The 275,297-nt window shown below is 36.1% G+C and overlaps 2 protein-coding genes across 4 annotated transcripts; one reads left to right on the top strand and one right to left on the bottom strand.

Annotated features, from left to right (window-relative positions):
• Window positions 1-346: 346 nt before the first annotated feature.
• LOC150092630 (uncharacterized) lies at window positions 347-100,946 on the bottom strand. Its single transcript, XM_090414640.1, has 5 exons — window positions 100,758-100,946; window positions 59,847-59,975; window positions 28,145-28,456; window positions 11,348-11,545; window positions 347-2,365 (listed from the first exon to the last, which is right to left on the bottom strand). The coding sequence occupies exons 1-5, from the start codon at window positions 100,911-100,913 to the stop codon at window positions 1,472-1,474; spliced, it is 1,689 nt and encodes a 562-aa protein (XP_090270766.1). The 5' UTR covers window positions 100,914-100,946; the 3' UTR covers window positions 347-1,471.
• Window positions 100,947-140,858: 39,912 nt separating this feature from the next.
• Window positions 140,859-258,692, top strand: LOC150092629 (uncharacterized). Of its 3 annotated transcripts, XM_090414694.1 has the most exons (8): window positions 140,859-141,043; window positions 160,053-160,262; window positions 169,039-169,091; window positions 184,320-184,423; window positions 211,277-211,388; window positions 224,391-224,656; window positions 245,474-245,630; window positions 258,322-258,692. In XM_090414694.1, exons 3-8 carry the CDS (start codon window positions 169,055-169,057, stop codon window positions 258,420-258,422), a joined length of 777 nt encoding a protein of 258 aa, XP_090270820.1. In that variant the 5' UTR covers window positions 140,859-141,043; window positions 160,053-160,262; window positions 169,039-169,054; the 3' UTR covers window positions 258,423-258,692. The 3 variants fall into 3 exon arrangements, with proteins under 3 accessions (XP_090270820.1, XP_090270819.1, XP_090270818.1); XM_090414693.1 differs by lacking the exon at window positions 160,053-160,262; XM_090414692.1 differs by lacking the exons at window positions 140,859-141,043; window positions 160,053-160,262 and adding an exon at window positions 141,152-141,460.
• The last annotated feature ends 16,605 nt before the right edge of the window (window positions 258,693-275,297 follow it).

Below are 275,297 nucleotides of genomic sequence, written 5' to 3'. Positions count from 1 at the left end.
ATTCATGAGTCTGGTGATGTAATGTGAGCAGTTTCATGGCATGTAAAAATCTATTACAGTAAGGTATAAAATTCAAAATCCCAGTAATCTAACATAGCCTAGATCCTGGGGTATCCAGATTTTTATATGTTACTGTACATGAATGGTATTATACACAATAAACATATTTGAGTGATCAAATTCAGCAATAAAGCAGTGAAGACACAAATATCCTCATTTTCAACAATTATATGAAAGAACTAAATTTCATGATTAACAATAAACTGAAATTACTATTTTATAAAGATTAAAAAAAAAAAAAAATTGGATTTCATAGTGCTGATTTTATTTAAAAAAAAAACACATCAAAGGAATATAATAATTTACTAATCATTGTATGTGCTACTGGCTATAAACATAATTGAACTGATTTTTCCAAAAAACAATATTCTGGAGACAACAGCAGGACAGGGAAGACCCACATGTGTTCAATGTAAAATCAAGCACTACAAAGACATAAAATATATGTAACACACATATTTTAAACACACAGAAATTTTTAGCACTTAAAACAAGTGGTCTGCAGCAGTGAGCTGCAAATACATTGAGAAATTTATAGTACACATTCAAATGAAATTTTCAGCTTATTAATACTTTAATTATAATTATGATGAGACTGAACTGCATTTTTAAAAGAAAATTATACTTGTGTTCCCAGGATTATACTGAGTGCACCAATTTTTAGTTAATTTGTATAATTGAATGACAATTTTTAGAAGGTGTATGTTGTTTTAAAAGAGTGTGAAGTTTATTATATAAACATGAACTACAAACTTCATTTTTCTGTTCCATATCAGGATTTGGTAGTTTACAGAAAATCAAACAATATTTAAAAACACATTTGCCAAATAAATTTGTTTCCTTGTTTTCAAATTTATAACTAAATAATATCAACTCTCTTAATGTTATGAATATTGATATAACAGGCTTTAATTTAAAAAAAAAAAAAAAAAAAAACTGAAGAGAAAGAGAGAGAAAGAGACTGCATGATGCATTTTAAACAGCACCTTAAAAATCTTCGGTATCAGATGACTTGGTAAATAGTCCACTTACCTACTAGTTTAAAACATATTATATTATCAAAGAATTAACAAGAATGAAAGTTACACATGATGAATTTAAAAGATGAATATTTACAAACTGTGAATACTTGTAAATAACTTGAATTTACAATACGTTTTAAACTAGTATATTTGCAGCCTAACTGGAACATGCACACAGTGGTATAAAATATGACTGCTTAGAAATGCAGCACGCAATCAATAGATAAATTCAGTGGGAATAAAGTATTAACTATTGCATCATATTTACTGACTAAAGTGTTTTCTTAATTCAATAAAAAAAAAATCATTATATAAAAGAACAAATCAAAGAAAGTTTAAAACATAACCACATTACAATCACAGGACACCTCAATTCACTTAATAATAACTCAGCTCTTTTGTTCACTCTCTTCTCCATTTCCACCTTCAGGTGCCTCAGTTTTTTCTGATGATGCTGATTCTTCTTCCTTTTCCCTCTTAGATCTTTTATGCTTGTGACGTGAAGAACGATGTTCTTCCTCTTCATCGTGATGATGTCTTCTTCGAGATTTTTCCCGATGTCTTTCTTCTTTATCACGGTGATCACGGTGTCGCCGCTCCCTATCTCTATCTCTGTCACGATCACGTTCTCGTTCTCTGTCACGATCTTTATCTTCTCTTTCATATTCTCGATCGACATGTTCTCGTTCCCTTTCTCGTTCTCTAGTACTGCGTTCACGATACTCTCTATATCTTCGTCTCTCATGATCTTCTTCAGTACGTGGTGCACGACCAGGAGGAGGTGGCCATTCACGTTCATATTCCCTGTGATATTCTCGTGGATAATTCCTTGTATGGTCACGCTCTCTATCTCGATCACGCTCTCGGTCTCGATCACGCTCTTCTCGTTCTCTGTCTCTATCACGGGTACGATCACGATCACGTGGTGAACTAGCCCAGCTTTGCTGAGTAGATTCCTCATATTGAGAGTGTTGGTTTTGATTACCATTATAGAAGTTCATATGTTCATCATACTGGTTTGATCTATCATTGGATATAGGAGGTGGAGGTATAGAGAAACATGGTGTCCCAAAGAGAGGTGGCACCCCAGGAACTGGTGGTGGTATGCTTGGAGGTGGAATTCCTGGTGGTGGAGGAGGTGGTGGTACTGGTGGAGGAGGGACACTAAGATCGGGAGGAGGAGCCATAAATGGAGGAGGTATATGTGTTGGAGGAGGAATGTGAGTGGGTGGAAGTTGAGGAAGTCCTGGAGGCGTCTCAAAACCTTGCCCACCTCCAATTACCTAGTAAAAAAGATATACTATAAATAGTTTGAAAAGAGAAAAATCTTTTATTTTAATAATTTCCTTATTTCACTAGTTTAAACTAATTATTTCTATATTAAAAAAATGTACAAATCAAGAAAAATTTGATGATCTAAAATTAAGTATTAATTCTGGAAGTGACAAAACAGGTAGCATTGATAGATATCTTGCAAAATAAATCTGGAGTCAGCTGGATGAATAACCATGTTCTCAAAAAAATACCTTTAAGAAAAGATACAGAAACAGTACAGAGACAATAAATTGACCATTAAGCATGATATATATAGTATATAAGCAACAGCTTATATCTAAGAACAATTATTTAGAATAACTAGCATTAGCTGAATTGTTAATTAAAGACTATAAAGCAAAATCTGAATTACAACCAGCCACATGTATTAAAATTATCCAAAATCCTCATGTATGTGTAAGGAATAAGGATAAAAGAATTAAATTAAGCATAACCAGCTCCTCAAAAATAACTGTAAATTATCCAGCTGTTGCAGAAGAATTTTAAAATATTTTCGAAGTTTGTATGTGTACACTGGGCAGTTAGAAAAGGAAATACTGCTTTACTGCTGAAAACATTCAGTGCTACTGCTGCTTCTAAACCAGGCTATAGTAGGGGGAATAATAAAGAGAGAGAGAGAGAGAGTGGATAAGGAAGTCAGAACAAATAAGTTATTTCTGTATTCTGATTGGAATAGATTTTATTCAAATTTGTTATCAGGAATCCTTACAAAATGCTAAACATCACAAATTTTAGTTTCAATCAGACCATGTAACAAACTATTTTGAAATTATACATTACAGTAACTCTGCTCTGTCCAAATGAATTTTCTATTTACATTTTCTGAGTTACATTTTTATTTGATAAGGCAATCAAAGTCTTATGCAAAAAACCCCAAACTGGAGCACTAGGGTATCTCTCTTAGTCTAGTGCATACCCCTTGAATTGTTAAGCTAGGGAGGTTTTAAAAAATAATGAAAGGATTAAATGAGGTTTTCAAGAACAATTAAAGATTAAGGAAAATATAGAGAGAAAAGGAAATGGGAACTTATATAGTATGGATATTGGCTACCATAGAATAAAGAATATAGACCAGAGAGAGAGAGAGAGAGAGAAAGGAAGACCATTCCTGTGAAGGAAGAATGCCCAATCCTTGATGAGAAAAAGAAGTAACCTTGCTCTGGCTGAATGGAACTTAAAATTTGGTATATAGGATGTGCACTGGAAAACATTTTTACTTGTAAAATTTAGCAAATCAGTCCCAAGACGATAATAATATGGGGAAGGTTATTTAAGCTTCAAAAATAACTGGGAGGAGGTCTTCACATAGCTTGCAAAAAGAATGCAGAATTGCCCAGGATTTCTGATACCTAATAATTTGCATACATAATGGTATGCAAATTATTAGGTATCCATCTAGAAACTGAACAAACAAACAAGAGTGGGTAGGTAATTTGAAACTTACCTGACTATATTTTATTTTGTACTGGCTGAAACCACAGACAAGTATGATGGCACAACATAATCAAATGTCAAGTGAGTTGTGGTGCCACTTCAGTAACAATGTCCTTGCTGTTCATCAGGATAGGCAAAAACAAAATGCAGCTACTGGAACCACTTCAAACTGAACAGAACTGAAGACAAGGCACCATCAACATAAGAAGTATCAATGGAAAAGAGTTAGCAGAGAAATTACAAATATACCATACCATGCTGGTATAATTGTTATTGATATGAAGAAGATCAAAGAAGGTAAGATACTTCGAAATAAATAATTATATATATTATAACTGGGCAGTCGTGATAAGGGAATGAAGACAGCATTTATAGTGTTTGCCACTAGAAACAAAAATAAACTTCTTGAATGGCAACAAAATGAGTACAGGAATGTAGAGGAATGTAGACAACTTTCGAAATGGGATTTTCGAAATGGAAATTTCGAAAAAACTAATTGTGCTTAGTCCTTTAGAAGGTGCTAGAAGAAGTACAGGAATTTTTCTAGTCATTAAGAGAGAGAGAGTGCAATTGACATAGAAAAAAAAAAGCTGGTTCTCATTAGAGATCTAAATACAAAAGTAAGATGAATTTTACACACACAGAAATGTTTGGAGAAGATCTGGAGAGATAAAACAAAGAGGTTTATTCAATGGATTTAAAACAAAAAATGATCATATAATTCTAAACAATATAAAAATGAATATCAGATTCAAAAGAAAATATATACAAACTCTTTAAAAAGAATCAATCAGATTTTAGAGGTGAACTGTACACTCAAATAAAAAAAGTTAAAGAAACAGTCTTTGATAAGAAGAAATCACATCAATTAAGTCAGTATATGCTCTTTGAAAATGTGGCGGTCGAGTTAAGCTAGTCTAGAAAACGTGTTTTTAAAGTTAAATATAGTGTGGCTTTTTGTCACAAATTGTGCTAAAATTGTGAATCGGTTAGAAACAAGTGTCCTTCAGTGGTATTATTGTTTAGAACTGTGTTGTATATATTGTATTTTCACTGCCGTTTGTTTCACTATATCAACGTGTAAAGATGGCGTCCAACAAGAAACGTACGTCAGCGGCGCGCAGGACTTCTACTACTACACGAAAGGCTGGCTCAGCGTTAGATTTTTCGCAATGGATGCGTTGCGGAAACTGCTACATGTATGCACCGAAAAATGTGAAGGATCTGTGGTCGGTCTGGCAAAATGAAAAGAAAGAAAATGTCGACGTATGTGAGAAGTGTCGGGATAGGCTGGAGCGTTTAGGAATGGAAGCTGACATCGGGACCGTAGCGGAAGAACTTCGGCGGGAGTTTATGAAAATGAAAAATGACCTTCATCTTCTTCATGAGGAAGTGGAAGTGATCGGTAAGGAGATACTGGAAGTTAAAGCTGAGTTTAATGTGTTAAACAGAGAAATTAGGACTATAGAGATTACTTTAGCTGAAGTAACTAGAACAGGATTACATATGGGTGAGTCTTTGGTGAATGATTCAGTAATAAATAGTATGGGAGTGATTGGGAGTCAACATAATAAAACCACAAGTGGCCAAGAAGAAATGAGATGTAGTGAGAGTGGGGGGGGTAAGTAATAGAGAGTTGAGTAATGAAGCTGGGAGAGTCATGCTGAATAGTGTAGAGAATGAGTCCATGAGTGTGAACTTGAATGAAGTTAATAGTGGTAAAATATATGGTGATTCTATGATTAAGGGTATGGAGAGTGGTATGCATGAGGAGTGCTTGGCTGATGGTACAATAGAAAGAGTGGCTTTAGCAATAAAGAGAGGGCATGAAACAGACAAGATGATAGTTATGGTGGGTACGAATGACCTGAGAGGTAGTATAAATCGGGTAGGAAAAGATTTAAGAACATTATTAGATATTGTGAAGAGGAAAAGTGTCAATGGGAGAATAGTGTGTGTGCTGCCTCGTTTTGACAATTACGAGTTAAGTAGACGAGCAATGATAATGAATGATATGATTGCAAGAATGTGCAGAAAAAGAGGTCTGGAGTTTGTTGATGTTTGGAGTGTGTTTGAAGGAAAAAGGCAGTTGTATGCTAGAGATGGACTGCATCTTAACATGGAAGGACATAAGAGATTGAAGAAGTTATTGTTTTCTGAACAGGTTGAAGTTATTGGGCAGGGAAACTAATATTGAAAAGGTTGAGTGTAAGAGAGAGAAACTTTAGCACTGATTGTGTATTTATTGATCCTTATAGGCAGAATAAATTGCAGAAGAGAGGGGGAAAAAATCGGCATAGGACTACGGTAGTTAGTGACTTATATATCAGTTCTAAAGCCGGTACAAGATCTAGAGGGAATCTGCAATTTTTGTATACCAATGCTAGAAGCATTAGAAATAAGAGAGAAGAATTTTTGGCATTAGTCAGTAAAATCTCACCAAAAGTTGTAGGCATTAGTGAAACTTGGCTGTCAGCAGAAGATGTGGTCACTGGAATTGAATGTGATGGGTACAGTATTTTCAGGGAGGATAGAGAAGATAGAACAGGAGGAGGAGTACTGTTGATGATAGCTGATGTGTTGCAGCCAAAGAAAGTAGTATATCATGATGATAGACATGTGAATGAGAGTTCATTTGAGGCAGTCTGGTGCGAAATAGTGACCAATGCAACCAAATATACAGTTGGATGCTGCTATAGGCCAGGGAGTACAGGGGGAGATATTGAATTCATGCATCAGCAACTTAGTGCAATGAGTGAAGGCTTAGTGATTATTATGGGGGATTTTAATTATGGTGATATCAATTGGAAGGAGGAAATATCACGTAGCAAAAAGGAAATGGAGTTCATACATCTGCTACGAGATAATTACTTGAAACAGCACGTAACTGAAGGGACACGTGGTGTGAGAGTGTTGGACCTGGTTATTGGTTCAGAGGTTATATGCATAAGTAAGGTGACCTCGTTACCTCCAGTTGGTGAAAGCGATCATGTGGTATTGACTTGGGAGGTTGCAAAATCTGTGGATTTTTCTATTAAGAAGGGGTATGTACGAAACTACAGGTTAGGCAATTATAACAAGCTTCGGAGTGAGCTTGCAGCCATCCCATGGCAGAACATATTGCAAGGGAAAGATGTTAGCAGTGCTTGGGATAAAATCAGCGGGTATCTGAGGAAAGCAATATCAGATTGTGTCCCCATGGTCAGGAGGTCAAACAAGGCAGGCATTAGATGGATGAGCAGTAGTATCAAGCTTGAACTACAAAAAAAGAAAATGTTATGGAGAATTTACAAGGAGAAGGGCGATCAGGACACCCATGAGCAGTACAAGGCTCAAGCTAGGAAGGTTACCAGCATAGTAAGAAAAGCTAAATCAGATTATGAGAAGACCTTAGCCAAAGAGATCAAGGGTAATCCCAAAGAGTTCTTCCGCTATGTGGCAAGTAAGAGGAAGAATGACTTTGGAAGGATAACCTTAGTGGGTGCTGATGGTATTGAGGTGACAAAATCAGATGTAATAGTCGAGTTACTGAGTGATCACTTCTCAAAAGTCTATCACCCAAGTGAGGATATCTCTATACCTATAGCAATACCTAATGTGAGAATTGAAGCTAAAGAATCAGAGGTATTAAATATATTGCGAAACTTAAATGCAAACACTGCGGTAGGCTTAGATGGAATATCAGCTCGGGTGTTGCGTGAATGTGCAAATGAATTGTCAACCCCTCTTACCTGGATATTTAATTTAAGTTTGAACTCTGGTATGGTCCCTAGGGAGTGGAAGTTAGGCAAAGTGGTTCCTTTGCATAAGGGTGGCTCTAAAACTGCAGTATTGAATTACAGACCAATCACCATCTCAGGAGTAGTGGTAAAAGTATTGGAAAAGTTGGTTAAAGACAAAATTCAAGAATGGGTGGATCAGGATATGATACTCTATAGAGACCAACATGGTTTTGTTAAAGGTAGATCCTGCCTTAGCAATCTATTAACTATCCATAATAGAATAACATCAGAGTTGGACAAAGGAACTGGCTACACAGTGGTACTTCTGGATTTTGCTAAGGCTTTTGACAGGATACCCCATAGAACACTGTTACGCAAATTGGAGCAGATGGGAATGGATATTAAATTGGTGATATGGATAGGAGAATGGCTCAGGGAGAGATACCATAAGGTGGTGTATGGAGGAGCCGAGTCCAGAATGAGGCAGGTGACCAGTGGTGTGCCTCAGGGCTCTGTGCTTGGGCCAATGTTGTTTAATTTGTATATAAATGATATAGGAAACGGCTTAAAGGGAGATATTCAGTTGTTTGCTGATGATGCAAAGTTGTGTAGTGCAATAAAAAATCAAGCTGATGTTGAAAGTTTGCAGGAGGATTTAAATAAGCTGGTAAAATGGGCAAAAGAAAATGGATGTCAGTTCAATGTGGAAAAGTGTAAAGTCTTGCATTTTGGGATTAAAAGATTACCAGCTGTGTACTACATAGATGGAAAGGTACTCCAAGAGATTGATGAGGCTAGGGACTTAGGGGTATTGGTAGATAAGGAGATGAAGTTCAGAGGACACATTGCTAAGGTGTCCAAGATTGCACATAGGATTACTTGGTTGTTGAGGAACACACTGACATCCAGAGATAAAGAGGTTATTATTCCCCTTTATAAAGCATTGATACTTCCACATTTGGATTACTGTGCTCAGGTCTGGTCACCTGGATTCCTTGGAGATGAGGAGGCTGTGGAGAGGGTTCAGAGAAGAGTGACCAAGTTGGTGAGTGATATAAAAAATGCTCCCTACATTGATAGATTGAGAGCTTGTGGATTGCAGAGATTGGTTGATAGGCGAAGAAGAGGGGATATGATAGAAACATTCAAATTACTAAAAGGTTTTTATAGGATTGATGCAGGGGAAATGTTTCAGCTGTGTGATAGTGATGGAAGAACAAGAGGTCATCTCTGGAAATTAAAGAAGAGTGTGGTTAACAAAGGTGTCAGAACAAGGTTTTTTGCCTGGAGGGTGGTGAATGAGTGGAATTCATTGCCTGACTTTGTTGTGAGCTCTTCATCTGTAAATGAATTCAAGAAGAGATATGACAGATATTGTTTTGCTAGTTTGGGTCTCCCGCGATGAGTCTACTGACTCCATGGAGATACCCGTAATAATAATAAAAAAAATACAGAGATAAAACCTATAAAAGCAAATTATTGACAACAAACAACAAAAAAAAAAAAAGTCACTGGAAAGACTTGGAAAGAGAACATACAATAATATCACAAAGGTTACCAGGATGATGGAACAGTTACTGTAAAAAAAGATAAACAGTACTAAATACAAGTAGCAGAAAACATTGAAAAGAACTGCAATCAGGTGTACACATCAATTAAGTAGGAAAAACTGTCAGAAACTCAAAATGTGGAAAGGCAACAAGGATAAATATTCACCAAATGATCCAACACGAAGGTATAAGAGTTTTACATTGGCTACTTTGCATAATTCAGAAGGCATAATCAGAAAGTTGAATTCTAGATGAATGCAGTAGATCTCTCAGTGTTCATCTATGAAAAGATAAATTGAATGTGAGAATATAAAACTGAACAAGAAACAGATAACATAATAAGCAAGGCTGGTGAGGATAGATAGATGAACAGATTTATATGGGAAAAGAGAAAAAATTAGCTAAAACACTAAACTTCAAACCAATTTTAATTTATCGATCTAAGAACCGAGTTAGAAATAAAACAATCAATCAAAGACTGTTCTATTTCTAAAAGACCACAGATATCACAGTTCTGAGAAAAATTAGGAGAATGAACAAATGATATTAATGGTGGAATCATCAAAAATGAAAATATTTACAAGGAATAACTTGATATAACCAGCATTAAAGTGATATTATCATATTAAAAATCAAATTGGAATCTGAATATTAAAAATTAAAATATCAGAAACAACTTGACATGATTAGCATTTCAATGATACCACTTTAAACAGAATGGAAGAAGAAAGGATAGCAAAACAGATGTTTGAAGCCGAAGTGTCAGATGAAGAACAAGATCTGTTGCAGTTGGCAGCACCTTAGACCAGAGCTTCTTAAGCTTTTCCCACTTGAGACCCCTTTTCGCCGAGAAATTTTTATGCGACCCCGGGTACGTAGGTATAAAAATAGGTATACAAATCAAAAATTAATGATAATAAATCATAAAGAAATTTATTTCAAAACAATTCTTTGGTATACATATAATTTTACCATTTACATAAAGAATTATAATATAATAGTCTTGAATCTGAGCAGATGTGTTTCTGGCAGTGTTTGTTGGCATTGTGTGGTGTGACAGCATGCTAGTGCAAAGTTCTTATGTTGTGTGTTCAGAACCAAGGCTGCAGTGAAGTAGCATGATGCAACATGGGCGAGCGCTGCCAGAAATACCTCAGATTCATTATGCATTTGATTTTGAATTAATTTTTGGTCGTTTTGCATTTAGAAACCTTTTACTGTTGCCAAATTTTTTGTGATCCCATTTGGGGTAGCGACCTACAGTTTAAGAAGCTCTGCCTTAGACAACCAAAATGTAAGATATGACAACATTGGAGACCTGACAAATAGCAGATTAATTTGGAAGAAAACTGTAAATAGGAATTAGTAATAATTTATCATTATCAAATTTCTGAATCTCTACTATGCTGGTACTACCTGAAATTCCATTATTACTAACTTCCTATTGACAACTTTCCTCCAAATTAGTGTGTTATCTGCCAGGACTCTAGTACTGTCAGATCATATATTGCAGCCTTCTAAATCACATCTAACTGCATCAATCCACTACACCTTGGACTCTTCCTCTGGGTCTTTTCCCCTGCCATCAGACACTTACTTTGGTAATCTTTCCTGTCTCATTCTGTTGTAATTTACTCAGTAAATGTATAGAAAGGGAACAGAATAGATAGAACTATATATAAAAGAAAACGCATCAGAGTTTAACATAAAAAAAAAGTCCACATTAAGTTTCAAAGATAAGAGAAAACTGGATAGTCACATTATGGAGAGTTAGTCCATTTTCATTTGCAGAGCATACATTTACATCTCCTATATCATGTAGTGATCTGGTTAAGGGTAGACCATAGATGCCTTGGAAGGTCAAAGACCTGGATTAGGATCAATTTGCAAGTCCGAAGTGTGTTCCTGGCAGTAAAGTTTCCAGCCTACAGTAATGTCAGAGGCCTCATACAACAGTTCTCCAGGCAGGTTGTATAGATTAAATCTCTGAATAGCTGTGAGGGAGATGTCTTCATAAGTATGAGAAGACTTCATTCACAAACTGCCAATTTTACTAATATTAAAAATCAAGTGATCAAAAAACAATTTAGTACAAAGTTTTTTAAACTAAACTAAAGAGACCCTGTTAAATTCACTAGAAAAATAATCTAAGTAAAAAATGAAAGAAATAATTCATATAATAAAGTTATGATGTTTAGATAATTTCAAAAGTATGGAAACATACCTGTATTACACTTTCTCTAGAATTCCCTCCTGATCTACGGCTAGGTGCAGTAGTTCCACCAATAACATCAATGCTTCCAGCCATTTTTCTTCCTGGTGGTGGTCCTGCTTTTTTCTGACCTCCCCCTAAACCAGAGTACTTACTATTTTCATTTACAGTTGCAATAGGAATAAGCTGATCCTTACCTCCAGCTGTGGTCTGTTTTAAAATAAAAAAATAACTAAATAATAACAATAGTTATTTAGGCCAAACAGAGGGTATTAAAGTTCGGATTTTCACTTTACAACTAAGATAGTTCAGAAATAATGGGAATATAACAAGAACCCATATTTTAGTTTTACAGAGCTGGAAAAGGCATATGGTAAGTTTTGAAAATCTTTTCAAAACAATACAGTTATATGGAGTAAATAGATTATATAGAGCAATATACCTATATTTAAGTTGTAAGTCAGCAGCTAGAACTGAGGAAAATACAGGAAGATGGTATTTGATATAAAATCAGGTGTAAGACAGGGATGTGCATTATCTCCACTCTTATTCATCATCTATATGGATTGCATTATGAAAGAAAGTAGCATTAAACTTGATATCAGTTTTGAAGATATCAAATTTAGCTCATTGTTTTATGCAGATGATGATGTACTCTCACATATCCAGAGTAGGTCTCCAGGATTCTCTAATTGTTTGGCATAAAAATCAACAATAAAAAGACCAAAACTATGAAAATAGGCAGGAAAATAGAAGTCTTCAGATGTATTCTCAATGGGAAGTCCATAGAACAAGTAAAATATTTCAGATATTTAGGCACAGTTTTTTTTAAGAAGATGGCAAATTAAATCTGGAAATAGACAATAGATCAATCTGGAAATAAACAACTTGATCAAGGATTTGAGACCACAGATATGAGTGATGATGGAAAAACAGGGACCTGAACAGCTGGCATTAATGGCAGAATCATATTAAAATTGAAGACATTAGAAAGTTGACATTGTTTCCATTCAGGAATGTGTGAACAGGCTAATCTAAGGTGGTGGTGTCACTTAAACAGAATGAGAGAAGAAATGTTAGCAAAATGTTTGCATCTCCTATATCCTGCAATGATCTGGTTAAAGGTAGACCATAGATGCCTTGGAAGGTCAAAGCTCTGGATCAGTCAGAAATGTGTTCCTAGCAATAAAATTTCCAGACTACTGTAATATCAGAGGTCTTTTTCTTGCCATCTTGGTAGAAAAAAGACCCAGAGGAAGACAAAAATCTAGATGGTTTGATTCAAGTCAGGAGTGCCTTAGAAGAATGCAATATTAGATACCACAATATCAGTATGTTGACAACTAATAGACTAATTTGGAGGAACATTGCTAATAGGAGATTAATAATAAAGTAAACTTATTCAAAGAAAATGATGATAAAAAAACATGACCAAACCCAGATATGAAAAGCATAATTGAAATCTCATGTCAAAATAAGAAGTTTTTCAGGTGTATCTATCTATGTATTTTTATTATAAATACAAAACAATACATCTATAATACAATAAAGTAGTTTTACTTCCCCCTATTTTATTGTACACATTACTTATCACAATGTTTAGCAGCTTATAAAGGGAAAACTGCAAGTATCAAAAGCAATTGTTTCTATAATTTGTAAACGGCTTTAAAAAGTATCAAGTTGCTTAGAAAAATAAACATAAAATACAAATGAAGTAAATTTACTACATTCATAATCAATTTCCTGGAATGTATACTGAACATGAACAGAGTAGCTTGGTTCTGCTAATCCTTTCAGTTCAATGTATGATTTTCCACTATTTCCTTGTGATCAATTTTCTGCCACTTTTACTGTATAAAGAAAGTAAGTGATCAGAATGAGGTTGATAGAAAATGGTCGTCTATTGGGATGTTTTTGGTATAATATCCCAGATATGAGAACAGTATTCTAAGGTTGGGTGAATTTGGAATTTCCATAGTCTTAACAGTTGAGTAGCAGTATCTTGGTGTTATAAAGGCATGGAACATAAGTTAGTGCAAAAAGAGAAATCTGATTTTTCCAAGAGAGATTCACTTATCCTTAACTTATCAGAGGTAAGAACAAGTAAGATATTTTTTCAGAAAAGATGGAATTGTTGAAGTATAAAGTGCAAAAGTTTGCCTTTGCATAACTGGAGAATAACAAGCTGACCAGTATTTAAAGCAATGGTTATGGAAGTTCTCGAAGCTTAGAACATTAGCAGTACAAGATTTGTTAACAAAAGCAGAGCATACTATCGTCAGTAAAATTATGAATATAATTTCAGGTTAATTAGAGAAGATGATTAATGTATAGGAGGAAGACTACGGGAAAAGTACAAAGTCCTAAAGTACCTCAGCACTAGTCGAAGAATATGAAGAGAGGAAACCATTACCAAGTTGCAAAGGATAAAAGACAGACCATAAGATAACTTCATAAGTGGTTTTCTATATTAAATTTGATCAAATGCTCTAGAAATGTCAAGAATAACCAATCATTTTTGCAAACCTTTCAATGACTTGTATTCTAAAGTGGATAATATTGACTAAGAAATGTCCTGTGAATTGAGAGTGATAGAATCCATACTGGTTGTCACTAATTAAATGATGGCTTCAGATGGTGAAGAACTTAGCACCTGATGTTCCTTCTATGTTATTTTCAAGAGAACTGATGTGAAAACAATGGAACGACAGTTCAATAGCTGAATATCTGTTTTGGGAATGAGCTGAATACAGCTTTAATAGCATATACAGCAGATGCCAGGCAAATAGTAATACAAGTTATGAACACACACACACACACACACACACACACACACACACACACACACACACACACACACACACACACACACACACACACACACACACACACACACAGGGTGCTTAAGGGGCAAAGCTGTATAACTGAGAGGAGACCTCCACATAACCTACAGTAATGTGGAGAACTGACCAGAGGCCTTCTGACCTAATGTCCAACAGTTCTCGTGGTGCGCCCTGTATAGATTAAATCTACTTGGAATAGCTGTGAGCGAATGAGCATGTCTGGCATAAGTATGAGAAGACTTCAGCTGACCAAACTGCCAATTGGTTACTAATATTAAAAATCAAGTGATCAACATGACAACAATTTAGGTACAAAGTTTTTTAAACTAAACTAAAGAGACCCCTGTTGTTTTCGCCAGGGAATTCACTAGAACAGCGAATAAGTCTAAGCTGCTGGAACAAATCTGAAAGAAACCCCATTCATATAATCACCAGAGTTATGATCAGTACTATCAACATTTCAAGAAGCCTGAATGGCAAACATGGACGCTGTATTTACACTTTCTACTAGAATTCCCTCCTAGGAGTGACTAAAACAAAAAAGACCAAAAACTAGGTGCAGTAGTTCCACCAATAACATACAAAATGCTATTCCAGGCCATTGACAATCAAGGAAAAGAAGTGAGTCCTGCATTTTTTCTGACCTCCCCTTCTCGAATGGCAGTCAGTACTCAAGTACTGATGTGGGCATTTACAGTTGCAACTAGGAATAAGACTTATTTGTTTGTGCCTATGGTCCCTCCAGCTGTAGGTTCTGCTAAGGTAGAAGTGGAGGAATTTTTTGATGCTTTAGAAAAAGCAACTGACACAATGAAATAATAACAAGTTAGTTATTTGAGGCCAATAGCAGAGGGTATTAAAGTTCGGATTTTCACTTTACAACTAAGATAGTTCAGAAATAATTTGGAGAAAAGAGCAAAGCTAAGAACCCAAATATTTTAGTTTTACAGAGCATGGAAAAGGCATATGGTTAAGTTACTGAAAATCTTTTCCAAAACAATGTGCACAGTTATACGTGGAGTAGAATAGGCAAGGAATATAGAAAAGTCTCAATATGACCTATATTATTGTTGATAGTGATGTTTTCTCCCTGGTGCAGGACAGCTAGAGTGTACTGAGGATATGAAATTGGACAGTGATCACTATGGTAGTCTTGAGCAGGATAAAATCAGGTGTCATATTGAAATGATGTGCATGTATCTCCACTCTAAAGTGGAAAAAAATTGAGCAGCTCATCTATATGGGATTGCATTATGAAAGAAAGTAGCATTAAACTTGATATCAGTTTTGAGAACAGGATATCAAACCTTTAGCTCATTCAGTGGCAAACTCTGCAGAAAACATTGATTGATGTACTACTCAAAGAGGCATATCCAGAGTAGTTGTCTCCAAGGATAAAAAAATCAGAACTCCCTGGTTTGGACACAGGAAGTTAAAGATGCAGTGAATAAAAAGACCAGAAAGCATATGAAAATAGTTCCTGTCAGGAATAAGTCAGCTTGTACTTCAGAGAATACAGATGGACAAGTCCATAGAACAAGTGTAAAACTATTTCATGGGAGGACTTTAGGCACAGTTTTTAGAAATAAATATCAAGAAGATGGCAAATTAAATCTGTGAAGAAGCTTAGGACAATGGAGATCAGAGTGCTGGAAATAAACAACTTGATCAAAGGTGACATTTGAAAACGGGAGAAACAGATATCCTTGAAGTGATGACTTTGAAAAACAGGGACCTGAAACAAGCCGTGGCATTAATGGCAGAATCAGTGGTAATTAAAATTGACCAGACATGCAGTCAGGAATGACATTGTTTCCATACTTCAAGTAGAAAAAGCCATGAACAGGCTTGAATCGTGGAAAGGCAGCAGGAGTGGATGATCACTTCGAAACCAGAAATGAGAGAAGAAATGTTAGCAAAATGTCTTGCAGTGGCTACACTGCATATCCTGCAATGATCTGGTTACAGAGGGACGAATTCCCGATGCCTTGGAAGGTCAAAGCTCTGGATCAGTCAGAAATGTGTTCCTAAAAAGGAAAATAAAATTTCCAGACTACTGTAATATCCCTACTGAGTGTTCCTGGCAAGATCTATGCCAAGTATACTTGGTAGAAATGGTTGAGAAGACCCAGAGGAAGACAAAGCTTGGTGAAGAACAAGCTGGATTCAAGTCAGAGTGCCTGTCAGAAGAATGCAGATATTCACTTTACCACAAATAGCCGAGAAAGCATGACAATATAATAAAGATCTGTATTTAAGTTTTGTCGATTTGGAAAAGGCATATGACTAAGGTGCCAAGGAGGATTAACTAATTCAATACGCTAAACAGTTATATGGTGTCAAAGAAAATGATGATCAAAAAAATACTTAGTCTTTAAACCCAGAGTATGTAAGTCAGCAGTTAGATTTGAAATAAGTACATGTCAAGATGATTTAATGTTAAATCTGGTGTGAGACAAGGATGTACATCTATCTATGTTATTCATTATCTATAAATGGATCAAAACAAGGAAAGTGGTATTAATACATGATATCAAGTAGTTTTACTGTCCCCCTATTTTATTGTACACATTACTTTATCACATGATGTTATAGCAGCTTAAATAAAGGGACAAGTCTGCAAGTATCTGACTAAATTCAATAACTGTTTCTATAATAGATATGGTATGAACGGCTTTAAAAAGTATCAAAGACAATGAAAAATAGGCAAAATCAATGAAAATGTCAACTATGTTGTGAAGTAGAACCTGTTGAACAAGTAAAGCATTTCAGCTACTTAGGCACGATTTCCTGGAAGATGGTAAATTAAATATAGAACATAGACAACAGAGTCAGCTTGGTTCTGCTAGGAAGTCAACTTTCAGTTCAAATGGAATAAGAGAGAAATTAGTCAGAACACTAAATTTCCTTGTGATACAATTTTCAAACCACTTTTAACTGTATAAAGAAAGTAAGCTGATCAGGAATGAGGTTGACCAGAAGACTAGAGACCGTCAGATATTGGGATGTTTTTGGTATAATATCCCAGATTATGAGGCGTGAACAGATGGCAATATCATAAGGTTGGGTGAATATTAGGAAAGAACTTTCCATAGTCAGCAATCCAGTTGAGTTAGCAGAGCTAATCTTGGTGGTATGGTCACTTAAACAGGCAATGGGCGAACATAAGATTAGTGCAACAAAGAGAAATCTGCCAGGTTTTTCAGCAAAACGACCCAGAGGAAGACCAAGATATAGGTGGACTTAACTGGTACAAAGTGCCTTAGAGGTAAGAACAAGTAAGATCTGATAATGTTGGAGTCTTGACAAGTAACAGACTGATTTGGAGCAAAATTGTTGAAGTTAGTAAAGATGCAAAAGTTTGCCTGTAGTAGTATCATATCCTGTACACCCTTGGAGGTACATAACAAGCTGACCATTTGATGAGTTATGAAAGCAATGGGATTATGTTCAAAAGACTAGTTTCTCGAAGCTTAGAACAGTTGCTAGCACTAGTATTCTAAGGTCAGGTGGATTTGGGATTTAATCCCAAATCCACCTGACTTTAGAATACTGTTCATCACATTTGGGATCGTACAGTAAAATCCTCCCTGAATATAATGGATGCTCCATGCTATCCAGAAGACAGATGATTAACTGTATGACATCTCTCTCACGGGAAAAAGTACACCAGTCCTAAAGTACCTCAGCACTAGTCGAAGAATCCATTGAAGTGGCTACCACCATTCCACCAAGTTGCACAAGGATTTTTCAAAAGACAGACCATAAGATAACTTCATTCCAAGTGGTTCATCTACCTGATTAAATTTGGATCAAATGCCTTTCCCACACCATTTTGCCCAATGAATAACCAAACTCCAGCTCTTCAAGCAAACCTTTCAATGAATCCTTGTATTCTAGGATGGAGTGGATAATATTGACTAAGAATATTTAAGTCCTGTGAATTGAGAGTAGAATAGAATCATTAACAATACTAGTAACAGTTTTTTTATGTGGCAATGAGTTTGAAATGCCATCTGGCTTCAGATGGAGGTCAAACAAGAAGATACATAGTAGGACCTGTTGTTGATGTTAGACTTCATGAATTGGTTATTTTCAAGAGAACTGTATCACCAAATGAAATACAATAGGTGCAACGACAGTAATCAATAATGGGGAATGAATTATCCAAACATTGATTGGATAACTGCGGAAATCTCACGAGCTAGAATGAAACTGAATTTAATTGAGCATATACAAGCAGCACGTGCCAGGCAGAACTCATGGTTAAAGAGTGTTATGAACACACACACATAGTATGGGGGGGAGGGGGTCAAACACACACACACACACACACACACACACATCACACACACAGGCACACAGGGTGCTTAAGGGGCAAGAGGCTGTATAACTGAGCAGGAAATTATGACCTCCACATAACCTTTAAAGGAATGTGGAGAACTGACCAGGGCTTCTGACCTAATGTCCAATCCTCACCTTCTCGTGGTGCGCCCTGTTAGGTATCTACTTGGATACTGAGCGAATGAGCATGGGCTGGCAATTTGGGATTCAGCTGACCAAATTGTATTCTTATTGGTTAAATCAAAATAAAAAATTATGGTACAACATGACAAAATTTCATGCCAGCTGGGGCTTCGCCTGATAAAAAAAGGCCCCTGTTGTTTTCGCCAGGGAACCAGGGCAAACAGCGAAAAGTCAGCTGCTGGAACAAATCTGAAAACAAACCCCAACTCAACATCACCAGAGTTAAGGATCAGTACTATCAACATAAGAAGCCTGAATGGCAAAGAAATGGAGCTAGCGGAGGAATTAGATAAGTACTAGATTGACATAATAGGAGTGACTAAAACAAAAAAGACCAAAACTGGTGAGATCTTTCTGAGCAATAAATACAAAATGTTATATTCAGGCATTGACAATCAAGGAAAAGAAGGAGTAGACATTGCATTCAACACAAAATACGAGGGTAATCTTCTCGAATGGCAGTCAGTCTCAAGTAGAGTGATGTGGGCAAATATGAGAATGGGGAACTGGACAATGAGACTTATTTGTTTGTGCCTATGGTCCCACAGGAGTAGGTTCTGCTAAGGTAGAAGTGGAGGAATTTTTTGATGCTTTAGAAAAAGCAACTGACACAATGAAAAAGGAAAAGTTAGTCGTTTTTGAGGATCTGAATAGCAGAGTAGGAAATGATTGTCAGACATACAAAAATATTTTGGAAAAATTTGGAGAAAAGAGCAAAGCTAATAGTAATGGCAAATACCTGTTGGATTTCTGCTCAGGACATGGACTGGTTATTACTAACACCATGTTCCAACATAAAAATGTGCACAAATTCACGTGGAGAGAAGAGGCAAGGAATAAGAAAAGTCTCATTGACTATATTATTGTTGATAGTGATGTTTTCTCCCTGGTGCAGGACACCAGAGTGTACAGAGGATATGAAATTGGAAGTGATCACTATTTAGTCTTGAGCAGGATAAAATCGAATTTCATATTGAAATGAATAACATGTAAAAAGTATTAAAGTGGAAAAAAATTGAGCAGCTCTCAGATGTGAACTGTAGACTAAAATACACAAAGATTATTGAAGAAAAATTGAAAGAGTTTGAGAACAGGAATCAAACCTTGGAGATTCAGTGGCAAACTCTGAAGAAAACATTGATTGATTCTACCAAAGAGGCATGTGGTGTGGTTGTCTGCAAGGATAAAAAAATCAGAACTCCCTGGTGGACACAGGAAGTTAAAGATGCAGTGAAGGAAAAGAAGAAAGCATATCAAAAGTTCCTGTCAAATAAGTCAGCTTGTACTCTTAGAGAATACAGAGACAAACAAGAATGCTAAACACTGTGTAAAACTAGCTAAACAAAAGTCATGGGAGGACTTTGGCAAGAATATAGAAAATAAATATCAAGAAGGTGGCAAAATATTCTGGAGGTTGTTGAAGAAGCTTAGGAATGGAGGAAAGAGTGCTGTAAAAGGAGTTAGAGATGATAAAGGTGACATGAAAACGGGAGAAAAAGATATCCTTGAAGTATGGAGTAATTACTTTGAAAAACTGCTAAATGAAACAAGCCGTGATGACAGTACAGTGGTAATAAAACACTAACCAGGCATGCAGTCAGGAATACATATCCATACTTCAAGTAGAAAAAGCCATCAAAGACTTGAAGCGTGGAAAGGCAGCAGGAGTGGATGATATTCGACCAGAAATGCTGAAGTATGGTGGTATAAGTCTTACAGTGGCTACACTGCATACTTCAGAAAGCCTGGACAGAGGGACGAATTCCCGATGATTGGAGTAGAGCTCTCATAGTACCCATATATAAAAAGGAAAATAAAACTGAATGTGAGAATTACAGCGGTATTTCCCTACTGAGTGTTCCTGGCAAGATCTATGCAAGTATACTTGAGAAATGGTTGAGAAGAATTGTGGAAGAAAAGCTTGGTGAAGAACAAGCTGGATTCAGGCCAAATAGAGGCTGTCAGGATCAGATCTTCACTTTACGACAAATAGCCGAGAAAGCATGAGAATATAATAAAGATCTGTATTTAAGTTTTGTCGATTTGGAAAAGGCATATGACAAGGTGCCAAGAGCAAAACTATTCAATACGCTACAGTTATATGGTGTCAATGGGGCATTATATCAAGCAATACTTAGTCTTTAATTGAGTTGTAAGTCAGCAGTTAGATTTGAAATAAGTACAGGAAGATGATTTAATGTTAAATCTGGTGTGAGACAAGGATGTACATTATCCCCTCTGTTATTCATTATCTATATGGATCACATTATGAAGGAAAGTGGTATTAAACATGATATCAAAATTGGAGATGTTAATGTCAGCTCTTTGCTTTATGCGGATGATGTTATACTTCTAAATAAATCCGCTACAAGTCTGCAAGATTCTCTGACTAAATTCAATAACTGTTATAATAGATATGGTATGAAGGTCAGCAATAAAAAGACAAAGACAATGAAAATAGGCAAAATCAATGAAAATGTCAACTATGTTGTGAATGGAGAACCTGTTGAACAAGTAAAGCATTTCAGCTACTTAGGCACGATTTTTACTGAAGATGGTAAATTAAATATAGAAATAGACAACAGAATCAGCAATGCTGGTATGGTAGGAAGTCAACTGAATAAATTCAAATGGAATAAGAGAGAAATTAGTCAGAACACTAAATTAGCTGTATACAAGACAGTGTTCAAACCAGTTTTAACTTATGCACCTGAGAGCTGGGTCAGAAGTAAAACGCTTGACCAAAGACTAGAGACCGCAGATATGAGAGTCCTGATAAAGATTAGAGGCGTGAACAGATGGCAATATCATATTAAAAACGAGAATATTAGGAAAGAACTTGACATTGTCAGCATCCAGGAATGTGTTAGCAGAGCTAATCTCAGGTGGTATGGTCACTTAAACAGAATGGGCGAAGAAAGATTAGCAAAACAAGTGTTCTCTGCCAGGTTGGCAGCAAAACGACCCAGAGGAAGACCAAGATATAGGTGGACTGATATGGTACAAAGTGCCTTAGACGTTAGAAATATAAGATCTGATAATGTTGGAGTCTTGACAAGTAACAGACTGATTTGGAGCAAAATTGTAGTTAGTAATGATGTAATTTTTTTCATGTAGTAGTATCATATCCTGTACACCCCTTGAGGGTACATGGCAGGAATTTGATGAGTTATGAACACAACAAGGGATTTTGTTCAAAAGACTATTTCTCAACTTGCACAGTTGCTAGCACTAGTATTCTAAGGTCAGGTGGATTTGGGATTTAATCCCAAATCCACCTGACTTTAGAATACTGTTCTCACATTTGGGATGGTACACCAAAATCCTCCCTAATAATGGATGCTCCATGCTATCCAGAAGACAATGCTTAACTGATGACATCTCTCTCACACACACACACACACACCATCCAAATGGTTTCTCATAGTACTTTCATGCACTCCATTGAAGTGGCTACCACCATTCCACCAATTTCCACAAATTTTTCAAACATACTTCTCACCCTCTTCTTCCATTTCATCTACCTGATGGTCTTTGGAAAAGCCTTTCCCACACCATTTTGCCCAATGAATACAAACTCCAGCTCTTCAAGAAATATATTTAAAGAATCCTTGTGGAGGATGGAGGGGAAAAGATTAATATAAAAAATATTTAAGTCATTGAAACACTGTATATAGAATATGCATCATTAACAATACTAGTAACAGTTTTTTTATGTGGCAATGAGTTTGAAGCCATCTGCTGTGAGATGGAGGTCAAACAAGATCAAATACATAGTAGGATGTTGTTGATGTTAGACTTCATGAATTGGTTATAGTGAAGAAATGTATCACCAAATAAATACAATAGGTGCAAAAAGAGTAATCATAATGGGGAATTAATTATCCAAACATTGATTGGATAACTGCGAAATCTCACGAGTAGAATGAAACTGAATTTATTGAGCTGTTGCGAGACAAGCAGCACGTGACAGAAAGAACTCATGGTTAAAGAGTGTTATATCTGATCATAGTATGGGGGGGGGGGGGTCAGTTAAAGACAACCATTCTGCCTCTGGTTGAGGACAGTGATCAACCAGAGGCAGAATTTGGACAGAAGAGGCTGAATAACAAAGCAGGAAATTATGACCAGCTGGGTTCTGCACCATGGTATCAGCTGTTGGATGGGAAGAATATCAAAAGTGCATAGGAAATATTTAAAAAATACCTAAATGATGAAATATCAGAATGTGTCTCTAGGGTTCAAAGAATAGAGTAGGATTGAAATGGATGTGTAATCTAATTAAGCAAAAGATTCATAAAAAAAAATATATGGTGTGAAAAGAATACCATGTCATGTCAGTTATGATAATTATAAGCAGCAAGTCAGAAAAGTCACAAGTGTTGTACAGAAAGCTAAGTCTCAGTATATGTATGAAAAGAAACTGGCTCTGCAAGCTAAAGGCAATCCAAAAGAATTCTATCATTAAGCTGCAAGTAAAAGAAAGAATGAATTTTGAAGAATAACTACTAAATGTAGATGGTATGTGGATGACTAATGTAGAAGTGATTGTTCAATTAATAAGTAGCCATTTTGCTAAAAGCTATCAACCTGGTATATGCAACACTGAACTCACTGCTACCTCTTCACTGTATGAGGCAACTCATGTACATGAGGAGGAAGTACTAGAGCTGTTGCACAAACTGAATAAGAATTCTGCAACAGGAACTAATGGGATATCAGCACAGATGCTAAATGCGATATCAGCAATAGTGAATGCCCTATGAACATGCCAATAAGAAGGTACACAAATCCATAAGTTTGAAAGGGGAAAAATAGAAAAGTCATAAGAATAGAGGTCTGTGAAAGTATAAACTTCAGAACACATGCAACTTACAGACAAAAAATACTAGTTGTGGTGGAGGTGGGTGGTAGATGGCGTTGATGGAGATGATTCGTAGTAGAAGTTCGGTGTAGTGGTTGAGACAGTTGTAGGTGTCCTCCCGCAATGAGTCTTCGGACTCCTTGGAGGTGTCAGGAATAATAATAATAATAATTTTAGTGCTGTGTGTGTAGCTATGAACTTGTCTATTCAAGTACTACAACCATAATGAAGAATTCTAAGCATATTCAAATCCTTGGAATCCCCAGTTCCTGAGAGTATATATATATGTGGAAGTGATAGAGGAGGAAAAAACTACTTGTGTTATAGATTAATGTGAATCAATGCAATATCTCTGTAACACAGTGTTAATTTTGGATAAGGCCAGGATTCAGTGGACAGTGAAGATAAAAGTGGAACTGAGTCTTATTGCATCTTGCTGACTGATCACATGGTCTTTTTCTACATTGCTTTCTTTATGCCAATACATCCAGAAACCACCTAATGTAAAAAATCCATGCTTATTCACCTGTTTGACACCAAGTTTTTTTTTTTTTTTTTTTTTGCTTTCATTAATAATTTAGTCCATATCAGTTTTAATTAACAGCAGTTATTTAGGTTCAAACAAACCAAAATTCACATCATAAGTTAGCCTTTCCTCTGTGTCAGCATTTACAGGGAAAGCTACATGCTGGCATTGAGGCCTCACCACAGTTTCCAGTGTATTTCAAACACAGTGAATAACAGTGAATATCCTTACATAAATGTTTTTAATTAATTTTTTGGGCCAAAATAGAAAGAATTCAGGTGTGTATGGGGGGGGGGGCACCTTGCTGACTGATTATATGATCTTTTTCTACATTGCTTTCTTTATGCCAATCCAGAAACCACCCAATGAAATCCAATGCTTATTCACCTGTTTGACAGCAAGTTTTTTTTTGTTTTTTTTTGCTTTCTTTAATAATTTAGTCCATATCAGTTTTAATTAACAGCAGTTATTTAGGTTCAAACAAACTAAAATTCACATCATAAGTTAGCCTTTCCTCTGTGTCAGCATTTACAGGGAAAGCTACATGCTGGCATTGAGGCCTCACCACAGTTTCCAGTGTATTTCAAACACAGCGAATAACAGTGAATATCCTTACATAAATGTTTTTAATTAATTTTTTGGGCCAAAATAGAAAGAATTCAGGTGTGTATGGGGGGGGGGGGCACCTTGCTGACTGATTATATGATCTTTTTCTACATTGCTTTCTTTATGCCAATCCAGAAACCACCCAATGAAATCCAATGCTTATTCACCTGTTTGACAGCAAGTTTTTTTTTGTTTTTTTTTGCTTTCTTTAATAATTTAGTCCATATCAGTTTTAATTAACAGCAGTTATTTAGGTTCAAACAAACAAACCAAAATTCACATCATAAGTTAGCCTTTCCTCTGTGTCAGCATTTACAGGGAAAGCTACATGCTGGCATTGAGGCCTCACCACAGTTTCCAGTGTATTTCAAACACAGTGGATAACAGTGAATATCCTTACATAAATGTTTTTAATTAATTTTTTGGGCCAAAATAGAAAGAATTCAGGTGTGTATGGGGGGGGGGCACCTTGCTGACTGATTATATGATCTTTTTCTACATTGCTTTCTTTATGCCAATCCAGAAACCACCCAATGAAATCCAATGCTTATTCACCTGTTTGACAGCAAGTTTTTTTTTGTTTTTTTTTTGCTTTCTTTAATAATTTAGTCCATATCAGTTTTAATTAACAGCAGAGATAAATATATAATCCTACCTTATAATAACTATGTGACTATGAACTTGCTCTTCATATATTGTCAAGGAGATATATATATATATATATATATCCTTTATTTCTCTACTCTGAGCTGGAGGCCTATATTCATTAGTACATTATAAAAATGAAAACTAAGATCTATATGATCTTATATATGATGAAAATATATAAGAATATTGCTTTGACTCAATAATGCATATTCATAGTACATAACAAGTAAGTATAGAAACATTTATGTATGGTGAGTTAGCCGATCTCATACGGCAGTAGCAGGGTTTTTTTCTCCCGGAAACTCGGGTTTTCCATCCCATGTACAGACAAATCAGCCTTCAGAACATATGCAATTTACAGACAAAAAATACTGTTGTTGGCAATGATGGGCGATAGATGCCGTTGATGGTAGTAGTGTCATAGTTGGATAATTAATTAGCAGTGGAGAGGATGAGATGTATTTAGCAAAGTAGAGTAGTGAGTCCTCCCAAGGAGGTGTCACGTAATAATAATAATAATAATGTATAGATAAATTTATGATTGAAAGAGATAAAATTAAGGTGGTTGAAAGTTGCGATTTGCTGTGGTCCAGAATAAGAAATGATGGAAAATATGAAGATGAAAATAATAGAAAAGTCATGAGGAAAAAAGCTATGTTAAACTTGACAAAATTTTTGAAAGATAGAGATGTTAGCAAGGCCACAAGAGTCAGAATTGTCAAAACAGCAGACAGAAAGCAAATTGATTCATTTCAGCAATAGACTGCAAGAAGAATGACTAATAAGGTTTTAGAGAGTATAAAGACAATGCTTCTTGGAGGCAATGATTGCTAAACAGAAGTTAATGTACTTCAGGCATATTATGTAAGCAGATGAATCATTAGAAAAGGCAGTTATATTGGGGAAGATTGAGGGCATGAGGAAGATCGAAAAAGAGCTGGATGGACAACATAAAGGAACTTACCAAGTTGAACTTATGACTGATGAAAGAAAAGACAAGCGGCTCAGTGTGAGATGAAGTGTTTGTTCACAAGATCACCAGGTGTCGGAAATTACTGGATGACACATAAGAATATGAAAGCAAGGTCAGGGGTGGGAAACCTTTTTAAGTGCGTGTGCCAAAATTGCCAAATCTTTTATGCAAAATTTTCTCACTTGCCGACCGAAATTTTCGGGAACATATTATTATTTGGTGTCTTTTAAATATGAGGAAAACCTTTTCAAATAATCAAAAATCACACTAGAGAGGTAAAATCAAAGACTATTATAAGAGTGATTATTGTAAGTCATGCAAGATTGAATGAATGCAAAAATTAGTGACGGAATTTTTACTTGTAAGTCCTTCTACCCTGCTGATAGCATGGATATTTTTTATTTGCCTTTAAGTGTAATTCTAGCTGCCATATACAGCCACACAATTTAAAGCCTTAATTTTTAAGATCAGCAAAAGAGTAAGCAATAATTCTGAATTTGTTTTTTTTATAAAGATCAATCAGACATAAGTGTTTTCAAGTTTTTCCAATATATTACAGTGTACAATCTCATAATCATTTTACTTGACTAAAGCACAATAAAAGAAAAGAAAATTAAAGTTATTCTTCTATTAATTCTTAATCCCTGACGAGTAGACGAGTAATACATAAAAATTACAGATAAAATAAATTGTTATTTTACCTACATAATATATTAAACAGAAGTTAATCTTTACCATCAGAAAACATCAAATTAAAACTAGAGAAAAAAAGAAGTGGACGTTTTATTTATTTAGCATTAATGATACTTCTGCATTACTGACGGCAGATAATTTATATTAGGTTTATGTGTATAACTTTTAGAGATATGCGTGTGCTACTAGTTTCATCTGTAAGGCTACTTCTATTACAGAGTTAACAAAGGTCATCACTGAGAACAATCATTCACAAGAATATGTACATGCAAAAATGGATAGTAATGCTGTTGCAAGGATTTTAAAACATATAAAAGTTTCTGGAATATTCCAAGTCTCTAGTAGCTCATTTTCCACACTTCTCTCTGTTACTCCTGTCTCTAATTGCTCCTTTTTAATATTTTCCAAGCCACGCCTGGCTGCCTTAGCAAATGATGCAACAACTGAACGGGACAAAACTTTTACATCAGTATATCGCGGAGATAGATGGCTTAGAAATAGGATGTTTGTTTCATTTTCTTATTACTTATTATTACTAAAAGAGTTGATAGTGTTTGTTTCTTTATTGCATTTTTATTTGGTATCGCTCTACTCAATAAAATTGTATTCTGTTAAGTTAAAATATACAACTCAGCGAAGATGTTGGATATGTATTTATTTATTTAATTATTTTTTAAGGCGAGCTCTGGGCTACATGCCGGAAAAAAGTCGTTGACATGCCAAGTTTGGCACGCATGCCAAGGGTTCCCCACCCCTGATCTAGGTAATGGAAAAATAAAAGGAGCTACATTTCCTTTGTAATGAGAATTAAAATATTATCATAGTTGGAATCAAAATAATTCCAGCTTCACATACAGTTTAGTCAACATTTTTGCATGTCATGAAGTTTTCACTTGCACAAGTTTCAGACATGGTCAAAAACCCATGTCTTTTGTTTTGTCTTCCTTTTTCCTTAAAAACACAAAGTATTTCTTATACTATTAATGTATTCCTTGAAAAGATCCTAGCTACAATGAAGACGAAATACTGGAAATAAAGTTATGTTTCTATTAATTGAATTTTTTAAATGATAAATCAAATCATTATAAATGAAAAACATTTAGAAAATGCCAAAAGCATTCACACCAACCTTAATTGAAGCATTATTATCGATCCGTAACTTTCTCTGCTTTTCACAATAACTTTTCCATGTTTCTTCATTAAAACCATAATTGAAATAATCTGTGATGTCAGCTCCTGGTTTTCTCCAAGGCTTTTCCTCTAAACTATCAAGGTTAAATTCATAAATGGAAACTCCATTTATTGTGCTTATAGTCTCTAAATCGATGCCTTTAGATTTTGTGGATCCAGTGCCTCCAGCAAATGCTCTTTTGATATTTAGGTTAACAGGTGTGACACCATAACCGTATGCAGGAGTTGATTTAATATCTCCAATTGTAACCTGAAATATTTAAAACATGAATATTCTTTACAACAGACATTTAAATTACAGTCAACTTTCACTATAGCAAGCTCTCTTAACAGATATAAATCTTGTAATGATAAACTAAAATAAAATTAAAAAAAAAACAAACTACAATTTCATGATATTTAATTTTGTTTTTCTTTACAGTCATTAATATTGATCATAAAAACATTCTCAGTACGCAGTATATTTTACAGGATAGCATATTACATGTAGTACTACAAACTGAGCATTGAAATTCTCTGTTCTATTTTATCATTTTAGTTTTTAATTTTAAAAACAAATGATTTTTAAAATATAGGTTTCATGTTTAAGAATCCTTTATTATGGAAAGCTTTCTGTATATTGTTGCAAGATATTCTCCCATGCTCAGTTGAATAAAATAGTACATATGCATATTACATATGTAATCTTAATAAATATTAATTTGTTGAAATGTGAGCAGTTCTCATTTAATATTAAAGAAACCATTTCATTTGTAATAAATTATATCAGTAATGACTGCAAAATCATGTAAAGAGAATAATAAAGAATACAAATTTTGAAGATCAAGCCTTTGTATTTTTTGGTGGAAGAGCTTCCACAGCTCTGTTGTTGGTTATGATGCCCTTTGAAAAGGCCCTGATTCGAATCCCATCTAGAATGAAAGAACCTTCATAAGAATATTTCCAAGGAAGGTGGTTATTTCGTATGAAGGTAGCAGTTTCCATTCCAAGAAACTTGGATTTTTCATCTCACCAAAGAATAAGCAAACAGATTAGGGAATACTCACTGCTAAAATATTAAGAAGGCTGCAGAGGAGCACTATGAAAAAAAATCATTATCAATGCTCAGGCTGTAAAAGTGGCAGCACTTATGCTGAGCAATTTCAGCAAATTATGTATGGTATTGCATTTCTGACGATTTTTTTTTTAGTAAAATATTTTTTATGCAAAATTTAAACAGTTTCTTTATTGCTTCCAGTGAAATAATATTATTCTATACAGCACTGTTGTTTTTTTTTTTGTTTTAATACAATATAAAGAGATAGCTATATTCGGTTTATCCCTTTCGCTAGGAATATATAAGCTAGCCTAACTCTCCTTACTGGCTTAGTTTCTTTTATAATTTAAATTAAAAACCACATGCAAAATTTTAGCCTTTTTTTTTTGTCACAAAACTGAGAGACAAAAAATTATATTAATTGAAAATCTTAATGATCTCAGTATTTTTATATAATACTGAACATTCTCAATCGCCTCCATCATTTTTGCAAAATTTAGCAATTATATATTTTTCAAAAACAGGGGGATAATACATAGGGTATGCAACATTTGTCACACACAGTTTCTCTCTCTCTCTCATCTCTCCCCCATTTTTTTCTTCAACTGAAATGTTTGGACACAACTGGCAATACCTTGTGGGATTTTTCTTAGGAGCAGGAGAAATAATTGTTTAAAAGTGTCTTCCTTTCAATCAGGGAGCTTAGTTTCAAATTGCTCTTGGCATATGAAAAATTTGAAAATTTTCACTTATAAGTTGAAAATCTTATGCTTTTCTCTGCATTTGCCTTCTATAGTGTCTGAGAATTAGAATTGTTTATGTGCATAAAACTAGAACTTTCTGTACCATTTCGAGTCCTGACAAAAACATTCAGCAGAACTATTCATCATGTCTGACTGCCAACTATTTGTGTTATTCTTATTGCATGGAAAGACAATAACACATTAGCTGGGCAATTTCTTCTGCTATAGGCAAAAGTGCAAATATTTTCCTCCAGACAAACAGATAAAGACAAGAGAAGTGTTTGAGTTTAACTGAACTATATTCATAAATAGGCATCTTCACATGCTAGAGAAATTCAAAAATTCAAATGTGTTTAAAAGTTGTTTCAGTAGAAAATTTATTAAATGTAAAAGTGCTTTCAAGTATACTTGAACTCAGCAAGGACACCATTTTTAAACTGCTTGAGATAAATTGAGCTTGGCACTAAAAAAGCTAAAAAACATGAATAGGCATATCACAGCAGCTCTTCTGTAATGAGTTAATTCTATGGGTGATAAGAATAACTAAAGTAAGCAAGCTCAATTTCATAGCATCAAATATTAATAATAGTTACAAAAAAAATTAAAGAAATAAGTTCATATAGCCACATTAAAATTAAGAAAATATACAATGTAAGATGCTAGACACATTTGTGATATTAAGTTTGCTATCTAACAATTGTTACTTAGCATGTTCACATTGGGGTGATTGGAAATCTCTCATCACCACCTTAGCCTTCTGGTGAGGCAAGAAACAAACACTTTCCTCAACTGAAATTTAATGTTTGTGTATAAGTGGACATGCCACAATGTCACGAAGGTGCCAAGAAATTCTTTTCTTAGTTTCATCCTTTATCCAAGTATAAGCAAACAAAGAGTGCACATGAAGTAACTTCACAACTGGGCTACTTGTATATATAGAGGCTACTGACTTCACATCAATTGCCTTGGTATCCCATAATGCAATGCACATATCCTTACAGACATGTATAGTGCTATGCATTATGGGAAGGGTCACTAGCCCAGACCCAGAAGTAATATCAAGGTTGAAGTAATGCAGAAGTCATATTTCCATATACAAGTACTAAGGTAATTGATGTGAAGTGTGATGATCTTGAAGCATGAGATGTTTGAGCACTGTAAGGCCTGTCATATGAGTAGAACGAGTAGAGTGTGCTATCATCAGCAAAATGATGAATAGGGTTTGCATTGAATGAGAGGCTATTTATATAAATCAGGAAGAGGGTGGGCTAAATGATAGAGCCCCGAGTGACACTGGCACTGACAGGAAAGTCGAGGAGAGAACATTATCCACCATTACATGTAGGGATTGATCTGAGAGAAAACTTGCGATCCATTTTGGTCCACTGCGATTCATTCGCTACCCACTCGGCTGGCTTGGTTATCCAGCCAAAAGGCTGCGGGTTTGAACCCTGCCGTGGGCATGGATGTTTGTGATCGTCTGTGGAAATACCAGTGGTGGTCGGTGGTAGATGGTGTTGGTGTAGTTGCGGTCAGTTGGTGATTGAGTGGTGGAGACGGAGTTAAAGAGCAGGTGCCCTCCCTTGATGAGGTCCTTGGACTCCCTGGAGGTGTCAAATAATAATAATAATTTACACAAGGATGAAGGTAGTCCAAATAATGGTAACTTGCTGTTGTGCTTATTATGGATATTTATTTCTTTGTTTTATTTATATTTTGCTTCTTTGTCTAAGAATTTTTTTTTTATTCACTGGTCATCAGTATACACTTTTTAAATAGTAACGTACACATAAATAATTTCCAATCATTATCAGAATTATCCATTCTTTTGTGAATCCTATGTTCAACACATTTTTTTCTCCTCAGCATCTATCTTAACAACAGATATCTTGCACATGCTAATATTTTGTTGAAGATCAATGGGTACAGTCCACTTCTTATAACACATAGAAGGATTCATTTTTTTTTTTTATTTAGGAATAGATGAATTTTAACTCACTAAATCTGTTTTTCAGAAGACTGGAATGAAAACATTCCTATAGCATGAAAAACATTCTATTCCAACAGACATCATACTACAAAAGCGAGTAAAATGAGTAGTTTTATTGTAACACTAAATACAGTATAGAGATATTTAGTCCATTATACTATATTTAACACGTTCGCTGCCAACTACGAGTATACTCGTAGTGGGTAAACCTGCTTCACAAGCCAGCTACGAGTATACTCGTATGACGCTTACCGCCGGGAACGAGATTATTGTGGTGACCTTGAAGAAGTGAAAATCCTTGGCTTGTGGGGCTAGCATCAAAACTGTGTATTCTCATAGACCGTATATGCTCTGTACAAGCCAACTACGAGTATACTCGTAGGACGTTTACCTCCGGTAACGAGATTATCGTACTGACCTTGAAGAAGTAAAACTGCTCGGCATAGGGGAACAGACCATGCCAAAGTTGCATGGCAGCGAACGTGTTAACAACAATTAGTGTAATCAGAAACAACTGGAATGACACTTCATAATGAAAAATGTTCTCTCCCACAGATATCATACTGCACACATGCAAGCAAAACAGTTTTATTGTAGCACCAAACATAGTACCTAACTAAATATATTTGTTCTAACATCTTTCAAATTTTCAGTTGCAGAAAATACATTTTAACAACTGTTTATAATGCAGTCATTGGGTGTAGAAAGCAAACAAAGATTTATATGCATGGATATATAACTTAAAATCAGTTTTAATTGCATTTGAGATTTCTGATCTCATTAAGACAGTTCACAAATGCAAATTTTACAAATAAAATTCTACTAAAAAAAAGCTGCAATTAACATGTCATAAACTTTGTGAACTTTGGGCACCTGCCCAAAGCAGAAGCAACATACATACAGTAAAGCAACGTCCAACAGGCATCTTCAGGACCGAGGCAACTCATGATAAAGGTGAACCAAGCTCTCATCACTTTCTTAGTATCTCCCATAATGCAAAGCACATCTCCTTGTGGACATGTATAATGCTATGCATTAAGGGAAGGGCCACTACCCAGACCGGCTTTGACCTTTATTGAGGTCTCTTCAGTGGGAGCCAGACCCAGAGGTGGTGATACTAAGGTGGAAGTAATGGAGAAGTCACATTTACCTATATGAGTTGCCGAAAGGTGTATCACCTTATTATTAATTTACTCTGGATTAAAGAGAAAGATGTTGGAAGAACTAAATTTATTATAATCTAACCAAGTGGAGAAAAAAAAAATTCCAACATCTCTCTTTCTAATCCAGAGTAATTTAATAATAAGGTGATACACCTTTTGGCAACTCGTATAGGTAAATATGACTTCTCCATTACTTCCACCTTAGTATCACCACCTCTGGGTCTGGCTCCGACTGACGAGGCCTCAATAAAGGTCGAAACCGGTCTGGGTAGTGGTCCTTCCCTTAACGCACAGCATTATACAAGTCCACAGGGAGATGTGCTTTGCATTATGGGAGATACTAAGACAAGTGATGAGAGCTTGGTCCACCTTTAGCAGGAGTTGCCTCAGTCCTGAAGATACTTCAGGACTGAGGCAACTCCTATAAAGGATTAAACTAAATTTATTATAAATCAAAAAACCTAAAACAAACCTTTTAAAAAATTGTAATCCCTATATTTCACTACACTTAAATTTTTGAAATAATGCCAAGAAAACAATTTGTTGATTGAAAAATTCATAACAAGCTTTCTCTCTCACCCACAAACACATCCCTTAATTACATCTTAACACACAACAATGTACCTATTACCCACAAGTGTCTTAAGACTGTTGAAATTCATGGACAAGTTATGTGTCCCAGTGATGATCACAAAACTGATTTGGTTCATTTTTTATGAGACTTCATGGCAATGCCATGAAGTCATATGAAATTTCTAAAATGATGAAAACAATATAATCTCTGCTAAGAATTTTCAAGGAATTCACTATGGCCCTTTTTTATCATTACATTCCAATGAAATGAATATAAACAGCTTATTGCAATTAAGATCATTGTCAAAAATATCCACATGTGCACACACACACGCTTCTCTAAAAATCCTCTAATGCCTTTTAATTCCCCAAAGGGAATGGGGGGAGCTCCTTTAGCATAACTAACTTTTGGGAATTAGGTAGCTGGTCTCCAAGAATATATGAGAAAGCTATCAAGAATATGTGAGTTCATAATTACTGATGATTCTAAAAGTATCTAGGTGAGAGTGTGGTAGACAGCTATCAAAATCTCATGATCTTAAGTAGCAGTGATGTATGAAATAGCAAAAGTTGGTCAATAGTTTTCATCTTGCACCACAAAACATAAATATGCATTTCTTTTCAATTCAAAACCTTTTCATGAGTGCAAGGGACATTGGCAAAAATGATTATCTAATCACAACTTCAAATGTACTAATTATTCCTATTGTTGCTAATGGAAGAGAAAATTTTATCAACAAATGATTCAACTTTGCATCTGATGCATTTCTGAATGACTAATTGAAAGAAAAATCAATCTTGTTTTGACTTTTTGTATATTATACACGAAAGAAACTTTTCTGTGTGACATAAAAAATTACCAATCCAGTATTGCTATCCAAATATATACATACTTGTATATACTTGGATAATGTTTTCTGTTATTTAGAGACCACACTGTATTGGCTTAGAAATATTCTTATATTATTCACATATGAGACTATTATCATCTCTTGAGAGTAATGTTAAGTATAAAGCAAATTTTCCACTTTTCTGACCTTGATAAAAACTTAATATAGAAGTTCCAACTCCTTTATCAAGAGAATAAAGAGATTATTTAAGGAATAGCTCATCCATCACCGGAGGGTGTCAGTATTAACACCCTCTGGTGGAAAAGATCTGGGTTAAAATCCTGCCTAACATGCAAAGAACTTTTATAAAAGCTGCAAACATAAGTTTCTGTGGTTTAGCAGATCTGTGGGACTAAATTATAATATAAATAAAGAGTTTAATAAAAATAAGCAATTAAAACCCAACAAGTTTCGTAAGTCGTAAGACTTACATCATCAGGGATACTGGTACACAAGTTTTACACAACAAAAGTCTATTAACAATTAATTACACATATTAGATGTTTTTCATAACTTCACAACTGGTAAATATAATTGATAAACCAGAATACAGATGGTAAATTCATTACTGCACGTTTGCTGAAACACTGCTAGTTGTTGCTATCATGTTCTATGGTATCACGTGTGTTATATCCTAGGTACATGGCAGTTAAATTTTTGATGAAAGCAGACCATACTTGATGTAAAATTAAGCATTGATTTTTACTGCATTGTGTAGGGATCCTAAGCATTTGCAAGGCTTCTTTAAATTTTCTTGTAAAACAGTCACAATCAACATGACATTTTAGTTTGTTGCCAAGTACTTGATGGCCAGTAGTGGTTGTGTAGAATGCCAGCCCTTATTTATTATTATTATTTGTGACACCTCTAAGGAATCCGAAGACTCATCGCGGGAGGAACATCTACTGTACAACTCTCCGTCTCCACCACTACACCGATCCTCTACTACCAATATTCATGCTCTCTCTCTTCTTTTTTTGATCTTTTACGTGTTCAGACATGTGGATCTCTCCCAACTTCCTGTCTGGCCTACATAACAAATGCCACAAGAGCAATGAATCTCATAGAGGACTAGTTTTTTTTATTTATATATATTTATATTATAATGTTGTCTCAATACTGAAAACTTTCCACACTTTATAAAAGCTTTTCAAATGAAAAGCTTTTATAAAGTAAGGATATAAGTAAGTAAAGATTTTGGAAATTCAGATGGTTTTTAGGTGGTAGATAAATTTCATTACCAAGAGTGAGACTACTTCCCTGCTTAGTGGAGGCCTGAAGTGGCCTAAAAGTGTATCATGTTTGGTTACTACAACAGAATTCTCAGATTAGCTAATCTTTAATCTGCTCACGGTACTAATATGTGCTAGAGGTTTAGAACCTTTTGAGGGCAGGATTCACATAAAATAAAGTAACTTTTTGTAAAGTCGGATTGTTTAGAATTACTGATAAGGCAATTAAGGCTACAGGGTCATGTTTGTAAAAAGTAATAAGAGCTCTATAATATGTATTTTAACATACCAAAACTATATTAATGCACTGTCTGCTGTTAAATATGTATTAATTATCAGTTGATATGCATATGATCACTCCTGAACATTATAACTGTAAATATTATGTACTCAGCATATTTTTTTTGTTATCAACTCCTACACGAGTGGTCACAAAGCATATAACATAAAAGCACCATAACATGAGCAAGTGGTCAGAGATTAATGTGTTCCTCAAAGAGCTAGGGATTGTATTTATTAGGTAAAATGGTATGAAGAAGGGTGTTCCAAAGAACAGAGGTAGATGGAGAGGAAGAGGATGAAATGGAGGAGAGGAATAACATTGAGAACAGAAAGAATACCAAGATTTTTGGAGACTGAGGAGGCTAGATATAATATGTTTGGGCTAGGATAAGCTATATGTGAAAGCCACAAAATAAAAATGAAGATTTTATTTCATAAAGATATTTCATTTGCAACTTATTGTCTCTTTAGTGAACTCTTATTCTAAGGTATCACCTTAGAATACTAACCCTCTCAGAATAGCAAACACAAAGCAGAACTTTTAATATCTTAATAATCAGGTTTAGCATGCAAAAATTAGGATTTATTGTCTGTTATATGTTGCTGCTTGCACTTTGAGAGAGAGAGAGTGGCATTGGCTAAGAAATGGTAAAGGTATATGTTGGTAATGGCTGCATGTGCAGGAAAACACACTTAACATTCAAAAATAAACAAATTAAAATGAGATCATGTATGGCGATCAATCATGTATTTATGCTAAAGAGCTAGTTGAACATCATTTTTGGTTTAATGGAATGACAACAACACCAAGAAAGAATTAATCATTGGTTTAATTTATTCTGCAAGCACACCAGCTTTTCCCTAGTATGAGAGCAGACTGCTGTTGTTTTCACTTGTAGTAACTTAATGCAGCAACTGATGCAGCCATCAGCTCACTAGAGTTCTCTCTCTCTCCTATTCACAACCCAGACCCTTGATTTATTCTAGCTGACATTTCTAATACATCCACACAAAGATTTTTTTTTTAATAAGGAATAAATACATCAATAACTATAACTTAAACAGCTGTCAGAGAGTTCAGCCACAGCTTCATAGTAGTGCCTCAAGTTCCTATATTAAATCTTATTATACAGAATGTAGCAACTAGCCTCCAAATATTGCCAACAACATTATGCTTGACATAGCCAACATCCTTCTGCAAGCAACACCTGTGAAAAGAAATCTAACAGCCAACTCTCTGAAAATAGCATACAGATTGTATTTGCAGATAACTGTTGCTCTTTGATAAGAAGTCCTTTTTATGGACATCCTCTTAACATCAGATTGTAGTCTGGCTGAAAGATGATAATTAATTATTTTTTGGATGGTGCTTTCTATATATATCCATTAGACAACACCATGATTCTTATTTAATTCATCTAACAGAAGGGAGTTCAAAGAATAAACTGCATCCTCTATGTACAAGCCTTTTGATAATACCTGTCTTTTGTAAATCTGAGTCTCTTCTTGGAGAATCAAAAAACACTGATTTACCATCTACATTTGAATTGCTCACATTATATGCTAATATCAAAATTCTGGGAAGTGATCACCATAAACAGTGACTAATGTTTTATTATTATTATAACAGCTTTTTTTTTTTAATTATAAAGGATGTTTTAATCACCACAATGTCAAAAATATATTCATTATATGTTGACAAAAGTATTTGGACACCTGCTTTTGGTCCAAAGAATGAATTTTAATTTCTAGTACCAAGCAGAATTAGAAAGTGGTAGTTACAATGACAGTAACTACCATTTGGGGCATGTTTTCAACCAATTTCTGATATGTTGCAACAGGAATATTCTTCCATTCCTTGTGCAAAGCTATCCTCTCATTGCTGATGCTGACCACTGTGGTCTAGAACAAATTCAGTTCTAATTCATGCCAAAGATGTTCAATGGGTTGAGGTCTGGACTCTGAGTCAGCCAGTCCAACACTTCAATGTTATTTTGTGGAAACCAGTCTCGGACACACAGTGCAGTATAACATGGAGCATTGCATGTTGTGAAGGAAACATAAAGTTGTCCAGGTAGCCATCAGACATCACTGTTCTGGACAAAGTTCACCAATGGACCAAGCTCCACAGAACCCTTTTCTAATTATCAACAGTCCAGAAATGGTATGAAAGACACCAGTCCAAATATCGTTTGTCACTGAGGGGATGATGTGTGGCTTGTTCGCATCATCTCTACTATGGTAACCTAAGGCATCCAACTCTCTGCAGATATTTCTAGTGCTGACAGATGTCCTTGCAGCGCTTTCCAGATTGACTGTGCGATTCTCGAACATTTTGAGGCAGAGCTCGTCGATCTCAGTCAGTGAGTGTCAGTGGTCTCCTAGGATGTTTTCTTGCTGTAGTAGCACCATCAACTTTCCATATATGAATCACATAAGCAACAGTGGATTTCAGTATACTGAGATGGGTAGCAATGTCATGGACAGAAAGACCACTGATGTGATACCCAGCTACCATCCCACATTGGAAGCCTGTCAGTTCAACTGAACTGACATTGAGTACAGAGCAAAACATGCAGCACATCCCACCTTTTATTACCAAACTTACACAGACACTCCCTGAATATCTTCTGCATGTGGTAGGATCCAAAATCTGCATGCATTGTAAAGTATTCAAATACTTTTTTCCAACATAGTGTGTGTATGATTATATTCTATCCGATTCATTTTTTTTCCCATATAACTGAAAAATCACACACTGTTAGCAATTATGTTCATGTAATTTTTTTTCTTTTTTTGTTTTGTTTTGAAATTATTAATTGTAAATGCTGAATATCATTATGTGCAAGCAATGAATTTTAAGGTAATGATTCACAGATGAAAAAATATAATATATGTATGTATATATAACACACACATGTATATATAACAGTATATATTATCAACATCATCAAATTCATGATTAGTATCCTGAAGAGGCCGGACACTGACAATTCCACCTACATCAATCCAGCTAAATCTTGATCTTCTGGGTCTTTTCCCTGTCAGCTGGCATCAAACAGCTACTCTGCAAATCTTTCCTCTTCTATTCTGTTCAAGTGACCATATACTACCCAAGAGTAGCATTACTTAATCATTCCTAAATGTAATGCCAAGTTTGTTCTTAATATCTTCATCTGTAATATGATTCTGCCACTGAAGACATCTGCTCACTCCTCTAATTTTTCTTAGAACTCTCATATCTGTGGTCTCTAGTCTTTGATCAAATGCTTTATTTCCAACCCAACTCTCACATCCATTAAAATTGGTTTAAAAACTTCTGTATGTGGCAGTTTAGTGTTTTAGCTAATTTCTATCTTATTCAATATAAATTTATTCTATTATTTCCATATTTAATTTGCAATATTCACAAAAAATTGTATCTAAATAGCTGAAATGCATGTTTGTTATATAGCAGGGGTTGCCAACTACGCATCCTTTTGGAGCCAAAATAATTCTGGTAAGACTTAGAAGAGCCACAACTTTTGACCAATGGAATGGCATGGGAGTAAGTGAGTGTACTCATGGCAAGGTTGTAATGAGCTTGTAAGAACTGCTTTGATTAATTACACACCTAATTTTAAGGAGCTTACTAAGAAAATGGATACAATGAAGGTCTATACTAGTAAATAAGTAACTAAAATTTATTATTTTGACTTAAAATTATTCTAATTGTTCAAAAGTAAACTTCATTTAATGTTTCAAATTAAACACTTTTATTGCAGTAATTTTTATTAACCCTGTTTTTCTTTCTCTCTCTATTTTATTTTGTTCCTCTTTTTTGTTATCTCCTCTTTTCTTTTTGTTTATTTTTTCCTGGTAGATCATGAAGCGTGACGCTTGGACAAGAGTCGCATGCGGCTCGCGAGCCACGTTGTGGCCACCTGTTATATAGGTTCTCCATTCAGGATACAACTAATGTTTCAATGTTCCTGCCTATTTTCATAGTCTGTCTTTTTTTACTGATGACTTGCATACCAAACTTGTTAAAGCAGTTATTCAATTCAGTTAAGCAATCCTGAAAAAAAAAAAAAAAAAAAAAAAAAAAAAAAAAAAAAAAAAAAAAAGCTGAGAATAACTTAAATTCAATCAGGTTTAATTCCACTTTCCTTCATGGTATGATCCATAAAAATGATGAATAATGTAGAAAAGTGAGCACCCTAGTCTTCCACCTGATTTTACAAACCTTTTTCCTGTACTGCCTGCAATTCTAACTGCTGACTTTAAAAAACCATATAGACTATATATTGCTTGATATAATGTCTCATTTGCAAAACATAATTGGATTTTAAATAGTTTTTCACTTGGTACATTATCATATGCCAGATCTAGAAAAATACATATCCTTATATTCTCATGATTTTTCAATGATCTGTCTTAAGTGAAAATGTGATCCTGACCATCTCTATTTGCCCTGAATCCAGCTTGTTCTCAAAGTTTCCCTTTCGCAATTTTTCTTAGTATCTCCTCAAGTATACTTGCAAATATCTTACTCGAATCTCTCAGAATGAAAATTCCTCTGTAATTCTCACTTCCAGTTTTATTTCCTTATATACCCTGAGAGATCTACCCCAGTCATCTGAAATTTAACCTTCTGAATTATACAGTTCAGTCACCGTAAAACTTTTATACTTTCATATTTGAGAATTTCTGGTCACTTCGCATCTACTTTATCTGTTTTTCCACATTTCAGCTACTAATGGCTTTTTTTTTTTTCCTATCTCAAGTATTGATATGTATACTCCTTAAATGCATTCATCAGAGAATATTTTCAATCGCCATTCTGTCACTTCTTGTTTCATTTAACAGTTAAAGTAATTATTCCAAACATCTAGAATATCTTTATCTTCAATGTTCACATCACTTTTATCATTTCTGATTCCTTTTACATTCTTTCCTTCATTTCTATACTGGAGAGTTTTTTTTTTAATAGACTCCAAAGTATTCTTCCATCTTCTTGATATTTATATTCTATGTTCTTACCCAAGTCTTTATATGATGACTTTTGTTTAACTACTTTTATACACTACTTTGATTTGTGCAGATCAGATCGTTTTATGTTAGATTGGTGTAGAAAAGCCTCACAGCACTGGTATAACCACTCTGCAAGCAATCTACTTTTATGTAAGAGTTTAGTTTTCTTCCAAAAAACTCTATGTTTAGTCATGATGGCATGTTCTGCTAGGCCAGACTGCTCATATTCATGATGATGGATATTCAATTTATGTTCCTCACAACAGACAGCTGCAGATGAGAAATGTTAGTGTATCAATGTTATATAAGTTCCTGATTATTATTATTATTTTTAATTAGAAATTTACTGACTATTCTGCTTTATTCACGCTGTAGAGGCACTTTAAAATGAATTATTTTATTGAATTTTCTTTTGTGTTCCATTGTTAATGTACTGAAGATGTCTTTGGTACTTTGGTAAAAATTTACATCCATTAAATTTACTACCACGTAAGTTTGAGTTTCTGTTTTTAATTTCTGCAAACATTACTTTCATGCAGTACTATCATAATATTCTGTACACCACTTGATGGTACATATCAGGAATTTGATAACAATGATGATGATCCTTACACACTGTCTGCTTTCTTACATCTTTCTCTCAGAGCACATGCCAACTTACTTGTTAGGAGGTTTTGCTACACTTACTTCTCTTCCATGAATGCTCAATTTTCTGTGACCACAATAGAGTTCTGAGTTTTCTATTCCTGCAGACAACTTCACCATATACCTCTCTGGCTGAATCAATCAATGCTTTCTTCAGAGTACCAAGATTGGATTACTGTTTTAAAATCTTTTAATTTTTCCTTCAGTTGTATTTTTTTTTTGTCTGTCCTACTCTAAACAAAATGGTGAATGCTTCATATTTCAAATTTTCTGTATACCCTTGTATACTGAATCAGCACGAAGATACCACTATCACCAATAACAAAGTTAATGAGACTTTTCTTATTTATTGTGTCTTTACTCCATTAAAATTTGTGCACATATTTCTGTTGCAACCTGGCATTAGTGATGAATAGTCCATGTCCTGGAAAAAAAAAAATTCAACACGTTCTTACTATTAATATTAGCTTTGCTCTTTTGTTCAAATCTTTCCAACACATTTCTACATGCCTGATATTTCCTACCCTGCTGTTCGGATCTTCAACAAGGACCAACTTTTCCATTGTCAGCTATCTTTTCTAATGTTAGATCCTGAATGGACGATTTTTAGAAATTATTCATTCAGAAGCTAACATAAGAATTTGGCTAACTCAGATAATACCTGGTAGACAGGTATTATCTGAGTATACTAAAATCTTGTAGCTGAAAGTTAAACTGAAGGATTATAGGATTAGTGAAAATTTAATAAGGAAATTGTAGTATAATCTTATCCCATTATGCTGTCTCAAACTTAATAAGTCGCCAAAGAAGTTAAAAGTACGAGTGCAAAGGTCGAGTTACATATGCACGTATTGGCCGTAATGCCGCCAGCTACAACGTACAAGGAAGATGACGTAAGCAGGATTCCCGAGAATACAGCACCTAAACGGCAGCTAGAACTTGAGGATCACCTTAAGGGCATGAAAACGAAGGGTCATATGGGAAAGAAGGGACGAAATATAAGCGGAATGCACACTATAATGCGGGCTTTTTTCTGGTTGTTCCTGACCTCACTTCGAGGATTCCCGAATAGCGAACGGAGTAGGGACGAGTGAGAGAGATGTCCCACTCGAGTAGGAGCAGAGAATGCGCTGCATCGAGGCAGTGAGAATTTCGAGTCCGGGAAGAATGTAAAATGAACGGCGTAGTCGTAAGCCCATTGCGGAAGCTACCGACAGAAGAGGACCCGATATACACGCGGCCGTTAACAGACCTTCGGAAGAAAAGGATTGGGTAACGTAAAGACCTTTATTGTATGTTTAAATGAGACAGAATTTAATGTTAGATCATATTAAGTGGACTATAATAAGGATTTGAATTTTGAGATAGAGTAATTCTGCTAAACAAAGGAATGTCAGGAGTGAAATTTTAGCTGCATGTGACTGAGATTATATGTGAATTTGATATTTTGTAAATGATTTATATCAGAATAGTAACGGGTTGAGAAATGTATTTTAATGTAGCAAGAATTATGAGTTTGATTTAGAATAACATAGTTAGTTTGTTTTAATGTTGCATAGAGTATGAGTAATTGCCAAGTTGATCTATGAGTGTTTTCTTAAATTAGAATTGAGTAACTAACTTAGTAAGAGATTTTGTAAAGCTTAATATCCCATTTCAATTATAGTTGTAAAGTGAATTTGTTCCAATAAACATGTTTTATTGTATATGCCTGTTTCGTGCTTGATTCGAGAATTCAAATTACCACTTGCAAAAATTTAGAACCATTAGTGGGAGGGAATTTAATGAGAGTGTTTGAGTAATAGATTTATTAGTCACGACTGCAATTAGAACCAGTATCTATTTAGTGCATATTAGAATGAATGCCAGTTAACTTAGGAATATTTCCCTGAATTTTGAATAAGCTCATATTATAGGACTCTGGCTGGCAAAGCAATAAAAAAATAAATTTGCTAGTGTCCGAAAAGGAAGCATTCCTAGGTAGAGTTGAGTAGGGCATTATTAAGGAAGTAAGTTAGTATATTAAATAACAATAGCGAAAGAAAATGAAGATATAACACTAATAACTTAAAAAAATTCCTTGACTTCTTCCTTAGTAGAACTTGCTGTAAAAGTATTAATACAAATAAGTCTTATTGTCCAATTCAGCATTCTGATGTGTGCTACATCACTACTTGAAATTTCTGCAATTTATGATTATGTTCATGCTTATTGATGAATACCGAAGCTACTACTTTCTTTCCCTGATCATTATTGACTGATTTTAACATCTTGCAGGTTGGTTGTGATTCAGAAGAATATCATAAGAAGAATATTTTTGTATGCTTTTTTGTTTTCACTATACCAATTATGTCAACATGGTTGTTCTCTAATTCTTCTGCAAGATGTTAAAATCAGTCAATTCAGATTTTAAAATGAATTCTGCTGATGTTCAAGTTTGAGCTTATTCCAGAAGCTAACATTTAGCTTTTTGTCCTTGTTCTCTGAAGAAAAGAGAAAGGATCCTGTTTAAATGTCATGACATACCATCTTGCTGCATCATGATATTGTCTTTTAGTTTAAGACAATAAAGAATACAATTTGGTCAGTTACGAGGTGTGGCTATTAAATAACAAAACTGGTTGCAAAAATGTGGTTCATTATCACAACTGTACAACTTAATTGTTATCCCCTTCAACACACTCCCCTCTATCTATATACCGTTGATTATGAATTTTCCATTGTTGGAAGCAGTGCAGTAAGTCATCAGGTGTTATCTGCTTCAGTAACGCTGCCGTTTTTTCCTTTACCTCATCCACTGACTGAAAATAGGTGCCCTTCAATGCGGATTTCAACTTTGGAAAAAGGTAAAAGTCACATGGAACTAAGGCCGGCAAGTAAGGTGGATGGTCCAAAACTGGGATCTTCTTATCAGCCAGATACTGCTTTACAGACAGTGCACTGGAGTGTTGTCCTGATGGAGAATCCAAGCATTGTTCTTCCACAGATCAGCTCTCTTCTTCCTCACTTGTTCTCTCAGCTTGGCCAGAACCTCAAGGTAATATAATAATGTTGGTTAACTGTCTGATCCTCTGTTACCCATTCAACCATTACCATGCCACTGATATATATATATATATATACATATATATATGTGATCATAGGCTTTATATATATATACACACACACACACACATATATATGTACACCCCTTGAGGGTACATGGCAGGAATTTGATGATGATGAATGGTAGATGGGCTAAGGATTTTTTTTTAATTTTTATTTTTTTACATAATCTGAAACATCTAGAGACCAAACATGGAAGTTTTTCAAGCCACTTCAGGCCTCCAATACACTGAGTGGCAGTCTTACACCAGACAATGAAATTCATCTCCAACCTAAAGACAATCACAAGCATCAATACCCACAATCAGATTCAAATCTACAACCTGCTAGTTGGCCATTCAGCCAAGTTAGCAGATATAAAAGATATGTTACACACACACACACACACACATATATATATATTTATGACAGGCTAAGGATAGTGTATGTGTGTGTGTGTGGGGGGGGTATATTTACTTTACATATTCCAAGTGGTTTCGTCGTCATCGTCGTCCGGTAGCATCATCTAGCAAGAGGGTTGCAGCAGATGAGCAGCTCTTCTCCGTTTCTCTCTGTCTGTCGCTTCCATCATTCTTAAACCAGTCCATTCCACGATGTCATTAAACCACTCTCTAGTTGGTCTTCCACGTCTTCTCTTCCCCTCAACTTTCCCTTGTAATATAGTTCTTGTCAGGTGTCCCGAAGAACCTCTCAGAAGATGTCCTGCAAATCTAGTCTTTCTTTGCATAATATTCTTTAACAGTGTTCTTTCCATCCCAACTCGTCTTAAAACTTCTTGATTTGATATTCTTTCTGTATAGCTAATCTTTTCCATCTTTCTATAACACCACATTTGACTCACTTTCATAACTTGCAATACTCCAAACTGTTGTGCTTTAACTATTCCAATTCTAACGCCTATTTTAGTGTTCTTGTTTATTAAAATTCTCTTCATTTCCATAAATGCTGATTTAGCTTTGCCTATTCTATTTCCAATGTCCAACTCTGAAGTTCCTTTCTCTGAGATCCAGCTACCTAAATATTGAAATCTTTCCTCCACATCTTATTTTTACATTGTCTCCTATTTTTCTACCCATTATCATTATCTTGGTCTTTTTTGTGTTAATTCTTGGTCCATACTCTTTACAAGAGTTTTCAATTCTTTGAATAATTTGTTGTAACCCATTTTCACTTTCTGCCATCACTACTACATCATCTGCATATCTTAAGTTATTAATGATTCTTCTGTTTTTTATTCCTTCTTCTACATCCTCAAGTGCCTCTCTAAACATTTGTTCACTATAAAAGTTAAACAATAATGGTGATAACTTGCATCCTTGTCTGCTCCTCTCTGCACCGGGAATTCTCCTGTTTCCTCTCCATTTACACACACTGACACTATTTGTGACCAATATAATCTCTTTAAAATTTCCAAATCATAAGAGTCAATATCAGTATTTTCTAGAATGTCAAAAAGCCTTTCATATTTCACTGTACCAAGTGGTTTAAAACTCTTAAATTCAAAATAAAAAGAAGGCACCTGAAACTAAACTCTTAATTAACACCTCGACCGGCCATGACGTCTATAGACGTCCAGCAAAATCTGGATATGATTCTGTAACACCTATTGAATGACATGGATAAGAAGTGCAATTTGGTCTCACAATTTCATCCACCATGGCTGGTAGAGAGGTTAATCTTGCACACAGGTTCGTATCCCAGGATATCTCGTGTGTAGCCTAACCTCAGAAATTAACCTATAAACTCATTAAACTAACTGAGAGATTGAGTCTTCAAAATAAAAATCTTTAATTTAGAAATAATACAAATACAGGGGGTCCTCGAGTTACTTCGGAGATCCGTTCCTATGGACTGACGTAAGGCGATTTTCGATGCAAGTCGGAATTACCATAGCCTAAGTTACTTACCTAACCTAAAACACCCTAAAGTCATACATATATATCAAGAAACAGATCTAGGCCATAGGAAAATGACAGGGAGAACATAATTACTGTATAGTACAGAAAAATGACAAAAATGAAACTGTAATAAAAAAAACAAACATAAAAATGAGAACAATCTGCAAAATGACAAATGAAACTGTACATTCTGTACAGTTTCATCTCAATCATGAGCCTACTACGTTTTTTCGTAATCATAGTTGATTTCATGGGCGCCAATCCTTTCACGTGTTCAAGGATGCGAACTTCATCCTTGATAATAGTCCCGACTGTGGTACAACTTAAGTTCAACGCGTGGCCGATGTTCGTTGGCATTTCTTCCTTTTTTGCCCTTTTAATAATGTCTAATTTCACTTCTAATGTAATGGCTTTCCTTTTCTTCGACACACTGCCATTGGAAGAGTCTGCCTTACGTTTGGGAGCCATATTAAAGGGTAAAAAGTCACAAAAAAACACAAACACAAAAGTGAGAGAACAGGTGTAAACAAAGCACGTGGTACCCAAAGAGTGTATGCTGGGACCCAAGTGACGCCACCTCTCCCAAACAAACGCCACGTAACGGCATATTCTTCCGCCACACTCATAAACAAGTTCGGCCGCGACGTTTGAATTTTATGTCGCGCTGCTTCAAGTCGAAATTTATTTTTTAAATTATTTATGGAATTACCGCTGTAAAGTCGAAACAACGCATATCGAGGACGACGTAGGCTGAGGACCCCCTATATATACAACATCAAATCAATATCTATGCAAGTGCCAATGTATTCTTCATATTACATCAAGAAAAACACTTTGATGTGCACAACTTCCTTTCAATCACATAAACCAACAGTTAACCTATATGGACACAAAAAATTCTAGAACCTTAGTCTCTTGCCTCCTCCTACAGAACTTTTATAATTTCTTTAGTTCACACAGGAGAAAGACTTTTTTCAGAAGAAATCTTTTCTGTCCACTGCTGGACGAAGGCCTCCTCCAGCTCCTTCCACCTTTCTCTGTTCTTGGCAATGGTTGATCAATTTTTCCCAACAAAATTTGACAATTCATCACTCCACTTTCTTTCTTCCTTGGCCTCATTTCTGTTCTTTTGGAATCCAGTTCGTTAGTATGGTGGTCCATTGCTCATCTTCTCTTCTAGATAATGTCCAGCCCATTTCCATTTTAGTTGCTTGTGGTGAAGAATGATGTCAGTGATATGAGTCTAGCTTCTTATCCAGGTGTTTCACTTCTTATCTTTTAATGTGATACCTAGCATCAGCCCCTCCATTTTTCTTTGAGTTGTTGCTAGTTTATTTGTCAGCGCTTTTGTTAGAGACCAAGTTTCACAGCCATATGTGATGACAGGAAGTATACACTGATTAAATGTCTTCCTTTTTAAACAGAGTGGAACATCATTATTTTGAAAAATGCTTTTCAATTTTCTGAATGCACTCCAGGCAAGTTGAACTCGTCAATTTATTTCCTTTTGAAGTCCACAGTTTAGATCAATGAGATGACCTAAATATTTCTATTAAATGGAGAACGACTAACACACGAACACATACACACACACACACACACAAAATGCTCTCTATATGACAACAACAAAAGTGAAAACTCTTTTTGCATCTTAAAATCACAGAACACTGAATAAAAGGTATCTTGTCTTCATCCAAGACACTTCTTAACTTCACTTTCTATATGAAAGCAGCAGCAAGCTCCACTGAATAAACCACTAAAACCTCATCACTTCAGAATGAATTCACTTTCTGTGTAATTATTATTATTCCTGATACCTCCAAGGAGTCCAAAGACTCATCACGGGAGGACACCTACAACTGCCTCAACCACTACACCGAACCTCTACTACGAATCATCTCCATCAACGCCATCTACCACCCAACTCCACCACTACAACTAGTATTTTTTTGTCTGTAAATTGCATGTGTTCTGAAGGGCCGATTTGTTTGTATGCGGGATGAAAAACCCGAGTTTCCAGGAGAAAAAACCCTGCTGCCTCCGTATGAGATCGGCTAACTCACCTTCGATTGAAATCGTCCAGATAAAGATTCCTCCCGTCGCAGAGGTCTCAACATTCTTCTTAAAACATTATCAACAGTTTTACACTTCAGAACAATTCTACCTTCTATATAAAGTGTCTGAAGAAATAACTAAAACCATATGAACTATTAGAAATCACTTATCAGACTGAGAATCCTGAATAAAACAAACTTTACTGGGCCCATTTTATATGAACTGGAAATCAATTTTCCAGTTCTGGAAAACCTTATAATTTCTGTCCAGTCTTCATATATTAAAGACAAGCTCCACATTTTCTCCTACTGTGTTCCTTTTCAACTCACTGAACAGCTGAATGTCTAGCTTCAATAGCATTATTTTCGCTCCCATGTATGCTCAGAAATGCAACTGAGCAAGTTTTGCTGAAGTTCACCATCGTGTGCTGCCATTACTGCTTTCAGCATTAGGCTTGAAATGACAAAATTCTTTCTTAACAGTGCAGAAAATTTTATTTAATTATAATTTCATTATCAAACAACAGCCAGAATTTACAACAATTCTTCATTCCACAATATTTTATGCATTGAAGTAAGTTCATTAATTATTCATGTAACATGAATTACTGCAGTCACTTTTGCTTCTCTCATAACTGACAATTAGTAAACAATGCTTGTCTACATACAAATGGCAGCAGCATTTCAACACTTGACAGTTCATACAAAATCACAATTAAGCTCTAATAACTAACTTAAATAAGACTTATTTTATATATAAGACTAGTAGCTAAAAATAAACATGTTTAACTATTATGATATTAACTTTTTAACTCTAGTTAAAAATTAATTATTTTTAACTTGTGGGATATCTGAATTTTAATACAGACATCCTAAAACAGATAAATCTTTAGGTGGCAGATGAATTTTATCCGTTTTACTTGGTGTGAGACCACAACTCTGCTTGCTGGATGCTTGACATGACTGAAATTTTCTAGAGACCAACTATGGTTTCCATAACAAAGTCGTCAAATTAACCAACTCTTTATCCACCCACAGTACTAGCATACTATGGATTTCGATTCAACTTTTTCTGGGTAGGTGTTGAGAATGATTTTAAAAATTCAAGAACTGACTGCTCTAGAGATAAAAGATGGAACTATTTTGATCCATTTCAGTCATCCAATAAGGTGGTAGTCTCACACCAGGCAATGAGAATCATCTATCTAAAGGCTTTCAAAGAATATCCATTCTCATTTTAGGATTTGAACCAACAGCCTACTGGATAAAGAGCAGGCATTATTCACTTGGCCAACCAGGTCAGAATATATGGTCACCTCTCAAATATCCAATCACATTTGAAAATCAGTTTGTTGGAAATTAAACTAAAGGTACAAATAACTGAATGTACAAGAACAAAGCGCTGTAGCAGAAGTCAGATGACATGATAACCCATTCAAGAATTAGTTAACTAAGGATTTCGTTATTTCAAAGTAAGATAACTGACAGATCACAGTGTATATAAAGCAATTATATGTGATACATACTCACATTGAAACATGTTTTAAAAACTTGGTTGGTTCTTCTTAATGCTAATAATACATCATCATCAAATTCCTGACATGTACCCTCAAGAAGTATACAGGATATGATAGTACTGCATGAAAAATTTACATCATTACTAACTTCCTATCCACAATTTTCCTCCAAATCAGTCTGTTACTTGTCAAGACTCCAACATTATCAGATCTTATATTTCTATTGTCTAAGGCACTTTGTACCGTATCAATCCATCTATATCTTGGTCTTCCTCTAGGTCGTTTTCCTGCCGACCTGGCAGAGAAAACCTGTTTTGCTAATCTTTCCTCTCATTCTGTTTAAGTGACCATACCATCTGAGATTAGCTCTGCTAACGCATTCCTGGATGCTGACAATGTCAAGTTCTTTCCTAATATCCTCATTTTTAACATAATATTGCCATTGATGCCATCTGTTCACATCTCTAATCTTTCTCAGGACTCTCATATCTGCGGTCTCTAGTCTTCGGTCAAGTGTTTTACTTCTGACCCAGCTCTCGGATCCATAAGTTAAAACTGGTTTGAACACTGTCTTGTATACAGCTACTTTAGTGTTCTGACTAATTTCTTTCTTATTCCATATGAATTTATTCAATCGACTTCCTACCATACCAGCTTCGTTGATTCTGTTGTCTATTTCCATATTTAATTTACCATCTTCACTAAAAAGCATGCCTAAGTAGCTGAAATGTTTTACTTGTTCCACAGGTTCCCTGTTCACAACACAGTTGACATTTTCAACAATTCTACCTATGTTCATTGTCTTTTTCTTTTTAATGCTGACCATACCATATCTATTACAACAGATATTCAATTTAGTCAGGGAACTATTCTTGCAAACTTGTAGCGGATTTATTTAGAAGTATAACATCATCCACATAAAGCAAAGAGCTGGCATTAACATCTCCAATTCTGATATCATGTTTAATACCACTTTCCTTCATAATGTGATCCATATAGATAATGAATAACAGAGGGGATAATGTACATCCTTGTCTCACACCAGATTTAACATTAGACCATTTTCCTGTACTTCCTTCAATTCTAACTGCTGACTTACAACTCAAATAAAGACTAAGTATTGCTTGATATAATGCCCCATTGACATCATATAACTGTAGCGTATTGAATAACTTCTCTCTTGGCACCTTGTCATATGCCTTTACCAGATTGACAAAACTTAAATACAGATCTTTGTTATATTCCCATGCTTTCTCAACTATTTGTTGTAAAGTGAAGATCTGATCCTGACAGCCTCTATTTGGCCTGAAGCCAGCTTGTTCTTTGCCAAGCTTTTCTTCCACAATTCTTCACAACCGTTTCTCAAGTATACTTGCATAGATCTTGCCAGGAAAACTCAGTAGGAAAATAACTCTGTAATTCTCACATTCAGTTTTATTTTTTTTTTTATATATGGGTACTATTAGAGCTCTACTCCAATCATTGGGAATTCGTCCCTCTGTCCAGGCTTCCTGAACTATGCAGTGCAGTCACTGTAAGACTTTTATACCACCATATTTCAGCATTTCTGTTCAAATATCTACTCCTGCTGGCTTTTCACATTTCAAGACTTTGATGGCTTTTTCTACTTCATGTATGAGTATGTATTCCTGACTGTATGCCTGTTGAGCGTTTTTTAACCACTGTGCTATCACTGCTTGTTTCATTTAGCAATTTTTCGAAGTAATTACTCCATACTTCAAGAATATTGTAAAAATAGGAGATTTTTAATTAATATTATTATAATCGTTTTATTAATCATACTGGCTGTGCCATTGTTTAAATATAGGATTTTTATTTATTTTATTTAATCTCTTTTCTAACAATTATTTATTTTATTCCGAGTGTACCTATATATGCCCAATGGTTCACTCCGATTGGCGCAATGACCTCTTTTTTACTATTGCTTTCAGAATCCAAATAAATCACTGACTCAAGACCAAAATACAAAATAAATATATTTAATATAACAAAAAGAATATATATATACACTTCAAACAAATATTACACAACTAACTACAAATTAATTTGATCCAAGGCCTTTTAAAAGTAAACTTACACTTAAGACTAGACTAAACACTTTGTTTGCACAATGACAAAATGTTCATAGCCAGTTTCTCTCTATGTCAAGCCCTTTTCCAAAGATATATGACTTTATTCTTCATTTTCATAGGATCCTTTCTCATCACTTATGTAGCACACATTAATTCTTCTGACTCAATTCTGTCTCTTTTTAATAGAAATAATAGTTAGATCCGGCATTCTTAAGACAGATGAAACTTCCCAATTAGCGTTTTCACGAACATTCCTTTAGAACGTAAATAGCAACTTCTTCTTTTATTCATTTATGCTTATTGACAGTCTTAACTCTTCCACTTTAAAAAATTCACAGTTCTACAATTCCCTTTTCGGAATCTACTACTAATTCTCCAATTAGCGTTTCCTCGAATATTCCTTTTAAAACATCTATAGCAATATTTTCTTTTATTTATCAATACTTATTCCACTTTGAAACTGGAAGCATTTTCAATTGCTTTGGATGACAGCACCGATGCCTCCAATACAGCACAACTAGCAATAATTATTTGAGGAGTTGATGCGGATTTCAACATCACAGAAGAATTATTGGCACTTCGGCCATTAAAAGGAACAACTACCGGTGAAGATATATTTGAAACAGTCGACACAGTCTTTGAGAGATTTGAGCTTAAATGGAGTTCACTATCTGGTATATGTACTGATGGAGCCCCTGCAATGGTTGGTGCACAGAAGAGATTTATTGGAATAGTTCATGAAAGAGCAATAGAACTACAGATCCATCCAGAAAATTTAACAAATTTTCACTGCATTATCCACCAACAAAATCTCTGTGCAAAATCATTTAAATTCACAAATGTTATGGAAGTTGTAGTAACCAGTATTAACTTTATTAAGTCACGTGCACTTAATAACTGCCAATTTAAGGAGTATTTGGAAGACCTATTTTCGGATTATGAAGATGTGTCTTATTATTGTGAAGTGAGGTGGTTGAGTAAAGGCAAAATGTTAAAACGATTTTATGATCTGAAACAAGACATTGAAGATTTTATGAACATAAAAGGAAACACAATTAACCAAGTAAAAGATGATGAGTGGGTATGTGATTTAGCATTCCTTGTAGATGTCACCAGATACCTAAACGAACTGAATCTTAAATTGCAAAAACAAGGACAATTGGTTCATGAATTGCATGGACATGTCAAAGCTTTTTGTAATAAACGAAGATTGTTTGAAAGTCAGATAAGAGCTAAAAATTGCTATCATTTTCCTACTCTAGCAACTCATAAAAATTTCCCTTTTAAAAGTAAACTTACACTTAAGACTAGACTAAACACTTTGTTTGCACAATGACAAAATGTTCATAGCCAGTTTCTCTCTATGTCAAGCCCTTTTCCAAAGATATATGAACTTTGGTCCGGCCCTTATGGAGATGAACTGAAGGCACTAATATAGCAATTTGATACAAGGTTTGCCAACTTCAAAAACAAAGATTCCACATTTGCTATATTTGCTCGTCCGATTGATGTAAATAATGTGCCAGAAAACTTACGGATGGAACTTATTGAGCTTCAGGTGGATTCAGTTATAAATCACAATTTAACGACATTGCTTTAATGGATTTTTATAAATTTTATTTGGTGGAAGAAAAATATACAAATTTACGTGCCTTTTCAAGAAAAATCATTTGTCTTTTCGGCAGCACATATGTGTGAACAGTTTTTTTCGAGAATGAAATACAATAAATCAAAAATTCAGACGAGAATAACGGACGAAAACCTCAAAAATTCTATGCGATTATCCTTAAGTAATATTAACGTCAATATTGATAGTCTCGTAGTTGAAGTACAAGGCCAATCTTCACATTAAATTGTTATGTCGTTCATTATATTATAAAATTTATGTAGAGCTTTATACCAAAGCATTATATTATAAATAAATGAAATATGAAGTAGCAACTTGTTTTAATTCATTTAATATTAATTTATTTTATTTAATAATTTGGTCCGGCCCTTGACTCGGAGACAGAATGATAATTTGGCCCCTCGAACGAGGAAAGGTCACCCATGCCTGGTAATTATTCAAATCCCGTAAGTACATAAATTTTTAACTGCTTTACATATCACTTTTGACGAAACAATTTCAATAACGGGCACATCGCAAGTGCCAACAATGCCTGTTATGAAACTAAAACTAATAAACATACTAATATAAACAATACATAAAAATATTTAGAATTTTAAATTATGATTATTTTTACATGCTTGTTTCATTTAGCAATTTTTCGAAATAATTACACCATACTTCAAGGATATCTTTTTCTTACGTTTTCATGTCACCTTTATCATCTCTAACTTCTTTTACAGCACTCTTTCCTCCATTTCTATGCTTCTTCAACAACCTCCAGAATATTTTACCATCTTCTTGCTATTTATTTTCTATGTTCTTGCCAAAGTCCTCCCATGATTTTTGTTTAGCTAGTTTTACAGTGTTTCACTTTCTTACATTTGTCTCTGTATTCTCTAAGAGCAAAAGCTGACTTATTTGCCAGGAACTTTTGATATGCTTTCTTCTTTTCCTTCACTGCCTCTTTAACCTCCTGTGTCCACCATGGAGTTCTGATTTTTCTATCCTTGCAGACTACCTCACCACATTCCTCTCTAGCTAAATCAATCAGGGTTTTCTTCAAGGCTTGCCACTGAATCTCCAAGGTTTGGTTCCTGTTCTCAAACTCTTTCATTTTTTTTTTCTTCAATAATCTTTGTGTATGTTAGTCTACAGTTCACATCTGAGAGCTGCTCAACTTTTATTCGCTTTAAAACTTGCTTACAAGTTATTCTTTTCAATATGAAATTCAATTTTATCCTGTTCAAGACTAAATAGTGATCACTTCCAATTTCAAATCCTCTGTTCACTCTGGTGTCCTGCACCAGGGAGAAAACATCACTATCAACAATAACATAGTCAATGAGACTTTTCTTATTCCTTGCCTCTTCTCTCCATGTGAATTTGTGCACATTTTTATGTTGGAACATGGTGTTAGTAATAACCAGTCCATGTCCTGAGCAGAAATCCAACAAGTATTTACCATTATTATTAGCTTTGCTCTTTTCTCCAAATTTTCCCAAAATATTTTTGTATGTCTGACAATCATTTCCTACTCTGCTATTCAGATCCCCAACAAGGACCAACTTTTCCTTTTTCATTGTGTCAGTTGCTTTTTCTAAAATAACAAAAAATTCCTCCACTTCTACCTTAGTAGACCCTTCTGTGGGACCATAGGCACAAATAAGTCTCATTGTCCAGTTCCCCATTTTCATATTTGCCCACATTACTCTACTTGAGACTGACTGCCATTCAAGAAGATTAGCCTGGTATTTAGTGTTGAATACTATGGCTACTCCTTTTCCTTCATTGTCATTTCCTGAATACAACATTTTGTATTTATTGCTCAGAAAGATCTCACCAGTTTTTGTCTTTTTTGTTTCAGACACCCCTATTATGTCGATCTGGTACTTATCTAATTCCTCCGCTAGCTCCATTTCTTTGCCATTCAGGCTTCTTATGTTGATAGTACCAATCTTTAACCCTGGTGATGTGGAGGTGTGTTTTCAGATTTGTTTCAGTAGCTGACTTTTCGCTGTTCACCCTGGTTCCCTGGCGAAAACAACAGGGTCTTATTTAACCGGGCGATGCTTCAGCCAGCATGAAATTTTGTCATGTTGTACCATCATTTTGTATATTGTTTTAAGCCAGTAAGAATATAATTTGGTCGGCTAAATCCCAAATTGCCAGCCCATCCTCATTCGTTCAGTATCCAGGTAGATACCCAACAGGGTGCACCACGAGAAGGTGAAGATTGGACATTAGGACAGAAGCCCTGGTCGGTTCTCTGCATTCCTTTAAAGGCTATGTGAAGGTCTCCTCTCAGTTATACAGATTTTACCATTAACATTCCAGATAATCTGTTCAAAACTTCTTTTAAGTATGTGAAGCATATCTCCATTTTCTTAGTATATTATCTCTGAAAATCAATTGGCAATAACTGCAAAACATAACAGCCAATAAATATTTAATCATTTAATCAATAAATATTGATTTTTTTTTTACACATATCAAACCATTTATTAAATGTTTCACAACCATATGTGATGACTGGAAGTATACACTGGTTAAATGTCTTCCTTTTTAAACAGAGCAGGATATCATTGTTTTGAAAAATGCTTTCCAATTTTCTGAATGCACTGTAATATGCATCTAACATGCATTCAACTAAGTGTGTATGTTTACCTTTAAGAGAAGTGTTAGAAAATTATTTAAAATTATCATGAAGTTAATGGCATGATTATGTAAGCTAATGATATTAGCATAATTACTGATTATCCAGGTTGACCTAGCTGGCAAAATAGCATCTCTACTATTCAAATTTGCAGAGCGAATATTTTTAGTAAGTAGATGATTTTTATCATTCAGTATTAGACCACCACCACCTTATTGGAGAGCCAAAGGGGGTTTTTGAAAACAGCATACTATTTGGTCTCTAGAGCAGGAGTCTCAGATTACCCAACACTTAGCCTGCTCACAGTACTAATATACAATGGTTTTATTATTATTATCCTAAGACCCCATGGAGTCACATGCTCATCTAGGAGATCCCTTTTGTCATACACCACTCTCAAGCAATACATTCCAATTATTCACAACTCTCCATGCTATTTCTCACTCCCTTGCTAACACCCTCCTTATATACTTTCCAGGGATGACCTCTGGTTCTTCTCCAACTCCCAACATTTTATGAAAAACCTCTTCAATACTAATCCTATTACAACTCCTTAACAACTTGTACATCTCTATCATATCACCCCTCTTCCTCCTATCCACTAGGACTCTGCAAACTGCACTGTCTCAACCTTTCATCATATTCAACATTCTGGAGCTCAGAAATTATTTTGGTCAATTACCTCTGGAACTTCTCCAACATCTCTTCATACTTTTGAAAACCAGGTGACCAAATCTGTGCACAGTAGTCCATATGTAATCTATACAATGGAACCAGAATCTCCTTACTTCTACAAGTCAGTGTCCTTCACATCATTGCCAGAATTCATCATGTTGTCCTCACAATTTTGGCAGTATGTCCTCTAAATTTTAGATCCTTATCCACCATTACCCTAAGATTTCTTATTTCCTCCACCTCCAACAATATATCTCCACCAAGAGTAAATTTTACGTCTTTGTTTTCCAAATTTTAAAACTTTACATTTCACAACATTGAACTGGCATCCCCACTCCTGTGTTCATTCACTCAATCTATTCAAGTCTTCCTATAAGGCCACAACATCTGCTCTACTACTCATAGTTCATCCCAACTTTGCATCATCTGCAAAGAGCTGTATATCACCATCCAAGTCTTTCCCAATATCATTAACATAGAGGTTAAACAGCAATGGCCCTAAAACAGACCCCAGAGGAACACCACTCATGACTTTCACTTCTGGGATATTGTTTCCCATACACAACTTGCTGATTCCTATCAGACAGCCAATCTCTAACCCAGTACACCCCCCCATCTGCTCTAGTTTGACTATCAACTAATCATGCAGTATTTTTTCTTCTACATGTTCTATAAACAGACCTGCCCATGAGGGAACAGCAATGGGGAGACCCCATTGCTGTTCCCTCCTCTTGCTTGTAGATTTTTCCTTTCCATGTGAAGTAACCAGAAGCGATAACAAATTTGAAAAGTTCAACAATGTCCGATGGAAATTTTTGATTTAATAGATCTACAGTTTCTTTATCGGGGATATTGGTGAAGAGCGAGACGATGTCGAAGCTAATTAGCATGTCTGTTGTCAGCAGTTGAATATCTTTTATTTTGGTGTGAAAATCTGTGGAGTTTTTTATTGAAGAGGTTGAATGGCCTATGTGGGGACAGAGAAGGTTTAATAAAAATTTTGAAAACTTGTAAGTCAGGCTGCTAATTGAATCAACGACAGGTCTGAGTGGGATGTTGTTTTTGTGAAACTTGGGTAAACCGTATATTCTCAGAGGTCTAGCATGGTATGTTTCGAGTTTTTTTGAAGTTTCTTCATCTATCGAGTAACTTGTTCAGTTTCTTCAGTTGTTTTTTTGTGGGATCATAGTCCAATTTTGCATAAGTATTTCGGTCTTGGAGTAGCAGATTCATTTTTCGGTCATATGAAACCGTATCAAGATCCTACTACTTATAAAAAACTACGTATAAAAAACCTACTGCTGTAGTTCACATGTATTAAATTTAGTCATGAATTCTCCACAGGTTTCTCTATATAATCATCCCAATCTATGTTGCCATAATTAAAATCACCCTTGTCCCATTTGCTTATAATTTCCTGGTCACTACCCTACACGATACCAGGTCTATAGCAACATCCAATGAAGTATTTCATTCTATTCACCTCTATCTCACACCATACTGTCCCAAAACCACCACTATTTCTCCCTTGAATCGCTACCTTGTATTAACATAACTCTTTTTCTATCATCAATAGCACTCCTCCCTTTCTATCTTCAATCAATACATCATACCTTTCTATCTCTATTCCTGTTAGGATGTCATTCAACCATTTCTCACTTAGTATAACAATTTTTGGCTGAACAAACTCAATCAATGCAACCATTTCATTAGAATTTGTATACAAACACAGCAGTTCAATTCTGGATCTATTAACTGACACTACTTATTAGACTTCTCCATACTTTTCTTGAGCCATTTCTTTTTCTACTTACTCATCCCAGAACCTTCTTCAAATCCAATTGTTTTTCCCTACATCCCCAGGTGATCCCCTTCTCTTTTTGTCTACACATGTATTCACATCCTCTTGGAGCACAAACCTTTATTGTATTGTGTTCCCCTGTCCACCGTGAGTCTCCCCATTTCCTTGTTTGTCTTGCACACTTGTTCTCTCATTCTCTACACTCATACTACCCACTTATTCATTAGCACCACTTCAATTTCTCCTTCCTTACTCCTGCTCTTTCACATAGCTTCTTACTTGCTCAGATTCATTCTCTGCACTCATTTCTCTCCCTTCCAGCATCAGTCTCTCCAAATGACTCACACCAAAACCATTCAAATGCAGTCCATTCTTATACAGTTCAATTCATTCTTCAAACTCATTCCATGCATTAACAAACTGCACTCCTTTTTCTTCACACATTTCTGCTAACATATCATTCATAATTCTTGCTTTCCATCTCATCTCATCAATGTCATACCTGGACAGCACACTGACTAGCTTTGCTCTCACAGTATTATCTTTTATCCTTCTCGACAAACTGTTTTACATTTTGTGGATGGGATTATCATAAAAAAAGTTGTTAACCTAAAATCAAAGTACATGAACTATAACTACTGCATGCGATAAACATATAAAACAAATACCTGCACTTCATCATCATCATCAGAATCTTCATCTTCTTCTTCACTTCCTAATTCATCATTCTGTGAATGTACAACATCTTTAATGTCATCTTCAGTACCTAAATCTCCCAGATCTCTGTCATCATTAATCTAAACATAAATATACATTGATATATATTATGCTGTTATACAACATTTGTTCCTCACAGTAACATAAAATATCTAATAACTATAGCTGAAATTTAAACAAAATATTAACTAGAAAATAAAACCTTTCTTAAATTTTATATTTTACTTTCATACTACTTTACACACACACACACACACACACACACACACACACACACACACACACACACACACACACACACACACACACACACACACACAGGGTGGCCCATAAGTCAAAGGGGTTTAAAATGGGAATAACTCAACTAATAAAATCAAAATTCTCCAGGTTCCATATTTCATTATATAAAAAAAATAAAAATAATTAATAAATAAAAAAACGCCCTTTGTTACTTTATAGGCCACCGTGTGCGTGCGTGCGTGCATGTAAAAATCTATGAACTACTTCATAAAAAATCAAGTCTATTAGAAGCATACGGCTTTATGCTAAACAACAAGAGTGAAAATTTGATGACTTTCAATTTTAGTGATATAAAAAAGAAAGTCAATAAGAGCATAAATGCATTCTTCAGATCTCTAAAATGACTAAAATAACATTAGTCATTACGAAGAAGGAATGGCTATGAAACAAGTTTTCCATGTATTCTCCAGCCAGTTTGTATTGTATTGAATAAAACCCTGTCGTCATTACATATCACATCAACTAACTCAATTTCAGATGAAAAACTCTTGTAAATGTTCTTAATATACCCTAGATAGGATTTGAATACACATCCTTCTAATCAAAAGAATGTGCAATTCTTCTATATCACTGAGAAGAGATTCAAAAAGGATGCAGGAAAAGATAGCTGGTTACACGGCCCATCATTTATATAAATAATTAAAATGTTAAACTCTTAGATTTTTAAACCAATTACTACTTCTACACTATCATTCAATAGCAGACAGCATAGCATCTTCAGGAAAATTTACAAGGAAAAGACAAAATGGTCTAGAACACTTCAAACTACCATTATGTTACAATCTGAAAGATAGTCAAACATTCAGCCAGTAACATGATCATAATGTAGGGAACCGCGTGTAGCGTTAATTTGCTAGATACGGAGAGCTTTTTGTGAACAGAAACAGTGCTTAAATTTTACACAATTTGGGATTACCTGATTATCCCTGCAGCATTTTAGGAAGGTCAGATGATTCAGTTGTCTAGATAACTTCAGCTTCAGTTTGCCATAATGGCGGGCCTTGCGTGCGATGGAATCTCCGTGGATGATAGTAATTCTTGTAGAAAGGCTGATACGTTAAACATGATAATTAATACTTAAGGAATTGATAGCGTACACTAGAAATATAAATTAAATCAACTTTAATATATACTTTCCGATATTTCGGCAACATCATGTTGACATCTTCATGGGAACTTAAGATAAAGACGTGCAATCAAGTACTGCATAGCAGCAAATGAGAAACGAAGCTACCGTTTTCCTAAAGTTCTGATGGTGCCCCCTGGCGGGCTATATTAGGTGTTCTTGGCCTTTGGGCTGAAGTTCTTCTGATGTATGTTTCCCAAATTTGGGGCATGAGACTGATTCCATGAATAGTCTTTAATATTTGAATTTGCTGAGGTGTATTACTGTGGCTTTCTTCCCCCTTATTCTGTGGCGAGTATCCAGAGCATGGTCTGCAAGCACAGAGTGGCTGTACTGGTGAAATCAAATGTAGTCCTTGTGCTCTGAGATTCTGATATTTGCTGTCTGCTCTGTTTGGCCAAAGTAGGACAATTTACAGCTGCAAGGGACCTGGTATACAGCAGGTAGGTCTAGGGGAAGTGGTTAGTCTTTAGTGGAGCAGATAAGGGATGCCAATTTTCTATATGGTCTGTAACAAGTGGTCGTCATGTTTTTTTAGAATTTTGTTGATTTTTTCCGAGGTGCCTCGGATGTAGAGAATGGTGATGGATTTATAGTAATCTTTTTTGTGAAGGGGGGGGGTGGATATCTGGTTTTAGTATTTTTTGAATTTTTTTTTTTGGGGGGGGGGGGGGGGGGTAGCCATTGGCTGAGAAAGTGTTAAGGATGTGATTTAGTTCTGTGGTCAGGGCTTGGTCATTTGAACAGATTAGTTTAGTCTTGTTGAATAGTGTCTTAATAACTCCATATTGTTGTGAGGGGGGGGGGAATTGTTGGTGAACCTGTAAGGGTGGGTTTTCTAAAAACTGAGAAAACCAAGGTACCATCAGGTTGGCAGGTGACTAGTGTGTCTAAGAAGGGGGAGGCTATTCTTTTCCTCTTTTTCCAGAGTGAACTTGATTCTAGGGTGTTGGTTGTTTAAGTGTGTTAGGAAGGAGAGGAGTGTATCTGTGCCATGTGGCCAAATAGCAAACACATCATCAACGTAGCGAAGCCATATGGTAGGTTTTTGTGGGACAGAGTTTAAGGCTTTCTCTTCAAAAGTCTCCATAAAGAAGTTGGACAAGTGGTGAAACCATGGCTGTCCCCTCCATCTGTTTGTAGAATTTTTCCTGCCAAACGAAAGTCTGCATTCGTTGTGAACTGAAATAGGGCTGATTTAGCTTGGATTACCTCTAAAGTTTCTTTAAATTTGGGAAACATACATCAGAAGAACTTCAGCCCAAAGGTCAAGAACACCTAATATATCCCGGCAGGGGGCACCATCAGGACCTTTAGGAAAACGGTAGCTTCCTCGCTTCGTTTCTCATTTGCTGTTATGTAGTACTTGCATGCACGTGTCTTTATCTTAAGTTCCCATGAAGATGGCAACATATAAAGTTGCCGAAATATCAGAAAGTATATATTAAAGTTGATTTAATTTATATTTCTAGTGTACGCTGTCAATTCCTTAAGTAATAATTATCATGTTTAACCAGCTTATAAGCCTTTCTATAAGAATTGCTATCATCCACGAAGATTCCATCGCACGCAAGGCCCGCCATTACGGCAAACTGAAGCTGAAGTTATCTAGACAACTGAATCATCTGACCTTCCTAAAACACTGCCGGGATAATCAGGTAATCCCAAATTGTGTAAAATTTAAGCACCGTTTCTGTTCACAGAAATACCTCCATATCTATAACCAGGCGAGTCAGGCTTTACTACGGGAGCAAATTAATGCTACATGCAGTTCCCTAGTCGATGTAAACAGAGCTATTTTAGCACTAGAGATAGAGTTTTCAAATACGCTAAATCACGAACTTTGGTCAATTCTACATGGTGTCTCGTGCACTGCAGCAAATAAAGAATTCGAAAGAATATGGAGTCGACATATCAACAAGTTTGATAAATTAAAAAAGAACTCGACGTCCAAACCAAAACTACAAACCAACAGCATAGTTAACCTTTCTTCAGTTATCTTGAAGCCTGAAGCACTCAACGCTCTCTCACATGGTCACAACTTCGCCATTACTCCTAGGAAATTACCGGCCGAGGAATTAATGATCCAGATTTAATGCAGGATTTGCCACCTTCCAAATCACATCGCCAATGACATTAGATTGGATGTAGCTTGTGTTCTCACAAAAGCAAAACCACCAAAAACCAATATATCCATTAGTGAATACAAGTCTCTACAGAAAATGAAGAAAAACAAAGAAATAGTTATCACCAAAGCGGATAAGGGGAACGGCAATGTGGTACTCAATCATACTGACCACACAGGTAAGCTTAAGGCTTTACTATTAGATCGAGCTACTTACCTACCCATTGAATACAATCCCACCAACTCACAAATTAGAAAACTCCATAGACTCCTTAAGAAGGTCACTTCTTAAGGAGTCTATGGAGTTTTCTAGACCCCCCCCTCGTATATATGGGCTCCCGAAAATACAAAAAGAAAATGTGCCATTACGTCCCATAGTGGATGGCACTGATTCTCCCACTTAAAAACTAGCTAAATATTTAGCCAAACCACTCTCGCACTATACTGGCAACACACCATCACACATAAAAAAAACTCAGTCCACTTCAAAGCTAGTATAGAAAACCTTACACTCCAACATAATGACATAATGGTCAGTTTTGACGTCTCCTCCTTATTCACAAATGTCCCCCTCAAAGAAACCTTAGAGTTCATCCAAGCTAAATTTCCTCCCGTTATCTCAGCCCTATTTCAGTTCACAATTAACTCAGGCTATTTCATTTGGCAGGAAAAATTATACAAACAGATAGAGGGGACAGCCATGGGTTCACCACGTTCCCCACCCTTGGCCAACTTCTTTGAGGAGACGTTTGAAGAGAAAGCCTTAAACTCTGCCCCACAAAAACCTACCATATGGCTTCGCTATGTTGATGATGTGTTTGCTATTTGGCCACATGGCCCAGATACACTCCTCTTCTTCCTAACACACTTAAACAACCAATATCCTAGAATCAAGTTCATCCTGGATAAAGAGGAAAAGAATAGCTTACCCTTCCTAGACACACTAGTCACCCGCAAATCTGATGGTACCTTGGTTTTCTCAGTTTTTAGAAAACCCACCCATACAGGCAGATACATTCACCAACAATCCCACCCTTCACAACAATATGGAGTTATTAAGCCACTATTCAATAGGGCTAAACTAATCTGTTCAAATGATCAAGCCCCAACCACTGAACTAAATCACATCCTTAACACTTTCTCAGCCAGTGGCTACCCCTTCAAAAAAATCCTAAAAAATTCCACAACCAGATCCACTCCCCCCTTTCCACAAAACAGATTACTCTAAATCCATCACCATTCTCTATATCCGAGGCACCTCGGGAAAAAATCAACAAAATTCTAAAAAAACATGACTTGACCACTTGTTACAGACCATATAGAAAATTGGCATCCCTTATTCGCTCCACTAAAGACCAACCACTTCCCCTAGACCTACCTGGTGTATACCAGGTCCCTTGCAGCTGTAAATTGTCCTACTTTGGCCAAACAGGCAAGACAGCAAATATCAGAATCTCAGAACACAAGGACTACATCCGATTTCACCAGTACAGCCACTCTGGACTTGCAGACCATTCTCTGGATACTCACCACAGAATAAGGTGGAAGAAAGCCACAGTAATACACCTCAGCAAGTTCAAATATGAAAGACTATTCATGGAATCAGCCTCAGCCCTAAGAACATACCAAACCTCAACAAATTTGGATGCATGAGACTGCCCCAAATTTGGGAAACATACATCAGAAGAACTTCAGCCCAAAGGTCAAGAACACCTAATATAGCCCGCCAGGAGGAACCATCAAGACTTTAGGAAAACGGTAGCTTCCTCGCTTCGTTTCTCATTTGCTGCTATGCAGTACTTGATTGCACTTGTCTCTATCTTAAGTTCCCATGAAGATGGCAACATGAGGTTGCAGAAATATTGGAAAGTATATATTAAAGTTGATTTAATTTATGTTTCTGGTGTACGCTGTCAATTCCTTAAGTATTATCTTGAGTAAGGGGAAAGTGTCTTTTTAAATAGAATTTGAAGTTCTTTTTCTTTTTATTCCACCACTTTGCTTTTTTTTTAAAGTACACGTAACCCACCTATAACATGGATGTTAGGTTCTGCAGAAATGCCGCATTATATAAATTGCATTATGCAAGACTCAGATCTCATAGAAAAAGTAGGGTTATGTTTCAAAATCGTTTTTTTTTTAAATTATATAAACAACCATGACATATCCAACAAAAATATATTTTTATTTAATTCAGGAAATGCATCTAAGTTAAGAAAACATATAAACTATGAACAAACAAATAAATGGTATAAAATTATAAAAAATACAAATTGCACGTAAACTTCATTGCACATAATGCATAAATGTTTTAGGCAAAATAAAATAAAGTGCATATTTTAATTTTAATAAAGTGCACATTTGAGGACATCATTGTCTTCAAAACTAACATTTCATAAATGTTCTTCATTTACGAGTGGCCGGACGTCATCATCACTTGAAATCTCTTGGACATCATTTGTATAATTCTCAATGCATACTTCGGCTGGTTTAATTATCAAGAAGTCAGTAATAAGACTTTGCTTACTACTACTATTTTGCATTTTTTTTTATTAAGTTCATAAAGGAGCTAAACAAATATCCAATTGTCTCGTGAATTTTCCGGAGCGCTCCATTGCCAAATCATTATCCATAAAATAACTTTCTAACTTTATTGCCAAGTCCAATCTTTCTGCTAATTTCTTTAAACTGAATTTTAACAGGTTAAAATTCAGTTAAAGTAACATTTTAACTTTAACAGATTCATCACATTCAGAATCTTTGGCAAAACTTTCCCTGCCATTTGGTTCGATGTCATTTATTAACTGTACCAGTTCCTCCTCATTTAAATCTATTTCCCCATCAATTAATTCACTAATTTAATTTTCAACCATATCACAAAAGCACTCTAAGTGGCCATTACTACAAAAATAAATTTTTTTACATAAAAAAGCATTATATATTAATTATGTATATAAGTCACCAGAAAATAAAGTGCTCAGGTTGAGAATAACACACTTATGATTTTAATATGCTTTCCCAGCAAAAAACAAAGACAATTTTCAACAATAAACACTTTACATGGTAAACAATTGAGAACATGCGTGCTAAAGGGTATTTCACCTAATATAAATTCACTACTTATAACTGCATGATGATATACAGGCAGATGCAAATTTAATGAAAATCAAATTTGATTTTGAAAAGAAGAACATGTAAGAAAGTTTTAAAGCGAATAAAAGTTGAGCAGCTCTCAGATGTGAACTGTAGACTAAAATACACAAACATTATTGAAGAAAAAATGAAAGAGTCTGAGAACAGCAACCAAACCTTGGAGATTCAGTGGCAAGCCTTCAAGAAAATTTGATTAATTCAGCCAAAGAGGCATGTGGCGAGGGTGTCTACAAGGATAGAAAAACCAGAACTGCACATGGTGGACAAAGAAAGTGAAAGAGGTAGTGAAGGAAAAGAAGAAAGCATATCAAAAGTTCCTGACAAATAAGTCAGCTTTTGCTCTTAGAGAATACAGAAACAAATGTAAGAAAGCGAAAAACTCTGTAAAACTAGCTAAACAAAGTCACGGGAAGACTTTTGTAAGAACACAGAAAATAAATATCAAGGTGGCAAGATATTCTGGAAGTTGTTGATGAAGCTCAGAAATGGAGGAAAGAGTGTTGTAAAAGGAATAAGAGATGATAAAGGTGACATAAAAACTGGAGAAAAAGATATCCTTAAAGTATGGAGATTACTATGAAAAATTGCTAAATGAAACAAGCAGTGATAGCACAGTGGTAAAAAACACTCAACAGGCATACAGTCAGGAATACAAATCCATACTTGAAGTAGAAAAAGCCATCAAAGGCTTGAAATGTGGAAAGGCAGCAGGAGTAGATGATATTCGACCAGAAATGCTGAAGTGTGGTGGTATAAAAGAATTACAATGGCTGCATTGCATCGTTCAGAAAGCCTGGACAGAAGGACGAATTACTGATGATTGGAGTAGAGCTCTAATAGTACCCATATATAAAAAGGGAAATAAAACTGAATGTGAGAATTATAGAGGTATTTCTCTACTGAGTGTTCCTGGTAAGATTTATGCAAATATACCTGAGAAACCGTTGAGAAGAATTGTGGAAGAAAAGCTTGGAGAAGAACAAGCTGGACTGAGGCCAAATAGAGGCTGTCACGATCAGATCTTCACTTGACAACAAATAGTTGAGAAATCATGGGAATATAACAAGATCTGGAAATGGCATATGACAAGGTGCCAAGAGAGAACCTATTCAATATGCTACAGTTATATCACGTCAATGGGGCATTATATCAAGCAATAATACTTAGTCTTTGAGTTGTAAGTCAGCAGTTAGAATTGAAGTACAGGAAGATGGTTTAATGTTAAATCTGGTGTCATACAAGGATGTACATTATCCTCATCTGTTATTCATCATCTATATGGATCACATTATGAAGGAAAGTGGTATTAAACCTGATATCAAAATTGAAGATATTAATGTCAGCTCTTTGCTTTATGCAGATGATGTTATACTTCTAAATAAATCTGCTACAAGATTCCCTGACTAAATTGAATAACTATTGTAATAGATATGGTATGAAGGTCAGCATTAAAAAGACAAAGACAATGAAAATAGGCAGAAGCATTGAAAATGTCAACTGCGTTGTGAATGGAGAACCTGTGGAACAAGTAAAACATTTCAGCTACTTAGGCACAATTTTTAGTGAAGATGGTAAATTAAATATGGAAATAGATAATAGAATCAACAAAGTTGATATGGTAGGAAGTCAATTGAATAAATTCATATGGAATAAGAGAGAAATTAGTTGGAACACTAAATTAGCTGTATACAAGACAGTCTTCAAACCAATTTTAACTTATGGATCTGAGAGATGGGTCAGAAGTAAAACACTTGACCAAAGATTAGAGAGCGCAGATATGAGTCCTGAGAAAGATTAGATGCGTGAACAGATGGCATCAATGGCAATATCATATTAAAAATGAGGATATTAGGAAAGAACTTGACATTGTCAGCATCCAGGAATGCGTTAGCAGAGCTAATCTAAGGTGGTATGGTCACTTAAAGAATGGGCGAAGAAAGATTAGCAAAACAAGTGTCCTATGCCAGGTTGGCAGGGAAACGATTCAGAGGAAGACCAAGATATAGGTCAGGCCTGCACAACATATGGCCCACAATACTATTTATTTTGGCCCATCTGCCTGATTGAAATTAATCAATCATACGGGGGAATATGAAATTAGACGATTTGAATTAAATTTTCACAAAGGTTGCATGTTTACGTTCATGCGATTAATGTCACAATCATGTGTTTTTGAACTCGACAATAAATTGCATTTGGAGTTATTCACACTGCTGTATTTAATAATAAATTATTACAATCGCTTTGAGGTTTTGTTAGCGCTAGTGTCGCTGTGGAGAAATTCAAAGTTACATCTCCGTGATAACGACTTTATGTCTACGAACAAGAATGAATCATATAACACAAAATTGGCCGTGCCTTGACTGGCTTTCGCAGTGTAGTGGTTGGTTGTAGCTGGAGCAATACGTTACATGACTGTTATTATGACATGCATTATTTTAAGTTTTTCATCATTAGTTTTTGTAATTAATATTGTCAATCTCGACACAATGAGCTTAAGTAAAAAGCGTAAAATAGATTCGGAACATCGAGCATTTAACCCTGAGTGGACAAACAAATATATTTTTACGTTGTTTAAGGAGAAAATAGTGTGCATTGTTTACCAGGAATCTATCGCTGTGCCGAAAGAGTACGATCTGAGATGTCATTTTGAATCGAAACAACCTAACCTTGGCAAGTTGGATGCAAGTGAAGAGCAAATAAAAGCAGCAAAGTTATTGAAAGTCCTTAGCAGTGAGCAACAATCCTTTAAAAAAAGTGGCATCTGCAAATGAAGTTGCCACAAAGATAAGTTTAAAAATATCACAAGAAATAGTTTGTGCTGGCAAATCATTTACTGAGGGAGAGTTGATAAAAAAGTGTCTGATGATTGCCGTTTCTGATTTTTATCCTGATAAGAAAAATAATTCTGAAAATATCAGTTTGTCCCATATGACTGTTCAGCACTGGGTGGCTTATATTGCCGAGGATCTTAAAGATAACCTGCAAAAATCGGCTAGCGAGTTTGTCTATTATTTGCTTGCTATGGATGAAATTACTGACGTGAAAGATACTCCACAGCTTTTAATATATGTAAGAGGCGTTAATAAGAATTTTGAGGTGACAGAGGAGCTTGCTGGTTTGTGTTCAATGAAAGGAAGAACAACAGGAAAGGAGATCACAGAAAATGTAAAGATGTGTGTAATTGAAAAACTATCCTGAAATTTCAAGAATTTAGTAGCAGTTTGTACTGATGGTGCCCCATCTATGTGTGGGAAATATGTTGGTGCTGTAACATTTATTGAACAGTATGCAGGTAAACCATTGACAAAATTTCACTGCCTAATTCATCAGCAAGTTATGTTATGTTCAAAGGTTTTGCAATTTGATCATGTGATTAAAGTGGTTTGAAATGCAGAATGTTTCAGGCATTTCTAAAAGAAAATGATGCTGAGTATGGGGATCTACCATACCACACTGATGTAAGTTGGTTGCGCTGTGGTAAAGTTTTGTCATGCTTTGTCGCTCTAAAAATGAACCGATGAATTAGGCAGTGACAAAATTTCACTGCCTAATTCATCAGCAAGTTATGTTATGTTCAAAGGTTTTGCAGTTTGATCATGTGATTAAAGTGGTTTGAAATGCAGAATGTTTCAGGCATTTCTAAAAGAAAATGATGCTGAGTATGGGGATATACCATACCACACTGATGTACGTTGGTTGAGCTGTGGTAAAGTTTTGTCATGCTTTGTCGCTCTAAAAAATGAACCAGTTGAAATTTTGAATCTCAGGAAGATATGGAAAAATTCCCAGAAATAATGGATGAAGAATGGAATTAAGATTTATTTTTCTTGTGTGACATTTTGGGTCACTTGAATGACCTTAACTTACAGCTTCAAGGAAAAAAAATAAATTTGTTTTTCAGTTAATGTCTCTTATAAAGGCATTCAAAATGAAATTAAGTTTGTTTGAAAATCAACTTGCTAAAATGGATATGTCACATTTCTTAACTTGTCAACAGAATATTCCATCAGAATATCATTCAATGGTGGGTGTAAAATATAAGAAGCACATATCACTTCTAAGTGAAGAGTTTCAGAAAAGAATGCCATTGAGTAATGAAGACGAAGTCAACATAAAAGTGACTGAGGATCCATTTTCTGTCGAAGCAGGAAATCTACCTGTCGAACTCCAGGTGGAAGTTATTGATCTCCAGCGTTCTGAAAACTATCGGGTCAAGCATAGGGAGAGTACTTTACGAGTTTTATTCTATTCTGGATCAGGATAAATTTAAAAGTTTGTTGGATACTGCCTACCAGGTATTCTGTATGTTTGGGAGCACATATACTCGTAAACAAACATTTTCGGTCATGAACTTGAACAAAACCAAACAGCGTTCATCTTTAAGTGATATCAATTTAGAGGCCATATTAAGAATGACTATTTCAAACATGACACCAAACTTTGATAAAATAGTGGCAACAAAGAAATGCAATGTGTCACATTGTGACATTCAGTCACTGATATTTCATTGAGATTAAGTGTGATACTCTCAGTGAAATTATTAGTAAACTTTGTGTTTATGTTTAAGAGGTTTTATTGAAAAATTCTGCAGCTATATCTGTTTGTAAATAATTTTGATTGTAACTCTCTAAAAAATTTAAATATGCATATTAGTTAGTATTTACTGTAGACCTACTAACTTAAATTTAGCTGCAGTGGACTAGTCTAAGATTCTAGGTCTGAAGTGATCTGGCCCTTGGTCAGGTGGTCCAAGTTGGGTTTGGTCCTCAAAGACAATCAAAGTTGTGCAGGTCTGATATAGATGGATCGATACAGTAAAAAAGTGCCTTAGACGATAGAAATATGAGATCTGATTTTTTTTTTTTTACTAAATAATTTAAGGAAATTACAACGTAAACTGGGATATACATTAAAATAAATTTTAATATATTTCAATATTTCGGCAATGTCACGTTGCCATTTTCAGGGAACTTAAGAACAAGACACGTGCACGCAGGCACAACAAACAGTAAGTGAAGAAGAAGCAGGAAGCTATTATTTCTCCTAAAGTCCTGATGGTTACTCCTAGCAGACAATGTTGGTATTCTTGGGTGATTGGGCTGAAGGTCTTCTGATGTAGGTTTCCCAAATTTGAGGCAGTCTCATGCAGCCAAATTTGTTGAGGTTTGGATTGTTTCTTAGTACTGAAGCTGATTGTAATTTCCTTAAACCATTTAATAAAAATGCATAACCAACGTCTAAGCCTTTCCACAAGAAATAAGATCTGATAATGTTCGAGTCTTGACAAGTAATAGACTGATTTAGAGGAAAATTATAGATAGGAAGTTAGTAATGATGTACATTTTTCATTTAGTACTATCATATCCTGTACACCCCCTTGAGGGTACATGGCAGGAATTTGATGATGATGATAAAATTTCATTTTTAAGTCGTGCAGTGAAAAATATATGAAAAGATAAAGGGTTACTACAATTTGTAGGCAGTGTTATATGGAAACCGCGTTGTATAAGTACCTCGTTGAACAAGGGTTACTACAATTTGATTGTAGTAACCCTTGTTCTGCATTATATCGAAACTGAGTTGTATAAGTACCGTTATATGAGGGTTACCTGTATAATAATACCTATTTTTTTTTATGGTGAAATGAGCTTGTATGCAAGTGCCTAGTGTAGTCTTCCAACGTAAATTCTCTAATATGGTTTTTGTTGACTAGGACATTAAGGAATAGTAATTTAACTTGCCAATTAGTACATCCTGACAAATCATCCAGTGCAAGTGTAGAAATCACTTAAAAAGGCATTACCATATGCTGCAAACAACAAGACTTATAGCCAATTATTAAAATCCAGAAACATCAGAACATTCTACAAGCCAATGAAGATGTTACAAATCTTTTTATATTCCTGTGAAGACAATGTTCCATTTTATAAACACCCTGGGGACTATACAAGTTCCAAGTTGTTCCTTTGCAAAGCATACATAGGCAAAGCTGGGAAAAGTTTTAAAATCCATAAAAAAATAGCAGATGATGAAAATAATTCTCTCTTGTTTTCATTTATCTATATGAAAATAAGAGAGAAGAAAAGTGTTTTACAGTTAAATTGAGGGCACAAGGAATTTTATACACTCCCAGTTGTTCAAGAGGATGTAGTTGATCTTTAGGAGAACATATAAAAGTAGCTAGCTGAATGAAAGGTTTGAAAGTGGTATGAAGATCATATTTGCAAAAAACTTTGGCTATTTTTTTCTGATGTACCATTAACATATGGAATGGGAATAGTTTTGCTGTGATCCTGTGTGTTGTACGTAGGAAGGATGGTGGGTCGAATGTAATATCTATTTTATATGGGTGTATTGAAAAAAGAATCCAAGAACATCAATCCTCCATTCATCATGACAAACCTGAAAAATCTGGATTGGCTCAGCATGGAATTGAAACTAACCACAACATCCGTTGGTAAAAAACTCGCCTCTTACGTAGATCCCGCTATAAATTTGAATGTTTATTCAAAGGAAGCATAGAGGCATTACTTCATCGTCCTACCCTGAATCGGAATGACTGTATATCTGTATCAAAAATCTGGGAAAATCTAATCAGGATAACTCATTAATTCATATTAATTTTATGTTATTTAATATTATTAATTAATATCTTTATTTCAATCATGTCTCTGCTTAATAATATTCCCTTTAATACTTAGTGATATAACATCATGCGGCTTGTTCTATTTTTAAATGATCTATTGTTAGTATTCCACCTTGTATTTTTTTAAAACTGTTCTTGTAGTGCCACTGAAGATTGTCTCTAATTTTCAGACCGAAATATTTGGCTAATTAAATATCTTTCTTGTGTTTACGTGCTTATATTATTCAATCTTTATGTCACAAGTATCCTTAAAATATCAAATGGGTGTATTGGCTAAAAAAGGTCCCTAAGCTCCGTTTCAAGGGCTGTGCCATTTTGAGAAAAAAAAAACAGCCCTGGCTCAGTGAGTACGAGTTCTGAGGATGCCATACTGCTGGGAACGGTGGCAGTGTGATTGTTTATGTAAATATTTACTACTATGAGTGGATTTTCTGTAGATAGAGAAGGATAAAGGGCTATTAAGAAGTCATGTTACTAGTGTATTTAAAAAGGAGAGACTAATATTACTTTAATTTTCTTTTCTGTGGTGAGGTTTATTTTAGGATGCTGGCTGTTAAGATGCACCAAAAATGTACCTAATGTGTCTGGATCATGAGGCCAATTAGCAAACACAACATCAACATAGTGCAGCTAAACTTAGTTTTTGTGTGGCTGTTGAGAGCCTGGTTTACAAAATGCTCCACACAGAAGTTTGTTAGTGGGAGGAAAGGGGAGAATCCCCCATTCAAGAGATACTTTTTTGGTGATACAGCATTGATGATGATAATTTACAGCCAACCTGAATATTAACTGGTTGAGAAATGAATTTTATAGTCACTAGAGCTTTTGCACTTAGCTGCCTTACTGGCATTATCATTTGGTAAAATTATTTCTCTTGTGACTGTCTCTCAATATATGCATAGAAATTGTTTTGTAACAAATGATGAAAAAAAAATGCTATTTAAACTTCTCAAGCTGCAAATCTTCACAGATTAGTTGGCATACGATGCCCTTTAGTGTAAAAATCTTCATGTTCTAGATGTTCTCATCTAGAACATGAAGAACCTTTATAAGGCTTTTCACTAAAGTGCATTAGCCAGTCTCTTGCAGAAGTAGAAAGATTTTTCCTCTCCAAAACTTGGATTTTTCATCTCCTTAACAACTTTTAAGTCCAAAAGTCTTCTAAAGCTGCTAAGAGGAATGAAAGCATAAAGCATAATGTGAAATTAATTATAATAAAGAGGATTACCAGATAGGGTAAGACTAGGCAGGGATTTTAATTTTTAATTCAATTTTATTTGGCAACTGCTTTCATTTTTAATGATTAAACATCGTTTTCTTTTTAATATCAACTGACATGAGAAGATACAAAATCTGTAGCACACTGCAATGTGAGGATAAGTGTTTAAAAAGAAATCTGCTTTTTTTTGAATAACAAGAGATTGTATACTTTATGGAAAACTTTGTGGGGAAGATTGTGCCAAAAATACATCCAATTTTGTTCAAAAGCACTTTTATTTACTTCCAATTCATATTTGAACATATTTTTGTGCACATTTTGCAATAAACCACAAAAATAATGGGAAAAAAAATCTCCATCAAACAAAGGCTACTTGATCAACTAATGCTAATGATTTAACTAAAAAAAATTCACTACCTGTTATTAGATGGTGAAAGTTTTACTTATGTTACAAAATATAGCATACTTGAAAAGAAATCATGCTTACTGTAATTCTTTACCCAAGCATAATCAAACATTTGAACATGAAGTATCTTGAGGACCAGCCTACTTGTATACAGAGGCTGTTGACTTCACATGAACCGCCTCAATATCCCACAATACAAAAACATGAGAAGGACCACTACTCAGACTGGTTTCAACCTATATTAAGGTCTCCTCAGTGAGGGCCAAACAAAAGAAGATACCAAGGTTACATCAATGCAGAAGTCATATAACTTTCTATACACAAGTAGTAAAATGGTATATCACTATATGATTAAATACTTTGAATTAGAGAAAGTTACAGAAACTTTTACTGTGGAATAACCAAGTTAAGTTCTAACCAAGAATGGGCAAACCAAGTCGGCACATGAAGTATAGTTATGTGGATAAGATGGTGGCTACCGGACAGATATCAAAGTATATGGAGGGACAGAATCAAAGCAAAAACAAGTAACTAGTAGTGTGCCGCAACCATCAGTGCTGGGACCATCACTGTTTAATTTGTACATAAATGATATAAGAAATAACCTAAAAGGAAATATTCAGTTGTTTGCTGATTATGCAAAATTAGGTAGAGTAACAGTTAATCAGAGTCTCCATAGCTCAGTTGGTATAGACAAAGCCCTTTGGTCAGAAAGACCTGGTTCGATTCTCATCTGGTCTCGTTCGACTAAAGGTGAGTTAGCTGGTCTCATACGGAGGTAGGGGGATTGTTCACCTGGAAACCCAGGTTTTTCATCCCTCAGAAGGCAAACCAGCCCTGTGAACACATTTCTACAGACATAAAATACTACCTATTTTAGGATTTTGGTTTCGAATGCCTATGCAGTAAAGTGTGGGTCTACGTGTTAAGGTGATGTGGAGTTTGCAGGACAATTTAAATAGGCTGCTAGTATGGGAAAAAGATAATGGGTGTCAGTTTAATGTTGAGAAATGTAAAGTTATTCATTTTGGGATAAATAGATTAAAGCTGTGTATCACATTGATGGATGAAACTAGAGATCAAGGGGTGGTGGTGGTGGTAGACAGAGAGTTCAAGTTTAGAGAACATATTGCTAATGTAGCCCATAAGATTACTTCGCTATTGAAGAACACATTAACAAGTAGAGATAAGGAAATTTTGTTATTCCTCTTTATAAGGCCTTGATACATCCACATCTGGATTACTGTGCTCAGGTCTGGTCTCCTGGGTTCCTTGGGAACAAGGAAGTGGTGGAGAAGATTCAGAGGAGAGCGACCAAGATGGTGAGTGATCTGTGGAATGTTTCCTATGAGGACAGACTGAGAGTGTGTGGATCGCAGAAGTTGGTTGCTAGGAGAAAAAGAGGGGATATGCTTAAAGGGTTTTATAGGATTGATGCAGGGGAAATGTTTAAGCACCTGGCTAGAGGGGCCAGAACAGTCATCCCTGGAAGCTGAATAAAGGTGTGGTTAATAGGGGGTGTGAGGACTAGATTTTTGCTTGGAGAGTTGTGAATGAATGGAATGGGTTGCAAGTCAGTTGTGAGTGCTTTGTCTGTTAATGGGCTCAAGGAGAGGTATGATAGATTGTGTGGATAGTTTGGGTCTCCTGAATCCATGGAGGTGCCATACATTAATTACAATAATAATAAGTGTCTTCAGTCTACTTGAGGTTGTACATGGAAAGGGCCATTATCCAAACTGGTTTTGACCTTTACTGAGGTCTCATCAGACCTAAGTAAAGGTCAAAATTAAAGGTCAAAGGTCTTGGTATCTTAGATCCAGACCTAAGATACCAAGGTTAAATCAATGCAGAATTATATATTTTCTATATACAACTAGTAAAATGGTTTATTATTACGGGCAGCTCCAAGGAGTCCTTAGACTCATCGAGGGAGGCCCAACATCATGTCAAGAATAACTATTCAACATTCACACAGTATCTATCATACTTCACCTTGAACTCATTTACAGTCATTGCACCCACAACAGACTCTGGCAGCTTATTCCACTCATTTACCACTCTCCAAGTAAAAAACCTAGCTCAAACACCCTTCCTAACCACACTCTTACCAAGCTTCCATGGATGGGCCCGTCCTCCCACTACCAGTCCTATTCTCAAAAATATCTTCTCAATTAATCTTATAGAAACCCTTCAGTAATTTGAATGTCTCAATCATATCACCCCTTTTTCGCCTATCAACCAATTTCTGCAGCCCACAAATCTTCAACCTGTTATTGTAAGGTTAATTCCATAGTCCTGCTATTATCTTGGTAACTCGTCTCTGGATCCTCTCCACCTCCTCCCCATCGAGAAGAAACTCTGGCGCCCATATCTGGGCACAGTAGTCTAGATGGGGTGTTATCAAGGCTCGATACAGAAGAACAATAACCTGTTTGTCTCTGCTTGTTAAAGTATTTTTCAGCAACCAAGTGATATGATGAGCTAATTTAGCCACTTTTCAATCCACCAACACTCCCAAATCCCTAGCCTCGTCAATCTCCTGGAGTACGGTTCCACCAATGTGATATACTGCTGCTAATCTTTTCACCCCAAAATGCATAACCTTACACTTTGACATTAAATTGACATCCATTTTCCTTAGCCCAGTCCTCCAAACTATCCAAATCACCTTGAAAAATTTTGACATCCTGTGCACTCACTATTACTCCACCCAACTTTGCATCATCAGCAAACAAGTGAGCACTTCCTCTCAGATCCTTTCCAATATCTTTAATAAACAAATTGAAAAGTAGCAGTCCAAGAACAGAACCCTGCGACACACCACTAGTCACAGGCCGTCTTTTGGACTCTACTCCTGAATAAACCACTCTCCTATCCATCTCACCAACCCTATATTATTCTTATTATTATTATTCAGGCCTCATTGGAGTCAAAAGACTCATCGTGGGAGGTCCTTCCTAAGAAATACAAAGTCTATCAAGACTCATCGAGGGGAGGTCCCCCCCCCCCTAAGAAACACAAAGTCTATCATACCACTCCTTGAACTCATTGACCATTCTCGCTCTCATCACTCCATCAGGCAATGCATTCCATGGTTCAACCACCCTCCATGCAAAGAAACCACTCCTCACCCTCTTGCTCACAGTTTCCTTTCGTAACTTCCAGGGAAGGCCTCTTGTCAACACTCCTTCCCGCTGTTCAACCAAGCGAAAGAACTTCCCAGTGTCAACCCTGTAACCACCTCTCAACAGTTTAAACCACTTTGGCTACCCATTTCGATATCCATCCCCATATGCTGCAGTTTACTGATTAGAATTCCATGTGGTATCCTGTCAAAGGCCTTAGCAAGGTCCAGTAGAATCACTGTAAACCCATTACCCTTATCCAGTTCAGCTGTCACTGTGATATAAAACGTGAGCAAGCTACTGAGGCATGATCTACCTTCACAAAACCATGTTGTCCCCCATACAGTATCCCATTTTCATCTATCCAATTATGTATTTTTTTCTTGACTATTTTCTCCAAGACCTTGACAACAATTCCTGATATGCTGATCGGCCGGTAATTTTCAACAGCAGTCTTGGAACCTCCTTTATGCAGTGGAACTATTTTCCCCTCTTTCCACCCCCTTGGGATTAACCCAGACCCGAGACTCAAATTAAACAAAATAGTCAAAGGCACTGACAATTCTTTAGCCGCTTCTCGTACGGCAAGAGCTGGTATACCATCCAATCCCGCAGATGAATTGACATTGAGGTTTTGCAATAGACTATTCACCTCCACTTCATTCACCACAATTCCCGTATAAGCTGTTAGTTCTTCCATTTCTGAAATGTCACCACCAGGATGATATACTCTTGCAAAGTGCTCACCCAGTAATTCTACTATGTCAACTGATTCGGTTACCTCCCTACCATCGGCATTCTTTAAAATCATTCTGCCATATACATTTTTTCTTTTACTTGCAACATATCGAAAAAACTGTTTGGGATTTTCTTTAGCCTGCATGGCTAATGTTCTTTCATAATCCGCTTTTGCTTTTCTTACCACACTTGTTACCCTTCTGGCCTGGGCTTTATACCATTCATGTGCCTGCAGGTCACTTTTTTCCTTAAATTCCCTCCACAATTGTTTCTTTTTTTGCAGCTCAAGCTTAATGGTGTTATTCATCCATTTAATCCCTACTTGATTTATTATTCAGACTCTAGGTATACAGTCAGCCTCCTGCAAACACTTCTTAACTGCCTCCCATGCACTATCAACATCCAGCCTTTGCAGTTTTACATGCCATGGCACTGAATCAATCAAACTCCTAAGCTTGTCATACTTACTAGCCCGATTATTCCACATGTGCCCTGCCTTAATTGTAAATTCCACACCTTTGGCCACCTCCCAAGTTAAGACCCTATGATCACTCTCAACAATTGGTGGCAATGTGGTCATATTCGTTACAGTCAGATCCTCAGATGCAATTACTAGGTCAAGCACTCTCTGACACCTAGTATTTTCCATTACATGCTGTCGTTATCATGATGTTGATAGTGCATGGGAGGCAGTTAAGAAGTGTTTGCAGGAGGCTGATAGTTATCCCTTAATAACCGCATAAAATCCAATTCCTTCCTCTCATGTGTCCTCTCCTCCTTCCAATCAATGCTGCCATAGTTGAAATCTCCCATAACAATTACCCTCCTTCCACTCATTTCTTCTATTTGCTTATGCATACTATCTCCACCATCTTTTCCATCACTTGATCTATAGCAGCACCAAATTGTATATTTTGTTCTGCTAGCCTCAATCTCACACCAAATGGCCTCAAAGGTGCCCTTTTCTCAATCCTGCAATTCAACTTCTATTCTCCTTGGCTGCAGCTCATCAGCTATCATCAATAATACTCCTCCCCCCATTTTATTCTCCCTGTCATTCCTGAACACACTATACCCCTCACATTCAATCCCACTAGCTATATCATCTTCAAGTGCATATAATAAACAACTATGTTATACCAACTAGTTGCACCAACTAAGGCTGTTGGCATCTTCAGGGTACATAACTCATGTAAGGTACTAAAAAGTAAAAAACTGTTACAAACTATAATCAACCGATTCCAATTATATTAAACAAAGAACAAAGCGCATACAATACATGCATAGAGTGTGCATGATATCACTTGTTATTTAGAAACGTTCTATAGTTGGCATTATAATTCAGCTCTGGCGAGTTGAAGGATCTGATAAGGATCTTCCAGATCACGGGGCAAGATTAGTCCTTGGTTCCTGTTAAGGTTTTGTATACAGCGGGCAACTGTTGTGGCCTCCTTAAAAATTTGGGAGCGAAAGTCCTCCTTCATGTAAGGAATTATGCTTCTATCCCACTCTATGTTCATTCTTGAGAAGCTAACCCCGATTTTTTTTCTCTGTTATTATCGACGTCACCTATGTGTTCTTTTTGCCTTATTTCAAGGCTCCTTGAAGTATGGTCAATGTAATTCAAGCTGCACGAGCAGGGTATGTTATAAACTCCAGCATATTTGGAGAAAGGATGGCTATCTTTTGGAGATCTTAAGAACTGTCTAATCATTCCAGTGGGTTTAAAAGCCACTCTTATTTTATGTGGTCTAAGGAGTCTAGCAATCTTATTGGAAACTGTTCCTAAGTAAGGAATGAAGATGGTAGAAATATAACATATATCATCTTGATGTCTTTGTCGGGGTTCAAAGAAAAGTATCTTATGGACGAGTCTTCGAGGAAATCCATTCATGGTAAGGTTGGTGGATATCAGGAATAGTTCTTCCTGGAGGTCTTGTTGATCTGTTGCAAGGAGAGAGGCATGGTTCTTCAACATGTGTATAATACTAAGTTTCTGAGAAATGTGGTGGCAAGAAGTGAAATGTAAATAACGTCCTGTATTGGTAGGTTTGCGGTAAACTGAGAGGTTGATACCACCAATCAGAAGCGTCTTAATTAAAGTGTCCAGAAATGATAATTGGTTATCATTTTCAAGTTCTAGAGTGAATTTGATTGTGTGGTGTAGAGAGTTGATTTTGTTAAGAAAGTCGAACATGTCCTTTTTTGTGTGGTTCCAAACGATAAAGATATCATCAACGTATCTCCACCATACTGTGGGTTTAGGGTCTGTTTGAGTTAAGATTTTACTTTCAAAATCCTCCATAAAGAGATCAGCACAAGATGGAGAGAGGGGGCTACCCATTGCAAGGCCAGTCAATTGCTGATATATGGTTTTATTCCATAAGAAAAAAGTTTGATGTTAAACAATGACGGAACAGAGAAGTAATGTCTTGTGGGAGCAAACTTCCTAAAATGTTGATGACTTCCTCCACAGGGATGTCAGTGAATAGAGATGTAACATCCAGGCTGGCGAGTAAATCCGTATTGGAGATAGAGATGTTGTTCAGTTTCTCAACGAAATGTTGCTAATTTCGTATATAAGTATTTGAATTATGGATGAGTGGTTTGAGGAGGCCTGCCAGGTGTTTAGATAACAGATAAGTTGGCAAATTGATTCCATCTGCAATCGGGCATAGTGGTATTCCATTTTTATGTACCTTAGGAGCACCATATAGTCTTGGTGTTAGTGGATGCATGGATTTCAATCTTCGTTTTAAGTCTATAGACCAGTTCACCATGTGACGTATTAAATCATTGGTATCATTGTGGTTCTTTAGTGTTGGGTCAGTGACTAGGACATGGTAGATTGATGTATCCGACAGTGAGCTGTTAATCTTATCTTTGTAATCACTGGTGTTTAAAATCACTGTTGAATTCCCCTTATCTACCTTCAATATGATAATGTCTTTCTTTTTCTTCAAACTATACAATGTTCCTTTTTTCAGAGTAGTGATGTTTTTGTTAGGAGTTCTGGAAGATGACAGGATGATACTACTTTTTAATCTAATATCATTAGCTATGGGTTCTGGTAGCAACGAGACTGCCTTTTCTATATTACAAATGATATCCACTTTAGGGACATTATGAGGTGTTATCGCAAAATTCAAACCTTTTTTTTTTAAGTATATTGATCTCTGGTTTTGTTAATACATGATCCGATAAATTAAAAATAACTTTCCTGTCTGGTAGAGAAGGTTTTAACTTAAAACGTTTTGTATAAAGATCATTAAAGTTTTTGATTTGGTTTCGTTTGCTTGTTGTAAAGGCTTTATCATAGCTAATAGTCACCATTCTGTCCAAAAATGACCATATATCTTGGTCTAAAGCTAGAAATATCATCATAAATCTGATAACCATCTAAATCTATTTGGCTTAAAAGAAATCTGGTATGCTGTATCCGCTCACATAGAAGTGCCAAAGATGTTTTAAGATAAATACGTTTCGCTCGTCTTGAATGGAATTGTTCTTTTAAAAATAGAAACTTTGGAATAATCTTCTTGTCCCGACATCTTTTCAAAAAAAAAGTGAGGTGATTTAATAGTTTGGCTTTTTTACATTTAAGGAGTTCAAAACGGCGTACCTTTCTTTTGGTTTCCCCATGGATTCTATTCATGTTAAAAAAACGTTTAATTTTCTTGACCAAAAAGCTCTGGAAAGACTTTTAATGGGATTATATTGATCAAGTGCATATAATAAACAACTATGTTATACCAACTAGTTTCACCAACTAAGGCTGTTGGCATCTTCAGAGTACATAACTGATGTAAGGCACTAAAAAGTAAAAAAACTGTTACAAACTATAATCAACCGATTCCAATTATATTAAACAAAGAACAGAGTGCGTACAATACATGCATGATATCACTTGTTGGTATTTATAACATACCTTGCTCATGTGGCTTGAATTACATCGGCCAAACTTCAAGGAGCCTTGATATTAGGCAAAAAGAACACATAGATGATGTCAATAATAACAGAGAAGAAAAATCGGGGTTAGCTTCTCAAGAACGAACCATACCATAGAGTGGGATAGAAGCACAATTCCTTACATGGAGGAGGACTTTGGCTCCCAAATTTTTAAGGAGGCCACAACAGTTGCCCGCTGTATACAAAACCTTAACAGGAACCAAGGACTAATCTTGCCCGTGATCTGGAAGACCCTTATCGGATCCTTCAACTCGCCAGAACTGAATTATAGTGCCAACTATAGAACGTTCCTAAATAACAAGTGATATCATGCATGCTCTATGCATGTATTGTACGCACTCTGTTCTTTGTTTAATATAATTGGAATCGGTTGATTAGGAAAAAGGAAAAAGTAAAAAACTGTTACAAACTATAGTTTCTAACAGTTTTTTGCTTTTTAGTGCCTTACATGAGTTATGTACCCTGAAGACGCCAACAACCTTAGTTGGTGAAACTAGTTGGTATAACATAGTTGTTTATTATATGCACTTGATCAATATAATCCCATTAAAAGTCTTTCCAGAGCTTTTTGGTCAAGAAAATATATCATCTTCAGTCAGCCATGTTTCACTAATGCCAATAACCTGTGGTCTGGAAGTGCCTCAACTGCCTCCCTAAGGTCTGCATATCTACTTCCCCCACCCCTTAATAAATCTAGTTTCCCTGTTCTGCACATCGACTTCATTCAACAACACTTTTTCAAGTCTCCTTACACCAAATCCATTCAAATGCAAACCATCCATCTTATATAGATGCTTTTGCCCATCGAACTCACTCCACACGTCCACAAATTCCACACCACTCGTCATACATAACCTACGCATAAAGTCATTTGCAATTATGGCTTTCCTTCTAAACGCTTCACTCTCACACCGCGGCAAAAGACTAATCATCATTTCTTTCACTCTTTGCTTTTGCTCCCTAATAGACTCACTTACGTCGTTAATGGTCGCACCAGGTTGGTACGATTTTGTCAAATTCTCTACTATCACACCTCGTACTAATGAATCTCCATACAGCACTCGCTCCTTCATTTTGTTTACGCTCACAATCATACTCTTATTTTTCCTATCATACTTTTTGGCTGGTACACTCGGTAGCATTTGTGCATACGTTGCAGCTGCCGCTTTGTTCTATGTATCGCTCTGCTCAACAGCGCGATCTCATTAAGTTTATCACCACATTATTAAATAATCTGAATCAGAGATTGATGAGTCCTCAATAAAGGTCAAAACTGGTCTGTGTAGTGGCCCTTCCTCTTGCTTCTGTTCTATGCCAATTTTTTATACTTTCCTATTCCACTGGTATTAATCTTGTAAGTTTGAAATTAGCCCATATACCTATTCCAAAGAATAACAGTGCAACTATTTCAGCAAATTATTCTCTACCTATTACCACTTCACTTCTTCCTAAACCAATGGAAAACTTCTCTGCAATCTCTCTACTAATAACCAATCATCCTTATAGCATCAGCAGGGGATTTTCTTGCTTAAGACACTCACATTTGGAGAAATGCTACAGAAAAGTGTGGAGAACTCAAGTGATTGCTCTTGATTATTTCTAAAGCATCTGATTAGGTTTGGCACAAAGACATTAAGTTTACATAATATTGGCTGCCTTCTGATTTCTGTACCTTAATTTGCCACCTTAGTTTCTCTTTGGTTGCATGTTACATAGCATAGCAGATGAATCTTTATTCTCAAATTCTGTACCAATGCGTACCACAGTGCTCAGTGATTTACCACAGTGCTTTTTTATATTTCACTTCACTTTCTTATTTGACAAGTCATCACTAAACTTCTAGAACACCTAATTTTACAACCTAAATTTTGGTCTCTATTCTTTAGTGAGGTTCTGACAATCTTTAATGCTTGCAAAACTCAACCCTATCATTACAGTGATTCCAGTCTTTTTATAATACTCTAATTACTGAATAACATGACATTTCTCTACTTGGGATAATCCTAACATCTTCCCAACATCCATTATTTTTGGGAAATAAATGTATCAAAGTAACACCATCTAAGCATCCAAGAAATTAGTTCTCTTTTTTTGATCTAGGCATTACTTTACATCACTAGTTGACTATTACTAATTACAATGACATCTCAATGACATGACATTCATGACAGGAGATCCATAGTCACCATTATCATGCAGTGCCTATTAGACTTCAACTCATTCATTAATAAAGTACAATACTCATAAATCCTTTTGACAATGTATTCACTCATCAATGCTGTCTAAGTTTTAAAAAAGGTATACCGTGAGTAGACATATTGATACAAAATTAATAACGGAAAACTTGCATACAAAGATTATTTAATAGTATAATTTTCACCTGTCTTGAATGGCAGTCAGTCTCAAGTAGAGTAATGTGGGCAAATATGAGAATGGGGAACTGGACAATGAGACTTATTTGTGCCTATGGTCCCACAGACGGTTCTACTAAGGTAGAAGTGGAGGAATTTTTTGAGGCTTTAGAAAAAGCAACTGACACAATGAAAAAGGAAAAGTTGGTCCTTGTTGGGGATCTAAATAGTAGAGTAGGAAATGATTGTGAGACATACAAAAATATTTTGGGAAAATTTGGAGAAAAGAGCAAAGCTAATAATAATGGCAAATATCTGTTGGATTTCTGCTCAGGACATGGACTGGTTATTACTAACACCATGTTCCAACATAAAAATGTGCACAAATTCACATGTAGAGAAGAGGCTAGGAATAAGAAAAGTCTCATTGACTATGTTATTGTTGATAGTGATGTTTTCTCCCTGGTGCAGGACACCAGAGTGTACAGAGGATTTGAAATTGGAAGTGATCACTATTTAGTCTTAAGCAGGATAAAATTGAATTTCATATTGAAAAGAATAACATGTAAGAAAGTTTTAAAGCGAATAAAAGTTGAGCAGCTCTCAGATGTGAACTGTAGACTAAAATACAGAAATATTATTGAAAAGAAAATGAAAGAGTTTGAGAACAGTAATCAAACCTTGGAGATTCAGTGGCAAACTCTGAAGGAAACATTGATTGATTCTACCAGAGAGGCATGTGGTGAGGTTGTGTGCAAAGATAAAAAAATCAGAACTCCCTGGTGGACACAGGAAGTTAAAGAGGCAGTGAAGGAAAAGAAGAAAGCATATCAAAAGTTCCTGGCAAACAGGTCAGCTTTTACTCTTACAGAATACAGAGACAAATGTAAGAAAGCTAAACAGTGTGTAAAACTAGCTAAACAAAAGTCATGGGAGGACTTTGGCAAGAATATAGAAAATAAATATCAAGAAGGTGGCAAAATATTCTGGAGGTTGTTGAAGAAGCTTAGGAATGGAGGAAAGAGTGCTGTAAAAGGAATTAGAGATGATAAAGGTGAAATGAAAACAGGAGAAAAAGATATCCTTGAAGTATGGAGTAATTACTTTGAAAAACTGCTAAATGAAACAAGCAGTGATGATAGCACAGTGATAAAAAACACTGACCAGGCATGCAGTCAGGAATACATATCCATACTTGAAGTAGAAAAAGCCATCAAAGGCTGGATATGTGGAAAAGCAGCAGGAGTAGTTGATATTCGACCAGAAATGTTGAAGTATGGTGGTATAAGAGTCTTACAGTGGCTGCACTGCATAGTTCAGAAAGCCTGGACAGAGGGACGAATTCCCGATGATTGGAGTAGAGCTCTCAAAGTACCCATATATAAAAAGGGAAATAAAACTGAATGTGAGAATTACAGAGGTATTTCTCTACTGAGTGTTCCTGGCAAGATCTATGCAAGTATACTTGAGAAACGGTTGAGAAGAATTGTGGAAGAAAAGCTTGGTGAAGAACAAGCTGGATTCAGGCCAAATACAGGCCGACAGGATCAGATCTTCACTTTACGACAAATAGTCGAGAAAGCATGGGAATATAACAAAGATCTGTATTTAAGTTTTGTCGATTTGGAAAAGGCATATGACAAGGTGCCAAGAGAGAAGCTATTCAATACGCTGCAGTTATATGGTGTCAATGGGGCATTATATCAAGCAATACTTAGTCTTTATTTGAGTTGTGAGTCAGCAGTTAGAATTGAAGGAAGTACAGGAAGTTGGTTTAATGTTAAATCTGGTGTGAGACAAGGATGTACATTATCCCCTCTGTTATTCATTATCTATATGGATCACATTATGAAGGAATGTGGTATTAAACCTGATATCAAAATTCATCATCATCATCATCAAATTCCTGCCATGTACCCTCAAGGGGTGTACAGGATATGATAGTACTACATGAAAAAAATTACATCATTATTAATTTCCTATCTACAATTTTCCTCCAAATCAGTCTGTTACTTGTCAAGACTCCAACATTATCAGATCTTATATTTCTATTGTCTAGAGCACTTTGTATCGTATCAATCCACCTATATCTTGGCCTTCCTCTGGGTCGTTTTGCTGCCACCCTGGCAGAGAACACTTGTTTTGCTAATCTTTCCTCGCCCATTCTATTTAAGTGACCATACCACCTGAGATTAGCTCTGCTAACGCATTCCTGAATGCTGACAATGTCAAGTTCTTTCCTAATATCCTCGTTTTTAATATGATATTGCCATTGTTGCCATCTGTTCACGCCTATAATCTTTCTCAGGACTCTCATATCTGTGGTCTCTAGTCTTTGGTCAAGTGTTTTATTTCTGACCCAGCTCTCAGATCCATAAGTTAAAACTGGTTTGAACACTGTCTTGTATACAGCTAATTTAGTGTTCCGACTAATTTCTCTCTTATTCCATATGAATTTATTCAATTGACTTCCCACCATACCAGCTTTGCTGATTCTGTTATCCATTTCTATATTTAATTTACCATCTTCAGTAAAAAATCGTGCCTAAATAGCTGAAATGTTTTACTTGTTCCACAGGTTCTCCATTCACAACACAGTTGACATTTTCAATGATTCTGCCTATTTTCATTGTCTTTGTCTTTTTATTGCTGACCTTCATACCATATCTATTACAACAGCTATTCAATTTAGTCAGAGAATCTTGCAGACTTGTAGCAGATTTATTTAGAAGTATAACATCATCTGCATAAAGCAAAGAGCTGACATTAACATCTCCAATTTTGATATCATGTTTAATACCACTTTCCTTCATAATGTGATCCATATAGATAATGAATAACAGAGGGGATAATGTACATCCTTGTCTCACACCAGATTTAACATTAAACCATCTTCCTGTACTTCCTTCAATTCTGACTGCTGACTTACAACTCAAATAAAGACTAAGTATTGCTTGGTATAATGCCCCATTCACACCATATAACTGCAGCGTATTGAATAGCTTCTCTCTTGGCACCTTGTCATATGCCTTTTCCAGATCGACAAAACTTAAATACAGATCTTTGTTATATTCCCATGCTTTCTCGACTATTTGTCGTAAAGTGAAGATCTGATCCTGACAGCCTCTATTTGGCCTGAATCCAGCTTGTTCTTCACCAAGCTTTTCTTCCACAATTCTTCTCAACCGTTTCTCAAGTATACTTGCATAGATCTTGCCAGGAACACTCAGTAGAGAAATACCTCTGTAATTCTCACATTCAGTTTTATTTCCCTTTTTATATATGGGTATTATGAGAGCTCTACTCCAATCATCGGGAATTCGTCCCTCTGTCCAGGCTTTCTGAACTATGCAGTGCAGCCACTGTAATACTCTTATACCACCATACTTCTGCATTTCTGGTCGAATATCATCTACTCCTGCTGCCTTTCCACATTTCAAGCCTTTGATGGCTTTTTCTACTTCAAGTATGGATATGTATTCCTGACTGCATGCCTGGTCAGTGTTTTTTACCACTGTGCTGTCATCACTGCTTGTTTCATTTAGCAGTTTTTCAAAGTAATTACTCCATACTTCAAGGATATCTTTTTCTCCCGTTTTCATGTCACCTTTATCATCTCTAATTCCTTTTACAGCACTCTTTCCTCCATTCTTAAGTTTCTTCAACAACCTCCAGAATATTTTGCCACCTTCTTGATATTTATTTTCTATATTCTTGCCAAAGTCCTCCCATGACTTTTGTTTAGCTAGTTTTACACAGTGTTTAGCATTCTTGCATTTGTCTCTATATTCTCTAAGAGCAAAAGCTGACTTATTTGCCAGGAACTTTTGGTATGCTTTCTTCTTTTCCTTCACTGCCTCTTTAACTTCCTGTGTCCACCAGGGAGTTCTGATTTTTTTATCCTTACAAACAACCTCACCACATGCCTCTCTGGCAGAATCAATCAATGTTTTCTTCAGAGTTTGCCACTGAATCTCCAAGGTTTGGTTCCTGTTCTCAAACTCTTTCATTTTTTCTTCAATAATCTTTGTGTATTTTAGTCTACAGTTCACATCTGAGAGCTGCTCAACTTTTATTCGCTTTAAAACTTTCTTACATGTTATTCTTTTCAATATGAAATTCAATTTTATCCTGCTCAAGACTAAATAGTGATCACTTCCAATTTCAAATCCTCTGTACACTCTGGTGTCCTGCACCAGGAAGAAAACATCACTATCAACAATAACATAGTCAATGAGACTTTTCTTATTTCTAGCCTCTTCTCTCCATGTGAATTTGTGCACATTTTTATGTTGGAACATGGCGTTAGTAATGACCAGTCCATGTCCTGAGCAGAAATCCAACAGATATTTGCCATTATTATTAGCTTTGCTCTTTTCTCCAAATTTTCCCAAAATATATTTGTATGTCTGACAATCATTTCCTACTCTGCTATTTAGATCCCCAACAAGGACCAACTTTTCATTTTTCATTGTCAGTTGCTTTTTCTAAAGCCTCAAAAAATTCCTCCACTTCTACCTTAGTAGAACCTTCTGTGGGACCATAGGCACAAATAAGTCTCATTGTCCAGTTCCCCATTCTCATATTTGCCCACATTACTCTACTTGAGACTGCCTGCCATTCAAGAAGATTAGCCTCATATTTTGTGTTGAATATTATGGCTACTCCTTCTTTTCCTTGATTGTCATTGCCTGAATATAACATTTTGTATTTATTGCTCAGAAAGAGCTCACCAGTTTTGGTCTTTTTTGTTTCAGTCACCCCTATTATGTCGATCTGGTACTTATCTAATTCCTCAGCTAGCTCCATTTCTTTGCCATTCAGGCTTCTTACGTTGATAGTACCGATCTTTAACTCTGGTGATATCAAAATTGGAGATGTTAATGTCAGCTCTTTGCTTTATGCGGATGATGTTATACTTCTAAATAAATCTGCTACAAGTCTGCAAGATTCTCTGACTAAATTGAATAGCTGTTGTAATAGATATGGTATGAAGGTCAGCAATAAAAAGACAAAGACAATGAAAATAGGCAGAATCATTGAAAATGTCAACTGTGTTGTGAATGGAGAACCTGTGGAACAAGTAAAACATTTCAGCTACTTAGGCACAATTTTTACCGAAGATGGTAAACTAAATATAGAAATAGACAACAGAATCAGCAAAGCTGGTATCGTGGGAAGTTAATTGAATAAATTCATATGGAATAAGAAAGAAATTAGTCGGAACACTAAATTAGCTGTATACAAGACTGTGTTCAAACCAATTTTAACTTATGGATCTGAGAGCTGGGTCAGAAGTAAAACACTTGACCAAAGACTAGAGACCGCAGATATGAGAGTTCTGAGAAAGATTAGAGGCGTGAACAGATGGCATCAATGGCAATATCATATTAAAAATGAGGATATTAGGAAAGAACTTGACATTGTCAGCATCCAGGAATGCGTTAGCAGAGCTAATCTCAGATGGTATGGTCACTTAAATAGAATGGGAGAGGAAAGATTAGCAAAACAAGTGTTCTCTGCCAGGTTGGCAGGAAAACGACCCAGAGGAAGACCAAGATATAGGTGGATTGATACGGTACAAAGTGCCTTAGACGATAGAAATATAAGATCTGATAATGTTGGAGTCTTGACAAGTAACAGACTGATTTGGAGGAAAATTGTAGATAGGAAGTTAGTAATGATGTAATTTTTTCATGTAGTACTGTCATATCCTGTACACCCCTTGAGGGTACAAGGCAGGAATTTGATGATGATGATGATGATGATTTTCACCTGTGTGTCACAGGCATCTTCAGTACATTTTAAGCTCAAATTAAACAATAACTGACAATTCCAAAAAGCGCCTAACAAAAAAAAAAAATTTATACAATAAAAAGTTAGGAAAGTTTAGCTGATTTATAAAGTACTATCTCCCATAAAGGGGATAGACGTAAGCCATCGGATCTGTTTAAGTCAGGAGAATGAAGTAAAGTTTCACGTTTCTTCATAAAGGCATCCATGAGGAACAAACTTTTGTGAAGGACTCTTGTCTTTCTCAAATGAACTCTATGTCTAGTAAAGATGGCATGTTCTTGCAGAACATGCCATCTTCACTAGACAGAGTTCATTGGTGTTCTTCTATTCGGCTAGAAGAACACCGATCTTATATTGAATACTTTAAACCTGAAAAGTCTGGACTTGCAGAACATTCGATATTCTGCAAGTAAAAGAAAGAATGTATATGGCAGAATGAATTTAATGAATGCTAATGGTAGGGAGGTAACTGAATCAGTCAAAATATTAGAATTACTAAGTGAACACGTTGCAAGAGTATATCATCCAGGTGGTGATATTGTAGGAACGAGACAACCAAAGGCTTATATGGGAACTGAAGTAAATAAATGGAGGTGCATATCACATTACAAAACCTTAATGTGAATAGCTGTGGAATTGGATGGCATATAAGCTCGAGTTTTATGTGAAGCAACGAGAGAATTGTCAGTGCCCTTGACCATATTGTTTAATCTAAGTCTCAGCTCTGGGTTAATCCCAAGGGAGTGGAAAGATGAGAAAATAGTTCCACTGCATAAAGGAGGCTCCAAGACTAATGTAGCAAATTACCGACTGACCAGCATATCTGGAGTTGTCAAGGTATTGGAGAAGTTAGTAAAGAGCAAAATACAGGAATGGATGGATGGAAATGGGATGGATACTGTATGGAGGGGGGGGGGACAGCATGGTTTTGTGAAGGATAGGTCATGCCTCAGTAACTTGCTCATGTCTTATAATACAATGACAGCTGAGTTGGACAAAGGTAACGGGTTTTACAGTGATACTATTGGACTTTGCAAAGGCCTTTGGCAGGATACCACATGAAATTCTAATTAGTAAACCACCGCACATGGGGATGGATAGTTGATGGAGAGATATCAGAGAGTACTTTTAGAGCCACAGTTAATGCAGATGATGTCAAAATTTTGCAGGATGATTTGGATAGATTGGCAGACTGAGAAAGGAGAATGAGAAACAACGGGGGCCTTGTTTAACCAGGCGAAGCCCCAACCGGCATGAAATTCTGTCATGTTGTGCCAGCATTTTTTATTTTGGTTTAAGCTGATAAGAATACAATTTCAGCTGAATCCCAAATTGCCAGCCCATCCTCGTTTGTTCAGTATCCACATAGATACCTAACAGGGTGCACTATGAGAAGGTGAGGATTGGACATTAGGTCAGAAGCCCTGATCCGTACTCTGCAATACTTTAAGACTATGTAGAGGTCTCTTCTCAGTTATATAGCTTTAACCCTTAAGCACCCTTATCAAAAATAGCATCAGTAATTCTCTTACCCTCCTATTGAGCTGTTAAGACATGAAATAGTCACTAATCCACTCATAGAACAAATTTTTCTTTCTTTTAATTTTTTTTTGAAAAAGCCAACCCTCTTTATATATTTTGTAAAAAGTATAAATCAGCAGATCTTCAAATGCAATATTAACAAATTTCTTCTTTCTCCTCAGCTTCTTGCACATTCATGGCAATAATATATAGCTATCTACCATTTATCTCGTCTTCAAAACAACTCTTGAATTAACTGACCTTGACTATCAAATTCTGGTTGAGCACCATGTAATTGTACTATCTAACTTATTGTCAATTATCAGTAGATAACTGTACTATAAATTGATCAAATGCTGATGTATGGAATTACAAAAAAAAATAAAATAAAAATATTACTATCCATTTAAAGTGCAATGTATTTGTTAAGATAATGTATGCACTTATTATTATGTGTGTAGCGGAGTAGAATAGAGTTTCCCCATGATGAGTCCTTGAAGGTGTCACATAACAATATTACTAAGACTCTCAGAATGCATTCTCCACAGATAGCAAAAATTGCAAAATAACACTTGTTTATGTCTAAAATGCAGAAGTTTGGTGTCTCCACCTGCTCTCCAGTCAAAAGGCTACAGGTTCGAATCCTGCCATGGGTATGGATGTTTGTGATTGTCTGTGAAAATAGTAGTGGTGGAAGTCAGCAGTAGATGGCACTGGTGTAGACAGTACCATCGACAGGATGTAGCATAGAGGCAGCCTGCCTCACGGTGCTGCTTAATTAAGGGCACTCATTCAGCCATATTGCGGTAGGCACTGTATTAGGACAACAAGATATTTTACAACATCTGATGTAGATGCAATACAATTTGAAGAATTAAAAATACTCTCAAAAATAATACAAGAGAAAAGTGTAATATAATTAATTAATATTTAATTAATTAAACAAAACTCAGGATTGGCTATGGGTAGCCAGCTCTCCCCATACTAGCAAATATATTTCTTAAAGACTTAGAAGAAAAAGTGATTAGTTCGTCAACGCTAAAACCTAAAATCTGGCTGTGTTTTATTGATGATGTTTTTCTCATTTGGGAGCACAGCCTAGATAACCTTAATATTTTTCTGGATCATCTTAACAACTTTCATCACAAGATTAAATTCACCTATGAGCTAGAAACCAACAATTGTCTTGCTTTTTTAAACTTAAAACTTACAAGATGCTCTGACAATATCAAAATCTCCATCTTCAGAAAGCCTACACATACAGACAGATACCTTCATGCATCCTCTCATCAGTACCCTCCACAGAAATTTGGCATTATCTCCACCCTGGCACATCGAGCCAGATCATTATTATCGCACGAGATAGAGCTTCAAAATGAACTTAATTTTCTAAAAAGGACCTTTCTCAACAATGGTTTCACTCTAAAAAATATTGAGAAATTTCTTTTCTGCCGTCATCGACCTACTACGGAACTCTTCTTCCCCAAGAGCATATATCTCTTTGCCTTTTATCAGTTCCCTCTCTCCCAAACTGGCTAAAATTCTTAAGAAATTCAACATCAAAACATGTTTCACTACATTTCCTAAACCCCGTTCTATCCTCAGTCGACCTAAAGAAAAACATCACTTTCTTCAGTACCAGGAATTTACAAGATTATTTGTAATTGTGGAAAGCCTTACTATGGACAGACTGATAAATCTATCCTTTTCCGTGTTGAGGAACACAAAAGAGATATTTCCTACAAAAGAACCTGGGCTAGCGCTCTCTCCAGCCATGTCTTATTCTCAATAAGCTCCGACGAAGGCCACCAACATCTTATAGACTGGTCTCAAACTTCAAACATGTATAAATGTTATGATGAACTTGAGAGACGTATTCTTGAATCTAAAGAAATTGCACTCGATTCAACCCACATGAATAGTAGCCTCAGCTACAATTTATCTGATGTACACAATTCTGCTGTCCAGTACTGGCATTCACACGATATCTCACACACGCAGTTACATACAGCTGGAACTATAACACATACTGCAGTCTAAACTGTACTACAGTTTATAGTAGATCTGTTGTCATTATTATGTAATGTGTCTGTAGTTTTTTGTGTATATAATTGTTTGTAGTTGGACATCTGAAGAAGTTGTTTTATCAACGAAACTAGTAGTGTTCCTATTAAACCCCATTCTTTATTAATTTTCATATCATTTTCACCAAGTAAATATGAATCCTAATATATATATATATATATATATAAAATCATATAACCAAAATCTTGTAGAAATTTATCCCAACGTAACCACCACCCTAAGCATATTGTTAACAATTCCTGTTAGTGTAGCAGGTGCGGAAAAACGTTTTTCCAAGCTTAAACTGATTAAAAATTATTTGCGAAAGCAATAACTCAAGAAAGATTGGTTGGTCCATGGAGGTGGACGTAGCTTATTTAGAACTTATAAACAGTTTTATTGTGCAATATCCCCATAGAGCAAACATTTAATTAATATTATTATGTAATCGTTTTGCATTAATGTTTCTCTTGTAATAAAAACAAAATAGCAATTGGAGATTTTCTTATATTTTGTCTTATAATCCATCAGGGGCGATATTTAATTGTTTGCCTCAGGGCGCAATTTAATCTGGCGACTGCCCTAGGTGTAGATGATGAAAGTAGTTGTAATTGGTGGATTAAGTGGTCTTCACCACTTAATCCACCAAGAGTTGTAGAGTAGGTGCCCATCCCTCAATAGTCTTTGGACTCCATGGTGGTGTCATGTAATAATAATGCTCTCTGAATGGAAAAACCTGGCTTCTTTTCTGGGAGTGAAGAGCTTTAAACTGAAAGCAAATTAGACAGTCTCATATGGAAGTGGTCTATTTTTTTTTAACTCTAGAATCTTAGGTTTATCACCCCACAATTACTTTGTGGGATGAAAACCAATCAGAAGAAGGACATGCAATTTAAAAGGCAAAATACACTGGCCTCATAACCTTAATTGTTTCAGCTGTAATTCAAAACAGCCCAGCCTGCTGGGGGTTTCATTTCTTTAGACAATTTCAACATTCGTATACTCCAAGTAACACAAGAATTCTTTGGCACCTAGTTACATGTCCAAGGCACCAAGAACATGCTGTTGAGGAATGAGGCTTCGACATGCTAGCTTTCTAATTGTATTTTCTACATAGTTGTTGATCCTATGACCACTATATTTACATGCAGTTTTAGTGATTATGCACTAAAACTGCATGTAAATATATTCATGTCTACATAACACACTTTTTTATGTCACATAAATAACTGAGAAACCATTGTAACAAATCCATTACTTCAGTTAGGTAATGGATATAAATTACAGAAAGCCTGCAAAATGAAACCCATTACTATCTGAGCATGAAAACTGGGCAGCTTTATTACTAAATACAATAATGATAAAATGGTTATTTTTTGACCGCAAAAACTATAGAAGAATGAATGACTACTATTTGGGGTTTTTTTGGTCAAATTTATTTTAAAACTAAGTTATACCAACTAGTTTTGCCAACTGTGGCTGTTGGCTTCATCAGGGTAAAAGATGTATAAAAAAATAAGAACACTTAAATGCTAAAAACTGTTTACACTAAAACCATAAAATGAACTGAATACAATTGCATATTTATAAAAGCAGAAGAACCCGTACATCACACGCATAGTGCGTGTATGATCTACTAGTTGTTATGTAGGAACGTTCTGTAGTTGGCAGCAAAATTTAATTTTGGCATGTTGAAAGATCTAATGAGGGTCTTCCAGATCTCGGGCAAAATCAATTCTTGGTTTCTATTAAGGTTTTGTTCTGAACGGAGAACTGTTGTGGCTTCTTTTATAATTCGGGAGCAGAAGTCCTCCTCTAAGTAGGGCATTGAGCTTTTATCCCATTCTATCATATGGTTAATCCTAGCAAAATCAAAGGCTAACACCGATTTGTCTTCTCAATTATTATTCAGTTTTTATGGTTTTAATGTAAACAGTTTTTAGCGTTTAAGTGTTCTTATTTTTTATACATCTTTTACCCTGATGAAGCCAACAGCCACAGTTGGTGAAATGAGTTGGTATAACTTAGTTTTAAAATAAATTTGACCAAAAAAAAAAAAAACCCAAATAGTAGTCATTCATTCTCCTATGTACTAAATACAATATTTTAGAAATATAAAAAAAGGGATGCTGAACTTGAAATAAGCTAAAATCCAAGGCAAACATTGCTTTCGATAACAAAAACATTATCAGATCAACAACAACAACAGTCTACTAACATATTTCAAACCCAGGCAAATATACCACTACCACAAATAATGCCTACAGAGCGAAATGTAAAACATACAAATGAACAGCACTGAACAACCCATTTCATTTCACTGTCATATTTCTCTTGGAACATGCCAATCAGAATGCTATATTTAGCCATGTATCAGAATGTAACCCCTATACAAAAATAATATTTATCAACCAATGAACTTAAAATAAAGAACTTTTATTATTAAAAGACTAAGATATTAATTCAGTTTCCACAAAATTGGCGAGAATGTTAAAAGCTCATAATATCAGAGTGGTTTTTAAACCAACTACCATGATCAGACAAATCTTAAGATCACCCAAAGATACGGTACCATTCTTCAAATGTCCTAGAGTATATGAAATTCCATGCACGTGTGGCCTTTCTTACATTGGTCAGACAAGACAGAAGGAACGTGTGGGGGATGTCAATCATAATAGAATCATCACATCTGGTTTAGCTCATCATTTCTCAACATCAAATCACGTTATAGATTGGAAAAACAGTTCTATGCCTTACGTCGAGAATGACCAGATACAGAACTTTCAAAGAAGCAGCTGTGGTACTACGCACAGGCAATAATTTAAATAGAAATCAAGGTATTATTCTTAAAGACATGTGGAAAAATCTCATCATCTCTCTCAGTTCAACAGAACTACAATATACAAAAAACTACACAACACGTGGTCATGTACCGGATTCTGACTGAAGCATTTGAACACATGCACGCCATCAAACACTAATGATCAAATGTGACGGCCTAACAGTTACTAAAGTGTATGTTTTACATGTAACTTAATGCATTTGTTTTCACACCATTTCAGCCTTGAAAATGCTAGACAGTGGCAAGTAAAACTTGTTGGCTTTTTGTATATTTTATCATTTATCTTCTGGTCTTTTAACAATAAAAGTTCTTTATTCTGATACATCAGACCAAATATACACAATTTAACTAATGAACTTGCTATTTAATTAAATATATTTCAAGGAAATATATTATAAGGAACTGACAGTTATGAAGAATTTTTTATTAGTTGCTCACAACTAATTAGACCATAGGCACGCCTGTTATTATATAACAGACTAATTACAGAAGAATATAAGCAATTAACAGACATATTACACCACTATCAAATCAAATTTGCATGTACTGCCAGGAGGTTCGGAAGAAGGAGATTACCCGATATTAAAAGAAGTCATTGCAGCAGTTAACTCCTCAAAAATAGGAAAATCACCAGGAATTGATGGTGTCACAATGGAACTGATAAGCGAAGGAGGTGACACCATCACAGACACCTTGCTAAATTTATTCCAGGACGTATGGAACACAGAGACTTGGCCTTCTGATTGGCGAACTTCTGTCCTTGTACCTATTCCTAAAAAGGGAAACAGCAATAAATGTAGCAACTATAGAACAATAAGACTTATTAGTCTTATTGTTAAGCAAAATTAAGCAAAATCCTGTTAAAAATATTATTGTCAAGAATCAAAAAGAAAATAGAAAGCAGATTATCAGATCAACAAGCAGGTTTCAGGAAGTCCAGAAGTACAATCGACCATATCTTTACAATACACATACTAGGCGAAAAATACATAGAACATAACAAAATAACCTGTCACAACTTTTTAGACCTTCAAAAAGCTTTTGACTCAATATGGCACGAGGCATTATGGAAGATTCTAGAACATTATGGTACTGACAACAAAATCATTAGGATTATTAAATCTCTTTATTCTTCATCTGATATGAGAATTGAAATTAAAAATTACAGCAGTGAATCATTCTGGACAGAACGGGGGGGGGGGGGGGGGGTAAGACAGGGATGCATCTTGTCCCCTCTTCTTTTTAATTGTTTTCTGGAATGTCATAGATGAAGCTCTTTATGAATATGACACTATATTGGAGTTGGCGGACTAAGAATAAATAACTTATGTTTTGCAGATGATATCGATCTTCTGGCAGAAAGTGAAAAAGAATTACAAGAGATAACCAGCTGCATTTTCGGAACATTAAAAAAATATGGATTATACATAAACCTATAAAAAACAAAAACAATGATAACCTCAAAATCAGACATTAAATTCTTAAAGATACAAATTGGCAATAAAGCAAATTGAGAATGTAAACAAGTCCAATTATCTAGGAAGCACGTTGAGTCAAGATGGTCGTTCAAAAACTGACATTAAATACTGAATTGCTAAGGCAACCGTGGCCCTACAAAAGTTAAAACAATTGTGGGAAGATAACAGAATAGCAATCACAACCAGACTAAGACTAATTGACACCTTGGCGAATTCTATCCTCTTGTATGGTTGCGAGGCCTGGACTTTATTGAAAGAAGATGAGAGGAGACTTTTGAGAATCCCCTATACCGCTCACGAAACAAATGAAAATGTCTGAAAACTGACTGATTCAATAGATGGGAGAAAAAGGGAAAATATTCTGACAGTCATCAGAAGAAGACTGATGAAATGGCTTGGACATGTGGAGAGGGATAATGGCATTCCAAAACAAGCACTAGAAGGAATCGTTCTGGGACCAAGGGTTAGGGGCAGACTTCGATTAAAATGGACTGATAACATCAAAAAAAATGGACAAATTCCTCCCTTTCTCAAATGGCATCACGAACAAGAGACAGAGATGACTGGAGGAGGCTAACCAAGACTATCACCTACCAGCCATGAATGACCCAACAGTCCATTTAGGACTACGGAAGAAGAAAAAAACCTCCAAGAAGTCCTAGGACTCAAAGAAAGCCACTCAAACATTTTTTTTCCCTTTGTTTATTAACTGTATCCTAGACAGTTTGTCTGTCAGTCTGATTGGATTAAAATCCAATCAGACTGAGAAAAAAAAAAAAAAGGAAGAAAGAAAACAAAGCTGCTGTATTTTATATCCTGAGAATAAAGAAACTGGAAAAACAAGACATATGCACCCTCCAAATGGAAAAGGGAATATTTATATGGACTGTGTCAGGTGAAGCCAAAAAAAATACAAAATTTAGAGACAAAAAGTACTATTAATGAGTAGTAAATGGTAAATAGTGGCACTACTCTTCTTCCCACTTCTCTCTGTGTAGATGGACAACTGAGAAATGTAAATGGTGGGTTGTGATGTGTCCTTGCACAATGAGTACATGGCTGCTTGGAGGTGTCACATAATAAGAACAACATTAATAATTAATTTGGTTTATGGTGACACATCTGCAACTGATGTTATAATGCCGAGTCCATGGTCCTGCTTAGCAGTAAGGGTTGGAATCATTAGGGTATGATGCCAGAATATATCTTCTAACTGCATGTTCTCTAGGCAGTTAGTCTGTTGCCCATGATAATAAAAAAAAATATTTAAAAAATCAAGCATACCGAGGGGGGAAACCTTGCTGTACCCATACAAAACACTAATTCACCTTATATCACACTCATTTTAGAATATCAAGTGATAATCAAAATAATAATAATGTGTTACTGGTAAAGGAACACAATCGGATTTCAGAGAACTTATTATTATTATTTTATTATTTTATACCTCCAGGGAGTCCAAAGATTCATCGAGGGAGAATCTGCTAACACCATCGAACGAATGGTTCACTTCTAACTACTAACCGCGCTCAAACCTGCTTAACTTTTTGCGAGCCATTAGTAGCAAAGGCTCTACCAATCGACCAACCTTACGATTGAAAAATGGCAAAGTTTTCACTTCAATGTTTATTCTCATAAATCTTAACTGCTATAAAACATTTCCTCTTATCGGTTTTGTAAGGGTAAAAACGCTGCAGTTACCTCACCTAAAGCCGTATAGAAATACATATGGATCACAAAACAGGCTGACGCTAAGAAATAATTCAAAAATAAAAAATAAACTTGCGAATAAATATTCATATTTATTCTGAATATATTTATATTTAAGGCGCGGTTGATAAACTGTGTGTGTAAGTGGACCTCCCGCGATGAGTCTTTGACTCCATGGAAGTTTTTTTATAATACTGTAATAATAAAATAAACCTGCTGTATTCCATAAACTCAGAATGGAGAATAAACAAGAAAGGAATGAATGAATATTAGTTCAATTTGAATACCTGTGGAGGATTTGATATCAAACCATCCCCATTAGTAAAAACTGAAGTTTCGTCTGACTTCTCTTCGAAAATCCTTTCAATATTTTCATTTTCTTCTTTTCTCTCGTCGCCTTCACCATATAGCCAAGCATCATCATCATCTGCAGCCGTCGCCATTTCAGCTAACTAGGTCCTCTAGCGTAAAAAACCAGTCATAATAAAGCGGGGGAAAATGTTTGTTTCTTGCCAATGCATGCGATTCAGGAATGCAACGGTCTGTAGAAAACATCCGAAATATGATATTAATGCTTCAGAAGTAGCTAAACAACTGTAAAAATCTAAGCATTTTCCATACAAAGGTTATTTATACGTATCCAATATGACTGAGCCACCACTAACTTCCACCACCTCCTTCACTGTATAACTAAAACTTCCAAACCCACTGTCTCTCTTCTCTATAAACATTTTTTTTTCTTTTAGAAAATAAAAAAAGAAATATTTCCAAAATGCAACACCCAACAGAACACCATATAGGAACAGCATAACACTTACAGTTAATAAAACTAAAAAAATCCCTTTTCAACCCAAATGAATCATCTGTGCTGATTCAACAAGATTACTGTAAATCCATTATTTCTAAAGAAATATTTTCAGACAAATGCCAACAGCTCGTAGCGCTCAATCCTAACAGGTATATATTACCGTATGTCTTAAATAGTGTGAGTTCTACAGCCAACTTTTGAACTCGAGGTTGTTAAAATTCTGAGTTCTTAGGGACACTCTACTTGTATATGAACAAAAATCGATAACCTGAGAATTGACAGAAGAAACTTTTAGAAACAAATACTTCAGTCAACGATTAAAATTGCACTATTAATTCTCATAGCGACTAGAGGTGCACTCTTTCTTCAGGCGGTCTAAATTTTGGCATATAACACTATACACACACAGGGCTATACAGACACTTCAAAATTAAAACAGAAATCTTCTGACATTGTGGAGACGGTGAGCTGTTGACTAGAGTGCCCTCCCTTGATGAGTTCTAGACTCCTTGGAGGTGTCACGTAATAATAATAATAATCTTTATACCCAGCCTGTGTAGCTCAGTGGAAGTGGTGCTTGAATTCTCTGCGCTAGGCCACCCGAAGATGCACTTATAGTTCAAGTCTAGTTGCCGAATGGAGGAATATTTTCTAATTGGTTCCAAAAATAGTCGATCTCTGGCACAGACAAGAGGGTTTTTTCTACCGGAAACTCGAGTTTTTCATACCCGTAAACTGAAGAAAATCGACTGTAGACCCTATATTATTTCAGATAATAACATATCCTGCTAGGGTTTGGCAGTAAGAGATGGCAGCACCTATATAATGTTCTCTTCATTCGTTGTTGCCTATAATTAGTGATAGTTATGGGCCAGCTATCTCTGATTGGCTCAGTGGAGATTTTATCTTGGGGTGGACCAAGCACTCCTGATTTAATCTTGAGGGGGGGGGGGGAAGTTGAGTAGACGGGTGGAGAATACGCATCGCATACGACCTATGACTGAGCATCTGCAGTGATCGCCACTACATGACACCTGTGATCTCCTCTGGCACGGCCCGGGCATACAAAGTAGCGCTTGATGCGCCCGAGCACTATTGTGTTTGCTTTGCGTTCACAGCGGATGTGACTCCCAAGAGCTATGAAGTATTCCCACCTTATATGACCACTAATTCATAATTAGTACAGAAATAGAAAACATGACACAACATAAATAAAAAAACAAATTTTAATTAAAATAAATTTAATAAACGAAAATAAATTTAATCAACCAACCTTTGCCAGCAAAGGTTGGCCGATTGGTAGAGCGTCTGCTAATAATGGCTTACGCAAAAATTTAAGCAAGTTTGAGAACGGTTAGTAGTTGGAAGGCACGGGCAAGCGGGTTTTTCCTGCCGGAAACTCGGGTTTTTCCTGCCGGAAACTCGGGTTTTTCATCCCGTAAACTCAAGAAAATCGACCGTAGAACCCACATTATTTCAGACATTAAATATATTGTGTTAGGGTTAGGGACCACGAGATGGCGGCACATTTGAGCCGTATCTCTTCACTGTGTACCGGTTAATTAGTGATAGCCTTGGGCCATCTGTCTCTGATTGGGTACCAGTGGAGATTGAACTGCCCACTCAGTCTCCAAAAGTTAGATAGGGCTAAATGGCCTCGCCAACTCCCGTATACGGGAATAAAAAGGCGTTAGCTGATTTTTTTTTTTTTTTTAGTAGTTGGAAGGGGATCAATCGTTCGATGCTGTTGGCAGACTCTCCCTCGATGAGCTTTGGACTCCCTGGAGCTGTCAGATAATAATAATAATAATAATTAGGAAACGATTTTTGGAAAATTTTACAGTGATTTTCCTTTTTCTTTGTCGGGAAGGGCCTCATTGGCATCCCTGGGTGGGACACTGGAAAGGCGTTAGTTGATTTTTTTTGTTACAGATAATAGAGATAATGGCAAAATTTTGCAAACATGATTTGTGTAGATTGGCAGACTGCGCAAAGGAGAATGGATGTTAGTTTAATGTGGCAATGAGTAAGATTATGCATTTTGGGGTGAAAAGATTACCAGCTCTATACCACATTGGTAGAACAACAGTTCTGCCAAGTTCTGGAAATTGATGAAGCCAGGGACTTGGGAGTGGTCGTGAATAGGGAGTTAAAGTTTAGGGGCATATAGTAAAAGCAGCTAAAATGGCTGATAAATCACTTGACTTTTGAAAAAGTACTTTGAATGACTAAACAAACACACGTAATAACTACAGTAATAAGTCTTAATGAGTAAATATTTCATCCTAAGAACCTTAGGACATCGTCAGTACAGCTAATTCGAACAATACGAGGAATAACATACAGTTAAGGCGCATGAATACAATGGAATCCCAATATACGTGCAGTAGCGTGTCACAGAATTAAATTAAAATATAACTGGAGGAAAAAATATATTTTACACAATTTTGTATCACAATTTCGCATACTTGAGGAACAGCAAGAACGTCATTACGGTTTAGATTTGGTCTGTGAAGTATGGCGTCAGCATTTTCTTAATATGAACATTGATGTTTATATAAAGATCTGTGTTAATGTTTGGTCTTTTTCCAATGGATCCTATGATTTGTGTTCTGAACTCCGTGTTCAGCAAGGCGAGATTTCTGCGGTGTGATAAGACGGATAATGGTCTTGATGCTCCAAAATGCGTTTATGAACAGATCCAGTGCCGTAACGAGGGCGTGGCGAAAGAGGCGCCTGCCACGGGAGCAACTTGGTTTGGGGCGCAAAACGTAAAAATTAATAATAAATAAATAGAGATAAAATTCTGCTATTTTATATTGCATTTTTAAATTTCGGCAATACGCCGCTTTAAACACACAAATTCTGCAACACACTGTAACTCATTTTGATGGGGTTAATAGTAAGTATTTAACATATTGCATATAATAAAATTTAATTTGTTATATTTAAATTTTTCAAAATTTTTGGGTTAGGGGCGCAACTTAGAAACTTGAAACAGGAGCTTCATACACTCGTTACTGTACTGAACAGATCTACCTGTCTGTCCATAGTAAGACAGTTTACAGAATCATGGAACCTGGTACACAACAGATAGCATCAGAGGTGAGAGTTTGTCTTTAGGAGAAGGCAACAAGTTATAGATCTGGTTGATGCGTTTGTAGGTAGTAGCAAGTTTGTAGTTCATAATTTTTGAAAGACGTTCTGAGATGCCTTTGACAAGAAGTTTTTGAATCCAATGGGCTTGTTCTTGTCTAGGTTGATGTCTGAGGAAGTCTGATGATTTTTTGAGTTGTTTTAAGATTTATCCATTTAGTATGGCTGTATTTTTGATTATTTCCAATTCTTGGTTTAGAGATTTTTAGAGGAGCAGAATCTGTGTGCTATGGTTAATAATGATTTAATGATGCCAAATTTTTGAGATGGATGATGAGCAGAAGAATTGTGAATGTAGCGACATGAAAATGCCGGCTTGCGATAGACAGAAGTGGAGAAGGAAACATCTTCTTTTCTTTGGATATGTAAATTCAGAAAGGAGATACCCTATGGAGATTCTTTTTCTAGTGTAAATTTCATGCGAGGAGGAAGAAGGTTTATTTTATCTAGAAACAGGCGTAATTCTTGCTCGGAATGATCCCAGACAGCAAAGACGTCATCGACGTATCGTAGCCAAATTTTTGGACTGGGTTTAAACGTGAAAATATTTTCTTCAAGGTATTCTAGAAACAGGTTTGCTACGTTGGGTGATAAGGGAGTCCCCATTGCTGTTCTTTCCTCTTGCTTGTAAATGTTTTCTTTCCAAGTGAAATAACCGAACATAATAACAAATTTGAATAATTCAACAATATCAGACAGAAATGTTTGAGGTAACAAGTCTACAGTTTCCTTATGGAGAATATTAGTGAAGAGGGAGACAATATAGAAGCTAACTAGCAAGTCAGTTTCAACAGTTGAATGTCTTTTATTTTTGCGTGAAATTCTGTGGAATTTTTAATTGATGAGGATGAATGGCCTATGTATGTAAGGAGAAGGTTAGATAAAAATCTTGATAACATGTAAGTAAGGCTGCTAATATAATCCACGACGGGTCTGAGTAGAACGTTATTCTTGTAAACTTAGATACGCCATATATTCTAGGAGGTCTAGCATGGTATGTCCTGAATTTTTTTTTATTGTTTTTTCCTCTAAGGAAGTGGTTTAATGAAGTAACTTGTTCAGTTTCTTGAGCTGTCTTTTTGTTAGATCATAGTCAAGTTTGGCGTAAGTATTTCGATCTTGGAGTAGGAAATTAATTTTTCTGTCATATGAATTGGTATCTAGAACTACAGTGGTATTTCCCTTGTCAGCACTGGTGATGATTATGTTGTAATTACGTTTTAAGGAGGTAAGAGCTTTCAATTCTGATGGTGGGATATTTAAGTCCGAAGGTTTGGCATCATAGATTATTTTGGATATTTCGAAACGAAGTCTGTTGGCTTCAACACTTGAAAGTGGCTGATTTTTCTTTCAATGTTGTGTATAAAATCTAAATATGGAAAGCATTTAGGTAAAACGTATGACTTCTTGCTAGAACATTTAATTCATCTTCTGTTAGTGGAAGGTTAGATAAGTTGACAATCAATTTTTCGGACGGTAATTTATTGGTATTTTTCTTAGATCGATTTAACATATTAAGGTATTTTTTATGTAAATTAATATTACTTTTATCAAATGCTTTGATCCGCAAATTGCTTGAGACACTAATAATCACTTGTAGCAATTCTTGATTTAACATATTTGACAATTCTGCTTCAAATTCTGTAATTTTTAAATTATTTGTTGCCAATTCATATTTAGAAACTCCTAACTGATAAAGCAGTAAAGAATGGCTTGCTTACTGATAGATTTTATAAGCACCTGGTGATTTGATAACTTCCTTTAGTATACTTGGATTTTGATCCTATGATTCGTAGGATCAAAATCCAATTTGGAGTAAGTATTTTGGTCCTACGAATCGTCAACTCAGAAAATTAAATAAGCTACTTAATGAAACTTCCTCCTTAGATGAAGAAACAATCAAAAAACTTAAGACACACCATGCAAGACCTCCTAGAATTTATGGCTTACCTAAGCTACACAAAACTAATGTTCCACTTAAACCTGTCGTAGACTATATCGGCTATCCAACGTACAAGTTATCAAGATTCTTATCTAACCTTCTCCGCCCTCACATAGGCCACTCAGTCTCTTCAATCAATAATTCTACTGAGTTTCACACAAAAATTAAAGACATTCAACTATCAAAAACTGACTTATTAATCAGCTTCGACATTGTCTCCCTCTTCACTAACATTCCCCATAAAGAAACAATAAAATTACTAACTCAAAAATTTCCGTCTGATATAGTTGAATTGTTCAAGTTTGTTATTGCATCAGGTTACTTCACCTGGAAAGGTCAAATTTACAAGCAAGAGGAAGGAACAGCAATTGGATCTCCTTTATCACCAAAGCTAGCAAATTTGTTTCTAGAACACCTTGAGGGAAAAAAAGTATTCACTTTTGAACCCAGACCAAAAATTTGGCTAAGATTTGTCGATGACGTATTTGCAGTATGGAATCATCCCGAACCTGAATTACAACTGTTTCTAGATAAAATTAACCTTCTTCATCATCGCATCAACTTTACGTTAGAAAAAGAATCTCCACAGGGTATCTCTTTTTTGGATTTACACATCAAAAGAAAAGAAGACGGTTCCATTGCCACTTCCGTCTTTTGCAAGCATACATTCTCAGGGCGCTACATTCACAATTCTTCTGCTCATCATCCATCTCAGAAATCTGGCATTGTTAAATCACTAGTTTCCAGAGCACACAAATTCTGCTCCTCTGAAGAATCTTTAAACCAGGAATTAGAAGTTATCAAAAATACAGCAATCCTAAATGGATATAATCCCAAAACAACTCAAAAAATCATCAGTCACTTCTGCATACATCAAACCAGACAGGAAGAAGTCCATATTCCCATACCTTACGTTAAAGGCATCTCAGAACGTCTTTCTAAAATTATGAAGAAATACAATTTTGCCACTACTTACAAACCTATCAACCAAATTTACAACTTATTACCTTCTCCTAAGGACAAATTCTCACCCTTGATGTTACCTGGTGTTTATGAGATTCCATGCTCATGCAAATTATCTTACTTTGGACAGACAGGTAGGTCTGTTCAGAAACGCATCTCGGAACATCAAGACCACAGTCGTCTTCTTAAACCGCAGAAATCTGGCCTCTCTCAACACGGAATTGAAAATCCAAACAATAGTATCCATTGGGAAAAGGCTAAACTTTTACATAGATCTTTATTTAAACATGAACGTTTATACAAAGAAAGTTCTGAAGCCCTACTACACAGACCAAACCTAAACCGCAACGACGTTCTTACTATTCCTAAAGTATGGGAAATTATCATACAAAATTGTGTTAAATAATTAACTTTTTTTTTTGTACTACTTTAGCACGTTATGCACGTTTTCATAAGATTCTATTGTAATCATGCGCCCTGACTGTATGTTATTCCTAATCTTGTTTAAATACTGTACTGATGCTGTCCTAAGATACTTAGGATGAAATATTTATAATTAAATAATTTTCACTGTGGTTTATACGTGTGTTTCTTCTAATTATTTCTTCCAATTTCAGGTTCGAGGTTATATCGTAGTGTGTAGTGTTCGTGCAAGCTCCTGATAAGATAAGTATTATTTTCAGTTATCGTTGATAAAATTAGTTAATATTGTGTAGTTTTCTTTGCCTTGCGTATTTTAGTGCGTCTGTTTCTGTGTTTTTGGTGTGTATAACTTGTTATTTGATAAAACAGGTTGCAATAATTATGGCACCTGTACGAAGGGAAATGGCGGCCAGTAATGATGGTTCGCCATCGTTATCAAAGAACAATAGTATAAAAGAAATGAGTCAGAGTACTAGCTGTGAAATGTATGCTTTACCGAGTGCGGTCGGAGTGTGGATAGATGATAATAAAGGATTGAATGTGTGTAGAAAATGTAGGGAGAATGAGGAATTGAAGAGTATCTCGGATCGTGAGTGTTATATTTTTGTCAAACTTCAGAATGAAGAAAATAGCGATATGACAAGAAACGGCAAGGAGTACATGAGAATTATGAGAGTGTGAATGATAGTATTAATGGTTTCTCAGAGAATAAAAAAGATGAGATAGATGCATTGAATGAGATCGCGTTGTTGAATGGTGCGATAGAAAGGGCAAAACAGTAGCTAGAGTGCATGAACAAAAGTCGACTGAATGAACCAACCAATAATAAATCGGCCCATGTGTTACGAGAATGTGCAAGAGAATTAGCAACTCCTCTAACCAGGATGTTTAATTTAAGCCTCAGTTCTGGAAAAGTGCCAATAGAGTGGAAAGAGGGGGAAATAGCTCCATTGCACAAGGGAGACTCTAGGTCTGATGTTGCAAATTATAGACCAATCAATATATCTGGAGTGGTGGTTAAGATTTTGGAGAAATTAGTTAAAATTAGAATTCAGGACTGGGTGGACAGCAATATGATACTTTATAAGGGGCAACATGGTTTTGTGAAGGGTAGGTCTTGCCTAAGTAATTTGCTTACTTTCTATAATAAAGTAACAGTGGAGTTGGATAAAGGAAATCCTTACTCGGTGATACTGCTTGACTTTGCAAAGGCTTTTGACAGGATTCCACATGGAACTCTGTTAAATAAATTAGAGCAAATGGGTTTGGATCTGAAGATGGTGATTTGGATTAAAGGATGGCTGGTGGACAGATATCAAAGAGTGGTTTATGGAGGAGCTGAGTCCAGGAAAAGGCAAGTGACTAGTGGTGTACCTCAGGGTTCAGTTCTTGGTCCTCTATTGTTTAATTTGTACATGAATGATATTGGAAATACCGAATGGAAATATCCACTTGTTTGCTGATGGTGCAAAATTGGGAAGAGCGATAATCAATTCAAAGGATGTGGATATTTAACAGGGTGACTTAAATAGACTGACGCTATGAACTGAGGTAAATGGCTGTCAGTTCAACGTGGCTAAGTGTAAGGTGATGCACTTCGGGAGGATGACATCGCATGCTGTTTACTATATTAACGGAACTGAACTGCAGGAAGTTGATGAGACAAGAGACTTGGGAGTTATTGTGGACAGAGAACTTAAGTTTAAAGGGCATATTGCTAAGATTGCCAAAACATCACATCAAATTACATGGTTGTTGAGGAACACACTAACATGCAGGGATAGGGAAGTTATTGTTCCACTCTATAAGGCATTAATAAGGCCGCATTTGGACTATTGTGCACAGATCTGGTCGTCAGGATTTCTTGGTGATGTGGAAGTGGTAGAGGATTCAGAGGCGGGTTACAAAGATTGTTGCAGGTATGTGGGATGTTCCCTATGAGGATAGATTGATGATCTGTGGGCTCCAAAAACTAGCTGATAGACGTAGGAGAGGAGATATGATAGAGGTATTTAAATTGTTAAAGGGATTTTACAGGATTGATACTGATGATATTCTTAAGACCAATGCAGGATGTGAGAGAACGAGGGATCATCCCTGGAGATTGTGTAAGAATGTGGTTAACAAGGGTGTTAGGACTAGATTTTTTACTTGGAGGGTTGTGAATGGGTGGAATGCTTTGCCAGAACTGGTTGTAAATGCTTCAACTGTGAATGAATTTAAGGAGAGGTATGACAGGTATTGTGTAAATAATGGTTAGTGTGTCAATGTCGGGTCTCCCGCGATGAGTCTTTTGACTCCATGGAGACACCGTTAAAATAATAATAATAATAATAAAAGATATGACAGGAAAAATAGGCATATGAATGTGAACGTAAACAAAATGAAGGAGAGAGTGCTGTATGGAGACTCGTTAGTACTAGGTGTGTTAGTAGAGGATTTGACAAAATCGTACCAACCTGGTGCGACCATAATGGATGTAACTGAGTCTATTAGATAGCAAAAGGAAAGGGTGAAAGAAATGATTCTTGTGGCAGGTACGAATGATTTGAAAGGAGATAAAATGGAAATGATAGAAGACCTGAATGAATTGTTTGAGGTAGCAAAAGAAAAGAGTGAGAGAGTTAGAGTGATTAGTCTTTTGCCACTGTATGACAGCGAAATGTTTAAAAGGAGGGCAATAATTGCGAATGACTTTATGCGTGGGTTATGTATGACGAGTGGTGTGGAATTTGTGGAGTGAGTTTGATGGGCAAAAAGGATCTATATAAGATGGATGGCTTGCATTTAAATGGTTATGGTGTAAGAAGACTTGAGAAAATGTTGCTGAATGTAGTGGATGTACAAATTCAGGGAAACTAGATTTGTTAAGGGGGGGGAGTAAATATACAGTCCTTAGAGAGGCAGTTGAATGTAAGAATGAATATAATATGCTAGAGCAAATAAGAACAACAAACCAGAGTGGGATAGTTAATATAATGCATCGGGGTAGGGTTGGGGCTAATGGGGGTCTTAAATTCATGTACACTAATACTAGGAGTATTAGGAACAAGAAGGAAGAGTTTTTGGCCATGGTTGGCACTTCCAGACCACAGGTTATTGGTATTAGTGAAACATGGCTGACTGTAGATGATATAGCTAGTGGGATTGAATGTGATGGGTATAGTGTGTTCAGGAATGACAGAGAGAATAAAATGGGGGGAGGAGTATTGTTGATGATAGCTGATGAGCTACAGCCAAGGAGAATAGAAGCTGAATTGCAGGATAGAGAAAAGAGCACATTTGAGGCCATTTGGTGTGAGATTGTGGCTAGCAGAACTAAATATACAATTGGGTGCTGCTATAGACCAGGTGATGGAAAAGATGGTGGTGACAATATGCACAAGCAAATAGAAGAAATGAGTGGAAGGAGGGTGATTATTATGGGAGATTTCAACTATGGTCGCATTGATTGAAGTGAGGAGAGGACACAGGGGAGGAAGGAATTGGATTTTATGCGGTTATTAAGGGATAACTATCTGCAACAGCATATAATGGAAAATACTAGGGGTCAGAGAGTGCTTGACCTAGTAATTACAGCTGAGGATTTGGCTGTAACAAATATGACCACATTGCCACCAATCGGAGAGAGTGATCATCGGGTCTTGACTTGGGAGGTGGCTAAAGGAGTAGAATTTTCAATTAAGACAGGGTACATGTGGAATTATCGGGCTGGAAAGTATGACAAGCTTAGGAGTTTGATTGGCTCAGTGCCATGGCATGTACAACTGCAAGGACTAGAAGTTGATAGTGCATGGGACGTAGTTAAGAGGTGCTTGCATGAAGCAATGGCTGACTTTATACCTAGAGTCCGAATAATAAATCAAGTAGGGGTTAAATGGATGAATAACACCATTAAGCTTAAGCTGCAAAAAAAGAAACAACTATGGAGAGAATTTAAGGAGAAAGGTGACCGGCAGGCACATGAACGGTATAAAGCGCAAGCCAGAAAGGTGACGAGTGTGATAAGAAAAGCAAAAAAGGATTACGAAAGAACATTGGCCATGCAGGCTAAAGAGAATCCTAAACAGTTTTTTTAGATATGTAGCAAGTAAAAGGAAAAATGTACATGGCAGAATGATTTTAAAGAATGTCGATGGTAGGGAGGTAACTGAATCAGTTGAGATAGCTGAGTTACTGAGTGAGCACTTTGCAAGAATATATCATCAAGGTGGTGACATTGCAGAAACAAATAAACCAGTAGATTATACGGGAATTGTGGTGAATGAAGTGGAGGTGAGTAGTCTATTCATAACCTCAATGTCAATTCATCTGCGGGATTGGATGGTATACGAGCTCGTGTAGTACGAGAAGCACCTAAAGAATTGTCAGTACCCTTGACCATTTTGTTTAATTTGAGTCTCAGGTCTGGGTTAGTCCCGAGCGAGTGGAAGGACGGGAAAATAGTTCCACTGCATAAAGGTGGTTCCAAGACTGCTGTTGTAAATTACCGACAGATTAGCATATCAGGAATCATTGTCAAGGTCTTAGAGAAATTAGTAAAGAAAAGAATACAGGATTGGATAGATGAAAATGGGATATTGTATGGGGACAACATGGTTTTGTGAAGGGTAGATCATGCCTCAGCAACTTGCTCACGTTTTATAACACACTGACGGCTGAACTGGATAGGGGTAATGGGTTTACAGTGATACTACTGGACCTTGCCAAGGCCTTTGACAGGATACCACATGGAACCCTAATCAGTAAACTGGAGCAGATGGGGATGGATATAGGGTTGGTAAGATGGATAAGATGGTGGTTGAAGGAGAGATACCAGAGAGTGGTTTATTCAGGAGTGGAGTCAAAAAGACGTCTTGTGACTAGTGGAGTGCCTCAAGGCTCTGTTCTTGGACCACTGCTTTTCAATTTGTTCATCAATGATATTGGAAAGGATTTGAGAGGAAGTGTTCACTTGTTTGCTGATGATGCAAAGTTGGGTAGAGCAATTTTGAGTGCACAGGATGTCAAAATTTTACAGGATGATTTGGATAGTTTGGAGGACTGGGCTATGAAAAATGGATGTCAGTTTAATGTGGCAAAGTGTAAGGTTATGCACTTTGGGGTGAAAAGAATAGCAGCAGTATATCGCATAGGTGGAACCGTACTCCAGGAGATTGATGAGACCAGGGATTTGGTAGTACTGGTGGATAGGGAGTTGAAGTTTAGGTAGAACATTGCAAAAGTAACTAAAACAGCTCACCAAATCACTTGGCTTATGAAAAATACTTTAACATTCAGAGAGAATCAAGTTGTTGTTCTTCTGTATCGAGCCTTGATAACACCCCATCTGGACTTCTGTGCCCAGTTATGGGCACCAGGGTTTCTTCGTGATGGGGAGGAAGTGGAGAGGGTCCAGAGAGGAGTGACCAAGATGATAGCACGTCTGTGGAATGAATCTTATGAGAATAGGTTGAAGATTTGTGGGTTGCAGAAATTGGACGATAGGCGAAGGAGGGGTGATATGATTGAGACATTCAAATTACTGAACGGTTTTTCTAAGATTGATCCAGAAGATATTTTTGAAAATATGACTGATGGTGGGAGGACTTGGGGCCATGCATGGAAGCTGGGCAAGAGCATGGTTGACAAGGGTGTTAGAGCTAGGTTTTTTACTTGGAGAGTGGTGAATGAGTGGAATAAGCTTCCAGAGTCTGTTGTGGGTGCTACGACTATGAATGAGTTCAAAGCAAGATATGATAGATACTGTGTAAATGTTGAATAGTTGTTCCAGACATGATGTTAGGGCCTCCCTCGATGAGTCCGTCGACTCCTTGGAGTTTCCCGGAACAATAATAATAATAATAAATAATAATAATTATTATTATTTACATTTTTGTAGCTTACTCATTATCTACAGTGGGTGAAATGTGCAGGGGAAGAAATGTGCTGTGGGCGAAATGTTGTGGAGCGATATGCTTGGGGTGAATTTTTCGGATCCTATGCTAGCCATCTTAATGAGAAAGTGGCTAGAATGGGATCCGGAAAATTTGCCCCCAGCATTTCGCCCTCAGCATATCTTTCCCCCAGCACATTTCATCCCTTGTAATATACTACAAAATGAGTAAATGAGTAAGCTACAAAGATATAAATCAGCTAACGCCTTTATGTTCCCGTATACGGGAGTAGGCGAGGCCATTTAGCCCTATCAAACTTTTGGAGACTGAGTGGGCAATTCAATCTCCACTGGTACCCAATCAGAGATAGATGGCCCAAGGCTATCACTAATTAAGCGGTACGCAGTGAAGAGAGACGGCTCAAATGTGCCGCCATCTCGTGGTCCTTAACCCTAACAGAATATATTTAATGTCTGAAATAATGTGGGTTCTACGGTCGATTTTCTTGAGTTTACAGGACGAAAAACCCGAGTTTCCGGGAGGAAAAAGCCGCTTGCCCGTGCCAGAGATCGACTAATTCGAGAACTGGTCGAAAAAAGGCTTAGAAAAATTATCTCTAATCGCCGACTAGACTCGAAACCAAGTCTTCCTTCGTGCTGCCAAACGCCATGGTACGCAAACGCCACATGAACTGAGCTACACAGGCTTAATATATAAACAATACACCGAATTTTTAATAAATCTAATTTATTAAAAAATTAGATTTATTAAAAAAATAGAATAAATGGACATTGGTATTGTTTAAAACTGGAAGTTGTATGCAATGCCTCTAAAGTGATCAATTACATTACGATATTGAAAATCTTGGACTAGTGTTTTGATTCTAGCAGATATTGCAGTATACGTCTTGTTTCTTTGATTGCCTGAATTACGCAATTAGTTGTGTAATTTCGAAATATTGTGTTGTTGTTTCTTTAAACAATCAATGAATCGGTAAATATTTGGGAATAAAGTAGCACAAGTTTCCTGAAATCCCCTGTGCCACCCCTCCACGCTGTTCTTGGTACGTTGCTGATCATTCAGCGTTCGTGTGTAAACTTTCCACAATTCGATGGCAAAAATGTGTAATTGCTGGTCTCTCCGTTGTCTTCTTCCAATATATGTATCTTCAAAGCAGTTTGCAATCACCATAGCTTCAATGGGGAAGTCATCAGCTTCCACTAAATTATCAATAAATAGTTCAATAGTGCTTCTTTTCCTTTCGCTAGCTTCTTCACGCTCTCTATTAAACCATGCCTTTTTTCTTCTTCTCTTTCTCTTTCTCACAGTCCTCGAGGCTGCATACGCGACAGTATTTTTGATGGTGTCCCACATCTTTTACGATCACTCTCCTCCTCCTGTGGTTCTCAAAGCGGTTCTTCAGTTCTAACTGGAAAGCCCGCCTGCCTTCCGCTGTTTTCAACTTGTCCAAGCACAGGTCGTGTAGTAGGACGCGATGGCTTCTGGACCGCAATTCCGACTGAAATCGTAATCTACTAGGTAGTGGTCACCATCTGGTCTGCTCCTCTGAAACGCCTCATATCCGAGATGGAGCTGTGGTGACGCCGATACTCTAGTACATGGTCTGTTTGGTTAGCTGTTCTTCCATCCGGCAATCTTCAGGTCTGCTTATGGACGTCATTGAGTTCGAGCATTTTGCTCTTTACAAAGCATCCCATGGCTGAGGCAAAATTTTCAAGTCGGGTCCCATTATCGTTGTACTCCTAGTGTAGACTCTCACTTCCCACGAAAGGGCGCCATACACGCTCTATCCCGCTTTGCATTGAAATCTCCCACCACTAACTTGATGTCATAAGACGGTAGATCAACACAAATGCGCTCAAGCTCTTCATAGGAACAATCTTTAGCTTTCTCCAAGCTCTCTTCCGTAGGCGCATGAGGGTTCACAATAGACACATTTTGAAAACGTCACTTAACTCTAATAGTGCACAGCCGATTGTTCACAGGTTTAAAATCTAAAATACTACACAGAAATTTATCACTAACTAAAAACGGAGTTCCGAGGACTCTACGTCCTCTCTCGTCACCACTGTAGAAAAGCGTGTACCCCTGATTACGGGTCGAGCCATTCCTAGCCAACGCGCCTCTTGTACAGCACAAAGTCCAATTTTATACTGTCGTAAGAAAATCGTTCTTTCATCAAACTACGTATATTCCAGGTCAAAAAACGATTAGTAATCATCTTCGCAAAGGCATCCGAGATCAGAGGCTTCTGTGGTACTTGTTTTATAACTAGAGGCTTTCTACAGAAGGAGTGGTTGTAATCATGCGACCTAACTGTATGTTATTACTAGTATTGTTTGATTTAACTGTACTGACGATGTCCTAAGATACTTAGGATGAAATATTTACTTATTAAAACTGCTTATTGTGGTTATTACGTGTGTTTGTTTAGTCATGAATTGTCCACAGGTTTCTTTGTATAATAAAGTCTTATTCCTTCACGGGTTATTCGTGTTGCTGATCATTCAGCGTTCGTGTGTAAACTTCCCACAATTCGATGGCAAAAATGGGTAATTGCCGGCCTCTCCGTTGTCTTCTTCCAATATATGTATCTTCAAAGTAGTTTGCAATCACCAAAGTTTCAATGGGGAGGTCATGAACTTCAACTAAATCTTCAAATGCTTGAATAACCTTAACAGGAGGAGTAAATGCCAATTTTGGATTCGTTCTCTCTCGTTGGATTCGAATGAATCCAATGAGCAAATTCGTGGCCTTGTTCGTATTGGACTTTTAAACCTTCATTCCATACCTTTCGACAAACGCTTTGGGAAAGATGAAAAAAACAACCGGTATTTACAATACTGGGAAATTCTTGTTGGAAGGCTTGCATGGCTCTTTGTTCAAAATCTGATCTGTCATAAGTCGCTGGGGTTTGAGGCCCTGTTGTAGATTTTTAACTTCTTGAAGCATCTTGACGTATGTTGCACAAGTTTTGTTTGGCAGAAGTGCGAAGACCACTGGAATAACTGCATTGAATTGAACCACATGAATTGTATAAAGATGCTGGAAATGCATGGGTACAGTGCTAAAATTTGCATCAGAAAACCACTCTCCTGACTATGCGCTAATAACTGAAAATTGTTACTAGTGGAAAAACTAAGCATGCGACCAGGGAGCACAGGCCTGTGTAGCTCAGTGGAAGTGGTGCTTGCGTCCTCTGTGCATGGTCGCTTGAAGTCAGACTAAAGTTCAAGTTTAGTCGCCGACTGGAGGAACGTTTTCTTAGCTTTTCTTCTACCGATTCCCGAGGTAGTCGATCTCTGGCATGGGCAAGCTGGTTTTTCTTCCGGGAAACTCGGTTTTTTTATCCCATAGTACCCACATTATTTTAGACAGTAACATATCTGGTTAGGGTTAGGCACCAATAGATGGCAGTATTTGTTTGTCAGCCTCTTCATCGGTGGCTGCTATGATTAGTGATAGACATGGGCCAGCTATCTCTGATTGGCTAATGGGGGAGATTGAACTGCCCACTCGGTATCCAAAAGTTAGATAGGTAGGGGTGTAGTCGGGCCAGGGCGCCACAGGGCGCCCTGGGACTTTTATAAAACTATCAAAATTTTTAAATTCATTATAAAAATTAAAAATTATAAGAATAATCATAAAAAGATTTATAATGCATTTCCAGCTTTCGGTTAAAAAAATGGCAGCTTGCCGCTCTTGTCATTTTGCTTTCAGAAAACAAGGCAGTCTTTCTGCCATGTGGCTGTTCGCATATTGCAATAATAATAATGCCGCACTTCATGCTCTGCATTTTTGTTTCAAAGGTAGAGCCCTAGCACTATTTCTTTTAGGACTACACCCATATAGATAGGGTATAAAGGCCTCGCCTACTCCCTATAAGGGAATAAAAGACGTTAGCTGGGTTGTTTTTTTTCTGACCCGGGGGCAGTTAGTCCTGAGAATCATACACAAAAACTGTTGTACATTGCCATCGATAATAATTTCTTGATAATTTTGTGGAATTACTGGATCCTGGCTATTGCTTGGTAAAGCAGGAGTATCATTGTTGCATCGAACATGACGAATGGTTTGTTTAAGTGAATCCTTTTTAGGAAGTAATGCCGTGACATTGGCATGAACCTGTGCAATTACTGATGCAGCAATTTGCTGTGGCCTTTCGTTTGTAGTTGTTGCATATAGCCGTATTGGACCAATCAATTGCAAAGATTCCGACCTTGCAGCTGCATGGTTATGTTTAGTTATGTCTTTCACAACTGGGCCTTCCAAACCCACTGTCCAAACATGCTCTTTGCAGGCGGAACGTTTTTCACAAACCCAGATTCCATGTTGTTCATCTACAGTTCTCTTTGAAAATACGTAAATGTGATTGTCATCATCTACCAAATTTCTTTTGCCTCTTATTGATGGAACACTTTATTGCCATTGTACACACAAGATTAATCAATCAAGATGTAAAAATAATATGTAGATATTGCACTGTCTGCGACGTTCAGCTTGTTCACGCAACGCACCGCTGATAACGAGGCGGCGAAAACAGAAAACGCGTGCTGTCTACTGTTCTCTCCCTTATATGTCGATAATACCACGTGACAATCGCCCTCGTGGTTGAGTATGTATTCTTTCCATTGTGAAAGGATTAACAGTTCCAGTTAATACTTTCACAATGAAAAGGAGAGAAATTAGTTTAAAAACGACATGACAATTTGTACAAGAATGCAATTTTAAAAATTTGTTCGGAAACGTTAGAGTTATCGGAAGTTCGGTTCGAGTAATCGAGAGAGTTTAACATTGAATCTCCACTGAAGGAGCTGGGACTTCGTTAAAAATTCGAGTTATCGAAAGTTGACTGTATTTACATTGCTGTAATCTACTCATTATCTACAGGGGGAGAAATGTACCGGAGGAGAAATGTGCTGGGGACTAAATGTGCTGGAGGTGACTTTTCCGTAAACCGGCTAGCATAGAGATTTATAGGATGGCGAATAATGGGCGGAAAACGTACCGGACGATTAAAGCCATGCGAGGCGCCCAGACACAAGGTGCACCCATTAGAGATGAGAGTGGAAATCTTCTAACAAACTCAAAAGACGCTCTCACTCAGTGGCGTAGATATTTTGAGAACTTGCTGAACGTCAATGCCGGAATGTTAATACCAGTGAACCATACTCCTTATCAAACTGCTGAACCATATATTGAAGAACCGACATTTCGTGAGATGGCTCGTGCTGGCCGCATACTGAAAAATAACAAGGCTCCAGGAGTGGACTGCATTCCGGCGGAGCTTCTGAAGAATGGTAGGGATGTCCTGCTGGAGTAGCTGCACTGGCTCATCTTGCTGCTATAGTGGGAAGAACATATGCCGGACGAGTGAAAGGAGGCGCTGATCAACTCTGTATACAAGAAAGGAGATGAGTCCAAATGCGACAACTATAGGGGCATCCACTGCTGACGTTTGGCTACAAGTTGCTGTCTAACATCACGTTAATGTGCCTCACACCATACGCAGAAGAGTGCCTTGGTGATTACCTGATGGATTTTAGGAGGAACCGTTCTACAATAGACCAACTCTTCATGCTTCGCCACGTTTTTGTAAAGTGCTGGGAATATAACTGGGAAGTCCATAATATTTTCTTAGACTTTTCTGAAGCCTATGACTCAATTATATGTCCAAAAATGTAGCAGGTGTTAGAAGAGCTGGTAATTCCTCAAAAACTCCGAAAAATGGCGCAGGTGTGTGTAGCTGGTTTGAGAGTAAGAGTGAAAGAAGGTGACCTGTCGGACCCGTTTTAAGTACAGACTGGTGAAAAGCAAGGTGATGGGTTTATTCCGATGCTCTTTAATCCAGTGCTGGAAAAAGTAATTAGAAACATACAGCAAATGGTGGGTGGAGTCGATATGGGGGAGCAGGTTAGGATTCTTGGCTATGCCACAGACGACCTGAATGTCATGGCGCACTAATGGGAAAATGCAGTGGCACTGATCACTCGGAGGACATTGGCTTGAAGACAAACACCGAGAAGACGAAGTACCTTTTCATGATTCAGCATGCTGCTCAAGATCAAGAGGGAGCTGTTCAGTTTGAAAGGGCGACGGAATTCAGGTACCTGGGGTCTATTGTGACTGAAGACAACAAAGTCGAAGCTGATGTCCAGAGTCGGGTGAATGCTGCGAATGTTGCCTACTACTACTAAGTGAGTCCCCTTTTCGCCTCGAGTTTACTGTCTTGGACTACAAAAGTGGGACTATACAAGACTTTGATCAGACCTATTCTCCTCTATGGTGCTGAAGCATGGACTCTCATGGTGAAGCAAGCCAACCACCTGAGAGTATTCGAGAATAAGATGTTATGACGTATCTATGGAGAGGTCATGGAAGACGGAGTGTGGAGGAGACGGTCTAACGCTGCCATACATGCTTTGAACAACTTGGCAGACCTCTTGACAGAGCTGCGAACCTGCCGTCTTCAGTGGCTGGGGCACTTGCACCATATCGGCTCCGAATGGACTGTGACACGTGTTGGAGGCCCAACCCCCAATCAGGGAGACCGAGGGGGAGATGGGATGATCTGGAGGAGAAGGACCTGCAGGCTGTCAGGCTAGAGACTGGAACGTGGCTGATAGTTGCAGAGGACCGTGCCCAGTGGCGTCACGTGGTGCTTGAGGCCAAAATTTCCCCTCGGCTGACAGCACCTAGATAAGTCAAGTAAGTAAGTCAAGATTACAATGGAATCCCAATATGAGTGCAGTAGCGTGTTATAGAATTAAATTAAAATATAACTGGAGGAAAAAAAAATAATAAATATTTTACACAGTTACGAAGAAATACAAACTTCCTACTATCTACAAACCCATCAACCAGATATATAACTTGTTGTCTTCTCCTTAAAACAAACTCTCACCTCTAATGCTATCTGGCATGTACAAGGTCTATGCTGCTGTAAATTATCGTACTACGGACAGACAGGTAGATCTGTTCATAAACTCATTTTGGAACATCAAGACCATATCCATCTTATCAAACTGCAGAAATCTTGGTTCACTCAATACGGAGCTGAAAACCCAAATCATAGGTACCACTGGGAAAAGACCAAACTTTTACATAGATCTTTATATAAACATGAATGTTTATATACAGAAAGTGGTGAAGCCAGTGGTGGCCGGTGAAAATTTTAAGTGAGGTGCTGCATATACAAAAAAAAAAAATAAAATAAATAAAAATTCCTAATCAGTAACGAAAATATTAATAAATAAATTAACATATTAAAAATTGCTGTATTAAAAATATTTCATCTTCACCATGAACAACCACCAATAATAAAAGTTTCGTATCAATATCAATGACAAGTGCAAACGAATATCGGCATTGGATCGCAGTGCATTTGTTTCGTGTAACGATAATTGGAAAAATATAATTCTTTTCATATTTTCAACAGTGACACTCATCATACTTCAGCCTTGTATCTATAATAAATAAATAATTATATGTTATTTTAACAAACTAAAATAAGTTTTACAAAAAATAGTTTACCAGGCACATACACCAATAATAGACGTTTCATATCTCACAGAAATAAGGTGCCTAAGCTTACTAAAAATACACTGCCGTTTGAGCAGTTACAGTTGGGAATGACGTAATGTGCAATGACAAGAGCAAATGAATATCGGCATTAGATCACAGTGCATTTGTTTCATAATCTAAAGCGTTAATCGAACAATTCCAATTATTAACTACTCATTCAATGTCAAACCATAAGCTGTAACCTTTAACATATTGTACTGCATTTATATAATGTTATAAGCATTGTTATTAATTATAAACACAAGGAAAATTTAATTTTTTCATTTTTTCCTTGGGGATGCTGCACTGTCGCAGTGCTTATGTACGGGTTGCCACTGTCAGAAGCCCTACTTCACAGACCAAATCAAAACCATAATGATGTTCTTGCTATTCCTAAAGCATGGGAAATTGTCATACAAAATTGTGTAAAATATTTTTTCATTTTATTTCATTTCATTTCATTATATTTCATTTTAATTCTATAACACGCTACTGCATGCATATTGGGATTCTGTTGTAATCATGTGCCTTATCTGTATGTTATTCCTAGTATTATTGGAGAACCTTTATTTTTAGAGAACCCAAGTAGTCATCCTGTTGTGACATTAAATGACATGAAGTTCAACGACTTAAGATTGATGATCCAATATATGTACCATGGTAAAATTAATATTTCATGGGATATGCTTCCATCATTGTTAAAATCTGCAGAGTTCCTAAAAATGAAAGATTTTTTGGAAGTTGCTAATAAGTACAATGATTCTGTGGAAGGCATACAGCAGAGAGCTTTAGATAATGATCGTCATGAAGCAGGGAAACCAATCATTCACCTGATTGCTGAAGGCCAACTGTCAGGTGAAAGTGTACATACAAGGGTATTGTCTTATTCAGTATCTGATGCTACAGTTAATTCTCACCTGCCAGTCACAATCTTGAGTAGTGATGACAGCCCTTTCATCAATTCAGGTGAATGTGTGTATAACAGTGTATTGCCAGTTTCTGATGCTACAGTTAATTCTCACCTGCCAATCACAATCTTGGGTAGTGATGACATCAATCTTTTATTTTCTAGTTTTGTTATGTCATCTGAGTCAACCATTTCCTCTGTAGTTGTTAGGGATGTCAATCCAGATTACTTAACATCTTGTGTTTCTATGGTATCCCCTCTTGAATCTGATGTCAAGGTAGAAACTAAAGTTCATGCAGTCCATTTCACATCTAATATATCAAATGTTTTGCCTGTATTAATTGACTCATATGATCACAGAAGTTTTAGTGTAATATATGATGATACATATAGTTTGACTAATATCCCAAGTTTAAGTGATCATTAAGACTTTGCAGTTAGCTACCATCAGTCTCATAGGGAACATATATGTTTTATACAGCCATATCCTAATGTATCTGATAGTAGCATGTGGAGTAGACTGTGTTGTGCAAGTTCTCCTGAAACAAATGAACAGACATTTTTAAATGACTGTAATATATTTTATAATTTTGATCGGACTAAATTGTATAATTTATCTTTCAGAATTCCAATATGTTCTAAGGTTTTTTTATGGAATAGAAAGTATGGGGGGATTAAGAATGACAAAGTATGAGAATGACAGAAGTGAATATGTGCATGGAATAAATATTGCAGAAATAGATACACACAGATTGCTGAGTGATATATTAAAGAATGTCAGAGAAGATCAGGGTCAAAAACAAGCATCAGTGGGAGTAAACAATGTCAAGTTAAGAAGAAGCAAAAAAGATGTTGTGTTGTATGGCAATTCTATAATTAAGGGTGTGAAGGATGGTAGAATAATTAAAGCGTGTTATCCAGGGTCAAAGATTAAGGATATAACTGGGGCTGTGAAATTGCAGAAAGATAGAGTGAGTGAGATTATTGCAGTTATAGGGACGAATGATCTAGGTAGCAAAAGATTTTCTGTAAGATGAGATTTGAAGGATTTAATGATAGCAATGAATGCAAAGAGTGAGAGTGGAAAGATCATGAGTGTGCTACCGCGATTTGATAGTGATGAAATGAACAGAAGAGCAATTATAGTAAATGGAATGGTGTCAAGATTATGTAAAACGTTTTGCAAAGAAATGAAACTGAATATTCATTTTATGAATGTCTGGGATGAGTTTGATAAAAGGAGGGAGTATTTTAAGAGAGATGGTTTGCACTTAAATGGATTAGGAGCTTGGCATTTAGAACATTTATTGATAAAGGACAGAGTAAAGGGTCATAAACAGGGAAATGGGATTTGCTAGGGAGCAGGTGATAATAGTACTAAATAGTACTAAGTAAATAGCCAGCTGTAAATAGTACTAAGGTCATTAATCGCTGTGAATTTGGGATTAATTGTTCGCAGAATGTTAACAGTATACAGAGTGGGCTAATTCACAGGGAGATTATGGGAGGAAGGGAATATTGCAGTTTATGTATACTAATGCTCAAAGTATTAGGAATAAGCGTGAAGAATTTTTGTCATTACTTAGTACAACATGGCTAAAAATTATAGGAATTAGCGAAAATTTGGTCAACCAAGAATGATATAGTTATTGGATTGAATGTAAGGGGTAGAGTATTTTCTGGCAGGACAGAGATGACAGAATGGGGGGAGGCATTTTATTAATGATGAAACATTAAATATGTTTCATCATTAATATACCCTCTACATACCTCACTGTGATAGGTATCTAGAGGGCAATTCATTAGAGGCTGTTTGGTGTGAGATAGAGATTAACAAGGCGAAATATGTAATTGGTTGTTGCTGTAATCCAAGGGGAATAAGGGAGAATGTAGATAGCATGTATTGGCTAATTAGCATGATGAGTGAAGTTCAAATAATTATTATGGGGGATGTAAACGTTGGGGATAAAGATTGAGGGAAGGAATGGTCACAAGGAACAAAGGAAATGGAGTTTATACATTGTTAAGAGATAATTACCTGAGACAGCATGTGATGGAAGGGACAAGAGATTCTAGAGTGTTAGATCTGGTTATAACATCGGAAAACATATCAATAAGTAATTTAGTTACAATGTCTCCACTTGGGGAAAGCGATCATGTGGTCCTGACCTGGGAGATTGTAAGATGTGCTGAATATTCTATTAAGAATGGGTATATGTGGAATTACAAGGCTGGTGATTATGACAAGCTGAGAAGTCAGCTTTCAGCTGTACTATGGCATGAGAAATTCAAGGGGAGAGATGTTGATGGTGCATGGGAGATTCTCAAGGAGTATTTGAAGAAACCTGTATCAGACTGTATTCCCAGAGTCAGAAGGAGAAATCAAGTAGGAGTAAAATGGATGAATAATACTATTAAACAAGAGTTGCAAATAAAGAAAAGGTTGTGGAGGACGTATAAAGAAAAAGGTGGTGAGCGTTCTAATGAGTAATATAAGGTACATGCAAAGAGAGTAACCTGTATGATAAGGAAAGCCAAAGCTAATTATAAGAGGAAACTAGCTGATGAATCCAAAAGAAACCCTAAAGAGTTCTTTCGCTATGTGGCTAGTAAAAGGAAGAATATCCATGGAAAGATTACTTTAAAAAGTGTTGATGGTAGGGAAATTACCGAAGCTAATCAAATAGTTGAGTTGCTTAGTGATCATTTCGCAAAAGTGTACCATCTTCGTAGTAATAGGGCAGTGTCAAATGTGTCATTGACTGATGATAGTATAGAGATAGACGAAAATGAGGTACTTAATATATTAAAGAACCTTAATGCTAACACTGCCATTGGGTTAGATGGCATATTGGCCCATGTGTTACGAGAATGTGCAAGAGAATTAGCAACTCCTCTAACCAGGATGTTTAATTTAAGCCTCAGTTCTGGTAAAGTGCCAATAGAGTGGAAAGAGGGAGAAATAGCTCCATTGCACAAGGGAGACTCTAGGTCTGAGGTTGCAAATTACAGTCCAATCAATATATCTCGAGTGGTAGTTAAGATTTTGGAGAAATTGGTTAAAATTAGAATTCAGGACTGGGTGGAGAAGCAATATGATACTTTATAAGGAGCAACATGGTTTTGTGAAGGGTAGGTCTTGCCTAAGTAATTTGCTTACTTTCTATAATAAAGTAACAGTGGAGTTGGATAAAGGAAATGCTTACTCCGTGATACTGCTTGACTTTGCAAAGGCTTTTGACAGGATTCCAGATGGAAGTCCCTTATATAAATTAGAGCAAATGGGTATGGATCCGAAGATGGTGATTTGGATTAAAGGATGGCTGGTGGACAGATATCAAAGAGTGGTTTACGGAGGAGCTGAGTCCAGGAAAAGGCAAGTTACTAGTGGTGTACTCAGTACTCAGGGCTCAGTGCTTGGTCCTCTATTGTTTAATTTGTACATCAATGACATTGGAAATACCTTGAATGGAAATATCCACTTGTTTGCTGATGATGCAAAATTGGGAAGAGCGATAATCAATTCAAATGATGTGGATATTTTACAGGATGACTTAAATAGGCTGATAGTATGGACTGAGATAACTGGCTGTCAGTTCAACATGGCTAAGTGTAAGGCGATGCACTTCGGGGGGATGACATTGCATGCTGTTTACTATATTAACGGAACTGAACTGCAGGAAGTTGATGAGACAAGAGACTTGGGAGTTATTGTGGACAGATAACTTAAGTTTAAAGAGCATACTGCAAAGATTGCCAAAACATCACATCAAATTACATGGTTGTTGAGGAACACACTAACAAGCAGGGATAGGGAAGTTATTGTTCCACTCTATAAGGCATTAATAAGGCCACATTTGGACTATTGTGCACAGATCTGGTCGTCTGGATTTCTTGGTGATGCGGAAGTGGTGGAGAGGATTCAGAGGCAGGTTACAAAGATTGTTGCAGGTCTGTGGGATGTTCCCTACGAGGATAGATTGATGATCTGTGGGCTCCAAAAATTAGCTGATAGACGTAGGAGAGGCGATATGATAGAGGTATTTAAATTATTAAAGGATTTTACAGGATTGATACTGATGATATTTTTTTTCAGTGGAGATTCAATGTTAAATTCTCTCAATTAATCGAACCGAACTACTGATAACTAATGATAACTCTAAGTTTTCTGAACAAATTTTTAAAATTACATTCGTGTACAAATTGTCACGTGGCTTTTAAACAAATTTCTCCCCTTTTGTATGTCTTCACAGTTCTCTTTACACTGTGAAAGTATTAATTGGAACAGTTAAACTTTTCACAATGGAATAGATACTCGACCACGAGGGTGTTAGTCACGTGGTTAGTGACAGAAATGGGGAGGGAAACAGTGGACAGTGCCCGTTTGCTGTTTACGCCGCCTCATTATTAGCAGTGCATCGCGTGAACAAGTTGAGCATTGCAGGCAGTGCAATATCTACATATTATTTTTGCATCTTGATTGATTAAACCTGTATGTACAATGGCAATAAAGTGTTCCGTCAATAAGAGGCAAAATAAAATTGGTAGATGATGTCAACCACATTTACGTGTTTTCAAAGAGAACTGTAGATGAACAACATGGAATCTGGGTTTGTTAAAAACGTTCCACCTGCAAAGGGCGTGTTTGGACAGAGAGTTTGGAAGGCCCAGTTGTGAAAGTCTAAACAAAAATAGCTATTCAGCTCAAGCTGCAAGGTCGGAAGCTTTGCAATTGATTGGTCAAATACAACAACAACAACGAGCGAACGGCCATAGCAAATTGCTGCATCAGTAATTGCAGAGGTTCATGCCAATGTCACGGCATTACTTCCTAAAAAGGATTCACTTAAACGAACCATTCGTCATGTTCAATGCAACAATGGTACTCCTGTTTTACCGAGCAATCTCCGATCTAGTAATTCCACAAAATTATCAAGAAATTATTATCGATGGGAATGTACAATAGTTTTTGATGTATGATTCTCAGGACTAACTGCTCCTGGGCCGCATTCTTAATTTTTCTGCTAGTAACAATCTTCAGTTATTAGTGCACAGCCAAGAGTGGTTTTCTGATGCAACTTTTAGCACAGTACCCATGCATATCCAGCATCTTTATACAATTCATGTGGTTCAATTCAGTGGAGATATTCCAGTGATCTACGCACTTCTGTCAAACAAAACTCGTGCCACATACGTCATATTGCTTCAAGAAGTTAAAAATCTACAAATGGGTCTCCAACCCCAGCGACTTATGACAGATCAGATTTCGAATAAAGTGCCATGCAATCCTTTCAACAAGAATTTACTAGTATTGTAATGCCGAGTGTTTTTTCATCTTTCCCAAAGCGTCAGGGCCGCATGAAGCCCTGACGTTAGAGGCCCTCATTAGGCGCATGAGGTGCAAGATGTGGTGCTTACTCCCTAGGGGGCCTCATTTTAAAACCTTACTTCTCACAAAGAACAATAAAAAAACAGCATAGTTATAGTTGCAAAAAAAATACTTATTTTTAAATATTAAATTCATAATATAAAAACTAGAGGCTGCTGAAAAATTTCTGAGGCTTCCAGCTTTCATTTGAAATACATTGTTCTTTCCATAGAATATAAAACTAACAGGAACTCTGTATTCCATAAATTTCATGTATGTAAGCGCGTACCATTTCTTTGCTAGACGTATATACATGTCCAGCAAACCTGGATAATATTCTGTCCACCTGCTGAAAGAATATGGATAAGAAATGTAGTTTGTCCGTCATGTCCATTAGAAGGTGAGATAATCCTTCACACTGGAAAGAACACTTAACTACATTACCAGGCGTATGTAGTAGCTATGTTCTGTGGCCTACAGCAAGATATGCAGTTGCTTGCCATTTGCTCGGTAACCGGAATCAAAATTACATCAGACTAAATACCTATGAGTTATATTCATTTTGCTGCTTGTTTTTATCGTACAATTATAGTTTTTAATGCCAGCATAAAATAAGAAATCCTTTCATACTTTCTTCACTTCATATTGTATCACTTTGGAAGATCAATGTCACTATCAATTTTTTTGCTAATTAATTTAATCGCCGATACATTTTAAAATTCTCCAAGAACTTGATTAAAGATAATTATTTTTGTCAAACAATTATTTTATAAATTCATGAAAATCCGAATCTAAAAATGAATACAGCCTCCATCTGTTCCAAATTAAGTTTCCTATTTTATTCATAATCTTAGTTCAAAGGTTAGTTATCATACGTAAATCTTGAATCATATCATGTAATGCATAATTTTTATAACGTAATCCGTAGGTTTTTTCACTTCAACTTTCTTGGTTTTCCCCCTAATCACTCACTACAAATCAAAATAAACGGCATTTATGAAGTCAACTGTTTATGAAGTCAATGTACAAAATTTCGGCTAATTTCGATATTATGCGGCAGTTTTGAAGTGGCGATATTTTCCCTACAGTTTATCATTTGAAACATGTGTAGGTGCATGCGTCAAAATGAAATTTTATTTCCAAAATTTTCATAACAGAATTAATTCGCCTTTAATGGCTAACTCCCCCCCTCCCAAAATGATCACCACACACACACACACACACACACACACACACACACACACACACACACACACACACACACACACACACACACACACACACACACACACACACACACACACACACACACACACACACACTTTATTTTTGTTTGAATTCGTTATATTTCCAAAGTAATTGTATTGTTTAAGCAAAAGACAAAGGCATAGAATCTCTCATAAAATACCATTGGATATAAATTAAAAAGACTCACAATCGAAAACCCCGAGTAATGCAGTTTAACACCATTTGTTGTTAATAAAAAAATAACAAATAAAAAAATCGTTCCTAAAATTGAAATGTGCGACCCAAATAATCTTATTTTGCAAGGAAAGGAAGCAAAATGTCATATTGATTTCAATAAATGTAATTTAAAAAATATAAATATTTGACATAATATTTCCAATGCAAATAAACATTTTGATTATTTATTTTCGCATATGTGAAATTCGTTTTTATTTGGGAAGAGACACAATAAGAAATTGTGCAGTAAAAAGGGGTCAATCCAAGAAATACAGTGCACATAACTACAATAATCCATTAACGGCAGAGAGGGGAGGGAGGGTAATTGCATTTTAACAGATAGAATGCTGATGAAGTTTCATCAGCATTCTATCTGTTAAAATTCTATCTATTAGGTCAAAAGGGATTTTGAGTATATTTGCGAACAGATATATTCAACATAACTTAGTGCTGTAAAAGTGCCGTATTTGAAGAAATATTAACAGCATAATAATAAAATAGCAAAATTCATAATGCTTCAGAATAACTTGATAATTTTGATAATACCAAAAGAAGATGAGACACATCTGTAGAATTCTATTATTATTATTATTATTATTATTATTATTATTATTATCAGAAAAAAAAATCAGCTAACGCCTTTTTATTCCCGTATACGGGAGTAGGCGAGGCCATTTAGCCCTGTCTAACTTTTGGAGACTGAGTGGGCAGTTCAATCTCCACTGGTACCAATCGGAGATAGATGGCGCAAGGCTATCACTAATTAAGCGGTACACAGTGAAGTGAGACGGCTCAAATGTGCCGCCATCTCGTGGTCCCTAACCTTAACACAATATATTTAATGTCTGAAAATAATGTGGGTTCTACGGTCGATTTTCTTGAGTTTACGGGACGAAAAACCCGAGTTTCCGGGAGGAAAAACCCGCTTCGAAAAAATCGTGCCAGAGATCGACTAACTCGGGAACCGGTCGAAAAAAGGCTTAGAAAAATTTCCTCTAGTCGGCGACTAGATTTGAACCACCAAATCCTTTCTTCGTGCGGTCAAGCGCTGTAGAATGCAAACGCCACTTCTACTGAGCTACACAGACTTATTATTATTATTATTATTAATGATCATAATTCATCATCATCATCATCATCAAATTCCTGCCATGTACCCTCAAGGGGTGTACAGGATATGACAGTACTACATGAAAAAATTACATCATTACTAACTTCCTATCTACAATTTTCCTCCAAATCAGTCTGTTACTTGTCAAGACTCCAACATTATCAGATCTTATATTTCTATCGTCTAAGGCACTTTGTACCGTATCAATCCACCTATATCTTGGTCTTCCTCTGGGTCGTTTTCCTGCCAACCTGGCAGAGAACACTTGTTTTGCTAATCTTTCCTCTCCCATTCTATTTAAGTGACCATACCATCTGAGATTAGCTCTGCTAACGCATTCCTGGATGCTGACAATGTCAAGTTCTTTCCTAATATCCTCATTTTTAATATGATATTGCCATTGATGCCATCTGTTCACGCCTCTAATCTTTCTCAGGACTCTCATATCCGCGGTCTCTAGTCTTTGGTCAAGTGTTTTACTTCTGACCCAGCTCTCAGATCCATAAGTTAAAATTGGTTTGAACACAGTCTTGTATACAGCTAATTTAGTGTTCCGACTAATTTCTTTCTTATTCCATATGAATTTATTCAGTTGACTTCCCACGATACCAGCTTTGCTGATTCTGTTGTCTATTTCTATATTTAGTTTACCATCTTCAGTAAAAATTGTGCCTAAGTAGCTGAAATGTTTTACTTGTTCCACAGGTTCTCCATTCACAACACAGTTGACATTTTCAATGATTCTGCCTATTTTCATTGTCTTTGTCTTTTTATTGCTGACCTTCATACCATATCTATTACAACAGCTATTTAATTTAGTCAGAGAATCTTGCAGACTTGTAGCTGATTTATTTAGAAGTATAACATCATCCGCATGAAGCAAAGAGCTGACATTAACATCTCCAATTTTGATATCAGGTTTAATACCACATTCCTTCATAATGTGATCCATATAGATAATGAATAACAGAGGGGATAATGTACATCCTTGTCTCACACCAGATTTAACATTAAACCATCTTCCTGTACTTCCTTCAATTCTAACTGCTGACTCACAACTCAAATAAAGACTAAGTATTGCTTGATATAATGCCCCATTGACACCATATAACTGCAGCGTATTGAATAGCTTCTCTCTTGGCACCTTGTCATATGCCTTTTCCAAATCGACAAAACTTAAATACAGATCTTTGTTATATTCCCATGCTTTTTCGACTATTTGTCGTAAAGTGAAGATCTGATCCTGACAGCCTCTATTTGGACTGAATCCAGCTTGTTCTTCACCAAGCTTTTCTTCCACAATTCTTCTCAACCGTTTCTCAAGTATACTTGCATAGATCTTGCCAGGAACACTCAGTAGGGAAATACCTCTGTAATTCTCACATCCAGTTTTATTTCCCTTTTTATATATGGGTACTATGAGAGCTCTACTCCAATCATCGGGAATTCGTCCCTCTGTCCAGGCTTTCTGAACTATGCAGTGCAGCCACTGTAAGACTCTTATACCACCATACTTCAGCATTTCTGGTCGAATATCATCTTCTCCTGCTGCCTTTCCACATTTCAAGCCTTTGATGGCTTTTTCTACTTCAAGTATGTATATGTATTCCTGACTGCATGCCTGGTCAGTGTTTTTTATCACTGTGCTGTCATCACTGCTTGTTTCATTTAGCAGTTTTTCAAAGTAATTACTCCATACTTCAAGGATATCTTTTTCTCCTGTTTTCATTATACCTTTATCATCTCTAATTCCTTTTACAGCACTCTTTCCTCCATTCCTAAGCTTCTTCAACCTCCAGAATATTTTGCCACCTTCTTGATATTTATTTTCTATATTCTTGCCAAAGTCCTCCCATGACTTTTGTTTAGCTAGTTTTACACACTGTTTAGCTTTCTTACATTTGTCTCTGTATTCTGTAAGAGTAAAAGCTGACTTATTTGCCAGGAACTTTCGATATGCTTTCTTCTTTTCCTTCACTGCCTCTTTAACTTCCTGTGTCCACCAGGGAGTTCTGATTTTTTTATCTTTGCACACAACCTCACCACATGTCTCTCTGGCAGAATCAATCGATGATTCCTTCAGAGTTTGCCACTGAATCTCCAAGGTTTGATTCCTGTTCTCAAACTCTTTCATTTTCTTTTCAATAATATTTCTGTATTTTAGTCTACAGTTTACATCTTAGAGCTGCTCAACTTTTATTCGCTTTAAAACTTTCTTACATGTTATTCTTTTCAATATGAAATTCAATTTTATCCTGCTCAAGATTAAATAGTGATCACTTCCAATTTCAAATCCTCTGCACACTCTGGTGTCCTGCACCAGGGAGAAAACATCACTATCAACAATAACATAGTCAATGAGACTTTTCTTATTCCTAGCCTCTTCTCTCCATGTGAATTTGTGCACATTTTTATGTTGGAACATGGTGTTAGTAATAACCAGTCCATGTCCTGAGCAGAAATCCAACAGATATTTGCCATTATTATTAGCTTTGCTCTTTTCTCCAAATTTTCCCAAAATATTTTTGTATGTCTCACAATCATTTCCTACTCTACTATTTAGATCCCCAACAAGGACCAACTTTTCCTTTTTCATTGTGTCAGTTGCTTTTTCTAAAGCCTCAAAAAATTCCTCCACTTCTACCTTAGTAGAACCTTCTGTGGGACCATAGGCACAAATAAGTCTCATTGTCCAGTTCCCCATTCTCATATTTGCCCACATTACTCTACTTGAGACTGACTGCCATTCAAGAAGATTAGCCTCGTATTTTGTGTTGAATACTATGGCCACTCCTTCTTTTCCTTGACTGTTATTGCCTGAATATAACATTTTGTATTTATTGCTCAGAAAGATCTCACCAGTTTTGGTCTTTTTTGTTTCAGTCAGCCCTATTATGTCGATCTGGTACTTATCTAATTCCTCAGCTAGCTCCATTTCTTTGCCATTCAGGCTTCTTACGTTGATAGTACCGATCTTTAACTCTGGTGATGTTGAGTTGGGGTTTGTTTTCAGATTTGTTCCAGTAGCTGACTTTTCGCTGTTCGCCCTGGTTCCCTGGCGAAAACAACGGGGGCCTTGTTTAACCGGGCGACGCCCCAGCCGGCATGAAATTTTGTCAAGTTGTACCATCATTTTTTATTTTGGTTTAACCAATAAGAATACAATTTGGTCGGCTAAATCCCAAATTGCCAGCCCATCCTCGTTCGTTCAGTATCAAAGTAGATACCCAACAGGGTGCACCACGAGAAGGTGAGGATTGGACATTAGGTCTGAAGCCCTGGTCGGTTCTCCGCATTCCTTTAAAGGCTATGTGGAGGTCTCCTCTCAGTTATACAGCTTTGACCCTTAAGCACCCCAGCAATTTAATGATAATAATTTAATATTAATATTAATATTAAAAAAAAATTAAAGTCCTTTTAATTATGAACTCTATAAAATTATACTTTATAAATTTGTATTTTTGTGTTTTTAAATAAATAAACTAGTTTCATTTTGTCACAGATGGTTTTCGCTGGACTACCTGGACTTTTATACTACTGTTCTTATCAATATTGCAAAAACTCGATTGTAGCTTAAATGTTCCAAAGCACTTTACATCGATTTTTTACTTAGGTCAAGTCCCATAAGAATGTTGTAAAAAATAACTTTGTTTGTTTCTGTATATTTTGTATTAGATATTTTTCTAAATAGCCCTTTGGAAATTAACTGTATATACTTCTTTAATAAGAATATGTTAGAGTGTTAAAAACAAAGGCAATGTTTTTCGCAGGAGCTGTATGTAATAGATCTACATGGCGGCATTAGAAAGCTTGTTTATTAAATTTTGTGTGTATTAGAAAAGCTTACAAACTCTGCTCGTAAACACCTCCGAAGTCAGTTAGAAAGGTTCAAACAACTTTCTAATGGTTGGCAACTTACAATCAAAAGAAGGCACAGAAGAGAACAAACAGCGGGCCGAACTTGAAATTTAAGATGAAAGAATCATGCCGAATTCTTCGGGGTTACAAACTTCGTGCGAGGTCTCAGAGAAGGTATAATAAAAGGGGACAGAGCCAAGCATATAGGGCTTCCCGGATCCAGAAATCGCTACAGAGAGAGAGAGAGAGAGAGAGAGAGAGAGAAGGCTTCCCGTTTCCAGACGTTGCCAGAGAGGAGCTTCCGGTTCCAGTCTTAAGAGAAGGCTTCGAGTTGCCGAAAGGAGATATTCCAATCGCCAGAGAAAAGCTTCCAGGCTAGAGAGGAATCCCGGTTGACAGTTGGCGGCAATTCGAGTAAGTGGAGGTTGCAGAAAGAGGAGGCAGTCGTTCAGGCATTTTTGGCGAGCCCAAGCAGAGGAGAAAAGGCGAAACAAATTACCCGAAGCACCTTGGCTCGGAAGTTTTTCTTTTCGCCGTGGGAAAAGAACTTTTTGCCGGAGCTGTATATGAGTACCGCAGGGCGCAGTTCACAGTCCGATAATTTCCTGATGAGATATTTCTAAAGCCAGATTTTTTTGAAGGAGGCTCAAGATCTGAGATGAGAGAATTGCCTTAGAACTTTTTGTGCAAGACCTTTGATTGAATGTGCGATACAGAGCTTTTGAAAATTATATACCTTTGTACAAATTCTCTTGTAATGTGTATTAGTTGAACAATTAAGATTTAGATTAACAGTAACAAGAAGTGTCATTAAGAGAATCTATTGGCATATTTGATTGATATACAGTTTGTAAAAGTAACTTAATAGAGAGTTAGATAACCTCTTTGCAAGTAGACTAGAAGTTTAATAAGTGAAGATTGTAAACAGAGTAAATAAGTTTTTGAGTTAAAGAAAGATTTTGCGATCATTTTGAAACACCTTCCAGAGAGAACAGAGGTTTTTTGTGTGGTGCTGCTATTTGTATTAATTAGTTGGGTAAGAGCAGTTTCTATATCACATAAATAGAGCATTTGAATTTCAAGTTTATTATTATTTATAAATTAAATTTAATTGATTTTTTCAGTTCATTTTTTGTGTATCAAGATTCTAGTCATTTTATGGTAAAATGTCGAGTAAAAAAGTGAGCATAGCAAGTTATCGTTACTATTTATTGCTTATACGTTTTAACTAAAGCTGGAATTATTGTGCTTATTACTGAAACTTAAAAAAATCAAAACTGGAGTTGAATAAATCTTGTAATAAATAAATGTTGTAATTCCATAAATATGATGATTTTTGCTATAATTTTTTAATACCGTAAATTCAAAATTTTTATTTTTAGTGAGAATATCTGAACTTTAGAGTTCATGAAGTTCCAATTTTTACCTTGATTAGCAAGCTTAATTTGATTGCATTTAAATTCTTTTTTTTTAAAAAAAAAAAAACTTTTATCCTTATACTGAATTATTACCATACCTTTTAATATTTTTTTTGGTATTCAGAATTTTTGTAGCAACTATGATGCTTGTCAAACAAAATCAACGTTCTCAAAATCAATAATTAACACTGCAATTGAAATCTTTCACAGAAAGATTTTAATTACACCTTTCTTTAAATTAATTATGATTCAATTACATGGAATATTTAAAAGTGTAAATAATATATATATTTAGAATTACATTAAAAGATTTTAAACTGTTTATAAAATTTAATATTAAATATAAAGTATTGTAGAAGTTGCATAATTATTTATAATCCATCGATATAAGTTAGTCATTTATTTATATAAAATGACTTACAAGGTTGCTAGTTTAATATTACCAAGATTTTTTTTAATATTAATATTTATTGTATACGTGAAATTCGTTTATATTTTTGCAAAGAGACACAATAAATAAATTGTACACTAAAATGGGTCAAATATTGTAGAACAGTAAAGGAAATTCCAATTAAACTGATAGTTTCTTACCGTTATTTGGCTAGTACTTGTAAAGCAGTATACTGTATACAAGTGTATATACCTAATTATATTGTTAAAGTAGTTGTTGCAGTCGGTAAGAATATATTATTCAATTAATTATTATTATTATTTTACTGTTACTCGTTTATTTAACAAAACCAAGATACTACTGTTTCTATTTTTGTACTTTTTAAGCTTTAACGTAATTGTTTATTTTCTTTATATGTTTATTTTGGATTTAATAAATATTATTCGCTTTTGATAGATTAATACACATAATGATGCCAAGAAAATTTGAATCCGGAGCTAGTAAAAGAAAACGACTTAGAGAAAATGAAAAACAGCTAAAGAGTCAAAAGGGGGCAATTTTATCTTTCTTGCGTTCTGAAAATGAAGAATTTCGTAGAACTGAAGTTGTACTTCACAGTTCTCAGAATTTTATTATTATTATTATTATTATTATGTGACACCTCTAGGGCAAAGCCTCATCGAGGGAGAGCGTGCCAACAGCATCGAACGATTGAACCCTTCCAACTACTAACCGCGCTCAAACTTGCTTAACGTTTTGTGAGTCATTAGTAGCAGTGGCTCTACCAATCGACCAACCTTTCATTATCAGGAGGAGATAAAAGTGAAAATGAAGAACATCAAAATGATGTGGAAAACATAGAAGGAGAGAAAGAAGTAAATGAATCAAATCAAGAAGATTCTGAAGAAAATTTTCAATTGGAGTCTATACTTACCAGCAAGCAAGCTATCTCTTATCCTACCGATATAGCAGTGTGGCCACTTACTATTAATGAACAGTTTATCGAGCACATTTTAATAAATATGCCCCAGAATGTTGGTAAAATCGAAAATTAAAAAAAAAAAAAGAATACACAGAATGTAAAAGTAAATATATCACATTCTTACTGTAAAAAGGCGAATGGAACAAAGGAGAAACGAGAGTAGCTAATTTTTTCAGAAACCAGCAAAGCAATTTACTGCTTTGTTTGTAAATTGTTTTCTAAGTCAAATTATAGTTTAATGAAGGGTTTTAATGACTGAGGAAATATAACACGAACCTTATGTGATCACGAGCATTCTACTGAGCATATACGAGCGATGTGCACCTATCGCAAAAGAAAATCAAGTTCTGTAAATAGTCGAATTGATTCTGAATTGATCAAACAAATACAATCTGAAGAAAATTATTGGAGAGAGGTTTTAAAAAGATAATAGCTACCATTAAGTTACTGAGTAAACTAGGGCTAGCATTTAGAGGAAATACAAATGATATTTTTTCTGATTCTTGCGGAAATTATTTATCATGTTTACATTATTTAAGTGAATTTGATGATTTTTTAAAACATCACATGAAAATGTACTCCAACTGTGGTTCTGGCAGATCAAATTATCTTTCTTACGACACTTGTGGTGAATTCATAGCGATAATAGCCAAAAAAACAAGAGAAATATTAATATCAGAAATTAAGGAAGCTGCTTATTTTGCAATAATACGATTCAACGTATTATTGCAAAATCATTTAAATTCATTCAACGCCAGACATTGCCCATAATGACCAACTAGCTATGATATTTAGGTATGTTGCCGCAAATTCTGACATTAGAGAAACATTTATCGGATTCATCAGAATTACACAACAGAATTCCTTATATTTAGAAGAGGTAGTATTAAAAAAATTAGAAGAATTATCTTTGGATATAAAAATGTGCAAAGGACAAAGCTATGATAACGCTGCCAATATGAAAGGTATCTATACAGGTTTACAAGCTGAAAAAACGTAGTCCCTCTGCACATTATATACCGTGCTCTAGCCATTCCTTAAATTTAATTGGCAACTATACCGCGGAATCTTGTCCGGAAGCAGTGCAATATTTTTGTTTTATTCAAAATGTATATATAGTAATTACTTTTCATCTTCAACAAGAAGATGGGGTATACTCCTTAAACATTTAGAAAAAAAATCTTTAACAGTTAAAAGACTAAATGAAACGAGGTGATCCGCAAGAGCTGACGCTATATTAGCTTTGAAACCTGGATATAAACAAATTAAAAACGCATTACTTGAACTATCCATTTCTCCTCATGAAAAACCTATTTCTAAATTTGACAGCTCATCATTGGCTGAACATTTTGACAAACCAGAAGCAGCAATTTTAACAGTTATGTGGGACAAAATTTTACAACGAATGAATGCTACTAGTAAATCTCTACGAGATCCCGATATGAATTTGTTTTTAGCTAATAATTTATTACACTCGTTAGTTGGTTTTATTTTAGATATAAGAAATAGTTTTGCTGCTGTAAATGAAGAAGCGAATTTACTAACAGATGAGACAAAATTTAAAGATGAAAAGGAAAGTGTTAAAAAACGAAAAAAAAATGAGTGACGACGTTTCACAATCTAACAGTGAGATTATATTACATGAGAAAGAAAATTTCGCTGTGAACACTTTTAATGTCATTTGCGATAAGCTAATTTTGCAAATTAATGAAAGAACAAAAAGCTATTTCGACATATGTGATATATTTGACATTTTTTTGAAGGAAGATATAGATCGAGACAAGTACACGATTAGTATTGATAAAATTTTACAAACTTATGGGACTGATATTGATCCAGAAAAATTTACTGATGAAGCTAAGCAATTTTTAATAACGATAAAGGAAAAAAATCTTCAATTAAAAATATGTAAAAATTTATAAACGTTAACGTCTACTTTTCCGAACGTAGAAAATATTTTAAAAATATTTTTGACGATGTCTATTTCAAATGCAAGTGCTGAACGCTCATTTTCAGTGTTGAAATGAATAAAAAATTATTTAAGAAGCAACTTGCATCAAAATAAAACAAGTGACCTGTCGTTATTATGCATTGAAACAGATGTAATGGACTCGATCAATTATGATGACATTATAGATATATTTGCTAAAACCAAAGCCAAAAAAAAAAATTTTTAGTTATTAATTTTTTTATTTAAATTTGAAACTGATTTATTTTTATACTTTTTTTAAAATGTAAATATATGTATACCAATGTTTATTGTGTTATTAAAATGAGTTATATGGAAATGTTGACTTTTATTTTCGATAAACTAAAAAAATGCTTATTTTTGAAGACCACATAATGATGTTGTGCCTCGCGCCTCCAAAAGTATAAATGCGGCCCTGGAAAGCGTTTCGTGAAAGGTACGGAATGAAGGTTTAAAAGCCCGATACGAACAAGTCCATGAATTTGCTCGTTGGATTCGAATGATTCCGGCATTGGCATTTATTCCTCCTGCAAAGGTTATTCAAGCATTTGAAGATTTAGTTGAAGCTGATGACTCCCCCCATTGAAGCTTTGGTGATTGCAAACTACTTTGAAGATACATATATTGGAAGAAGACAACGGAAAGACCGGCAATTACCCATTTCTGCAATCGCATTGTGGAATGTTTACACATGAACAATGAATGATTAGGAACTTACCAACAACGGTATGAGGGGGTGGCGCAGGGGATTTCAGGAAACTTGTGTTACTTTATTCCCAAATATTTACCGATTCATTGATTCTTTAAAGAAACAACAAGGGCTGCATAATTTCAAATTACACAACTAATTGCCGGTAATTCAGGCAATCAAAGAAACGAGAAGTATGCTGCAATTTCTGCTAGAATCAAAACAATAGTCCAAGATTTTCAAAATCGTAATGTAATTGATTACCTTAGAGGCATTGCATACAACTTCGAGTTTTAAACAATGCTAATGTGCATTTATTCTATTAAAACAAAATAAATTAGAATAATTAAAAAATTAGGTGTATTATTTACATTTTTGTAGCTTACTCATTATCTACAGGGGGTGAAATGTGCCGGGGGAGAAATGTGCTGGGGGAAAAATGCTGGGGGCAACTTTTCTGGAACCTGGGAGTATTAAAGGCCCTCCATAAAAACTGAATGAGGATATAATTAGCAAGAATGTTAGAACTAGATTTTTTGCTTGGAGAGTGGTGAATTAGTTGAATAGGTTGCCAGAGTCTGTTGTGGGTTCCATGACTGTGATTAAATTCAAAGAAAAGTATGATAGATACTGCACAAATATTGGATAGGTCTTGACATAGTGTTTAGGACCTCCTCGATGAGTCTAAGGACTCCTTGGAGTTGCCGGTATTAATAATAATAATAAAATTACAAAATAATTATAAGAAGAAGAATTTGCAGTCTTTTACCCTTAACTTATGGAAATCAGCATATCACCAGTCTCCACCCACTTTGGCCGAATTTGAATATTATTATTATTACGTGACACCTCCAAGGAGTCCAAAGACTTATCGAGAGAGTGCACTACCCTACAACTCTCCATCTCCACCACACAATCCACTACTAGTATTTAAACAGACAATCACAAACCTGCAAGCCCACCGCGGGTTTCGAATCCGGGAGCCTTTTTGGCAGCAGAGCGGATTACGCTAACCACTCAACCAACCAGGCCGGCAATATCTCCAACAGCCTTGCAGATAAGCATTATTCTGCGTGTATTTCTGTGTACTTATATGTGTTCTTCGGTGATTCTGATGAGTTGTAAGATTAAAAATAAAAATCCGATTTATTTACTTAAAAGGGTGTGCGTGTGTGTGTGTGTAAGGGGAAAAGGAAACCCTCTCTCGCCCACCTCAAAGATAGGCCAAAATTAGCTCTAGAAGAGTTTCTGCAGTTGATGACTATAATCTGATATCATGACCTTTCTTCTATAGACCAAATGATGCTATTTGTTCGTACGTAAATATACACGAATTTATTTTATTTTTTATTATTATTGTTTCGTAACACCTGAAAAGGCTCATCGAGGGAGGGCACTATAATCTACTCCGCCACACACACATCTCACCTACTACTTAATTCTCATATTGTTCAACGCTATCATTTATTTGTAATATGTATAAGTCTACGTCTTATCAAGAAATACTGCTATTATTATTGATATAATTGTATTTCTTATTAGAAAATCTGTCATTACTATTAATTTAATATTAGCAGTATTTATTATTAATAAAATTTTAAAAAATTGACATTATGCTTGAAACATAAACCTTGATTATATGAAAGCAAAGATTAAATCGAATAGGTAAAGAATATAATGGTTCTTGTTTTTTTTTTTTTTTTTTTTTTTTTTTCCCGTTGCAAAAGTTAAGGTATGCGCATTTTTACAGTTAGAATATAGTAATAACCAAAAAAAATATACTAGCAAAGGTTGGTCGATTGGTAGAGCCTCTGCTAGTAATGGCTCACGCAAAATAAAAAATTAAGCACGTTTGAGCGCGGTTAGTAGTTGGAAGGGATTTAATCGTTCGATGCTGTTGGCACATTCTCTCTTGATGAGTCTTTGGACTCCCTGAGGTGTCACATAATAATAATACTGAATTATATGCTGATTCAAACAGAATCCATCATCGTTTGTTATATTTCAAATAGTTCGCGGTAAATTTGAAATGACTTCACTAACTACACAGGAACGTTGGAATGTTTGCTTGAGTTTTTACCGGTAAGTTACGTAAGAAAATTGTATTTTCTGGACATTTAGATCTCTTTGCCTCATTCAGATCGCTCAAATTGCTTCCCAAATAAGCAACCCTCCATCCATAGTTAAAAAGTTTCACGAGAAAGAAATGCCATGATTAAAGCGAATAGCTGCAAAGGCTTCGAAGTAATTATTGTGATACTATTTTTTTATTTTTTTTTCCCTCCTGGAAAATACTTGGGTTTTTAATACCCATCGCAACAGAATAGATGGCCATCTAAGATAGAATATGAGTATTTACAAATTTATATGAAATAAATATTCTCTGTTATGTTTTTTTTTTTGTGTTTTTGTTGAATTTCAGATAGTGTTCATTGTTCACCTGTATTTCATCTTCTCCTTAAATATGTTTCAGCATGATAGCTGGCCAACTGACTTGACTTCACGGAAACGTGAAACCTAATAATAGCATATTAATTCTATTATTATTATTATTTGACATCTCCAGGGAGTCCAAAGACTCATCAAGGGAGATCATCTACTCTACAACTCTGTCTCCACCACTCGCAATCCACCAACAGCATCTATTGCTGATCCCCACCACCAGTATCTCCATAGATGATCACAAACATCCGTGCCCACGGCGTGAATCGAATCCGCAGCCTTTTGGTTGGGGAGCGGATATGCTGACCACTCAGCCATCGAGTGGTAGATATGATGATAGGATGTAATAATAAATTTTGTATAATCCTTTATCCAAGTGCGAGCAAACAAAGTTTGCACCTGAAAGTATCTTCAGAACTGGGGTAAGGTAGTACAACACTGGGAAACTCGTTGCAAAGTGGAGCAAGCTAACATCACTCCTCAAAACGTTATACATATCCGCAAGGAGATGTTTTTTGCATTATGGTAGATACTGTGATAGGAGTGATGTTAGCTTGCTCCACCTTTGCAACGAGTTTCCCAGTGTTGTACTACCTTACCCCAGTTCTGAAGATACTTTCAGATGCAAACTTTGTTTGCTCAAACTTGGATAAAAGATTAAACTAAATTTATTATAGTCTAACCAAGCGAAAAATAAACTTTCAACATCTTTCTCTAAATCCAGAGTAATCTAATAAAAAGGTGGCACACGGTTTGGCAACTCCTATAGGTAGAGATAACCTTGCTAATGATTCTACCTGGTATCTCCACTTGGGCCTGGCTCCCACTGAAGAGACCTCAATAAAGGTCGAAACTAGTCTGGGTAGTGGCCCTTCCCTTAATGCAAAACATTATACATATACGCAAGGAGATGTGTTTTGCATTTTGGGAGATACTCGGAAAGGAGTGATGTTAGCTTGCTCCACCTTTGCAATGAGTTGCCCAGTGTTGTACTACCTTACCCCAGTTCTGAAGATACTTTCAGATGCAAACTTTGTTTGCTCACACTTGGATAAAGGATTAAACTAAATTTATTACAGTCTAACAAGTGAAAAATAAACTTTCAACTTGATGATAGGATGGTTTCCTATCTTAATAATCAACTATTGATATGCATATGATACATTTCACATTTCTTTAAAGCTTTAGCATGAGAGCATGCTATTTTAAATTGAAAATATCAAAGTAGTAATAATATGCTTTAAATTAGCAATTTAAGATGAGGATTGATTGAAAAGCAACATCTTTCATTTATATAACATATTTGTATATTATTATTATTATGGGATACTCCAAGAAGTCCTTAAACTCATTGAGGGGTAGGCCCTAAACATCATGTCAAGAACTATCCAACATTTATGCAGTATCTATCATACTTTGCTTTGAACTCATTCACAGTCATGGCACTCTCAACAGATTCTGGCAACCTATTCTACTCATTCACTACTCTCCAAGCAAAACACCTAGTTCTAACATCCTTGCTAAGTATACTCTTCCATGGATGATCCCTAGTAGTCCCACCACCAAACCTGTTTTGAAAATTTTCCTCTGAAATAATCTTATAAAAATCCCTCAGTAATTGGTGTGTCAATCAGATCACCCCTTTTCTGCTTATCAACCAGTTTCTGTAACCAGAAATCTTCAACCTGTTCTTGTAAGATTCATTCCATAGACCTACTACCAACTTGTTCACTCACCTCTTGACCTGTTCCACCTCCTCATTGCCAAGAAACCGTGGCACCCAGATCTGTGGGCAGTAGTCAAGATGGGGTTTTATCAAGACTCGATAAAAAGGAAACAATAACCCGCTTGTCTCTACTTCTCAAAGTATTCTTTAGTAACCAAGTAATCTGATGAGCTGCTTTAGCCACTTTTGCCATGTGTCCCCTAAACTTTAACTCTCTACCCACTAACACTCTGAAGTCTCTGGCTTTGTCAATTTCCTGGAGTACAGTTCCACCAATGTGATATTAAATCCAACATTATTTCAAAGCCGACTACAGAAACTATAGACGTTTCTTGCAAAATCTGACCAGAGATCTTTCGAGAATACACTTACCGCCATACTACGAATTGCCTTAGCCACTAGAGCAACTGGTAGTATGGCGGCGAGTGTATTCCCGTAAAGTTCACTGGTCAAATTTCCCACGAAAATAATAAATGGTAATCTTTTCACTCCAAAATGTTTCGCTCCATAGCCTTACTCTTTGCCACATCATCATCAAATTCCTGACATGTACCCTCAAAAGGTGTACAGGATATGATAGTACTACATGAAAAATTTACATAATTACTAACTTCCTATCTACAGTTTTCCTCCAAATCAGTCTATTACTTGTCAAGACTCCAATATTATCAGATCTTATATTTCTGTTGTCTAAAGCACAATGTACAATATTAATTTACCTATATCTTGGTCTTCCTCTGGGTCGTTCTTGCCATTTTTTGAGGATATTAGTTATTTTTTCATTTGAAAAAATAACTAATATCCTCAAAAAATATGACCTTACTTCCCGTTACAGACCATATAAAAAGTTGGCATCCCTTAGCCGCTCTACCAAAGATCAACCACTTCCCCTAGACCTACCTGGTGTATACCAGGTCCCTTGCAGCTGCAAATTGTCCTACTTTGGCCAAACAGGCAGAATAACAAATATCAGGATTTCAGAACACCAAGACTACATCCGGTTTCACCAGTACAGCCGCTCTGGGCTGGCAGACCATGCTTTAGATACCCACCATAAAATTCGTTGGAAGAAAACAAAAATAATCCATCGCAGCAAGTTTAAATACGAAAGATTATTCAAAGAATCTTCAGCAGCTCTAAAAAACATTCCTAACCTCAACAAATTTGGGTGCATGAAACTGCGCCAAATTTGGGAGACTTTCATTATGAGAACTTCAGCCCAACTGCCAAGACTACCAAATTAGCCCGCAAGAGGGCACCATTAGGACTTTAGGAACAAAATTAGTTTCTTACTTTCTTCCTCATTTGCTTTGTTAGTTCCTTAGTGCACATACCATATCTTTATGTTCCTGAAGATGGCAATGTGACATTGCCGAAATATAGAAGTGATTCATTAAAGTTATCTTTAATTAATATACTTTATATGCGTTGTTAATTCCGTAAATTAATTACCAGTCACCTTTATCATCTATAACTCCTTTTACAGCACTCTTTCCTCTTCTTAAGCTTCAACAACCTCCAGAATATTTTGCCACCTTCTTGATATTTATTTTCTATATTCTTGCCAAAGTCCTCCTATGACTTTTGTTTAGCTAGTTTTACACAGTGTTTAGCATTCTTGCATTTGTCTTTCTATTCTCTAAGAGCACAAGCTGACTTATTTGACAGGAACTTTTGATATGCTTTCTTCTTTTCCTTCACTGCCTTTTTAACTTCCTGTGTCCACCAGGGAGTTCTGATTTTTTTATCCTTGCAGACAACCTCACCACATGCCTCTCTGGCAGAATCAATCAATGTTTTCTTCTGAGTTTGCCACTGAATCTCCAAGGTTTGATTCCTGTTCTCAAACTCTTTCATTTTTTCTTCAATAATCTTTGTGTATTTTAGTCTACAGTTCACATCTGAGAGCTGCTCAACTTTTATTCGCTTTAAAACTTTCTTACATGTTATTCTTTTCAATATGAAATTCAATTTTATCCTCCTCAAGACTAAATAGTGATCACTTCCAATTTCAAATCCTCTGTAGACTCTGGTGTCCTGTACCAGGGAGAAAACATCGCTATCAACAAAAACATAGTCAATGAGACTTTTCTTATTCCTTGCCTCTTCTCTCCATGTGAATTTGTGCACATTTTTATGTTGGAACATGGTGTTAGTAACAACAAGTCCATGTCCTAAGCAGAAATCCAACAGATATTTGCCATTATTATTAGCTTTGCTCTTTTCTCCAAATTTTCCCAAAATATTTTTGTATGTCTCACAGTCATTTCCTACTCTGCTATTTAGATCCCCAACAAGGACCAACTTTTCCTTTTTCATTGTGTCAGTTGCTTTTTCTAAAACCTCAAAAAATTCCTCCACTTCTACCTTAGTAGAACCTTCTGTGGGTCCATAGGCACAAATAAGTCTCATTGTGCAGTTCCCCATTCTCATATTTGCCCATATCATTCTACTTGAGACTGCCTGCCATTCAAAAAGATTAGCCTCGTATGTTGTGTTGAATACTATGGCTACTCCTTCTTTTCCTTGATTGTCATTGCCTGAATATAACATTTTGTATTTATTGCTCAGAAAGATCTCACCAATTTTTGTCTTTTTTGTTTCAGTCACCCCTATTATGTCGATCTGGTACTTATCTAATTCCTCCGCTAGCTCCATTTCTTTGCCATTCAGGCTTCTTATGTTGATAGTACCAATCTTTAACTCTGGTGATGCTGAGCTGGGGGAGGGGGGTTTCAGATTTGTTCCAGTAGCTGACTTTTCGCCATTCGCCCTGGTTCCCTGGAGATAACAACGGGGGCCTTGTTTAACCGTGCAACGCCCCAGCCGGCATGAAATTTTGTCATGTCGTGCCATCATTTTTTATTTTGGTTTAACCAATAAGAATACAAATTGGTAGGCTAAATCCCAAATTGCCAGCCCATCCTCATTCGTTCAGTATCCAAGTAGATACTCAACAGGGTGCACCACGAGAAGGTGAGGATTGGACATTAGGTCAGAAGCCCTGGTCGGTTCTCCGCATTTCTTTAAAGGCTATGTGGAGGTCTCCTCTTAGTTATACAGCTTTGACCCTTAAGCACCCCAAGTGGCTAAATCAGGTCATCAAATCACTTGGTTACTGAAGAATACTTTGACGAGCAGAGACAAGCAAGTTATTGTTCCTTTGACTACTGTGCCCAGATCTGGGTGCCGGGGTTTCTTCTTGATGTGGAGGAGGTAGAGAGGATCCAGAGGCGAGTTGTCAAGATAATAGCAGGTCTATGGAATGAACCTTATGAGAACAGATTGAAGATTTGTGGGTTGCAGACATTGGTGGATAGGCATAAGAGGGGTGACATGATTGAGACATTCAAATTACTGAAGGGTTTCTATAAGATTAATTCAGAGGATATTTTTCAGAACAGGTCTGGTGGTGAGAGGACTAGAGGCCATCCATGGAAACTGGGCAAGAGTGTTGTTAGCAAAGGTGTTAGAACTAGGTTTTTTGCATGGAGAATGGTGAATGAGTGGAACAAGTTGCCAGAGTCTGTTGTGGGTGCCATGACAAGGCAAGGTATGATAGATACTGTGTGTGAAGCCGAACAGTTGTTGACATGATGTTTAGGTCCTCCCTTGATGAGTCTAAGGACTCCTTGGAGTTGCCCGTAATAATAATAATAACTTTGTTTGCTTATACTTGGATAAAGAATGAAACCAAGAATATAATTTCTTGCATCAAAAACTTTCAACATCTATCTCTAATCCAAAGTACTATAGTAATAAGATGTGACACATTTTGATGTGACATAAGATGTGACACATAGTTGTATATGGAAATATGACCTGCATTACTTCAACCTTGGTATCACTTCTGGATCTGGCTCTCACTGATGAAACCTCAATAAAGGTCGAAACCAGTCTGGTCCCTTCTCATAATGCACAGCATTATACGTATCTGTAAGTTTATAGGCATTGCATTATGGGATACCAAGGCAATTGATGTGAAGCCATTAGCCTCTATGTACAAGTAGCCCAGTTGTGAAGTGACTTCATGCAAAAACTTTGTTTACTTACTCCTTTCTTTTAGTGTTGCATGGTGATCAGCAATCATATTAGAATTTATGGATTTTACAACCATGTTATAAATAACTCTTAATTTCCCAACGTTTCGATCATATTAAGATCAGATCGTTATCTGGAGCATATACAAATATATAGGACAAGCTGAGTTACATTACATACAGTAAGCTAGAGAAACAATGATTTGATCATAGGTTATTTTACTGGCATGACCTCTAGTGAAAAAAAAAAAAATTAATTTATTTAGAAACTACATCAAGCTAAATTCTGTTTATGATAACATGAATAAGCATTCAATCTTATAGATAGTTTTCGTTCAGTAACAATGATGTCCTATTTTTAGCATTACAATTGTTATTTTTGATTTGGGATCGTGAATTATCTACAGTTACTTACTTACACTTGCATAAAAAATAAAACCAAGAATATAAATTCTTGGCATCTTTAATTGCATAAGTAGTTCATGCCTCAGTAACTTGCTCACATTTTATAATAGTGACAGCTTGATAAAGGTAATGAATGGGTGATACTGCTAGGCTTTGCAAATGCCTTTGACAGGATAACATGGAATTCAAGTTAGTAAACTGCAGCACATGGGGGATGGATTTAGGGTAGGTAAGGTGGACAGGATGGTGGATGATGGACAGCTATCACAAAGTAGTTCATTCAGGAATAGAGTCAAAAAGAAGACCTGTGACTAGTTGCGTGCTTCAGGGTTCTGTTCTTGGACTGCTACTATTTAATTTCTACATTAATGATATAAGAGAGGATCTGAGAGGAACTGTTTAGTTGTTTGCTAATGATGCAAAGTTGGGTAGAGCAATAATTAATACAGATTATGTCAAAATTGTTCAGGATGATTTGGTTAGATTGGCAGACTGAGCAAATGAGAATGGATATCAGTTTAATGTGGCAAAGAGGGGTGCTTAAGGGTAAAAGCTGTATAACTGAGAGGAGACCTCCACATAGCCTTTAAAGGAATGAGGAGAAGCGACCAGGGCTTCTGATCTAATGTCCAATCCTCACCTTCTCGTGGTGCACCCTGTTGAGTATCTACTTGGATACTGAACGAACGAGGATGGGCTGGCAATTTGGGATTTAGCCTACCAAATTGTATTCTTATTGGTTAAACCAAAATAAAAAATGATGGTACAACATGACAAAATTTCATGCTTGTTTAACCGGGCGATGGCTGGGGCATTGTCCGGTTAAACAAGACCCTCGTTGCTTTTGCCAGGGAACCAGGGCGAACAGCAAAAAGTCAGCTACTGGAACAAATCTGAAAACACTCCCCCCCAGCTCAGCATCACCAGAGTTAAAGATTGGTACTATCAACATAAGAAGCCTGAATGGCAAAGAAATGGAGCTAGCGGAGGAATTAGATAATTACCAGATCGACATAATAGGGGTGACTGAAACAAAAAAGACAAAAATTGGTGAGATCTTTCTGAGCAATAAATACAAAATGTTATATTCAGGCAATGACAATCAAGGAAAAGAAGGAGTAGCCATAGTATTCAACACAACATACGAGGCTAATCTTTTTGAATGGCAGGCAGTCTCAAGTAGAATGATATGGGCAAATATGAGAATGGGGAACTGCACAATGAGACTTATTTGTGCCTATGGACCCACAGAAGGTTCTACTAAGGTAGAAGTGGAAAAAGTTTTTGATGCTTTAAATAAAGCAACTGACACAATGAAAAAGGAAAAGTTGGTCCTTGTTGAAGATCTGAATAGCAGAGTAGAAAATGATTCTCAGACATACAAAAATATTTTGGGAAAATTTGGACAAAAGAGCAAAGCTAATCATAATGGCAAATACCTGTTGGATTTCTGCTCAGGACATGGACTGGTTATTACTAACACCATGTTCCAACATAAAAATGTGCAAGAATTCACGTGGAGAGAAGAGGCAAGGAATAAGAAAAGTCTCATTGACTATGTTATTGTTGATATTGATGTTTTCTCCATAGTGCAGGACACCAGAGTGTACAAAGAATTGGAAGTGATCACTATTTAGTCTTGAGCAGGATAAAATTGAATTTCATATTGAAAAGAATAACATGTAAGAAAGTTTTAAAGCGAATAAAAGTTGAGCAGCTATCAGATGTGAACTGTAGACTAACATAAACAAAGATTATTGAAGAAAAATTGAAAGAGTTTCAGAACAGAAACCACACCTTGAAGATTCAGTGGCAAGCCTTGAAGAAAACCCTGATTGATTCAGCCAGAGAGGCATGTGGTGAGGTTGTCTGCAAGGATAGAAAAATCAGGACTCCATGGTGGACACAGGAAGTTTAAGAGGCAGTGAAGGAAAAGAAAAAATCATATCAAAAGCTTCTGGCAAATAAGTCAGCTTTTGCTCTTAGAGAATACAGAGACAAATGTAAGAATGCTAAACACTGTGTAAAACTAGCTAAACGAAAGTCATGGGAGGACTTTGGCAAGAATATAGAAAATAAATATCAAGAAGTTGGTAAGATATTCTGGAGGTAGCTGAAGAAGCTTAGAAATGGAGGAAAGAGTGCTATAAAAGGAGTTAAAGATAATAAAGGTGACATGAAAACAGGGGAAAAAGATATCCTTGAAGCATGGAGTAATTACTTCAAAAAATTACTAAACGAAACAAGCAGAGATGACAGCACAGTGGTAAAAAACACTGCCCAGGCATGCAGTCAGGAATACATACTTGAAGTAGAAAAAGCCATGAAAGGCTTGAAATGTGGAAAGGCAGCATGAGTATATGACATTCGACCAGAAATGCTGAAGTATGGTGGTATGAAAGTCTTACAGTGGCTGCACTGCATAGTTCAAAAGGCCTGGACAGAGGGACGAATTCCCGATGATTGGAGTAGAGCTCTAATAGTGCTCATATATAAAAAGGGAAATAAAACTGAATGTGAGAATTACAGAGGTATTTCCCTACTGAGTGTTCATGGCAAGATCTGTGCAAGTATACTTGATAAACGGTTGAGAAGAATTGTGGAAGAAACGCTTGGTGAAGAACAAGCTGGATTCAGGCCAAATAAAGGCTGTCAGGATCAGATCTTCACTTTACGACAAATAGTCGAGAAAGCATGGGAATATAATATAGATCTGTATTTAAGTTTTGTCGATCTGGAAAAGGCATATGACAAGGTGCCAAGAGAGAAGCTATTCAATATGCTACAGTTATATCGTGTCAATGGGGCATTATATCAAGCAATACTTAATCTGTATTTCAGTTGTAAGTCGGCAATTAGAATTGAAGGATGTACAGGAAGATGGTTTAATGTTAAATCTGGTGTGAGACAAGGATGTACATTTTCCCCTTTGTTATTATCTATATGAATCACATTATAAAGGAAAGTGGTATTAAACATGATATCAAAATTGGAGATGTTAATGTCAGCTCTTTGTTTTATGCGAATGATGTTATACTTCTGAATAAATCCGCTACAAGTTTGCAAGATTCCCTGACTAAATTGAATAACTGTTGTAATAGATATGGTATGAAGGTCAGCATTAAAAAGACAAAGACAATGAAAATAGGTAGAACTGTTGAAAATGTCAACTCTGTTGTGAACATGGAACCTGTGTAACAAGTAAAACATTTCAGTTACTTACGCATGATTTTCAGTGAAGATGGTAAATTAAATATAGAAATAGACAACAGAATCAACAAAGCTGGTATGGTGGGAAGTCAATTGAATAAATTCATATGGAATAAGAGAGAAATTAGTCGGAACACTAAATTAGCTGTATACAAGACAGTGTTCAAACCAGTTTTAACTTATGGATCTGAGAGCTGGGTCAGAAGTAAAACACTTGACCAAAGACTAGATACCGAAGATATGAGAGTCCTGAGAAAGATTAGAGATGTGAACAGATGGCATCAATTGCAATATCATATTAAAAACAAGGATATTAGGAAAGAACTTGATATTGTCGGCATACAGGAATGCGTTAATCTCAGGTGGTATGGTCACTTAAACAGAAAAGAAGCAAGAAAAGATTAGCAAAACAAGTGTTCTCTGCCAAGTTGGCAAGAACGACCCAGAGGAAGACCAAGATATAGGTAAATTAATATTGTACATTGTGCTTTAGACAACAGAAATATAAGATCTGATAATATTGGAGTCTTGACAAGTAATAGACTGATTTGGAGGAAAACTGTAGATAGGAAGTTAGTAATTATGTAAATTTTTCATGTAGTACTATCATATCCTGTACACCTTTTGAGGGTACATGTCAGGAATTTGATGATGATGTGGCAAAGAGTAAGGCTATGGAGCGAAACATTTTGGAGTGAAAAGATTACCATTTATTATTTTCGTGGGAAATTTGACCAGTGAACTTACGAGAATACACTCGCCGCCATACTACCAGTTGCTCTAGTGGCTAAGGCAACTCGTAGTATGGCGGCAAGTGTATTCTCGAAAGATCTCTGGTCAGATTTCGCAAGAAACGTCTATAGTTTCTGTAGTCGGCTTTGAAATAATGTTGGATTTAATATCCACTTCATTTATATAATTTTGTATCGCCGATGTGAAGCCTTTTGGCTATTTATTTTAGTAAATAAGTATTAATACACTTAATGTATATGGTGCAGCATGTCGAGAAATATAAAAGTACGCGTTTAAATTAGAACTAATATTACAATATTGTAGTTTAAATCACAGAACTAATGCTACAATATTGTAGTTTCCTCAGGCCAACATCATTAAATTAACTTCTGGTAAGTTTCATTGACATATCCCATTCTGATCAAAAATTTATAATATTATTCAGTATTAAAATTGATTATTGTATTATTAAATTGATTTTAACGATGTTGGTTTGGGGAGAAAAAAAACACGGTGGTGAGAAAAATGTTTATGCATTGTAACTCGCCATAGAAGTCAGAGCAGGGGAAGCAGCAGAAGGATGTCGACTTGTCAGCGAATGCTTACCGTCGAATATAACTTGCCCTTGCGTATAACTGGCACCCCTGATTTCACTTTACGAAAAAAGATATTAAAAGGTTTTGCATATATACCTCCCACGCAAAAAACAACATGCCCTCCCCAACAGCCATTTTATATACGGTAGATGCAAAAAAAAAAAAGTTTTATTGTATCCCTGAATAAGGTACAGAGACTTTTGCAGTCTGTATAATATATTTCTCAACAAATAGTGCAATTAGAGACAGCTGGAATAAAAATGGCGCCTAACTAATGAATCGCATGTACCCCTCTCACAGAAACTATGCTGTATAGGCAAGCAAAACCATATGCTGCACTGGAAACACAGTATCTAACTAAAACTATTGTCCAATTTTTCAATTATATGAAATAAGTGTTTGTCTGATTGCATTTGAAATTCTCGATGTCATTATGACAGATCACAGAGGCTAACTTCAAATAAAATTCTACCACGAATTAAAACATGCCATATAATGCTTGAATGAGTTCCCCCTTCCAGCTCAAATGCAAACAAGGCAATAAAAACCAATCATGGGTTGAAACTTTGTGTGAGTTGAGCCCGCCAGTAATGAGAAGTTCTGTCGGAACGATAAACAACACCTCATCGTGAATGTCTTAAAACTAAGAAATATATAGTGAATGTTGTTATGACAGTGCAGATGTTATGGAATTCAGTTGAAGAGAATTAGCATTTAAACTTGAAAATTGTCGCTTCCATTTGTCTTTGGGTTGCGTGATCTTTTGTTAATACCGAACTAATCAAATTTATGTCTTCATAGCTGCTCTCTCCTGTAAAACAAAATTTAACTTGTACATATTGTAACAATTAAAAAAAAAAGCTGAATAATTTATAAGCATATAAAAGGATATCACATGTAAATCGTTGACGTGCCAGCAAAATTCTCGGGCGTGCCACAGGTTTGCCACCACTGCCCTAGGCCATGTAGTTGTGATCCAAATTTGCTGACATAGAGCTGTTAAAATTTTAACTGCCTCTTCTCCCAGGGCTTTGAGAAGCTCAATGGGTATTCCATCTCCTCCTGGTGCTTTCTTACTGGATAGCTATTGCAGTACCCACCTAACTTCACTCTCAGTGGTACTGGCTCCTGTGTATAATCCTGCTCTTCAAATTTCTCAGTAATTTTGGAGTCCTTTCTGTGATTCATTTACATGGGCTTTTAAATTGAATTAGCCAGTTTCATGCAGAGGTAACAGGTTTTTCCCTTCCCACAAAACCAACTGTTTCACTCACACTTTTTCTCCTATGTAATGTGATAACCACTCACTAACTTAAAATGCTTTTCATGATTTTGCTGGTGACAGTCTCTATTCCTCTTTTTCTTTTCATAAACCATATATTTCTCAAGCATAATGATCTTCCATAACCAGCTATCTTAAATACTGACCGCAAACTTGAACAGTGTCTTAAACACAGCCTAATGAACTTCACTTACTGAAACAGTCCTATCCTATTTCTTATTAGAAAGATTTATCTTCACTTTCTTTTATCTTTGATATAATTAAAATTTGCCAATCAGGATCAGATTTTGCCTCTTCTCTTTCTTGGCGGAAACTCATCACGTCCATAGTTTTCCCTACCTACTAAAAGCTTGGTATCATTTTCTCTTCTTTCTATACTATTATTCTTTCTGTTATAGCTGTAAGTGTCCTCCTGCGATGAGTCTTCGGACTCCTTGGAAGTATCAGGAATAATAATAATAATATACTTTAGAACTCCTAACACCACATAAATTCCAAATTTGTGCACCCATAGAAACTGGGTTTCCCATTTGGAGTAGTGCACCAACAACCTTCCAAAATGCTCAAAGCTATCAGTAAAGAACAGTCCTATCAGTAAATCTGTACTCTCATCTATGCTATTCCTCCTTTACATTAATGACCTTCTCTCTCTGACTTCAAATCCTATTCACAGCATTGCCAATGACCAGGCCTGTTTCTACATTTTGCAGGGCCCTGTGCGAAATGGAAAAGCGGGGCCCCTGAAAGTTAGTAACATTTATGGAAATTTTAAATGGAAGAATATCTTGTTAATTAATTAATTAAATCAAATATGAAAAATATTTATGCACATAAATAAACAAGTATGCTCTTTAGCATCAATTTAAGTAAAGGGAAAAAATAAATGTGTTTGTATGTACGTGATATATTATTTTATTATGTAAGTACATATTATATAAATATGCCAGAACAATGATTTATTTAATAATATAAATAAATCATAAATAAATAAATAATATAATAATATAAAAATACAGTATAAAAAATATCCATTTTTACTATAAAGAATGAAATATATGTATAACAACTTATAAGATTTAAAAGAAATCTTAATATATTAAATTTTATTTAACCTAATGCATTTATCAATAAAATCATTTATAACGCAATCAGAATTCAAATTTTTTGCAATTTCATGCTCTATAGATATTATTGCCAGGGACGACAAGCGTTCTTGAGACATAGAAGATCGCAAATAGGTTTTATTAATTTTAATTTGGAAAATGATCTTTCTGCTGATGCGACCGTAACTGGACTGGTCAATAATATTTTAAATGTCGTAGTAATATTTGGATGAATATCTGACAAATTATTTGCACTTATGAATTTTAAAATATTAATGGGTGCATCTTCTGGAACAATATTTCTAAAAATAATTAATTCATTATAAAATTCAGATTCATCAATATTTGTATTTAATTTTTGATACAGCTGTTTGCAGCAAAATTTTAGTTCATTTTCTGTCATTTTTCTTATTAATTTCATATCATAAAGGAATACAAATTATTTTTTGTGAATTTCATACAATTCAAATCTTTTTTTGACAGATTGTAGAGCAGTATCTAAAATTACAAAAAAAGAAATTTATCCTAAAATTATCTTTCTTATCACCTATGTGTGATTCATCAGGCGTTTCATAATCAAAAAATACTTTTCTTCGACGTACTGAACTTTCTTTAAATTTAATTTCTAATAGATGTGACAGTTCTTTAGCACTCTCAAAACAGCTATCAAATCCTGATATTCTCTTCTCTTCCAAGTACTGCACTAACAACTCTTTAATATGCTTAGTTGCTACGTCTATGGGAATTTTTGCATTTTGTAATACTTTACTTACTAAATAAGTTTTGACAAAAAGCTCATACCAAATTACAAGGCTTAGTATAAACTCAAATGAATCTATTTGTTCATATATTGAAACCACTTCTACTTTGATAGTATTATCTGATGCAGTTTTAGATAATTCTTTTAGTGCATTTAAAAATTCTGGAATTTGAAAACGTACAGCTCTAACTGATTCTATTCTACATTCCCATCTTGTATCACATAACGGTTTTGGAGTTAATTGTTTAACAAATTTCTTTAATATGTCCCAACATGAAGTTGAGGCAGCAAATAATGCATATATTTTTTGTATAACATTAAAAAAAATTATTGCTATAATTGATGATTTTGCGACATCCCCTAAAATCAAATTTAAATTATGACAGACGAAAGGAGTATAAAATGCCTTTTCGTTTTCATTTAAAATGTAAGCACGGACTACCTTAAATGCTCCTTTCATATTCACTCCGTTATCATATCCTTCCCCTCTACAATCTGAAAATTTAAGATTTAATTTATTCAAAAGTGATTTTATATTTTCATATGTATCATTAGTTGTTAAAAACATCAAAAAGTGTTCACGAATTTCAATATCTGCTTCAAATATATGTAAAAATCTAAAAATTACTGAAATTTACTCCTGATGACTAACATCAGGAGTACAATCAAGAATTATTGAATAGTACTTTGCCTGTCGTATCATTTTTACAATATTTTGTTGAATTTTGGTTCCCATATCAACAATTAATTCATTTTGCACAATGGGTGATAGATATGAATTTTGTTTCTTACCTATAATTTTTTCCCCAAACATCGCATTAAATGGTCTTTTAAAAGTGGATCAAATTCACAATTAATTCTATGATTCCTAAAAAATTACCATTATGGGCTGTGTACAAAGTATCAAAATTACCTCTAAAAGCTAAATTATGTTCGGATAAATAATGAATTGCTGCTACTATTCATCTAAAAACATTTCATAACTGTTCTGCTTCAAATTTTATGACATTTTGATTTGCATGATCAATTGTATTGTGATTTTTTAAATTACATTCCATTTGTGTCCACTAATACATGCATTTCATGTGCACTGGATTTCGTTAGTGCGACTTTAATCTTTCACTTACATGTTGCCAGTTAGAAAAGCCATTATTAGATAAAAATTTATCATCAGAAGAAAATAATATGCAACAAAAACAAAAAATAGAGTTGGAAGAGTTTGAATATATAAGCCATCTTCTGTTTTGCTTCCATTTGCAATTGTCCTAACATAGTGAGCTGTAGAAAAACATCTCTTGTTGTCATCTTTTGGAAAATCATTTTCAGTCAGAGGAGACGGTGGACTATGTTGTACAATTTGTGTTAGTGTTGTGTTGTGCAAAATTTTGAGCCATGTTGCTGGATCATTAATAGTAAATAGTTCACCTTCCTCTGGTGTCTCAGTTTTAGGATCTTCAACACTCAATTGTTTGACCAAACGCATCATGTTCTCCTTGATCTTAAAAATGCAGTGCAGTGCCAACAAAAGAACGACACGCTGTTATCAGTATAATTTTAATGTATTTTCACGAAAAATTCGGTGTTTATTTTACCAAAAAATACATAAAAATATTTCGCTTACTATAACAATACTTGGTTGTAAAATTGTATACATATATTTTTCTATATAAGAATATTTTTATATAATCATTACAATATTTAATTTATATAATAATTAAAAAAAATGAATTGATTTTCTTTTTTCAATTGGCGCGGGGCCCTGTGCCACCGCACAGTTCACACACCCATGAATACGGCCCTGCCAATGACAGCACTCTTTATTCCTCTTCCTCATTTGAAGAACCCTGCAGTACTTAAACACCAATCTCCTCGACATTCACAAATGGGTAGAAGACAATTTAGTAAATTTCAATGCCATAAAATCTCAAGTCTGCTTTATTACCTGCAAGAGAGATCCTACCTCGCTCCCTCTATATGTTTGATAATGTTTCAATTTCCTTTCAAGCTCAGCTTTCACATCTACTTATACTGCCACAAACATATTCCATACATAGTCTTCTCAGTATCTAAAAGCTTGGTGTTCTTTTCTGTTCAAATCATTAGTTCTCTTTCTTTCAACTCCTAACATTTTATTAATCTCAGATATGCTTAACCTTGGAATATTGTTTCCACATTTGGGGTGGTGCACCCAAGATCTCCCTAAGATAATAATACATTTAGTTTAATTCTTTATCCAAGTGTAAGCAAACAAAGTTTGCGCCTGAAGTATCTTCAGGACTGAGGCAACTCGTGGTAAAGGTGGACCAAGCTCTCATCACTCCTTGTCTCAGTATCTCCCATAATGCAAAGCACATCTCCTTGCGGACATGTATAATGCTATGCATTATGGGAAGGCCCACTATCCAGACCGGTTTCAACCTTTATTGAATGTTCAAGTACAGGTCAAACTCCAAAAACTCAGTGTTGTTTCCCTCAGTAACAGGCTCACCCTGCCACTGAGAAGAACTCTCAGAACCAGTTGGCTCTAAACTGTGGCAGGTTCACCCCACCACCGAACAGAGCTGCTCATATATCATCCGACGGGGGTAACAGCAATAGCCATGCCTCAATTAACTTCACAGGCTACAGCATTGCTATTCATTACCCCCCCACCCAGGATCTGGGTGACAACAACAGCCGAGCCTCAGTTAAAACTTCATGGGCTACAGCATTGCCATTCATCACCCAAGCTTCCAACTGGTTTCGACCTTTATTGAGGTCTCGTCAGTGTGAGCCAACCCAGAAGTGGTGATACTAAGGCAGAAGCAATGGAGAAGTCATATTTACCTATATGAGTTGCTAAAAGGTGTACCACCTTATTATTAAATTACTCTGGATTTAGAGAAAGATGTTGGAAGTTTTTTTCACTTGGTTAGACTATAATAAATTTAGTTTAATCTTTTATTCAAGTGTAAGCAAACAAAGTTTGCGCCTGAAGTATCTTCAGGACTGAGGCAACTCGTCGTAAAGGTGGACCAAGCTCTCATCACTCCTTGTCTCAATATCTCCCATAATGCAAAGCACATCTCCTTGCAGACATGCATTAAGGGAAGGGCCACTACCCAGACCAGTTTCGACCTTTATTGAGGTCTTGTCAGTGAGAGCCAAACCCAGAAGTGGTGATACTAAGTTAAAAGCAATGGAGAAGTCATATTTACCTATACAAGTTGCCAAAAGGTGTACCACCTTATTATTAACTAAGAATTGGTAATATTCAGAAGAAGGTAGTTGCTTAATAGATGACTCTTCCCTACTGACTTCCTTTAGAAACTTTCCCATAGGCAGTTTGTTTCTGCGCTGTGCTTTTCTTTAGGTACTTTCATGGGCGCTTCTCCTCTGAACTGGCCACTGCCATTCCTCCACTTTCTTCCACCCATATGAGAACTTACACCTATTCAGTTTTTTCCACCAAGTTAAACCTCCAACTCTAAGAAAGATATAGTAGGCTACTTGTTTCTCCATATTCACTTATCTACACATGGCACTGTAGTGTTATAGATCTTGCCATCTTTCATGTATGGGATCATCATTAAAAAAAACCCAAAAAACTCGTAGATGTGCTCCAGTCACCCACTAGTAAATGTTCCATTTTTGTGTTATGCATTTTCTATAGATATTTTCACGAGGTGCTGCTCCACTGAAATGTCCACTTTTCTCTAATCATGTAAAAACATGAGCAACTGTTGGTTATCATCCAGTTCAACTTCAGACTTATTTAACTAACTTCTCATCCTCTTCTTTCATACCATCTGTCTCTGTTCTTTGGAACAGTCTTTCTCATGCTGGTTTTTCTCCATGCATTGTAACTTCCAGCATTTTCAATAAATGCATTAAAGTTTCTTAACACAGGAGGTTGAGGAAGGAACTTGCACATAGTAGCTATAAGATAATAGTGCTTTGCACTGTTATCTTATAGCTACTGTGATAATTAATATTTAAAAAAAATTAATAGATTTATTATTATTATTATGAATGCTTTTCAAGTGTATCCAAGGGCTCATCAAAGGAGGGTCCATTTAGACACGCATACTTAAATACTCGTATCTTTCCTTGAACACATTCATCAAAGTCTCACTTATAACATCAAATGATAGCTCATTCCACCCACTCATCACACTCCACAAAAAGAATATGGATCTTACATACTTCCTAATACCCTTAGATCTTCAAGGGATGACCCTATATTTTACCCTCCACCTGCCATAAGCTGTAAAATCTGACCTGTATCTATATTAAGTGATCCGTAGTGTTATATATGTAGTGTTCCTATGCACAATTTTGTGTGCCAGTTATCATCTTAGTTACTGACCACTGAATCCTTTTTAACTGTCTCCTTTAGAACCAGGTGACATATCTATGCACAGAAGTCCAGATGTGATCGTATCAAAACTGTGAAGTGTGAGAATAATTTCGTTGATCCTACAAACTAGTATTCTCTTTAACAGTCGGCGCAGTTATCTGATGGAATGACTTAACCACCACTCCCAAACTTCAGTTCACTGTTCACATAATCCTCCAGTTTCCAGCTTCATTGAAGCAGTAAATCAGTGTATGTGTGTATATATATATATGTAGAAAGTATTTTACCTTGGGTATAATAAATGTTAAAAATACCAAGGATAAATATTAAGATTAGTGATCAGAGCTTATTCTACGTTTACCAAGAGTTGCCTTGGTCTTACACTACTTTGAGGGTCAGCCAGACTTCCAATACGTGCAGGCGCAAACTTGACTTGTTTGTCTGTTTGCTTACTTGTTTGCTAAGGACAAACTCTATTTCTGAAGATTACAACTGCAAATTCAGACAAATCAGTTTGTGGCAATTTGTATAACTGACAATTTCAAGTAGAAAGCAGGTACACGTTCAAATTTTCAAATCGTGTGCAAAGAGATCACCTGATAGCACTCAACAGGATAAAAAGCTGCACTAAGTGAATTGTGTTAGAAGGAAGCTCTTTTCATGAAGGAATAAAGTTGCAAACTGGAATGTCTTGTAATGTTTCAAAGACAATGGAATGTGTTCTAGACATCTGCTGAGAGGTCGCCCTCACTCTACCACAGAGCATGAAGACAGATTTTTGGTTATAACAGCAAAAATAATTGATGCACAATTATTGCAGGTCAACTTGCAGGTTGGCTTCATTCAAGCACAGGTACGTGGATATCTCAACAAACTGGCAAGATGTCTGCAACAAGTTAGCCTATAGGCCCAAAGGCTTGTAGTCTGCTCCCTTTATCCACAGCTCATTGCATATGATTAGCCACAATCCAGGTGATCACTTTCACTAACTGGAGGAAAGTGCGAAACCCTCACTCGCAATTACACCCTCTGATGAAATAATCAGATATAAAACTTTTGATCCCATGTGCCCTCATTTACATGCTGCCTGTGATAGTTGTCTCTCGACAACTCAAGAAATTCATTTTCCTTATTCCCAAATGCCATCTCCTCATTCCAGTCTATACTGCCATAATAATTAAAATCACCTATAATTATCACCCTTCTTTGTCCACTAACAAGTTTTTTATACATTTCTTCATCACTCTCCACATTCTCCGGCCTATAGCAACATCTAACTAAATATGTCTTCCTGTCAACCTCCACCTCACACCACATTGCCTCATAACCATTGGCACTATTTCCCTCTTTCATGTCTACCTTATGTGGGCATAATTCCCCTACTGTCATCAGCAGCACTCTCCCTCCCTTCTTGTCCTTTCTATCCTTATGAAAAATACTCTACCCTTCCATTTCTATTCTCATTTCTATTATCATCTTCATTCAACCATGTTTCACTTATTCCAATGATTCTGGGACAAATAGACTCAATGAACCATTTCATCTCCCTTATTTCTGATACTTCTGGCATTTGTAAATAAACACAGCAGTTCACTTTTAGGTCTATAATCAGTCCTACCCAAGCCACATATTGATTGTGATTTCCCCACCACACCTGCCCTTGTCCAATCACCTTTATCACTGCTTACCATGCATATCTGCTCAGTCTCAACTTCCCCGCTCACATCCGGATCTATTCCATTTCTATGCTGATCATCCCCATACATACATTCACTACTGCTTCCAACATCCACTTTCTCTATAGCATACTCCCTGTCTACCCAGGCTCTCTTTGTTTCCCTGTTTTTCTTGCACTCCTGTTCTCTCTCTCTTCATCTCTCGCACTACTACTGTTTCCATTGCCAAGCACTTCTGTCTCTCTTCAGTATGACTCTACTGATCAAATCTTTCACTTCAGTTTTTAATTCTGATCTCTTGTTTCCATCACATACACTGCACTTCCATCTAGCAGCAGTTTCTACAGAACTTACTCCAAAGCCATTTAAATAGTAGAATCTAATGTGTATACTTCAGTGAAGGTACTGTTTTGTAATCTCATAGCCCCATGCTTTAAATAAATAACAAAGTAGACTATTTCATGAAAGCAAATGAAAACACCATGAATGGCAATGTCAGGTGGCTATTAATAAAATTCCTTGGTCAGTTTTACTATTGACTAAGCAAAAATGTACTCAGTTGTTGCACTGCACTGTTTATCAGGACTTGGTTTGTGAACACACATTTGTTTTGCTTTATGTCTCTAAATCAGTATATATATGTATCTTCATCATTCATACCACTATGATATTGTGCAACATGTAGATGGGAGGCGAGAATTAAAGTAAAAGAATCAGAGGTGTATCAAGTGTTGCTCAGGTCAGATGTTAATAAGGCTGTGGAAATGGATAACATATCAACACATATTTTTAAAGAATGTGCAAAAGAGTAAGCTATGCCCTTGTCCTGGTTATTTAACGAAAATCTTACAGTTGTGAAGGTTCCTAAGGAGCGGAAAGAATGCAAAATAATACCTCTCCAAGCATGGTTGGGAACAGCAGTTTCCAGTTCATAGTGTTGGAAAAATTGGTTACAAATAGAATACAGGATTGGGTTGATGAACATAAGATTCTTTATGATGGTCAGCATGGATTTGTGAAGGGCATATCTTATTTTAGCAATCTGTTTATGTTTTATAATAAGGTGATCAATGTGTTGCGTAAAGGAGAATCGTACACGGTGATATTCTTGGACTATTATTTTTGCGACTATTTTGCCTGCTTTCGTTTAGGAGTGCCCCTTTTTTAAGGTCATTGGCTTTTTATTCAAGAATTCTTAGGGCATTGGATGTATTTTAGAGACAAATGTATGTATATGTAGCATAATAGAAGAAAATTCACACATACCTTTTCTTGGATGTTGTTGCCTGTCTTCTTTCTGCGATGTGCATACTTCTGCTGTTATGGTATTAAAAGAGAAGTGGGAGAGGGATTAGGCAATGTGGGAAAATTAATTTGAAAAAACCCAGGTTTTTTTATATAATATATACATATATTATTTTTAAGGGTGGGCAGAATGCTTTTTTGTAGGGTGGGAAAGAGATGAAAGAGGGGGCTGAAAATAGAAACGGTTTTTTGAGGAAGGGGAAGGATTTATGGGAAAAGGGGGCCGAGGAGAGGGTTAACGGGGTGCGAGCCATTTCGTCGTCATCTGAACTCATGGAGGAAGTGGATGCTATGTCATGTCACGTCAGCTTGATGTTTCTGCCTTTGAAGTGCTTGAGTTATCACCTATTGGTTGGAGTTGTGACCTAATTTTTATGTTATGGAGATTCCAACACTTGGAGATAATGTAGGGTCAATGGACGTTGATTGAGTTCTTGTCACATTTTATGGCTATGATTTCTGATATTCTAAGCATTGTTTAGTTGTCTTGTCTGTCTATTATGATGGCCTTGTCGATTTGCAGGGTATGTTTCTGTTGAAGGGCGTGAACTGCTATTTATGTATTCCCTGTACTTAGTATTCTATTTTTCTTTTTGATGTTGCGTTTTTTAGTGTTTAAATGTTCTGGAATAAGGATGTTACAGTCACGGAAGTGTTCTTGTGGTCTTGCCCATAAAGACCTGATAGTAGAACCTGTGTAAGTGATATCACAGTCTTTTTGAAGGAAATTTGTAGACTACATTGTGGCGTTCTAATATTTCTTTTTGCGTGTGAGATTTAGTGGGTTTTAGAAGTGTTGCCAATTTTTGGTTTGTGGTGAATACCAGTTTATAGTCAGGATGTTTGAAAATGTATTTGTAGGCTTTGTATGTGTTCTGGATGTATGGCAGTTTGATAACTTTTTGTGTTGTGAAGTTTGTTTGGTTGTTGTTGTTGTTTAGACGGGTTTTTGCTGTCCTGTTTGCATTATTTATTAGTTTTGTGGGATAGTTGTGATTTTTAAAGATCTGTGTTAGTTTTTTTTTATTTCTGTGTTGAGATAATTATGGTTTGTTGAAAACTTGTAAGTATTCATAAATTGTGATAGGATGACCGATTTTTTAATAGAATTGGATGGTATGAGTTGAAATAGAGGAAATTTCCGATATGCGTGGATTTGTGGTATATTTTCATGGCTATTTTGTTGTTTGTTCTGATTAATGTCAGGTTTAAGAAATTGATACATTTGTTCTGTTCAGTTTCTATGGTGAATTTTAGTCTGTTGCTGTAACTGCTAAGGGATGCTTATAAGGTGGTGATGTGTGTTGGTTCTCCAATGCATAGAATATTGTCCACGTATCTGCCATAAAAAGTGATGCTGGGAGGTAGGGAGGGATGGAGTAGGAGTGATTCTATGTGTGCTAGGAACAATTCCGCTAGTTGTCTGCTGATGTTTTGGCCCATAGGGAGTCTGAAAATTTGAATATACATGCTGTTGTTGAACTTGAAGAAGTTTGCTGAGATTATTAGTTTGATTAAGTTTATGATATAATTAGGTGTTAATTTTGTATGAGAGTGTAGGTGTGGTCTTCTGTGAGTAGTATGTGTACGATGTCTAATGTTCTGGGAACGTCCACGTTAGTATATAATGAAGCTGCATCCAATGAAGTGAGGATGTCTTCCTGGGATAGGGTTATGCTATTTATTTTTGAGAAAAGGTCGTCCGTATTTTTTTGTGACATCATAATTAATGGTTTGAGTAGTTTGGCTATGAATTTCGATGAAGGTGCTGTGGTGTTTTTGTAGGAGGCTATTGGCCGTATTGGGTAACCATCTTTGTGGGTTTTGATTTGTCCAAACATACAAGGGGCACATGTGATGCGAGGTGTTGTGTTTTTCATTGTGGTTTTGTCTATCTTGTTTGATTTTTTAGGCCGTGTAGAGTGTTGATTTGTTTTAAGAGGTTGGGGGTGGAATCATTTTGGATTTTATTTTTTGATAGGCGTGTTAGTCGTCTAAGATAGCTGTTATTTTCTGGTGGTAATCAGTTTGGTTTATGATGACTACCGTATCCCCTTTGTCTGCTTTTGTGATCATTATGTTCGGGTTCGTTTTTAATGATAACAGGACTTTGTGTAAGTTGGGAGTAATGTTTAAATTTAAACATTTAAACACTAAAAATGCAACATCAAAAAGAAAAATAGAATACAAAGTACAGGGAAAACAGAAATAGCAGTTCTTGATGAAGGGTGCCCATAAACTTATATGAACTTTGAATGAATTTCTTTTGGTGTTAAACCTTCTTTTACAAAGAATTTTATAATTGCACAATACAGGTAACCCTCGTATAATGCAGATTTTGGGTTCCATAGAAATGCGTGCTATTTAAAATGCGTTATGCGAGACTCAGATCACATAGAAAAAGTAGGGTTATGTTCTGAAATAGTTTTTTTTTAATTATATAAACAATAATGACATACCCAACAAAAATATATTTGTATTTAATTCAGGTAATTCATGTAAGTTAAGAAAACATATAAACAATGAAACAAATACAGAGTATAAAATTATAAAAATTACAAATTGTATGTAAACTTCATTGCACTCATGCCCTTGAACAGAAACATACCCCACAAATCGACAAGGCCATCATAATAGGCAGACAAGACAACTAAACAATGCTTAGAATATCGGAAATGATAGCCATAAAATGTGACAAGAACTCAATCAACGTCCACTGACCCTACATTATCTCCGAGTGTTGGAATCTCCATAACATAAAAATTAGGTCACAACTCCAACCAATAGGCGATAACTCAAGCACTTCAAAGGCAGAAAGACCAGGCCAACATGACATGACATAGCATCCACTTTCTCCATGAGTTCAGATGACGACACACGTCATCTGAACTCATAGAGGAAGTGAAACTGGAAGTGACTCTTGAACTCATCATCAAGATGGCTCGCACCCTGTTAACCCTCTCTCTGGCTCCCTTTTCCCATAAACCCTTCCTCAAAAAAAAAAAAGTTTCTATTTTCAGCCACCTCTTTCATCTCTTTCCCACCCTACAAAAAAAGCGCTCTGCTCACCCTTAAAAATAATATATGTATATATATTATTTTTAAGGGTGAGCCCTTAAAACCAAAGAAAAAACAAAAATAATGGCATTCAAAGGAGAAAACCCAATAAGAAGTAAAATAGTGATAGATAATAAAATACTAGAACAAGTAAACACTTTCAGATACTTGGGATGTGATCTATCATACGAAGAAGAAAAAGACATAGACACTAAAATATCAAACTTTGTCAAAGTAAATGGCATACATAATAAATAGTATATTTAAGCCATCCCTGGTACAAAAACACATTAGAATCAGACTATATAATGTCTTGTCAAAACCAACTCTACTATACGGAAGCGAAACATGGACCATGAAAAGGAAAGATGAAAAACGAATTCAAACAGCAGAAATGAAGTTCCTCAGAAAAACAGCTGGATATACCAAGTGGGACCACAAAACAAATGAAGAAATCTTACAATCCCTAAAAATCAAACCAATTAATTACTACATAAGACAGTATAAACAAAAATGGCTAGAACATTTAAATCGAATGGACAACAGCAGACAAAAATAGTATACAGATACAAAATAAGTGGGAAAAGAAGAATCGGAAGACCAAGAAAGAGATGGCATGAGACGACCGGAACAGGCCACATGGCCTATATTCCATGATAGGCAGAAGAAGAAGAAGATATATTATATAAAAAAAATCCTGGATTTTTTCAAATTAATCCTCCCACGTTGTCTAACCCCCTCTCCTTCCCTTTTAATACGATAACAGCAGAAGTATGCACATTGCAGAAAGAAGACGGGCAACAATATCCAAGAAAAGGTATGTGTGAATTTTCTTCTATTATGCTACATATATTTGTCTCTAAAATACATCTGCAATGCCCTAAGAATTCTTGAGTAAAAAGCCAATGACATTAAAAAAGGGACACTCCTAAACGAAAGCAGGCAAAATAGCCATAAAAATAATAGTTTTTAAGAGGAGTAACATGGGAGTTTTCCCAGAAATAATACCTATATATTCTTGGACTTTGCAAAAGCATTTGGTAGATTACCACATGATAAGTTGGTGTACAAGATGCCTCTGCGGTTTTGGTTAGATGGATCAGAGATTGTCTCTCTGAACAATACCAGCAAGTTTTCTATGATGGAGCCGTGTCTCAGAAAAGGAAGGTGACTAGTGGTGTGCATCAGGGTTCTGTTCTTGGGCCCCTACTGTAACTTATTTGTTAATATTTCATGTGGATTGACTGGGGGATCTTTAAATGTTTCCTGATGATGCAAAGTTAGGTAGTATTATCAGGAGTAGTGCTGATGTTAATTCTCTACAGGAAGATTTGAATAGACTCTTAGCTTGGACAAATTAATGGGGTTGCAGTTTTAATTTTAATAAATGCAAGGTATATATGTACACTTTGGTAAACAGAGATATAAGGCTATGTACTGCATTGGTGGAGAGGAATAAGTCTGCTTTCAATTCTTGCAAAAGTATTTTACTAAAATTTTAATTAATAGATTAAAAAAGGAAATTGAAAACTTATTAAGAGAAGAGCAGGCAGGTTTCTGGACCAGCTGTGGAACTATCCAACAAATATTCACTCTTAGAAATATAATTGAACAATGTATAGAATTTCAAGCTCCACTCTACCTAAATTCATCGATTTTAGAAAAGCGTTCAACTCAGTAGATGGAGAGAAACTTTGGAAAATATTAGAAGAATATGGAATTCCTTATAAATTTCTCAACATTATCAAGAATATGTATAATGGCAGCAAGTCTTGCATAGAAGTAGATGAAAAACTTACGGACTTCTTTATCATAGAAACTGGAGTTAGGCAGAGTTGTGTTCTATCTGGTCTATTATTTATAACCCTAATTGGTTGGATTATGAAAAACTCAATCATCAAATGAGAGGAATACGTTGGGACTTTACATCCACACTGGAAGACCTTGATTTTGCTGATGATATAGTGCTCCTGTCCTCCAAGTTAAAAACTGATGACTTTAGGTCTTCATATAAACAAGGAGAAAACTATGCATCTTCATATAAACAAGAAGAAAACCAAGGTCATGCGAATAAATGAAAAATCAAATAAAGAAATTAAGTTAAAAAATGAAACAATTTAAGACGTTGATACTTTTACATACCTCAGATCGATAATAAATAAACAAGGTGGCACAGATGAAGATATTTTGCAAAGAATTGCTAAAGCACATAACTGTTTCAAATCATTAATGCCTTAAGCAAAAGAGAAATCCTAGTTTTTTGGATACCAAGGAAGCAGTAGTTGTAATGTGCCAGCCTGGTTGGCCGAGTGGTTAGCGTATCCACTCTCCAGCCAAAAGGCTGAGGGTTCGAATCCTACCGTGGGCATGGATGTTTGTGATTGTCTGTGAAAGTATTAGTCGTAGTCGGCGGTAGATGGTGTTAGATGATGAAGTTGGTGGAGTAGTGAGACAAGGAGTTGTGGAGTAGATGTCCTCCCTCGATGAGTCTTTGGACTTCCTGGGGGTGTGATGTAATAATAATTAAAGAAAAAAAAAGTATTTTAATAATAATAATACTTAAATAAATTATGGAAAGCATCAAATATTATAGTTAAAGTGAAAATTAATATCTATAAATCTATTGTACAAGCAGTACAATATTGACATATAGAACCTATTTATAGGTATACATATGTACATATAAGTACAGGGTGTCCCATAAGTTCCTAGATATTTCAATAATTCATAAAAATTAGAAAAATTGGTATATTATGATGCATGTGATACGGTGCCCTCTATCGGTGAAAATTTGAAGTAAAATTTTTCTCCTCACCGAAAAAAAATCCCCCTTCTTGTGATTCACTTTCGTGCAAACCGCACTCTAATATAAAAGTTTTCTAATTTATGAATTGTTGAAATACAGTATCTAGGAACTTATGGGACACCCTCTATATTTTTTAAAAAATGGTAGCATTTCATATCTTTTTTTTTCTTTTCCCTTTAAGGATTTGATATTTAAAAATGATGACCAGAGCACACAAAAGCAGATCTAAATCAGGTAGTGATTTCTTCTCCCCCCACCCCTCATATATATATATATATATATAGTCAATCAGGATTTAATTGTATCTGATCTTTCTATTGAACAATTTAAAAATAAAAACTTCAAACAGAAATGACTGTTTCTTTACTTATCAGCTACAGTAGTTATTAATGCTTATGAATGCTATCATCCATAAGTTAAAAGCATTTGATCTTTTTGTGTTTTATATTGTTAATTGAAATATCACGAAATAGAATTACAGTTATTATTATAACCTATTACATTATAATGTACTATAATAAAATACAAAAGTATAATGCTTTATACCCATGTAACCATGGGTATAAAGGAAAGAAAACTTTGGTCCAGGTACATTTTTAAAGAAATTAAAAGCACTGCGAGTGTTTAAATAATAATCTCATGCACTCAAGGTTGGGCAACCTATAGCACATTAGTATCATGTATAGGCACACATTTAGTTTGAAGAGCTGTGGATTGTATTCTTTGGGGAACACAATGAATGGAAGACTATTCCAGAGGACAGTCACAGTAGAAGGGATAAATGAGAAGGAGAAATTTGTTCTGTGGGTTCGAAGTTAAACTGTAAAAGGGATGTTGAGCATATATTTCAATGGATTTAACAAAAGGTGGAGGAATTATTGATGTCAGTTTGGATGATCATTGGCCATGGAAGTATTTGTAAAAGATGAAAGTAACTGAAACTTTGTGTCAGTGTGAGAGTGGTTTGAGTGAATTGTTGAGTGATGGGTCATTAATCAACCTAATTACTATCTTCTATATTGAGTCACTTTTAGGGAGCACTGATCCAGATATCTGAAAACAATATTCAGTATTTGGGCAGATTTGTGATTTATACTTGTGAGAGGTGAAGTAATGCCTTAAGCCAAAGAGAAATCCTAGTTTTTTGGATACCAAGGGAGCAATAGTTGTAATGTGCCTACCAAGAGAGGTCTGATGATAGAGTAATCCCAGAAAGAGATCTCATCATCTTGTCTAGAGATTTGGGCATCATCAAGAGTAAGACTAGTGAAAACTCTTTGTTATGGGAGATAAGCCATAACTATGTTTTGCTGGCAGCATTGAAATTGACAAGGTTGTTCAAATCCCCATCAATGAATGGTTTGGAGATCAGAACTTAAGGTAGAATTTGTTGTGGGACATGGTCGGTCAAATGAGGAGGAGCATAGTTTGCTGTCATCAGCAAAGCTTCGTATTTGGTTGGTAGTAAACTGGAGTAGGTCATTGATATATAACAAGGAAGAGAGTGAGTGAGAGAACAGATTCTTGTGGAATCCCAATATTAGTTGCATAATTAGAAGAGTGCTCTCAACCATCACACATAGCATATGTCCAGTCAGAAAGTTGACAGTCCAATTGCAGAGGTCATAGGTAAGCCAAATGATGAGAGCTTATTTAATAGACCCTTGTTCCAGACCCTGTTGAAGGTCTTGGAGATGTCAAGGATAATTACCTGAGACTTGCCAAATTTTTCCGTGGTATTTGTCTCCAGAGCTGGATGACTTAGATAAGTAGATCCAGTGTTGAATTACACGGGGAAATCCATATTGACAATCGTTTATTATCAATGCTTCCAAGGTAACAAAGGAGTTGATTGTTAATGGTTCTGTTCATCACTTTATATAAAACTGAGGTAAGGAAATTAGACTGCTTGATTGTATTTGTTACCTTTAGGAATAGGTTGTATTTGGGTTAATTTATATTATAGGTTGTATTTGGGCTAATTATAGATACCAGTAAAATATGAAAGCATAAAAAGGTGGTAGAGAATGGGAGTCAATGATGAACATGTCTTTAAGACAATTGGAGGAATACCATCTGCGACTAGGAGATTTTTTTGTGCCTAATTTTGATAAAATTCTTCTGATTCTTTTTGACATAAGGTCAAAGGGGTATTATGTGGTGAGTGTTTGAAATGGTTGTGGAACATATACCAAGGTCAACCATACAAGAATTAGAAGAGAAGTAAATGGCCAGAAGGTTGGCCATCTTGTCTGTGGGTAATGATGCTGCAGAACCATACAAGTGTATTAGTGATGGAATGCGTTGGACAGAAGTTGCAGTTGATGGCGTTGGTGAGAGATCGGTGACTGCTTTTGGACAGGATGCATGTATCCTACTTTTTTGTCCTTTCAAAATCCTTTCTTGTAGATAAGTTGAGTTTTTTTGCATTGTTTCACACTTTGTTATATGTAGTAAAGGAAGATGGAGTTTTGGATGAGAGCTAATTGCAATATGCTTGGCTCTTCATTTGTACTGCTTTGATACACCTTTTCAAGAACTGGGAATATAGCATGGAATGGGGAAGGGAATAAATGCCTCCATACCAGTGAGGATTACTTTGTTGACAGGTTTAGTATATATTTGAATCAGAAGGCTGGAAACAGTATCCCAATCGAGGAAATTAGGTATAGGAATTGCAAAGATTATCCTGCTTTGCATTTTTATCATACCATACAGTATGTAATTGGGAGTGTGTGTATGCTTGTTGCTCCATGGGTAAGAGATTAATACTAAGTCATGTTGCAAGTTACCTAAAGGACAAACAGTATTTACAGTGTACTTAAAATAGTCACTAGTAAGGAAAAGGTCCAGGGTGTTTAGAAAATGGTTGGGATTATCAGATGTTTGATAGGCATGTGAACGATTTGTGTTAAGTCTTTGGTGATTGCAAATGTCTTGGCATCTCTGCTTGCCTGATTTGTGCAATTGGAAAGTGGAAGCCAGTTAATGTTGTAGACATTAAAATCTCTAAGGAAAATGACCTCGCTGTTAGGGTTTTATTTTATTTTTATTTTTTGGTGCAAAGACATCATGAGTCTTGCTGCAGGACACAGGTTACAGCAGTACATATGGTAATTGGTTAGTAGGACAGTCACAAACATCCATGCCCTTAGTGGATTCGAACCCACAGCCTCTTAGCTGGAGAGTAGATACACTAACCAATCAGTCAACCAGGTTTTGTTGATGTTGAGTCTTCTGCCACATCCCTTCATATGGTGATCTGGTTGATTATTTGTCGATTATTTGTCACTGTTAACAAAGTGTTCTAACATTGCTGGGCTTTGTTGCCACCATCTTTTGCCTTGTGTGGTAGACATAGTTGGGTCATGGTGTGTTACTTGCATTCAGTCACAATGCATTGAGGACTTTTTTTTTTTTTTTTTTTGTATATGCAAGAGAACTTTTTCAGAGTTTCTTAAAGAATTCTTCAGCCTCTTAATAACTGTGCACACTTTCATTTAGTGTTGAGGTTGGAAGAAAGCACTTTTAAAAGGAGATCAAAATCAGGAGATTCTAAGTTGAATATTTTTTGGCATAGTATATTTGAATGGACATATGAGAAGTTGTCACGATTGGCCTATGCAATTAGTAGTAAACCTTAGAGAACCTTCCAAATCTCAACTTTTCCAACCATACACTCTTCCAATCACTTTGGGCTCAGAATGGATCTTGTTGTTATTGTCATTGGTATGTACATCATTGTCTATCATTGACAATGATTCACAACTGACATTGTGTCAGTTGTGAATCATTTGGAACTTTCTCTCCAATGAATCAATTTTGTTCGAGAAAGTCTTCTCAGAGTGTGATTAGGCTGTTCGAGACTGTTAATGCACTTTCCGAACATTTAAAAATTGTTTAACATAAGGGATAGAGGTCAGAAAAATGCTGGTTGAGGTTGGCCAGAAGTTGATGTTGATCTTTGTACAACTAGCACATGTCTGGCAACAGAAATTACATACAGAACTCTTTGGTTTTGTTGATGTTGAGTCTTTTGCCATATCCCTTCATATGGTGATCAGGTTGATTACTTGTTGATTATTTGTCAGTGTTAGTGAAGTGTTTTAACATTGCTGCCATCTTTTGCCATGTGTGGTAGGCATAGTTGGGTCATGGTGTGTTGCTTGCATTCAGTCACAATGCATCGAGGGTTTTTTTTTCTTTTTTTTTTTGTATATGAAAGAGAACTTTTTCAGAGTTTCTTAAAGAGTTCTTCAGTCTCATAACTGTGCTTGCACTTTCATTTAGTGTTATGGTTGGAAGAAAGCACTTTTAAAAACATTTAATTACGAGCACAAATTCAAGTTTACTCACTGAATTAAAATTTATGGCACTTATTTTTATGACATTATTATTACTTTGCATGCTCTTAAAGTTAGTCCACCAGCTCATACCAAAATACCTATCTCTCCTCAAACACATTCACCAAAGATGTACTCACAATATGAATACATCTGTGAGTACATGTGTACTCACAAAATAAAACTAATATTTGTGAACTGTCTTCATGCACTATAGAATACAAATATACCTGCAAAACATATGGCAAACCAGAAATATCAGATAATTTGTCACTTCTGGCTCCATGGGCAATTACCAAATGACAGTTTGTGCTGTGCTCAGCATGAACATGTTAAGCAACAAGCGATGGAAGGGACTTGCAGTACAACTACATTGGATCTAGTAATGATGTCTGAGAATCATTTCTTTAAATGAGATGACTTTATGTCCCCAGTTGAAAAGAATGATTATGAAAGTTTATTTTTCACTTGGTTAGAGTATAATAAATTTAGTTTAATCCTTTATCCAAGTGTGAGCAAACAAAGTTTGCGCCTGAAAGTATCTTCAGGACTGGGGTAAGGTGGTACGACACCAGGGCACTCCTTGCAAAGGCGGAGCAAGCTACTAACACTCCTATCTCAGTATCTCCCATAATGCAAAACACATCTCCTTGTGGATATGTCTAATGTTATGCATTAAGGGAAGGGCCACAACTCAGACTAGTTTCGACCTCCCACTGAAGAGACCTCAGTAAAGGTCGAAACAAGTCTGGGTTGTGGCCCTTCCCTTAATGCATAACATTAGACATATCCGCAAGGAGATGTGTTTTGCATTATGGGAAATACTGAGATAGGAGTGTTGGTATCTTGCTCCACCTTTGCAAGGAGTGTCCTGGTGTTGTACCACCTTACCCCAGTCCTGAAGATACTTTCAGGTGCAAACTTTGTTTGCTCACACTTGGATAAAGGATTAAACTAAATTTATTATAATGATTATGAAGTTTTGACTTGAGAGCTTTGACTAAGAATTAAATTATGGGGAATGATAAGGCAGGTTAATTATAATGGACATTTACAGCTGAATTTTGGTTATAATTCAATTCAGTTATAATAGACATTTTAAACTTTGCATCAAATTGATCAGAGGTAGCAGTAGTAGAGTTTTTTTTTTTTTTTTTCTCTCTCTCTCTCTCTCCTGTAAGCTCAGCAGATTGATCAGAGAGCAAACAAACACATTTTACAGAAAAAAAAATACATGGTGTGTGCCCTGGATTATGTAGTGCATTAGTGAGTAGTAAGTAGATGGCATTGAATGGACAGTTGGTTGGATGAATCAACACCACCCCATTCAATGATGTAGTGTTGATTCCCATGAAGAATTCTTGGAATTCATGAAGGTGTCACATTTTTTTTGAGTTTATTATCTCTCAAATAAGTATATCCAAATATTGCAATATTTAGGCAATGCAACTGTGTTTTCTTCATTACAGATTATAATTATTGCAACTTATATATATTATATATACACGAGGGTCATCTGAAACATTCTCGGCCTCTACCATAGATGACAACACTATTGGCAAGATTTTTTTTTTCTAATTTGGTACATCTGTCATAAGCATTCATGTGAAATTGCAAGTCATTCTATCAAGTAGTTTTTTTTATATTTGTCTGAAACAAAAGTGTTGTCTGTATCCTTTGAAATGGATAAAATTCAGTATTGTGCGGTTATAAAATTCTTTGTAAAAGAAGGTTTAATACCAAAAGAAATTGATTTGAAGTTCATAAAAGTTTATAGGCACTTTTCTCCTTTGTTTTTGACAATTAAGAAATGGGCTGCAGAGTTTAAACGTGGCCGTACCAGGCTTGAAGATGATCCACGTGAAGGACGTCCAAAAAGTGTAACATCACCAGAAATCATTGATAAAGTGCACAGTATGGTATTGGATGACCAGCGAGTCAAAGGCATGAAATTGCTGAGACTATAGGCATTTCAAAACAACGTGTAGGATATATTTTGCATGAAGAATTGCAAATGAAAAACTTTGCGTAAGATGGGTGCCATGCTTGCTCACAGCAGATCAAAAATGCACTCGCATGAAAATCTCTGAACAGTGCTTGGAGTATTTTAACAAGAATAAAACTGATTTTGTGCATTGATTTCTTACCATGGATGAGACTTGGATTCACCATTACACACCAGAATCCAAACTGCAGTCAAAACAGTGGACAGAAGCTGGTTGTTCAGTGCCAAAGAAGACAAAGTCAGTTTAGGGATGCTAAAGGCATTTTGTTTATTAATTATCTATAACAGGGTAAAACAATAACCGGGGGAATATTATTCTGATCTTTTAACCAGACTAGACAAAACAATTCGTGAGAAAAGACCCGATTTGCAGAAGAAAAACATCATGTTTCATCAGGACAATGCATCTGTCCACAAAGGTGTTTTGCCAATGGGAAAATTAAGGGATCTGCACTATGAATTGTTGGAACATCCATCCTATTCCCCAGATTTGGCTCCCTCTGACTTCTTATCTCTTCCCAAAACTCGCTTCAATCACCTCTTCGAATGAAGAGGTGATTGAAGCTGTAGAGAGGTATTTTGCAGATCTTACTGAGAACCACTATAGGGATGGGATAATGGCACTGGAGCATCACTGAAATAAATGTATTAGTCTTAAGGAAGATTATGTTGAAAAATAAAAATAATTTTCAAATTATAAATGTTGTTTTTTCATTGTTAGGTTGAGAACTTTTCAGACCACCACCCTCATGTGTGTGTGTGTACACACACACACATACACACACACTTTGTACAAAATTGAAGGATTTTGGCATGTCTGTGATATTTTGATTTTCTTTATAGCTGTTTACATATATCTCTACAGAATCCAATAATGCTATTTGTTTCCAGTCAGTTTTTCTTATTTCTTAGTTATTCAGTTCCTCATTTATTATTTTTTCATACTACTTTTCAGATTCAGTAAATTATGTTCTATTATGCAGTTTTAAGGCCATGAAATAGTGAGCTGATGAGTTTGCATTCTATGATTTGCTCCTGTTTTGCCTATTTGGTGATGACCATATGTTTATATGGTCTATACAAGATGCTATGGTATTATTTCTGATTATTATCTTTACTAGTGTATGAAGTTATTGTTGATATTAGGTTATACTTACAATAGTGAACAAATTAAAACAAGCCAAGTTTTCATGAAGGTTTTTGTCTCAATTCACAATAATTTTGGTTTACTGTTTTCAGTTTTGGTTTTAATTCACTATTTTTGTTGAGTTGTTATATAAGCTTTCTGTGTTTCTATTACCTGCTTTGGCTTTGTTTTCTTTATTTAATATTCGGGAATGGACAACTGCTTTTTCTTTTGGCTGCCGCCATCTATCTATTTCTACTATATCCTATTCCCTATGCTCCATAGTCAAACAAATATATTTGTTTTACGACTGCACCAGTTAGAATATATATTGAGTGTGAGATTATCATGATTATTATCATTATTATTATTACGGGCAACTCCAAAGGGAGGCCCTAAACATCATATCAAGAACAACTATTCGGCACAGTATCTATCATACTTTTGCTTTGAACTCATTTTACAGTCATGGCACCCACAACAAACTCTGGCAGCTTATTCCACTCATTCACCACTCTCGAGTAAAAAACCTAGTTCTAATATGCTTGCAATATGCTAGCTTTTTATGATAAAGTTACAGGAGCATTAGATGAGGGAAGGGCATATACTGCCATTTTCCTAGACTTAGCAAATGCATTTGACAGGGGTGCCACATGATAAGCTGATATTCAAGTTGCAGCACATGGATCTGGATATCAGATTCGTCAACTGGATTCAGGATTCGCTGTCCAATAGGTATCAGAGAGTAGTGTGTGGTGGAGCAGTATCAAAGAGGCAGAAGGTTACAAGTGATGTTCCACAGGGCTCAGTGTTGGGACCTATATTGTTTAACCTTTATATCAATGACATTGTCTGTGGATTGCAAGGAGATATTCAGTTGTTTGGATGATGCGAAGCTGGGAAGGGTTATTAGTAATAGTGCAGATGTGGTAGCCCTGCAAAAGGATTTGAATAAGCTAGACAGATGGGCAAATGAATGTGGGTGTCAGTTTAATGCAGCAAAATGTAAGGTCTTGAGGTTTGGGACACATCGATGGGACGCTGCATACTCTATGGGAGGAGTTAAACTGGAGGAAGTAAGTAAGACAAGGGATCTGGGGTTGATGATTAATAGAGAACTGAAATTTAGGGGACATATTGCAAAGGTAGTGAAGGTAACACAGAGGATTGCTGCAATAATGAGAAGGACACTGACTTGCAGAGATAAAATGATTATCATTCTGTTGTATTAGCCTCTGATCAGACCATACTTAGACTATTGTTCTCAGATCTGGTCCCCAAGATTTAAAGGGGATAAATTAACTGTGGAAAGGGTACAAAGGCAGATAACAAAGATGGTGTCAGGACTGTACAATGTTAGTTATGAGGATCGGCTGAAAGAGTGTGGACTGCAGAGTTTGATGGATAGAAGAAGGAGAGGCGATATGATAGAGACTTTTAAACTGTTGAGAGGTGGTTACAGGGTTGACACTGGGGAATTTCTTCACGTGGTTGAACAGTGGGAAGGAGTCATGGCAAGTGGCCATCCCTGGAAGTTATGAAAGGAAACTGTGAGAAAGAGGGTGATGAGTGGTTTCTTTGCATTGGTGGGTGGTTGAACCATGGAATGCATTGCCTGATGGAATGGTGAGATCAAGAACAGTCAATGCGTTTAAGGAGTGGTATGATAGACTTTGTGTTTCCTAGGAGGGACCTCCATCGATGAGTCTTGATAGACTTGTGTTTCTTAGAAAGGACCTCCCATGATGAGTCTTTTGACTCCATGGAGGCCTGAATAATAATAATAATTAATTCACAATCTAGCATAACATTAACTGAATATAAGCCATGCCTTGTTTAAGCCTAATTCAACATTAATATATTATCTCATAAACATAAACACTTGACATACATTCAGTATTGTAACTACTTGCAATTTTTGGTCAGCACACCGTCTTTCACATTAACCTTTTGTTCACACGTGAGTCTTCTTCTTGTCTTTCTTTCTATCTGCTGGCTCATTCCTGATTTTTCTGCTAAATTTCTTCCTTGTTCCAATTGTCTATTATTCCTTGCCATATAGGACCCTTAACTTGGCAGCAATGTGCAGCTCTTTCCTTTTGAGATGATTGACACAACACTTGTCACAGGGTGATGGACCCAAGTAGAACACTCAGAACCCACGCCTCTTCTCTTTAGATTTCCGACAGCAAAATTAGCGTGACTGTGGACCCAGGTACGAGAAGGCTTAGAAAACCCCAAGTTAAATAGTGCTTCTCTTTCAATGACTGACAATGGATCTAACGTGATGGCAGACCCAGGTAAGAGAAGGTTTAGAAAACCCCAAGACAAATTATATATGCTCGGACTTCCCTTGTGTGCCTTGGACTGCCCACCTTGAAAATGGTCACATATTGACCTTCAGACATGCTGACGTCATTCTTCGCATGTCTTTGAAAATTTCTATCTATGACAATTCCTGGAATTCTTCGCTATTTTTATAATTAGACTTACTGATCATGAGTTAATATCGTTACATGATGAAGTCATGATCCACATTATTTTAACAAAGGCTCATTACAAGATTATTATAAAAATTAACATTTTTCTAAGTACATTCTCCTAAACAGAAAACATGTAAAAGCAAACATCATAAGTTACAAAGTCACATATGAGAGATCTTACAGAGTGCTGCATGCATGCTTGAACTGTTTTAACTGTCTCTGTGATGTTTATTAATAGTGTTGTGCATTTTTATTAGTGTAAAAGGCATTCATAGTTATAAATGGATACATGTCCAAGAAAGCATTCAAAAATATGTACTCTTTCTCAGCACACATCCATAACTCAAAGACAAATTACAATTAGTGCAGTGTTGGTTTGGCTACGGTTAATGCTATTTTAAATAGGTTTAGGGAAACAGGTACCTTTTCTACTGACAGAAAAGGAAAATGTGGGTGAAAAAGGAAAACTACACACTCAAGATCGTTTACTAGTTAGCTGGTGGGATTAATGTTTCTGACATGACAATCTGTTGAAGATTGTTGGAAGCAGGGAGGACTGCCCACAGACCATAAAAGAAACAACTGTTGAGGCTATGCAGAAAAAGAGGCTTCAGTGGCCAAAAGTGTACAAAGTTTGGACTGTTGAGAAGAGAGCCATTTCTTTGTTCAAGGAGGGCAAGTACCCTATGTTTGCAAATCAGCTGCTAAGAAGACTTCTCCTGCCCACCTTCAACAAGCTCCTAAACATCCAGCTAAAAAGATGTTCTGGGGTTGTTTCACACATGACAGTTCAGGAGTGCCTGTTGATGGTATGATGGAAAGTGACTAATACATAAAAATATTGGAGAAAGAGTGATCTCACAGATCCAGAAAGACAAAGATCTCATCTTTCATCAGGATCTCGCTCCATGCCACACTTCGAAAAAAAAGTGAGAGTCCCTCAAAAATCACAACATCAATTGCTTCAGTGGCTAAGTAACTCACCTGACTTTAGCACAAAAGAAAATTTGTGGGCCATAGTGAAAAAAAGACTTGGAAAATTAAATTGTGATACAGAAGTTAACTTAATACAGTCCATTATAAAAGTATGGTTTCGAGATGCAGAAATAAGAAAAATGTGTTCTGCTTTGGTAGAGTCCATGCCTACACGAATTAATGATAAATTTAGAACAGAGGAGCACATATAAATTATTAGGCAAAGTTGGAGTTTAATTTCCATACTTATTTTCTTGCAAAATTAAACTTGTTTAACATGTGAGTGTTCAGATTAATTTGTTTGCTACTGTAGATAGCAAATCTAAATATTGTAGTGTTATTTATATTTGCAATGTTTATATCACTTATTGCTATTAAATGTTCAGTTGTGCACAATTCTGGGCATGAGAGCCAGTGATTTAATTCATGTAGAAATTCTAACTTTTGGTGGCCTATAAACAGCATTTAACATTAAGTGCTGTTGATAAACTGCATGTATTATTTCAATGTAGATGTTTTTAGCAAATTTACATTTACAGTTAATTTCTTTCACTATTAATTTTTGTTTTGTGAATATTAGTATTCCACTACTTTGCCTTATTTTTCAATAGTGTGTGTAGATTGAAGTTTGAAACTTGATAACTAGTTACTTCATCATTAGTTAGTAGTGGATACGTCAGTTAGGACTGATATATCAGTAACATCAATATGATTCTTCAGATGAACTTGTAGCATAAGCCAATATTTTTTAATGCTTCTGATGTTTATGTGTAGAATAGAGCCCCTTCACTCTGTCAGTGTATTGCTTCCATTCTGTGAGTAAGTTAAGAATATGACAGCTCTTGTGCTCTGGTGTTATTAAGTCTGCTTGATAGTCCATGTTCATGTAGGTCTCATGTAGCTGTCCTCTCTTTTGATGTGGTTAAAAATATTTGACTTTCACTATGGTAGCCTGTTTGTATTTCGAGCTCTTGATTTATATTGACATTGAGTTCTGTGATTTTCTCACGAATATTTTTTTGTTTCTGATCCATAAAAATTAATGAATTTTTTTAATTTTTCTTTCCTCACCTGATACAACAGATTTTGGTAAAATAGTGTTAAATACTTGGTCACGAAGATTGGATTGCTATCTTGGGATATGTTCAGTCTCTAGTAACTGACCTTTTCAGTCTGTTATCTTTTATGACTTTTATGGGCTTGCTTGTTAGACAAACACTGACAGGAGCAGATCACCGCAAACATTTGTGGTTTTTTTTTTTTGCTTTTTTTTTGGAATAGCCAATTTACAGACTAAATGTCATTTATCTGCAGAGGTTTGTAATAATGAACTTTAGAACTCTCTCTCCCATAAGTTTTCTGTTAGTATAGTTTCATGGACAGCCTCTTATGTGAATAAGAGGCTGTCCATGAAAAGATCTTCCTTATTCTGCTGTTGGTTTAAAGGTTTGTACTGCAGTTTTAATGAGTTCAGAGGTCTTTTAATAGACTGTGTTGTCTCTCAGTTACTACGTTAACACTATTTTTAATATTCTTACAGTTTATGAGTTCTTCCACTTCTAAATTATTATATTTAACAAAGTCCTCGTATTCCTTAAACTTTTTTATGACTTGTTCTTTCTGCTTATCGAAAAGGTTTTGAACAAATGTAATTAGGCATTCTTTCATATGTTCTAGTCCAGTTTTAAGTGATAAATTTAATTCATTTGATGGGAAGATGCCAATTGAGTGGAAAGAGGACAAAATAATCCCATTGCACAAAGGAGGCTCCAAGACAGAAGTTACAAATTATAGGTCGGTCTCCATCTCAGTTAAGGTATTGAAGAAATTGGTGAAAGACGGAATTCAGGACTGAGTGGATAGGAATATGATACTATATAAGGGAAAACAGAATGAAATAGAATATTAAAAAAGGATATTAGGAAAGAACTTGACATTGTCAGCATCCAGGAGTGTATTAACAGAGCTCTCAGGTGGTATGGTCACTTAAACTGAATGAGAGAGGAAAGATTAGCAAAACAAGTGTTTCTCTGCCAGGTTGCCAGGAAAAAGACCCAGAGGAAGACCAATATATAGGTGGATTGATACAGTAAAAGGTGCCTTAGAAGACAGAAATATAAGATCTGATAATATTGGAGTCTTGACAGGTAACAGACTGATTTGGAGGAAAATTGTAGATAGGAAGTTAGTAATGATGTAAATTTTTCATGTAATACTATCATATCCTGTACACCCCTTTAGGATATGCACCAGGAATTTGATGATGATAAGGGACAACATGGTTTTGCAAACGTAGGTTTGCGTTAGTAATTGGCTTACTTTTTATAATCAAGTGACAATGGAGTTTGATAAGGGAAATGACTACTCATTGATATTGCTAGACTACGAAAAAACATTTGATGAGATTTCACATAGAATTCTGTTACATAAATTGGAGCAAATGAAGGTAGATATGAATTTGGTGATTTGGATTAGAGGATTGCTGATGGATAGATATCAAAGAATGGGTTATGGAGGAGTTGAGTCCAGGAGAAGGCAGGTAACCAGTGGTGTACCACGGGGCTCAGTAGTTGGTTCTCTGTTGTTTAATTTATATATCAATGATATAGGAAATGATTTAACAGGAAATATTCAGTTGTTTGTTGACGATGCTAAATGAGAAGAGCAAAGGCGAAATGAAGGTGATGCGCTTTGGGAAGAGATCAGAAATTTTGTACTATATTGATGGAACTAAATTGCAGGAAACTGATAAGGACAGGACTTAGTGTAATTGTGGACAGGGAGTTGAAGTTTAGAGAGCATATTGCAAAGGCATCCAAAATAGCACATCAAATTATGTGGTTGTTGAAGAACACTTTAACAAGCAGGGATAGAGAGGTTATCATTCTCCTGTACAAGGCCACATATAGACTTCTGTGCACAGTAGTCTGTTTGTGGAGAGGATCCAGAGGTAAGTGACAAAGATTGTGGCAGGTCTGTGGAATGCTCCCTATGAGAATAGATTCACAGTCTGTAGGCTTCAAAAGTTAGCTGATAGATGAAAAAGAGGAGACATGATAAAAGCATTTAAGTTATTAAAAGGATTTTAGGATTGACACTGAAGACTTTTTCAGTACATGGCAAGAAAGGAGAGAATAAGGGGTCATCAGTGGAAGTTGTGTAAGAGTCTGGTTAGTAAGAGTGTTAGGATAGGTTTGCGTGGAGGGTGTTGAATGGGTTAGTTACCAGAGGTAGTGGCGGGCACTTCATCAGTGAATGAGTTTAAGGAGAGGTATGATAGGTATTGTGTGATCAACGTGTGAATAAATGGATCTTCCACAATGAGTCTTCTCACTCCATGGAAATACCTGTATAATAATAGTAATAATAGAAAGCTCACTTTGAATTCCTTGTTCTTTTGATTTCTTCATCTTATTTTGTTTCAAGTAAAATGGACTGCATTGTTAAATTATCCCCTGCTGTTGATGGCCATATTTCTTTCTTCTCCCTGTAGTTGAGACACGTTTGCATTGGATAGAATAATTCAGAAAGGCCAGAACATGTAAAATGCAGATTTTGAAGGCATTTTCTACATGTTATATATTTTTCTTTGGATGTTTATAGATCCTTTAGGCATTTGTTACATTTCATGACTCACCTTCACCTTACCTCCTTGAGCTGCTTCTACTACCCATTAATAATAGCAATCTCCTTTGTTCTGCTATCATTGCTGATCACCGTGTATGCTTGAATTTTTAATACACATAATTTGAAAAGCTACTTCATGGATTTTGATAATTCATACATAAATAAATGTCTTCAGCAGTGGAACCCTTTGTAACGTTTTCAGATTAATTAACAAGAACCTCTTTAGAACCTAGAACAAAGAACTTTAGAACAAAAGCTGCAATAAGAGCATGCATGTTTACACAGTGTCCTTCAATAATTAAGTAGTCATAATAAACTGAGAAGGCAGCTTGAAGTAGTGCCTTGACAGAAAATACTGAATAGTACAGGAATCAGTAGTGCAAGGAGTTTAAGAGCATCTGATGGAAGTTATTATCTAATTCCTTCCTCAGAGTTAAGATATGAAATTGCATGTGAATTAAATGAATGAGTAACACTTTAAAGTAAGAGTTAGATAAAAAGAGAATATTGTAGATCTAATATCATGAGAAGAATGATGACGAACCTCAGAGCACTATTAAGATCAGGCCAAGGAAGAAAACTATGGTGAGAAAGAGAAATCAAAAAAGTGCTTGTGAAAACACTCTTAAAATTGAATTAGTTAATATTGTTCATAATAAAGTTTTTAATCAGTTGTGATTTTTAAATCGAAAATAAATCTATTAACCTATTCTTTTAATTTATTTTCTTGTTTATTTACTTCATTTTTCTTCCATCTCTGGCATAGGAGAAGGGAAATGAGGATGAAGGAAAAGAGGTTGGATTCTGCCTCCTCCCCCAAAAAGTTATAATACTTTGAAAATAAGATGACATTTTAAATAATATTTTTGGTTGATATATTACTTACTAATAGCATATTTCTAGCTGAATTTGGAGAAGATTCTCAAAAAAGATCATCTACAAATATTGTAACTAGAAAAGAGCAAACAAGAAAGAAAGGCATGAGAAAAGGACATTCATTCTTAACTGTAAGTTTAGTTATTATTATTATTAAGTGATGGCTACAGTACTAGCATAAAGCAATTTTGAATTAATGATTTTAACTTCTTATTTATTTAAGGAACTTAGTGCTAAAATGTGTTATTGGATATCACATGAATTCACTATAGCTATATAAATGTTTGTTTGATAATCTAATCTTAGGACTATCTTTATTCATATATAAGGATTTATAGTCCAAAATCATTAAAACTAGACTTGCTTTACGTATACAGTCAGCTCTCACTATAGTAGCAAACACCATTATAATAAACTACTAAAAAGTCCCAATTAAAGTTCCCACAGTGCTGTGCCAAAAGAAATTCAATGTAGCAAACTGTCCATTATATCAAATTGTTCTTATGGTCCTTAGTAGTTTTCTGGTGAGAGTTGATTATATATGGATACATTTGTTTGAGATAATTTATGAATGTTATTATGACTGCAAGTGATTCATCCAGAGACAGAATAATAACTAGACAACTTTTTTGGTACACATATTGGAAATTACTATTTTTTCATTATTTAATGCATTCATACCAAGTAGGGACAAATTGGCTTGTGTACCCTGCAGAGTTGGACACAAGGAATTGTCTTAAATTTACTTTCTGTTTGTGTGAATTGGACTGGCATTTACAATGTGTAACATGCCAGTCTTTTCTTTTTAATCCAAAGCTGTGTAAAGGAGGAAGATTCTATTTGGTTTCAATATATATAATTAAAAAAAAAATTTTTTTTTATGTTTGGCCCATACACAGGAGGTTGGTTGGTCAACCTATAGTACATTAGTACCGTGTATGGGTAGTGGGTTGGGAAAGGAAGAATTTGTTTACATTTGATTTGAATGACTTTAAATTGTATTCCTTGGGAAACACAGCAGGTGGGAGACTGTTCCACAGTGCAGCAGTTGCAGGGATGAAGGAAGAGGAAAAGAAACTTGTTCTGTTTGTTTCTAGGTGTGCTGCGAAGGGATGTTGTGCAGCAGCTGCACGTGTTCCAATGAGCTTAGTACTGAGCGGAGGAATTATTGATGTTATTTCATTTGAGCATTTCCCATGGAAATATTTGTAGAATATACATACTGCAGAGACCATACATCTGTGTGAAAGTGGGGGGAGGGAGTTGGTAAGGGATGGATCATTGATAAGTCTAATTGCTCTCCTCTGTATTGAGTCGAGCATTTTGAGAGCGCTTTTAGGGGCCCCACCCCATATGTGGGAGCAGTATTCAATAGCTGGGTGGATTTGTGATTTGTATAATGTTAATAGTTGTTTGGGGGTGAAGTAACATCTTGAGCAAAAGAGAAATCCTAGGTTTTTTGAGGCTGAGGATGCAATGGTTGTGATATGTTTATGCCAGGAGAGGTTTGATGTGAGGGTGATTCCAAGAAGTGAGATCTCAAACTGTCTGGAAATTTGGGTATCGTCAAAAAAGGATACTGGGAAAAAATGGTTCTTTTTTATGGGAAATAGTACAGAACTGGGTTTTATTGGCATTGAAATTTATGAGGTTATCCGAACCCCATTGTAGGATGGCTTGGAGATCGGAGTTGAGGGTGGTGGTGGTGGTTGATGTTCTGTAGGTTGAGGTGAGTTGTGTAGGGTAAGGCTTATCAAATGCAAGCGAGGAGTGTAGTGTGCTGTTGTCTGCAAAACTGTGTATTGGGTTGGAGGTCAATTGCAGTAGGTTATTGATATAATTATTCAATAGTTAAAAAATTTTCATTGGGTAGTATATAAGGTTAAAGGCTTTGTAGCTCATTTGGTATAGATGAGCCTTTGGTTGCAAAGATCCTGGTTTGAATCCAGTCTATGATGTGAGAGACTTTTATTAGGTCTTTTCAATCAAATGATGAGCTGATCTAGCTGGTCTCATACAGAGGTTAAGGGTTTTTCACTCAGAAACTCTGGATTTTTGTCCCTCAAAGCAGGCAAATTGGCCCCATGAACACATGGGGCCAATTTGCCTGGCATATTCTACAGGCATAAATACTTGCCCTTAGGAGTGAAGCAGAGGAGTAGCATGCCAGCTACATTGTTACTATGACCCTTAGCCAACAGACTACCCATCCTAAGGGACAGATAGACACAACTTGCATGTGAACTAAGAGACAAGCATTGCTTCTGCTGAGTGGTGAGTTTATGGTAGAAAAGAAAGAGAGAAATGTGGATGGTACACTAAACTACTCTACCTGTGTTAGTGAATTACATGTGAGTGTTGTGATTACAATACTTGAGTCTGAAATCACTCCATGAAGCAATATACATTTTTTATGGCCTTAAAGTAGCAGAAAACATAAATAGAGGATTTCATTGTGTAAAAAATAACAAATAATAACTGCTGTCTGTATTGTATTTGCAACTTAGTATATGACTGTGGGGAAGAGCAAATCCATCTCATAGTATATATGATAAGGTTGTTAATCTGGGTATGAAAATAATGTATGCATTTGTGAGGTATACATTGTGCAGAACATTTAGTTTGGGAATTTTTTTTCCAAGAAAGCATTGCTGATCTTTTTATTTTGTAAAATAAAAAACTATATCATAAAGCTTTGTTCAAGATCTATTTTGAAATTTGCTGATGCCCATGTTTTATCTGACTGTTTGTATGTAGGATAGAATCTCTGTTGATCTGAACTCTTGTTTTTCATGTTTATCCGACTGTCTTGGCAGTTGACGTAGAATTTTGTTGACTGATGTTCTATTTAACCATTGTTTGGTAGGATTGGTGCTGAGGTGGTCGAGCTCTTGGTTTCTTTCATCTCTGTCACCTAGGGAATAAATAATGCCTACTTTCTGCACTGGGTGGTGATGGGATGTGGAGTGCAAATATTGTCCAGTGTTTGTTGGTCTCCTGTGCACTGAGAAACTGAATGTGTTTTGTTGGAATACTTCTACAGGTGTGTCTAAAAATGGTAGAGACCTGTTTACCTGTAATTGAACAGTGAATTTATCACATATATTATCAACATATCTGAGCCAAAATTTAGGTAGCGTTCCTTGGTACTGTATGGCTTTTTCATCAAACAACTCCATGAACAGATTTGTTAACAAGGGAGAAAGCAAAAAGAACATTGCTAATACTTTTTCCTGTTCAAAATATTCTTCTTGGAATTTGAAGAACGTGCTATTAATGCAGTGTATGAACCAGACATCTATGATGTCTGGCAAAAAGAAGTCTCATAGTAATTGTAAGGGTTCTGTTCTTGGTACGTTGGTGAACAGATTAATGATGTCAAGACTTGCTAGTCGATCAGTATGTTCTGTTGTAATCGTTTGTGCTGTGTGTCATATTCTTTATAAAAGAGGTTGTTTTGTCAATGTGAGGGCTTAGCAGGCTTGCTAGATATTTGGATAGCAACAAAGTTGAAAAATACTTTGAATCAACAATAGGTCTTAGTAGTAAGCCCTGTTTATGCACCTTTGGGACTCCATAAAATTCTTGGTACAAGGGTACCAATTCCCTTGTTACATGCCTTGACTTGTGATGTTTTTTGGTGTCTTCAGATAGGTTCAGAATGATTTTTTTAATCAAATTATTGGTCTTATTATGGAAATAACTCATTGGTTTGTGATTTAGTTTTATATAGCATTTGTATCAGTAGATATTGCATTTTTTCTATGTATTGTATGGAATTCATCAAAACTGTTGTGTTGCCTTTGTCAGCTTTCAAGTACTATTTATCCTGTTTGATATTTTTTAGAACCAATCATTCCATTTTTGCAATGTTATTACTAGGTGGTTTTGCTTGTAGAACTATAGAGGTTGTTTTGATGCGAAGAAAATCTACAACATTTGTAGGAACTCTTTGAAAACTTTTGTCCATGTTTGCCATGATATCTACTTTTGGAATCCTACTTGGTGATATTATTATTATGTGACACCTCCAGGGAGTCCAAAGACTCATCGAGGGAGAGCGTGCCAACAGCATCGAATGATTGATCCTCTTCCAACTACTAACCATACTCGAACTTGCATAACTTTTTGCTGAGCCATTAGTAGTAGAAGCTCTACCAATTGACCGACCTTTGCTGGCTTGCAAAGATGAAACCTCATGAAAGGATGTTGAATTCAGAATCAGTATAATTTACTTTGTAACCAAGTGAAAAATCTTTCTACAACTATCTCTGATCCAGAGTATTTTATAATAATGTGATACTAATACTTGTATATGAAAAATATGACTTCTGAATTAATTCGTGACAGTGTTTAGGTGGCATTTCGGATTGTTTTACGTGGAAATTTTTCTCTGTTATTATATAATTTTAGAAGTGATTTTACTTAACATTCTGCTCCAAAAGAAGTATAGCAATAGTTCTCAAGGGACTGAATTGCGAATAATCGTAAGTACTCTGAGCATTTCAAAAAAAAAACGTTTTCCCATATTCTAATATTGGCCATAGCAAGTGCTGACAGCCAATGTTTAGCCATGCCTGTAGCATGAAGCAAAGATGGCAGCAATAAAGCAGAGCAACGACAAAGTGTTTTGAGTCCTGCTACCACAAGTAGACCGCTTGAAGCTACAAACTAGACATTTTGGGAAAGAAAAAAGAGTTTGTTATGTGATTTTTGTTTCCAGTGAACTCATGCCATGTGTTGATTCTTAAGTGCTGTGAAGAATTCATGTTGGAGGTTTAATGGAATATTATCAGCACTGAGAAAGGATTAAAAACAGTTTTAGTACTTCCAGTATTTTGTCTCCACACAGAATTATAACAGAGTGAAGAATCTGTGACGGAGACGAAATATTGGAAATATTAAAATTGTTTTTAATCCTTTCTCAGTGCTGATAATATTCCATTAAACCTCCAACATGAACTCATGCCAGTTGTCTCAAAATTGACGAATCGGTGCTCACACTCCTAAACCTCAAGCACATGGATAGCCTGGAACAGCATATTATCATGCTCAATGAAACTTTCTCCCAGAAAATCAGCACAATTGAAAAAAAATCAAAGCAATTCATGATCACCATCTCAAAGTTAACATGCCTCCTGCAGACAATGCCAACAAGCTTCATGATCTCATTACATCATCAGTTCAAGACGTGATTCAGGCAAAAAAAACAAAAAAGTATAATGACATCGTTGTGAATTTCTATTCTGGAACAACCAATGCAACACTAAATGATAACATTTGCAGGCTTGCTGAACAATGCAGCTTTGACCACATGAAAATTGTCAGGTATCACTGCTTCAGGCCCATGATTACATGGAAAGATAGAACAAAGTATTCCCAGCCAGATCTGACCTATGTGCAGTGAGGAAAAAAGGTTTCAATTATGACAAGAACTGAACAGAAACATCAAAGTTGAGGCAAAGCATGGACAATCAATTATAAAGAAGGAATACTAGTGAGAAAATCAAACTCTGCAAGTAAGGAAACCTGATCCTATACACTGCATAGGGAAAATGTGTTGGATATGGTCAACAGCAAACTTCATAGAAGCTTCCTGAGCCATTTCACAAATATATATGGTCTCATTTCTAACCTTAATGATATTCACTTCCATCTCTGGTCTGCAAAACCTCATCTACAATTATTCTAAAGATCTGTGCTTCCGGATTAACTCCCACTTTATGCTGCCTTTCTTATTCCACTGGAATAAGAAAAACTTATTCTGCAGTCTGGAAAACTAGCCCATATACAACCTATTTCTAAGAAGTGTGATTCCATACCTTCAAAATGCCATCCAATTTCTCTCGGTTCAGTTCTTTCTAAAGTCAGGAAAAGAATCATCAACAGACAACTCCTAAATGACTGACAGTATGGATTCCATCACTGTCAATTAGCAGGGAATCTACTAACATATGTCATCCATTCTTGGACAAAGTATTTGAAATTTCTGTGATGTTCAAATTTTCTTGAAATGAATTATTGATAAAAGATACAATCATTTTAGTTTTATTAAAATCTTTAAATCTTGAATTTATTTCTTCCTCAACTAATTCTATTTCACAAATAAATTATTTTAAATCATAGCGAAGCATTTCTTGATTTTGTTCAAAAAATTTTAATAAATATGGGAGATGTCTAAATTCGTAGTTATTTATATTTTTCTTTAATAAAAGTAAGTATTGTTGGAAAGTTTTTATTGAACTTAACATGTCAATTAAATTTTTCTCTCTACCTTGTAACTCAAAATTTAAATTGCTTAATTTCTGCTTAATTTCAGAAATCTACTAAAAATGATAAGTGTAACAACCATCGTTAATTAATACAAGAAATCTTTCTAAAAATTGACTTCTGCTGAGCCAGCAAACATTATTGTACAATAGAAGTTCCCTATCATCATCTGCCTGTAATTTAAATAACCGGCGTTGCAGGGCTTTTCCTCGAACAGAATTTACAATTTTAAATGTAATATCCAAAACATCTTTTGTGTTTAATCTTTTACTACACAGTACTTTATTATTATTATTATTATTATTATTCAGGCCTCCAAGGAGTCAAAAGACTCATCGAGGGAGGTCCTTCCTAAGACATAAAGTCTGTCAAGACTCATCGAGGGGAGGTCCCCCCCTGAGAAACACAAGGTTTATCATACCACTCTTTAAAGTCACTGACCGTTCTCGCTCCCACCACTCCATCAGGCAATGCATTCCACGGCTCAACCACCCTCCACACAAAGAAACCACTCCTTACCCTCTTGCTCACAGTTTCCTTTCGTAACTTCCAGGGATGGCCTCTTGTCATCACTCCTTCCCGCTGATCAACCAAGCGAAAGAACTCCCCAGTGTCAACCCTGTAACCACCTCTCAACAGTTTAAAAGTCTCAATCATATCACCTCTCCTTCTTCTATCCGCCAAACTCTGCAGTCCACATTCTCTCAGCCGATCCTCATAACTATCATTGTACAGTCCTGAAACCATCTTTGTCATCCGTCTTTGTATCCTTTCCACAGTTAATTTATCCCCTTCAAATCCTGGGGACCAAATCTGAGAACAATAGTCCAAGTGTGGTCTGATCAGAGACTTATACAACGGAATGATAACCCTCTTATCTCTGCAGGTCAGTGTCCTTCTCATAATAGCAGCAATCCTCTGTGTTACCTTCACCACCTTTGCAATATGTCCCCTAAACTTCAGGTTTCTATCAATCATCAACCCCAGATCTCTTGTCTCCCCTACTTCCTCCAGTATAACTCCTCCCATAGAGTATGCAGCATCCCATCGATGTTTCCCAAACCTCAAGACCTTACATTTTGCTGCATTAAACTGACACCCCCATTCATTTGCCCATCTATCTAGCTTATTTAAATCCTCTTGCAAGGCTACCACATCTGCGCTATTACTAATAATCCTTCCCAGCTTCGCATCATCCGCAAACAACTGAATATCCCCCTGCAATCCACTGGCTATGTCATTGATATAAAGGTTAAACAATATAGGTCCTAGTACTGAGCCCTGTGGGACCCCACTTGTAACCCTCTGCCTCCTGGAAACTGCTCCACCATACACAACTCTCTGATACCTATCAGACAGCCAATCCTGAATCCAGTTGACCAATCTGACATCCAGACCCATGTGCTGCAACTTAAATATCAGCTTATCATGTGGCACCCTGTCAAATGCCTTCACCAAGTCTAAGAAAATTGCAGTATATGCCTTTCCCTCATCTAATGCTCTTGTAACTTTATTATAAAAGGCTAGCATATTGCTAAAACAAGAGCGTCCTTTCACAAATCCATGTTGATTCTCACAGATAACATTACCCTCATCTGCCCAATGCTGTACACGGTCCCTCACTACTTTCTCCAAGATCTTAACAACTACTGATGATACACAGACTGGCCTATAATTAGACACTTCCAGTCTGTTACCACCCTTATGCAATGGCACTATCTTACCTTCCTTCCATTCCCTGGGCACCTTTGCCAAAGCCAGACTTTCATTGTAAAGCCACGTTAAAGGTATTGTCAATTCGCTAGCACATTCTCTCAAAACTCGTGGCGAAATACCATCCAGTCCCACAGCTTTACTGACATCCAGAGTACTCAGTATCTGAAGCACACTCTCCTCCTGTACCTCCAGACCTCGTACCAGTCCTATCCCTCTAGCATTAAAACTGACTCCTCTAGGATGAAATACTCCAATAAAGTGTTCATTGAACAATTCCACTATGTCCTCTGCATCAGTCACTCTATTCCCATTTTTATCCCACAGTATCATTCTTCCACAGTCATTTCTCCTCCTACTGGCCACATAGCTAAAAAATTCCCTAGGATTTTCTTTGGATCTTAGGGCCAATCTTCTCTCATATTCCAGTTTCGCTTTCCTTACCACACGAGTCACTCTTCTGGCCTGTGTCTTATATTCTTCACCCATCCTCTCTTCACCTGTCTCCTTATATCTCTTCCATAGCCTCTTTTTCGCATGCAGTTCCTGTTTAATGTTGTTTGTCATCCACTTTACTCCAAATTGCGCCCTCTTCTTCACTCGTGGTATACAACTTACCATTGCTGATAACAAATATTCTTTCACAATTTCCCACGCACTGGTGATATCCCGGCCGTCCAATTCCTCCCTCCATGAAACTTCCCGAAGTTGACGTCTAAGACTATTATAATCACCTGCCTTATAATTCCACATAAGTTCCCGTCTCTTTGATACTCCTGCATGTCTATTCATTTTCCATGTCAACACCATATGGTCACTCTCTCCAACTGGTGGGAGAGACGTCAACTCAGTTATTATCAACTCTTCTGATGCTATAACCAAATCCAAAATTTTTGAACCTCTTGTTCCCTCTGTTACATGTTGCCTAAGACATTTGTCCCTCAAGAATTCTAGAAATTCCATTCCCCTATTGTTACATGCATGTTCCTCTCTCCAATTTATACTACTGAAGTTAAAATCTCCCATAACAATCATTCTTCTTGCACTTGCCAAACTTAGCTGTCTAAACATCTCCTGGTCCCCATCCTCTGTGCTCCTGGGTCTGTAGCAACACCCCACTAAATATCCTGTCTTGCCTACCTCTAGCTCACACCATACGCTCTCAAAATCATTTGTCTCACTTCCTTCCAAATTCTCCACTCTTAGAGGACATAGGTCATCACTTATCATAAGCAGCACCCCACCACCACGCTTTCCCCTCCTATCCTGACGAAAAATGCTATACCCAGCGACTTCTATACCTGTTTTTATATCCTCTTCTGTCAACCACGTCTCAGTGATCGCAATAATTTTTGGCCAGGCTGATGCTATCTGCGCCACCAATTCCTCTCCCTTATTCCGGATACTCCTGGCATTAGTATACAGCATATAAATGCCATTGTTTCTATACCCAGCCTTATCCCTCCTAGACTCCACTGGGCTCAGTGTTACCTGACATTGTCTCCCTTCTCCCAAGTATCCATTCCCACAAGAGGCCACCCCTGCTATCATCCTCCCTGGGACACACTGACTCGCTCAGAACAGCAATCTCTCCAGATGCCTACGCCCTTCCTCATTCAAATGTAAACGGTCTCTCGCATACAACTCCTCTCTTTCCTCAAATGCACTCCAAGCATCCACATATACCAGTCCTCTCTTGTCACACATTCTCACTATTATGCCATTCAATATCACCGCTCTTCTGCTCAGCTCATCATTATCATACCTAGGCAACACGCACACTATTTTTCCTCTCTCTGTCTTCTTCCGTACAGTCTCAAGCAAAAATCTCATATCTCTCGCTGCCCGACTTACATTACCACTCAAGTCATTCGTTCCTACCATCACAATCATCTCATCCACCCTTTCACCTCTCTTAATTGCCATAGCCACCCTTTCTATTGTTCCTCCTGGCAAACACTCCTCACGCATCCTATCTTGAACACCACGGATCATTGAGTCGCCATACATTATACCTCTTACCATTCCCTCGCTCCTATTGTTTCCATTCTCTCCTCTTCTTTCATTCCCATACCTCTCTCTTCTACTGTTTCCATTCTCTCCTCTTCTAGCACTCCCATACATCTCTCTCATTCCCTCTCTCCTACTGTTTCCATTTTCTCCACTTCTAACACTTCCATATCCCTCTCTCATTCTGTCTCTCCTACTACTGTTTCCATCCGCTCGTCTTCTAGCATTCCCATACCTCTCTCTCATTCCATCTCTCCTACCGTTTCCATTCTCTCCTCTTCTAGCACTTCCATATCTCTCTCTCATTCCGTCTCTCCCACTGTTTCCATCCTCTCGTCTGCTAGCATTCCCATACCTCTCTCTCATTCCCTCTCTTCTACTGTTTCCATTCTCTCCTCTTCTAGCACCCCCATACCTCTCACTCATACTCCTTAAATTCTCTCTCTCTCCTACTCTGATTTGCCTTGCATTTATCTCTTCCATTCTCCTAATCTTATCTTTCATACTTCTGCTCTCATTCACTAGACATTCCACCTCCTCTTTCAACTCATCTATCTCCCTCTGCAGGTCAGTCACTCTTAATCTAAATTCACTCTCCCATACAAAACCATCTCCTAAACTTCCACAGTCACTCACACCTTCCACACTATCAACTATTATTTTCTCATTCGCTCCTATCATACTACTTGTCTTCCTATTCTCCGTTCCTAGAGCAACAAAGTCGGATATCGATATATCTAATGTATTTATTTCCTCCAACTGCCTGCATTTGGCGCACATACGCTCTCCACTCTCTTTAACAAGCCACATATGTAATTCCCGAGAAGCATACATGCCGCAAGTACTGCATGCCACAAAGTCCTTTATGATATTGCTAATAATTGAGTTTTTAAATGGCGGAGGACTTGGCGTTACGCCACTTGCGACTGCTGCTGAATCCACCATCATTCCTTACTGCCGAGTAGCGTAATCTTTAATAATTATTCAATTAATAAATAAGAGGGGAAAAAAGTACAAACATCAGAACATTTAAAGTACTAAATATAATTAAATAAACGAAATATAACTAAATACAGTAACTTAGCTTCGTTTTGTCTTCCACCGTTATGCGTTCGATTCCGACGGTACCAACATATATTGTATCGCGACAGCAACTAACTTCCAACAAAACAACCACTGAAGTACACTCGTATTCAGAGAAACAATTTAGCACTCAAAAACGGGGGAAAAAGCGGACTATTCACCGATTAAAAATCACTTTCTTCTGCACAGCTCAAATTCACCGCCACGTGCTACCAACTTGTTGGTGAATAATACAGTGGTACGTTAAAAAATCTGGATATTTGTCATTGTTTTTACATAATAAAATGAAGCCTGATTTATTATCTATCGTTGCAGGAGCACCATCAGTAGTAATAGACACAAGTTTAAAAAGCAGAAGTTTGTGTTGTTTCACAAATCATCAAATGTGGAAAAAATATCTTCTCCCCTAGTCCTTCCCAATAATGGTATAATTTTCAAAAGTTCTTTACTTGAATAATCTTCAAATACCATGCAAATAAATACCATTAACTGAGCAATATCAGTGAAGTCTTTTGATTCATCAAATTGTAAAGAAAACGCAACACACTGGTGAATGGCTGACATTAACATGACCTGGAAACTTTTCTCCGGCAATTGGAACTCTTCCTTAAGGCAATTTGAAACCTTGTCTGCAGCCTAGAAGTAGACTCTCTCTAGCGACGTATGGATGCGAGAAGCTTCTTTCTGGAAACGGGAAACTCCTCTCTCAAGCAACATGGATCCAGGCAGTCTCTCTGATGGCGACTCTGGACCCTGCAGCCTCCTCTCTGACAGCAATTCTGGAAATGGTAGCCCTTCTGCTTGCTTCAGTCCCTTTTTATTAGGCCTCCTCTGACACCTCGCATGAAGTTTGGCACACCTTTTTTTCTCCTCCGCTTTCTTATGATTGTAAGTTACTGGCCATCGTAAAGTTGTTTCAACTCTTTCTGACTGACTTTGGAGATGTTTACACTTAGAGCCAGCAAGCCTTTATCATACATACAAGTTTCAATAACTATCTTTCTAATGCAGCTATGTACAGCTTCGATAAGAAAAACATCGCCTTTGTTTTTAACACTCTAACATATTCTTATTAAAGCAGTATATACAGTTAGCTTCAAAAGAGTTATTTACAAAAATATCTAATACAAACTATACCGAGACAAACAAAGTTTATTTTTTTATAATATTCACATGGGACTTAACCTAAGTAAAAAATCGATGTAATGTGCTTTGGAATATTTAATATTTAAGCTACAATCGAGTTTTTACACTTTGCTTATAATTATATTCACTCTATGCGCTGTTTGACTTCCACTGATCCAAATTAATTCATTTACCCGGACTTATAAGAAAATTACTCATTTGACAATTTTAACGAAAAATAAATAAACAATAGCAATACACTTAAAGCGAATTAAAAATAATACAAATGGGGAACTGGACAATGAGACTTCTTTGTTTGTGCCTATGGTCTCACAGAAGGTTCTACTAAGGTAGAAGTGGAGGAATTTTTTGATGCTTTAGAAAAAGCAACTGACACGATGAAAAAGGAAAAGTTAGACCTTTTTGAGGATCTGAATAGCAGAGTAGGAAATGATACAAAAGTATCATTTCCTAAAAGTAGGAAAAGTCAGACATACAAAAATATTTTGGAAAAATTTGGAGAAAAGAGGAAAGCTAATAGTAATGGCAAATACCTGTTGGATTTCTGCTCAGGACATGGACTGGTTATTACTAACACCATGTTCCAACATAAAAATGTGCACAAATTCACATGGAGAGAAGAGCCAAGGAATAAGAAAAGTCTCATTGATTATGTTTTTGTTGATAGCGATGTTTTCTCCCTGGTACAGGACACCAGAGTCTACAGAGGATTTGAAATTGGAAGTGATCACTATTTAGTCTTGAGCAGGATAAAATTGAATTTCATATTGGAAAGAATAACATTGTAAGAAAGTTTTAAAGCGAATAAAAGTTGAGCAGCTCTCAGATGTGAACTGTAGACTAAAATACACAAAGATTATTGAAGAAGAAATGAAAGAGTTTGAGAACAGGAATCAAACCTTGGAGATTCAATGGCAAGCCTTGAAGAGAGCCCTGATTAATTCAGCTAGAGAGGCATGTGGTGAAGTTGTCTGCAAGGATAGAAAAATCAGAACTCCATGGTGGACACAGGAAGTTAAAGAGGCAGTGAAGGAAAAGAAGAAAGCATATCAAAAGTTCCTGGCAAATAAGTCAGCTTTTGCTCTTAGAGAATACAGAGACAAATGTAAGAAAGCTAAACACTGTGTAAAACTAGCTAAACAAAAGTCATGAGAGGACTTTGGCAAGAATATAGAAAATAAATATCAAGAAGGTGGCAAAATATTCTGGATGTTGTTGAAGAAGCTTACGAATGGAGGAAAGAGTGCTGTAAAAGGAGTTGGAGATGATAAAGGTGACATGAAAATGGGAGAAAAACTGCTAAATGAAACAAGCAGTGATGACAGCACAGTGTTAAAAAAAACACTGACCAGGCATGCAGTCGGGAATACATATCCATACTTGAAGTAGAAAATGCCATCAGAGGCTTGAAATGTGGAAAGGCAGCAGGAGTAGATGATATTCCACCAGAAATGCTGAAGTATGGTGGTATGAAAGTCTTGCAGTGGCTGCATAGTGTGGAAAGCCTGGACAGAAGGACGAATTCCGGATGATTGGAGCAGAGCTCTCTTAGTACCCATATATAAAAAGGGAAATAAAATTGAATGTGAGAATTACAGAGGTATTGATTGATAGAAACCTGAAATTTAGGGGACATATTGCAAAGGTGGTAAAGGTAACATAGAGGATTGCTGCAATTATGAGAAGGACACTGACCTGCAGAGATAAGAGGGTTATCATTCTGTTGTATAAGTCTCTGATCAGACCACACTTGGACTATTGTTCTCAGATTTGGTCCCCAGGATTTGACAGGGATAAATTAACTGTGGAAAGGATACAAAGACGGATGACAAAGATGGTTTCAGGACTGTACAAGGATAGTTATGAGGATCAGCTGAGGGAATGTGGACTGCAGAGTTTGGTGGATAGAAGAAGGAGAGGTGATATGATTGAGACTTTTAAACTGTTGAGAGGTGGTTACAGGGTTCACACTGGGGAGTTCTTTCACTTGGTTGAATAGCGGGAAGGTGTGATAACAAGAGGCCAACCCTGGAAGTTACGAAAGGAAACTGTGAGAAAGAGGGTGAGGAGTGGTTTCTTTGAGTGTAGGGTGGTTGAACCGTGGAAAGCATTGCCTGATGGAGTGGTGAGAGCAAGAACGATCAATGAGTTTAAGGAGTGGTATGATAGACTTTGTGTTTCTTAGTGGGGACCTCTCCTCGATGAGTCTTTTGACTCCATGGAGGCCTGAATAATAATAATAATAATAATAATTTCCCTACTGAGTGTTCCTGGCAAGATCTATGCAAGTATACTTAAGAAACGGTTGAGAAGAATTGCGGAAGAAAAGCTGGGTGAAGAACAAGCTGGATTCAGGCCAAATAGAAGCTGTCAGGATCAGATCTTCACTTTACGACAAATAGTGGAGAAATCATGGGAATATAACAAAGATCTGTATTTAAGTTTTGTTGATCTGGAAAAGGCATATGACAAGGTGCCAAGAGAGAAGCTATTCAAAACGCTACAGTTATATAGTGTCAATGGGACATTATATCAAGCAATACTTAGTCTTTATTTGAGTTGTAAGTCCGCAGTTAGAATTGAAGGAAGTACAGGAAGATGGTTTAATGTTAAATCTGGTGTGAGACAAGGATGTACATTATCCCCTCTGTTATTCATTATCTATATGGATCACATTATGAAGGAAAGTGGTATTAAACATGATATCAAAATTGGAGATATTAATGTCAGCTCTTTGCTTTATGCAGACGATGTTATACTTATCAATAAATCTGCTACAAGTCCGCAAGATTCTCTGACTAAATTGAATAACTGTTGTAATAGATATGGTATGAAGGTCAGCAATAAAAAGACAAAGGCAATGAAAATAGGCAGAATCATTGAAAATGTCAACTGTGTGAATGGAGAACCTGTGGAACAAGTAAAACATTTCAGCTACTTAGGCACGATTTTTGCTGAAGATGGTAAATTAAATATAGAAATAGACAACAGAATCACAAAGCTGGTATGGTAGGAAGTCAATTGAATAAATTCTTATGGAATAAAAGAGAAATTAGTCGGACTAAATTAGTTGTATACAAGATAGTGCTCAAACCAGTTTTAACTTATGGATCTGAGAGCTGGGTCAGAAGTAAAACAGTTGACCAAAGACTAGAGATCGCAGATATGAGAGTCCTGAGAAAGATTAGAGGCATGAACAGATGGCATCAATGGCAATATCATATTAAAAACGATGATATTAGGAAAGAACATTGTCAGCATCCAGGAATGCATTAGCAGAGCTAATCTCAGGTGGATGCTCACTTAAACAGAATGGGTGAAGAAAGATTATCAAAACAAGTGTTCTCTGCCAGGTTGGCAGGAAAACGACCCAGAGGAAGACCAAGATATAGGTGGATCGATACGGTACAAAGTGCCTTAGACAATAGAAATATAAGATCTGATAATGTTGGAGTCTTGACAAGTAACAGACTGATTTGGAGGAAAATTGTAGATAGGAAGTTAGTAATGATGTAATTTTTTTCATGTAGTACTATCATATCCTGTACACCCCTTGAGAGTACATGGCAGGAATTTGATGATGATGACAAAATAATGATAAATAAAACATTATGTTTTTAGTTTTAATTAAATTTGTAAGGATGAATACACAAGACATCGATCAAAAATCGCTCCACGACCGGTCGATCGCGATCGACGGGTTGAACACCCCTTCTATACTATATGAGTCCAAACAGTGCTCAGTTCAATCAAAAACAGAGCTGGTTGAAAAAGGGTCAGAAAGATAGAATTATCTGATATTCGGGTGGTATATTGAGAAATTTATGTTCATCATTGTGTTTGAATGTTATTATTAAATCACTTAAGGAATTGAACAATGTAGATACGAATATAAATTAAATTACACTTTAATAAATATTTCTGATATTTCGGCAACATCATGTTGCCTTCAAAAGGAACTTACAAAAAAAGGCACGTGCACGTAGGCACTACAACACAGTAACTGAGAATGAAGAGATGAAGCTATTGTTCATTCTTGATGGTGCCCTCTAGCGGGCTAAGTAGGTGTTCTTGGCCGTTAGGCTGAAGGTCTGATGATGTAAGCCTCCCAAATTTGAGGTAATTGTATACAACCAAATTTGTTGGTGTTTCGAGAGTTTCTTAGAGCTGAGGCTGATTCCATAAATAGTCTTTTGAATTTGTATTTGCTACAGTGTATTACTGTAGCTTTCTTCCACCGTATTCTGTGGCATGTATCCAGAGCATGGTCTGTAAGACCAGAATGGCTGTACTTGTGAAAACGGATATAGTCCTTGTGTTCAGAAATTCTGATATTCTCTGTCCTGCCTGTTTGGCCAAAGTAAGACAGTTTACAGCTGCAAGGGACCTGGTATACACCAGGTAGGTCTAGGGGAAGTGGTTGGTCTTTAGTGGAGCGGATAAGGGATGCCAATTTTCTGTATGGCCTCTAACAGGAGGTCAGGTCATGTTTTTTTAAGATTTTGGTAATTTTTTCCAAGGTGCCTCGGATGTAGGGAATGGTGATGGATTTAGAGTAATCCTTGCTGTGGCTTGTAGGTTTTAATATATTTTGGATTATTTGGGGGGGGGGGGGTAGCCATTGGCTGAGAAAGTGTTGAGAATGTGATTTAGTCCAGTGTTTATGGCCATGTCGTTAGAACAGATTAGTCTAGCCCTGTTGTATAGTGTTTTCACTACTCCATATTGTTGTGTGTGTGGGGGGGGATTGTTGGTGAATGTATCTGCCTGTATGGGTGGGTTTTCTATAAACTGAGAAAACCACGGTTCCATCAGGCTGGCAGATGACCAGCGTGTCTAGGAAAGGGAGGCTGTTGTTTTCCTCTTTTTCCAGGGTGAACTTGATTCTGGGGTGTTGGTTGTTTAAGTATGTTAAGAAAGAGAGGAGTGTTTCAGAGCCATGTGGCCAAATAGCGAACACATCATCAATGTAGCGAAGCAATATGGTTGGTTTTTGTGGGGCAGAGGCTAAAGCTTTTTCTTCAAAGGTCTCCATAAAGAAATTGGCCAAGGGCGGGGAGAGTGGTGAACCCATGGCTGTCCCCTCTATTTGTTTGTAGACTTTTCCCTGCCAAGCGAAATAGCCTGAGTTCATTGTGAACTGAAATAGGATTGAGATATCGGGAGAAAATTTAGCTTGGATTAGCTCTAAAGTTTCGTTGAGTGGGACATTTGTGAATAAGGAGGAGACGTCAAAGCTGACCATTATGTCAGTATGTTGGAGTGTAAGGTTTTCTGTGCTGGCTTTGAAGTGGGCTGAGTTTTTTATGTGTGATGGTGTGTTGCCAGTATAGTGTGTGAGCTCTTTGGCCAAATGTTTAGCTAATTTGTATGTGGGGGAATCAGTGCCATCCACTATGGGACGTAATGGCACATTTTCTTTATGTATTTTTGGGATTCCGTAAATACTGGGGGGGGGGGGGTTTGAACTCCATGAGTTCAACAGCTTTAATCTGTTGGTAACGTCTACAGGCCAAGAAGTGACTTTCTTAAGGAGCCTGTGAAGTTTTCTAATTTGTGAGTTGGTGGAATTGTATTCAATAGGGAGGTAAGTAGCCCGATCTAATAGAAGAGCATTAAGCTTACCTGTGTTGTCCTTTTGGTTAAGTACTGCAGTTGCATTTCCCTTATCCGCTTTGGTGATTACTAATTCTTTATTATTCCTCATTTCCTGAAGAGCTTTATATTCCTTGTTGGGTATGTTGGTTTTTGGTGGTCTTGCTTTGGAGAGGACACAAGCTACATTCAGTCTTACACTGTTGGCTATTTGATGTGGAAGGTGGCGGATTCCACGTTCGATCTAGATCATAATATCCTCACTGGGTATTTTTCTGGGAGCAATGGCTAAGTTGCGGCCATGCGAAAGTGCGCTGATTGCTTCAGGGTGACTGAAGAAAGGTTGATTACGATTTTGGTAGGAAGTTTTGGATTGACGATAGAGTTATTTTTTAATTTTTCGAATTTTTTCATCTGTCAGCCTCGTATATTTTTTCAAATTCTTTGTCTGCAGTGGTACACGAGACGTCATGTAAAATTGACCAAAGCTCGTGATTTAAAGTGCACGAAAGCTCTTCTTTGAAAGCACGAATAGTTTCGTTAATGTCCGCTAAGAGAAACAGCGTGGCGGTGATTTGTTCGTGAAGCAACACGTAGCTGGCGCAGTTACATATACGGAGAGCTTTTTGTGAAACGAAACGGTGCTTGAATTTTACACAGTTCGGGATTACCTGATTATCCCCGCAGCATTTTAGGAAAGTTAAACGATTTAATTGTTTAGACAACTTCAACTTCATTTTACCATATTGGCAAACCTTCAGTGCGATAGCATCTCCATGGATGATGATAATTCTCGTAGACAGGCTTATACGTTGGTTATGCATTATTAATTCACTTAAGGAATTGAACAACATAGATACGAATATAAATTAAATTACTCTTTAATAAATATTTCCGATATTTTGGCAACGTCACGTTGCCATCTTCAAAAGGAACTTGCAAAAAAATATATTTGAATGTTTATAGATGTTAAGTTGGTTGTCTTTTTAGGGAGGAACTGGATATAAGTTTTCGTTTTTGTTATGGGTGGTTGTCCAGTAAATATGACTACTTATGTGGGATATAGATGAGTTAATTATGAAGCAAAAATTCTGAGCACATAAGTGGAGGTTATCACTAGAACAGAAGACTTGTTAATATCCAGACTAATCATGATGCTTCTGATTTTTCAGAAAAGACCAGAGAAGGATGCAGTGAGCTTGATATAACAGGAAGTAATTGCCTCATTTATGCAAGAGTTGAAGAAGAATTAATGATTCCTCGAGGTCAGCCTTATCTTTGGGTGATCATACGATTATCATTTGGATGCGTAAAAAAGCATGGAAAGACAAAAAACTTGCTTTTTTTGTCTTTCCATGCAAAGACAAAAAAAGGTCCTTTGCAAAGACAAAGACAAGCGTCTTTGCAAAGGAACCAGTGGACACATTTTCTGGAAGGAAATGGCACTAATGGTTTTGAAAGTGTATGGTGTGAGGTGGAAGTGGGCAGGACAAGATATTTAGTGGGATATTTCCTTCCTGTCACTAGGGAACACAGAGAGTGACGGAACAGATATCCTAAGCAACATTTAATAGAGGGAACAAGAGGATCAAGAGTTTTTTTTTTCCAAGGATCAGAGAATATATTGTAACTGAGATGTCATCCTTACCCCGTTGGATTGAGAGTGACCACAGAATTTTGACTCAGAGGATGAATAGAATGCTGAAGTATCAAGGAAAAAGAAATTTATGTGAAAGTAGTTAGTTACTTGGCATATGTTGATACAACAGCCGTGAGGCCCTTTTTACAGGGAAGTATGGCACCATCTCAATCCCCCCAAATTTTATCCGGGCTCAGGGCGGCATAGCTGACGAATCAGGTTTAATTCTGGTGCTTCCTCTGTCTCAGCTTTTCCCATACTTGCCAGGGGTTCGTTAAACTCATCTTCTTCTGGAACGTTATTTTCCAAGCTTGCTTTGTCCTGAAGGAGATCTTCAAAATATTCTGCCTACCTTTTCAAAATGTCCTCCTTTCCACTGAGCAAGTTCCCCTCATGGTCTCTGCAGAAAGTTGTTCTGGGTTGAAATCTGCCTTTAATTTCCTTTATCTTATTATATATTTTCTTAATTTGTCCTATATTCTTCAAAATCTCAATTTCATTTAGCCTTGCCTTTTCCCATTCACGTTTCTTTCTTCTACACATCTTTTTGGCTTGTTTTCGTTTTTCTCTATATTCATTCTCATTTGTTCGAGTTTTTCGTCCAAGCATCTTTAGACAAGCTGTATTTCTGTCTTCAACACATTTTCTACATTCCAAATCATACCATTCATTTCTTTTATCATTATTTCTGAATCCCAGGACTTCTTCAGCCACTTTAGTAATTTTATTCTTGATCCCTTCCCATTTTTTATCTATTGTCATATTATTTATATGTTCATCCTCATTTTCTTCATTTATTTCTGCTCTCAATCTTTCAATATATTTTTGTCTGATTTTTCCATCTTTTAATTTTTGGACATCATATCTTGGTGTTCTCTTTCCTCTACCTACTTTATTAATTTTTATCCTTTGTTTATATTTAATTCTTAACAAGTAATGATCCGTATCACAATCCGCTCCTCTAAAACTTCTTGCATCAATGATATCTGTCGCATGTCGTCCGTTATTCCATCTGCCGATCTCCAGGTAACTTTATGTACTTTTTTATGTGGAAAACAGGTTGTACATATGATCATATTTTTGATACTTGCAAAATCGATTAGTCTCATGCCATTTTCATTACTTTTTTCGTGTGCGCTAGCTCTTCTAATTGTTGGTCGGAAGGTCTCTTCCTTTCCTATTTTGGCATTCATGTCTCCTAGAGCCATTTTTACATCATGTTTCAGTACCTGATCATGTATCGTCTCCAATAATTCATAGAAATTTATTTTGTCTTCTTCACAAGAGTCCTCAGTTGGTGCATGTGCACATATAAGTGAAATATTGAATATCTTAAACTTTATTCTCAGTACACAAAGTCGTTCATTTACTGGTCTAAAATCAAGAACCAAGTGTTTCCATTTTTTATTAACCAAAAATGCAGTGCCAAAGGCTTTTTGATCTCCTCCACTGTAAAAAATAGTATGTGTTCTGGTATCAAATATGCCACTTCCTTTCCATCTCACCTCCTGCAATGCTGTTATCCGTACTCTATATCTCTGTAGTTCCTCACACACTCTCTTCAATGTTCCTGGTCTGTTCAGGCTCAAGACATTCCAGCTTCCAAACCAATATTCATAATCCTTTTTCTGTTATCCCGCAAAGTCTGTCTGGCTAATTTTCCTTTTAACTTTCTTAACAAATGAGTTTTTACAGGACAGGGTTGTTAGCCCTGCGCCCAACCTTACAAGAAGGAACCCGACTATACCCCCGGGTACTGGATACCCATTTTAGTTGCCTTTTACGACATGCATGGACTACATTGGGACTATTCTTTAACCCTGGTCACCACATGGGGTATAGGTATCATTTGGCAATGCTATATCTCAATCTCCTGATTGCAACATATTGCATCAGCTAATCAACACTGCCCCCCAGGAGCTATTGCATCATTGCCTGATGCAATTCATTTGAATCATGACATTGCTGTCATAAGATGCAATCATAGGGGTGAGCAAGTGTTTGTGCGACTTCCTGGGCTACACTCCCATTTACTCCTGCATCATAAATACTACAGAAATGATCCCTGCTGTATAAATCCAGCAGTAGTGATGCCTCATACTTGTGTTAATAGTGCAAATAACTTTTGCTACATTTGTGGAGAAGTGACATTTGCAAGCCAGAAAAAGGCCATCACTTTGTTAGTGAAAAGGTGTATCAGCTTTATTTCGGATGTAAGATCGGGGACCAGAACAAGGCCTGGGCCCCATACATATGCTGTGATACGTGTGCTAGAAATCTTTCAAAAGTGAAAGGCAGTAAAGTGTCAATGCCATTTGGTATTCTTATGGTTTGGAGGGAGCCAAGCAAGCATGCAAATGACTGCTACTTCTGCATGGTACCATCTGTTTCAGGAGGTTATCACAAGGAAAAAGAGTGGACAATAGCGTACCCGAATATACCATCTGCTCTCTGACTAACAGTGAAGAACTTCCTGTTCCTGAACCTCCAAAAGAATTTTTCATTGATTCAGAGGATGATAAGGATGGAGGCAAACCGATGTCGGGTTCTCCTGAGCTTTCAGCATCTAATGATGATCCATATGTTGGCCATGGTGCATCATCTGCACCACACATTCTCACACAAGAAGAACTGAATGATCTTGAGCTGCAAGGCCAAAGTGGAGTTACTGAGATCAAGACTTCTACAATGGAACCTTAAAAAATGTCCGAGTGACTTCATTTTGCACTCATCATGAGAAGTTTGAGCCCATACTTCTGAAAGAAAGATGACCTTGGGTTCTTCTACTATGTACATGGCCTGATGTACATGGCCTTCTACTATGCACATGGCCCTTCAAATCAAACATGACCTGCACGAATGGCGACTATTCATAGACTTGTCAAAAGGTGGTGTTTCTGCATAATGGAAACCAGCTTCCATCCATTCCATTCAGACACGCTGTCAGGAAACAGTACTGTTGCAACAATGGAGAAACGATACCAGCGAAAGTGGTTCACTTCCATGTTGACCGACTACTGTTGGAAGCTTGCCAGAGGTGATCCTGAGCAGCTGTACAAGTGACAGGCAAAGGACGTCAGATGTAGAAGTGGACATTTACCGGTATTTGTGATAAGTACGTATTACTCTATTATATAAGAAACTATTATGGATCTCTCATAAACTGTAGCCAAATTTGCATTTTCATTGTCATATTCATGTTCAGCACCTTGAATTTCATTTCATTAAAGTCAATTACTGTGGTTATCATGTTAAGTTATTTTTAAAGAAATGACTAAATTAATCTGGGAGGCATGACTTTTGTAAAATTTTGTTGTCAGTAATTCATTCAACATTACATGGATATCATGTGTAAGCTGTGAAAGTTTTTTTATTTTATTAAATTCCATTTTTATTTCATTAAAACTATTTATTATCTGAGGATCAGCATGTATTAGTTAAAGAGTGCTCTTCTTTCAGTAATCAGATTTCCTTTTATAATAGTCACAACAGCTGTTGGTAAGGAATTTTATTGGATTTAATTGCCAGTTAGCTGATTTAACAGAAGGTCTAAAGGTCTGTAGACATTTATAGCCTTAGTGGCCAGTTCTGATTTCCAGAGCAAATTGTAGCCCTAGCCAATTTTGCATTTTCATTGACATATTCGTGATCAGTACCTCGAAGTCTATAAGAAATGACTAATCTTTAAAGGTACCCATGGCATAACTTTAAAAATAACTTAACACGATAACCACAGTAATTGACTTTAATGAAATAAAAAATGTGTCTTCCATCTGGAAGACACCTTGTTCTCATCCATCCATCCCCAATCCTCTATTTGGTTTCGTTATGTTGATGATGTCTTTGCTATTTGGCGTGTACTGAACAGGAACTTACTACATTCCTACAACAGATTAATAGTCTTCACCCATGCATTCAGTTCACCATGGAAAAAGAAAAGGATGGTAGTTTACTATTCTTGGACATCCTCCTTACATGCACATCCTCTGGTACTTTATCATCCAGTATCTATCGAAACCTACCTTTACTGGAAGATACATCCATCAAAAGTTTGTTCATCATACCTCTCAAAAAATTGGTGTTATCAAGTCTTTAATTAATAAAGCACATAAAATGTGCTCCTCTCCCTCAAGCTTACAACAAGAACTTTTCACTATAAAAAAAGTTAATAGAATTTAATGGTTACAACCCTAATCAAATCCATCAGATAATTGATTCTTATGTTCCAACACCTCAGGTTTCTTCAGCAGACCGCAGGGTTCCAATCCCTTATATTTCAGGCATCTCAGACCCTATTGGCAGAATTTTGAAGAAGTATCATCTCATTCCCACATATTTTCCTATTAACAAAATTCTCACTTGTTACCATCTACAAAATACAAACTGGCACCTCTATCATTAGCTGGAGTTTACCAGATACCATGTGAATGTAATTTAACATCCTTTGAATGAAGAATGAAGGAACATCAGTATTATATCGAATACATGAAACCTCAAAAGTCTGGTCTGACGCCAAACATAATATCCAGTGGGATAAAGCTTGTCTTCTCCACAGATGTAAGTTTAAATATGAATGCCTTTTCAAAGAAAGTTGCGAAACCCTTTTACATCGGCCAAATTTGAATCGAAATGATTGTCTCTCTCTCCCAAAAGTTTGGGAGATTCTTATCTTATGTAACTCAAAGAAATAGTTTTTAAGAATTATTTAATAATATTTTATTAATATTAATTTTCTAGCACGTGGCAACAATTTTAATTGGTAATTCACCGACTTTTCTGTACTTTGTATTCCATTCCTTTCAACTATTTGTTCTACACTGATGATGTACTGTTAATTTCGGTATGAAATATTTGTACCTTTATTTCATTAAAGTCAATTACTGTGGTTATCATGTTAAGTTATTTTTAAAGAAATGACTGAATTAATTTGGAAATTATGAATTTTGTAAAATTTTGTTGTCCAGTGTAATTCATCCAACATTACATGGACATCATGTGTAAGCTGTGAAAGTTTTTTATTTTATTAAATTCCATTTTTATTTCATTAAAACTATTTATTATCTGAGGATCAGCATGTATTAGTTAAAGAGTGCTCTTCTTTCAGTAATCAGATTGTCTTTTATAATAGTTACAACAGCTGTTGATGAGAGATGAAATGTTATTTGATTTAATTACCAGTTAGCTGATTTAACATAAAGTCTGTAGACCTTTATAGTCTTAGTAGCCCGTTCTGATTTCCAGAGTTTCTGCAATGCATAGTTTTATTCATTATGTTGAAAACGAGGTATAAATATGTTTTCAATTCTTGGTATGTGTTTATTTTGTGTAACATATGAAGCAATTTCAGTAGTTGGTATTTTCTTTAAGTGATTTTATTTAGGTAGTCAGAAATTGGGATATTGCAATCTCTCTAAAGTGTTCATATAATTGGGACTGTGCTCATCTAATAGTTAATCCAGCAAATACAGAATTGCAGCAAGGTTAGCAGTGAAAGCTGTAAACCACACTGTATAAATCTAGTATGTCATTTTTCATTTGCTTAATTGGAATTCTGAAAAGATATGCTCTTTTCTGGTAGATTGTAAATACGACATTGTAGTTCACGTGTTTAACACTTTGCTGCTAACTACGAGTATACTCGTAGTTGGTATATGGGCATCACAAGCCAACTACGAATATACTCATATGATGCTTACTGCCGGCAACAAGATTACTGTACTGACCTTGAAGAAGTGCAAATGCTTGGCGTGTGGAGCTAGCAGCGAAAGTGTGTATACTCGTAGATGGTATATAAGCCTCACTAGCCAACTACGAATATACTCGTATGAAGCTTACCGGCAACGAGATTACCCATACTGAACTTGAAGAAGTGAAAATGCTTGGTGTACGGTAACAAACTATGCCGAGTAGCATGGCAGCGAACATGTTAAAGATGTTATGAAAATAGGGAAACTTTAATGCTTTGAAAGATAAAGTTTCTTTGTTTTGAAGGCAGCTGCATTGTTTTTTACTAAGGTATTTATAATATTTATTGCTATTACGAGTATATTTGATTTAAGAAGATCTGTTTTAAGTTTTTGAGATCTTAATTTAAAAATTTTCTACTTCAGAGGAGACAGAAATGATGACTATAGTTCTTTATGAGGTGACCATGATGACAATTGGGAAGAAATGTATATTTGATGAATTCTTCTTGTAATATGATATCTGTAGATCATAAGATGCAGACATGATAGAATAAGATAAATAAAATAAAAAAACATAAAATAATGATGAGACTGCATCAATATGTTAAAAAAAATCCCATTGTGTTTTCTTTCTGTATATAAAAAGTCAACTGCCATTTAGTCATAAAAATTCTTCATGTGCAAACTTTTGTTAAACCTCTCACTTGAGTGAAGGATTAAAACAAGAATACAATTTCTTGTATGTATAATTTATTTATAATCAACTCCCATGATAACTAATATTTAAGGAATTGACAGCGTATACTAGAAATATAAATTAAATAAACTTTAATATATACTTTCCGATATTTCGGCAAACTTCACGTTGCCATCTTCTTGGGAACTTAATACAAAGACACGTGCACACAAGTACTACATATAACCAAATGAGAACTGAAGCTAGGAAGCTAACGTTTTCCTAAAGTCCTGGTGTATTGTTTCCCAAATTTGGGGCAGTCTCATGCCCCAAATTTGGGAAAACACCTGTTATACACCTGAAAACACCACTTCCCCTAGACCGTGTGTACCAGGTCCCTTGCAGCTGTAAATTGTCTTACTTTGGCCAAACAGGCAGGACAGCAAATATCAGAATCTCAGAACACAAGGATTACATCCGATTTCACCAGTACAGCCACTCTGGGCTTGCAGACCACGCTCTGGATACTCGCCACAGAATAAGATGGAAGAAAGCCACAGTTATACACCCCAGCAAGTTCAAGTATGAAAGATTATTCATGGAATCAGCCTCAGCCCTTAGGAACATGCCAAACCTCAACAAATTTAGATGCATGAGACTGCCCCAAATTTGGGAAAAAATTATCAGAAGAACTTCAGCCCAAAGGCCAAGAACCACCAATATAGCCTGCCAGAGGGCACCACCAGGACTTTAGGAAAACGTTAGCTTCCTAGCTTCAGTTCTCATTTGCTGTTATGTAGTACTTGTGTGCACGTGTCTTTGTATTAAGTTCCCAAAAAGATGGCAACGTGACGTTTGCCGAAATATCGGAAAGTATATATTAAAGTTTATTTAATTTATATTTCTAGTATACGCTGTCAATTCCTTAAATATTAGTTATCATTATAATCAACTCCCAGTTTTACCCAACTTTTCTAGTTGCCCAAATGTGAGTGAAATACATAGAATATCAAGAAAATCCATGCTCACAGTTGTAAGATAAAAGGTTCTCTGAAAGGACTGTTAATGAATTTCTACATTAATGGGATTGAAGAAGCTAACAGCTGATTGCAGTTCATAATTATGTATTATATATCTTTAAAAATATAAAATAGTTTCTTTACAGGAATCTCACAGCAGATCTTGGGCTGCACCAGAGCTGTCTGATCTACTGGACATTGATGACAGTAATGCAGCAGCCAGAATGCAAGTTATTGTAAATGCCCTTAAGCTAGACAGTAAGTCATGTTAGTATATTTGAAAAATGTTATATATTTGCTGCGTTATCTTATTTTTAACATTTTTTAATTAAAGCTGTGTTTGCAGTTTATTTAAAATTTTGGAATGCATTTGCAGATAATTTCTGCTTTGAAACAGAATACTACTACAAGCAATTTTTAAGGTACTCCAACGAACTGTGTAGTGATCAGATTCACACTATTTATAGGATATGCAGACTGTAGTAGTAGTATAGTCAAGAAATTCTTTTTTTCTTCAGAAGCTTGATAATGTCTCCATCAGATTTCTGCTATCAAAATAGTATTCTGTCATGTTGTACCATCATTTAATATTGTGGTATCAAAATAGTCTTGCAGAACAAATTTCAAAATTACCTGAAAAAGATTTTCATAAATATGAACCTGAAATTATTTTGACTCCAACAATACTACCAGTTTTACGTATTATTATTATTTATTATTATTAACATTAGACCTCCATGAAGTCGAAAATGCATCACAATGTTGGGCAATGCATTCTATTCACCAGCTACTCTCCATGTAAACAACCTGCTCCTCATGGCCCTGCTCACACCCTCCTTATACAGCTTCCAGGAATATCACCTTTTTCTAGTCCCTTCCTCCATTCTATGAAAAATTTTTTGTTCATCAACTTTGTAACAATCCTTTACCAACTTATGTCTCCATCATTTTCACCCCCCTCTCTTCCTCCTATTCATAAGGCTTTGCATAGACTGAGTGAATTGCATTCACTCAGTCTGTCTTCATATCCCAAACATCAGTGACTACCTTAGTCAGTTTTCTCTGGACCCTTTCCAGTATGCTCTCATCATGAAAACCAGGATACCAGATCTGTACATAGTAATTCATATGAGGCCTGACCAAGGCCTTATACAATGGAACCAGAACTTCCCTATTTCAGCATGTTAAGGTCCTCTGCATCATTGCTGTAATCTGATGTGATGACTTCACAATTTGTGCAGTGTGACCTCTTAACTTCAGATCTTTGTCCATCATCACTCCAAGGTGTCTCTTCAACTTTCTTTGCATCCCATTATTTTATATTGTACCAAATTTCAGAAACTCACACTTTGCAACATTGAACTGACAATTTCATACTGTTACCCACTCATATAATATATTCAAGTCCTTCTGTAAGGCCACAACATCTTCTTGATTCCTCATCACTCGTCCCAATTTTGCATTACTTGAAAACAGTTGCATATCACCAGTTAAACTCATCCCAGTATCATTAATATACAAATTAAATAACTGGTCCCAAGACAGATCCCTCTGGCACTCTACTAGTGATGACTTTCCTCTTCCAAGATACTGCCCCCCCCACCTTACACAACTTGCTGATACCTATCTAAGAGCCAGTTGCCTATCCAACTCACTCATCTGTCATCCAGTCCCATGTGTTTTACTTTAGTTACCATATTATGGTGTAGCAGTCTATCAAAAGCCTTTATAAAATCTAAGTATACCACTCTATATGCATCTCCCTTGTCCAATACATTCATCACTTTATTATAGTACATAAGCAAGTTGGTAAAAGAAATCTCTCTTTAACAAACCCACACTGACAAGCACAAAGAATATCACCATTATCAACCCATTTTTGTATCCTAGCTCTCACCAACCTCTCCAACCTTGACTACAACTCTAGATATAGATATTATTATTGCATGGACACCTCCATGGCGTCATAAGATTCATTGTTGGAGGCCCAAAAATCTAATCCTGATGCCTTTGCTTAACCACACTCTTACCCAACTTTCAGGAATGAGCTCTTGTTCTGCTCCCTCTAGCCTAGTGCTGAAGCATTTCCCCTGCATCAGTCCTTTAAGTAACCTAATGTTACTTAAAGGACTGATGCAGTTCCTTTTTTGCATATCAACCAACTTTTGCAATCCACAAACCCTCAATCTCTCCTCATAGGAAGCATTCCATAGATCACTCACCATCTTGGTTGCTCGCCTCTGAATCCTCTCCACCACTTCCCCAAGCTCAAGTGACCAAACCTGTGAACAGTAATCCACATGTGGACATATCAAAGCCTTATAAAGAGGAATAACAACTGCTTTATCTCTACTTATTAGTGTTCTTCAGTAGCCAAGTAATATTTTGAGCTACCCTGGCTACTTTAGCAATATGCCCTCTAAACTTCAGAACAAAGCCATGCTACCCCTCATAGAGTATCATATTCTTATCTACCCATTCTTGAATTCTCTTTTTTGACCAACTTTTCCAATACTTTTATCACCACTCCTGAAATATTGATTGATCTATAATTTGCTACCACAGACTTAGATCCTCCTTTATGCAAAGAAATTATTTTACCCTCCTTCCACGTTTTTTAAGTCTCTGGGACTTTGCCAGAGCAGAGACTTAAATTAAATAGCCTGGTCAAAAGCACTGTCAACTTTGCCTGCACATTCTCATAAAACATGAGTGGATATTCCATCCCATCCCACAGCTGTATTTGCATTCAGATTCTGCAGTATACTAAGTAACTCCAATTCTTCAACCTTTGTTCTCGTATCAGTCGGTTGTTGCCCATAACAATCAATTCTTTCACCTTTCTGCATTCTAATAGATAGCATTACTAATATTATTCATTTTCACACCATTAAATAAAAAAAAAATTAATCATTTTCACACCAATGAAACAAGATTTTGTAGCACTTTCATGAAGTACTCCCTTTATCATAGAATCATTGTAAAAAATTTGTTTGTGTTATTTCTCTCATTTATTCTTACAATTTTCTTTTGGGCTTCAGATCTCTTTGTTTTTTCTGTTCTCAGTTTGACTAATCTCTTGTTTCTGCTCAATCTTGTGTTTTGTCCTGTGAAGGACTACATCCAAGGGAGTTATTTCTTTATTCCAGTACTTCTATGTTCTTCTGAACTACCACCACTTTTGTGTACGTTTACTGCTACTTTCAATCACCTCATTTGTACTCTCTTTCACATTTCTTTTATCATTGTTTAAATCTGGAACTTCATTCACTGCAGTACTTCCAGTTTCACAACTTTCAGTGCTAACCTGTGCTACTTCATTCTCTCGCTTTTGACAAGTCTCACATTTTTGGCTTGTAAAACATCTGTGACACTCTTTTTCTCTCTCTCTCTCTCTCTCTACCCCCCCATCCCCCACTGCTACTCTTATACCACAGTCCATTTTCTCTTGGCAATGAATACACATCACACACACTTCTTCTTAAAGTGTCATCCCCTAGAAGGAGGTTGGCAACCATGTCACGGAACCTTTTTCTTTCTTTTGCTGCTCTGGAACATTTATGGTAATTCAAGCCAGTCCAGTCCTTAATGTCTTCAACCCACATTCTCCTGGATCTACCTCGCCCACGTTTTCCATCCAATTTCCCTTCTAATATTAATTTCTGAATGCCTTCTTGTCTAGTTAGATGTCCAAAATATTTAAGTTTTTGCTCTTTAATTATTTTCATTAATGTTCTTTTCATTTTTGCTTTCTTTAAAACATCTTTGTTTTTCATTTTCTCTGTCCATGGTATTTTCAACATTCTTCTGATGGTCCACATTTTGAAAGCTTTTAATTTTTTTCTCTGCTTCTTTATTTAGAGTCCAAGTTTCACTGTTGTAGAGAAGGCTTGACCAGATATAGCATTTTATTAATCTTTTTCTTGTGTCTATATTAATGTCTATGGATGTTAGAACAGTTTTCATATCAGTAAAGGCTTTTCTTGCTATCTCTATTCTTCTTTTTATTTCTTTAAGGGAATTGCCTCTGTCTGTAAACATTTGTCCCAAATATATAAAAGACTGAACCTTTCCCTTAAGACGCATAGTGATACTATATCAAGTCTTGTTGCCTTATTTACATCTAGCTAACTCCTCATATACCTCTTGCTCACTCGCCAGAATACACTTAAGAAGCAGAAGTGTATTCTCTACACTTCAGCTTCTGATTTTACATTGATGATGAAACACCCTGATGAACTGCTTAAATATTAAAGATAACCAGGTCATCTACATATCAGTTGATACTGAACAAATGAAGATGTGATGACAGCTTCTGGCTTAGCAAATCCAGAATATATTCTGTTTGGGCTTAAATTGCAACATGCACTATAACAGTGCAGTATTCCCAAAATTCGCTGAAGTATCATCAAATTAAGCATAAGCTCTGAATTGGTGCACTCTCTTCATTACTCCAAAAGGACCAAGGTGAATAGTGAAAATTGGACTCCAGACTAATCTCTGTAATATATCTGTGTAATATTGTACAATAAAAACCTTGTCTAACAAAAAAATATATAACAAAGTAAAAAAATAAATAAATAAATAAAAATCTGCCAGAGGGTGAAGTTATAGTCAAACATGCTATGAGGGGACAGTGAAAAAAAAAGTAAATTTTCATTATAATTTATTAATTAGAGTTTTTTCCCTTTAAATTTACTGGAAGCCTAAGCTAGATAGAACATATAGTCTGTGGATAGCTTGTACTTTAACATAATATTTTAGTATAGTTTTTACTATTCTTTGTGCAGTGTTTGAATAATTGCAGTAGGCTGCAATTCGGTTTACCACCATGTTATTCCAAGTCCTCCACCATTTAAGGACTATGGCATACTATGTTATTTTGTGGCATGTTCACATTCTGGAAGTTGGAAATGTGGCAAGTGAGAGACTGGAGAGTGTATATCTGCTTAAAATGTAGAAAATGGGAAGAACTTGGTGATATCAAAATTAGCATAACAGACTTCAGCAGTGTTATATCAGAAATGAGTAAATGCTGACTGAGAGAGATGAGTAGTGTGATCAAGAGTGAGGAAAATAAGCAGCATGTCAATAAGAATATAAAATTAGGGAGTGTGGTAGATTTGAAAGATGATGTATTTTGGATGATGGTGTTAATTAGGAGAATGAATGTGGAATGAGAGTAGGTTGGTTGGAGAGAGAGAGAGATGCACTGAAAGAAAGTGGGAAATGTATAAGGAATGAGTTAAGAAGCATGAAAGAAGAGATTAGGAGCGGAGTGAGATTAGGAGTTAGAGAGAGTTATGGGAATGATAGATGGGGACAGAATAAGGGAAAAGAGGGAATGACAGGAAGGCAAGACAGTACAGGAACCAGGGATGGAGAGATGACAAGAAGACATATAAATGAGAGAACAAGAACAGAAAGTATCAGCGGACAGAAAGTGAGTGATGCAGATGAGCAATGGAGGAATGTTGTAGGAGGCACGATATATGCAAATTCAATGATCCATGAAGTGCAAGATAGAATGCCAGAGAAGCATTTGCCTGGAGGGTGGATTAACAGTGTGGCTATGGCAATTAAACAAGGTGAAAGAGTGGATGAGATGATTGTCATGGTGGGTACGAATGACTTCAGAGGCAGTGTGCTATCCAAGTATAATAATGCAGGGCTGAGGAGAACAACATCAATAACGAATAGAAGTAGTATGATAGCCAGAACGTATCAAAAGAGAGGCTTGGATTATGTTGATGCTTAAAGTGCAGTTGAGGACAAAAAAGAACTGCATGTGAGAGACTGCTTGCATTTGAATGCAGAAGGATATAGGCATCTAGATAGAAGGTTGTTCTCTGAATAAGTGAGAGTGTCAGTTCAGGAAAACTAGAATTATCAGGGTGTATGATATTGGGCATCCTCTTGTGGGGATAGTCACTTGGGAGAAGGGGGAACATGTGGTATAATACAGAATCCAGTGGAGTCTGGAGGGAATAATAACACGTATAGAAACACTGACAATGCATTGTTAATTATTTATATTAATGCTAGGATATCAAATAAAGAAGGAGAATTGGTGGTGTTGATAGCGTCAGCCTTTCCAAAGATTATTGAAATAAGTGAAACATGATTGACGGAAGATGATATACCGACGGGAACAGAGGTAGCAGGGTATAGCATTTTTCAGTAGGATAGGAAGGGCAAATGGAGTATTGCTTATGATAGGTTATGAGTGTCAGAGTGGAGGATTTGGAAGGCTGTGGCACTAATAATTTCGAGAACATATGGTGTGAGGTGGAGGTAAGCAGGACAGGATATTTAGTTGGATGTTGCTATAAGCCAGGGAACATAGAGAATGAAGAGCAGGAGATGTTTAGACAGTTGTACTTGGCGAGTGCAAAAAGAGTGAAGATATATTTCTCGGTCAGAGCAAAAAATTTCACTCTCAGAAAATAATGCTTCATCTGAAAACACACACACACACATATATATATCATCATCATCATCAAATTCCTGACATGTATTCTGAAGAGTACTATCATACAGGATATGATAGTACTACATAAAAAATTTACATCATTACTAACTTCCTATCTACAATTTTCCTCTGGGTCGTTTTCCTGCCAACCTGGCAGAGAACACTTGTTTTGCTAATCTTTCCTTGCCCATTCTGTTTAAGTGACCATACCACCTGAGATTAGCTCTGCTAATGCATTCCTGGATGCCAACAGTGTCAAGTTCTTTCCTAATATACTCGTTTTTAATATGATATTGCCATTGATGCCATCTGTTCACGCCTCTAATCTTTCTCAGGACTCTCGTATCTGTGGTCTCTAGTCTTTGGTCAAGTGTTTTCTTTTGACCCAGCTCTCAGATCCATAAGTTAAAACTGGTTTGAATACTGTCTTGTATACAGCTAATTTAGTGTTCCGACTAATTTCTCTCTTATTCCATATGAATTTATTCAATTGACTTCCTACCATACCAGCTTTGTTGATTCTGTTGTCTATTTCTATATTTAATTTACCATCTTTAGTAAAAATTGTGCCTAAGTAGCTGAAATGTTTTACTTGTTCCACAGGTTCCCCGTTCACAACACAGTTGACATTTTCAACAATTCTACTTATTTTCATTGTCTTTGTCTTTTTAATGCTGACCTTCATACCATATCTATTACAACAGTTATTCAATTTAGTCAGGGAATCTTGCAAACTTGTAGTGGATTTATTCAGAAGTATAATATCATCTGCATAAAGCAAAGAGCTGACATTAACATCTCCAATTTTGATATCATGTTTAATACCACTTTCCTTCATAATGTGATCCATATAGATAATGAATAACAGAGGGGATAATGTACATCCTTGTCTCACACCAGATTTAATATTAAACCATCTTCCTGTACATCCTTCAATTCTAACTGCCGACTTACAACTCAAATACAAAGTATTTCTTGATATAATGCCCCATTGACACCATATAACTGTAGCATATTGAATAGCTTCTCTCTTGGCATCTTGTCATATGCCATTTCCAGATCGACAAAACTTAAATACAGATCTCTGTTATATTCTCATGCTTTCTCCACTATTTGTTGTCAAGTGAAGATCTGATCCTGACAGCCTCTATTTGGCCTCAACCCAGTTTGTTCTTTTTCAAGCTTTTCTTCCACAATTCTTCTCAACTGTTTCTTAAGTATATTTGCATAGATCTTGCCAGGAACACTGAGTAGGGAAATACCTCTGTAATTCTCACATTTAATTTTATTTCCCTTTTTATATATGGGTACTATGAGATCTCTACTCCAACCATCGGGAATTCGTCCCTCTGTCCAGACTTTCTGTACTAAGCAGTGCAGCCACTGTAAGACTTATACCACCATACTTCAGCATTTCTGGTCGAATATCATCTACTCCTGCTGCCTTTCCACACTTCAAGTCTTTGATGGCTTTTTCTACTTGAAGTATGGATATGTATTCCTGACTGCATGCCTGGTCAGTGTTTTTTTACCACTGTGCTGTCATCACTGCTTGTTTCATTTAGCAGTTTTTCAAAGTAATTACTCCATACTTCAAGGATATCTTTTCTCCCGTTTTCATGTCAACTTTATCATCTCTAACTCCTTTTACAGCACTCTTTCCTCCATTCCTAAGCTTCTTTAACAACCTCCAGAATATCTTACCACCTTCTTGATATTTATTTTCTATGTTCTTGCCAAAGTCCTCCCATGAATTTTGTTTAGCTAGTTTTACACAGTGTTTCACTTTCTTACATTTGTCTCTGTATTTGTCAGGAACTTTTGATATGCTTTCTTCTTTTCCTTCACTACCTCTTTAACTTCCTGTGTCCACCATGGAGTCCTGATTTTTCTATCCTTCCAGACAACCTCACCACATGCCTCTCTGGCTGAATCAATCAGGATTTTTTTCAAGGCTTGCCACTGAATCTCCAAGGTTTGGTTCCTATTCTCAAACTCTTTCATTTTTTCTTCAATAATCTTTGTGTATTTTAGTCTACAGTTCACATCTGAGAGCTGCTCAACTTTTATTCACTTTAAAACTTTCTTTCATGTTATTCTTTTCAATATGAAATTCAATTTTATACTGCTCAAGACTAAATAGTGATCGCTTCCAATTTCAGATCCTCTGTACACTCTGGTGTCCTGCACCAGGAAGAAAACATCATTATCAACAATAACATAGTCAATGAGACACTTCTTATTCCTTGCCTCTTCTCTCCATGTGAATTTGTGCACATTTTTATGTTGGAACATGGTGTTAGTAATAACCAGTCCATGTCCTGAGCAGAAATCCAACAGGTATTTGCCATTATTTTTTGCTCTTTTGCTTTGCTCTTTTCTCAAATTTTTCCAAAATATTTTTGTACGTCTGACAATCATTTCCTACTCTGCTATTCAGATCCTCAAAAAGGACTGCTTTTCCTTTTTAATTGTGTCAGTTACTTTTTCTAAAGCATCAAAAAATTCCTCCACTTCTACCTTAGTAGAACCTTCTGTGGGACCATAGGCACAAATTAGTCTCATTGTCCAGTTCCCCATTCTCATATTTGCCCACATCACTCTACTTGAGACTGCCTGCCATTCAAGAAGATTAGCCTTGTATTTTGTGTTGATGGCTACTCCTTCTTTTCCTTGATTGTTATTGCCTGAATATAACATTTTGTATTTATTGCTCAGAAAGATCTCACCAGTTTTTGTCTTTTTTGTTTCAGCTAGCTCCATTTCTTTGCCATTCAGGCTTCTTATTGATAGTACCGATCTTTAACTCTGGTGATGTTGAGTTGGGGTGTGTTTTCAGATTTGTTCCAGTAGCTGACTTTTTGCTGTTCACCCTAGTTCCCTGGTGAAAACAATGGGGGCCTTGTTTAACCGGGCGACGCCCCAGCTGGCATGAAATTTTGTCATGTTGTACCATCATTTTTTATTTTGGTTTAACCAATAAGAATACAATTTGGTCAGCTAAATCCTAAATTGCCAGCCCATCTTCGTTTGTTCAGTATCCGGGTAGATACTCAACAGGGTGCACCATGAGAAGGTGAGGATTGGACGACATTAAGTCAGAAGCCCTGGTCGGTTCTCCGCATTCCTTTAAAGGCTATGTGGAGGTCTCCTCTCAGCTATACAGCTTTGACCCTTAAGCACTCCCATATATATATATATATATATATATATATATATATATATATAAATTTATACATGTATTTGTTGACTATTCAGGATTAATTTAAGAATTAAGATAGTGAAAAAAATTATGCTAAAATAGTACTTCTTTTTTTATTGTTAAACTATTAACAAGGAAAAAGAATATTGATAATTTAAATTTATTGAAATACAAGATGGAAATAAAATAAAACTTTTATTTATAGAGAAGATATATGCCGAACATATCTGTGTTATGTGTATGTGTGTATATATAATTGTGTTTATTATTCCAGATGGAACATTATTTTCTGAGAGTGAAATATTTTGCTTTGCACTGAAATGATTTACTAGGAGAAAAAAAAATTTGCTCCTCTGGATTAAATCCTCAAAGATAGATATCCTAGAACATAAGCATCAATTGTTTCAGTAGGATAGATATATATTTACAAAAAAAATTTCATTTTACTCCAGAATAACTGTCTAAGAATCAAAAATGATTTGGTCTTCAAATATGTATTTCAACCCTTGGTCTTAGGCAACACTTAAGAGTGGTGGTAAACAGAGTGTTAAAGGTTAGAGGACATGTTGCTAAGGTAGCCCATAAGATTGCTTGGCTATTCAAAACACTAACAAGTTGAGATAAAGCAGTTGTTATTCCCCTTTATTAGGCCTTGCTATGTTGGCATCTGGATTACTGTGCTCAAGTCTGGTTTCCTGGGTTTCTTGGGAAATGTAGAAGCAGTGGAGAAGATTCAGAGGCGAGTGACCAAGATGGTGAGTGGTCTGTGGAATGTTTTCTGAGAAGATAGGTTGAGGGTGAGTGGATTGCAGAAGTCGGTTGACAGGATAAAAAGAGAGGATATGATAGAAACATTTTAGTTGCTTAAAGGGTTTTATTATTATTCATGACACCTCGAAGGAGTCCGAAGACTCATCCCGGGAGGACACCTACTGTACAACTCTCCTTCTCCACTACTACACAGAACCTCTACTACCAATCATCTACATCAGTGCCATCTACTGCCCACAACCACCAACACAGCTAGTATTTTTTTGTCTGTAAATTGCGTGTGTTCTGAAGGGCCGATTGGTCTGTATGCGGGCGAAAAAACCCTGCTACCTCGGTATGAAATCAGCTAACTCGCCTTCAATTGAAAAGTTCCATATAAAGATTCCTCCCATCATGACAAGAATCGAACTTAGGCCTTTTCTAATCGGAGGGCGCAACGTACCATCGTTCTTCCAATTGTGCTACGGAGGCGCTTAATTATGATAGATGCATGGGGAAATGTTTCAGCACTTGGCTAGAAGGGCCAGAACAAGAGGTCATCCTTGGAAGTTGAATAAATGTATGGTTAGTAGGGGTGTGAGGAGTAGATTTTGCTCTTGGAGAGTTTTGAGTGGGTGGAATGGGTTGCCAGAGTCAGTTTCAAGTGCATTATCTGTTAATGGATTCTAGGAGAGGTATGATAGATTGTGTGGATGGTTTGGGTCTCCCACAATGAGTCTTCAGACTCCATGGAGGTGCCCATACAATAATAATAACATGTAGTAGTAGAAGGAACAAGAGATTCAAGAATTTTGGATTTGGTCATAGCATCAGAGGATCTGGTTGTAACTCAGATGACATCCCTTCCACAGTTGGAGAGAGAGTAACCGTGTGGTTTTGACTTGGAGGATGAATAGACACGCAGGAGTATCAAAAAGGAAGGACTTTATATGAAATTATAAGACAAGTGATTATAGTAATCGACTTGGAGCAGTTCTGTGGATGGAAGGATTGGAAGGATGAGGAACTATTGAAGAAATATCTATTAACAGCAATAACAGGTGTACTTTGAGTGAAAAAGAAAACACAGTTTGGTGTCAAGTGGATGACAAAAGATATCAAATGAAAACTGCAAGTGAAAAAAAAAAAAAAGAAAAGATTATGGAAGGGTTTAAGGAGAGGGATAGAGAGCAGATGCATGAAGAATATAAGACTCAGTCCAGGAGAGTGACTAGTATGGTAAGGAAGTCAAAACTTAAATGTGAGAGAGATTGGCCCTGAGATTCCAAAGAAAATCTTAAGGAATTATTTTTGTTGTAGCTAGTATTAGGAGGAATGATTGTTGAATAATGACATTGTTAGACAAAGATGAGAGTAGATTAACTGATGCAGAGGATATAGTGTCGTTTAATGATCACTTTAACACCTATATCCTGGAGAAGTAAATTTTAATGCTAGAGGGATGGGAGAGGGTTTGGGGTTTAGAAGTGCAAGAGGAGAGTGCGTTTCAAATACTGAGTATACTCTGGATGTCAATAAAGCAACAGAACAGTTAGGACTGGATGAGATTTTGCCATGCATTTTGAGAGTATGTGCTAAAGAAAACTGATAGCTCTGTTGACTTGACTTTTTATTGAGAGTCTGAATACAGAAAAAATACCCAAGGAGGATAAGATAGTGCCATTGCATAAGGGTGGTAATGGAATGGAAGTATCAAACTATGGATCAGTTTGTATTGTATTGTTTGGATTCGTATTGTATTTCTTCAGTAGTTCTTAAGATTTTAGAGAAATTAATAGGAATCATGTACAGCATTAAGCAGATGAGGATAATGTTATCTGTGAGAGTCGGAATGGATTTCTTAAGGGACATGTTTTAGTAATCTGATTGCCTTTTATAATAAAGTAACCAGAGTGGTTGATGAGGGAAAGGCATATACTGCCATTTTTTATTTTTATTTTACAAAGGCATTTGGCAGGCTGCCATATGATAAGCTGATATTTAAGTTGCAGAATATGGGTTTAGATGCCAGGTTAGTGAATTGGATTGGGGATTGGCTGTGTGATAACTATCAGAGAATTGTGTATGAGAGAGTGGTATCAAGAAAGCAGAAGATTAGGGTCCCACAGGCCTCAGTACTGGGACCTTCATTGTTTAACCTTTATATCAGCAACATTGACAATAGATTGCGGGGGGGGATATTCAGTTGTTTGCAGATGATGTGAAGTTATGAAGGGTTGTTAGTAATAGTGCAGGAGGATTTGAATAAGCTGGACAGATGTGCAAATAAATAGGGATATCAGTTTAATTAAATAATTTAATTAATTAACTAAATGTAAAGTCTTAAACTCTCTTGCCTTCTCCAGTTCCTCTGCTTACTAGAGGAAGAGAGGTGATATGATTGAGATATTTAAACTGTTGAGAGGTAGTTACAGGGTTGACACTGGGGAACTTCTTTTATATGGTAGAACAAGGGGAAGGAGCAAGGACAAGGGACTATCCTGGACATTGCAAAAAGGAAGTCATGAGCAAGAGGGTCAGGAGTGGTTTCTTTGCATGGAGGGTGGTTGAACCATGGAATGCATTGCCTAATAAGATGAATGGTGATTGTGACTCCATGAAGGTCCTGAATGATAATAATTAATTAATTAATTTCAGTATCTGGAAGTCAACTGATGAAATCATTCTTGAATAATTAAAGTTGGACCTAGGCATAATTAGAGTAACATGAAATTATCTCCCTGGTAAGAACATACCTCATATTATAAAATTCATGGTGTGCAGTATCAAGAGTATGTTATGGCAAATTATTGACAATGCTTTTTCAATATTATAGGAATATTTGTAACATCTGCTGAAGGAAGTAAAGTTCGAATAGAATTTGATATCCATGGTGCAGACAGTGATGAAGGTTTCTATATGAATCTTAATTTTGAAAACAGTATTCCTCAGATCACAGAAAATACTCTCCCATTATTTATTCAGATTGACTCTCTGCTTCAGCAGTACCACAGTGACTTTAATTTGAAAAATCTTCTTGAAGAAATTCGGGACAAACTGGATGCTTTTGTGCAACGAAGGGAACAAATAAGAAATTTTCAGGTTTGTACCTGTGTAATTGATTTTAAGAATTGCAGACAAAATAGGAAATCAAAATGTGATGTTTGAATACAAATAAAAATAAAATATACTGCTCAGAACAATTAGGGGACATTTTGGTTTTCTGTAAATTATAAAGTTATAAAAATAATTTACAAATGTAACACACTATTTTAAAAATTATTTTAAAATAAATGTGAGACATTTATTTTAAAATAATTTTGATTGTCAAAATGTGTCTTAGCTGTGTTAGCATGTGGGAAGGTATAAAAGCATGGCTTGTTGTGCTCACTTCCACAGTGCATAATTATCACTTCATTTGTAAATTTGTGTCGCCTACCACCCATTATTTTGTTAAAAATGGCAGAGCAACATGATATCCTGGAATCCATGGCTTGGAGAGCCATTTGTCGATTAGAAGCTGGGCAAACACAGCAAGTTGTCGTCCAAGCATGTCTTGTATCTCAAAGCATAATTTTGTGACTTTGGAATTGCTTTCTGGAGATGGGAAATATTCAAAATCGTCTTCATGCCATAGGTTTATATGCTTGAAGACCAATGGTTTGCATTCCACTTACTGCAAATCACAGAAGAGCCCAAAGAATTTGGGCATACGAACACCGCAATTGGACAAATGAAGATTGGGCTCATGTACTTTTTAGTGACAAGTCCAGGTTCAGTTTGCAACCAGATAACCGACGTATCTTGATATGGTGTGAAAGTGGAACAAGAAATAATCCACAGTTTGTCTGTGAAAGACCCCAACATCAATAGTATGTCAATAAATATAGCTGGCCATACTGATCTCTATTTTAGCAGAAACAGTTCCTTAACAGCCCAAAGGTAGGTATCGTGATGAGATTTTGGAACCTATAGTTCATTCATATGCTGCTGTAATTGGCCAAGAATTCATTTTTATGGATGACAGTACTTGTCCACGCTGTGCAATTTTGGCACAAGAGTGGCTTGAGGAAGGAAGTATTGAACGAATGGACTAGCCTGCCTGTTCACTGGATTGTAATCCAATCGAACATGCCTGGGATAATAGGTAGGCGTGTTTCTGCTTGACTGGTGCCACCACAATCACTTCAAGAGTTCCAAATTGCTCTCACAGAAAAGTGGGAGAAATATCCCACAAGAACTGTTTGATCATCTTATCCAGTCTATGTAATCAAGATGTACTGCTGTTTTGGCTGTTAATGGAGACCATATACCCTATTAAAAATTAACAAAAGCATTTTTGGCTATTCTTGTGAAAATTATTTCACGCTAAAATGTATAATTTGTTAAATTTGTAATAAATATTGATTATTTAAACAATATCTCATCAATTATGCCCCATCCATAAGTAAGAAATATTTATTCATGTATAAAATATCCAATAGTTATAATTATTTGCAGAAATTTATAATTATCCGACAGAAACCAAAATATCTCCTAATTGTTTTGAGCAGTGTATTACTCCATGACAGGTGAACCACATTACTTAAACTGTTAACGTTTTCCTGTTGTTTGCCAGCCTGACTGCAATAATCTTTAAATTTATATGACTTTTGATACTAGAAAAATTATACAACATTAATTTCAGCTCATGCCAGAAGCTTTTGAAAATACAAACTTCTGGCATGATAATGTTGTAAAATCATAATGGATATTTATTATTCCCTCTTTTAATAATTTTCTATTCTAAGATTAGGATTTTCTTCAATAATTGTATGTGTTTCTGTATATGCATGCATGAATACATGCATACTAACATTTTATTATTATTATTACCTGACACCTCCAGGGAGTCCAAAGACTCATCAAGGGAGGGGTACCTACTCTACAACTGTCTCCACCACTCAATCCATCGATGAACAGCAACTTCACCAACGCCATCTACTGCCCATTACCACCACTAGTATTTTCAGAAACAGTCACGAACATGCATACCCATGACGGGATTCGAACCCCCAGCCTTTTGGCTGGAGAACAGATACACTAGCCACTCGGCCAGCCAGACCAGCAACATTTTGAATACATTACTGCAGAGTGTGTTGAAATTTAAGTGAACCTTGCATTAACATACTTAGAGTAATTTAAAAATGTATGATATAATTTGTCATTTTTATTGAATCACTCAGTGGAATTTTCATAGCGTGAGGTGGGGAATTTGCAGAAATGGTTTTAAATAAAACTAGAATATATACTTACTGTATTTGAGCAGATGAATAAAATTTATATCTTCCAGAGATATTTCAATCATTTTTTCCCAGAAATATCTCTATTGAGATATTTCTAGAGAAACAAAAGAAGGAAAGAAGTATATTTATTTTATCATGCCTGCATTTTATAGATAGCTAACATATACAGGGTGTTCGGGATAAATTTGACATATTTATAATTAATTCTATTTTTCCGTAAGTTACATGTATTAACACACACTTCTCTTCATTTAAAAGTTTGGACCCTTCTTCATTCATATACAAGATGTCAGAAAGGATGGATAGCTGGAACCCACCTGAATCATGGAAGAGAATAACTTGTATCATGATGATTCGTGCCCGCCATCAAAATAAGGATATTACGACTGCTGCCCAATGCTCCCTGAATACAGTAAAAACAATCAGGCATGAACTAGAGACTTGCAATGGTGACTACGAGGATGTAGCAAGAAGAAAGATCCCTAGCAGACGATCTGATTGCGTTCGTACAGCAGAATTCCTCGCAAATCTGCAGGAACAGGTGTTGAAGAACCCTGGCATTGGAATTCGGGCTTTGTTCGTGGAGTTGCTAACTGTAGTCAAGCCCTGGATAACAAGGGTAGCCAATGGTAGGCCGTATGTATGGCAGCAGGATTCGGCCCCTTGCCACACCTCTGGGAAAAGTCAAAAATGGTTGTCTGAAAATTTCTACGACTTCACCAGTCCAAATGTTTGGCCTCCAAACTCCCCAGACCTTAACCCCATGGATTATTTTGTATGGGGCGCAGTTGAAAAAGACACCAATCGCACTTCCAGTAATACAAAAGCCCAGTTAATGGATAAAATTAAAACAGTTTTTGCGGCCCTTCCCAGGGAGACTGTAGCATCAGCTTGTTCGAGGTTCCGAAGCAGAATTGAAGCTGTGATCGATGCTAATGGTGGTTATTTTGAGTAAATCTTGTTGATAGTATTGTAATTAACTCTGCCTGTAATGTTTTTTTGTCAATTCATTAAATTTAATAGATACAAAGAAGATTTTCTTTTTCCTTACGAAACTGTCAAATTTATCCCGAACACCCTGTATTTCTTTAAAATAAAAAATAAATAAATAAAAATATCAGCAATGCCTTTTTATTCCCATATAGGGAGTAGGTGAGGCCGTTTAGCCCTATCTAACTTATATTTGATGGCAGTAATATTTTCAGCCATATAATCTTTAGTCACCTATGAACATTTATGCAATCATCTGAAAAAATGCTCGTAAATATAGCTGAAATGTATGCTTAGATGTAGAAGTAGAAAGTTTTTTTTCACTTGGTTATAATTTAAACTTTCCAAGAAATTATATTCTTGTTTAATCCTTTAGCCTCTATATATACAAGTACCTGGTCATGAAGATACTTCAGGTGCAAACTTTGTCTGCTTTCACTTGGATAATGACTTCACATCAATTGCCTTAGTATCCAATAATGCAAAGCACACAGTTTCAGACTTGTATAATTTCGATCATTATGGAGGTCTTATCATGGAAGTCAGACCCCGAAATGGTTCTTGCATAAATCTTGGAATTATGAAGGAGCTTCTGAGAAATAGGACTTTATGGAGGAAATATAAAGAACAGAGTACTCCTCAGCCGCATGAAGAATATAAGGAGTATATGAAGATGATGAATGTAGTAAGAGAAGAGAAATTTTTCATATAAAAAGAGATTGACTGTTGTAGTAAAGCAAAATCCTAGAGAATTCTACAGTTCTGTTGCTAGTAGAAGAAAGGGTGAATGTGGAAGATAATACTGATGCTTTGATTAGATGAATGGGTGAATATGGAAGACTGACTTTAGTTGCTGGTGATGTAACATGAGTAACATCTGCTGAAGATATTGTGGAACTGTTTAATGAGTATTTTGTTAGTGTATTTCATGTAGAAAGGGGGGGGGGGAAGGTTAAGAGTAGTCTTGAGAGGCAATAGGAAGGAGGAGAGATGACCAAAGTTCAACAATGGGAAGCATTAAGTATATTAAGTACCCTTAATATTAATAAGACTGTGGGACCGGATGTTATATCACTACTTATATTAAGTGAATGTGCAAAAGATCTGGCAGTGCCTTTGACTTGGTGGTTCAACAAAAGAGTGGAAATAAGGAAAAATAGTACCAGTGATTTCAGGTGTAGTGGTGAAGGTTTTTAGAAAATCTAGTTGGACATAGAATACAAACCTGGATTTGAGAATGGAAATCTTTTGATAGAGAGAGAGAGAGAAAGCAGCATAGGTTTGTTAAGGGGTAGTGATGCTTTATTGGATAGAGGAGATGGTTATACCATGATTTATCTGTATTTTGCTAAATTATTTGATCAAGTATTCTATGATAAACTGCTGTTAAAATTGAGCAGGATGGAGTTATCGAGTAGTGTATAGAGATGCAATGTCCTGAAAGAAAAAGGTGACATTTGGGGTGCCAGGGTTCTTTGTGGATTACTGTTGTTTAACTTATATATCAGTGATATAGTTCACAATGTGAAAGCAAATATTCACTTTCCTTCCCTTCATACTTACACGGTGGTCAGAGTACATCATGAAAATTATGGAAACAACTACTGCATTAGTGTAAAACTTTAGTTTAATATAAACAAAAGTAAACAAACGACGTTTCGACCTTCACAATAAGGTCATCATCTGGAGTATACACATGTATACCAAGAAACAAGCTGCACTACAATCTACATGGTATGCTAAAGTTACTGATCAACTGTAAAAACTATTGCCCTCGTCTCTGGTGAGAAAAAAAAAAACCTTACCCTTACAAATATTCACTTGTTTGCTAAATTAGGAAGAGCAATATTAGGAAGTTCTAATGTGTTGTTATTACAATGGGATTTTAATAGGTTGGTGCTTTGGGATGAAGAATGGGGATATCATTTCAGTGTTGCTTAAAATTATTTGGCCAGAGAAGATGGAACGAGGTTCACCATATTGGAGTAACTTTGCTTCAGGAGGTGGAAGAAGCAAGGGAACCGAAAGTCAGGGAACATATTGTGAACATTTTGAGGGTTACCAAGAAAATTGCTGCTATAATGTGAAGAATGCTAGGGCGATAGTTAAGCTGAGGTGATAGTTCCACTGTATAAGGTGCTAATTAGGCCTGATTTGGATTTCTGTGCACAGATCTGGTTACATGGCTATATTGTTAATAAGAAAACATTGGAGAGAGTGCAACAGCAAATAACTAAGACTGTCTCAGGATTCTGGAATGTTGGGTTTGAGGACAGATTGAGGGAATGTGGTCTTCGGAACTTTGGATGTGGATAGGAGGAGGGGAGGTGATATGATTGAGACATAAAAGTTGGTGAGAGGAGTCTGTCAAATAGATACAGGAGGAATTAGTACATGGGACAAGGGGTGATGCAAGAGTGAGAGGTCATTCCTGGAAACTACAAAGGTCACGTGAGTAAAGAAGTGAAGAGGAGGTTTTTTGCTTTGTGGGGTGGCGAATGAATGAAATGCATTGAATACATTCAATATTGAACATATTCAAAGCAAAGTATAATAGTTATTGTTCAACCTCCTGTAATATACTAGTATTAATACAAGTACGAGGATGGTCTGAAAAGTTCTCAACCTAACAATGAAAAAACGAATTTATGATTTCAAAATTATTTTTATTTTCAACATAATCTTCCTTAAGACTGATACATTTATTCCAGCGATGCTGCAGTCCCTTATCCTGTCCTTATAGTGGTTCTCATTAAGATCTGCAAAATAACCCTCTACAGCTGCAATCACCTCTTGATTCAAAGAAAAACACTGACCAGCGAGGAAGAGTTTTAATTTTGGGAAGAGATAGAAGTCAGAGGGAGCTAAATCTTGGGAATGGTGGATGTTCCAACAATTCATAGTGCAGATCCCTTAATTTTCCCATTGCCAAAACACTTTTGTGGGCAGGTGCATTGTCCTGATGGAAGATGATTTTTTCTTCTGCAAACCGGGTCTTTTCTCACGAATGTTTTTGTCTAGTCTGGTTAAAAGATTGGAATGATATTCCCCAGTTATTGCTTTACCCTTTTCAAGATAATTAATAAACAAAATGCCTTTAGCATCCCAAAACACTGATGCCATGTCCTTTCCTGCTGATGGAACCAACTGTGTCTTCTTTAGTGTTCAACAACTGGCTTCCGTCCACTGTTTTGACTGCTGTTTGGATTTTGGTGTGTAATGGTGAATCCAAGTCTCATCCAGAGTAATAAATCAACACAGGAAATCAGTTTTATTCTTGTTAAAATGCTCCAAGCACTGTTCAGAGATTTTCATGTGAGTACGTTTTTGATCTGCTGTGAGCAAGCGTGGCACCCATCTTGCACAAAACTTTTTCATTTGCAATTCTTCATACAAAATATATCCTACACTTTCTTTTGAAATGCCTATAGTCTCAGCATTTCACATACTTTGACTCGCCGGTCATCCAATACCATATTGTGCACTCAATCAATGATTTCTGGTGTTGTTACACTTCTTGGATGTACTTCACGTGGATCATCTTCAAGGCTGGTATGGCCATGTTTAAACTCGGCAACCCATTTCTTAATTGTTGAAAACAAAGGAGAAGAATGCCCATAAACCTTTATGGACTTCGAATGAATTTCTTTTGGCATTAAACCTTCTTTTACAAAGAATTTTATAACCGCACAATATTCAATTTTATCCATTTCAAGGGATACAGACAACACTTTTGCTTCAGACAGCTGTATGAAACAAACCACTTGATAGAATGACTTGTAATTTCACATGGATGCTTATGACAAATATACCAACTTAGAAAAAAAAAATCTTGCCGATAGTGCTGTCATCTGTGATTGAGGCTGAGAACTTTTCAGACCACCCTCATACTAGTACTAATAATACAATTACCACCTCACTCAAGCTTCCCATTAACCAGAGTGAAATTGCTGTCTTCAAGACATAAAAGACATTATTAAAGAAATGTTTTTCCTCATGCTTTGATGCTACTGAGGGTGAGGAAACCGTTAGAGACTTTTGGAAGGAATATAATATTAGATGCAGCATGGAGTAAAATAACAGCAGAGCAGGATTTGACAAAGATAGATCCTTAAAAAAGATTGGCGACAAGGTAGTTCTGCTGACTAAAGAGCTGAAGTTGCTGGTTGACAATAAATATAGCACATTTTTGGGAGCTGTGGAAGAATAAGAAGAGCTTTCGAACAGAAACACAAAGAGGAAGAACAAGGAGAAAAACTGTTGTCCCAAAAAAAAAAAAGTTTAGAATGAAAAAAAAAAAATTGGTAGAGGGCACTACTTTATTATCTCCATGTTGGGATCCATTCCATGGATCCCAACATGGAGAGATTTAGCAAAGTAGGCAAAATGATGCAAGCTGCAGTTGCTTGTTGCATACTAAGTTGGACATAATGTATAAATTTTTAAAGAAGCTCATTCCTACTGTCACTTCATCCTCTGAACATGTGATGAACCATCCTCAAAATTATTTATTGCATTTCATGAATTTAAAGAATTTGTTTTCTTGATTACCCACCTCCTCTGATGAATTGTCCAATTAATACTGTACACTTATTCATATTTACGAATTTATGGAAATGATTATTTTATTAATTATTAATAAAATAACACTTGACGTTTCGACCCCTGTATTGAGGTCATCATCAGAAGGATACATGTGTATAGAGAACCAAGCCACATGCTCTTGCACTCTATAGTGGTAGATTAAATCTATGCTGTTAATTAATTTTTTTTCTTAACCTGACCTCTAGTGATAATTAAATAAAATAAAAATTGAAAAATAAATAAAAAATTTTTAAATATTAAATTAATAAATAAATTTAAAAAATTTAAAAATTAAATAATTAGTAAATAAAATAAATAAATAAACTACAATAAACTCTGCTAAAGTCCTCATGTACTAAGATTCTTCTGGATTTGTACAGTTCAGATTGTTGTACTGTGATTTTCTTCAGGACTTGTACAGTTCAGATTGTTGTACTGTGATTTTCTTCAGGACTTGTACAGTTCAAGTTGCTATTGAATGTTAAGGGGAAAAAAAAAAAAAACACTTCACCAAGTCTTCTTATAGTGGGATTTTTCTTTGGCCTGTTCTGGTTGCTATAAAGGTTGCAAATAGGTCCTCCACATTCTTGGAATGGTTAGGCCATCATTTTTGTTCAGATTTCCTTCAAAAAGGGGGTACAGCCATGGGCTCACCACTCCCCCCCCCCCAATAGCTAACTTTTATTTGGATGACTTTGAGCAACGAGCTCTAGAGTCAGCATACCTAAAGCCCAAAATTTGGCTCAGATGCATTGATGATATTTTTGCCATTTGACCCCACAGCCGCAAAGCACAAACACATTCCTTAACCACCTGAACAAACGTATCCAATTCACCATTGAAATAGAAAAAAAAACAACTCTCTTCCATTCCTAGACACACTCGTCACACGTCTTCCCTCAGGCTGTCTCTCCTTCTCAGTCTACTGCAAACCTACACACACAGGCCAGTACATACACAAAAATTCTTATCACCACCCAACACAAAAACTAGGGGTCATAAGCACCCTTAAACACAGAGTTCAAACTATTTGTTCAAATGAACAGGCTCTAAACCAGAAATACAAGATCATCAACCATGCATTTATAAAAAATGGATACAGTAAAAAAACTCTCACAAGATCCTCCACAGAGATACTAGTAAAAACAAAAAAAGATTTCAAGGATGCTATTGCCGTACCTTATGTTAGAGACATTTCCAAAAAAATAGACAGAACACTACACAAATACAACATCAAAACCACCTTTAAACCCCCGACAAAATTAAGACACCTACTCAGTTCTTCCAAAGATCCTCTTCCACACTTAGCCCACCCAGGGGTATACAAAATACAATGTACATGTAGCCTACCATACATAGGGGGAAACAGGGCGAACCATCTCAATTAGGAAGGACGAACACAAATGACACATTAAATACCTCCATTTTGGAAAAACCGGCCTTTCTGACCACGCACTCCAAACATACCATAGAATTGATTGGAAAACTACCAAGTCCCTACACTGGACCAAAACCTGGTTCAAGAGGAAATTTAAAGAAGCATGTGAAATGCTCAAACATAATCCAAATCTGAACAAAAATGATGGCCTAACCATTCCAAGAATGTGGAGGACCCATTTGCAATCTTTATAGCAACCAGAACAAGCCAAAGAAAAATCCCACTACCAGAAATCTTGATGATGTGTTTTTTTTTTTCTTTAACATTCAATAGCAATCTGAACTGTACAAATCCAGAAGAATCTTAGTACATGAGGACTTTAGCAGAGTTTATTGTAGTTTTTTTTTTATTTTATTTACTAATTATTTAATTTTTTAAATTTTTATTTATTTATTTATTTTTTAATTTTTATTTTATTTAATTATCACTGGAGGTCAGGTTAAGAAAAATATTAATTAATAATCGTAGATTTAATTTACTGGTATAGAGTGCAAGAACATGTAGCTTGGTTCCCTATACACATGTAATCCTTCTGTTATGAAACCAGTTATGTAATCCTTCTGATGATAACCTCAATACAGGGGTCAAAACGTTAAGTGTTATTTTATTAATAATTAGTAAAATAATAATTTCAACACATGTGGTTTGTGTTCCTAAATTCGTAAATATGAATGCTGATCACCATGTAACCTTAAAAGAAAGAGACTGTACACTTATGTTTCATTATTTATTACAATGTAGTACAGAAATTTTATGTTATAATTTGGACATTGTATTATTTCACTATAAACAAAGAGTAAAATTATTTTAAAAGTGTAACAAAATGGGCATATACATTTTAGCATTCAGGCATGTTAATTGATAACATATCCTTATAATTCAAATAGTGATTTCTGACTTAATTCCTTTTTTGATTTATGACAGGATCAATGGAATGGAACTCTGTCGTAATTGAGACGACCATATTTTAATATAGTACCAAAAAGAAAAAGAAAAACACAGAGAAAGTTCTATTAAAGATAGTAAAGTTCTATTAAAGATATTTATACTGATAATACATGTACTTAGGTACTGTAATAATGAAACAAAAGAAACTGAATGAAGAAAGGAAGAAAAATATCAGAAAATGAAGTAAAAGAGCAAGTGCTTAAGGCAGACAAGATTTCTGGATCTTTAAACAGAACAATATGGAAGAACAAAAATTTAAATATTGCAACTAAGACATGTATATAAAAAAAAGTATAATAAGTTTTAACTTATACATTTGAAACAAGAGCTGAAATAGTTCACTACTACAGAAATGAACTCTTAGGAAAATTGTGGGGAAAGCAAAATTCAATAGATCAGAAATTATGAAATATCTGAAAAGTGTTCATTATGACCAGTAATGACCAGTAAATGAATGGATAAAAACAGGAAAAAAAGGAATAGCAAAAGCATGTTAACATATTGCAAAAAAAGATAGAATAATTGGATACATAGAAAATGGAAACCATGTACTGGTTGAAAGATCATGAAAACAGTGGAAAGATGGATTGCAATAAGGAATAATTTTCAAAGTAGGTCTAAGATCTATGGTGGAAGATGAAGAGTTGCTGCTATAAGCAAGGGATGATGTGGATGATATTGCATTAGTAAATCAGCTCAATGAGTGGAGTGTGAGTAATTATTATGCAAGACCTCAAATACAGGAACATAGATTAGAAGGAAGAAAGAAAGGACATGGGTGAAAGGAAGTATAATTTATGCAGCTACTAAGGAATAATTGCCTGAGGAAGCATCTGATGGAAAGTACTAGAGGTTTGAGAGTGCTAGATCTAGTAATTGCATCAGAGAATTTTGCTTATGACCAAGGTAACCACATTGCTGCCAAATGGCAAGAATCATTATTCTTGACCTGGAAGATTACTAAATGTGTGGAATTTTCAGTTAAGAAGGGGAGGGTACATGTGGAATTCCAGAGGTGGTAATTATGACCATCTCTGGAGACTGCTTGGAAGAATGCCATGGAATAAGAAACTGCAGGAGTTGAATGCTCATAGCATGTGGGAAATGGTAAAGGGATTTGAAGAAGGTAGTGGCAAAATACATACCTAGAGTCTCAGGGATAAGGTCAAGTGGGAATTAAATGGATAAGTAGCATCAGTAAGCAAGAGCTGCAATAAAAAAAGAATTTGGGGAGAAAATGTAAATTGAAAGGTAATCGACATGAACAGTACAAAGCACAGTCCAGAATGACAAAAAAAAAAGCAAAGGTACTTCCAAAGAGTTCTTTCAGTGTATGGCTGACAAGTAAAAGGAAGAATGACTACAATAGAATAATTTTATGGATGCTGATGGTCGGGAGGTAACTGAAGCAGAAAATAGTTGTATTACTGAGTGATCACTTTGCAAAAGTGCATCATCCAGGTGGAGATATTTGTTTGCTGGTGATGCAGAACTGGGTAAAGCAATGATCAGTAAAGATAATGTAGAAAGATCTTACAGAAGGATTTAAACAGACTGACAGTATGGGCAAAGGAGAATGGCTGCCAGTTTAATGTTGCAAAGTGGAAGGTATTATGCATTTTGAGATGAAAACGTTACCAGCTGTGTACTACATTGATGGAATTGGACTTCAGGAATTGATGAGGCTATGGATTTGGGAGTGCTAGTGGACTGTGAATTGAAGTTTGGAAAGCATATTGCAAAAGTGGCTAAAACAGCTGATAGGATTACATGGTTACTGAAGAGCATAGTGACAAGCAGAGATAAGCAGGTCATTATACTTTATTATAAGGCCTTAATATGATCCCATCTGGACTATTACAAACAGATCTGTTCTCCTGAGGAAGAGGTGCAGAGATGGTGGCAGGTCTGTGGAATGGTGATGACAGGTCAAAGATTTTTTTTAATTTTTTTTTATTATTATTTATTTTAAAACAAATTATGTTGCTCCCACCCATGAAAGGTTATTTGCTAACATGTAGTACATTTTGTACCATGGGTGGGCTAAGGATTTTTTTCTATTAATTTTATCAATTTATTTTTGTATATCTTTTTGTATTTTTTAATTTATTTTTACATAGTCCAGAAACTCTGCTCTTAGCAACTAAACATAACTTTTTCAAGTTACTTCAGGCTTCCTATAAGTGAGGCAGTGGTCTCACACTGGGCAATGAAATTCATCTCCCACCTAAAGACAATCACAAACATCCGTGTCCACTGCAGGATTCGAACCCTTGGCCTGTCTGTCGAAGAGTGGGTGTGCCTGCCACTCAGCCAACTGGACCAGCAAAAATTGGTTGACAGGAAGAAAAGAATGATAGAGACATATGTTACATAAAAGTTATTATAGAATTGATACAGAGAAAATTTTCAGCATGTGATTAATCAGGGAGAACTAGGAGTCATCCTTGGAGATTGAGCAAGAGTGTTATGTGGGGACTGGATTTTTTGATAGTGGCAGATGAGTAGAATGGGTTACCAGAGTCACTTGTCAGTGAATGTGCTCAAACCAAAGTAGGACAGATACTGTGCAAATATTAGTGATGGTGAAATATTTAGGGCCTTCCCTCTGTAAATTTACAGATCTCCATAGAGATGCATACACATAATAATAATAAATTGCATAGGACTTCTTTGTGCATGAAAGAAAAAATATCAAGAGGTAAACTTATAAACACTAGAAGATTAGCTTGGCAACAACATATAATGGTATTATGTTGGATTTTAATGAACCAAATTAATAAGCATGTGCATATTGTGTTATGCATGTTGGCATGCTCTTTGTTTGTGTATCTGATTGACCGTAACTACGAAACACTCAGACAGATTTTGCTAAGGTTTATATTCAATTTATAAAAAGATGAAAATAGTTCCATTGCATGAAGGATATTCCAATCACTGCTGAAATGCTGATCAAATTATCATCTGATTAGAATTTCAGCAGTGATGGTCAATATATTGGAGAATTCTTTTGGTTAAGGGCAAAACTCAAGAATGGTGAAGGGAAAATATGGTCTTGTGAAGTGTAGGTCATGTCTCAATAATTTACTTACTTTTTTATAATAAAGTGACAAGTGGGATAAATAGAATGGCTCTTGATGTTGAAAGTTTATTTTTCACTTGGTTAGACTATAATAAGTTTAGTTTAATCCTTTATCCAAGTGTGAGCAAACAAAGTTTGCACCTGAAAGTATCTTCAGGACTGGGGTAAGGTGGTACAACACCGGGAAACTTGTTACAAAGGTGGAGCAAGCTAACATCACTCCTATCTCAGTATCTCCAATAATGCAAAACACATCTCCTTGCAGATATGTATAATGTTATGCATTAAGGGAAGGGCCACTTCCCAAACCAGTTTCGACCTTTATTGAGGTCTCTTTAGTGGGAGCCAGGCCCAAGTGGAGATACCAGGCAGAAGCATTAGCAAGGTCATCTCTACCTATAGGAGTTGCCAAATGGTGTGCCACCTTTTTATACACCTGTGCTTTGCAACGACTTTCCCGGTGTTGTACCACCTTACCCCAGTCCTGAAGATACTTTCAGGCGCAAACTTTGTTTGCTCACACTTGGATAAAGGATTAAACTAAATTTATTATAGTCTAACCAAGCGAAAAATAAATTTTCAACATCTTTCTCTAAATCCAGAGTAATCTAATAAAAAGGAGGCACACCGTTTGGCAACTCCTATAGGTAGAGATGACCTTACGAATGCTTCTGCCTGGTATATCTGCTTGGACCTGACTCCCACTGAAGAGACCTCAATAAAGGTCGAAACTAGTCTGAGTAGTGGCCCTTTCCTTAATGCATAACATTATACATATCCGCAAGGAGATGTGTTTTGCATTATGAGAGATACTGAGATAGGAGTGATGTTAGTTTGCTCCACCTTTGCAATGAGTTGCCCGGTGTTGTACCACAACCTTACCCCTGTCCTGAAGATACTTTCAGGCGCAAACTTTGTTTGCTCACACTTGGATAAAGGATTAAACTAAATTTATTATAGAATGGCTCTATGATTGTACGGAGCCTAATAACATTTTTATGGATTCCTAAAATTTCCTCTTGGTCCTACTGTAAGATTTCTGATTCATTTCATAGAACCTGATGTCTTTCTGTTGAGGCATCATGTAGATTAGCCAAAGATAAGACCTGAGGACAGAGCTGTGGCTTCCCTGCTATTCTCTGTTACTAGTGCATTGTTCAGTGTACTGATTTGAATTAGGATCTAACTCTCTACAATCTTATTTTGAGTTCTGTTTATTGTTCAAGGAGCATTGGTTAAATATTGATCTATATTTCTATTCTTTCTGGTTTTATTGTGTCTAGAGATTTTTGATGTTCTGCAGTCTTGTTTTTCTAGTATCTGTTTCTGTAGATGCTGCATGTGTTACAGATATGACTTTTAAGCCGCCATTCTTGTTCAGCTGGAGATGATAGATTAGCATCTTGCAGGCTTCTTTGAATTTTCTTTCTTAGCAAATTTTGGTATGATGTAAGGACCAAGTGTCTTTCCAATCAGTTTCTTTGGTATGAATCAAAGACTAGGTGCTCTTACAGTCACTTTTTGTTGTATACATTGTTAGTAAGACTGATTTTCCATATTAAGGAATTTAATGTTTTGTTTTGTGTTCTTATTTTTATTATATGTCCTGTTTTCCACATGTACGGTTAGTTGCAGGGTGCATGGGATTTGGTATTATACACTTCATAGACAAGAGGAAGAAGGGAATCCTTTAGAGTGGCTGAATAAACTTTATAATTTGTGGGTAGTTTGAATGTAGCCTTATTGTATTTTTGCAGTGCTTTGTCTATTTTGTCAGATATTCCCATACTTTAATAAATGGTTATGGTGTTATTGTAATCTTTATTTTTGGTTACATTCTTGTGAAGGATTCTGTTGATTGTTTTCCTGCTGTATATTCTTTATAAACATTTTACTTATTATTTGAATCTGGAGATTTGACCCATACGCAGTGCAATCACTATGGTAAAGCTGAAGATACAAGTTTATGTTCTTTTTAAACAATGTAGAGGCAGTAACCTGATACTAAAAAAATTCACTTCAACTAATGGTCTCCACATTATGCCCATATGGAGAAAGTCCTATTGAGAATGCCAACAATGTCTATGAAGATCTGTCCTTCCTCCATAATGTCTAGTTCTCAGATGAAGCATATTTCCATCTAAGTGATCATGTAAACCAGTGGTCGCCAAAGGAGTCGACAGAAAAATATAAGACATCATTGTATGGGTAATATTTAATTCGGTTAACTTGGATTACCTCCATGACAAAAGACATGGAGGTAATGACAACGCTATTAAGAGTGAATTGTGGGATCAGTACCTCCATCTTACAGATCCATGAATAGGACCTGTAAGATGGAGTAAGGTCATGAAAATAGTTACTGAGGCCAATCAAGTAGGCCAAAATGACGTATTTACCAATAAACGGATGTTGGTGGTTCCTGCCGGCCGGCGCAGTGGGAGCGAGATTGCAACACATGCGTGGTTCTTATTACTGATACTTACAAGTATTCGATCTCAGTCTCATTTTTGCGCATCGACATACAAGTGAGCGTTAATGTTCTAAAATTCATCAACATACATATTATAATTCAATCATTGTTCATTCACAAACTAAACTTCTCTATGTTGAAGAGTTGAGCAGCGCTGGTAGTAATACCAGTGATATTAATACCAGTAGTTTATTAATATCACTAGTAATACCAGTGATATTACTAGTGATAGTAATAGTAATATAATAATATATACTATATTATACATACAATAAACACTGTAACTATAAAATAAACAATCTAAAAACTCACATAAGCGTCTATTTTTGCTTGTCCTATTATAATTACGTAATAGTAAAATATAGGGGTTGATAAAAAGTCAAGAAACGCTTGAAGGGGTCGACGGGCAAATGACTTTGGTGACCCCTGGTGTAAACAGACAAACCTATAGGTTTCTTGGTTTTGTGAGATCTGAATCTGCCCAAGAAAAACCTCTTCACAATGAGAAGGTCACTGCATGATGTGATTTCCAGCCATGGGATAATCGGGCCCTACTCCCCCATTCATCCAGGTTTTACATAGGCTGTGTCATGCAAAAAACATTCCAACAGGACAGAGCAACCTGTCACACATCACTTGATTCTAGAGCCTATTTATCAGAACACTTCCTTGGGAGGCTCCTTTCGAGGTTTACAGAATTCCTGTACCCTTCATGTTCTCCTGATCTCACATCACTTGATACTTTTGTTTGGGGTATGTTGAAAGGTATGTTGCAGATCATGGTGGAATACCTTCCACCATGATCTGCCTTCAAACCTTGATGAAAGAGATAAAATTACACAATATGTCTAGCAAATGTTTCAAACCCTTATTCTCCAAGATGACAGAGAACCTTTGCATACACTATGAAACTTGTCTTGAAAAACAAGATGTCCATTTCGGGCATGTAATCTACATCATTAATGCTTTATTCGACCAAGATTCCACTGATAGTTGTGGATGTGCATATGATCATGTGTAAACATATATTTCTTTGTTAATAAACCCATTTACTCCATAACATATATCATTATAGTTATTCAGTACTGTTTTTTTTTTGCTTCATACTGTATATTTTATGTCTTATAATATATATTTGTATTCGTGATGACCTTGATATAAAGGTCAAAATATTGAGTGTTATTTTATCTTCAAGTCAGTGCTCTAATTCAGCATAGTGAATACTACTTCCATATCTTAAATTTGAGAAGGTATTCTTCTAAGGGTTGTTTTCTTCAATAATTTCCATATACGGTATGGTGCAGAAAAACAGTACTGAACTTCATAACTCCATAACATATATTATTACTTAAAATATATAGTTTACTATATTCGGCATGAAACTCTTAGATTAGATTTCCTATCTTTGAGTTTCTTATTCAGCTAAGAAACAATGTGGTATTCAATATCCACTTAATTTTGAATATATTATTGTAGTTATTCAGTACTTTTTTTTTTTTTTTTGTGTGTGTGTTATATTATATATTATACTGTATTTGCTAATACCAAAGAGAGAATTGTTGTGTGTTCTGTTTATATGGAATCATTATACTTTAAATACCCAGGTGTTGTATAATGTTAAAAGAGGGACTGTGATTTTTTTATTATTATTTTATTTTTTAGTTATTATTATTACTTTTTTTATTTATTTTTTTTAGAGAATTTATCTTTTTCTCTAAATCAGAATTCTTTGAAAAAAAAATAAAAAAAATAATAATCATCTTCCTACAAGATGTTGAAGGAATGGGTATTCCACCATGGAATGGTTATTCCATGCCTTCAAACCTTGATGAAAGAGATAAAATTACACGATATGTCTAACAAATGTCTCAATCCTTGTTCTCCAAGATGACAGAGAACCTTTCCATGCACTATGAAACTTGCCTTGAATGATTATTATTATTTTATTTTTTTTAGAGAATTTATCTTGTAGTAACATGAAAATTTATCATTTGAGATACTGGTAAACAAATTAATGACATCAAACTTATGAAACTTACAATTATAAGCTTTGACATTGTCTTTCTCTCTCTTCACTAATAACCCTCACAAAGAAACAATAGAATTATTAACCCAAAAATTTCCACCCGACATAGTGGAATTATTCAAATTTACAACCACATCAAGTTACTTCACATGGAAAGATAAAATATATTAACAACAGGAAGGAACAGCAATGGGCTCACCCTTATCACCTGACTTAGCCAACTTTTTATTTGAACACCTAGAAGACAGAAGTTTTGCTCTTGATCCAAAACCAACAATGTGGCTATGCTATTGATGATGTCTTTGCAGTTTGGAGTCCACAAAACGTGAACGCTACTCATTTCCACAAAAAATCAACACCCCGCATCCACGTATCAAGTTCACACTAAAAAAGGAAATGTAAAAGGTATTTCCTTTCTTGATATACACATCCAGTGCAAACAAAATGGATCCATTTCTACTAATACTGTCTACCGAAAACCAACTTGTTCAGGTTGTTGCATCATAATAATCTCACCATCCATCTCAAAAATATGGCATCATAAAATCTTTAGTATCCAGAGCACACAAGATTTGTCTTGTGTGCTCTGGATATTTTGGATTCTTCTGAAGAGTCCCTAAAACAAGAATTGGAAATTATCAAAGAAACAGCCCTACTAAATGGATATAATCCAATAACAACCCAAAAAAATAATTAGCCACTCTTCTACAAATAAATCCAGACAAGATGAAGCCCAGAGGATCTCCCATTCCATATATTAAAGACATCTCTGAACGTGTGGCAAAAATTATGAGAAAATATAAACTCGTTGCTACATACAAACCAATCAACCAAATTCACAACTTGCTACCTTCTCCAAAAGACAAACTCTCACCAATGATGCTACCTGGTGTATACCAAGTACCATGTTCGTGCTGTGTGACCATAGATGCAAGATCCCTCTCGACACTTCTGTGCATGTCAGAAGAAGGTGAATCCATTCTGATAATAGGGTAATCGATGCATTTCATGGGATGAGTGTTTATTATTATACATTGGAAAATGAGCTTTTCTTTTATGAAAATTCTAGTTTTTAAAGTGGTAACTATTTTGCTTGTACAACAGTTGGAAAATTTTACGTATAAAGCATGTGATTTCGCTTGTTCGTAACGAATTTGTACATTGCCTTATTCCTTTCTCCCTTCAACATGAATTGGCTCTTCTTGGCAATCTGCCAGCGATGACTCTCACTTCTGTGGTCAGACAGTAACTTGTCTTACTATGGACAAACAGGAAAATCTATAAATAAATGTATCTCTGAACATCAAGACCACATCTGATCTGCCTTATCAAACCTCACAAATCTGGCCTTTCACAATATGAAATCGAAAATGCTAACCACAGGATCCAGTGGCAAAATGCCAAGTTACTACATAGATCCACATATAAACATGAACAATTATATAAAGAAAGTGCTGAAGTCTTACTTCATAGACCTAATCTTAATCGAAATGACTGTCTCGTGATTCCAAAAGTGTGGGAAATTGTTATCCTCAGTTGTATTCAGTAATTTATCTGCATTATTTTAATTTAAGTAATTTTAATTTCAGTGCAGGTTTTTAATCCATGAACACGTAACTACATAGAGGAATTCTAATTTAAGCATGAACACTACAGTGTTTTGTTTTTTGAATTCAGTTCCTATTGTTGTTTGTTAGTTATACTGATGGTGTCATATTATACATAAGACGAAATATTTACATAATAAAAAAGTTATTTACTGTGGCATACATGTTATTCTGTAGTTATCCGTAGTGAAGAATTTATGGTGACACACGTGTTAGAATAATTACTTTACTTAACATTAGAAAAGTAACATTCGACATTTCAGCCTCTGTATTGAGGTCATCATCAGGAAAAAATATATATATAAGATACAAGTTACATGGCACATTTTACAAAGGTAAAATGAATCTAGATGCTTGTTAATCTTTTAACCTAGCCTGACCTCTTTTGGGAAAAAAAATTATAAATAAAAAAAACTAATTAATTAAATTAAAATACAAATAAATTAAAAACGGAACTACATTAAACATTTCTAAAGTCCTCTCGTATTTGAGATTTTCTTCTGGGCTTGTTCAGGTTAGACGGGTTGCAGTGGGTCCTTCACATTTGTGGAATGATTAAGCCATCATTTTTGTTCAGGTTTGGATAATGTTTTAGCATTTCATAAGCTTCTTTGAATTTTCTCACAAACCAGGTTTTGGTGCAGTATAGGAACTTGGTGCCTTTCCAGTCAATTCTGTGGCATGTTTGGAGTGCATAGTCTGATAGGCCTGTTTTACCATAGTGAATCTATATAGTTAATGTAGTTCTGTTTTTAATTTATTTGCATTTTAATTTTTAATTGTATTTATTTATTTTTTTTATTTATTAATTTTTTTTCCCACAGGAGGTCAGGCTAGGTTAAAAGATTAACAAGCATCTAGATTCATTTTACCTTTGTATAGTGCAGTGTCATGTGTAGCTTGTATCTTATACATATGTATTTTTCCTGATGATGACCTCAATACAGAGGCTGAAACGTCGAATGTTACTTTCCTAATGTTAAGGAAAGTATTATTCTAAAACATGTGTTATGTCTCCATAAATTCTTCACTATGAATGCTGACCACCATGTAATCTTAAAAGAAAGAATTCTATAGTTATCGATACCTACAGATTTCCATAAGTAATAATAATAATAATAATAAATTATGAAGATATTGTGTTATTCAAGAATGATGTTGTTGATAGTTCAGGTTTCTTTTGTTTATTTAACCTGCACAGTTTACTAGCTCCACTGGTTAAAGACCATATTCTTGTGCACTTCTTTTGTAAAATAGGCATCTCAATCCAAATCCAAAGATGAGTGAAATTTACATGGAAGTTCAGTATATAAGTTATTATATACTGAACTTCCATGTAGATGCAATTTGTATATGAATTTTACATGATTTTGTGAAAGTAATTTTACCATCAGAGTTATCAGTAGCAAAATATATGTAATTTTGTTACTGACACATTTGTTACATTGGATTTTGATAACTCCTAATGCTTTATTTATTTATATAGGAAAAACATAAAAAGCATTTGATGGGAGAATTGGAAAGCACATATTCTTGTGATTTTGTTCGCTTCAGTGTTAACTTGAATGTTGGTGCTTTAACATTAGAAACTGTGTATGACTTAAAGAAAACTCGACCAGATACAGTTCATGTAAAATGGTTTGGTAGGTATTATTTGTGGTGTTAAGTTATATATATTTCATGGTCTATGCATATCAGTTAAAATAGTTTAATTTATGAAATAATTAAATTATAAAACATTGCTTAAATAAAAAAAAAAAAAAAGTTGAAATACAATGAAGAATATGTTTGATGTTAGCAGAATTTTTTTCAATAAGATTGGAAAAGATGTTTGAACTTGTCTTAAATAATGTATAAAAAGATAAGTGTAAAATAATTTATATATCTTAACTGTGAATTTATTTAAGTTAAGGGATATTACATCCCATATTGTTTCTTAGCCGAATAAGAAACTCAAAGAGTTTCATGCCGAATATAGAAACTATATAAAGTTCGGCAATTCCAAGCGTAATCAAATACCTGGATAGTGCAGCACTTGACCCTTTTGGTAGTGCAAACTGAGGCAACTCATAGTAAGGGTGGAGCAAGCTCCAATCACTATTCTTGGTATTTACCCATAATGTGAACTTAGCTCGTAGGAGCTGTATTACTGTTCTACGTTATGAGAGAAGGTCACTACCCAGACCGGTTTCAACCTTTATTGAGGTCTCATCAGTGAGTAGGTAGAATGGGAGTTCATGTCTTTCATCATCAGCCTTTGGAGTATAAAGATTGCTGAGAGTCAGCTGGTAGTAAGAGGGGAAGAGAGAGAAAGGTAGAGTATGATAGTAGGAGGTAGTAAAGAGGCCTCAGTCAACCTGTTTAGCTGTATAACCAAGAGGTGGCTAAAAGGTCTGTGAACATCTTCTCCTTGCACCTGTTCTTTAAAAAAACTTTGAAATAAACTTTTCTTATATGCGCTTGTAAAATACTTTTAAATTAACAATTTAACTAGCCAGGTGTCTATGGAGGTCATCTCCTAACACCTGTTTTAGTATAAAACTTAAGCCGGATTTTTTTTTTTTTTTTCTCTGAAATAAAAGAAAAAAAAAACACTTAGCTACGGAGTCAAAATGTAAAATTACTGCAGGAATGGAAGCATTTCTGCGTGAATTAGGGCCTAAAAGTTATGAGCGTTTTTTTTTTTTTTTTTTTTTTTTTTAAAGAAGCAGTAAAGAACTGGCCAACCTTACACCATGGGAAAGCAAGATTTGGGGAAAGAATCTGGCCTGAGAGATGCCACTCCCAAAGAGCACCACCGCCTTGCTGTAAGCCTTCGCAGCCCAGGTTCTCAGATCTGCCCCCCCCCCCTTATGAACTCTAAGAACCCGTGAAGAGAGAAAAAGAAAAACAGATGTTCCTTTTTAAAGGAAGAGACACGGTATGATTAAGCCGTCTCAGGACACAGAGGATAGGAGGTTTGCACCATTTATTTACAAACCTCCCATCCCCTAGTATATGCCTTTCTTGTGCGAAAAACCTAGGGAGGTAGAAATAGATCCCACTGAGTATTCTGGCATGTATACTGTTTTCATCACTGATTTGGGACTTTTTCCCAGATGCGATACTTGATTACATTGATGAGAAAAATTGTAAATTTTCTTGACTAGTGGGGGAAATTGCAGGTACAAGACCTCCTCTAGTGTAAGCGACTGGATTCCCTGTACTGCGCTTAATCTCTGCCAGACATGTCGGGCAGGGGGGGGGGGGCACAAGTAAAAGAAATGTCCCACCGTTTCAACGCTCTGGCAGACATCGCAGAAGGGGGTCGCACGGTCTTGAATTGTATCAGGATATAACTAGTTTCACCGGTAGCTGACCATAGGCTATTTGCCATGCCAGATCCCGGTGAAATGGCTGTCCCCAGCTATTTCTGATATTTTGAAATAGCGTTTCCATGTTAGTTTCTATATTTGGCATATCACATCTGGAAAGTTGAAAGAACTCCCAATATCTTGCTTGTGGCTTTAATTTTAGGATTTCCATCCCTTCGGTTTTAAATTTTTTAAGCTGTTGGCATAATGGATAATACCATTCTGGCACAACCTCTGTGCTGGGATCAGCATGTCCCGTGGTCCCGAAGTAGGGGAGAAAATGCCCTAGAAAGTATTTAATTAGGGATCCTGAAATATGGTTAGATTTTAAGGCCTTCCCTATGGTTTTGAGAGTGTTTGCATAGAATAGGCAGTTTAATTTCAGAAGTGAGAAACCCCATTGATTGGTTTTGAGTTTTAGATATTCTTTTTTAACCTCATGCTTTCTTTCGTTCTTCCAAAAAAAATCTATTAGTATTTTGTAAAGTTGATTCTCTTGGGTTTTTTTTATATTAGTTATATTTATTGTATGCATTAGCATTATTACTGTTTTTATTATTACTGTTCTTCCGTAGAAGGAGAAATAATTGGATTTAAATGGTTTTAGTTTCTTTTCACACTCTTCCCGCAATTTCTTAACAGGCAGTACCGGGCTCACCGTGAATGGGACGCCTAGTACTGTTAGGGGCTGAGTTTGCGTGACTAAACAACAGGGAAGGTTATTTCTATGGAAATTTCCAAAAATTTTAAGTTTTGTCTTTCAAGTATTAACGCGAAGACCACTGGCCATGCTGAATTTTTGCAAAATGCCGAAATAAATGTAGATGGACTCAGACTCTCTGAGCGTTGCCACTACATCATCGGCATATGCTACAATTTTGCTCTGTCTGGAGACTAGGGGTAACAGTATTCCTCTAACTGCAGAGGAGTTATCAAATTTTCTTATGAGGGGTTCTAACGCGAGTGAGAAGAGGAGAGGGCTTAGTGGGCAGCCCTGTCTTACCCCTTTTTAACAGGAACTGGTTCCAAGAGGAACCCGTTGATAGCTATATGGGTAGAGGCCTCTGCGTAGATGTTTTTGATTGTTTGCCTAAGCTTCCAGCCCACACCTATTTTCTGAAGGATGTCCTGCAAGTACCTGTGTCTGACGCTGTCGAACGCCGTTTCCAGATCTGTAGCGAGAAGTGCCAAAGGGTAATTTTTGTTTTTGGCTAGACGGATTAGATCTCTTAAGAAAAAGAGATTTAATTCCATCGATCTACCCGGTATTCCGTAAACCTGGGTGTTTGTTATGATTCTTCTATACCGCATTTGATGCAGCTGCAGATAATTTTTGCAAATATTTTGTAATCCGAATTAGTTAGGGAGATTGATCGCCAACTATCTGCCAAGGTGCGATCTCGATCTTTCTTTAGGATAAAAATTGTGTAGCTTTTAACGAATTCCCAGGGATATTTTCCGAAGTGAGGAATTCGTTAAATATTTTTACTAAAACTGGTAGTGCATAGTCCCAGATAGATCGGTAGAATTCTATCCCTAACCCATCTAACCCTGGGATTTTTCTTGCCTTCATTGTTTTGCAAGCTTTTTTTATTTTCTCGGCAGTTATCGGCCTGTCATGCAGAGCGCTAAGATGCTCGGGAAGACATGTGATGTCCCACTCACTGAAAACATCTGCGCTCTGCTGATCAGAAAAAGTGCCGAGGTACTGTGATGGAAAAAGCGAAGTATTTCAGGGGTGATTTTGGCAGTTGGCCATTCTCTTGGATCTGGTAGACCGTTTGCTCGTCATTTGCTGCCACCCATTGTTGATTGTAGAAAGCGGCGGAGGGTGTTTCCAAATATCTGAGATAGAGTCTCGCTCGAAAATCGAGGTCCTCGACTCTACTCTGCCGCTCTTGCTGTAGCTCGATTTCTGCCTGTCTGATAAGATCGCTACAGGGAATTCCTATCCGCTCGCTGGTGCAATACCAACCGAATTCCCTATAGAGATCCCTCAGACATTGTCTCTGTTGGTGTGCCCTTTCACGCCCGCACCACTGTAAGAATTCCCTTGCCTGCGACTTGAACTGTAGCCAGGTTTCCCAATTCCAATTGGTGTCTCTTCATTCGTTACAGAGGTTCTGTAGCTTATTGCTAAAAATACTGGGGAAATTGGGAGGGAGCCTCCAAGGACGTCTGGCTGTTTCTATTATTTCTGGTATCCTTATTTTTAATAGGGCCATTTTGTGGCCTGTTAGCAGACCTCTCACAGCAATATGACATACCCCAAGAACACGTGGTTCTAAAAACTGGGATACATAAAACCTGTCAAGCCTTGTTGATATCTGACCATGGCACCACGTTGTTCTGACTTTTAGTGGATTCTGCTGTCTCCAGATATCAACAAGGTCGAAGTTTTCACAGCAACATTTTAGTGCTGCAAACCCGCCAGTTCCGTTATTATTAGCGTTTCCGCTAATAATACCGTGTCATATCATGCATCTTCTATACAGTTCCAGTCACCCGCCACGATTAGGTGTTGCACACCTAGAAAATAGTTTTCCAGTGCGGCAAAGAAACCATTTTGTTTGGTGGGGCCTATTCGGGGCATAGACAGCCACAAACCGGGTGTTACGGCCACCGTACTTCCAGTCCACAGACAATAGACGTCCCATAGCGTCTTTCTGGACATTGAAGAACCCCCCCTGCGATTGGTGGAAGAATTAGTATCCCCACCCCTCGCGAGTGAGCTTCCCTGAAACACCAGTAACTGGTGACCGGATAGCTTCTCAAAAAGTTCTCCTCGTCCCAGCGTTTGTAAAAGTGGGTTTCTTGTAAGAATAAAATGTTGATATTATGCATTAGCATCAGTCTCCAGACAGCGCTTTGCGCCTGAGGATTGTGCAGACTGCTTATGTTTAATGTTGCAATTTTTAAACTTTGGTTCATTTTAGAGGTTGTGGAGGGGAGGGTTGCGTCTTTTACAAAAAAAAACTTCCTGAATTCTGAAGGGGAGGATGGTTTTATCACTATCCTCCATGTTGCCGTCCTAGAATTTCATATTGTCGTCAGAATCGTCTTCATTAGAGATCTGGGATTCCAGTTCTCCTGGTTCCTTCATTGTTGTTAGATTTGCCTCTACTGGTGTTGGGGTTTCACTATTATTTTCTGCTGGATTTGAGCTGCTGGCTTTTGTCCTTCTATTTTCTTCTGTGTCTGAGTCTCTCGTGCGTTTTGCACCACTGTTCCGTTTTTTCTTCTGTTTCTGTTTTACTAGTAGGGGATTCTACCTTTATGGAGCGCTTCTTCTTTTCTGTTTTTCTTGGTGTGATTTGTTTCAACACTTTACCATCGTGTCAGGTAGTGGCTGTATGGGTGGAGCTGCTTCTTGCTCTGCCATTGCAGGGTTTCCTGTAGGTATTGCAGAGACAGGGGTTATATTACCTCCTATTCTTTCCACATGTGTTCTTTGTGGGCATGCATTTACTTTGTGTCCCCTTATTTTAAACATGATTGATCGCATTGATCCAGACCGTGTCCTGCTGTCAAGCAGTTTTGGCATTTGCCTTTGGGGCAGTCTGTCCCCATATGTTCGAAGGATCCACATCTGAAGCATTGCTTCTTGACACCAGGGTAATTGATCATTACCCTGGCTGAACCGATAAAGATGAAGTTGGGAATGGGTGTTTTCATCTCCATGGAGACGTATACCACCCCTGACTTCCATTCTGGGAAGTCACTGTCCTGCATTATTCTGACTTCTTTAATTGTTCCCCATTTGTCAAAAAGATTCTTAATTAGAGCGTCCCCGCTTTCCAAATATTCTACTGGGAACCTGTCTATTCTGATCGTTTTTAACATACTTCCTATTATAGTAGGGAGGTATTTTTGTCCTTCACATTGAACTCCTAAAGAGAGTTTTTCTCTCATTGCTTCGTCTTTTACAATGACCTGGAACCTCCCTCCCCTGTATGGGGTAAATCCGAATATATTATTTATCCCTACAGTATCTGTTGTTAAAGCTTTCGCGAACGTCCGCTTTTCGATGTTAGATTTTACCTCAAAACCGAGGGTTTTCACTCTAGGTAAGAAGGAAGTCATATCAGAAAGTTAAGAATATCCTTGTTATAATTTCCTGAAAAAGCAAAGAACCAGTGGGCCTTCCAGGAAAAAAGAGAAACACCAAGCATTCCCCGCCCGCAGAAATCTCCTACCAACAGGTGGAAGACTGACAGACAGGCACCAGGCAAGATCAAAAATACCAGCAAAAAAAAAACAAAAAAATAACAAGATAGGGGTCTTACCAAGTTGACTTGCAGGTATCATGCAGCAGGGCTGGCACAGGATCTTCAGGCTCTCGATCTCAGGAAAAAACAGCAGCTGGACTTGGAACTTGAAAGTAGTGAGTAGGTAGACCTAGTTAATACCAAGTTTGTAGCAAACAGAACTTACATCCCTTCTATGAGAATTGCCAAGAAGGTGTCCTAATAAATTACTAATTATATGAAGAGCCAAAGGCTTCAATTCGGCGACATGAACTTATTTAAGTTAAGGGATATTACATCCCATATTGTTTCTTAGCCGAATAAGAAACTCAGAGTTTCATGCCGAATATAGAAACTATATAAAGTTCAGCGATTCCAAGCATAAGCAAATACCTGGATAGTGCAGCACTTGATCCATTTGGTAGTGCAAACTGAGGCAACTCTTAGTAAGGGTGGAGCAAGCTCCGATCACTATTCTTGGTATTTACCCATAATGTGAACTTAGCTCGTGATTGGAGCTTGCTCCACCCTTACTATGAGTTGCCTCAATTTGCACTGCCAAATGGGTCAGGTGCTGCACTCTCCAGGTATTTGCTTACGCTTGGAATCGCCAAACTTTATATAGTTTCTATATTCGGCATGAAACTCTTTGAGTTTCTTATTCGGCTAAGAAACAATATATGGGATGTAATATCCCTTAACTTAAATGAGTTCATGTTGCCAAATTGAAGCCTTTGGCTCTTCATATAATTAGTTAACTATGAATATTGTGTAAAGTAATATTTGAATATAGTATGAATATTTTATTTTCTCCTATTTTCTTGGTCAGTATTACTCGAATTCCATAGATCCATGTCTGCTTAGCAATCTGTTAATAGCACCGAGTAGATGAGTGATCTTCAACTGTTGAAGTCAAGAATGTGAAGAATACTTGCTCCCATCCTGTTAATGCTTTGCATTTATTCTAAGCAACATAGTGTTTAAAATCAATTGAAGGTTGTTGTAATGTATCTTAATGGTTTCATTCAACTTAATGAAAAACAGAAGGGATAAGTAATACTACTTATTAAAGCCATATATTTCAGCCTGAAGATTTTTTGAGAGATTTTGACTCATTAGAGAAGGCAACTTATGCATGAAAAAGGAAAAGTTGGTCCTTGTTGGAAATTATTGCCAGACATATAGAAATGTCTTGAGAAAATTTTGAGAAAAGAACAAAACTAATAATAATGGTATCTGCTGGATTTCTGTTCAAGACATGGACTGGTTATTGTCAATACAATGTTCCAACATACATAATAAAATGTACATAAATTAAAATGTACATTCACATGGAGAGAAGATGTAAGAAATAAGAAAAGTCTCATTGACTATGTTATTGTTGAGAGCAATGTTTCCCCTCTGGTTCAGGACACGAGCATACAGAAGATTTGAAATTGGAAGTGATCATTAGTGTTGAGCAGGATAAAATTGAATTTCATATTGAAAAGAAGTGTATATAAGAAAGTTCTAAAACAAATCAAATTTAAACAGCTTTTATAGGTGAACTATAGGCTCAAATATGCAAATATTATTCAAGTGCAAATGAAAGAGTTTGAAAAAAGTTAAACCTTGGAGATTCAGTGGCAAACACTGAAGAAAACATTGAAACAGCTCATACATACCCCATACTCCATTTTTTTTATCTTTTCAGTTTTTTTGTAAATTTTGTAGTTCATCTTTGATATGAGGCCATTAAGAAATCACTATATGCATTTTTTGGTTTTTAGTCTGCATATCTTTAATTTACACATTTTTAGTTTCCATATATTTTTATCTCTACTTTACCCCCCCCCTCCCCACCTTTTTTTTTTTTGAAAAAAAAAAAAAAAAAATTCGAATGTATCCTAAATGGTTTAAAGTTCAGTTATATATATATATATATATAATTTTTATCAATATATTTCTGATGCTGTTCCATAAAAAGTTAATCTTAAGGATTCTATAAAGGTATGTCAAAAATTATTCCTTTTATATTTCTTTTAATTTATGTTTTTTTAAAAAAAATATCATCAATGTTTTAATTTAATTGGAGTAAAAAAGGTGATGATGTATTACAAGGAGTAATCCTTATGAAATAGGCAAAATAGTCATAAGTATTAATATCAGTTTAGAGGAGTAACGTGGAAATTTTCCAGAAATATTTTTTAAAATTCCAGAAAAATTTATTGATTGATTCAACTAGAGAAGCATGTAGCATTTGTCTTCAAGGATAGAAAAATCAGAACTTCATCTTGGACTCAGGAAGTTAAAGAGTCAATATAGGAAAAGAAGAATGCGTGTCAGATTTCCTCGGAGTAAGTCAGCTTGTGCTCTTAGAGAATACAGAGAAAAATGTAAGAAAGCAAAGCACTTTGTAAAACTAGCTAAACAAAAGACAAGGGAAGACTTTGGTAAGAATGTGAAAAATAAATATCAAGACAGTGGCAAAATATTCTGGAAACTATTGAAAAACTTTAGAAATGGAGGAAAGAGTAGTGTAAAAGAAATCAGAGATGATAAAGGTCACATGAAAACTGAGGATAAAGATATTCTAGATGTCTGGAGTATGTACTTTGAAGAATTGCTAAATGAAACAAGAAGTGATAGAATGGCGGTAGAAAACACTCAGCAGGATCAATATTTGAAGTAGAAAAAGCCATTAAGAACCTGAAATGCAGGAAGGCAGCTGGAATTGATGATATTTGATCAGAAATGCTCAGATCCAGAGGTGTAAAAGTTTTACAGTTACTACACTTATTAATAATTCAGAAGGCCTGGTCAGAGGGTCGAATTCCAGATAATTGGAGTAGAGCTTTCATCATCATCAAATTCTTGATATGTAACCTCAGAGAGTGTACAAGACAATTATGATTAGTACCACATGAAAAGTTGCACCATTATTAACTTCTGATCAACAATTTTTCTCCAAATTAATCTGTTATCTGTCAAGATTCCAATAGTATCAGATCTTTTAGTTCTGTCTTTTAAGGCACTTTTTTTACTGTATTAGTCCATCTACATCTTGGTCTTCCTCTGAGTCTTTTTTTTGCCAACCTGGCAAAAAACACTTGTTTTGCATTTAAGTGACCATACCACCTGAGATTAGCTTTACTGACACATTCCTGAATGCTAACAATGACAAGTCTTTTCTAATATCCTGATTTTTAATGTGATACTGCCATTGATGCCATTTGTTCACTTCACTAATCTTTCTCAGAACTCAGAGGTCTCCAGTCTTTTATCAAGTATTTTATTTCTAATCCAGCTCTCAGATCCATAAGTTAAAATTGGTCTGAACACTGTCTTGTATACAGCTAGTCTAGTGTTGTGTGATTAATTTCTTTCTTATTCCATATAAATTTATTCAACTGACTTCCTACCATACTAGCTTTACTAATTCTGTTGTCTATTTCCATATTTAATTTACCATTTTTCTTAAACATTGTGCCTAAATAGCTGAAATGTTTTACTTGTTCTATAGGTTCACCATTCAGGATACAGTTGATATTTCTATGTTTCTGTCTATTTTCATTGTCCTTATCTTTTTATTTCTGATTTTCATACCAAATTTATTACAACAGTTATTCAATTTAGTCAGGGAATGTTGAAGACTTGTACTGGATTTATTCAGAGAAAAATTGTGGAATGGAAGCTTGGAGAGCAGGCCAGATTCAGGTTGTCAGGATCAGATTTTCACTTTAAAACAAATAGTTGAGAAATCATGGGACTGCAACAAGGGTCTGTATGTAAGTTTTGGAGATCTGGAAAAGGCATATGACAAGGTGCCAAGAGAAAAGGTGTTCAAAACACTAGTTATATGGTATAAATGGGACATTATACCAAGCAGTACTTAGTCTATACTTCAGTTATAAGTCAGCAGTTAAAATTGAAAGAAGTACAGGAAGATGGTTTGATGTTAAATCAATGTGATACAAGGGTGTATGTCATCTTGACTGTTATTTATCATGTATATAGATCACATTATCAAGGAAAGTGTTATTAAACGTGATATCAAAATTGGAGATGTTAATCTCAGCTCTTTACTTTTGTGCAGATGATGTTATTCTTCAGAATAGATCCAGTACAAGTCTGCAGGATTGCCTTACTAAATTGAATAATGGTTGTAATAAACTTAGTATGAAAATCAGCAGTAAAAAGACAAAGATAGTGAAAATAGGCAGAAACATATTCAAACAACTGTATCCTGAATGGTGAACCTATAGAACAAGTAAAACATTTCAGCTATTTTAGGCACAATTTTTAGTGCACAATAAATTTATATGGAATAAGAGAGAAATTAGTGAAAACACTAAACTAGCTACATATATAAGACAATGTTCAAACACCACTTTAACTTATTCATCTGAGAGTTGGATTAGTAATAAATTAGGGGAGTGAACAGGCATCAGTGGCAATATCATTAAAAAAGAGGATATTAAGAAAGGACTTGACATTATTAGCAGAGCTAATCTTAAGTGTTATGGCCACTTAAGCAGAATGGGAGAGGAAAGATTAGCAGAATAATTGTACTTTGCCAGGTTGGCAGGAAAAGTACCTCAGATCTAGATCTAGGTGGATTGATAGTAAAATGTGCCTTATAAGAAAAAAATATAGTCTTGACTGATAACAGATTAATTTAGAGGAAAATTATTGATTGGAAGTTAGTAGTGATGTAACTTTTTCATGTAGTACTATCTTTATATTCTGTGCATATCAGGAATTTTTTGATAATGATGGTTTTTTATCCATTTGGTTAAAAAAATTTAAATTTCTGATTTAGAATTATATTTTTAACCCAAATTTTTTGATTTTAATGACACAGTCTGGAAATATATTCATTCTGAAGATTTTAGGCAGGTGACATTATTCTAATGTACAATTTCAAAATTTCAATGCTTTTTTGTTTTTATAGTTTCATACTCTTCTAGTTATTTCTTATATTTCCTATTATTGTTTGCATTTGTTTTTATCATGTTATCATTTTGTGTGCTTTATGTATGGCTTTCCTGCTCAATCCTTTGTGTTCTATCATCAAAGTAGGATGTTAAAATATTATAGTAGTGGTTTCTCTCTCACACACTTTATTTATCCTGTCATTTGACTGTGCCACTTGTTATATTTTGTTATAGTACTTTGTTCTCTCACACCCTATTGACTGTGCCATCGTTATTAAAAAATTATATTATACAACTCTCACATACCTTATTTATCCTACCCATTGCACAATTATATTAATATGTACGAGATTTTATTTTTACTAAAATAAATTTGTGTGTGTGTGAGAGAGAGAGAGCCTTTCCTTTGTTCAGCATATGTTATTCCCCTTTTTTCATTCAAACCAATGCTCAGCGATAGTTGTGGAGTAAATTAACAATAATTTAAATGTTAACCCTTTGTTGGTTAGATTATTTCAGCTTTGTATCTTGGGATAGTGCATTTACTTCACTATCACTATGTTGTTGCACAAATTAATGAAGCTCAATAAAATTTCATATTTCCTTTTTACTTATTTTACTTTTACTTTTTACATATTTCCTTAGATTTATGTACAAGAGATTAATTAATCATGAGAAACATTTTATAACCAATTTTAAATTAAAATTAATAAACTCAAACAAATCTCCCTCATATCCTATTCAAAGCTTAAAACAAATACAAATTAATTCTGCCAATGAGTTTTAACATTCAGTTCAACATGTGTAGCTGTCTTTCGACTTATCTGAAATAGATATTGAAAAAGAAGTTTTCATGCCAAGGTTTTATTATGCACTTGCTTGCATAATAAAACATTGGCATAAAAAGAATGTTTAAGGAGGCAGCAGAAGCCTTAATGCATCAACATGACTTCAAAAATGATTGCTTAAAATTAGGAAGTATTTGGATGATACAACTCTGTGCGTTCTTATTGAAACTCTATCGCCTTTGTTATCTCAGACCAATAAAAATGTGGATCTCTGCCAAGCAAATAGTCATTCACGTAGAAACAGAGAACATAATGGATCGCAGCATGTTCAGCTGCTTAATATTGAGCCTGTAGCATAGTAAGTGCAAGAGCTCTTAAGAATTAAATCTGGAATATTTACGTAGGAAGCAGAATTTAGACTTCTTACATTCAGTTGTCACACTAAGCTCTACTCTAAGGACTCTAGTGACAAATTCAGTAATCAAATGTAATAATTTTAGAACTGTAAGTTATTTAGCTATTAAGAAATGGTAAACATAACTGATATTTTGTTGACATAATAATTTTCAGTGACTAATTGAAAACAAAGCATCAGTATTACTATTGTGTTTTTGAATTTAAGTATAATACAGTAGTTTCCTTGTCCATTATTGAATGTGTGAGTTTGATTATTTGCTCAAGCACTACATACGCATTTTAGTACGATATACCTTTAATGGAATTCAGCTTTATTGTAACTTTAATGTTGTTTCCATTTTTATATATATTTATAATTTTTTATTATAATTTAATATAATTTAAATAATGCAAGAGTCCACCCTCATTAGTAGTGTTTTGTAATTAGTTAAACATGGTTTATTAAGTTTGTAGTTCATTGTTAATCCCTAATCAACATGGATGATGCAACATGAGTTAAATACGATTATTGAAGTTAACTCAAAAAAAAAAATAAATACACACACACACATTTTTTTTTTTGTTTGTTTGTTTTTCTGCTGATGAAACCAACAACATTTTATATTAATTCTAGGACCTATGAATTTGGAGAAAAATATTCAGGAGATCGAAGAGGAAGTGACAATTTTCAGTGATTTAGATCTACAAGATGCATTTGAAAAAATATTTCTTTAAAGATTAAACAGTTTCATGTAAACTAACTCACTCATATCTTGTACAGTAATTGCAGAAAAATAATGTAGTTTCTGAGTTTGCCAAATTTGTAATATATCCCAGTCATCTGTGATTTGCATTTGGTAGTATGAGTACTACTTTTACAAAATGCAGATTATATCAACAAAGTATTATTCAATAATACATAGTACCTTGTTGAAATAATTCAATTTTGGTGTTAATTGAGAAAGTTTTAGTACATAATGTATAAAATCTTGTTATTATGAAAAATGCTGTTATTTTTAACCCATGAAAACTTAGAAACATATAGTACTAATATTAGAACCATGGGGGGGAGAAGTCTGACCACACCTCCTCGTTTCCCACCCTGGACTCTTGAAGCTTTTGACCAAATTTCTTGAGGTCCGTTTTCAAGGTGACTAACGTGGCAACAGCATCCAATTTTCCAATGAAGAGTCATAGAAAGAAATCAACCAATGCTACCGCATCTGGGGCAGCTGACGCGTTTGGGGCTGGTCCGGGCTCCTGATGAGAAATATGCTACGAGGACCCATATTAACATTTTGCAACTCAACATCAATGGTACTCAGAGAAAAATGGATGAACTTAAATACATGCGTTACAAAAACAGCATCCATATAGCTTGTCTGCAAGAAACAAAACTGAACAAAAATCTGAACTTCAGCATCAAAGGATACACAATTCTTAGGAAGGATAGAGAGGAAAGAGCAGGTGGCAGACTTCCTATCCTTTTGAAGACCCCAGAAATCAAATTTAAAAAAAAATCACTCTAAATCAATATTTAAATAATAACAGTTTGACGGAAGCTCAAGCTGTTGAAATACACCTACCAAACCATTCTATTTCAATCACAAATGTCTACCACCCTGATAATACAAATATTGATACAGACATCATTGAAAAGCTAAGCGAAACTCCAACTGATACAACCATCATACTTGGTGACCTAAATGCAAAAAGCCCAAAGTGGGGCTCCCCTGATTTAGACCATAAAGGTCAACAAATGGAAGACCTCTTTACAGATTTGGAACTCGCAACAATTAACAATGGACAGAGCACCTGTCTCTCTAAAACTATGGGAACTGAATCTGTTATTGACATCACAGGCTATTAATCATTGCATCAAGTGCACAATGGAAAATTTTGGGAAATGCCATCAGTGACAATAGACCCATAATAACAACACTAAACTTCAAGATTGATCAAGAACAGCAAATCAAAAGGACATGGAACTTCCGAAAAGCTGACTGGACAAGGTTTACTCAAATCTTGGAGCCTCTGTCAAGATGAACCTGTCTCTGGAAACCTTGACAGAAAATTACAAATCCTTACTTCACACATCAATAAAGCTGCCAAAGCAACAGTACCAAGAGGCAAACGGAAAAATACCTGGATACCAAACTGGAAAGATCACAAAATTGATTCAATGATTACAGAAAGAGACAATAGCAATGAATAATTCAGAATTAATAAAACTGATGAATCCAGAAAGAAATTAATGGACATAACACACAAAATAGAGCAGGAAATTTGGAAGTACAAACAAGAGAAATGGGCAGAGCATTGCAGTAACCTGGACCCAAGAAAAGACAGCCAACACTGGAACATTAGAATCCTAGACAACAATATCAAAGAAGAGAACCAACAGAAAACAAACTTCATCATAAATGCTGGGAAACAAGCTTCTACAGATCAAAAAATTGCAAACACACTGGCAAAAACTTATTCAGACAACTCCAAACTTCAATATAACAGAGAGGACAAGACCCTCAATAAACTCAAGTAAAATACTAAAACAAGCAAGAACATACCAAACTAATGACATCTTCTCCGAAGAATTTACACTAAATGAACTAAATTCATCAATCGAGAAAACTGCACCTAATAAATCTCCTGTTAATGATCTTATCTTTGGTCACATATCAAACATCTTGGCAAAAACGCCAAACAACTTCTGGATATTCTCAATACCTCTTGGTGAACAAGCAAACTTCCAAAGGAATGGAAAAAATCAGTTATTGTACCCATCCTGAAACCTGACAAAAATGCTGCAGAATGTCAAAGCTATAGACCTATTGCATAAACCAGCATACTCTGTAAAATTACTGAATCATACACTCCAGACTCATGCACTGGCTGACAAAAAAATAAGAAAATTAACTACTAACAAACTGCCTATAGAGCCCGTCATTCAACAACAGATCAATTATTCCACTTCTGCCAAACAATAATAAACTCATTTCAGGAAAAACCAACAAAAAAGACAACTGCCATATTCCTTGATATGACTGCTGCTTTCGATCGTGTGTGGATCAATAAATTAATACAAACAGTACATCATCATCATCATCATCATCAAATTCCTGCCATGTACCCTCAAGGGGTGTACAGGATATGACAGTACTACATGAAAAAATTACATCATTACTAACTTCCTATCTACAATTTTCCTCCAAATCAGTCTGTTGCTTGTCAAGACTCCAACATTATCAGATCTTATATTTCTATTGTCTAAGGCACTATGAACCGTATCAATCCACCTATATCTTGGTCTTCCTCTGCGTCGTTTTCCTGCCAACCTGGCAGAGAACACTTGTTTTGCTAATCTTTCCTCTCCCATTCTATTTAAGTGACCATACCATCTGAGATTAGCTCTGCTAACGCATTCCTGGATGCTGACAATGTCAAGTTCTTTCCTAATATCCTCATTTTTAATATGATATTGCCATTGATGCCATCTGTTCACGACTCTAATCTTTCTCAGGACTCTCATATCTGCGGTCTCTAGTCTTTGGTCAAGTGTTTTACTTCTGACCCAGCTCTCAGATCCATAAGTTAAAATTGGTTTGAACACAGTCTTGTATACAGCTAATTTAGTGTTCCGACTAATTTCTTTCTTATTCCATATGAATTTATTCAATTGACTTCCCACGATACCAGCTTTGCTGATTCTGTTGTCTATTTCTATATTTAGTTTACTATCTTCAGTAAAAATTGTGCCTAAGTAGCTGAAATGTTTTACTTGTTCCACAGGTTCTCCATTCACAACACAGTTGACATTTTCAATGATTCTGCCTATTTTCATTGTCTTTGTCTTTTTATTGTTGACCTTCATACCATATCTATTACAACAGCTATTCAATTTAGTCAGAGAATCTTGCAGACTTGTAGCGGATTTATTTAGAAGTATAACATCATCCGCATAAAGCAAAGAGCTGACATTAATATCTCCAATTTTGATATCAGGTTTAATACCACATTCCTTCATAATGTGATCCATATAGATAATGAATAACAGAGGGGATAATGTACATCCTTGTCTCACACCACATTTAACATTAAACCATCTTCCTGTACTTCCTTCAATTCTAACTGCTGACTCACAACTCAAATAAAGACTAAGTATTGCTTGATATAATGCCCCATTGACACCATATAACTGCAGCGTATTGAATAGCTTCTCTCTTGGCACCTTGTCATATGCCTTTTCAAAATCGACAAAACTTAAATACAGATCTTTGTTATATTCCCATGCTTTCTTGACTATTTGTCGTAAAGTGAAGATCTGATCCTGACAGCCTCTATTTGGCCTGAATCCCGCTTGTTCTTCACCAAGCTTTTCTTCCACAATTCTTCTCAACCGTTTCTCAAGTATACTTGCATAGATCTTGCCAGGAACACTCAGTAGGGAAATACCTCTGTAATTCTCACATTCAGTTTTATTTCCCTTTTTATATATGGGTACTATGAGAGCTCTACTCCAATCATCAGGAATTCGTCCCTCTGTCCAGGCTTTCTGAACTATGCAGTGCAGCCACTGTAAGACCCTTATACCACCATACTTTAGCATTTCTGGTCGAATATCATCTACTCCTGCTGCCTTTCCACATTTCAAGCCTTTGATGGCTTTTTCTACTTCAAGTATGGATATGTATTCCTGACTGCATGCCTGGTCAGTGTTTTTTATCACTGTGCTGTCATCACTGCTTGTTTCATTTAGCAGTTTTTCAAAGTAATTACTCCATACTCATTAACTACTAACAAAATTAACTACTAACAAACTGCCTATAGAGCCCGTCATTCAACAACAGATCAATTATTCCACTTCTGCCAAACAATAATAAACTCATTTCAGGAAAAACCAACAAAAAAGACAACTGCCATATTCCTTGATATGACTGCTGCTTTCGATCGTGTGTGGATCAATAAATTAATACAAACAGTACATGATATTGGAATTAGAAAAAATGCTTTAATCTGGATTGCTGATTTCATTAGAGGAAGAAAGATCAAGGTTAGAATCAATGCAGCAATATCAAGAGAGTAGTGCAAGGAGTTCCCCAGGGCTCTGTACTCAGTCCCTTACTATTCTGTTTATATGTCAATAACATTCATCCCTACCTTACAGAAGACACCAAAATAGCTTGCTACGTAGATGATATTTTAGCACTTGTGTGCCATCTGGCACACAAGTGCTAAAATCAAAGAAACAGAGGAGATTCTAAACAAATCCATGAGAGGATTAGAAAATGGTCAGATGAACTTAAACTCAAAATCAACTCAGACAAAACAAAACTAGGCATCTTAGTACAGACAGAAAAAATAGACATTCCTACAATCCCAAAGTCATGATCAACAACAAGCTAATTGAAAAAGTCACAAATCCAAAATACCTTGGTATTACGCTTGATCAGGAATTACGTTTTGCACAACACATCTCTAACGCTTCCAACAGAACTCTAAAAAAATTAAATATACTGAAAAAGGCTTTGTGGAACAAATTGGGGCACAAAGCCAAGAATCTTCAAAACTCCTTACACTACACTAATAAGACCAATAATGGAATATGCAGCACCTATCTGGTCACCTTCGGCCTCATCGGTAAAGGAAAAATTAGACAAAATACAAGCAAAAGCATCCAAAATTATCATTGGTGCAGTCTCGTCCACTAACAAAATCAGAGCCCAACAGGAATGTGGGCTCGACCTGCTGGAGGACAGACAAAAATTTGCCATCATAAAATTCATAAATAATATCAGAAGCTACCAAAGTGATCATATCTCCCTAAAAACTTATGAACATTGGAATCAAAAATGGAGACTTCATAGATCATCAACTTTACAATATGATGACACCATCAGGAAGTCTTGATCAGCTAAATGCCCACATAAACAAAGAACCTCTATTTTCCAGTCCTTTACCTCCAAATACCTCCATAAATCTAAACCTTACCAAACTCTGTACAAAAAAAAGAATCAAAAGAAATGTGCTCAAAGAAAAAGGCTTAAATACTATCAACCTTCTTTCATCCTCCAAACAGGTTATTTGTTATACCAATGGATCGTCAGACACCAATATGATTAATGGAGGCGCTGGTGTTCTCCTTCTACTCCCGAAAGGTGAAAAACTTTCAATAAAAGTTGGATCTGGTAGAATTGCTTCCAATTTTACCAGTGAACTCTATGCAATAAATAAAGCACTTGAAGTCTACTTAAAACTATCATCATCTCAACAATCTGAAGGAATTATAATTTACAGTGACTCAAGATCGGCTATGGAGGCAATCAAAAATTGAAATACCAAGCTCACACAAGACATCCATAAACTCTTAAATCAACTAAAGTGTTTAGGAAAAAGTTGCATTTTACAATGCCCATGTAGGCATTGATTACAATGAAGCAGCTGATAAATTAGCAAAAGAGGCCAGACAACTCAACCCAGAAACTCCCATGATAACTCTTACTGGTGCTAACGCACTAGCAAAAGCTAAACTAATTCCGTTGAAATCAGTGATACAACATCAAATTCCCGAAGTCAATGCTGACAGAAAGACCTCCACTACGATAGCACTACAAACAGGACATTATAAAGGATAGAAGATCAATACAGATGATACGAGAACATATAGAAACTGCAACAACTGTTCCAATACCGAACTGACACCCACTCACATCTTTACTTGTCCAGCAATTACAGCAGCCTTGCAAGAAATAGATCCTAATCCTGAACAACAGCTCTATACAAACAAAATAATCGACATAGCCAAAGCAGTTCAAGGAGCACATGGAAACATCTAAGACTCTTCAAAGGACAAGACAACAACCTTAGAACCAGGGGGGATCACTTAAGGGTGAAAGCTAAATAACTGGGAAGAGACCTCCACATTGCCTTTCAGGAATGGAGAACCAACTACTAGTGCTTACTGAATGAATGAAGATGGACAGGCAATTTGGGACTTAACCGACCAAATTGTACCCTTTATTGGCTTAAACCACAAATGCATATGATAATGCAACATGATGAGACTGCATGCCACCTGGGGTATCACCCAGTTACACAAGGCCCCTGATGTTTTCATCAGGGAACCAGGATAAACAGTGAAAATTCAGCTATTGGAACAAGCTCAATCTCAACATCTAAAAGAAGAATAAACCTGTCTGAAGAACTGAAGATAGGAACCATCGATATAAGGAGTATTAATGGAAAGGAAATCGAACTTGCTGAAGAATTGGAAAAGTACAACATGGACATACAGTAATTGGAATTACTGAGACAAAGAAGACAAAAACAGGTGAGATCTTACTAAATAAGTTTAAGATATTATATTTAGGCAATAATAATCAAGGAAAGGGAGTAGCAATAGCATTCAACACCAAACATGATGATAAATGGAAGGAAGTTTCAAACAGAATGATGTGGGCACAGTTCAAAATCGGGAAATAGACAATGAAACTTATTTGTGCCTATGGTCTCACAAAAGGTTCTTCTAAGGAAAAAGTGGAAGAATTTTTTGAGTCATTAGAACAGGCAGCTACATAAAGAAAATGGAAAAAGTAGTCCTCGTTGGAGATCTAAACAGCAAAGTAGGAAATGAATCCCACCAGGCATATAGGAATGTTTTGGAAAAATTTGGAGAAAAGGCTAAAGATAATAATAATAATGGTAAGTATTTGCTGGATTTCTGCTCAAGTCACAGACTAGTCATTTCTAACACTATGTTCCAACATAAAGATGTGCAGAAGTTCACGTGTGCAGAAGACACAAGAAATAAGAAAAGTGCCATTGACTGTCATTATTGATACTGATATCTTAATGCTGGTCAAAGATACAAGAGTGCACAGAGTATTTGAAATTGGAAGTGACCATTACTTAGTGCTAAACAGGATAAAAAATGGATTTTACATCAAAAAGAACAGTATGTAAGAAAGTTTTAAAAAGAATTCAACTTCAGCAGCTTTTACAAGTGAACTGTAGACTCAACTATAAAAACATTATTGAAGGAAATGTGAAGTAGTTTGAAAACAAGAAACAAACTTTGGAGTCTCAGTGGCAAACTCTGAGGAATACGTTGATTAATTCAGCTAGGAAGGTATGTGGTGAAGTTTTCTGTAAGAATAAAAAAATAACTCCCTGGCTGGCCAAGTGGTTAGCGTATCTGTTCTCCAGCCAAAAGGCCTCTGGTTCGAATCCCACCATGGACACGAATGTTTGTGATTGTCTGTGAAAATACCAGTGGTGGGGGGAGGTAGATGGCGTTGGTGTAGATGATGGTAATTGCAGTTCATTGTTGTTGGTGGACACAGAGTTGTAGAGTAGGTACCCTCCCTCATTGAGTCTTTGGACTCTCTGGTGTCATGTAATAATAATAATAATGGTAAACAGAAGAAGTTAAAGAAGCTGTTTTAGAAAAGAAGAACGCATACCAAAAGTTTCCAACAAATAAGTCTGTAGATTCCCTTAAAGAATACAGAGAAAAAAAATCTAAGAGAGCTAATCTGTGTGTAAAAGTAGCTAAACAAAAGTCATGGGAAGACTGGTAAGAATATAGAACATAAATATCAGGAAAGTGACAAATTGTTCTGGAGGCTAGTCAAAAATCTTAGAAATGGAAGAAAGAGTACTGTAAAAGGAATCAAAAATGATAAAGGTGATAAGAAAACTGAAGATAGGGATATCCTAGATGTCTAGAGTAATTACTTTGAAAAAAACTGTTAAATGAAACTAGCAGTGACAGAACCATACTAGAACATTTTCTAGACGAAGGCAAAGAGGAGTATGTATGAATATTTGAGTTAGAAAAAGACAGCCAGAAGAGATTCATATTCAACCAGAAATGCTTAAATATAGAGATATAATAGTATTGCATTGGCTACACTGCATAATTCAGAGGGCCTGGTCAGAAGGTTGAATTCTGAATAATTGGAGTGGAGCCCTATAGTACCTACACACATAAAATAAGGAATAAAGCTGAATGTGAGAATTACAGAGGAATTTCTGTGCTAAGTACTCCAGGTAAAATTTATGCAAGCATACTTGAAAAGAGGTTCAGAAAGATTGTGGAAGAGAAACTTGGAGAACAAGCTGGGTTCAGGCCAAATGGAAGTTATCAAGATCAGATTTTCACTTTATGACAAATAATTGAGAAATCATGGGAATAGGATAAGGATCTGTACTTTAGTTTTGTAGATCTGGAAAAGGCATATGACAAGGTGCACAGAGAAAAGCTTTTCGAAACGCTACAATTATATGGGTTAAATGGAACATTATACCGAGCAATGCATAGTATATATTTAAGTTGTAAGTCGGTAATTAGAATTGAAGGAATACAATACAGGAAGATGATTTGATGTAAAGACAAGGATACACATTAAATTAAAGATGCCATGAAATTATATTTTTGGTTTAGTCCTTTATTCAAGTGTAAACAAACAAAGTTTGCACTTGAAGCTGGACAACTGGTAATATAGAGGCTAATGGATACGCAATATCCCCACTGTTGTTCGTCATCTATACGGATCACCTTATACAATAAAGTGGCATTAGGTCTGATATTAGAGTTGGATGTGTCAAACTTAGCTCTTTGCTTTATGCAGATAATGATGTACTCCTAAACACATCTAGTTCAAGTCTCCATGATTTTCTAACTAAATTGGATAACAGCTATAACAAATTTTGCATGAAAATCAGCAATAAAAAGACAAAACCTATGAAAATAAGCAAAAACACTGAACACATCAACTGAATCATTGTGAATGGAAAGCCTACAGAACAAGTAAAATATTTCAGTTATTTAGACATAGTTTTTAGTGAAGGTGGCAAGTTAAATCTGGAAATAGACAACAGAATAAGCAAAGCTGGTACGTTGGATAGCCAGCTGAATAAATTTATATGGAATAAGAGAGAAATTAGCCAAAACACCAAAGTAGCAGTATACAAAAGTGTTCAAACCTCTGTTTTAATTATGGATCAGAGAGTTGACGGTGAAAGTTTTTTTCGCTTGGTCATACTGTAAATTAAAAATGCCAAGAAATTATATTCTTGGTTTCATCCTTTATTCAAGTGTAAGCAACCAAAGTTTGCACATGAAGTCACTTCACGACTATGCCACTTGCCATATAGAGGCTAATGACTTCACATCAATTGCTTTAGTTTCCCGTAATGCACCCCACATATCTTTATGGACATCTATAATGCTATTCATTATAGGAAGGGCCACTATTCGATGTCTGCACTAATGTTAATATTTCTCATAATTTTTTTACTTTGCTTACACTTGGATAAAGGATTAAACCAAGAATATAAGTTCTTGACATTTTAATTTCTATAATGTTGCCCTGTTTTACGGGTTTCCCTATAACCTGTAAAATTAATAAATAAAATAAGCGATAAGTATGGTTTATCACATATAATTTGTTATTATAGTACTTTCGAAATTTATTCACTGTAAATTAGAAATTCTGAAAGGGAAAATGTTGTACATGCACAGCTTAGATGGAACATTGGTCTCGGGTATTCTTCAGTGGCTGCATAACTTCCGTTTCCTTTCACATGTGTGCCCTTTCCTGCTTCTAGTCAAATGTCATCATAGCTGAAGTCCCCCATATTATTTACTTGCTATGCAATCTTTAAAGAAATCATGTGCTTTCTTGGCTCATGTAACTCATTGTGAAGAAAACAGAATATATTATGTTAACCTTATGTTACAATATATTATGTTGCAAGAAATTATATTCTTGTTTTATCCTTTATCCAAGTGTATGCAAACAAAGTTTGTATGCGAAATACATTAACCACTAAGCAAAACACACACACCCTTTCAGATGTGTGCTTTTTCAGTGGAACCAGACCCAAAAGGGATACCAAGGTTGAATAAATGAAAAATTCATATATTTCCCACATATAAGTAGTAAAAAAAAAGTGTATCACCTTATTAAAATCCTCTGGATTAGAGACGGATGTAAAAAGCTTTTTTAATTGTTTGCAAATTAAAATAAACTTGACAAGAATTTATATTCTTGTTTTAATCTTTTATCCAAGTCTAGCAAACAAAGTTTGTGCATGAAGTATCTTCACAACAAGCATGAAAAATTATATTCTGTTTGATCAAAGTACCATTGGGAAACCAAAAAGCTACTATATACAGGGTGTTCGGGATAAATTTGACAGTTTCGTAAGGAAAAAGAAAATCTTCTTTGTATCTATTAAATTTAATGAATTGACAAAAAAACATTACAGGCAGAGTTAATTACAATACTATCAACAAGATTTACTCAAAATAACCACCATTAGCATCGATCACAGCTTCAATTCTGCTTCGGAACCTCGAACAAGCTGATGCTACAGTCTCCCTGGGAAGGGCCGCAAAAACTGTTTTAATTTTATCCATTAACTGGGCTTTTGTATTACTGGAAGTGCGATTGGTGTCTTTTTCAACTGCGCCCCATACAAAATAATCCATGGGGTTAAGGTCTGGGGAGTTTGGAGGCCAAACATTTGGACTGGTGAAGTCGTAGAAATTTTCAGACAACCATTTTTGACTTTTCCCAGAGGTGTGGCAAGGGGCCGAATCCTGCTGCCATACATACGGCCTACCATTGGCTACCCTTGTTATCCAGGGCTTGACTACAGTTAGCAACTCCACGAACAAAGCCCGAATTCCAATGCCAGGGTTCTTCAACACCTGTTCCTGCAGATTTGCGAGGAATTCTGCTGTACGAACGCAATCAGATCGTCTGCTAGGGATCTTTCTTCTTGCTACATCCTCGTAGTCACCATTGCAAGTCTCTAGTTCATGCCTGATTGTTTTTACTGTATTCAGGGAGCATTGGGCAGCAGTCGTAATATCCTTATTTTGATGGCGGGCACGAATCATCATGATACAAGTTATTCTCTTCCATGATTCAGGTGGGTTCCAGCTATCCATCCTTTCTGACATCTTGTATATGAATGAAGAAGGGTGACTGTATCAGTATAATAAACCACTGATGAACAAATGAAGTCTAGTGTAAAATATTCTGGAGATGTAAAGCAGTCTCTCTTCTTTTTTTTTTGTCTTGGAAACACGAAGTAGTATTTGCATCCATACTTCTTAGACCACCTGGAGAAAGACATAAGTCCAATTTTAGTTACCAACTACAGGAACTTTTTCTAAGTCTTCCATTCAGTCAGTCAGTTTCTGGAACATGGAAGTGGGGATGAAAAACCCCCAGAAACAAGTTTTTCATCCCATAAATTCAAGAAAGTCAACCATAGAACACTTTCGTGGTCCTAGGAATGAACCAGGTAGAAAGTTTTTTAACTTGGGTATACTATTTTAAATATACCAAGCAATTTTATAAGCTAGGTTTTAATCCTTTTTTCCCAAGTGAAGCAAACAGACAAATAAGCCAAGTTTGCACCTGAACGTAGTTCAAGTCTGTGGCAACTCGGTAAAGGTGGAGTAAGCTCCGATCACTTTTCTTGGTATTTCCTCCTAATGCAAAGCACATCCCCTTGCAGAGATGTATGATGCTATGCATTAAAGGCAAAGGCCACTACCCAGACCAGTTTCAACCTTTATTGAGGTCTCGTCAGTGGGAGCCAGACTCATAAATGCCAAGGTTGAAGTCAGAGCCAGCGCTAGGGTCTTTGTCACCCACATGCAATGTCTATCTAAGCGCCCCTGTAACGATCTGGGCTTGTGTGGGTCTTTTACGATAATAAAAATTTAAATTATTTGAAATTTCTTAAATTTTGACAGAACAGCCACACGTTGGTTCGCTAAATGTAACGAACCGCGGGTGTTGACTAAGCGTTAAAAACACGAATATTCAAAAAATTCTCAAAATTAAAGCAAATTTTGATAAAGCCACTTCACTTTAATCGTTGAATATAATGATACAGGGATTATAGCCTTCTCACCGACCTTTAATTAAAATAAATTTTAATTAAAGTTAAAATTTATTTGAACTAAAGTTTAAAAAATTCTTTCATTTTACAAGTTACTAAATTCTTAGTAACTTGTAAAAATTTTTTAATAATTTTTATAAGTGGAACTATCTTTTAGGAAAATAAAAGAAAACTCAAGATAAATAAGAAAATAATTCAGAAATAATTAGAACATTTAATATAAGTATTCAAAAAATAACATCTTTACAGAAAATAAATTAAATTGCATAAATATACTTGACATTTTTTTAAATTAAATTTTAGGGTTTTTGATTGCATATTCATAAAATTAGAAATAATTGTCTTAACGTCTAATTCCGCACATATATGTCATTTTCAATAGCTATTAACACCAAACTAACTAGCCTTTTTTGTGACATACTTGTTCTTAAGTAGGTTTTTAAATTAAAACCTACTTTTAATCAATTTCAACTTGGAAAAGGAACGTACACCGCTCGCTACACTAACAGGTAAGGTTAATAGTATTCTTAAAGCAATTGAAAAGTTAGTGAAAGATAAATTATTGGACAAAATAAAATTAAGAATATCGAAATGGTTTTTAATATTTAAATTATCCTTCCGAAAAATATCCCGGAAAGTACATAACTCGTCATATAGTTCTATTGCATTTACGTCTTTATTGTAACCATCCTTCAAGAGAATCTCTAAATCGTCATAATTTTTTCGTAAATCTTCGTTATTGATTTGTAGTAATCTATACAAGAAATTGAAATTATCATAATATATTTTTAGTTGTTCAAAATGTTCTATTAACGAACACATTGCAACGTCTAGAAGTGTATAAAACACATTCACTGTAAATTTTTCTTCTGGCGATTGTGGCGTTTTGTGATGATGCTTGTAGTCAAATTGCCGTGTCTTTAGTCGTCGGACTTCCGTACCAGTTTTAAATTCTTGTTCTCCTTCCACCTCTTCACTCAGTTCTTCTGCCGTTTTAGAACTTCTTTAAAATTTGTATCTGATCGATACTCTTGTAAGAATATTTTTAAGTTTTCGATAGATTCTAAAGCAAGTGTAATGTTCGTATTTTTGTCTTGCATCATTTTACTCACAGGGTTTATTCTGTTAAGTAAATCATGCCCAGTTATAAGAGTAAATAAATTTGTAGTCCTTTATTTTAGCACATAATGTTTGTGCTTCATGCTGAGTTTCTTTATTAAAATATTCATTATTTAAAATTTCAAAAAGGGCATAGTAAATTTCTCTTAACCGATATCGTAGAGGGCGGATTGCATTAATTTTACTTTCCCATCACATATCTGATGGATGTTTCAATGTTGAGTTTTTTACGAACTTTAAAAGGATTGCCCAGCGTTTGTAAGAGAATGAAAAGAAATTGTATATTTCTTGAATAATTGAAAAGAAACTAATTGTATCTGCATTTACTTTGGCTGAATCGTTAATGATTACATTTAGAGTATGAGAAGCACATGGCACGTAAAAAGCTCGAGGATTTTTGTTTAAAAGAAAATTTTGGAACCCATATTTTTCCCTTTCATATTTGCCCCATTGTCATACCCTTGACTCGCATGTCTTTAATGGGAATGTTCCATTTTTCCAGTTGTTCCATTATTGTTGCGCATAAATCACGTCCTGTGGAATCTGATATATCTGCAAAACCTAAAACGTTTTCCCTGATCTTAACAATTCCATTGTCACAGGAAACAAAGCGAATAATAATGGTCATTTGTTCTGTTTTACTTACATCAGGTGTGCCGTATAAAATTATGGAATAATATTTAGATTTTCGAATTGATAATAAAATTGTATCCCTGATTGCGTTACTTAAAGTTTCCAATATTTCATTTTGACTGTCTTTACTCAAATGTTGTTTCGTTGTAGGGCCCTTTCAACATGATTTTCCATAACGGGATCAAACTTCGCAAACAGTTCGACTAATTTTAAAAAATTGCCATTATTCCTTTCATAAAATTTATCAGATGATCCGCGAAAAGCTAAATTTCGGCTCCAAGGAATTTTATAATTTCAATCAAGCGTTCTAAAACACTCGTCCAATGTTTCTTTTCCATTGAGTCTCTCAATCAATAGTAGTTTTGTTTTTTAAATTTTTATCAACTTCCTTCCATTTTAAGAAATTTTTCTTGTGAGTTAAACTAGTCTCATGTCTATGCAAAGTTGTACTTACATTTCTTCAATCGTTATAGCCTTCTATACAAGACTACTTGATTCGGTAGGTGCGAAAGGTTTGCAAGAAAAGCAAAACACAAAATTTAAACTTTCGGAATAAATAAGCCATGTTCTTGGCACGAGGTCACCGTTTTCCATTTTTCAATTATAATAGGTGTCTCCAAATTTATGACCATATGTATCTCTGCGATATATATTTTTATTTTGAACAGGCCCCATTTCAATTAAAACAACTCGTAATTTTTCATCAATATTTCCCCATTCACCTGGATCTTCTAAATTTACAGAGACTAACAATGTGTTAGTTTCGTGGTCAACTACAACTAAATCTTCTATTTTTCACTTAAATCATACATCTTGTTATCTTGTTCAGTAGTTGCAATAGTACTTTCATGCAAACTGGATGATGTACACGGTTCTTCAACTCTGATTTCTGATGTATCGAGTTGGTTACAATCTGCATCAGAATATTTTAATATTTTAACAAATTTATTAAGAGCCCCAGTTTGTTTCTTAATAGCTGCTTCTTTCGCAGCATGACGCTTACGATTTTGTGCACCGGATAACTTTTTTTTTAAATTTTTGATTCCATTTCTATTTTATAACCACAAGAAATTATTACACAACACGATACAGAGACGAAATAATGGTCCGCACTGCGCTACTGTCAGTAGCCTACTGAGATGTGCACCATATGACTGGTTAACTAGCAACAAATGTTTTGTACGAAAATTCGTTTCTGCGCATAAAAACCGTTCACCGTTGCACTTTAGATAGACTGCAGTAGACACAACATTCTGCAGGCAAGTTAATTCTGCTGTCGCTGCAAAATTGTAAACAGCCGGCTGATCAAAGAGGCGGCAATATACAATTTTCTTAAATTTTTATTCGGTGTAGCTGGCCAATATTTATTTTAATATTGATCATTCTAAGATTTTTTCGTTTTCATGATAAAAATGTTGTTTCTTAAAAATGAACTTATGAACCGTGTCCCGCCGGCGGTGCCCCCTTCGTAGTGGCGCTGCATGCCCGCTTCTGCCGGCCGTGGTTGAAGTGATGCAGAGCTTATAGATTTCACTTAAACAAGTTGCCACAAGGTGATTTGACCTTATTAAATAAAAATCTCTGGAATGAAAGTAAGATGTAGAAAGTTGTTTAACTTGGGTATACTATATTAAAGATAGCAAGCAATTTTTTAAGCTAAGTTTTAATCATTTTTTCCCAAGTGAAACAAACAGACAAATAAGTCAAGTTTGTGCCTGAACGTAGTTCAAGCCTAAGACCTCAAAGGTCGAAAGAGGTCTGGGTAGTGGCTAGTGCCTTTAATGCGTGGCATCATACATCTCTGCAAGGGGATGTGCTTTGCATTAGGGGGATATACCAAGGAAAGTGATCGAACCTTACTCCACCTTTACTACAAGTTGCTTCAAACTTGAACTACGTTCAGGTGCAAATAACGTATTTGTCTGTTTGTTTCACTTGGGAAAAAAGGATAAATTAGATAGTCTTGGGCAAGCTGTCTGATTGACTAATGGTGGAGATTGCACTGCCTACTCAGTTTTCAAACGTTAGGGCTAAAATGGTTTTGCCTATTCCACATATTGACAGTGATTGGCCGAGTGGGTAGCATATCCGCTCTGCAGTCAAAATGCTGGGCTTCGAATCCTGCTGTGGTCATGGATGTTTGTGCTTATTTGTGAAAATACTAGTGGCGGTAGATGGCGTTGTTATAGATGATGAAAGTAGTAGTGGATTGAGAGGTGAAGAGTTGTATAGGTGCACTCCCTGGAGGTGTCATGTAGTAATAATAATAATATATATAAGGGAATCAAGGACAGCAGATTTTTTTCATAAAATAAATCTGCTAATGTCTTTTACTCCTCTCCGTCATATTCTAATATTGTTCCTTCAACATCTTATACATACACTACCGATAATTGTCTGGATACCCCTCTTATTTGAAGTTAGAACATTCCAGGTTTGTTAATAAAAGCTGGTGTACAGATAGTAGAAAGCAATGTTTCATAGTAGCAGTTGAATGCAATGACTTTGAGAGAATGTCATCATGGCCTGTCACATTGGTGGCTTGTCCACATGTGCCATTGCCACTCAACTGGAGCATCCAAAATCAGCATTAGTGATGTGATCAACAAATGGAGATGTTCTGGCAACACTAGTGCAGGAAAACACCCAGGGCAGATTTACAGGGACAGGAGCGTGTTAAAATGGGTGGTACTTAAAAACTGGCTACAATTAGCACAGAATACCCGTTCTGAATGTCAGAGCACTAATACTGTACAAAAAGAACTCCATTTACTGGGTTTCCACAGAAGAGCAGCAGTACATAAGCCGACATCACAACGAACAAGGCAGCTCATCTGGCCTGGTGAAAAGAGTGAATTATACTATTGACCAGTGGAAAATGATACTCTGGAGCAGTGAATCAAGGTTCACCTGTTTCCAGTCTGATGGCAGGGT

This window comes from Typopeltis vanoorti, chromosome 25 (assembly GCF_054136105.1).
Source record: "Typopeltis vanoorti isolate ZY-2024b chromosome 25, IOZ_Tvanoo_1.0, whole genome shotgun sequence".
NCBI lineage: Eukaryota > Metazoa > Arthropoda > Arachnida > Uropygi > Thelyphonidae > Typopeltis > Typopeltis vanoorti.
The sequence above is the reverse complement of the archived record's forward strand: the minus strand, read 5'-3'. Positions and strand labels throughout refer to the sequence as shown.

Bases quoted from the DNA above. Each gene is read 5' to 3' on its own strand.
- LOC150092630 (XM_090414640.1), bottom strand. From the start codon at position 100,913: ATGGCGACGGCTGCAGATGATGATGATGCTTGGCTATATGGTGAAGGC. The intron at 59,976-100,757 runs GTATTCAAATTG...ATTTATGTTTAG, and splicing joins TGATATCAAATCCTCCACAG to ATTAATGATGACAGAGATCT. The intron at 2,366-11,347 runs GTATGTTTCCAT...CTTTTTTACTAG, and splicing joins CTAGAGAAAGTGTAATACAG to GTAATTGGAGGTGGGCAAGG.
- LOC150092629 (XM_090414693.1), top strand. From the start codon at position 169,055: ATGATGACCAGAGCACACAAAAGCAGATCTAAATCAG. The intron at 211,389-224,390 runs GTAAGTCATGTT...TCAATATTATAG, and splicing joins AAATGCCCTTAAGCTAGACA to GAATATTTGTAACATCTGCT. The intron at 224,657-245,473 runs GTTTGTACCTGT...TTATTTATATAG, and splicing joins AACAAATAAGAAATTTTCAG to GAAAAACATAAAAAGCATTT.